This window comes from Triturus cristatus, chromosome 4_1 (genome assembly GCF_964204655.1).
Source record: "Triturus cristatus chromosome 4_1, aTriCri1.1, whole genome shotgun sequence".
NCBI classification, from domain to species: Eukaryota; Metazoa; Chordata; class Amphibia; order Caudata; family Salamandridae; genus Triturus; species Triturus cristatus.
In genome coordinates this window covers 1,133,642,162-1,133,930,519 of record NC_140585.1, presented here as the reverse complement: position 1 = coordinate 1,133,930,519, position 288,358 = coordinate 1,133,642,162, and the positions used below count along the sequence as shown (strand labels likewise).

Sequence of the window (288,358 nt, the reverse complement as noted above, 5' to 3'; positions counted from 1 at the left end):
TTTAAGGAGCTGGATCAACTAATAAGGAGGTTTGTTTGGAATAATAAACTACCTAGGGTCAGGCTCTCTATACTGCAACTTGATGTAACCTTAGGAGGACTGGCACTCCCACACTTTTTAACATATTATCAGGCTTCTTTACTCTATTAGCTTTCTCAACTGGGCAAGGAAAATTCTGTTTTTGATACATTTTTCTTGATACATATGCTAAATGTGCTCCCGGCCTTCCTACGTTTGGCAAAACTTCCCAAAAAATGCGTTATAAGGTTATTTTTACTCTAGCAGATAGAATGCAGTTATTTTTTAAATCTTGGCATATCCCTCTATTTCATGCGTATACCCCAATACAGGAAGGAGCATTTGGAGGTTTTAAACTTTCCAGTAGGCTTTGTCAGAAATGGCAAGAACAGGAATACTTTCAGTTGGGGGATTTTTACAATCTACATGGGAAACTGTTTGTTTTCAGGCCAATACTCCGAATACTGCATTGGCCCTGAGTTTTGCACAACTATCTAATTTCCTTAAGAGCAACTATGCAATTTTAGATGAGACAAGACCAATTGTCAGGCAGATAGTAAATAAATTGGCAGGAGTTGGCTCCTGGTATCAGATACTGTATCAGAAAGCCAATTCAGAAGAGGTCCTGACAAAAGAGCTGCAGAAAATTCATTTAGAGACAGGCTGCAAGTTTAATACTAAAGAGTAGACTAAGTTAAATGACCTAGCAAATAAAGCTTAGAGGCGCTCATTTTAAAAGAATGAATTTTTTATCTAGATGGCTATTATACTTTACTCCTCTGAAACTGTCCAAAATGTTTTTAACCTGCCCAAATAAATGTTTCCGCTGTAATACAGAGGGGGAAGGGGGATGGTTACATATATTCTTTGAATGTAACGATTTACAAGATTTCTGGAAAAGGGTCTTTGAGGAAATATCTTGGATTTTAACCCTAGAAATCTGTCCGTCAGCTATGTTGGTGTTATATGGCTCCTCAGCAGAAGTGAAATGTTTTACAAAATATCAGCAATATTTTATATTAATTGCTATAGCAGTTGCTAGATCACTCGTTTTACAAAATTGGAGAACCAGTATACAACCTAGTATTGAACATAGGTTTAATAAGCTGACTAAGACTTATAAACTTGAAGAGGCTTATGCCAAACGTGTAGGAGCGGTAGTAAGATTCAGTGCTATTTGGCGTTCCTTTGTCCCCGTTGGCTGCATGACCCAAGTCTGATAATGTAAAATATGAGTGAAAATGATTTGCACATGGCACTTTGCACTTTATTTGTGTATATTGCACTTGGCACTTTACTTGTTATGTGTGGTTAATCTTGTAAACTAATTGGCTTAGCTAGGATTAGGATTGTGGGAGACTTATTCTTTATTAGTGCTATTTGAAATTTTAATATGAAATCCTTTTTTATTCTTGAACATGCTTGCATTGCTTTTATTGTTTCTCCTGCTCTAATAAAAATATATTTTTTAAAATAATAATAAATAAACCTGCATACTAACTACGAAATTGGACATTATAGAACCACAAAAACACCTCTCATGCACTTATAAAATCACATATTTACTACCTTTGTACTCCTGTAATCTTTCAGGTACCTCTCATTAATTCAGTAAATATAGATACAACTATATAAATACAATGTAAACAAATACATGACTCATGACATACTATCTATTTAAGGAGACAACTACTACATACCAGAAAGAGTAAAATGTAGTGGTTTTATTTTGAACTACATGTTGGCAATTAAATCAAAGTATGCACCATCATCAAACTGTACCTTCCAACAAACTTCATTAAGAAGAGTAATCAACAACACCTTTTTTATGAGGATTTCTAAAACCACACAAACTGTACAAACTAATGACAGAATTATAATCATTAACACCTTATATGGTCAATTTGCAAATAACAGAGTTGTACCTCATTTTACCAAACTATCTATAATAATGCCATTTTATTTAACTATACCTTACTCCAAAAAATATGCATGCCTAATAAACTGCACCTTATATAAACATTTTTTAAAATACACATTCTTCATGCATATTTAACCGATTAATAATAAATAAGAAGCATCATTCAACTATACCTTTCAAGACACTTAATAATGTATATATTAGTGCACATACTATTTTTAAAACAAAGTTCAAATACAATAGAAGTTATTCCAATATATATTTGTACATTTAATAAATTAATTCAACCAGCAGAGTTTCATAAAAATATCAAATATATATTACAGAAATCTCTTAGAAATATAATTCACCTTTTAAATAAATCTGTTGAATGAAAAATCTCACACACTCAGTCAGGATTTTCTTTTTCACACAGAGAATGTAGATGAGCACACTCCAATGTAAAGCCAGTAATGGCAAACTTTCCCTCTAATTTTCAATACTTATAAATATTACCCACAAATGGCATTGCTTCCAAGTGTTTTTCAAATTGAAAAACGATTTTCCATTGGTCATAGTGAATAATACTTTTCAACTGACATCTTCGCCCCTTGTACTTAATGTCAGTTTCCATAGCAACAGGTCATGCATCATTCAACTTAGCTGCCAGGTCAGAAGTTCACCACACAATGTTGCAAATGACAACAGCAGGTGTGTTTGACTTTGCAAAGCATGCCCTTATCCTTTCTGCTGTACCTTTCAAACATTTCTTAATAACCAATAACAAGCATGCTTTCTAAACAAAGTAAAATGCACCCTATATTTGAATGTAGAGTGTTCTTAAACAGCCACTCCAATCTCTACTTTCTTAAAAACAGCATATTGTCCACCAGTTTAGATTTCATTCTACCCCTTGCCTACCTCACCTACAGACAACTTTTGATTACCTTCAGAGATCCCTTCAGGATGCTTTCAGTGTGGATTGTTAGGCACAGCTATGTTTTCTGGTGTAAAAGGTATGCTGAAAGCAGGGGTATTGACAAAGACCTAGCTTTGCAAAATGTAGATATTAAATGGATTGGACAGAGAGGATTACAGTGGCACCAATTGATGCCATTGGTTAAAACCTTTATGCACCTCCAACCCCCTGACCTCAGGATTATGCACTGTGGTGGCAATGACCTAGGCACATTGACTGGGGTAGGTCTGGAAATGCTAATGAAGGACACCTTTGCAGAATTGATGTTGCTTTTCCCCCAAACTGTCTTTGTCTACTCTAACAAATGCCAAAGACGAAAATGGAAGTGGTCCAATCAATTTTGTCCACAGATTGAGAAAGCTAGAAAAAATTTCAATAAAGCTGTTTCTGCTTATCTCAGAGACAATGGTATGGGGTCCATTTACAACAACAATCTGCGTTTTTATATGGATGATATCTACAGGAGTGATGGTGTACACTTCACAGATAAGGGAAACAGAGTCCTTCTCAACAACTTAAGACTCTGCATCGGCACTTACATGTAGCTACAAAAATCTCCCAATAAACACAAGGGCTCTTTTTAGAGCCACCCAAGATGCTAACATTTAATATAGGTTTTTAATGAAAAAATCTTCAATTTTTGTGTTTGGGGTCGCGCACCCAGCGCGATTAGGAGTTGCGCACTGCTCGTGTTCACACCAGGGGGCCGCGCTGGGAGTCGCGCACCCCTCACGTGCACACCAGGGGTCCGCATTGGGAGTCGCGCGTCCCTCGCGTGTACACCAGGGGGCCATGCTGGGAGTCATGCACCCCTTGCGTGCACACCAAGGGGCCGTGCTGGGAGACGCGCACCCCTCACGTGCACACCAGGAGGCCGCGCTGGGGACACGACTCCAATTTTTATTTATTATAAAAAATCCGGCACCTACAACTAATTTTTATTCGCCCTGGGTACCCCATCCCCCAGGGCCTACTCACTTCGCTGGGGACTGTGGGGGGAGCCCCAATGCCCCCACGGTCCCGCCGGCTCCCCGCATCATGCGAGAGCCGGCATTGCTTTTCCACATCGGGAGCTACTGACATACAGCTCCCCATGTGGAAAAGCAATTCTGCTTTGGATTTAGGAAGAGAGAGCAGGTTTCCCTGCTCTCTCTTCCACAATCCAAACCAGAGTTTGCTACGGTAGGGCGGGAGATGTGCTCTCGCCCTACCATAGCAAACAGCAGTGTCCCGGGGTGGGCACCCCGGGACACTGCAGGAGCTGGCCCTGGGGGGTGGCGGTCCCCAGGGCCATCGAAGGCTCCAGGAGGGGGGCCCCATGGCGCCACTCACATTTTTTGCAAAGCCCCGGGGAAGTGGTGGTCCCCGGGGCTCAGGGTCCAAAATGGAGCCCCGCATTTTAACAGTTAGTGCCCCGGGGAGGTGGTGGTTCCTGGGGCGTGTGGGGGGGGGGGCTGGAGGCCCCTCACACTTTAAAAAAAAAATTATAATTAAAAAATTGAGCCCCGGGGAGGTGCCGGTCCCTGGGGCTGCTCGGGCCTCCGCGGGCCCCCGCTTTATATTATACAAATCCCCCCTCAGGACCTGGCCCACCCGGGGGTTAAAAATAACGAAGCGAGAAAACCCTCGCTTAGCTTTTTAAAATATTTTCACCCGGACCCGCGCACCCAACACGCATTCCGCTGTTTTTTGTTTTTTTTTAAATGCTTTTTTTTGGTCCTGGAGGTCCTTGTGGGACCCCCTGAGCAGGCCTAAGGGTCAGTGTGTTTCAACCCTGCCCCCTTTTCTTCTTTGTCACCTTTGTTTCCCTCTTTACTTCTGACTCGGTTCTACCGAGTCACAAAATGGCTGTCAACACTTCCTGCTATGGAGTGTTGACAGCCAATTAGAATAAAGATCGTGGTCGGAGGGTTTCGCGGATCCACCGCGGCCCTAAACATCGAAACCTTTATTTTTTGATTTGCTCAGTAACTACTGAACGGATTTAAACCATTTTAAAAAAAGGGCGCTTTCTGAACCAAGCACTACCTTTTTGCCAAATGTGGTGTAATTCCGTTCAGCAGTTCAGGCTGTAGCTGTGTCTAAAGTTTCCTATGGGAATTAACATGGAGAAAACACGTTTTGGGACCCCCCTTTTTTCCCAGCCCCCGCTTGCCGAATCACCCCGAAACTTTCAGGATAGGAGCTGACCGGAGCACCCCACTAGTTTTGAAAATTTCACGAACAGTCGTCATCGGGCCCCAAAGTTATTGCGAAAACAAAAAACGCTTTTCCTATGGAAACTAGGTCCTAACTGTAACTACCTACTGGCGACCGCCAGTAGGTAATTATATATATATATATACCACATTCCCTAGGCACCTCCCAACCAAAGCACCTGTCCACTGCCTTTTTGCTCCTCATAGGATATTTAGGAGAATTGTCCAGGTTGCTTATCGGTAATCTTCTTTGCTCTAGGTCTAATCTTCCTCATTCCCTCACTACCCCACTTTCCAGTAGCCTTTTCTGTTGGTACCTGTCGGTTCAGACTTCTGGATGTGCTCCACAGTCTTGGATGGTAGTGACTTGATATGTGACAGGCTGTGCTTTGATGGATTTGGTGTTTTGTTGGTATTAGATGTGTGGGCAAAGTTAAAGAATGGGAAGAAGAGGTGGAAAAAAAGGAAAGACCCCTTCTGCCCCATTTTGAAAGGAAGGGTTATTTGTCTTAGGGTGAGGACTCACCTCACCTAGGTAAGGATGAGGTACACAGACCCTGATGTTTGGCTTTTTAATAAAGGACTGCACCATAACATACCTGTCTTGCGCTTTTTTCTGCAATGTTCAGTAATTATGTGGATGGCTCTCAACCAGTGCAAACCACACATTTTTCATAGGATTCAATTGAAGAAATGCATTTGGGTTGTTTGGTGTGCACCAAACCCCACTCGTGCAATTTAATAATAATAAGTAATCTATGAAATAAATCTATCTCCATTAATAACCTTCAAAAATATTGAGCACACCAGTTTGCACAACTTTCACTATTTTCGTAGTACCGAAAGGATTTTCCTCAAAGCAGCTCCGTCTTTCACGCTTAAAAAGTGGAGAAAAAGTTTGCATTTTTTAAGTAAGCATAGTGCAAATTATTTGAAGCCTGTTTCTTTTAATTATTTTAGAGCAAATACCATTGCTTTCTCCCTTTTTAAATATAATAATGGAAGTACTGAAGGATTTGACCTTTTTGGGTGCCTTTTCGTTGTTTGCCGCAGAGTGAAAGGTCACAGTGGTATGGTTTAGTGGAGCTGCCAGGCTGCTATATGCAGAGTGCACGCGCGCCGGCCCCCCACTGAACTCAGGCCGCTGAGTTTGGAACCAGCTTCGAACGGGAAAGGTCGACATGCAAATGAAGGCGGTTTGACCTACAGTATCCAGGTTCACTGGTGTGACTGCGGCAGGTTCGCTTTCTGAAAAGAATTGGATACATGATACCACCGGGGCCTGCCTTGGTAACCTTTAGTGAGGTGCTGGGATGGGAGCCCATTGCCACAATAACAACCACAACAGTCCCTCTCTCACTGCAGCTGTCCCAGAACCCTCCAGAGCAGAGACCCGCTTACTCCTAATCCCCCAGCTACTGTGTAGCTCAGAATAGAGAGAGGGACAGATGGTGAGACATGTTGTCAGAACTCTACTAAGCAGCCAATAAAAAACTGTCTGCTCACAGCAACGTAATTGATGCTCAGAACATGGCGGGTGTTTCTTTGACCATGACAACACACCTTAACCCTCTTAAGAAGAATGTACGGCCTGGTACAATTAATAGGGTGGCAAAAAGCAGTCACCATTTGTGTACAGACTTTTTGCAACCACTACATTATTTTGGGGACCGACCTATGTGCGAATAGGTCGGTTCCCAAAATAAGGAATCAGATTTGGTTGAAATTCAATCTATCTCATGAATATTAAAGCGGTAGGTGACAAAGTGCAACTCACTTTGAAGACTGGTGGCCTGGGTGAGTCAGCAGACCATGATGTCGGTGATTGCTTTTAAATTAATCAAACTTTATTTTGGATAACTGTCTGCTCCCCAACTAACATTTTAACATTTACTAAGAGAATGGTGCCCTTCACTTTTGAGAACTGGCTACCACCTCCTTTGAAGTGAAGTTAACTTTCCAGTGTTTTGCAGCTATAATTTTGTCGCAAAACAATGATACATAGCATACTAATTCAGATTTTGGAAGGGATGCCTACAAAACCTCCTTCCAAATAACAGATCGCTATCTATTTCTAAACATATTTAGCAATTTGGAAACACTTTTCTGAATTGCTAAATGTGCTTAGGGCAAAGGTAAAAGAAGTTTGATTTACTGCAAACAACCTTGGGACATGAGGCTCATAGCCTTATGATGTATTCGAGTACAATGTAATGCATACCTGTAGCTTATTTAATTTGTCTTTGATTAATTTTAAATGAAAAGTTTCCGTGTGTTTTTATATTTTCTTAGTAAAAAGTAAACACGGTGTTGATGAATGGACCTTTAAAGAGCTATCTCTTGTTTACAGGTGAAGCGGTCAACTTTGTTGTTCATTATTGTAGAAAATACCCACTCAGAACATTGGTCAGAAATCCAGAGGAAGTCCCAAAATATTGTTTTTCGTAAATCTTGAGAATAAAACAGTATTTTGTTGTGTAACATTAACTACCTATGACAGTACAGTTCCAGATTTTATTCAACGACCAACGCATTTGGTGCTGTATGGGGGCCAATAATCCATGCACGCATGCTATCCAGCATTCTTATTTTTGTAAACAAATTTCATGTATTAATACAAAGCAAGTAGTGAACAGATAGTTAAATGCAATGATTCTTTAGACAAAATCCGTACCAAGGCAATTAGAATGAGTTGCAAAAACAAGCTACCACAAACACAAAAGTCATGCAGGCAATAAGAAAGAGAACAAGCATTGGGATGACCAATTATTCTCGCCTTTAGAAGCAATGCAGACCCATTTGCTTTGCCAGAGCTTTCTGCCAGTGTTGGTCCACGTTGGCAAAAATAAAATATGTGTCTGCCAATGCTAAGTATCATCAACAAAAATAAAAAAAAGCATTGTGATATTTATGCATGCCTATGTCATCACGTATCGGTGCTTATGCGTCGTGACTAAAACTTTGAGAAATGAAAACATTTTTCTTTTTTACCACCAGCCTCGAAAAGGCATTATCTTTTAAGCAAAGTCCTAACTAAAAATGTTGGGAGATAGGGCTTTGCAACAAAACCCTGGGCGGTTGCATGTGAATGCCCATGTACCACCCATAGTAGGCCCCTTTATGCACAGCTACACAAAGCAGCACTGGCCTACTTTGCGTTACTTTTGGACTATTTTCCAGTGCAACTAAAGGTCTGCTCTGGAAAGTAAATCCCAAATAAACATTTTGCACTGGTTTGTGTCACTTTTGTGATGCAAACCAGTGCAAAATGTTATTAAATCTGCCCTTATGTGCCCCGCCTCACTGGAGTTCACTCATGCTGTTCTTCTAAACCTTCTGCTGGGCCTCCTTTAGGTACCAAGTGGTCCCAGACACAAACTCCTGGTGGCATTTCTGATGTTGAATACACAAAAGGCAGCATGACTATGTTGCAAACCCATTCGCACTGCTTCAAAAAAATACGTTGCAAACTTTTCAGCTTTAAGTTCATTTTATTCTGAAATATTCACATGTTATCCAGCTTGACTAGATTAATCACGATAAAGCTGTCCAAATATCCATAAGCTTCACACAAAATAGTTGTGCCCATCCAGGCCTCTTACTACCTTGCGTCAGGACATTTAAGTCATGAATTGCAGCAAAAATCTTATTCCCAGTGCATTTCGGGCATTTTTAATTGCCCTTCCTCAGGGGAAGCTGTTTCAATAAAATAAAACCCATGTTAGTCTTCCATTTTTCTACTCAGAAATGTTTATCCAACCTTGCATACTGTAGACATATCCTGCATTATCTGCCCTTTTAAATAAATAATTAACACAATAACTAACCCTCAATGCCCTTCTGCCCCAATGTAGAAAGTTTACTTAAAGCGGTAACCTCCCCCTCTCCAACCTCGATGTCAAACCTGCCAAAACTGCACCCGCGTTGTTAAATAAACTCTAAACATCCCCAGTGAATTTAACGTGACCTAAAAATCAAATAAATAACTCTCTGCTCCCAATTGTCTGACATGTGCTCAATGCCTGCATTCCCATCCTGTACCATTGAACAAAAATACCCTCCAAAATATCATGGACTCCAGGTTACCTGCTTAAGAACGCTGTTCGTATCTATTCTGTGCTGTCTCTTCTCAACCCCACAAACTACCCTAATGTTATTACGCGCGGTATTTAAACCATCGCTTATGCACCAATCACACCTATAGCGTCGATTCCCTCACCTTTTTTCTGATGTTAAAGACACGGAGAAGAGGGTATGCGGTGTTGTCTTCATGAGCCTGTATTTGAACTTTAACCCTTCAGATAGCAATAGAAGGAGCTCAGTAGGACTGAGTATAGTGGAAGTAAGGACAAACGTCCTTGCCCTTTTTGTACAGATTTACATACCAGCCTCGTTTTCAGCTTTTCAATTTTGTTGACCCTTTGTTTTTTCCCTGTGTTCTTTACATCTGCAAGCCCACAAGAGGTGCTTTATATTGATTTGGACCACGCCAGTGCAGTGCAAAGGACTTTGCAGGGCTGGGGATCCAGACAAAGTGTATTGCTGCTGATGGTGGGGGAGCCTAATTTCCCATCAGCAGGTTTTCGGGATACAGATTGTTGGTGGTGGCTTTAAAATCATATTGGTGGTGGCTTTAAAATCATAATGCAAGGCCAACATAATTTCACTTGAAACCCTTGGTACTTACCCTGATCTGCCCACCAACAACTGAACACCACTCGAGATGTATGGAATATAACTTCCTAATAAACATTCACCGTGCTGTTTGGTGCTTCGCTCTTCCAGAGACGTAGAAAACCCAGGGAAATGTTTGAACTAGGGTTCCATGCTCTGGTTGGCGTGGCTGCAGCATTTCGAAGGAGCTCACCTACTGATTGGGGCCTGAAGTATCAGCTGTGCCACCAGATTTGGATAAGTATTGGCTATGTGGAACCTGTACATTGTATTCACTTTGACTTTACTCCTCCGAAGCAGCATCTGAGATGTGCACAATAAACTAGGATAGTCATGTTGCTGTTCTTCCTGCAGCTAGGAACAAACAGAGATGTCATGTTTTTGTGCTCTGCCCCAAACATTGGTTTATGGACTGCTCGCCGAGGGGGAAGAGCTCCTTAGGTCATAGGTGTAATTGCACAGTCCTACATTGAGGACCACTCAAGAGACTTTCTGAGGGACCAGGGGGACCTGCGAATGAAGAAGGCCTGCGCAAGATAGTTTAGACATGCTGGAGAACAACAACATCTGTCGCTTTTGGTGATCTTGTTCTGTCCACTCAACACGCCCTGAGTGTACCTGCAAAACAATCTGGTAGTGATGGAACAGGTTTGTGACCCAGTGTTGGACATCCAATACTCTACCATGGTTGCTCCACTGAAGGCACCGAAACTTCCCTGGGTAAATACCATGTTCAATTCCCCCACACAGCAAAGTTTAAAAAAACACAACATTTCCAACAACAAACTCCAAAAGTGGGAGTTTGTTGTTGAAAAGCAAAAAGGTTAAAGGCCCTTATTTACAGGAATTGTTCCTCATGCATGGGGGATGATTGATTCTATTTGAGGTGCTTGGCTTACCATGGCATCCCAAACAAGACAAAAAAAGATGTCGGGATGTCTGCTCTCAATAGGGTGGACGATCTGTCATCCATTGGCCTTGAGCCAATGTCCACCAGGCTGTTGGTCAAAGGTTTCAGCCGAGGGAGCCAGGGTAGGCTTCGCCATTGGAAACATGGTGATTCCTCCGATTCTAAATAAAGCAGTGGACCAGTTGGTTTGGTGGACAGTGTAATGTACCATATTTTTGGTGGCATACCTTCTCCTCAAAACTGTAACTAAGTCTTTAAGTCTTAGTAAAAGCATTTCTTTTTTATTCTTGTGGTATGGTTAAAAGACAATGATTACATTGAACCTGGAGAAAAACAACATCCAAATGAGCATGTTGTTGGTTCACACATTCACAGTTTTAAAGTACACTGGATCATTGTGCTCAGCAATGATTTTAAAAGGCACTATATCTTAATCCAGTGACAAGAGGCTTCTATTACTATCAAACACAGTGTAACTTCATGGAACAAAAAACACAACCTCTAGAGCGTAACCTGGCTCATATTATCATCTTACTGCTTCCATGACAGTACTACTCCAGTTAGTATGTAGGAAGTATCTGTTTTACAATATAATTCTATTCCGACAACCTGCTTGTTGCGCCATATTTCATCTTCATTCTAGTGAAAGGGTAATGTTTTTTAGCTTGATCTGGACAATGGAGCACCAACCTTAAGTGGCTTAAAATAAATCTGTGAGAGAAGTTGGTGAGACCCAATAAGGATCTTAATACTTTCACCATCTTTATCTGTGCCAATTCAATACCGTTTGTACTTTGTATTGGTAAGAAGGCACCTTTCCGAGGCACTCCACGTCGCCCAAATATTCCACCTGTTGTACAACGTCAGAACTAGGGGGTGTTGCTGTTGGAGCCCCAATTTCAATAGGAGCCTCTTTACTAACAGAACCTGAAAAAATCTGACCAAAATCATTTCTCAGAGCACACTCAGCACAGCAAGAAATTAACTTTGCTCACATTTCATGATAGGCTTTTTAAATTCTATTTCGAAAAACGAAAAGAGATGTTTTTCTGCAAATATTGAGTATCACTCAGGGTTAACTCATTATCAAGATCGTTGCGTTGAGAGTTATATTAGATTCTTATTCCGCTGTTATGTGTCATTACCACGCATTCCTCTTCTACACAGCCTTTACCACCCAGGTGCCTGTACCGCAAATAGTGAATATAGGTAAGGTAAGTATAACTTAATTTATCATTTTTGGGGGGGACCCCCAAACCAGATTATTTATCTATCTATCTATCATCACACACAAAAATAAAGGTTATAGGGATGTTATAGTTAGGTTCAGAATTTACAAACACAAAATCATAGAAATGAAGCAGTTAGAGTTATCTCAAGAAACCATAACTCATGCCCTAATGTAGCTATAATTCATGCCCCCGCCATGCACAGATTTCTCATCAATAATTGTACTGCAAAATTTGCAGTGATATTATTAATTATTTCATATAAGATGTCATCAGTGATGTAAAATGTGGGGTAATTAGCAATGCAAGGCGGGGTGCGAGTGACAGTTACCTTAGGGCACAAGTTATAGTTCCTTGAGATAACCCTAACTATAATTGCTGAATTTCTATGGTTTTTTACTTGTAAATTCTTAACCTAACTAGAACGTCTCCGTAACCTATGTTTTTTTCAGTCAATTTCTAATGTTTTTTAAATGCAGCCAACTGCAGTGGCAGTCGCCACTGGGTAATTATAGTTAGGATCATATTTCAATAGGAAAAGCATTTTTTCTGTTTGTTAAATACTTTGGCGCTATTTGACAATTCAAAAAACAAAAATCTTTAGCCTCAGCTCCTTTTTGGAAATTTTTGGAATGATCTGTCAAACTGGGGCTAATAAACAATGGAAGTCTCAAAACATGTTTTCCCCATTAATTTTTTCCATAAGAAATGTAGACACAACTACAGCCCAAACGGCTGAAAGGATTTACAGCAAAGTTTGCAGAAAGCTAGATCATGGTCCAGAAAGAATGCTTTTTGTGATTTGGTGTAAATCCATGCAGTAGTTTTTGCGTAACTAAGGCTAAAAAAAATGTATATATCTTGCAGTGTAGGCACCATTGCTGAGATCTGATTCTCTGCCTCACATCAACAAAGATCTGGTGGTGGCCACATTAGCACTCAAAATTCACTCCTGAGTTCTAAACAAAAGGCTAAAAAAAAAAAGACATATGGGGACATGGTGGGGATGCCCTGACACCCTAGACCTGGTGGGCCAGACTTAGGGACCCCGCCTCAGGCCATAAGCATTTAAAAAAAATTTTTATTGCAAATTTGAGGAGGATCTGCTAATCCACCACACAATTTAAAAAACAAGTACGGACTCCAGCTCTATTAAGAGGAAAAAAAAACCTTAGTGGACCAAGGCCAGGGGAGCGGCACAAAACATTATTTTTGGAAGGGGCAGCCTCGCTCCCCAAGCCTCAATAGGCCCAGGGCACCCCATTCCCTGTGTCCGAATTCATTGAAAAGGGGAGGGCTCATGCGCTTCCCCACCCTAGACTAATAGGCCCCAGGGACCACATTATGAGGCTAAACTTGCCTTCACTGTAAGGCTGTGGGGACCCCATCCCTCTGGACCGGCTCAATTATTGTGTCCCCGGGAGCCCACCCTCAAGACATAGTGGTTTCCCTGCCCGCAATAAAGCGGGCAGGGAAAGATTCCACCTGGTGAGAGCATTTTTAAACCTTCTGCTGGGTGGAACCATGCATGCCTTCCCTGTCCACAGGAACGTCGGTAGGGAAGGCGTGTCTGCTTTCGCTTGGTGGGGGGTTAAAAAATGCTCCCACCGGGTGGGAGCAGACTTTTGTTTTCCTGCCCATGCTCTTGCGGGCAGAGAAACACACATTGTTCCAAAACGCTGGGCGGGAGCAATATCAACTCCTGCAGCACCCAGGATGAGTGAATGCAGGGAACTGACTCCGGCTGCGGGTGCTCTTAGGCTCCCCCCGCCCCCTCCAGCTTACTGTGTGGTGGGTGCCCTAGTGGGCACTGTGGCACCTACCCAGAGCATCACAGGCCCCAGCTCATGCACCCCCTTCATGTCAAATTCAGCCCTGTGGGATGGGGTCCTTGAGCATATTTAGGCTCTGAAAGGAGGGCCAAACTCCCCTTAAAATATGTCTTGGCCCCGAGGTCCCTTGTGGTCACGAAGGAGGGCCTTGCACCCCCACCCATTACAAATATCTTTTTGCCCCGGGGATGAGTGAGGTCCCTGGGCCCCTACTGGCTTGAGGAGGGGGACTGTGCACCCCTTCCCTTAATTAAAAAAAGGCACTGGGGAATGGGGTTCTGGGGCTCTTAGTGGCTTGGAGAGGGAGGCCACGCGCCCCCTGCCCGTAATAAAGTCTCAGGGGATGAGGTTCATGGAGCTCAATGTGGCTCTGGGAGAGGTGCTGTGCACCCTGCTCTCCTTAAAACTAAAAAGGCCCAGGTAATGGGGTCCACGGGCCCAAAGTGGCTTAGGGTGGAGTATTGTGCCAATGGGTTGGACACAAGGCCTGGCTGCAGGACTGGCCCTGCGTCCATCTCCTTGCTGCACAAGGGCAAAGGCTGCCCTTGGGGTTTGGATGTAGGGCCTGGCCACAGGAAGTAAAGTCAGTACGTCCTGGCCAAGTAGAAGGCAGCAAAATTAGAGTGAATGTGAAGCCAATGAATGTTAGGCAATGGGGAGCTTCAAGCCCCTTGTTGTATATAATATCCCTTGCAAGCAAGAGCAGCATGTGCTGTTGCAGGCGAGACCTAAAAATGTACTTCAAGGAAAGAGAAAACATAGCATCTGATGCCATCTAGCGGTTTGGCAAGCAAAGCTGCCTCATTGTTAAGGAAGACAGCAAGCATGCTTGTTATTAAAAATAATCTATAAATAAATGCTGGTGAAGGGCAGCGTGACCCTGGAAAATGTTGGACTTGTGCCACAGTGCTCATACTAGCACAACTACTTCCCTCTTGTGACCAAACTGCCTGCAAGGTAGCCTCCAGTATACACATTTTTTCATCTTCTAAGTTGGTAAATATTAATTTAGGTGTGTGAAAGTAAGTGAACCATATCTCATTTGGCCATGTTTCCACACACCATCTGGTGATCAGATTCCTTTGGATAAAGGTCAGGGTGGACTATCCTGTTGCTTAGTGCCTAAATTCCTATTCTGCATTCTCTGGGCTAATACTCAAGCCTTAGGGGGTGGGTGTTCTGGGTCTCATATAGACTGTATTTGTCCTTCCTTCAGGCCCATTCTCTGTGGGCCTCGCACCTTTGCCTTACCTTCTTGGACTCAACTCACCTTTCTTCATACTCCAAGTCTTAGTTTCCTCAAATTAGTATTAGGTACATGCGAAGAGCAAAAAAATGCAAAATCAACAGCCACTTGTTATCTGTAGGTTCTTTTTTTCTTTACTATTAATTATTAATTCAGCGTATTCGAATCAAAACATAGGTCACCGATGTAAGAAATCCACAAAGGAAGCTAAGGGAGAGGGAGGTCAAAGGTTCATTCCCGGCCAGACACTAATCCAGATTTGGGTGCAAACCTCTCTTTGTGTCCATATCAGGATTAAAACCCAGGTCCAAAATACTTATACGCCGGGTTTGTGCCTTTATGATTTTCATCATGTAAAACCTGGTGCAAGTCATTCACAAAAGCAGTACGCGCAAGAGCTAGCGCACAACATTTCAGAATCGGGAATATCTTGCTAGCGTGTTTTACCCCCATTATGATTAGGCAAAATCAGAATTGTGAACCAGGTAATTAGCAATCCCCATATTATTCCTATTTATGCAGATGCGCAATTTGCAACCTGGACAAACAGTGTGTGCTACCCCCAGAGCAACCCTATCAGCATAATATAAAGACAACGAGGCAGATTTATCATACTTTCACACAACACAACGCAGCAAGCCACCTTGTTGCACTGTGGGAAAGGGAACAGGGCAGGAATGCGCTGTATTTAACATCTTTAAATATTTGCGCTGCCTTGCATTACTCTTGATTTATCAAGCCATGCAGGGCCATGCAAGGTGGCCTTACGTGGCTTGATAAATCTCGCTTAGGTCGATCTTGAGCACCTGTGCGTGGCGCAAATGCGACCTTGATAAATCTGGCCCAACATTTCTAAATATCTGTTATATACATAATAGAAAGACTAACAAGTGCAATGCATAAAATAGTCATTCTATCATCTCCATAGCATCATACCACAGGCACAATATTCTAATTTCGGTTTTGGTGAGGGGAAGACACAGTATAAGGAGAATATTTTGGTACCTACAGGGCCCAAAGAATATTTTGAGTCCTTCAATCGAGAATAAAAATATATTTAAAAACACTGTGTTGTATTATATTCTTGGTTAGAATTGACCGTTGAATATATTCAGGCCTCTATAAACCTGGAATGACCATGGCGAATATTTTCACACTTTTAATCAGATGTGAAGGCTTGTCTAAATACTTTAAGAACAATGTTTTTGCTGTACTCTTTATAAATTATATTATTTCACGTGTGCCCAAAATAGTCTCCTTATCAAACTTGTCTGTACATTTTAAGTACTTATTCTTTATTGTGCCACAATATCCAAAAGTACCTTGCTTGAATCTCATATTATCAGTATTTGTATTTGTATTTATTTATTTATGAGTCACTACAATTATCAATCACAGCACTGAAAACACAGAGAAACCAAAAATACAGCGAAATATAAAGTTAGAATTCCATAAAACAAGCATTGTCAAAGTCAAGACGTCTTGGCTATAAAAGGCTACACTATTGGGTTTTCCAATTGTATTTGCTAATGACTTGAGAAAGACTGCATCAAGACGCACACATAGCCAGCAACCTTAAAACGGGGTTTCTTTACTAGTTAGAAACATCTTGTGAGGGATCACCATTTGACAGCGCTTGTACTTTAGCAGAATCTGATGTCAGAAAAGATATGGCCAAATAATTTTAGCTTTGTGTTATAGAACTCAACCTTGTTTGCATTCAGAGTCAAACCTGCTTCGGCAACTAAACAACATACTGGTGCAAGAGCTTTATCGTGTTCTTTTTTTGTGGCTCCAAAAACCAATATGTCATCGTTGTAGTTGAGCACGTTCATGACAGGCTGTATGTTTCGAATTACGTCTTGGAACAGTTCTACAGTGGATGACATACCAAAACGGAATCTTTTATATTGGAACAGACCAACATGTGTAGAAAAGGTTGTAATGTACCTGCAATCTTCTTCAAGTTCCAACTGATGATAACCTCTAACACACCCATGGGGTCACGGTACCTCCACCCTGACCCCTTTATTCATTTTGCACATAACATTTTCAGCCCCGGGAACTGTTTCCTGATACATAAAATGGCGGCCGCAACTTCCCAGTCAGGTTGTGGCCAACCAATCATGGCATTGCATTTGGCACGTGGATCTGCGAACCCACCTCAGAGGATTGTGTCCCTAGATATACAAATTTGGTTATCGGTTAATATCTGTAAAACTACTGAATGGATTTACACCAAGTAAGAAAGAAGGCACTTTCTGGACTAAGGGCTACCTTTCTACCAAATGGGGTGTAATTTCGTCCACGGCTTCGGGATGTAGTTGTGTCTAAAATCTCTTTGGGAATGGAATTGAATTGAATTCAGAACTTATAAAGCGCTAAGCGGTATAAAAAGTCAGAGGAAGCATTTGTGAGTAAAGTAGAGTATAAGACTCTGGGTCAGTGAAGTGGCCTTTCAGGGTTCTTCAGATGAGAGAGTGACGGATAGGGTGAAAGGCCATATGCATGGCAAAAACACTTTTTTGACCCCCCCCCACGCTTTCTTTCTCATCCCCCACTTGACGGATCACCCTGAAATGTTCCATGCACAGGTAGAATCAGAGGCACATTATTCTTGGGGATCTTTTGTGTAGATTCGTAAGCCAGTGCCAAAGATATAGGTAAGTCAAAAACTGCTTTTCCTATGGAAACTAGGTCTTTACTATAACTACCTACTGGCGACTGCCAGTAGGTAACATACAAATATACATACACATATACATATATGTACGTTCATATACTGTGTTGTCAAAACTGCCGTTTTATTCCACCCGTGACTGTTTCAATTTGTGTCCTAGTTTCACCTATACTATGCTTAGGCCTGCAGTGGCCTCCGTTTTTTATTTTTAAAGTTAAAAACGCAAATTACACCCTCCAAGGCAAAGCAGAGTGTGTTTAAAAGACTACTTCATCTTCTCAATTGTTTAAACTGTGATTGGAAAGTCTATGTAGCACTCGTTTTTGACAAGAAAGATTATTTGTTTAAGTGTGAGAAAAGCAGTATATTAAGTGGCTTAGATTTGGGCCTTACCTGCATTACATGTATGTATCTAGACATGTGTATTTCTTGATATAAATATGTATAATGATATGTACTTATGTCTCTATATATTTATATATTTCACCCTGTACATCTCTCAATATATACCTCCACTCTCTACTCATCCCAAACCTCATTCTACCTCTATGATCTTTAACATAACCCTTTCTAGACTCTTCCCTCGCAAACCCTCCTTGGGTCACCCCAAACCTCATTTTGATAATATGATCTCCCAAACAACCCTTTTAAATTCTTCCCTCACCTATCCCTCCTTTGACACATCCCAAAACAAATTATTTAGTATGAGCTCCCTAATCCATTTCTAGAGATATTTCTCTCCTCCTTCTCTCCTCATCCCAAACCTCATCTTACTACTAGGAACTTCCAATAAACACTTTTTAGACTCTTCCCTCTTCTATCCCCCCATTGTCCCATTCAATCCAACTAACACTCACATGTCCACCGCTCAAATTAACTCACATTTTCACTATACTAGCCCGCCACTAATCCTTTTTGGGTTCCGGAGTAGAATGCTTGCACCATTGACGCCTCGTCAGGGGTAGTCACCACTATATACATTCAATTACAATACAATACAACAGTTAGTCACTGATGTGCACACTTACGTCATAAAGCATGGCCACTGTGTGTCATAACAGGGGCTTGCGCATGTATCGTAATGCATGGTGGGCATTTTTTATTAATAAACAAAAGAAATAAAAAATAATGTAACATGGGGAGTGGGGTGGAAAAGGGGATGCCAGGGGAAGTAGCGAGGCAGAAGATCTTCGAAGAAACATGGCCGCAGAGTTGTTTACATTAAGTAATCCACTTACATCTGGAGCACTCCAACTGAAAACATATGAATGATATCACATATAAAAGTTTTGTCTGTCAGACAAGTAGGTCACAGAAATCATGATTGTCGATTTCACTGTTTTTCTCTTAACTGTAACAGGTAGAACCATCCCCTCTGTAGTTTAAGTCATTGTGAATGTGTCAGAAAAGCAGATTTGTTCTGCGGCTTCTGGACTTGAGACCTGTTTAACAATTATTAAAATGGGTGTTCCATTTGGTCGCTTCATTAAAAACAAATCTGTTTTTATGGACAGGAAGAATCATCACCTCGGTTGACTTGAACCTCATGAATTTGTTTAAGAAAAACAGATTCATTCTATCGCCTTCTGGTTTCGAAACCTGTTTAACTATTACTGAAATGGATATTTCCTTTGGTCTCTCCATGAAACAAATCTTTTCAGTATTTTTATTCCTTTGCAACTTAAGAGACAATTAATCGTTTTAGTTGCAGCCACTCCATAATTGATCTCTCCAGCATGTTTTTTACACCTAAAATACATCCCTACAAAGTGTGCTTTGAAATACAGCATATTTCAGTGCTCCCTCCACCAGAAAAGGGGGTAATGAAATAACCTTCATCAATTATTGTTTGACAACTTTCTGAGGGCCAAGTTAAAGCCTTATGCACACCATCAAGCAGTATAATAAATATAATGAAAACTGTTTAAAAACTTCAAACTCATTTATTAGAAATGCTTTAAACATAGTAATACACTTCTGCGTTATCCCTCCGGTGTGCAATGTATGCACCTAATGACAACATTCAATTACATTTTAATCAACAGTAGATGCTTTTTTGTGTCCATAAACAAACTTTTTAACAAATAAAAAATATCTTCACTTCCATATTTACAGATAAAATTCAGATTTCTCCCATAATGTATTGTGGCTGGATTTATATATCGAAAAACCTTAACATGAAAAGCAACATTTTGAAGCTCGGTAGCCATCTTGGTGGGATCTCACAGTCCAGTCCATAAAATGTATTTGAGCAGTACAACGTAGCTCCTCTGAACATTGATTCACTGTTCTTCTTCTGTACACCAGGAACCTTATTGAAGAGATTTGGGTACTTCCACCTGTAACACAGTTTTAATTAATATATAATGCTAACATAACGTTTACAGGCCAAGAAAACTCATACTGTGCTCATAAATAAAAACAAATCATCCAAATTGCCCACATATTTGAATGAATTTCGTATTTTTCTTACAATATGATCTATTAGGCATTCAGTTGTCTGGCTCTGCTTTTTAGGTGGAGCATTGGAGACCTCTTGTATATACTTTAGTATATACTTATATGTGTATGTACTTTGTGGGCTCTGGAGATCAGCTCTAGGACTTGTCTGCTTCCGCTTAGGGACTTTTTTTGTTCAACTGCCTCTATTTAACTGTCTTGATAGAAAACAACCAGTAGAGGTCAGTAAAATACCAGAATTGCTTTCTGCTGAGGGGCTTTCTGTTTTTTAAATTTTTCTGGCAACTGCCTCTATTTAACTTTCTTGATAGAAAAAGGCCAGCAGAGGTCAGTAAAATACCAGAATCACTTTAGCATTCTCTTGATTCCAGTCCATAGAAATTGTCTTCCACGAGCGCCCATAGACAATAATATATTTTTCAAATCTTGTATTTTCAGTGATATGACCACCGAAGTCCCTGGTTTTATATTAAAAACAGAGCTTTGGACTCTACCATTTCCTGCTGAAAGGCAATATTTCTCTTCATGTGTTCCCATACCTGGCATGTCACGCAGGTTGGTGCTTACTTTCACTCCATGTTAAAGAACAGTAGATATTTCAGCACCCAGGCTAATGTGCTGCATAGCTAAATACATATAAGGTCCCAAAGGCGAGACCGATAGCTTTGGAAATGCCTGTTGGACTACCTGCTAATTGAGAGAAAACTGGGCTTATAGTTCAATGTGGAGCCTGAAGCTCCTATTTTCACAGCATTGGAATCATGCTACTCAAAGCCTGAAGTACCAGAGTCAGAAATAATGAAATTATATTGATAATAATTGCAAATTAATTTAGGGATACTTAGGTTTAACGTGCTGCAGCTCTAAATTTTAGACTAGTGGCTGGTAATATCTTTAATGGTAGGATTCCAAATGTTTGCTTTGGGCTTCTGAAAGAAGAAACACAGGTCTCTGGAAAGGGACATTAATTTAATAGATCTAACTTTAAGGCACTGATTCGAAAGGAAAGTTGCAGATTTGGGAATGCAAAGTGAACACGTGCATTTCAGAAATTAATGATCAATTGCAAGAACGTCCAAGCATACGTGTTCAATTTAAAAGTGTGATTAATCGTGCAGCAAAGGTGCGCTACTCACACAAATATCTGTGTTTTGGTTTTTTAATACGTTGTAAGTAGAATCCAGTTTGGCAGGTTATGTATGCCATGGGTTCACATGTTTGTATTTATAAAATCCATAATTGTAAAAGATATTCTTTTCTCTCCCAAAAATAAAAAAATCCTATTGTATTCCTAAACATTCTTCTTAGCTGTGGTAAGAATGGGAAAGAACTGCACTTTTCCACTCTTTCTGCAGCACCGTCATCTTATTAGTCATATGCATTTAAGATGTACAAACAGGAGTGAGAAATGTATTTATCAATGTTTGTCAATTACCTACAGTTCAACAGAAATTTTATAACAAAGCAAGACAAGGTCCATCACCTAGACACAAAATACATTGCAGTTAAATGGTATACAACATGCAATAAAAGTTTTTGCATTCATGGAATAATATGACCCGGCAGAATATATAACATTGTCTTAATAAAACCCAAAGCAAAACTCAGATGTATTGAGCACTGTAGTTGTGTATGACTCCAGGAGAGTCCAGTTGCTCTAAAATAATAAAATATAAACATGAAATCCATCAAATGAGTTTTCAAATTTTCTAAAAAAAAAAAAAGCAAGAATTGATACGTGGTGGCGGCAGAAGCATAAGCAAGTATGAGAAAAAAAGATTTTGGATAGAAGTGAAACGACTTGAATACACAGGACACAGGTTAAGGTGTATATAACTAGAGGTTTAATGTTAACACCCCATCCATCAGCTACTGGATAGCAACTGACAAATGAGCCACAAGATGCATTCCAGGTTCTATGTTCCATAGAACCTACAAGTCACGAGGAGATGAAGGAAAACACTACAAGAAGCTTGACGGTTTGTAGCCAAGAGGGATGAATGAACATCAAGATGTGCTGTTTTTCAACATGAAAAGAAAAACTACAAAAAAACAGTGAAAAGACAAAATAGAAGAAGCAAAACAATGGAAAATATGGCTGCACAATACCACTGATGAGGGTATTTGAAATGGATGCTATATTGCTTTCTACATATATCCAGTAGCCCTATATTTTAGAATTGAGTGTATATGATGTATTTAATTGACCTTAAAAAGAGAACCAGAATTTCAAAATGTATAGTTAATAAAACTAGAGAATGAGATTGTTGAATAACTTGTGGTGAACCTATAGAAAGCATGAGGAACATTTTGAATTAATTGTGACACATATCAAATTGATAACAATTACAAATAAAGCTTCCAAAGAAACTGAAGTATTTACATTAAGCTTTAGCACTAGTTGCTCAAAGGGTGAATAGCATAACTGGCAGAAGAAACTGCTTGTTTCAACTCACTGAGGGTGTCAGCAGAGATCCCTGATGCTCTGTGGATGATTCCTGTTCTGTAGATTTTGCCTGCAGTATCTGTTCTGTAATGTCAGCCTGTGTAAAGTTAGCACTGCAACTAGCAGAATATCCTGAATGGGCTAATTGGGCTTTTGGGACCGGTGACTACTTGACGGACGGTCTCTAGCCCAAAACAATGCCATCATAATGAGGCCCTAAGTCTTCAAGTCACAGCGGTCCCACTGCCATAAAAAGACAGACGGAAATGGACTTTGGGAGCCCCTAGCGGGGCCCACGTCCCCTGTGTGCCTCCGCTATGGGGCCAGGGGACACATGTGGTGGTACCACAAACATCCATGCACCATGTTCAGGCTGCAGCACAAGCCACATTATAAAAAGTCATGTTTACAACTGCCTGCATGAGGTTGGATTGTAATTGGGCTATCGGGACTGCCGACTCCTTGTCGGACGGTCTCAAGCCCAAAATGGTGCCATGGTAATGAGGCCTTAAGTCTTCAGGTCACGCAATGTTATAGACATTGGAGCATAGAGACAGGTAGATCCTATCTCCTTTTAATTATTAACGCATTAAAACGGATTGAGTACCATTTTAATATAAATTATGATTCTTATAATTATACAATTTATCACTAGTTCTGCAAGTTACCTGCAAACAAAATGAAAGTGTGGGTTTTTCAGTTTATTTGCACATGACAATTGATGTATCCTACTTTAGATGGAGTAGTGTGAGCTGGTAAGCCTCCCAATCAGCCCACAATAAGTAAATAATTTTAGCCCTGGTCTAGAGAGATTTGACATGAGAGTCTTCTGAGTTTGAAAGTTGTGTCATCTGTTGGTACAACAAGGGTTTTCGTCACCTGGACAGATTTCTCTTACAGAGAATATATTTAATGGGCGTAATTTGTGTGTTTTGTCCTCAGGTCCACAGGGTTTGACCAGTATCATCCTGAGAGTCACAGGAATACTGATATTGTATGTATATTGAGATTTGTTTAATGTTGGTCACACTAATTAGTGTGAAGTTTATGGTGCTACTGCTCCAGGAATTGGTGATAGATGCAGAATGGAGGAAACACAATTGTATCAGTTATTGGGCATTCAGTCCACAGTTTTTTGGTTTAATTTGTAGTTTAGGTGGGTATTTTCTGAAATAGTTCACAAGAACTAGTGATTGTGTTTCTTTGAATGATTATTAAACTAATGTTAGGTTGATATAATCAGTTTATTTTCTGCATGTGTTAGTTTTGCATATTATCTATAAAGAATAGCTTGGATACTGAACTTTTCCTTCGTACATTTCATCTCTATTTCCATGTGATAAAAGATAAGGAGAAATGTACAACGTTCTGAAGGAGAAAATGCTTCAAGCGTCATGCTCCGTCCCGTGGTTACCTTTGGCAGCACTATGGAATCATGCTTCTTCCTGGCACCACAATCTCCAGCACTTATCTGTGGAACATGGTTGTACACAGCCTGACATAGGGACAGGTCCCTACAGTCCTCTGCTGATTGTCGATTAACATCCTTTTTTCAGCCTGAAGCAGCATGGAAGAACACTTGAGTGGTTATCCAATATGCACATGTGAAACATCCCTTTCTCCATTGTGTGTTGTGCTGTGGCACGGAAAAGGGCCGCAGCACAAGCCGCAATAGTAAAGGGATGTTTTTGAACATCCCTGCACCATGTGCCAGGCACCATGTGGAGGTGCCTGGCACATAGTGCATGGATGTTTGTGGGGGCACCACATGTGCCCTCCTGGTCACATCGTGGAGGTCTACATGGGACGGGACCTGCTAGGGGCCCCCTAATTCCCTTTCCGACATCCTTTCCAATGGCGGTTGGACCGCCATGAAAAGGTTGTTGGAAAGGAACATCATAATCCCTACAGGGATGCCAGCGTAGGCACTGCCCCCATTGAAGGGAGTACGGCCTGCCCGACCCCCCGATGGGCTCCTTGAGGCACCTGACAGGCAGAGCCTGACAGTGGCAGTCCGCCCGACATCCTAATCAGGCCCTAAGAATCAAAATAAGTTCTTGAAGTGCCATTGGCTCTAGGTCATAAAGTTGCTGAGCTCTTGTTGAAATACTTTTCCCTGCTATTGAGAGACCTACGTAACATTCTCCATTGCCACTGAACCGGTGGCAGCCACAACGGAGAAAAGTGGCTGCTTCCACCCGGCAATATCCATCACAAAAAGGGTTTGATTTATCTGCATATTGCTTTTATTTCTGTATGCAGGTTAATGGCTGTATCCGATGAAACACACCATTCATACTACATACAACTACCTATTAGTATTACATCTGAAGTCTGTCTGCTAAGGCAGACAAAGGTAATTTAGGAAACATCAACATTTCAAAAATAGTTTAACGGAAGAAAATCCCTTAATAATCAATAAGCATATGGTAGATGTGTTTTTGTTCTCAGGCAGGGGAGAATTGAAAGTACATATAGGCAGAGATTTAATAGCATATACCAAAAGAAACAAATGTTGTTCCATAAGGGTTGTGGCTGATCAAAACTAGAGATTTACCAGCTATATTTGCAAAATTCTGAAACTACTAATCAAAAGGAGACCATGTGTCTGCTTTATTGTTAGAAGGCAATGCAAAATACCATCATAATAGGTTTATTTGGGTGGAGGTAATTCTGGTGTGGATACCTCACCTGAACAGGATCCTCTGATGGAGGATTTCGAACTTATTCCACAAGTTGGAGAATTTTTCATCATCACCCAACTCTAAATTTGGTCTCCTGTTGAAACTCACTTTATATATCTGTGATAGAGGCATCACATAAAGGGTAAAACATAAATATGTGTGTGTTTGTGAAGCAGAAACATAAATCACTTATACAGGTAAATCGCTAGCAAGACAAATTACAAATTAAAATAAAGGCATTCGATTGGGAACACTTAAACAGGATCATTTCTCATTGAACAAACAAGTGTTTGTTCAGTGTCTAGAGCAAATATGTAAGTAAATTATACGTAACTGTACTTGTGTCTCAGGATAAGAGTTGAATGATACTGTCATGAAGAATTTGACACCATAATATCTCATATAAGACCCGCGCCAGATTGCTTCAGAGGTAAACTTAACAGAAAACAACTTTCATCTTGATTAATCTTAAAGATGTCTGAATTATGTGTGTTTTAAAAGCATTCAGGCCTCCAAACTCTTTTATATACGCTATGATTGCGATTTTAATGAAAGATAATAAACACCTAGTTGAATGAATGTACTTTATCCATGTGTTTATTTGGAGATGATATATGAAACCATAATAGAAATAACTACAGAGGTCATGAGAGTCAAATGAATATAGTTCCTAGAAGATGTATTTTTGGAAACACACATCTTAAGATATCAGTTGTTAAGTATGTATCCTTTATTCAGAAACAAATTCCATTCCTTTACTATTAAAAGTATTTGATTTTACCTGACGAATGTTTTTGTTGCATACAATATTTAAAATGGGATTTCTAGAATGTTGTAGGACATACAATTTCTATATTGATGTACCTAAAATGGAATATCAACTAAAACATTATTACCCAAAGGTTGTTGCCCAGGCATTCTTACAACCTAACTACTGCATTTTACATACATGGTCTTCCAAAGCAATATATAAAAAGTCTACATCTCTAGTATTAAAATTAAAGAAAAGATGGGTAAATGCTCTCCATAATAAAGGATCCAAAACCATGTTTATAGCATCCTCCATCTGCTTTAAACAATTATGCTATATGATATAGGTGTGAAGCTACTGGATCAGGCCATACAGTATGTTACAAAAGAGGCAGTGCTGAATGAAAATAATATGCATAATATCGCACTGCTGAGATGTAAACCATATGCCTCGCACACTGCTGAGTTGAAAAGGAAATGTGCTTCCTTACAGCATAGACCAAATTCCATACCCGCAACCGTTCAGAACAATTTTAAGACTGTTGAGATAACTATTTATTAGAAGGTTGCCACAAATCTGTAACGTTAACCAGAACAAGAAAGGATCACTTAACACATTGGGACAATTGCAAGGTCTATGTGTCCACTTACAGAGGTATCGGCAACTATCTACATAGTGTGGGGCTAGACTTCATGAGGGGAAGATAACTCCGGGGTAATGCATGATACGGCTGCACACCAAAAAGTATCATATCTGACTGCACTCCTACAATTATATTTCCACACAACCAACTGCATATGCCCACTTCCCAACTATCAGACAACTGTATAGCCACTTTTATACACCCACAACCACCATTATTCACTCACACAGCCACAATTTACCCATGGTCTACAATATCTCTCCAGGAACTTTGTCACACCATCCTACATCCCTTTAAACATTTATGAACAAGGTCAATGATTCTCTCAAACACATCTCGTTTCAAAGTTCCTCAAGAAACAACATGGGTGGGAGTCAATTTAAACACAGAATGTTGGGGACGTGGCACAAATTGTAGGTAACGTCTTAACTCATGATTTTCATATCATTTTAGCTTTCATGGTAAAGTCACTGTTAACTTATGAGTCACACTTAACTTCCTTTAAATTTCACTTGTACTCATATGTACCAAAATGGTAGTGTGTGTGTGGGTTTTAAAAGAGAGACGGAAGAAGAAAGATAGAGATAGAGACAAAAATGGGGAGAGAGATAGAGAAAACCTTTGGCTGTACTAAAGGAGACTGCAGAAATTACGTTAATGCAATGTAATTTACAAAATTAAGAGATTAGCAGTCATAGACAACCTATAAATCCTCTCCCTTCGGCGCCTCAGTGCAGGAGGGGGATCCAGTGCATGGCATCCATGGTCGGGTTGGGACAAAAAAATAGGCCAAGGCAACAAAATAAAAGTTCCCTCCCATTATTAAATTACATAGCTAAATAAGCATTGGCAAAGCCAAAAGGTTTTTGCCTATGCGATATCTATGGGTTTTGTCAATCTTTTTTAAACATATTGCACAGCAACATGGGCAGCTGTGCAACATGGCTTAAAATAAAATATGGCATCACCACCCTTTTTTCTTTCAGCTATCTTGCATAGCAGCCTGCGCAGCTGTACAGTATGTCTTAAAAATTGTGGAGATGGAGCAGGCAACAGGAGTGAGGTGGAGAGAACAGACATAATGGACAGTGGCAGCAACACCAGGAAGGTGCGTGGGAGCAGGGAGGGAGAAGCAATGGACAGCATGAGGAGGAAAGCAAGACGAGAGAACTGTGGCCTGGAAGGTTAAAACAGCAACAGACAGGAGGAGGAGGGTGGTGGGGGGAACGTACAGTGGGCATAAGGTAATTTAAAAAAAATACCTGGAGGAGCGTGTGCACAGTGGGAGATACCTGCTGCAAACAGCAAGCTATACTAAGTCCATGCTCCATGGCAGGGACAGAAGCTCAGGGAGAAAGCGGGAGGAGGCAAGCAACTGGGAGGAAGCAGGAGACGTGATCAATAAGAAGCAAGGAAACAAGAATGACGTGGAAGCCACCAATGGTAAGTATTGGTAAGCCTGTTTTGAGCTTCTTTAAAAAAAAAGATTTCACCAACAGCTCATGCGCCCTGTTTCAGGCAAAACCTAAAAAGTGGTCCATGTTTACAAAATGAGATAATTTTGAATTTGTACAGACACACTGGATAAGTGTTTTGCAAGGTATGTAAGACTGGATGGATTTGTGCTTGCTACAGGCAATATTTATTTTAATATCAGGGCAATCATTGTTATAAACCAGCCCAGCAGATGATGAAACAGGCCCTCAAACAGCCATAAAAATGGTCCATGCACTGACCTGTCAGATCAGCCCATCAGACAATGCCTCATTGCCTTATTGGCCAGCCTGACTTTTGTCAAATATAGCACCAGTCGGCTGCAGAAACAACTAAGAGTACTGGGCATCTCGACTCTGCTATTAGATAAATATAGCAGCACCAAGGGGCAGACCAGAAACCCACGGCATGGTATTGCGCCACTGCGGCTGAATAAACATAGCAAGAGCACAGAGCAGAAATGACGGGCACTGCCCGGCATCTGTCCTTGCTACCAGACGAGAATAGCAGAATGTACAGCCAATGCATGTCATTTCACCACTGTTATTGGATAAGTGTAGCACCAGCGAAGAGCAGACGAGGAAATCTCTACACCCACTGCTGCTAGATAAAAATACCAACAGCAGGGAGCAGAAATGGCAGCCACTGTATAACATCTACCCTGCTGTCAGCCAATTGTAGCACTATTGAGAAGCACAAGGGACTGCCCCTGCATGGCATGTGACCAATTCTGTTTGTTAAGAATAGCACCAAAGAGGATATCAGTGGTTAAATCTGCACTCATTTTAGGTGGCAGGAATTCATCAGCATCAGTCTATTAGTGTTGTGTAAAGGGTGCACTGAGAGATGCCCTCTTTTGAACAACTCTAATGAGCTGTCTTTGATTGCAACCTACAGATGCCTCTACAACATTGTTGGAAAAAGGCCCTCTCTGCAGGCTCTTCCCCAAACCTTTTGCCTTCCTCCTCCACTTTTTCTGAACTCATTTGCGTTGGCTTTAGGACTGTGGCCACTTTACCACTGCTATCTAGTGCTAAAGTGCATGTGCTCTCTCCTCTAAACATGGAAACCTGGGCTCATACCTGAATGGCATATTTAATTTATGTATGCCACTAGCAAAGTGCCTATAAATTAAATTCCCAGACGTGGGTCCCGTGCTCTGCATGCCACTGGAGTCAAGCTATCCTGGCTGATGATGGGTGAAACCCTGAAACCGGTCCTAGGATGCTTGTTTCTAGTCCAGGGAGGACCTGGCCTAGCAGTTCGGGCGGGGCTGCTCCCATTGGGCGCAGGATCAAGACTGATTTGCATGTGGCTGGGTTCAAACTGGAATGGCATGGTGAGCAAAAAAACGATGGATTTAGGCCAGAGCTCTGTACTAGGGTGAATGTATGACATTGTTCTGCATTCTGTAAACCAATTGTTCTTTTTGCATTTGTCACTCTAAGTGAAACGGGTATGCCCAGACGTGGGTCCCGTGCTCTGCATGCCACTGTAGTCAAGCTATCCGGGCTGATGATGGGTGAAACCCTGAAACCGGTCCTAGGATGCTTGTTTCCAGTCCAGGGAGGACCTGGCCTGGCAGTTCGGGCTGGACTGTTCCCATTGGGCGAAGGATTGATACTGATTTGTATATGGCTGGGTTCAAACTGGAATTGCATGGTGAGCACAAAAAAGATGAATTTAGGGCCAGATCTCTGTACTGGGGTGAATGTATGACATTGTTCTGCATTCTAGCCATCAATTGTTCTTTTTGCAATAGTGGACCTGCAGCACTGCTTGTGCCAGCCACTTAAGTAATCTCAGGCCTGCTATTCCAAAGCCTGGGTGTGCAGTTTACCCTGTCATGTCTGGACCTGGCAAAATTAACCCTTTGCCAGGCCCAAGCCTTCCCTTTTTATACATATAAGTCACCCCTAAATTATGCCCTGGATAACCCAGAGGGCAGGGCTCAATGTATTTAAAAGATAAGACATGTACTTTTATATTTTTACATGTCCTAATAATGCAAAACTCCCAAAGTCGTTTTTCGATACTGTAATACCTATCTCTCCTATTGGATAACCTTGGGATTACTGTATTATATTTTATAAGTGTAATTTCCAATTGGCAAGAGATAAACCTCTAAATCTGGTATCACAATTTAAAATCACAACTTATGGTGCAGTCGGATGTTAAATTGCAATTATGAAATAGCCACTTTTAGAAAGTTAAATCAACATATAGGTTGTGATGTAGCTAAGGAATCAGAAGCAGCGATCCATACAAGATAAACAATACATTAAGAGACCCTCTAAAACCATAAATCTTTTCCAATGCCACATAATTACTCTGAGACTAATCCTTCAACAATGCGTTTTATATTCCTCAAATAGTTATTTTACTATTATGCAACACCTGTACGTAGAACCAAAATGTATTAATGACATGTATTTATAAAACACAACAAATTAACAGATTTAAAATGGAAACATCAATAACAATTATAGGGAGCAGACATCACTGAGCGTTGTTTAGAGATATAGCACTTGCATAAGATACCAAGTACTAACACATTATCATGAAAGACTCTTTAAAATCACAAAGTGTTTACAATACAATCACATGGGTACTTAACGTGGTCAAAAGAATAACAACATTTAACATCAATCCACAGTACTGACATTTATGTCACAAACAAATATCCATTTAACAAAAAAAGTATCCAGCATACATTGCATCAACATGGCAGTCCATCAACGTGGAAATCCAAGAATGGCGCTATCGGGTTGGGACACCCTGTTTTACCCTCTTTCGTCCCAGTTTTCAAAGATCCAGTCCACCATTTTTTGGCCTCTATTAGCCTTTGTGTGGTTATGCCCTCAACCTCTGTGAATTATGCTGAAGTGTTTTGACCTTCTTCAGGCCTAATAAATATTTACAAAGGTCTTCCTCAGGGCTCACAAAATTCCTCAACTGACACTATATGCAACATAAAAAAACGATATGTCACTTATCTGAGAACAGCAATCATTAGTCAGAGACAGATTTGAGTAGGGAGGAGCCCTAAAACCTATTTTCTCTTACATCAGCACACTACCTCTACATGTCGTATGTTTTCAGTAACTGTCATTCAAGAGTATGTGGGAGCCCAAAAGAGGAATATTAATCCCTGCATAGATTAAGATTGAGCCAGGAAATATTCATCAAGCCACCCTATAAAGACGGTGGTATTGTTATCATGGACAGAACAGCATAGAAGCAAGAAAAATGGAGGCAATTTAACAATGAGGACCATTACAAAAAAATATCTGAGGACCCTCTACCCTATTATTACAAGAAAAATCATGACCTAATCAGCAAATGCAAAAATGAAGGGTTGCAATCTAAAACGAAGAAGGATATTTACGCAATAAAAATGCCTGCACACATTTCATATACATTGTTCCAAAAATCCATAAAGATCCCATGAACCTCTCAGGTCGACCGAATATTTCAGGGGTGAACTCTATACTGAAACCCTCTGCTAAGTATGTGGATGTATTCCTGAAACCCTTAATTGTTGACATCCCGAGATACCTGAAGGATACCTTAAATGCTATTAATACCCTAGAGGGGATGGTATTTGAAGGAATTCATGATTATCACTTTGGACATCGTAAGTTTATATACTAACATTCCACAAGATTGCGCACCAGAAGCTATGGAATATTTTCTCGACAAAAGACAAAGGCCATGTGAGGTCCCCAAGGAGTACATATTGGAATTTTCCATGATATTTCTAAATTACAATTTCTTTTGTTTCAACAAACAATCTTACCTACCAATGAAAGGCACAGCCATGTGCTGCCCCTTCGTTCTGGAAATGGGCATTATGTTTATGGCTCTATGTGAAGAGAAATGGGTCCTAAACAATAACCCATTTGGACATCACATCATCTTCGGAAACGGTACATCAACGATGTTTTAATGATTTAGAAGGGCCCTGAAGGCGAGATCACAGATTTTGTCAACTGGCTCAATTTAAGAAGATCAGATATACAATTCTCCATGGCCTCTAATAAAAAACAGATTCAATTCTTGGATATCACAATACACCATGAAGGTAACCGAGTGTTTACTTCTTTATGTGCCAAGGAGAATGACTGGAATACTTTTCTACACTACTCCAGCTTCCACCAGAGGAATCTGAGGGGCAATTTACCTTGCAGTCTCTGCATAAGGAGAATTTGTGCAAAGAAGGAAGACTACTTCAGGAATGCTGAGAACCTCCTCGCGAAACTCCAACAGAGAGAGACCCGAGAAAACTATTAAAAAGGGCTATGAAATGTGCCTGGTCCACGCCAAGAGAAAATCTGCTACAGCCAGGGAATAAACAGCAAACCAATTAAATGGTTTGCGTTACAACCTTCTCATGAGTGACAAATCTAATAATGAATTCAATCAGAAAGAACAGGAAGATTGTAACAGGACTACAACAATACAACGAAGTACCAATATTTGCCCTAAAATGCAAACGAATGTCTTGGACAATCTTGTTAGGTCTAAAACCACATGAAAAACCCAGACTCCTAATATGGGTACCTTTCTCAAGCTCCCCCCAATCAGAGGACACCACAAGTGTGGTAATTGTTCACCATATAAAAACACAATCGAGGGCAATGAATTTAGCTGTAAGGGTTTCAAGATAAAATACAGAGTTCACTAACTGTAACACAGAAAACGCTGTATACTGTTTACTATGCCCAAGTGAGACAGCCTATATAGGCAAAACCAACCAAGAAATAAGGAAGCGCATTATTCAGCATAAATCAAGTATTCACTGTAAAACAATGCATGCACCTATGGCACAACATTATGTTGAAAAGAAACATGCATTGTCAGACTTGAGATGAACAGTGCTTAGGTATGTCACAATTGCCAATGCTGAACCTGTACTATTACATATTGAGGCACAAATGATACTAAGGCTGCGTAAAACAGTAAATGATCTGAACGAGTTGTCAGAGATTGGCAACTTTTTTGTACAATTAGCTAAGCCCGGGCTTAGCTAATTCAGACTGATGTGATGAAAGAAGTATGCAAAAGTAACAAGAACGTACACCTGGCAGCACATTCCAAGAAAGGTAATTTAGGGGTGAGCACACCCCACTTTTTCTTCTTTAAGCGTATGGACCAATGGGAGTGTTCAACTACAACTTCCAGAATCTCTAGTGACATGCCGGACAGTAGCAAGCATGTTACCTGCCATCATTTACTGAAAACCTCCCCTGAGGCAAACTGTAATAATCCCCTGCATGAACGAAGGCTTGAATGCTTGTCCAACTGCGACCGGACTTTTTGAATGATGCAGTTTACATTGAAAGATACATTAGTGAGCCTGCACATGTTAATATAGCACCAGAGTATTTCTTTGCTTGATCCACTTAAAAACATAAAAGGCTTGATTACGAGTCTGGGGCGGAGGTGGCGGTCACCAGACTGCCCCATTACGATTAGGGTGGTCGGACCGCCACAGCCCGGCCGCAGCCACCAGAGAACCGCCATTCCCTGGGGGTGTTGTAGTGGTCAGGAGGCCACAACATGCTTGGCGGGACCGCCATGTTCCGGCCAAGCATATTAAGAGTTTCCTCTCCGCTGGCGGTGTCATGGAGGTTCTTACTCCATGAAAACTGTGGTGGAGAGGAAATAAAGTTGGACCTGCAGGGTCCCCTGTGCCTCCTCAGCATGGGGATGCATGCGGGGGGCAAAACATGTGCCTTACTGTGGAATGCCCCCAGTTCCTCTACGGCTGCAGGAACCGTTTTTGGCATTCCCATTGCGGTGCTCATTTTCAGGGCACTGCCGTGAAAACGCCCCAAAAAAGCCTGCCAGACAGGGGGAAACTAATCTGGCGGGCAGCCCGACTACAGCTTTGGTTGTCCGGAAGGCAGGGCGGACCAGGTGTCGCACTGTCAAAGTCGTAATCAGGCCCTCAGTATTACGTTTTTCACTTTCCTTTAAGGCTGCCAGAAGCTCAAGTTGTAGGCAAAAGCGCAAAGTGACTCGACCACATACAAATGGTATGCCATTGAGCCTTTGAATATTACTTTAGTGAGCCCGCAAATGTTGATAGAGCGCTAGCACACTTTTCGTGCTGCATAACATAGTAAAAACACTGAGCTCAAGTTTTTCCCTTTCCCCAAAGGCCACTTGAAACTCAAGCTGCAGGCTGAGCTCTATCCTGCATTCACGACTGCCATACAAAACAAAGTCACTCGCCACAACAATAAGTATGCCACAGAGCCTGAGAGTGCACAAATAGTCCTAACACTGTGTGACGCTTCATTAAAGTTAGTTTACAATTGCATTTCTTTACCCCACTATAGCGACTGCCTACTTACATTGGCAGAGTTTCTTTCCTACCGCAAAATACACAAATTGTGCAAGTCTACAACATTAAACTTGGAGACAGGACAGTTGCCACACAACAGTAAAAAAAACCTGTGGCAATCACCTTCTACATTATTGCAAGATTGGTATGTTAAACTAGGTTTTAAGGCTCCTCCCTACTCAAATATGTCTCCGACTAATTATTACTGATCTCAGAGAAGTGACATATGGTTTTATTTTTTGTTTGCATATAGTGTTCATTAAGGAACTTTGTGTGCCCCAAGGATGACCTTCGTAAATATTTTTTATGCCCATAGAAGGTAAAACGTTTCAGCGTAAATCACAGAGGTTGAGGGCATACCCACACAAAGCGTAACAGAGGCCAGAAAATAGTTGACTGGATCTATGAAAATTGGAGCTACTTTTCAATCATGAAAGAGGTGCAACAGGGTGTCCCAAACCTATATGGCCATTCTTGGATTTCCATAAGGATAAGAAGGACAAAGTTGTAACTCCCATGTTGATGCAACCTATGTTGGATACTTTTTTTGCTATATGGACATTTGTTTGTGAGATATATGTCAGAACTGTGGATTGATGGTAAATGTTGTTTTCCCTTTTGACCATATTATGTACCCATCTTAATGTATTGTAAACACTTTGCGATGTTAAAAACTCTTTTGTGATAACCTGCTAGTACTTGATATCTTATGCATGTGCTATATGTCTCTAAACAACTCTCAGTGATGTCTTCTCCCTATAATTGTGAATGATGTTTTCGTCTTAAATCTGTTAATTTGTTGTGTTTATACATGATTTGTCTTTAATACATTTTAGTTCTATGTACAGGTGTTGGATACTACTAAAATACTGCTTCGAGTAATAAAAAATGCACTTTTTAAGGTTTCGGCTCAGAGTAATTACGTGGCCTTGGACAGGATTGAAGAATTTTTGCTTTAGGAGGTCTCTTAATGTATTGTTTAACTTTTAGAAAGTTGGCATTTTCTTACCTTAGCCCTCTGGTGCCTGCTGCCTATCTCTGATCACTTGTCTGCGGTGGGTGACAGCTGGGCTTTGTGTATTCCCCCTAGACTGCCACACACAATGGGAGCTTGTGTGTGCGACTTGATGGGCCATAATGGGAGGATGAGAGGTAGGAGATGGACACAGCCTCACTTACAGATGAATAGGCTGCATCCTACCCCCACATAAAGGGCTGCATATCTCCCTGTAGTGAGTCTGGATTCAGGGCAGGAAGGGAGGACCTCTGTGTACTTCAAAGACCTGTCTTTGAAGTCTCCCCCTAAATCAAAGGCCCAACTGAGTATAAGTACTGGACCTCTAACACCATGACTTCAGTACACTTATAGCACTCTGCCAGGAAGAAGAACTGCTGTACTTCTAAAGGACTACCATTCTGCTCGACTGCTTTATGCTGGACTCCTGCCTTGCTGTGTTGCCATGCTGCCTGCTGCTCTCTCTAACCAGCCTAAGATGTTTGATCCAGCGGAACTGAAGGATCCTCTGCTGCAGGAGCAGAATAGATGCATAACCGCTGTTGTGGTAACAGGACCAGCGCATTTTCCCTCGGATCCAGCGGACTGCTTTCGGAAGAACCACTTTGGAACCAACGCATCGCAGCCACTGCAAGGAGAAGATCGACGCATCACCTCTACTGCATGTAGAAACCCAGTGCATCGCATTCAGAACCATCCCATCTCGAAACTGGTGCATTGCCTTCGGAACTGATGCATCACCGCCATACCTATTGAATTTTTGTTGTTTTGGTCTTGTTTTATTTATTTAATTAAGTTGCATTGTTCTAACCAGTTGTGGTACCCTTTTTGTGTGGTGTTTTCACTGTTTTACTGTTTGAAGTGTTGCACAAATACTTTATACACTGCCTATAAGTTAAACCTGGCTGCGCTGTGCCAAGCTACCAGACGATGAGCAAAGGTTACTTTAGGGTTGCCTGACACTTACCCAGACTGGGATTGTGCCTGCTGTTTGACTTAGGGTCACACCCCCAGTCAAATAACCACATTTCTAACAAATATTTACTCAGCCCAGCTCACAGAGGCTGACTGAACATATGTATGGGTCCGGTTTGGGCAGTATCAACTAATCTGGCCTTCCAGGCCTTCTCCCTCACCCCAAACAGGATCATGAAAGTATTAGAATATGTCATGAGTGTGCTTTCAGAGCTTTTTGCTTTTAGCAAATTTAAGTAAAAATTGTGCTGTAATATCCACTGTTTGACTAATTTTTTAGAAACTTTTTCCAAAATTTCTTTTATTCTGTTTAAGTTACAAATAGATAATGGAACCAGAAGTCAATGCAATACGTCTGAAATACAGTAATGTTTATTCGGATAGTGACTACGGACAAGTGCTTTGTTGTTTATGGGTGAGATTTTCTATGTTAATATGTAATTTGTATTATGTATTATTCATGATATATTGATCTGACGCGTTATACATGTAACACCTATGTACAGTACCTATGTAAAGTACTTAGGGAGCCATGATATGTAGCACAAATCTACTATCCACCTCGGGCAAGCGCCCAAGATGTATACTGTATATGTATATGCTTAAATGTCCTTCATAGCAAATGCTAAGAAACAAAAGGTAAAAAAAATACTTTTTGGAAACTTTCCAGGGAGTACAATCCCCACCACATCCCCCATGTTTAAACTGCTTTGCCTTCTTCACTCACTCACTAAAACCTATCATTTCCATTGTCCGTGCAAGCAGTGGGTGGCACTGGTGGTGAAAGCAGGTAGTGCCAGTGGGGAAAGTGGGCTTCAACCTCTTAAATCAATTTTTTTGGCGCCAGCACAAATTAGGCACTGAGAAGAGAAACCCACTGCAAGGCATCTCATCACCCCTACTGTAAGATGAAGGTATCACCAATGGGGAGCAGCCGGAGCAGCCAGTGCGTGCCATCTCACCACTCTTTCCAGATAAATGCAGACTCTGCAGGTAGCGGAAGGGACAGCCAGTGCTTGCCATCTCACCACTCCTGCCAGATAAATGTAGAATCCACGGGCAGCAGAAGTGCATGACATCTCACCTCTTCTGCTAGATAAATGTAGACTCGGCAGGCAGTAGAAGGGACAGCCAGTGCATGGCATCTATTGCCTCTCTGCTGTTAGATAACATAAGTATGAGAGAGGATTTGACTCCCCCTTGTGCTCCTTGCAGACGTGGGAGGCACAGGTGGAAGCCCCTGCATGTCTTCTCATTTCTAGTACTAGGAGCAAGGGCTTCCATACACAAAAGGAAAAGAGTGGACTCCAATCTCTGAAGAAGAGAGAGGAGACAACATGACCTTCTCTCTGCAGTGCTGTAAGTAAAGCTGCATTGATCGACTCTCCCTTTCGTACGTGCACAAGTGAAGGAGCTTCTGAATGAGGTGAGTTGTGTGAACTCCCACTGCTGCAGTTTTTGAGGAGGACCTTCAGTGACAGAAATAACTTGTCCTCCTTGCCGCTGTTGGCAGCAGAGGAAAAGGCCACCCACAGACACAACAAGGCCACTGTTTCTCCACTGTTCTCTGCAGTCCACTGGTGGATTCATTTCAAGCGTGGTGCTCAGCTTGCAACCAGGTGCAAACGATGTTTGTATCTGAAGTTATATTATGGGGGTTGCACAAATTGCTCTAGGTCCTCTTTTTTCCGTACCCAATTTCAATTTCTCCAGTCCTGGTTAATACCCACATGAAACAGTGCAGTCACAACAAAGAAATTAAGGGAAGTATGTGCTGCAAAACCAGTCGCCAAGACTGTTTCTGCACATTATTCCCCATTTTGCCTGTCGCTAGGAAGGCAGCTGACAGCAAAGCATCAGCTGCAGGGGGCAGAGCGTACTGTTGGCTTGCCCTCCTTTTGTAGCTCATTGAGTAGACTGGCATTGTCAGTAATCAGACAGTGAGCATACCCTCTACCCCCCAAGTGGCCCAAGGCAAAGACAACAACATGGTCTCTTTTCTCTGCAGTGTGAAGAGTGAGGAGATATTGCTGATTCTTTTACACTCAGTAAGTGAAGAAGCACAGGAGAGTTAGGTTTGTGTTTATCATTTGAGGACACAAATTCCAAAAGGACTTCACAGATTATGGCCCAGATTTAGTAGAGATTTGTACTGGAGCAACACAAATCAACACAGACAAACTCAAAGCCTACAGGGATATTTATCAAGCACAAAAGGTGGTCTGCTCTAAAAGAACGCCTTTTTCTCAGTTAAAAAACCTGCTAGAGTGGCTTTGCATCGCTCTGCGTCGAGGGGGCATAGCCGGGGTATTATTGGGAAGGATCAGAGCAGATACCCATATGTTTGCCACAATGCTCAACATCCAAATAAAGCCGGACTTTAGTTTGTATCAAAAAATAACACCTCCTTGAAGCAGGCGTTAACAAGGAGAAATGTGCTTATGTAAAAAAAAAAACTACGCAACTCACGCATTGCATGTGGGCTGCAGTGTACAACACAAACCCAATCAATGGGATTCTTCAAAGTTTGTCTACGTGTAGGAATTCAAAAGGGAAATGTATGCTTCCAGTACAAATCCCATGCTAGACAGTGCACTCTTACCTCTGTACCATAATGCGAAGCTGTGCATCAGGCAAGGCAGCCTGTTTTTGTACCAGCAGAAGGAATGACAGCAGAAGCTGGCCACTCTTAGTAGATATGGCTCTGCACTGTGTTTTCCACCTTGTGCAACACTCGCATTGCATGAAAATGTGGCAAATCTGGCCCTATGTATTCATTAGAAAAAGGTGAATTCCACAATGAAACTGCCCTCTGATATTACAAATCATATTCCTAAAACGCTACTCAATTAACGACCATATAGCTAGATGTACACATCCTAAAATATGTTAACATATACGTAGATGCAAATATGTTAGTATTTTAATTGAATGTGTTACATGTTTTTTTCTTCCCACGTAGGTCTTTTCCAACATACATTTTTAATGTTGCTGTTCCTAGCATGCTTACCCGCTTTAGCTGTTTTATGTTGCTGTCACGAATGGCTGACATCAGATCATCATGTTGAGATCTTTGTGGAGTGGAAGGCCTGGATATTTCCTCTGCTCTTTTATCAGAGATGGATCTGAGTGAATTTTTAATTTCTTCCAAAATATTATCTTGTCGCTTTTTGGTTTTCTTGCCTTTTCTTTTGTGTTGACCATTTTGCATCTTCTTTTTGGCTCTCTCCGCTTGCTTTATGACTTCTGCTATGTTCCTGGTGGGTGCTTTTTTCTCGGAGACTCTAGCTGGTGGAGGCAGAGGAGGTGGTGGGGGAGGTGGTGGTGGAGGTGGTGGAGGTGACGGAGCCGCTGGAGGAGTGTTTGTGAGTTGAATTTTTCTTGCGATTTTTGGCGATGACCAGGGTGAGCTTCTTGGGGAAGTATAAGGTGAGGACCCAGGAGTTCCCTTTTGCAAGGCCTTTGTCCTTGTTTTGGCTGCCCCGTCATTGCCCAATTCTCTCTGTTCTTGCATCCGCTTCTGTCTTTGCTTATCCATGTTTCTTGTCAGAATACCAGTCATAGACATCCTTGGACCAGGAAGCTCAAAGTGGTACCCAAGTTTTACCACTGTTGTATTGTCCTTCAGCAGTTTAGCGATTTCCATCTCAACCTGACTTCCCATGATATGTCTCTGGTTGTGGAATCTTAATTCTGTTAAAATATTATTATGCTGCAAGGCTCTCATAATGGCCAGTATTCCCTTTCCTGTGATGAAATTTGACTCGATATTTAGACTAGTGATGGTACGGTTCACCGTCAGCATATTAGCAACAGCAATTGCAGCATTGTCGTCAGCATGAGTATTGGCCATGCTGAATGACTTAACTACAGTGTTCTCTTTTAAAGCTTGGGCAAAACGCACCAGCGTCTCTATGGTGATATTGTCAATGTTGTTTAGGTTAACATCAGTGGTCTCAGGGTCATTGTTTTTTATGTTTTCCAGAGTGTCGTCAATAACAGTTGGGTTTCCACCAAACCGGCTGCAGGCTGCTGCCTTAAGGCTGAGGTCCTCTTCCGTTTGTCTGCAGTTTTTGGTGGGAGTCTGATGATGCCCGTTGACTAGGACTTCATTGGGAAGGCCACCGTTGCACTTTATTATCTCATTTTGAGGGTCCCTTTTACTTGCTATCTCAGCTGACTCGGAGGCAGTGTGTCCCTTAGTTTGCTCTGTCAGCTTTTCTTCATCCTCACTTTCTTCTTCTTCCTCTTCCTCGCTCTCCTCTTCTTCAGTGTAGGCTTCCTCAGAAGCATCACTTTGACACCCAGCAAAATCCTCTTCCTCACTTTCTTCCTTACTGTCTCCTTCCTTTGTCTCCTGAAAAGAAAAGAAAACCTTAGTTATGTATGTATGTATGTATGTGAAAGTAAAAGACCACATACAGTCATACACCACTCAAATTTTACCAAAGGGACACCACAAACTCTTGTTGCTATAAAATGAAGGAAAATGAACTCTTAGCTCCAAATTCAACAAAACACTTAGGAAGTGAGTCATCTGACCTAGAGATGGGAAGTTGATAACAGTGGTGGCTGGCAAAGGTAAGAAGGGTGAGGCGGGGGAGTCAACAGTCGACAGGAGAGATAAAATATAAATAAAACCACTTACCTTGTAGTCGCCGCATCGTCCAGTCGGCAATGCAGCGAGCACAAGGTAAGTGGTTTTATTTATTTTTAAATTAAATTTTACCCCTCCCATTGACTGTCGACTTAGCCCCCACCCCGGCCCACCACTCCTACCTGTGCTGGCTGTCACTGGTTAATAATAATCGGATTTTGTGAAAAACAGAGAAAAGTTTCATTTTTCCCTGCAGATGAGCTGTTTCACTTCAAGGGGAAAAAAAAGAGCTAAGTTGACAGAATATGGCTGGCTTCACTCTTTCCTATATGTTATGAAATTTACCAACCTCTTTAGAGTTGTTCTATACATTTCTGTAAATTGGGTGGCATAAATCTTCATTCAAATTATTTTGAAGGTGTTTGGCTACATTTTCAAAATGATTATAGTATTACTGCATATTTAGATACGTGTGATGCTTGCCAATCTGTATTTACATAATTGCCATCATTTGTTGTGTCTGCATTTGCTTAGTTATGCTTTTGGGGTGAGAAACTTCCCATATTGGGTTATTTGTCTACACAGTTCTGATCGCTTGTTACTCCACATTCTTATCATAGTTTGTATTTGCTTAATTCTGATCTTAGTCTATAGTCACACAATTCTTACCTTTGTTTCTATCTACAATCACATAGTACTGATCAGTTGTGCATTTATTAAATTGTTCATTATTAACAAAGTTCTGAATATGTATCTACATTAGAATTTACATGTTTACACTTATATGAAGATTTTGCTATGACCTGTTAAAGTGCACTTTTCTGGCTTATGTTGACTAGATCTTGGTTAGGGCTCTCTGCTACATTTTTTTCAAATGTCTCACCCTGAGCGTTAGGTTTATTGTTTCTGCTGCACACAGTTAACCAAAGTCATGTTTGTTTCTTTCTGAATGATGCTGTTCTTGAAGTCTTTCTAAAATGAGTTCAGCAATATTACAATATTCAAGGTTTCTTTCCCTGCTTGCTGTATTACATTCATTCACAATAGTTCACAGTTGTGCTGTAATTAGTTTGTTCTGCCATCTCCAGATGACATTAGCATAGAGTGGGTTGAATCAATATTCATGTAGTCAGATAGTGCTTAGGAGGGCAGGCGGTATGACGCTCTATTTACTGTTCCCTGATTTGCTGGAAATTGTATTCTTTTGCTCATACCATGATGAATCTGCGCTTTTAATGTTAGTCTATAAAAAATATTTCCTATATAAACCCTCAAATTGGGGCATGAGCCTAATGACGTTCTGATGCTACTAGGGATGCTGTCCAATTTCTTACTGATTTTCAATGGGACTTAGAATATTTATGATATTGCCCATCATTCTGTATTGCCCTGTTGCTGAGAACCTTCACTGCAATGAGTTCATGCATCTTAATTTTAGAATGTCTGCATTATACCTATTGAGTTTTTGTAATAAATATTTTTAAAATTTCTCAATCCTGCCCCGGAACTAACTTATTGAATCTGTCCTTACTTCATTGACTGTATTTTTTATTTATAGTGTTGTGCCTTATCTTGGTACATATTGCCTCATGAAATTGCAGTTTGACACCGCTCCGACCCATTCACCATGGGCGAATGGCTGAAGTGCTTTTTGGTTGTAAGAATTTAGGCCCTAGGGGGCCACATAATAACAGTCAATGACTGCTTTTCTATCTTTACTTACATAATTCCAACACATGTTGATCTTTGTTGTTTTTGTTTCAAATAATTTTGATCATAGTGGTCTGCCTTTTGATAATTTGTGTTACCAATTATCACCACCATTGTAAACATATCAGCATGTCTCTCCATCCTCAGATGCGTTTTACTTATCATGTTACTAGGTACAGCATCAACTGCCCTTCTGGGCTAGGTTGGTGCTTTATAAATAGCCTCAATAAAATAACAAAATACATGTGCATAGCTATGACCATTTTTGATCTTCATTCAACTCATTCTGATCCTTGCGGGTCTGTCTTTGGAAAACGCCACATGTTTTCTGTCTATAATCACTTCATTTGGATGAGCTGCCTTTGTACTGTGGGATTAGATGTAAAGACTATTTATGTTCAATTATCGCCAAGTCTGGATCAATGGAACAGTCTGCAGGCATGTCAGAAGCTTTTGAGGGGCCAGAAGCCAAAACTTTTACTAAGCCCCTCTTTGGTTTCTGATCCAAGGGGAAGGCGCATAACTAAGAGATTATGTAAACTGGTGAAAAGGAAAACACAGTATTTGGCGACGCCTAGTGGTGTTGCTGTGTTAGCTGCATCACAGTGCATGTAGATCAGCCCTGCTTTTTATCATGTGAAGACATGTTGTAACAGGGGCACGAGGCTCCAAAAGGTGTGGGGCCTGAGGCAAAGGGTCTTTACTGTCCTCCCCCTGTGAAGGACCTGGCAATATTCTTATTACAAGTCTAGTCTGAAGAGGTGGTTGAATATGAACTGTTCAATATAATTTAGAGGCAGATTTATTAATAATTCATGCAACAGTTCGGCAAGGCAAGTTGCTACGCCATGTTGCATGAATGTAGAGAGCTGAAAAGCGCCATATCTACTAAGATAGGAATGCAGAATGCACCATGCATCATGCAAAGAAAGAGAAAATAACAAGAAGAAAAAACGATATTTCTCTTTACTATGCCTCTCTGTGGTAGGCATACCAATTTCACACAAATCCATCTTTATAAACCTTAGTAAACTGTAATTGTGTGAAATCCATGGAAGGGTCCACAGGAACTCCCATGCTCCCCTTGGAATGCCTACCACTAAGAGAATGAGAACTTGTGTGACTTTGAACATTTTCAAATAAGCCTTTGTGTTGCTTTGTGCGTGAAACAGGGGCAACACAAAGGCTAAGTAAATCTGCCCCCTAATTCTCTTAACTCGTAGCCCCAATATATGCATTGATGTAAAATACATGTTGCATCTTCAAATGTGTAGTCCTTTGTCTGTGTCAACATGTTCCCGTGTATTACCTTCTTGTATGATGTACATAGGGGCATTTGTACAGTGAAATTTTGGAGTGCTGAGCTGTGCCAAATTAGGCAGCACCGTGCTCTGACATTTTCAAAACACAGGGATGCACTGTATTCACAACAATACGGCATAACCCTCTGTTTTCCCTAGCACTTGCACTAAAATTAGCTGCTTAGCGCCAACGCAGGCACCCTTGCACCAGATTTCAAGGGTGCCTGCGTTGCAGGAAATGATCATTTATGTGCAGAAAGGGACACCTTCCTGCACATAAACAATCCATAATGGCGGTTTGTTACTACTGTGTGTGCTGCAGAATACGGCACACATAGAAGTAGCAAATCGGCATTATTTAATGATTGTTTATGTGCAGGAAGGGACACCTTCCTGCACATAAACAATCATTCATGGCGTTTTGCTCTTTCTATGTGTGCTGCAGAATGCAGCACACATAGAAAAAGCAAAAATGCCTGCTTAGTTTTTGGCACTGCCTCAGATTGACAAATCCTTGTAAATCTGGGCAGTGTCAAAAAGCAATCGGTGTTATAGTGGAACGCACCCTGCAACACCCATTGCACACCCCTTTCACTCTTAGTGATGCGTGTAAAGAGCCCATATTTACAAGGCGGCGTTAAGCCACAAAAAGTGGCTTAACTCCCATTTGTAAATATGGAGAAGGGCACAGCGCCACCAGAACGTTGCTAAAGGTGTCATACTGGTGGTGCTATCCCCTTGTAAATATACCCCATAGTGTTCTCAGTCTGTGTGTTGGGTGTTTGCGTGTAGATCCCTCAGTTCAAGATGAGATCTGAATTAGTTGCCATCATACCTCCTGGATGTATTTCATATTATTTTCTACTTGAAAATCATGATATTAAAATTGCCATATCCTTTTACTTCAAGCCTCTAGACGTCTTTGCTAAGTTCAGACTACTGACTAAATAGAATGCAACATGCAGCTGTCGATGACGTACTGTGATCTGAATAATAAAGCCAAGCATGAAGGGACAGCTGCTGCTTGCTACTTTAAGTCATGCTGAATTCTGCGGTTAGGCAAATGGTGCACTGACCAATAGGCCAAGAATGAGACCTTCAAAACCATTCCTGAATCCTCAAGAAAGCCTACATCATTATTAGGTTGTAAAGGCTAAGCAGACAGAATTCTTTGGAAGTGGAAAATCAAGCTCAAACAGCAAAGTTTGGTTTAGCATTTTTGCTCTTTTTGAGATGTGAGTCAGTCCTAAAAAAAGTTGCATATGTGGAATCGATGGCCTTTTTAAAGGGGCACATGTTGTTCATCACCATTGAAGATGTGAATCCAAGTTCCAGTTATTACAAATAGGCCTCAATACTCAATTACCCAATTCAATTTTTTTTTAAAGCAGCTGATTGTATGGTTGCTTGCAGCATGGGCCAGTACTCATATTATTATCAGGACCCTGCTACAAACATCCAAACATCTCAACAGTGTGGGAGGTATCATCTCAAGTGAAAAGAGATCCTAAATGACATCATTGATAACATCAACCAATAAATGTGACAATTTGATATATGCTTCTGACACTGAAACATATTTAGTGAGCTACACCTAGAGCACATTTTCTATAGCTTCTGCACTGCTAAAGAATGTAAGCTTTGCAACATGCTTAGCCTCCTATTGGGACTTGCATCTGTGAAGGGTGTGCGCTCTCTTGAAGAGTTCGCCATAGGAATAAATGCTGTACATAGTAGAGGCTTCACCATCCAACAGGCCTTGAGAGTCTGTAGGTTGTGGGCTCTCTGTGAAACACTGTATACAGGGCCACAACTGTGCAAAGTATTGACTTGGCAACCTAATACTGTTTGTGGGTTAGGCGAGAGTGCTCTCTCCATGAGAAGTTGTACAGAAGATAGAAGGTGTTCATTGTAGGTGCTTACCCACCTAATGAGGCTTGGTGCTTCGAGGGAGCGAGCTTTCTGTAAAGAGCTGTGCACAGGACGGAGGCTGTACATAGTAGGAGTTTGACCACCTATGTGGCTTGGGTTTTTAGAGGGAGTGGGCTCTCCGTGAAGAGTTTTACACATGGTGAAGGCTGTGTGTATTAGGACTTGGGAACCTAAAGTGGCTTGGGTGTTTGGAGGTAGTGGACTGTCCATGAAAATGTGTGCACCTTGCAAAGTATGTGCGAAGAAGGGGCTTGGCCACCTAAGCGGCTTGTGTGTCTAGAGGCAGAGGACTACAGTCTAATGATTTTATATGAGCACATAAGCTTATTAAGTTTATGCTTTACACGATTCTGTACCATGTAGTACATATTACAAAAGCTGTACTGGTTTGTACAGTAAATTGAACAGCAGTATGGTGGATAATGTCATCAGTGATGTCACTGAACATGTAATGGGTAATGTAATATGTGAGGTCATAAGCAGTGAATGACGAGGGTGCAGGTAATAGTTAGCTGAGATAACTATAACTGGTGAATTTCAGTAGTTTTTGTAGTTTCAAATGTTCTAAGTGACAATTGTGCCTAAAGATAATGTCAATTTAACCAGTTTTTTCAGTGAAATTCTAAAGGTTTTTTTGTACTTAAAGTAAGATATCATTACCAGACCTACCTATAAAATTACTTTAGCTTTTAGATTTTTCAGTGAATTTCAGAGTTTTTTTCACATAAAGTAATGTCTTATTACCCTATCTACCTATAATGTCACTTTCACCTTTGTGTTTTTCAGTTAATTTCTAGGATTCCTTTTAATGCAAGGTATGATCTTACTGTCATACCTAACTATAACGTCACTAGCCTGTGAGAGACAAGCTTTGCACCCAAACCCAACAGGGGGTAGCCAATCCCCCCTCCCAAGACTACACTTCACAACCACCCAATTATAGCGCTCATCACTATATAAAGGGATCTCATTTTAAATATTGCAGGTCTACTGGCTTTCTCAAGGAGTCACCACATCGGTATATAACAAAAACATGCCTATTGGTATTGTCAAGAGGTGACCACATCAATATACAAGACAAGCCTATTCGCTTTGTCAAGGGATCACCACGTCATTATATAAAGGCAAACCTATTGACGACCTCACCATTATACATTGCAAACCTATTGGCTTTGTCAAGGGATCATCACATCAATATATAAAAGCCACACCTTTTGGCTTTATCAATGGGTCACTACATCAATGTATAAAAGGCAAGCCTCAACTCAAATGTCTGTTTCTCTAGCTGAGTTTTTAAGCATAGGATTAGCACAGTGTCATCCACGCCGTTCAAGAGAACAAAAGACTTTGTCACTCTTAAACTTGGCATGGATGGCACTGTGCTAATCCTTTGCTTGAAAACTCTGCTAGAGAAACAGACATTTGAGTTGAGCAGTTTTAGAGTATTGGTGGTGTTGCAGCCTGCTCCATAGAAAGGAGCCGTTCTTAACCTCAACTTAGGAACTATCCAGAGTTCCCTGCTTCCTTTTTTGCATAATTTATGTGACACTCTAAGCCTGAAAGGGTATGATCTTGATATATACTGGGTGCTCTCTTGTGTCTGGGCAAAGCTATACCTCTCTCTTAAAAGCTCTAACTAGAGTAAAACACATCTGTCAGGAGTTTGCCTTTATTCATTTCTGTTTGGCTTAAATGGTATTTTACTGATCCAGAGCAGTAATAATGAGCTTCGAGTGATAAATGGCTTTTGTAATTTTCCACCTCAGCATGGATAGCAATTGCTGATCCTATGCTTAAAGACTTGCTGTAAAAATGGCAAAAGGCTTTGTCACTCTCTAGCTCGGCAGACATTTGAGGTGAACAAACTCAGAGTGTCAGTGGCGTAGTAAGGTGCTCCATCGGAAGGAGCTGATCTCCACCTAAACTTAGGAACTGCCCAGAGTTCCTTGCTTCCTTTTGTTGGATAATTTATATATATCCCACTGGTGGTCGCAAGTAGGCAGTTATAGTTAGGCCTGCGTTTCTATAGGAAGAGCATCTTTTCGTTTACTAATAACATTGGTGCTATTTTACGAATCTTCAGAAAACAAATGCTCATCCACCTCAGCTCTTTTCTGTAAATTTTTGGGGTGATTCATCAAGCAGGGGCTGAGAAAAAAGGGGGTCCCAAAGCCAAATATTCCCAAGCATTTTCCATGAACTTTTTTTAAAAGGGCTAGAGCCCCAAACATAAAGGAACTGCACCAAATTTGGCAGTAAACTAGAACTTGTCCCAGAAAGCGTACTTTTTGCGATTTGGTGTAAATCCGTTCAGTAATTTTCGATAAATTAAGGTTATAAAAGATTTGTATATCTGGATGCTCTTGACAGCTCTTTTTTCCTGTCAGCTGGCTTGCGTGGGAGTGAGAGGCTCCTGCGAGTCCCACAGGAGATGGTGCTCTGATTGGCTAGTTGCAACATGAAGTGAAATGTTGCAGCCGCCAGTTCAGGACACGGTGTCTCAGCACTTACAAATGTTATCAGTCTGATCAGATGGAAAAGAGGAAAGCGACGTACCTTAAGGAACTCCAAGTTTCACATTTTGGTGGGGAGACTCAAAAGTTGGTAAGGAAAAGGTTAAAGTTCTCTCCGACAATAAGTATTTAGGGTCTGAATCAGATGTTTGGTGGCCTCGCACCCGTGGGGGCCATACTGGGGGCCCCCAAAGACAGTTTCCCACTGCTTTTGTGTGCCTGAAAGACCGGCACAAAAAGGCAGTGGGAAACTGCCATCGTACTCCCTCAGATAGAAAGAGCCGGCCGGGGGAGTACTGAAGGGTGTCGGGAGAGGGGAGGTGAAATCATGCACCGAGCTGGAACAGGGAATATTAATATGATTATTATTATTGTTGTTGTGTTTATTAATAACAATAATAATGATAACATCAATAATAATAAAAGAAATACTAATAATGATAATAATAGTTTAGGCTAATACAAATAATAATAATAAGAAAATTATTATTCAGAGTATTATTCCTCTTTATATTAGTAGTAGAGGTATTCATAATAATGAAAACAATAATATTGAAAATACTACTGTTACTACTACTACAACTAGTAATAATAATCACAGTGGCAGCCGGCACAGGTAAAAGCAGTGAGGTGGTGAGGCGTGGCGGTGAGGCAGGGGGGTGGAAGTCTACAGACGATGGGATAAGTAAAATTTTAAAAAAGTATAAAACCTTGCGCTCGCCGCATTGCCAACTCAGTGATGCGGCGAGCGCAAGGTAATTGGTTTCATTTATTTATTTCGTTGTTTATTTGAAGTTATTTATTGCGTCGTCTGTCGACTTCCCTGACTCAGATCCAATCATTCGAGGCCCAGAGAGTTATGCCCCAAGGAAAGGCACTCCTAATGAGGGTGTATACATGTTTTAACATAGACATGTTTGCTTCTTTGTAGAATCATTCTTTGGGCGGAACCTATTGCCCGAGTTACTGGAAATATGTAAAGTTGCGTCTTTTGCATAATTATGGATTTCCCACATTTGCCACATAAACAATTATCTGCTGCATTACTTCCAGATTTTAACAAAAAATATTATTAGTTTCTAGCTCAAACAGATCAAAAGTGACAAAAAATGCTGCAACATGTGGTGCTGTACAGTGGAAGGCACTTCGCAAAGATTGACTGATCACCTTTAAAATGCATTATGCCACATAATTTGGTCCACCCATGCCTCATAATTCCTGTGGCCCCCCTGCCCACAACCCACTCTTTACAGTGAAATCTGCATTACAAGTGCTTTAAATATCCCCCATTGTCATCTTCCAGTGTTTGGGCAAACCACCCCACGCCATACATGAAACATGTTTCCATAAACATATCAGTCTTTTCTACTTTTGGTTTGCAGAGAATTTCTGAGGCGTGTAATTTTTAAAATTTAATGGTCAATCTGCAAGAGATTTAAATGTATTTTCAGCGCATTGGGATTTGTGGCACCTTATAAAATATATTGTGACCTCGCATGTTTTATATTCAAATTTCTTTATTGGTTTATCAACAACAAAAAGGGAGACAAATCTAGTCAAGGCAAAAGACAGTCCTGGGGCGTAACTCCTGTCAAGGGTAACATTTTTTAAAAACTGGAACTCCCCCATGCCACGAGAGGGGCCTGCATAAGAGGTGACATGTATAGACTTTTGGGTTGTGCCAATTTGGGAACGAAGGGGATCTTCCATAGGGATTGTCCCGCTACTGCCCTGTCCATGAAAAGCCAATGCTTTTCAGGTTTGGGGCAAGACCACTCCACAAACGTCCTCGTCTGTACCGCCCAGTAGCACTACCTCAAATTCAGCACCCCGAGACCTCCCTCTCTCAGAGGTGTATAACAGAGATCTCTGTGTAGGTGAGGTCTCTTGTCTGCCTAAAGTGGCCTACCTCTCGTTGCATAGAGCATAGAGAACCAAGGAGAGGCTCCAATTTGAGAGTTTGAAAGAGGTATAGTATCTTCAGTTGTATAGCCATCTTCACCGCTGACACCCAACTGAGCCAAGATTGGGTGTGCCGTCTCCAGCGGTGCAGGTCCGCTTGTACCTGCTGAAGCAGGGTAGCATAAATAAGGGACACCTTGCGCTGAGTGTTCGCCGTGAGCTGCAGCCCTAGGTAGGGGACAGCGGTCGGGCCCATTTAATAGCAGAGGCGCGTTGTAGCTCAACAATGTAGGGGCCTTGAGGAATAGATTAAGAGCTTGGGATTTATGGCTGTTGACCTTGAATCCCCCCGCCTGTGCAAATTGGTCCGGTTTGGTCATGAAGGCAGGGAGAGAGACCATGGAATCTTCCAATGTCGCTACGGTGTCGTCTGCCTATACGCTAATCATATGCTTGTCCCCTCCCCCACACCCAATCGTACCCTGGGTATAAGAGGTTTGTTGCGTGTTCTTTTAGCCATAGGCTCCATGTATAAGGCAAAAAGGAGGGGAGAGAGCGGGCACCAATCTGCTTGTGTCTCTCTGGATTGGTAAGGGGCAGAGGAATAGCCGGGGGCTGAGTGAAACTACTCAGGACCCATTGAGTAAACCTAGTGGGAAATCCAAAGTGTCTCTCAGGTAGGGTTGTGCCTTACCAATAATATGGACTAGCCTTTTTGTATTGTCGCTGCATTGGTGATTGGGTACAAATCCCACCTGGTCCGGGTCAATCAGACCGGGAAGGAGAGGGTTCAGTAAACAGCTTCAGGCCAACATTTAATAAAGAAATTGGCCTGTAAGAGACGCACTGGTGTTTATCCTTCCCAGACTTGGGAATAACGGCAATTGAGGCTCCCGGCATAGTTGGATTCAGGGAATCTAGTGACTTGGCCTGGTCGTGCATTAATCTGGTGGTGGCGGCTTCCTGAACATAACAGGCAGGGTCATCTGGGGAGAGATTCTGGGCCTCGTAGAGTCCCGCATAATATTGGCAAAATATTTCAGCAATGTGCAGGTCTTCCGTCTATTCCACCTCCGTCAAATCAACTATCAATGAGACCCCGGACACCTGTCGTTGGGCTCGCAGCCTACTTGTTAGCAGCCTCCCGCATCTGTTGCCACAGGTATGGAAGGTGTGTCGTGATCTAAGTGCTGTGTATTCTGCCCTGTCCAAATCTATGCTAGACATTTCGGTGGGCGCAGCCCCGAGCTGTTGCCAAATCCGGGGATGTCAGTCAGTTGATGTATGCGCTCCAGCTCTTGGACCTGTTGCGTGAGTCGGTCCTGCGTATCTCTGCGAATCTTGTTGTCCGACTAGGCAATCGCAATAAACTCCCCCAGTGATCACTGACATCAGGGTATCCCAAAGAGTGGTGACAGAAGTCTTGGGGTTATCATTCGTGATCAGGATGTCCTGTAATGCCGTGGGGATCTGTTGGACCACCTCAGGGTGGTGCAGAAGTATATATGCCTGAGGCACCAGGTCCTGGGTGGAGGGTGAGAGGAAGGGAAAGAGAGTTCTAATATCACTGCCGAGTGATCCGACAGCGAACTGTGCATTATGTCGACATTTTGGGTTTGGGATACAGTACCTGAGGGGCCCAGGATGTAATCTAACCTCGCATCAATCTTGTGAGAGTGGGAATAAAAGGTATAGTCCATGGCCGTGGGGTGCAGAATCCTCCAGATGTCTATCAGGCCTGCCTCTTCTAGCCGTTGTAACCCCTTCCCTGAAAGAGCCCCAAACTTTCCCCTGGTGTTGGGAATAGCGATCAATTGTGTTTTTGAAGTTAAGGTCGCCCCCCCCCCCATCAGCAGCAGCCGGTCCTTCGACCTGGTCAGCTTGGTCACCGCCCTGTGCAGAAAGCTCTCCTGACCATCGTTTGGGGCATATACTGAGCCTACTGTAAGGGTGTGAAGACCCAGAAAAAATGAGACAATAACCAGCCCTTGATTTCTGCCGGCTTGGGACCGATCTTCCAGGGGAAGACTGGAGAGACAAGGGTGACCACCTTTGCAGATTTAGTGGACTGGGATTCAAAGAGTTAATGGGAGAATGCCCTAAAGCGAAGCCTGTGGGTTTCGCCAGCAAGGAGATGGGTCTCCTGGAGAAGGCAAATATGGCCCCAGAGTGCTCGAGGTAGGAGAGGACGGCACGCTTTTTGATGGGGTTGTTGAGTCCCTTCAGATTTAGTGCAATGATTTTAAGATTCGGAGTCACCATGGGGGTTACTTGGTAGATTTAAAGAAGCTAGCCATCTGGGAGGGAAGGGAGCGTTGTGACTGGGAATCGGAAGGTGATCCATATGGAGCCAGTGGTCTACCGGTGTGTCGGTCGGGGGTTCTGCCCCGAGGAAACCGAAGAAAGGGGAAGACCAACAACCCCATGCAAACCCAAGAAACAGTTAACATTGTAAGATAGACATTTTTAATGTCAAGGGCAATAAGCCCCATGAGAGGTGAAAGAGGTCAGTAACATCCCACCCTGCCCACCATCCCACCCGGACCCACCGCCCATTTAGAGATTAGAGAAAGGATGACCAGAGGAGAGCAAAATCCGTTCAAGACCAGTAAGCAGGAAATACAACAAGAATCACGCTACGCTGGGCTGGAGTTATCCTCACCGAGGGAGGCTAGCACTGCCCGGTCCTCTCTGGCCGTTTTCTCTGGGTCTGGAGGAAGGCAAGCCAGGGAGCGGCCCGCGATCTTCCATTTGCTGGCTCCTTGGTCCGCGCCTGCCCCCTCAGTCAGAGGGGGCTACTCCCAGGCCAATAGTTGACGGGCCTCCTTTAGTGAATGGAGCTGGATGATCTTCCTGTCTATGTAGAAAATCATCAAAAGGGGTGCCCCCAGGAGTATGGGCCTCAGATGGAGTGGAGGTGAGACGTCTTCAGCTGGAATGCCCTCCGTTGTTGAAGCGTGGACGCGGGGAGGTCCTGATACAAGGTGGATTGGTTTCCCTGAAATTGTACTGGGCTACTGTGTCTGGCCTATTTGAGGATGTGCTCCTTCCATTGGAAATCGTGTACACCAGTGAGGATGTTGGCAGGGGGTGCAGGGGCAAGCCTCTTCAGACCGACACAGTGTGTGTGATCCAGCTTAATCTACAGATCCGACTGGGCTTCCAGAATCGCTTGGAAGGGGTCGCTCACAAAGGAGGTGATGTTCAGGCCCTCTGCTCCATTTGGGATCCCCCTAATGCAAATGTTATTGTGTCGGGAGTCATTCTCCAAATCTTCGGCATGCGCCTGAAGGACTAGGTGCTGGTCTCGAAGGCTGATAACCTCCTGCTGGAGTTGTTCGATCTCCTCATCCCTACCCTTATCATGCATCTCCAGTGTGCCCACCCTGTTTCCCAGTGCATCCACATCACATCTCACCTCCCTGAGTTCCTGAGCGAGTTCCTTCTTCATGGTTACTAGGTCATCCTGGAGGGAAGGGAAGGGCATTTCTTTGAAGGAGCGGGTGAGCACAGCATCAGCGTCACTGGTGTCTGTAGATGCACTCAGATTGGGAACCAGCATGGAGCTCATGGGATGAAAGCTGGGGGTTTTGAGAAACAAATCCTTGAATGAACAGTCTTTCTTTCCCTTGCTTGGCGCCATGAGGGAGGAGCATGGAAAATGCGGTGCAGGGTGCGCTGTAATGCTGTCCACTAGGGCGACACCCCCGGCGGTAAGATATGGAAGGTCCGTGCGCTCAGCAGACCCTGCCGAAGCCAGGGGTTGCCGATCGACTCCAATCCCACAACTCGTGGGGGCCCGCCGTCACCAACAGGTGGAGACTCCTTTCCCACTAGGGCTCCAGAGAAACGCTTAACTAGGCATGGGGAACCAGCTGTGGGGGAGGGCTCCATGAATTACAGTTACCCGGCTGGTTGCTCCAAGATCGGAGGCAGTCTTCTGGGACCCCAGACCAGACTGAGTTCCCTCCAAATGGCGCAAAGTTAAGGTCCCCAGGAAAGCAAGTCAGGCCCCCAGATTGGAGCAGGTGCACATTCAAGTATGCCAGAGCCGCAAATATGGTGTTCGGGGCAAAGGGCCAACAGCGCCTGGCCCAGCTCAGTATACTCTAATCTCCACCTCTCAGTCAGCACGCCTTCCGCCGGTTCTGGAAATCCTCAGTGCTTAGCCGGGATGCACACGTAGGAGGGCAGCTGGGGCCACCCCCATCCGGCTAGCAGAGGCATCTGGAAGCTACAGCTGGTGACTGCAGGCCGGGCACCATGCCCACAGGGAGCGGGGGAGTGAGGGTGCAGGCCTGGGCACCGGCGGCACCCAGCCTCTCAGCAATTTGGCTCCGGACTGCTCGGCAAAGTTTCAAGGCTCCTGGGGGCTGCAGCAATCCCCTCTGTCTTCGAACAGACAAGTCTCCTGGTCACAGGCGGATGGGGCCGCAGCGCACTGGCCGCCCCCGGGATGCAGCTCAGGCCCTGGCCAACCCGGGGGTCCGGTATCCCACCTCCAGTGGGGCGGGCCTCGCAGGCCTGGTCGTGTCCTCCCTCTTCACTCCTCGCTCCGGACGTAGCACTCCAGTCTCAAGGTGGCAGGAGCAGCCTCAGGCCATCAGCCCTCTCTCGTGTTCCTGGGGGCCTGCAGGTAACTTAGCTCGGGATCGGGTAACTAGCTGCCGCCAGCCTAGCCCCGCCTGCTCCAGGGTTGAGGCCGAACCCAGTCCCCTGGTCTCAGGCCTGGACATGGCCTCTCCGGTCCACACTCAGTCCGCGTCCCCGCCGAGCCTCGGTCACTTTGGGCAGCTTCTGGACCTCCAGTACGGTGAGACCAGGCTAGTGCAGCATTGTGAAAGCCCTCTGGTCCGGCGTATTAAGGCGTGGGCGGATGGAACCTGTTGGCGAGAAGAAGCGACGAGAAGGCACATCCTACTTAGTCGCCATCTTAGCCACCTGCATCCCTCGTATGTTTTTAAAAACAAATTAAACATTGGCACTTGATTGTCAACAATTGCATTTGAAGGTGTGTACTTAACAACTGTACTGCTTTCACTGTGCCAACACAAATGTCAATGAGGTCACAGCAGGGAGAGGACCAATTGCATGCACAGATGCAGGCTCTCCCTGATGTCTCATTCACAATGTACCCCATGTTTTATAGCTTGGTAAAGCACATCCCTTTAAGGAACACAGGGTCTCAATGCTAGCACATTGCAAATGTGAATGACGAGACGTAGGTCTTCTGTCCCCCTCAGGCTCTGTCCATGCACTTCAACTGTGCGCTACATGGTGCAGTGCGGATCCACGCCCTGTTAATATTAATTAGGATGTTGATACCTGCTTCACTGCGCATAGTCCCGTTGCGTAGTGAATTATTAAGAAAACTCTTGCTGCTGAAAGGTTGAAGCGGTCCACAGCACCGTGCAAAGCAGGTTGCAGCCAAGTATTTTGTAAATTGTTCAGATAGTGTCAAGAATTCCTGTCATGCGAGGGGAGGAAAACGGTAACCAGCGAAAACGGACTACATCTCCCAGGATGCTTAGCGGTTGAGAGGTTATGTAAACAGGAGAGCTGTTACATAACTCAAGGAAAACACGCCCTTATGTAAACAGGAGAGCTGTTACATAACTCAAGGAAAACACGCCCTTATGTAAACAGGAGAGCTGTTACATAACTCAAGGAAAACACGCCCTATAAAGGGAGGAACCGGGAGGTACAACGCTGTTGGATATTGTGTTTACACCGACGTACCTGCTTAGTGAAGAGCAGTGTTCCGGAGTGGTGCTCCAGTAAGGCAAGAACGGAGGTAGGTCGAGTAGTTACTCCCTGGGCCGTGTCTTGCCCCATCGTCACCTGTGAAGGACCCGGAAGCTCTACCGGATAACCATTGAGCTTCGCTTTTTGACTCGGCTGAGTCAAAGCGCAGTGGCGCTTTTGCTGGTTGGAGTCGTAACTCCCAGCCCGACCAGAGATACAGGGACTGCCAGCTGTAACGCACACCAGGAGGTGTTTGCCGCGTTACAGACTCGGAAGTCCACAGGATCGATCGAGCGGCTGCTCTCGGTTCAGTCTTCTTTGCTTGTGATTGGGGTATCGGTGACGCATCACCAGGAGGTGACTCCGCGTCCCGGTGCAGTCTGAGGAAGAGGTTGAGCGGCTGCTCCCTTCAGGTAGAGACCCCGGCTGGGTGTTTCCCTGACTCCTCGATTCTCCCCAACACTCTTCGTGCCCCTCACAGCCTACCGATTGGCATTGTCGGCCATTTCATTTCTGCCCTCTGTTGGCATACGCCGGGATCGGCGTATATGCAGAGGACGGTTAGGACCATCCGTGCTGTGGGCTGGTAACGTACTTAGCCTGGAGGATTCCAGTGACTATAACCTTTGTTTATTCCTTGTATTATTTTTGCCTTCATTAAAATAACTAAACCTTCACAAGTGGTTGCGTTCTCATTATCGTGTCTGTTAAACGATCCTGAGACGTTCAGGGCGTTACAGATAGCATGTGGTATTCCTGTCCCCAACACTCTGGATTCATGACAGAAACATCGCTTATATATTCACAGGTGTTGGCTTGACGAGCATTAGACATCTGCAAAATTGCCTCTAGGACCCTGGGATAGCTATGGTAAGACTCTCAACAGAGACAGTCACCTGGCTACCATCCTACCTAAAAATAATATCACAGAAAGATGCATAATGATGCTGAATCTGCTCTTTTGAATTGCTTCAGGGTGAACACTATTTATTTTTAATGCATGTTAATCAACGTACTTTGACCACAAGGTTTAATTGTATTGATCAGTTTTGTTTTCTTCTGATTAACAGCACTGGTTTTCTTCCTATTTGTTTAATCATAACTGTTTCCAATGCGATGCCCTTGTTGTAACGTTTTTATAGACCAATAAAAATGACCAGATTTGTACGCAGGCGTTCTGAGGTGCCGTGGGCAGCTAGCATTCTCTTCAGCCTGCAGGGTTGCGCACTTGATGCTTCCTCTCAACTCACCACACCACCCATTTTCACTACGCACATTTTGCTGTGCACCACCTTGTTGAACTGCATAGCACATATGATGTTCCAGATACTTGTCTGTAGTCAAATACATACATAGGAATTTCCAATAAATGTCTGACATAGGCCTACATCTGTTAACCAGGTATTAAATGGTTATGCAACATTTGTAGGGTGTTTGCTACCTCTATGTGGGGTGCTGAAGTGCTTATCCAGGTGAATAGCATGCTACACCAGGTACGTGTGTGATTGGGAGTGTGTTGTTTTTGCTTTCATTGAATGGTGCATCGACAACATGAGAACTAAATGTGAGCACTAAGTGGTAGATGTACACTCCTGTATTACAGATGTGTTCAGGATTCCACATATACAGAGCGGCTGGGATTATATTCATCGCTTGTACTTGCTATGCATGCAGGTATGTACACAATTATCTACTGAACTTCCACGCTGACTCGGGGTTCATTATTTATATGCCCCGGGTTAAATCAGCATGTATATGTTGCTGAAGGGGGACCGTCTATATTCTCTGTGACCAGCAGTGGAGGTAAAGGTAGGCACTCCGTCATAGAGCACACAAGACTTTGAAATCTTCTCACTGCCCTCAGAAGACAGCCAAAGCCTTTGTCCTATGAGCTGCCCATCTATGCTACTGCTGAGGTGAGCTTTGAGCTGAGGACAAGCTGATGTGGTCTCGATAAGAGGGCCCAGTGATATCCACATATTCTAGTTGCATTGTAACTACTTGCGGGTTAAAGGAACACAAGGTAACGTCGCTGTCGGGGTAGTGACTGCGTTGTAAAGGCAGGTCGTTGTTCTGTCTGCGGGGTAAATTATGTTTCCCTTCAGAAACTGTTTGAGTTTATTATCTGCTACGGTTTTTAACTGCAGTAGCGATTCGATCTGAAGGATAACTTGTTCGACTTGTCCTGATGAGTTCATTGAGTGAGGAGACGTGCCGGCTAGAACCCCTTGAAGATCTTGCACTTTATCAATAAAGATGATCCAATCTTTCTGTATCTTTAAAAACTCTTTACTGGTTGTTCTGGAGAGCTTGCATCTTTTGTTACAAGTTATGGGACGTTGTGTTCCTATTTGGGAAGTACTGGAGTGGCTGCTCCTTCTTCTTCACTAAACATCAGTTATGGATGTAGATACCTCTGCTATGACTGTCACAAACTGAGATACATTTGCGCCAGCATTACTCTGGCCAGAAAGCGTTTTGCTGAATAAGAGGAGGTTTTTAACAATGTGTACACATTCATTCCTCGTTTTTCCTCAAACTGAGGCGATTTTGAGTTAAAGAACCACCTCTTAAAAACATGATAAGGTACCTACCACAAAAAGTTCATGCGCATATTCAAACGGGCTTTACAAAATAGAACCAGCTTACTTGGCTCGGAAGCAACTGTGCAACAACGCAATCTTGATATCTGCAGCACTCACCACTGTAACTTTTTCTCAAAGGGCCATTGGTGCTGTTTGGAGTTTTATAACTCAGACTCTGTTAATCTTTGTTAAAGGAAGCGACCAAAAACTTACCTCTTCAGGTTATCCCTGAGCTAAGAACTGCATGCTGTCCTAACTGTAACCTTTGGGCTTCTTTCTTTGTTCTGTGCTCATTTTTTTGTTACTCATTGTTTCTTGTTATCTGATACTTAACTCTTCACAAGTTGTGTTGTTTGATTATTTAATTTGTCGTAAAGTACACTAACACCATATGGTGTACCAACGCTGTGAAAAAATGTTAAATAAATAAACAAAACTAAAGTTTGGTGCTACTCTTTCCCAAAATACAGGGTGCTTCTACGAGGGAGTTGCTCTTGTGACCCTCAGCCTTCAACCGCACCTGTCTGTGTGTAGCCCTTTAGTAATGGTGCTGTCTGCTCCTTAAAGTGCCCAGCCGGTGGAAAGTAAAAATCTAATTCTCTCTTCCAATCTTGCATCAGCAACAATCGTCAAAAATAAGTGTTCCAGAATATTGCTTTGTTTGATGATGTCATGTTGGATTGCTAAAGTTATTATGACATCATTCATTGGATGGCCCCTTTAAGCCAAGTGTACCGATTACTTTGGATTTATCCAGCATCCTCCAATATTTGCAATAACCTTGGAGCAATGGACACCTATTATAAACAGCGTCATAGAATACACCCTTATAAGTGACTCGAGTCCTGACTGTGGAAGGTCTTCTTGGATCAGGTGCCTACAACTTGCCAGAAAACTAAGGGAAGCCCTCAAAATATATTAGCACTTCACAAGATGCTAACACCTCTACTTTTTAGGCACTTGCATATGACTCCTGAACTTTTTGCATCTTCAACAATTCCCAAACCACATTAATATTGTGAAAGGTTTGCCTGATATGAAATGTTCCTATTCTTTTGGTGCCTTAACTGAAGGAAGCTCGGCAGAAGGTAGTTTAATGGCAGTGAGAAAGCAGAAATTTGGAGGCTCGCATTTAAGGAAATTATGAGGTACATACCCGGTAATGTGGGAAGGACACTGAACGAAAAACTAAGGTACACTTGACGTAAGAGATACAGTATCTCTTCTTATCACTATGGCCAACAACACGCATGTTGACACTGCACATGGCCGCCATACCTTATCGCACTCGCCCAACCTCTCCTTTTCCAGAAGTTTCCTGGTCTCTTTCTCCCAGTATGCCATCAACGCCTCCCTACTGAAGTTCCCGGTCGGAGATTTTTCCGTCAGGCTTTTCTGTCTCTGCCCCACCGGAAGGTTCCGGTCCGGCTCGATGTCCTCGAGCTCGCGCTCCAGCTCTTTCAGCTCCTCGGGGGACAAGGAGGCGAGCAGCTCGTCTTCGTCAATGTCCTCATACTTGCTTATTTCTCGACGGTAGCCGAACGTAGACATGTTCCCCTTTTCCCCCATTTCGGCAGAAAATGGTATTAAATGTACAAACAGGCCTCGCTGTCAAAGGGTACGACGAAGCCCGCGTCGCGTCGCGTGCAGTTCGCGCCTCATCTGGTCAGCCACTGCCGCCTCGTGGGCCGGGGGGTGCTTTTAAGAGTCAGCCAATGGGGAGAACAATGCCCGAGGTGAAGCCATGAGCTATTTAAACTTCAGACGTCAGCTGGACACTGGCAGACAGAACGTGAAATCCCAGGGTGTGCAGGCCCTGGAGCCGGGGGAAGGGGTTAGGGGGGAGAGGGGGGTGTTGTCTGCACTCCCTCTAACCATATAAAGCTCAGCCCAGGGCTGCCAGGGTCCTACATCTGGGGACATGAAAGAAAGAGAGAGGGCAGCAGAATTGGACTACAAGAAGGCTCTTGGGCTAATGATTTCCATGGGGATGCTCAACATTTTACCATGTTTCAGAATTCTACAGTTTTTCATCACGAGGGAGCCAAAAAATGCAACTGTTGCCACACCAAGGACGATTTGAAAGAGTTACACTGGCAGCGTAAATGGTGGATATGGAAATTTTGAAAGGGCACTTATGTGGCGCAGGTGGGGCTCTCAGTTTAGGGGGGGGGGCCTAGTCAGTTAAAGATATTTGAAAATCTGTGAGATATGACAGTTCTGAGCCCCCCCCCCCCCCACCACCCCCCTCACACCACCACCACATTCTCCAGGGCCGAGCCTCATCAGTTTGCATTATGCCACTAGATTGAAATCACTTAAGTCTCTAGACACAAATCACTGCTGACAGATGTTGGAAATCTGTTCAAGGGGAATTACACACTTGGACATATGAGGCCACTACGATGCTCGTATTTGCCAGAATGTATAAATGCTTGTTTCACACTTCTTGAGTCAATCAGGCAAAAAAGTTTGCACAAATATCCCTGTCTAAAACTCCAAGACAAGTGGCAGTGTCCCTACACGTTATCACACTGGGCTGATTTTAGCAGTAGTTTTAAGTGTGATTCAGGGTAGGAAGCGAAGTCTTAAGGGGCAAATGACTATTTTTTCCTGTGACATGCTTTGCATAAAAAGGCGATAGCAGGACAGCGCCATATTTACTAAGATATAACACTGCAGCTCTTTTCCTAAGCGCTGGTGCACTTTTTGGCTGTGTGATTTGCACTGAAAAGTAATCACGAAATCAATATTTTTCACTAGTTTGAGTCACTTTTGGTGATTTTGCACTGGCACAAAGTGCTGGTAATTTTGGCCCTAAATGTTTGTAAATACCTGTAAACCTACACGTTTGCATGCTTGCTCACTCCCAATCGTGCACCTCATATTACACCTACAATGATGGAAAATCCACTATGTTGTTACATTTTATACAATTATAATTGCACTTAGCTCTTCGAAAACTCAATTTTCCTGTGTCTCTGAATCAAGATTTAAAAGCATAATTGGCAGTTATTTGCATGTAAATTACAATGAGATGTGCAAAAACCCCTTTGAATCGCGGGCTTAGCGGACACGCAGAGAGATGTTTTCATTTCCACTCATCTCTACCTAGCAGCAAAGGTGTAGCACAGCTATACATTTATTTGTGGATAAACTTTACTATCTCTGCCCCTGCTGAGCCCTACCCTTTACGGAAAAAATGACAATTGCAGCACACAAGGAGGGCAAAATGTGTCGGTGATTGATGACCATCTTTGACAGATATCTGTCTTTAGCTGACAAAGCTATATGTAAACAACTATGCCTTTTATAACATTATTCTATGCTTTTGGACGAAGTGATTAAAGTTAAACAGGTGTGGCTTAATAGGAGAACCGTGCCTGTGATTTCACATAGCTTCTGCTAATTACTGGATGACCGGTGGAAAACCCTCTGGAGATGGTTGAGGGGTGGCAGTGTGCAGATTATCATGAGGCATGCATCTTTTTTTCTGTGGTCTACTGATGATGTTTCCTGTTTAACTTTATTCCCAATGTCACTGAGCATGTTTGGCATGTTCCCCCTAAGAAAGACATGCTGGTTCGACATAGTCTCATGCCAGTTCGACATATCATCTTACTAGATCATGCCAGTTAGACATAGTTCTCAGTAAAACATACCAGTTCAGGATTCTCCAAAATCGGGCCAGAGGGCCGGATCCATGTCAGATTTTTAAGATAACTGCATTTATCTAAATGGGGATATACTCAAAATCTGGCATGGATCTGGCCCCCCAGGACCGACCTTGGAGAACCCTGTGCTAATTCAACATGGTCACTCTAAATAAAGCATGCCATTTCGTCATACTCACTTTAAGTGAAACAGTGTACACGGCCACCCTTTAACTCGTCATCACAGTTCCTGCATTGCTGAGGGTGAGTCAGCATTCTCGAGGCAAGCAGCGTGCTAGCTCCATTGACATTCTGTGACGCACTTCCCGGTGGGTCATTAGGCAGTGCTGTGTGCCTAATGCCACAACAGACTGCTTTACGCTTTCACTGGAAACAGCTAGCACCCACCACATATACCGTGAGTCAGATACCAATGTTAAATTAATAATGTCATAAAGCCCAGACTGTATCCCGCTGTCAGGCAAGAAGAGTAGACCTCTGCTTCAGCCATGAATATGTACTTCCCCCTTGAATCCAAACAATTATCCCATTTCTGGGCCCGAACAGTAGTAGACCTTTCTTAATCCCAGATGAATATCCTCTTCTTCAGTTCAGTTCCTTCTTCAGGAAGAGGACTTCCTTTGGAGCCCAGAGGATTACCTCCTTATTCGGCCCATAAGAGTACCTTCTTTCCAGTGGCAGCTCCTCCGCTAAAACGGAGGAGCCTCGCCCCACTGCTTCAGCTGCAAGCGTCTACCTAAACCTAAGGGAATGTCTTATCCCCTTGTTCAGCCTATTGAAGTACCATCTTCTTAGGCCCACAAGCATATCTCTTTCTATGGTCCATAAGAGTTCCACTGTCTTGATCCCAAGAGAGTGCTGCCATAAGAACCTCCAGCAAGGATCCTTTTATCGAGCCTAGAAAAGTATGCCATTCTTCAGCCCAGAGGATTATCTCATTATAATACATGGGATTCTGTAATCGCTGTATAAAGTGCAGTCACTAATTTCTATATAATCGGCGACTTGTGACACACCCAGTCTCCGATTATAAAGAAAAGACGTCAGAACTCGACTGTTACAAGGTACAGTCAAGTTCTGATGTCACAATGCCTGGTGCTAGAGCCAGCATTTGAGGTGAAAGATAGGTCAGGTCACAAAGCATAAATAAAGTGACTGTTTAAAGCAATTTACAGAACGACAATGCAGAGAGAATATGTTTATTTTTTGCAATCCTTAGACAGAGAAAAGCTAGAATCTTTCTGCATGTTTCTACACGTCCAATCTTCTGCAACTTTTTTTTTAAATTTAAACTGACTTGTATTGAACTGTTTCTAATATCTGTTTGCAACAAATATCTAACAGTTTTTTTTAATACTTTCTTTATTGAATATAATTTCCAATCTTTACAGGACAATAGTATGCATATAATACAACATTGAAACATTTGGTGTAATTTTACACCCGCCAACATGTATTCAGTCAGGTATGGCAGGTGAGCAAACGTTGTTCCTAGACAGTGTCATTTCTACGGTCGGGGATATACATAAGTCCCCTCAATATGCATTCCACCCGCGCGTCTTGTATGTGAGATGTAGCCCGCTCCCATATGGGCCGTAGGAACAGACAGTCCCATGTAGTGTGATAGAACGTTGCTTCTTGTTGACAGCCCCTCAGACAGAAAGCGTCTTGCCTAATACCCATTTTCGCTAATGTGATCCCAGTGAGATATGTTCTGTGTAGGATTTTTAATTGAATCAGACGGAAGCGAAGTGCAATAGCTGCCTCCCTCGGTGACATCAATGCTGTTTGCCAGTCCTCATCATCAATGTCTCCTATGTTAGTCTGCCATCTATGTCGAAGAGCTTGAAAGGGGTCAGGTATGTTATTGCATAATTTATGGTATGTCAATGATATGGCTTTGTCTGGGAGTGGTTCAGAAAGCAGCCGGTCCTCTAACGGAGACGATTCTGGAAGGTTGCCTGTATCTGGGAGTGCTGTTGCCAGGGCGTGGCAGATCTGCAAGTAGCAAAATGTCTCCCCTTGAGCTAGTTCATATTTATCTTGTAACTCCTGGAATGAGAGGAGTTTGCCTTTCTTGATGAGTTGGCCTATACTGGAAAGTCCGATCATATCCCACCTATCAAACCCTGGTTGGTAACACAGGAGTCCCACCTTCTGGGTATACCACAATGGCGTGGCCAGCGTCAATACATCAGCCCAACCTAGCCGTTTAGTTGCCCGATGCCAGATTTCCACCATAGGGCCTAAATATCTCCCTCTCCGGACCCTCGTGTATAAAGCTCTGAGGCACCCCTCTTTACCCATCTGGTATCTGTCGGGTGTATATAATCCGGGTCTATCGGCGAGCGGTACATCCAATGGTTCACAACTACTAGCTGTGAAGCCCAATAGTACAGTCGTATGTCTGGGAGGGCAATCTCGCTGTCGTACCAGCCTTTGGTCAATTTATTCAGGGCTATGCGAGGGGCCTTCCCATTCCACAATAGCATTCTAATGTCACTATCGATGCTTTTAAAATATGATTCAGGAATTTTTAAAGGGCAGTTGTGGAGGACATATAAAAACCTCGGAAGAGCCAACATCTTAAACAAGGCCGCCCGGCTTAGCAAGGAAAGCGGTAGGAACTTCCAGTGGGTGACATTGTGTCTAAGTCTATCCAGCGGGAGGGCTAGGTTTTTTTCGTGGAAGAGCTGGGGGTCAAGGGTGATAAAAATCCCTAGGTAATGAAAACTGTCCACAGCCACTTTGACTTCACATCCCGGAGGTAGTCGGGGAACTGGTCCCTTAAGGACATACAGCACTGATTTAGACCAGTTAATGGCGTACCCAGAGTATTTACCAAAGTTGGTGAAAATATTTAATAGCCTGTTTAGAGACGCACGGGGTGACGCAAGATATACCAGTATGTCATCCGCATATAGCGATATTCTATCCTCGTGTCCCTCCGCCCATTTCAGCCCACAAATTGCCACGTCCCTCGCGCCCAGGCCGCCAACGGTTCCAAAATCAGAGAGAAAATCAAGGGGGATGGGGGCAACCTTGTCTGGTGCCTCTGCCCAATCTAACAGGTTTTTGATGTGTTTAATTTTGCACCAAAGGTTTTATTTTTATTCTTCAAGTTTGCAAACATGCTCTCTCTTTCTTGGAAAAGAGCTACGCACCAAAGTTTTGAATAGTTTGTGGGAAAGGTGATAGTGTGACCATGTATTATATGGGATAAATTACCCCCTGGCGTACATGATAAGGGTATTGCAAGTCACCTCGGAGTTTCATAACCTTAAAAAGAAACCTGCTACAACCAGTCTGGCCCTGGATATGGTGCATTACTGCTCTCTCCCTGTCATGTAATGCAGAGCAGCAACGGTGGATCCACTTCAAGATATTTGTGGAATAAATGTGTCTGTGTATCTGCAGGTGGAAATTTCACCCAGGAATAGAATAACTCTGATCCGAACACCTCGTGTGCCTCAATCACGAAAGTAACATGGTAACTGTTGCAGGTAATCCATGTTCTAACAATTTCAGGATTACTGCCTGTCTGCAGTTTTCTGTAAGGTTAAGAGCATTTGCAAATTCATCTTCTTCCGTGCTTCCACCGCTACTTGCAGGCTCCGTGATTTTGGAAGGAGAGGAAAGTAAAGGTTTTAATAGGTAGGGTTTTGCACAATATGGAAATCTTCTAATCCTTACAAGCTGGTCTAAACCTTCAGCCAATACACAGGGTGTAACTGCTCAGCTGATGCGGATTATCCTTCCCACTTCAGACGTCTCAGAAAAAATGTGAGTAGGGCTGTCTCTATCGAAAGCACGACTGAACTACTCAGATTTTACTGTTAATATAAGAACCAAACCAACGTTGGCGGCGCCATGTCGTGTAGTTACTAGGACCCCCCAGGACTTGCGTGTTTTGGATGACATAAACTGAGGTCTTGGTGTGCAGACAGACTCTGGACACCCCCACATGATGAGACAGCTGTTGACCAGCTAGCTCTACGGTGCCACTACAATCCCCTGTATTCTACAGTGGTGTCTGTAGTTTCTGGCAACCACTGAACATGACAACCCTGATTCCTCGGGTATCGTGGAAAACAATACAGTATCTTTCGCTCAGTCACTCATGCTTAATTTTTCTCAGACTACTCATAGAATGACAATTGGAACGGTTTCAATAATTATTTATTGGTCAAGCGTCAGTCTAGTGTGAAACATATTCGCTGCAACAATCAAGACAGGAGGAGACAAATGTGATCGCTAGTACCAATATTGTAAATAGCAGATACATTTCTATCATATATATATATTTATTTATTTTTTATTTTATGTTAGAGTTTTATATAGCCCGAACTTGACCCGAATTGGGTATCAGAGCGCTTTACATAGCACCAGTTGCGTTACATGAGGACACATTCATTTATGTTGTTGTTAGGCACGGGGAGATTAAGTGATTTGCCCCAAATCACAGAATGTTCAGCGTCATTGCCGAGACTCGACCCCAGTTCCCCAGATTCGAGGTCGACCGCACTAGATGTTAGGCCAACTCCTCCCCATATTGTAAATAAGATGAATAAAAGCAGATCATATAAAACAATAGCATTGGCGTACTCCTAGGATGCGTAGCCTACTTTAATGTACCTAGCCTAGATATGTAGGTGAAGCATGCGTGTGTAAATGTCAGGATAGATCCTAATGGAGTCGAGAACCCCCCGGGGAAGTACTAACCCCTCATCTGATGGTTTAGAATTAAGAACCCCGTCTCTGTGTCGAGGATGGCACCCCGCACGGATGTCAGGTCTCTGCTTATCGAGGGATCAGCCTGCAAAGCCTCGGTCCAGCCTGGAAGGAATTTTCCTCTAACTTGTATGGGGGAGTGAGGGTCTTTTATACTAAAGTGGTCACTCCAGGTGTTCTTCCAGAATCGATATGTTTTGAAAACATTCGATAATCTCTTGCTAATACTTTTATAAACAAAAACACTCCTGCACAGCTGGCTGTTGGCCATGGTTTAAAAAAAGAGGTGACTCTTATACAGAATAAATCTGCTGGGCCTGAGGACATGTTTATGTGCGTCAGGTACAGGGAGTAGGATAGGGTACCAAGAGCCTGTTGTCAAAAAGACAGAAGTAAGCTGCTAGGTAAAAGGTCACCTGTGTAGAACCGTTATGCTGTGTGGATGGGACAAAATGTATGTGATTGGTTTGTACATGATGGGACTATCCTAAAGGACATGACTCTGCATTGTGCGATATTTTTTTTAAATATGGGATATAAAATAAAGATTAGTGTTAATATTGATGTGTAAAAACGATTAGGTGATAATGGTTTTAAAATTGTGTTACTAGCTTAGCTTGCATTTTTCAGAAAACCAGTTCACTCTTTATGAATGTTCTTCTTTTAAAGCTATATAACTTACATATGTCTTTGTAAGTGCAGTGCTTTGGGAGTGATAAGGCTTACATCCACCACCTCATTTGTCCCATGTCTGCATTTGAACATTTTCTACCTCATTATAATGCTACAAATGTTTGGAGTGTGTTTTATTCATGACTCCGATGAGATAACCTCTTCCTTGCGGGATCGTTTCAGGACTGGTGATGAGCATTTAGAAGCACTAATGAGAAAGGAGCGTTTGGCTCCGCCCACATGCTGATCTTCCGCACTACTGGATTTGATTCTGCAAAACGTTTGCTGCTTCCACTGAAAAAGAGTGCATGTATTCCACATTTGATGCTCAATACGGTAGACCTGATGTGGTTGTGATCACAAGCTAATGACCAAGGCTGTAGGCCTGATTATTTTATTGGCAAAGGTTCTCAGATGCCATAGGTATGATCTGTTTACTATGAAAAGCTATAACAAAAGCAGTAGGCCTTAATTACTTATTGTGAGAAGCATATTTTAAAGCCAATAAGGCTTTTTGGTGTACTATTTTAACACTGTGTTACAGACTGTAGACAAGTATTTTCTAACATGGATTTCCACTGATTATGATAGTGTACAAGGGGTTTGGTCACCCCCACTGACAAACCCTATCATTTGTAATTTAATTGGATTCAAAGCCAACTTGACTCTGCAGCTATCTGAGGTGGTTTATGTGATTACCAGAAAAAGAGCTATAAGAAGTAGTTTTAAAATATTAGATGGCGTGGTTTTACATTGAATTGTTTGCTAAAAATCACACAAAGTGGGTTTACATTGTAAACACTGACAAATACAGTTGGAAGGGAATTTAGATTGTGAGCCCCTACCCAAACACTATAGACAGAGACTTTACATTGTGAAAATTCTTCTAAATACAATAAGAATGGGTTGTACATTGAAAACTAGGGCGGCGTTTAAATTATCGCCAGTTTAGCGGCAGAAAACTGCCGCTAAAGCGGCGATAATGGGCTTGATAATATGCCCTTGTGAATTCCAATAGAAGCCCATGTTCACATCAGAACATGGACTTCTATTGGAATTCACAAGGGCATATTATCAAGCCCATTATCGCCGCAGTTTTCTGCCACTAAACCGGCGATAATTTTTAACGCCGTCCTTGATAATATGCCCCTAGGTCAAGTGCAATATGAAGGCATTTTACGTTGTGAAGTCCTTGACAAACACCATAGGAAGTGGCTTTACATTCTGAACAGTGTGACGAATAAAATCAAAATGGGCTTTACATTGTCAACCCTTGTACAAATTCAACACAAAAGGGGTTTAGTACATATATCCCTTTTTAGGTCTGGCCACATAAAATCTTGGAGTTTAAGCAGATGACTTAACGTTCATGTAAATGTATACTTTGGGTCTATCTAAAATGTTTGATAGGTCTTTCTAGGCGACGGCCACAGGGTTATGTTTATGTTCGTGTTAATGTCAGCATGCTTACTTTATTGCTTTTTAAATGTGTTGAAAAAGTCAATAGGCCTATCATTTTACATTGTGAAAAAATTGATAAAGCATGTAGGCCTAACATTAAGTAACATGAAGAACCTTATGCGTTGCAATAGGGGCAATGCTGTTTTTAGGGTTAGAGGTTTTTGGTGTGCAAATTGGCACCTAGTACCACACAGGTAATGGGAACAGACTAGATGTACTGGGTTAGTTGCTCCATGTGTAATTTCTTTAGTGTACATGATTTGCACCCCAAAATTCTGAGAGGCCCTTTTAAGTTGGGGTTTAATTGATAATCCCATTTAAAATCTGGCCAATATTTAGAACTATGCTCAAACTATTGTTTCTTTTTCCTTTTTAAAGAAGCACTGGTTGAACATTGTTATTTTTATTGTTTATTTTTGTTCATTTCTAAGTTTCTTTTTTCCAGCCCTGTAGTCAGACTGCTTTGCCTCATTATCCCGAGAGTCAAGGCTAAAAGGGTTACTCGGTTCCCACTTTGAGGGACCGAGGTACAGAGTCTCCAGGACACCAAAGGTGAAAGACCATCATTGACACAAGTGGTGTCCAGTGACCAATGAATGCCCTGGGACTCTCCAGTAAATAAAATAAAAAGGGATTTTGGATTGTGAACTCCTTGCCAAACACCATGGGAAGGAGGTTTATGTTGTAAACTTGGTGACAAATTCAATAGGAATGGGTTTTACATTGTGAACTTTCTGAGGAGTTGGCAACTCTGACAATGCAATGGGAAGTGGTTTGAACTCTCTCTCGACTTCAATAGGTAGGAATATTGCATTTTGAACTTTCTGACAAGTAAAATACGAATGAGCATTATATAGGCAACTGACAAATGCAGCAAAAAGTGGGTTTACAGGTGTGAAGTGTGGCAAATACTGTAGAAAGAGGTTTTGCACTATGAGCTCTGGGGCGAACATCAGCGGAAGGGGCATTATTCTATTCACTGAAAACTATGATGGGAACGGGATTTAAATTGAGAACTCTCTGATAAATACAATAAGCAGAGGTATAATGTATATTTCAATTTTTTTTAGTGTGAGCGGAAATTAAAGAGGGATCTTAAATGATCATGTCAATGCATGCTTCAAGTCTTTCTAAAATATTTGCTGGGTTTCTCTAGGCAGAGAACATGAGGAATATTTATTTATTTTCACATTAAAGCCACCAGGTTTGCCTTTATTTATTTAGAAATGATGACAAGGGGCGTGGACGGCTGTCTAAAATGACATGCGTGAATTAAACGAGCTTGCGTCCACTGCCTGACAATCCTTCCTAATCTGTGGGGAGAGCTTCCAGAACGTGCTTCACGAGGCAGAGGATGCCTCTGACAGAGATCTGAATACTCGATTCAGGAGCAAGATGAGCAGACGGGTTGCTGAGGAGAAGGCTTCTGGGAACAGCTGGTGGACAACACGGTGGGCCGCAGCGGGTGGGATAAGGAGAGTGCCAATGGCCTGGAGCTATTAAAAGATGGGCGCCCATCAGTTGCTGGATTCTCCACATTTGTGGAGCGATAGCAGGTCCCATCGTGACTTGGACTAAGGGCAGCTAGCCCTTATAGAGAGCGGGCGGCATAACGATGGAAGCTGGGCTGATAACAGGAAGACTGGTACGGAGCCCGGGAAGCATGTCTGCACCCTACATGGAAGAAAGCCCTTGATGCGGCCAGAGTCTAAGTTAAAAGTGTGTGCAGCCAACTCATGTCATGGTGAACACCCAGAGAAGCCTTGGCTGTGGTCGAGTGGGGAGGCGGTGGGTGATGAGCACCACGCCCCCTCCCTTAGTGCCTCGCAGAGACAGCTCCACCCAGTCAGTGGCGGCTCCTCCGCTATGGCGGAGGAGCGTCGCCCGATTGCTTTTAATGCAGTGCGAAGCAGAAATATAAAATGATAATAGCTTTGTGTTATTATCATTTTAGTCGCTTCCTGCTGCTTTGCGGGTGGGTGAGTGGGCTGGGTCGCCCAAGCCAGTCATGGGCACTTCAAACTAGGATGTTCAAAACCAATCGCAACGCTGCATAGCAGAGTTGTGATTGGTCAGGGGAGCCTGGGTGCTCACCAATCACAATGTGGGACCGGCTTCCTGTTCCTCGATGTGCTCGAGGAGAGCAGTAGCAGAGATCCGGGACCCTACCAGCGGCAAGGTAAGTTTATTATTTTTTTTAAATGTGATTGATCCATGCGTGAGCTCCCCCCGCAACCCCTACCCTGCACGATCCCCCCGAGAGATCCCCACGCGCCCGCCCCACCACCCGGGAGCTATGCCGGCCACCCCTGTCCACCTTGACAGGACTGGCACACATTACATTTATTTGCTATTAGAGACTTCCCCCTATGGGCACTGAATAATTCAGCAGGAAAGCAGGTGGTTGCAGAGATGCACTCGCCAGACATGAATATAAACCTGGCACAGGTCGCACCCACCCCAGCAGTTTACATATACGTCAGTGGTCACCTCAAAAGGAGTGGCGGGGCAGGGTGCCCTCAGCCCTGGTGCGAGCAAACACCTGACCACAAAGAACACCGAATATGAGAATGTTGAAACTGGGATTGAGTACTCAAAGGCCTAACTGTGAACCTGTTGCAGTTTGAGGTAGTTTGGCATGAATCTATATCTCCTTTTTATGTCCCCTGTTCTGCAAAATATCACTAAGAAACATTACAGGGATCATGCCTGAATTGGAACCGTGAAGCCCTCGATGAGAAAATTCCCTGTACTCGTATGTTAAACTGAATCAATCAAGATTGCACCACCAACTTTTTAACCTCAAATCCCCCAAGGGTTGAATGTAGTGGGAAGATAACCCCCACACGGACAACTGCTCGTGCCAGCCCCTGGGAGCAGTGGTCATTCGAAGCAATCCAGTAAGTGTTTAGTAGGCTGTCAGTGACAACAGACAGTACAGGGTCAGGAACTTAGCGTTGACCACAGGCTTCCCTTAAAAGTTTTAATGGAACCCAGATGGACAGGAATAGGGCCAATAGAGGTCCACTGCACTAAGAGAGAATGAAGAAACAAGACATGGCTCAAAGTGGGGACCCCAAGTGATGCACAATGGAGAATTACATCCACATGGAATCGGTGAGGCAGTTGACAGGCTACAGCAGATATTAGCAGCAATCTGTAAAAAAAAGGACAGTGCTGGAGGCAAAGATTGATCCAGTGGCAATAAACCTGAACATGGTACGAAAAAACCATGAACTCAGAAAAAAGGTCTAACTTAATGAAACAGCAGTAAAAGACCTTCTCCCGCAACCACAAACCAGGCAAAAAAGATCCAAGAGCCCACATATGCTCAGACCATAGTTGGACTTGATGTGGGGTAAAATCTCTAGCCCCATGCCTCCATGGTACTTAGAGCCATACTGGCTGGAGAATGTGGCATTCAGGAAACATTTAAGATAGGTAACTATTTTGAAGAGAATGAAACCAAAGGGACCTTGCCCCTCAATAAATGGGAGGCTTTTAATGTTGTGGTCAGAGGAGCATGCATAACAAGCATTTGCAATGCAATAGGTCTCGCATTTATAAGAGTTTGAACTATTGGCATTGTAAAATTACAATGCCTTTTATTTATGTTTTGGTTTTAAAACAAATAAAAGGCATTGTCAATTACAATGTCAGTAGCATAAACTCGCATAAAAGCAGTGTGTGGAGTGCAGCAGTGTGCGGCGTGCAGCAGTGTGCGGCGTGCAGCAGTGTGAGGCGTGCAGCAGTGTGAGGCGTGCAGCAGTGTGAGGCGTGCAGCAGTGTGAGGCGTGCAGCAGAGACACGTGGAGGGTGAGGGGAGACGTGGAGGGTGAGGAGAGACACGTGGAGGGTGAGGAGAGACACGTGTAGGGTGAGGAGAGACACGTGTGGAGGGTGAGGAGAGACACGTGTGGAGGGTGAGGAGGAGACACCTGTGGAGGGTGAGGAGGAGACACATGTGGAGGGTGAGGAGGAGACACATGTGGAGGGTGAGGCGGAGGGTGAGGAGACACGTGTGGAGGGTGAGGAGAGACACATGTGAAGGTTGAGGAGAGACACGTGTGGAGGGTGAGGAGAGACGTGGAGGGTGAGGAGAGACATGTGTGAAGGGTGAGGAGAGACACGTGTGGAGGGTGAGGAGAGACATGTGTGGAGGGTGAGGAGAGACACGTGGAGGGTGAGGAGAGACATGTGGAGGGTGAGGAGAGACACGTGGAGGGTGAGGAGAGACACGTGGAGGGTGAGGAGAGACACGGAGGGTGAGGATAGACACGTGTGGAGGGTGAGGTGGAGGGCGAGGAGAGAGACGTGTGGAGGGTGAGGAGAGACGTGTGGAGGGTGAGGAGAGACGTGTGGAGGGTGAGGAGAGACGTGTGGACGGTGAGGAGAGACACGTGGAGGGTGAGCAGAGACACATGTGGAGGGTAAGCAGAGACACGTGTGTAGGGTGAGCAGAGACACGTGTGGAGGGTGAGGAGAGACACATGTGGAGGGTGAGGAGAGACACGTGTGGAGGGTGAGGAGAGACACGTGTGGAGGGTGAGGAGAGACGTGTGGAGGGTGAGGAGAGATGTGTGGAGGGTGAGGAGAGACACATGGAGGGTGAGGAGAGACACGTGTGGAGGGTGAGGAGAGACACGTGGAGGGTGAGGAGAGATATGGAGGGTGAGGAGAGACACGTGGAGGGTGAGGAGGGTGAGGTGGAGGATGAGGAGAGACACGTGGAGGGTGAGGAGAAACAGAGTTGGAGGGTGAGGAGAGACGGAGGTGGAGGGTGAGGAGAGACGGAGGTGGAGGGTGAGGAGAGACCGAGGTGGAGGGTGAGGAGAGACGGAGGTGGAGGGTGAGGAGAGACCGAGGTGGAGGGTGAGGAGAGACCGAGGTGGAGAGTGAGGAGAGACCGAGGTGGAGGGTGAGGAGAGACCGAGGTGGAGGGTAAGGAGAGACCGAGGTGGAGGGTAAGGAGAGACCGAGTTGGAAGGGAATCAGAAGTGGAGGAGAGAGAGGTGGAGGGTGAGGAGAGACAGTGGTGGAGTGGGGGGGAGGGGAGGATATCACTTTTACTTCCTCTCCTAGTGTAAGGTAACGCCCCCACCCCACAGGCCCTGCCGGGGCGAGAGCAGATCACTGTTCGCATCAGCCGTCACCCGAGACCGCTCCGTACTTGTTGGTAAATAGAGGTTCACTATCTGTTGATAATGGGATTCACTTGGGGGGCTGACTTACCTCCTCCACCCCCAGGGCCAACACTGAGAAGGCATCAGAGACCTGGTGTTGCCTATGCTGCAGTACTGCGAGAGAGAGGGATGGGGGGGCGGGCAGAGGAAGAGGAGTGGGGTTAGAGAAGGGACAGGTGGGGAGAGAAAGAGGAGAGAAGGGACAGAGACAGAAAAGGAGCAAAAAAAGAATTAGAGAGAGTAAAGAGGAGAGTTGGGGAAAATGAAAACATTACGAGAGAACATGTAGCAAAGAGGTGGAGAGAGAAGATGGGAGAGAGTAAGGACGCAGCCAAGAGATAGGGCAGAGACACAAAGTATCAAAACAATACAAAAGTATTTTCCAAACTCGTAAATAACCACGGACCAAACAACTGATCTGCAATGAAGCATCCGAATCCGGTATATCATGACGTTAACCATGCAATAAAAAATAAATTAAAAAAAAATAAAAAAACACCAAAAAACACGTATACACCATGTTGACCCTTTTCCATGCAACGTATTCTAAAACGCCATTCTCATTCATACATTCACAGCAAACCTGTTCACAAGAAAATGTGTTATTAGTGTTACATTTTTGTTTACATCCATACCCGCTCACTTATGCAATTAAAGGATTCATGACCACACGGTTAAACAAAACGTACTGATTGGCCTTGCCGTGAAGGAGAAACACGTGTTGACACACACTCCCGATCTGTGAAACGTTCACCCCACTTTCTCGAAATTGAAACCAGTGCATGTGTCCGACGAACTTCCTGCCGCTTATCTGAATGCACCAGTGGCAGAAGATAGTCACCATCTTGCAACAACACAATTAAAGGGAGGCATGTCTGTCTCTCCCCACCGCCACATGTCTCTGAGTCTTACTGTCTCATGCGAGATCTCCCTCTAGGAGACAGCTGACACCGACTCTTCCCCTGAGACAGTACGGGAGATGCGTGTGTGTACATAGTGTGTGTGTCTATATGTATATATCTGTGTGTGTATGCATGTGTGTGTTTGTATGTGTATATGTTTGTGTATGCATGTGTGTGTTGGTGTGCAAGTATGGGTGTGTCATTGTGTTCATTTGTCTTCATGGATGTGTACACATATGTTTGTGTGTATACCTATGTCTGTGTGTGTATGTTTGTGTGTATGTATATGTGTTTGAGTATGTTGGTGTGCGTGCTTGTTTATATGTGTATGTGGGGTTGGTGTGTTGGTGTGCATGTATATGCATATGTTTATGCATGTCTGTGTGTGTTTGTATATGTTCATATGTGTGTGTAAATGCATGTGTGTGTTTGTATGTGTGCATAGTTGTGTATGCATGTGATCAGAGGGAAGAGTGCACTTGAGGGCAAAGAGGAAAACATACAGGGAAGAGTATGCGAGGGCAGAGAGAAAAATACAGAGGGAAAAGCTTGCGAGGGCAAAGAGAAAAATACAGAGGGAAGAGTCCATGTGAGGGAGGAGAGAAAAATAGAGAGGGAAGAGCTCATGTGAGAGCAAAGCGAAAAATACAGAGGGTAGAGCGCATGTTAGACCGGAGATAAAAACATAGAGGGAAGAGAGCATGTGAGAGCAGAGAGAAAAATATAGAGAGAAGAACACATGCGAGGGCAGAGAAAAAAATACAGAGCGAAGAGCACATGTGAGAGCATAGAGAAAAAATGCAGAGGTAAGAGTACATGTGAGGGAAGAGAGACAAATACAGAAGGAATAGCATGTGTGAGGAAAGAGAGAAAAATGGAGAGGGAAAAGCACATGTGAGGGCAGAGTGAAAATACAGAGGGAATAGCACATGTGAGACCAGAGAGAAAAAGATAGAGGGAAGAGCATATGTGAGGACAAAGCGAACAAGTACAGGCTATGCTAAGCGTACGGGATCGCGTTTGCGATCAAACATCAAAGCGGCGAAAGTGAAAGTAATCGAGCAGAGCATCAAAGGGCTGGGTGAGAAGGGAGGGGGGAATGCAAGGGTCAAAGCGGCTAAAGTGAAAGTAATCGAGCAGAGCATCAAAGGGCTGGGTGAGAAGGGAGGGGGGAATGCGAGGAGCAGCTGTGCATGTGCACGCCATCGTGCACTCAAGCCTTAGGCCAGCAAAACCATATGGGTAGCACTTTTGAAAGCCCACTTCCAAATGTCTCAAAGAGACAGCTTTCGCTGTCTCAGCGAGACCTAAAAACGAAAATAGGAGCTTGCAGAGTGATTAAGTCTGACCTGAACATTGTGGAAGAATTCCTTCAAAGATTTGAGTAAGATGTGAAAGTGAAAGTGATAAGGCTGGAAAGCTACTAGCATGGCTCATTATACGAAATCGTCCGGACACCCCAATCATAGCTGTCAAAAATAGGTCAGATAACAGTACACGCACACAAGGTGGGTTTAACTGAGCATTCAGTGAGTATTATGGAGACGTTATACAAGGAACCAGCTGACCCTGGTGATAACGCTCTGGCAAACTTTCAATACAGCCTCGTGCTGACTCAGATACCTCTGGAACATGTCGAGATGGTGGACTAACCAATCACTGAGCAGGAGGTCAGAAGCGCTATCTGCACATTATTGAGGACCCAAACACCTGACTCTGACTGCCTTCCTATAGAATTCTACTCAGCCTACGAGGCTCAGCTGGTTCCTAGACTCATCAGGTTTCATGAAACAGCTGGGAATATGGGCTGTCTCCCTACTACTTGACAATGGTCACCTCAATTTTAGGAGTGATCTACTAAACATGTCCCCCTATCGTCTTTTAAGTCTAAATACCGAGTATAAAATCCTGAGTAAAATACTAGCGAAAAGACTGATTGCATGCACCTCAGTCCTGACCTTGATCATGAACAAGCTTTTGGCACGCTTAATGGAAAATATGTGACAAAGGTGTTGGAAAGATTAGGCATGGGACACTGGTTGATTAAGTGGGTAATGCTCATATATGCTGAGCCGACAGGTAAGGTCCGGATTGGTTATCACATATTGGTATCGTGGTCATGAGCACTAGACAAGGGTGCCGGCTCTCCCCGTTATTGTCCGCCCTTACGATTAAACCCATAGTAATATGATTTGAGCCCCGGGACTTGACTGAGGGCTCCCCTCATGGGATAGGCTGCATTTAATCACCTTCTATGCAAATGGCATATATGTGTGATGTCAATGCAGACCTGGCGTCGATCTTGGATGCCTTGATGCATATGAGTGTCAGGCCTAAAGGTTAACTGAGACAAATCCTGCCTCTTCTCCTTCCAGAGTTCACTGCTAGTTGGGAAGGGAGAGTGTTGCACTGGGAATCACACGTGTTTCGTTACCTAGGGATCAACATGTATCATACAGAATCTCCTGAAGGGCAATCATGGAAGTGCTATAGGCTCCGTCAGATCCCCTTCTTGACTACTCTGCATTTGGTCATAATTGGACACATTGTCGTAGTCAAAATGGTGATGCTTCCTTGGCTCGTCTACTTCTTTGTTAACTTGCCGCTCGTGATCCTGAGGAAAATATTCCAAGAATGAGACCCCCTATCAGGAGATCTCATTTGGGGTCTTCCTGTTTTTGGGTGGTGCTCTCCAACCTAAAGTGAGCAAGGTGGACTGGAGGTTCCTGCCTTTCAGGCTTATTTCCCAGCAGCGCAGACACTATTGGTGGCCTATTGGATGGCTGGATACAATCTACCTGGTATGAGATGCACTGAGGTGCAAATTTGTGAGGTTATATTACTAAGGATTTTGTTTTCTGACACCCGGGTGCCTTGGGGAGGGTCTCTCACTGTTTGCCCGGATTGCGATAGGTTATTTGAAATGTAGTGTTGTTTACACATGCCTAGTACTGGCTAACGTGCAGACATTACCCATGTGAAGAGTTGCACTCACCACCAGGGACTTGACAGATTGGGCAGAAGTGGGCACATGTGCTTTTGGAGACCTTATTTGAAGATAACACTATTCATTGCTTCCAAACATTTGTGAAGAAATATGAGTTACATAATATCAGTTCCTATTATACGGTGGCATGCTGCATTCGGTCCAGGAACAATAGCATGAAGAACAGACAGACCAACACGCAGATGCAGTGATACAGATATTACACACCATGGATAATGGCTGGTAATTGATCACATGGTTATATAAAGCTATACGCGCTGGGATGACACTCCAGCCATTAAAGGACAGATGGAAGCAGAGCTGGGACGTGGCTTGAATGTCAGAGAGTGGCAATAGGTGCTATGATACCACACACAAGATTTCCTACAACTTCAGCTTCAAATATATACAATATAATGTACAACAAAGGGCGCACCTGCTGAAGTTGTTTTCTGATTAGAAATAATTGTGCATATTAATATGCTCAGTTAGGTCTTAATTCGATCTTGGAAAAGATGGCTGCTGCTGTCTCTTAATCATCATCATGGGCCTATAGTTTCTCATTTGACACCACACGCAGCAAAATGAGCAGTTTAAAAAAAAAATGAAATGATGTACAATGTGGAGAGACCATCTATGAGTCTTTCCTTTGTTTATTATAACATTTGCTCAGTTACCTCTATTGACATTAGGCCAGAAGGGGCGAATCAATATTCATGTAGTCGGCTAGTGTTACCACAGTGGGTTTATATAACTCTTTAAGGGCCATATGTAGGTAGCCTCACATTTAACGATTCATAAATAACGAATTTTACCGATTCGGTATTTATGAATCGGTAAATGTGATGTAGGTAATGATTCGGTAAAGTTTACCGAATGGGAAAAATTCGGTAATTATGAATCGGTATTTACCGATTCGGTAATGAGGCATACCTTCCCATTGATTCCTATGGGCCTGGAGGCCCATAGGAATCAATGGGAAGGTATGCCTCATTACCGATTCGGTAAATACCGATTCGGTAATGGGGGGAGCATATACAAGGGTGGCAGGGTGTCACATTGACACCCTGTTGCACCCCTGAATCTTGCATGTGTGCACATGTGGCGCACATACATGCCCTAAGGGCATGTATGTCTGCCACATGGCACTCTTAAATCTGCAAAATATTGCATTTTGCAAGGTATTCGTTATTTATCACCAACCTGTATTTGGTGGTAAATAACGAATTCTTAATACTAAATTTCACTCTTTGGAGTGCTCCCTACAATGCATTTCTGGATTCGGTATTTACCGAATCGGTATTTTACCGATTTCTTAATTTCCGATTCGGTAAATACCGAATCCAGAAAATCAGCCCCCTACATTGCAAATGCCTAAATACCGGTCGGTAACGGGATATTTACCGAATTTCGTCCGTTACCGACCGGTATTTGGCTTCCTATATGAGGCCCTAAATGTTTTAATTTTCTGAAATGTGATTTACTAAGGAAAGAATATATTTGCTCGTCTGATGCTGACTGTGCAGTTCTTCATTATAAAAGATCCACTGTATGTAGATTATCTAAGTGATAGGGCTTGGGGATTGTGCAGAGTTGAGACGTTTCTGGTCATAGAAAACTTCTCCCAGACCACTGGACGAGTGGACTTTGGGCATGTAGAGTGGTGTATTCTGGGACTATTTCCCAGACCCAAGAAAAGTCATGTCACAGCCAGAATAATTACACTAGTGCTCCTGTAGACCAAACAAATCATAACAATGGATTGGAAGTCCACCCACTCCCCTCATTACTACCTGGAGGAGAGTTGTGATGTGCTGTTCGATGACGGAGAGTCCTTCGCTAGGGACTTGTGGAAGTGGCCATTGGCTAGGCAATGAGATGAATACATTCAGACACATATATTAAACAGGAATGATATAACCAGACCACCTTCAATTGTAGTTAGAATGTGTGGGTTGTGGGGACAGATATGGAGAGGAGACATGAGAGACCGCTACTAGGACAACATGACGCCACAGTAACATCACCTTGGAACACCTGAGTATGTTGAGAGAGAAATTGTCCCATGCAGAGCAGATGAGCCTCCATATCCGCCCCTTCTATATCGCCACACCTAACACAGATTGCTTGACTGGGAGAGTGATGCTAACATAGATAGGACATCATAGTTGATCTCTGGCACATGAATAGGTTAGCACTATGGGTGTGTTTGATGGGAGGGAGAATTGGGAGTTATAGTGTAATATAAAACAAATTTTCTCAGTGAATGGAATAGGCTGTGGCAGATACAAATTACAATGAGCATGATATACAACTGATCTGTACACCTTCTGAATATTTATGAACAGAATAAGCCACAGAGCTTGAAAATAATATTCTAGTAGTTAAATGTGCAGCAAAAGACATATGCTGGTAATTCTAAACAAATAAAAGGGGTTTATGCAAAAAATAAAAGTGCTGAAAAAGCAGCAGCCCTCTCCTTTTACATTGTGAATCACTTCACAAAGTCTGTAGGCCTATCCGCTTTGTGCGTGAAAAGCTTCCTGTTTCCCAGTAGGCCCATATTGGAGCATTGCTCGTTCTTAGGTTTCAAGACTTCTAGTGCTTAAATTGTCACATGATATCTTGCAGACAACAGAAGTAGACTACATTTACAGGGTAAGTTGCCCCTATGTTATCTCTTTTGAGTCTTTTCCAGACAGGGACTGGTGCTTTGTCTTGCTTCTGATAAGTCTTTTACTTTCTTGGCAGAAACATTTGCTGCTGGTGATGATGGACATTATTCATATATTACTTGTAGGAATCAAACAGGAGGAGATGTGCAGAGTTTGAATCTGGCAAATAAGACCTCACTCTTGAGGCTGTACACCATGTGATCAAACCTGAGCACATCACTGGACTAGTGGCCATCCTGTCTTGTAAACATCCTGTACAGACGTTGTCATACAATTCCTACAAATTAAGTAGTACTGTGTAAAATGTAAAAGGAAAAGGGCAGTGGACCTTAGCATGCCGCACCCACACCGCTATATCCCTAAAACCTATATTACGACGTGTGCACTCCGTGTATGCATCCTCTGCCCAAAGGGTGCTACCATAGGGAAACAATTCTTTCAAACAGTATAACCAGATTTGCATTGCAAAAATGTGTTCAAGTACTGTAAGAGAATTATTTCTCAACAAACAATTATACAAGCAAAAATATTTTCAAAAGTCAATCATCTAAAAATCCGTAAGTGCTCTTCATTTATTGATTCCATTGATTCTTCTTAAATAAGCTTCGACAAAAAAAACAGCTAACGAGTTTCATCAACAACAGGGGACTTCTTCAGGGCATAGAAGTGGCATCTTTTATATGATCAAAATGTTATAAGATCCATATGGGTCCGCTCAATAATATAACTGAAAAATTATATATGTCCACGGTGGAAAATCCAAAATAAAAAAAACTGGGAATTGTAGGTGAAGTAACATCCTACTACAGCAGCGATGATATGCATGTGGATCCCTTATTTCAAATGTGCATTACACAAGAGGCTTATCAGCCCCACAACGAACACTGCGTTTGGTGCCGTGATGCCAAGTAGTGAAAGCCAGTAGGGGTCCAAGAAAAACCTATGGACTCAACCAGTTATAACAAAGTGGAAGGACAACCATGGGGGTCAACTGAAGAATCCCTACTAGTGTACAGCCTTGAACAAGAGCAGAGACACATCCACAGATATATCTTTGTCTGAAACATAGGTATCTGACAAACAATCTACTAAATGGTCAAGGACAGGCCAAATCTTAAAGAGACGGTCCCAATCAGGTTGATCTTGTGGCAATGCAGCAGCTTTATCCACAAAGTGCAGCATATACTGTAGAAGCAAATAGCGATCTTGACTCATAGTTGCTGGAAATATGGCAGTTGCCATCAAGGGACTATTAGACCAATATAAAGACAGTGATGGCTTCCTTATCAATCCCATCAGGTAAGTTAACCCCTAGAACTGCTTGGAGATTTGTGGAAGTCCATTGGATAGCTCTGGAGTCTTAAATGTGGCATTGTTGTCCCTCAAAAACTGTTCCACATACAAATCAGTCTGCTCTTCAATATCATCCAAAAACACATCCTCAAAACATTCTCTGTATTGACTGTACACCCTGAACCACCACTAAAGGCAGGCATAACAGGATGTGCCTTGTTAGGGGCAACCCAGGATTCAGTACATCCAATGGGAAGTCTTCCAGCCCCTCCCTACAACCCAGCTTGCTTTTGCTGCACTACAAATATTACTGCCCTCCTCTTAAAGAGGTAGTTCATCTGCATTAATAGTGGATTCATCATCAGATGAGTCCTCTTGAACAGAAAATTCACTGCCAGAATCTTCAACTTGGCCCTCTGCCTCAGATGCAGAGTATGTCTCAGGGGTATGTTCAGAGGCAGATTCAAAAAGCAAAAGAAGAAAAGTCTCAAAGGACACATGGATCAATGCCCTCAACACCACCCACCGCTTCTCCTCCAACAACCTAGACCAGAACATCAGAAACTTCAACAATTGGATCACCAACTGCACTGACAGCGGGACTCTGGTTGGCAACAACACCCACAGAAGTTCCGCCAAGCAAGCTAGGTGTTTCACCGAAGACCTCAGAACCGCTACTGTAAACAATTGGAAAGGAGATGGTGCACCACCAAGAACACTATCGACAAGACCTCCTGCAAGACAGCCCTCAACCTCTACCACAGACAGCTGAAAAAATCTAAGAAAAAGGCCTTAGCCTCACACATCGACTCAAGTTCTAATGACAACAAAGAACTCTTCAACATCGGCAAAGAATTCTCTCTAACCCCTCAACCGCAACAAACAACATTACCCCCTCACAGGATGCTTGCGACAACCTTGCAAACTTCTTTTATGACAAGATTGTCAACATCTACAGAAACCTTAAAACCCTAGCCCAGGTCCCAATTTGCTAAAGCAAACCAACAACCCTGCTATCACCACAGACATCCAACTAATCAAATGGAGCCAGCTCAGACCACAGTTCACACGTTTCCATAATGAACTCGGGTCACTCAGGGGCCCCAACTGACTCATGCCCTCACCACATCTTCGACCTAAGCAAAGTCCGAATCAACCACATACTCACCACCTTGTTTAACAGCTCAGATTCCACAGCCACCATCCCCGAGGACTGAAAATACGCAGAAGTCAACACTCCACTAAAGAAACCAGCAGCAGACCCCAGCGAACTCAACAACTACCAACAAATCTCCTGCTCTTGTTCTAGACCAAAGTATTAGAAAAGGCATCAACCAACAACTCTCCTCACATCTGGAATGGAACCTCCTACTTGACTCCTCCCAATCCAGATTCCACAGCAACCACAGCACGAGACAGTCCTCTTTGCGGCTGCCGATGACATCCGAGCCCTACTCCACCAGGGAAAGTTTGTGGCTCTGATCCTCCTAGAGCTCTCTGTAGCCTTTGATACACTTCGCACCACACACTCATCACAAGGCGGCACAAGATAGGCATCCAAGGAGCCACCCCTTTCCCCACTGGAAAAACGCAAAAAGTCCGCCTTTCCCTCTTCATCTCCCAACTCAAGGAAATCATCTGTGGAGCACCCCAAAGATCCTCGCTCAATCCCACCCTCTTCAACACTTATATGACACATCTAGCCAGCATTGCCAAAACCCATGGACTCAACATCATATCATACTCCAACAACACGTAACTCATCCTCTCGCTCTCCAAAGACAGCACCAACTTCAAGTTCCACAACTGCATGACAGATGTTGCCAACTGGATGAAGGACAACTGCCTGAAGCTCAACACGGACAAAACAGATGTGCTGATTTTTGGAAACAAAAAGCTCCCCTTGGGACGCATCCTGGTGGTCCTTAGAACTCTGACCTACTCCTACCCCTACTGACCACACTAGGATAGGTACCTAAGAATCCTTCTGGACAACAAGCTAACCATAACAACTTAGGTTAACTCTATCTCCTCCTACTTCTTCATCACACGTTTGCTTTATAAGTAGGCTTTCCTGTTTTCAGTTTCTATTTTTGGTAAATTCTGGTAGGGTTTTTTCAGTGTTTTCCAGTGATTTCAGTACCTTAAAAAACAGTGGTTATTAGTGGTTACACATTTTCACACCATTAAAAACAACAGAAATAGTGTTTTTCCAGTGTTTATGGAATGTTTTGCTTTTATTATTCCTGGCTTTCTGCACGGATAGTGCATGGTATATTAACAGTGTACGTACTGTGTATGTGAGCTCAAAATACAGTTTTACAAATCAAACTTAATGCAGTAAACCATACAATACTTCTTCGGTGAGTCTTTGGTTATGCGTGCTCGCTCTTTCCTTCCCACGTAAACATTTTTCTGTGAAAAGGCCCTCTGAACATTGGCACTTGAGACGGGCAATGCCTTAACAGCCAGTACACAAATTAAAGTAATAGCCAGCTCTTTTTTTTATTTTTTGCTCCTCTCCTTTCATAAATTTCAGATCATGATCCCTTTTACCTCTTCGTGGCTGGGCCACTGTAGGTCCTCGGTATCTCTGTCTTAAAGATTGTTGCCTTCATTCTGTACAGCTGGTCCAAACCTCTGGGGTCAGAATGGTGTTAGGTTCTGGCAGATAGGTCCATGCAACTCCTGTCTTATCTTCACTCCACTAGCTCCCTGTTAAGCAATGAGTGATTTTCAAACCCCTTAAGCTTGGCACATAAAACCTTAAATGTTTTGTTGCGCGCTCCCCTCAGATTGCGAGTAACCAGGTACCACCACCCTCGAGCTCTCCAGTCATAAAATCACTGTATCCTTCAAATCTCAAAGGTGAGGATAGCCATGCTAGGTGGCTGGTCCTTAGTGATGGCAACCACCCACTAGTGCAAGACCAAGTTTCTGGACTTTCCTAAAGCACAAAATGCCTTGCTCTATCTTTTTAAGAGTAGCATATTTTTTACTTCTTAGGACAAGGATGACTTCCGGTAATACAGCGCTTGGCAAACACCTAAAGACAAATACATATTCGAGCATCCTATAGAAGTCCTAGAAAACTGTAAATTGAATTATTTCAAAACAGGCTTGTACTAATACATTTGACAGCAATAGTATTGCAAAAGCAAAGGTAAATCCTATTGGCTTGTGTGACGTACAGGGAGAAAATGAGCTGCCAAGGTGGGATTAGGAGCCTTTCATCTACTGCGATATTTCATGTTTCTAAAAGTAATACATCATCATAGAGGGCTGGGCTGACAGGGATTGATGCATAACTTGTTCTAGGAAGATTCAGGCTTCAGTTTCTCTTATTATTTAATGGCTGATGGGGAAAATATTTGAACTGGAAGGAATAGTGCGGAAGAAGGACTGATACATTCCTTGGTCTCTCACCAGAGAAATCACTTACACTGCATGAATAATAATTTATTTTTTCTTGCCTATCCAACCCTTGCTCACTTTTGAATGATTATCCCAGGTAACAATGCAAAGCTCCTTGCGTGCCCATTCCATTATTGGCCTCTTTCAGCAGCGTGAATTCTTAATGCCCATGCCATCTTTGACATATTTGCTGTAATAATAGACATGTGGCACTACCATTCAGAAACTGCATCACTGACACGAACATATTTCACATTGAAGGTATCCAAATCATTCCTCGTTCACTAAACATGGATCCATTCCTGGGATTTCCTTTTTGTTAACAAAGTTTATCAAGTGTATTATTTCAGTGCATCACATAAAGTGAACCTAGTCTGCAGCTTTGTTCCCAGTTTGAAGGTACTAATGGTTGTAACACCGTTTGCACACCATAGCAGGCCAGTTGTTGCCCCTCAGTAGTTCTTCAGTGATAACGGTGAACTATGCACAAAAAACAGTCTTTTTGCCTCCCCCAGAGCACTCTACTTTTGGCAAAATTTCCTAGAGGTAGGACCTAGTATGAAAAGGATATGCAAAAGTCATCCGTGAAAGCTATTTCCATTCATCCTGTAACAAGCACAAAGTGAAAAGATGGGTGCAGGAATCATCTCTGCACAGGGGAGCAACTAGACCCGAACTTTGGGGGGGAGGTGGGGGCTAACACTCCAATCCCCAGGGCTGGCCCTAGCACTGGTCGCACATGGTGTAACAGTTTTTTTTTTACCCCTCCCCCATTTCCTCCTTCTCCATGAATTCCTTCACTACCAATCACCAACAATGCACCTCATCTCTCTATCGCACCTTTCTGACGAATATTGAATTTTTTTGAGAGCGCTACATAGTTTACTCACACTGCGGCTACTTTCTTCCACGGACTTACTGCCTGGATTTATTGCTAACTCATCAGGATTGGTACAGCCTTCCCATTTAGCCACAGGTCTCCTGGCCTTGATTTATTCATGTTGCTTTAAACTGGAATGATCCCAGTCCTCATGTCAACCCATAGGGATTGGCTGGGATTCATACGTTTCCCTTGGATGGGATGCATTCACTTTGTATTCATTTTTGAGGTCTTGTTTCTTCGCGTTTTTCCTGACTTCGGCAGATCCATCTGGCTGCCCCCACACTGCACGGGATGCCTCCTTGTAATTGAGGCTGTCCCCTGTCCTGTTGAAGACCCGCTGCGTCATATCACTTATGCGCCGTTAGTGTCGAAACGTCGACGCTTAACCGTGGTTCAGCTTTAAAATATCTCTGGTTCCCATTGTTGAGCAATTTAGCCATGACCAGAGAGACTTCTTCAATCATTGTTCTGACCTTTTTTTGAAATTGTATATTCTTGCATATAGCCTCATACTTGTATATATGCACCTTATCACCAGCACTGAGCACTTATGTCACTTTGAAACACGTGTCACTTTTTTATTGTGTTTTACTTGGACAGCCCGACCATATGTATATTGATGTTGTCTGATGAAATGTTAAAAATTCAATTACAAAAATGTTTTGCAAGTATTTCTGAGTTTTCCATTCTTGCCAGGGTGTTCTGATACTTGCTCTTGCTTTGTTTGGGTGCGCTAATTTATTCTACTGGACTCTTTAAGTAAATATAAGTCTCCATTTTTCCAATGATTTGTGCTTACCAACAAAGTGATTGGCGCTCCCTGACAGGGCAACTGTAGTTAGCGATATACTTCCCCAGGCTCTGAGGGACACTGGGTTACCCCATTGTGTTATACCTTAAGGGAGCGATTGGACCAAGGGCTGCCTCTGTGTGCACTTCTCAAATGAGGCCCTTACTGCATTTCAGATGATCTAAATTAAAGCCCCATATAAGAAACGTGACTGGATAGTGAGGGACACTGTAAATATGTGATCCTGCTGCTGCGCCGGTTTTCACTTAGTTAATATACGGCATTTGCTATATAAATTAGCATCTGCTGCATTATAATTTGCAGTTTTTAACAAATGCTCTATCTTTCTATTTTCAATAGATCTAAAAAAACACACTTTAAAAGAGGTGCCACATAGTGGTAGGTCCTATGCAAAGGTCACATGGTTGTGCACTTTTCAGTTATTGCTTGCTGTGTTACGGAGTTAAGCAGGTACTAAAACGGTAAAATCTTTGCTCATATCATATTAATGTGTGATAAAATACGAAAATAAAGAAAAACATTATTGCTACTGAAAGTGCCACTATCACCCACACTGTTTGATCAAAATGTGAGCATTTGTGGCCAGTTGCAATGTTAAGACGAATCCTGTTGGTTCGCAGCAGTGCTGGCCTTAATGACAACACTGACTGCTGGGCAATCTGATGAAGATTTAGTAATCTGATTTCAAATGTGTTATTGGATGAAAGTAGCTGCTGGAGTATTGCGATGAGGAAGAAACATGTAGGTGAATTTGCCAGCATTATCCCTTGATGAAATATCAGTGAACTGGTCAAAAGGACAAGGTAGGAGATTGTGTTGCCTCCACATTCTAAACGCCCGCAATGGACTCCTGTCTGCTGGGAGGTGGAGCCACTGCTACAGGCCGACTGGGTGCCATAAAGCGCATCACATCAACCTGGGACGGCGGTTATGCACTCTCATCTTTGTTTTGTGCTGCTTTGGCTCCCTCAAGCGGCCATGCAGTGCAACAAATGTGAAAGTTCGGCTTAAACCAGGTCCGCTGATTTTTAGACGGTAGGGTACTGTTGGGCACAATCAGGTTTAAGCCATTTCCGGACAGCCTATTCATAAGAAATTCAAAAGGCTACCTCCAACTACAAGACGCATCATCACCCAGGCCCTCATCTCCAGCCGACTGGACTATGGCAACGCTCTATGCAGGGATCGCAGCTCACCTCTTCTGACAACAACGGACCATCCAGAACGCCACAGCCGGACTTGTCCTTGATCTTCCTTGATGAACCCACATCACCCCCTACCTCAAACGTCCTGCCAGGGGGATATAATGCACCAATCTCATTAGGAAGACCCTTTAACACTGAGGGACCACCAGAACACAGGCTGCCCGAGGTCCAGGAACATTAGGCTCACTGTAAAGGAGATATCACCTGCTGCCTAGGCCTCAGCGTGCCGCCTCAAGACCTCTAGTGTGGGGCACTCTTTCTGCACTTTAAAGAACTCCTCCCTGTTGAGCTCACTCTCAACTTCCCATCCAGCAGCCTCAGGCATGTCACCCAGGGTGGTAATGTCTTCCCCGGTCGGTAGGCTCAAGAGCATCCTCCTAAGGTGTCCTGTCAACCTGGACCACTTGAACTTCAGGGGCCAGTTTCCCACACCCCTTGCCCATACGCTTCTTGTCAGCTACCTGGGCCATATTTCCAGGCACCCTATACACTCTCCATGGGTAACTGTGGACCTTGTGGTCATACAGAGTCAGACCCATTCAGGCAATCGCAGCATCTTCAAGTGTGACCTGAGCTCTACCTCTTTTCAGATAGTGTGCTCCAGGTCATTACCCAGCAGACAATCTTCAGGCATGGCAGGGGTCACAGCTACATTTTGAGGACCTGAGGACCCCCCTACTTAGATGGAACTAGAGCCACCGGTAGAAGACTCTCGCTGTAGTCTATGATTATGACTTGGTGGAATATTTTAGTGAGGACCTGCTCTAAGGACACCAGCTGACAACTTACCGTAGTCCCTGTGTTCCTCGAAGCCTCCACCGATTGTCCATTGATGGTGGTTCACTGCCTATAATTGGAGGTATTTGCAGTCATATTGGCTTTTGCCACCATCTCCTTATCCCCCATGGAAACTAGGATAACCTCTGTCTGTTTCCCAAAGCTAAATGCGACAACCTCCTCCCTAAGCACTACACTGACCAACCCAGGTATCTGCCCATCAGTAGGGGGGCTGTGCCCTCTTGGGACATTTGGTATCTCCCTTGGAGTGCTCAGACTTATTACACTCAGTACACTAGGGGACAAACCTCCCGGATTGTTTATTAAAGAACCCTTTCCTATTTGGCTCAGATTGGGACTGGTTACTGCTGTTCCCTTGGGAATTATTTTGGTGGCTTTTTGAGAACGCCTTATTTTTAAGATGTTATCCCCCCTCTTCCTTCTGGTGGGACCACTGACTACACTTTTGAGAGTACCCCAAAATGCCCTTTTAGAAACTGGTGCTGGCACAGAAGTGAGCCTCCTTGGCAAGGTTCCTAAGGTCAGTCAGCTTGCTGTCTACTAGGGGCTGGTGCAGCTCTGTAAAACCAATATTGACTATCTGCATTCTGAGAATCAAGTTGTACAACCCATTGTAATCCTTAACCTTGCTGCCTTTCACCCAGCCATTCAGTGTCTTACGGTAGTCCTCCAAGAAATCCACCCAAGACTGATTTGGGAGCTTGTGGCTAGCCCAGAACCTCAGGCGGTACTTCTCAGGGGTCAGTCCAAATTTAGCAAGAAGTATGACTTTCAAGGGGGTGTACCTGGTTTGGTCCTATACTTCTAGTGTAAGAAGTGGGTACCTCCCCACTGGAGGTATATGCCCCCCCATCAAGTGCTCCTTTGGGATCTTGTGCACCTTCAAGGTCACCTCAGAAGCAGAAAATCACTTATCTATATAATCTCCCACCACATAATTGGCGACCAGATCTTTAAGTATGCAGATCTTCTTGTCTCTTCAGACACTGGGTGTATGCTACTACCATTGCTGCTGGAATCCATTTGTTTTGCCTTAAGTTCCAGCTCTTTAAGGCTTTTTTTCATGATACCAGTCTCACCAAAGCAAGTTTTTTCTCCATCTTGAGCTTGGCCATCTGTAGCCTGAACTCCCTCTCTGCTTTTCTCTCGTGCAGCTCCCTTGGGACAGGCTATGTGAGGACACACTGCTTCCTGCTTTGGCAGGGAGTTCCAACTCAGGTGATGGGTCTTCCTCCTCCCCTGAACACTGTGCTTCAGGGCTGATATCCAGGTCCTGATCCTGCCCATCCATATCATCCTCATCATCCTGATCCTCTGCTGCTGTTAATGACTGGTAAGCATCTCACCAGGCCATCAGAGCTTTTTGCTGCTCCGCCTTCTTTGTACCCTTCTTGGCGGGGAGTTTCCTTTCCTTGCAGAATTGCTTGAACTCAACCACAGTGTAATTTTCCAGGTTGGCCAGAATTCTATTGCTGCAGGTATGGTTACAGTTAGTCAGATGACAATGTTAGTAGATCTGGAAAAACAAAAGAAGCCAAACAAGAAGAATTTTAAGAAGTTGAAATGGTCTCAAATTATTTATATGGGACGGTAATGTAACACAAATTTACTGTATGGCACTGCACAAAAACAATCCAGTCATCACATTTGAACACCAGTGTGAGAAAGTCGGTTGATCGCTGAGGGGATGTTAGACCTGTTATCTTTAGAGGGATTTATCCCAAAAACGTTTGGCTTCCCACTCTGTTTTACTGACCTTGTTCTTGCTGGCCTTAGGACTCGGCGCACTTTACCACTGCTAACAAGTGCTGCAATAGCAGGCCTGAGAACTGTGAGAAAGGGCTACTTAAGTGCAGTGGTGGCTCGCACAGGTAACGCTGTGGGGCGGGGCTGGGTGGGGGGGTTGTGGAGTGTGACATACGACGGGAAAGTCGAGAGTAAGGAAATAAATAAATAAAAGCGCTTACTTTGCGCTCGCAGCATCACCGAGTGGGTGAGCTGCGAGCGCAAAGTAAGTGCTTTTTAAAACGTATTTCCTTACTCTCTACTTGCCCGATGTATGTCACACTCCACAACCCCCCTACCCAGCCCCGCCTCACCGCCCCACAGCATTACCTGTGCGAGCCGCCACTGCTTAAGTGGTTGGCACCACCAATGCTGCAGGCCAACTAGTAGCATTTAATTTACAGGCTCTGTGAACATGTAATACCTCTTTACAAGGGACTTACTAGTAAATTCAATATTCATTAGAGATAAGCCAATGTTACCATGTTTTAAGGATGGAGTGCATGCACTTGAGCACTGTTAAGCAATGGTAAAGTGCCCAGAGTGCTAAGACCAGCAAAATGAGATCAGCCAAAATAGAGGGGGAAGGCAAAGATTTTGGGGAAAGACCACCCTAAGCCTCAGAGGTCTAACAATAACGTTACATCAATGCAATCACCAGCAGCAGTAAATGTAATGTTGCTAGGGTTAAGTTAGTCTTTATCATCTCCATAAAATTCCCGTAGGTAGCATTAAAAGAGAATCTAGAGTTGCATTAGCCGCAGATTCTGCTGAGCCAATCTAGTTGAGGCTGTTAGCAGTGTATAAAGCCTCCACAATCCTTGGGCACTTCAGGAGAGGTTGGAAAGAGGACATGGTACCAGCGAGCAATATCTGAAGCTGACTTATGACAACGAAAGAACACTGGTGTAGTTTAAACACAGTTTTTATGGTCTGGCTGTCGCCAGATAATTAGGTAAGAATCAGTAGGTAACTGGGCTTAGGCTCCACCCACATGTTGTGAGTCAGGAGTACATGTATTGGTTGGGCAGAAGTTGTGTGCTTCGACAAAAATGTGCTGGCCCTCCACACAGCTGTCATCACTTTGTTTTTAGGTCTCGCCTAGCGATGCAGCACGAATGTGCTGCCATCGCTTTTCGAGGCATGCAGTATACACTGTAGTGTGGAAGCTTTGTGGAAGCTCCGCCCACTCTCTGCCCATTGGCTTTTGTCCTAAATGCTGCCTTCCAATCGGTTTGAGGCTTGTTAGTCCCTCCTCAGTCATCATTTGTATCCTTCCACGGCTACTGGCCCCTTTACTCCTAACACTATTTTCTTTTATTTCTCGCCTAGCGATGCAGCATGAATGCGCTGAAATCGCTTTGCGAGGCATGCAGTATACACGGTAGTGTGGAAGCTTCGTGGAAGCTCCGCCCACTCTCTGCCCATTGGCTTTTGTCTTAAATGCTGCCTTCCGATTGGTTTGAGGCTTGTTAGTCCCTCCTCAGTCATCATTTGTATTCTTCCACGGCTACTGGCCCCTTAACTCCTAAGACTATTTTCCCCGCCCCCTCCCTCAGTCTGTGACTTCTCGCCCCACCCACTCCCGTTCGTGTCTTTTTGTGTCTTCAATGCAATAGGACTTGTGTAAATCCCAACCTGCTTTGTTTAAGTTTAGCGCGCCTTGCACGCTTTCACTTTCTAAGCAGCCGGACAATCGAGCCGGTGCTGTTTGTGTCTTCAACGAAATAGGACTCGTGTAAATCACAACGTGATTTGTTTACGTTTAGCGCGCCGTGCCACTGGTCCGACTCCCTGTCGCTGTCTCAAGCCGTGGGGGAGGCTGGCCAGTTATCGTCAATAAAGAAGGAGCCAGGAGGGCAGCCTATTGTTTAGCACCTTTGCCACCGCGCCCCGCCATTGAAGTCTAAGGACGCCCTTGCTGAGAGACTGGAGGCAAAAGAGTCGACCTCCAAACAATCAGCCAGTGACGCCGGTCCGCTGAGGCAGTCGTCACCCAAAACGTCTGCTCCGAAAATCCATACATGTTTAGTAACTCGAGGACTGGCTGCGGGAGAGGGTAGAGCGGTGGATTCACTTGGACGCAATCTTGCCCCGCATATTATGCCTCAGAGTAAAGTTGATTAATTGATTGAAACATAGACTAGGAATATGATGGAATTGAGAAATATGAAAGATAAAATACCAGTAACAACATCAATTGGTGCACTGCAAATTGACTTTTCAATAGCACATCGGCAGCATTTTTGCTCACTGTTATCTTTGATATGCTTATGATGCTATGTCTGTGCCCTGGGATCTCTCCATATCACCAATCATTTTTTAGGTCTCGCTGAGTCAGCGCATGCACTGCTCTGCGAGACATTTAGTCAGTGGCTTTTGGAAATGCTTCCAAAAGCTGTTGCCGGCCACCAGCTTTCAGTTACGCGCACAAGCGCGCGCGCCTCGCTCCGCCTCTGCAATCAACGCTGCTGCAGGCGCATCCCTTGCGTGCTGAGCACAGAGCGCGTCATCACGATCGCGATGACTTTCGCTTTCACCGCGTTCGCGATGACTTTCGCTTTCACGGCCGCTCGGCGTTACTTTTACGGCTGCGTGGCCAATGCTTGTTTTTGTAAAGCTAAAGAGAGTTTACCCTGAAAAGGTCTCACTGTTGTCCATTTATTTCCTCACTTCTTGCCAGAGCGGCCCTTGACTGCACCTTGGAAAGCGGAGCGGGCGGATCTTAACACCTCCAGTGCACCGCACATAATGCGAAACCTAATTTTACTCTCGGGCTGATGTCAACATTCCTTTTGAGTGCCACAGTGAAACGTGAAGACCACATTAATTTGCATCCGTCAGTTTAAAATAATATATTACAGTCGATCCTGGTAACTCGGCAGCGGTAGAGAGACCACATTTCCTGACTCACACACGGCCTAGCAATTATATATGAGAACCAGGTTTAGCAGGAACGATGCTGGGCGCTGGAAGGCGCTCCTTGAAGTTAAATTATGTGTCGTTTGGATATGCGGGGTAATAAACTGCTCAGATATATGGTGCATGTGTATTTTTTTATCCTGTAAAGACCAGCCAACTAATAAATGGCTTGTGCATAGTGACTGCAGTTCTAAACATGAATTGGTCCGCTTAATGCTGTCAACAATCTACACCTTAATTTAAGGATTGTGAACGAAAAGGGAACACTGTGTCAATGTAAACCTGTCATGCAAGGGAGCTGATTTACTTACTTATGAATATTTCTACTTTTCGCCTCTGCAAACATAAAGCAGTGCCAGCTTTTCTTTCTGAAGCACAATTTTGCTTTAGTGCATATATTTATTTATGGGTTTTATTAGCCCGAGTAACACAGATGTGTTCTACAAAACAATGAGAACGTAAGTCCGTATAATGTGGGTTTATAATTAGGAGAAAATCCTTTTTTGTTTATTTCACAAGTGGTACTCATCTGTTATGACAATTTAAGGTAGCAGCAAATGTTTTATGTTAAATAATGATTTTTTTTTATAAAACACTAGAAAGCACTGATTGTCTTTTTCTACTGCTGTTAATAGTCGGCGCTACTGCTGCCCAACTCTAAAGACCTGAATTTAAGACCCTGGGAAGGTGACTGAGCTAGGATCATACCTATAACCTTGAGTTTACTCATATTTTAGGGTATGCCCCTTGGGTGATAGATACACAGATCTGTAGAGGGGTTTCTTATTTCTGATAGAGGGTCTCTGTTATACATGCTGGCTTCACCCTCAAGTACATTGCTCTCCATGCTATGTCCTACACCACCATGGGTACTCATAATCATTTGCCCCAGGGCCCGCAAAGTACAATCTGTTGCATGACCGACGGCCGCACTGATGACAGTAGGGTGGCGTTGGGGGGCTGGGTGGGTCAGGGATTGAGTACGGAGGTGTAAAACATGTTAAATAAGCAGACAAGCATTTATTTGCAGGTTAATAAATGCTTGCCTGTTTATTTAACATTTTTTCCAGAATAATATTGCTCAGCCACTAAATAGCAGCTTGTGCTGCTGTTCACTAGAATGGCCGCATGTAAAGGTCAAGAGGGCCGCAAGCGGACCCTTGGCTGTACTTTGAGTATCACGGTCCTACACTATGCCTCTGGTGGAGTGCATGTTGCGGACGTTACAACTGCCCAGTAGTCTGTCGCTTGGTTAATCTTACGTAGGTATGGAGGGCCACGGGAGACTAAAGAGAATAGGGCAGCCGTTGCATTCTAGGGCTGGCTCCCACCTTGCTGGTGGAGATAGACAATGTCTGGTTGGAAATACTTTTAGCCACTGTTCACAATAATGAGGGAAGACGAAAGTGAAGGTGAAGTGGTAACTGCTGGCATCCTCCTTTCCTGGCATTCCAGTTTCAAGTTATTCCTGGTACACCTCCTAGGGAACTATTCAATACCATTGTCAGGAGATAAGTCAGACATGACAAGGACACACCAACCAAGGCTTGGGCGGCTCTCCATAATGAATGAATATTATGTATATTAGCAAAGTACTTGGCGGAATCTGCTGCTGGTCATCAGATGGGTTTTAAGAAATGTCTTTTTTAGATCTGACTTGACAGTGCATTTGTCTGCAAGACCTTTTGTCACTTAATCTTTAAACTAGACATATAGTGGGACTTTGGCTCTGCTCAGAGGAGCAATTCTCTCTTTGACCTGATGCTATTGGCAATTTGGTGTAACCTTCTAACTCCTATGGAGTGCTGGCATTGTAATGTACAGGGGACAATTTTACATTTCAAAAGTACACTGAATCATCACATATTCAAGTTTTTATGTTATATATGCACTGTTTACTGAAATACGTTTTTTGGGGGGAGAGGGGTATTTCCCTGCAGAAGGCTTTTTTAATGGCTTTGTCAGGACTCGGAATGCAAGACAGACCTATTCTCTTTGCCGATGCTAGTCCATCATAAGTGCTGGGGAGGGCTCAGCAGAGATTTTACGGACCGTTCTGGCTGACTACTCACAGAACTGTAAATCACTGCTTTGATCTTACAGCACTTTCTGGGGGCGCTCGTTGGTCTATGAGGCATTGGGAGTATGTGGACGTGCATCTTTCCTCTGTTTTGCCTGGATAAGCATGACAATGCTTTGATGGTGCCAGATAATCTGACACATTCAGAAAAACTAAGAACAAGAAGCCGAATCTGGTATAAAGGGTAGCAATAATGACACAGGCAATTGTTACAAATCAACGATTTGATATTCACCCTTAGAAAGATTTGCGGAACAAAAATGTTTGGAACGTGGTAGGTTATGTGCTTTGAGCCTTGGTGAAGGCATCATGTAGTTAGAATACTCAATGCATGCTGTTGTAAGTGCTGATAAATAATGCTTCTATTTTGTAGACAGGTGGGCACTTTTTACCCTTCACAAACTTAGTTAAACACTTGTGAAACGAATGGGGCTCCCCTACACGACGTTTTGGCTTTGTCAATGTTTTAACCCCTTCGCTGCGGCAGGAATACTGTCGCAGCGCTGGGGGGGGTTTGGGGGCAGCGCGGTGGCGCTGTGCTCATGACGGAGCCACTCCGTCATGAGCCACGGTTGAGCTGTGCTCATGACGGAGTGGTTCCGTCATGACTCCGCCCACTGCGCTAATCGCCCGCACAGGCGGGGAATTAGCGCCGCGTGGGCGGAGCGGCCGCCAACGGCCGCGGCATGACGGAACCACTCCGTCATGAGCACACGGCGACTGTGGCTCATGACGGAGTGGTTCCGTCATGAGCAGGGGAGGGGTTATCCATGCTATACAGCAAAGCGGCTGCTGTACAACATGGCGAGTGCGTGCTTACGTAAGACACAGGAGGTATTTTTTCATTTTATTCTTATTTACCAATCCGAGATTGATTATTAAATAAGAAGAAGTAGAAAAAAGTCCTTTTTGAAAGGGTAACGCAAAACAGCTTTTAAAAAAAAATTGCAAACATATTAAAATGGATAAACGGGTTTCAAGAGTGTGTTGGGGAGGGTTGGAGAAAAGCAACAAGGTGGCCTGAGGAGAAGCGACAATGTGGGAGATAAAGTGAAAGAGATGGGGTGCAAAAGATCAACGTGGAGGGAGAGGAAAGCATGGAGACGGCTGAAAAACAGATGCACTCTCATGGAATGTTTAAACAAAAAGAAACAAGCGTTGGCATAGCCAATAGGTCTCGCTTTTGGGACCCTATAAGTATTTAGTTATGCAGCACAATATCCTTGGTGCAACAACATCAACTGTTGCATGGCTAAACACTTATAAGGTCCCAAAGGCAAGACCTATTGGCTATGCCAATGCTTGTACTTCTGGAACCCCAATTTTGTGAATCAACAACATTTGAAATGTTTTTTCATACGCGGTGATGTCTCCCTGCCTACAGAACACGTCGGCTTCCTTGCAAGAGCAAGGTGTTTGAAAACAGCGCAAGGCCAGATAATTGTAGAGGGCCCCCTTACAGTCCATGGGGGAGGGGTGGAGGCTAAGATTTTGTTACACCACTGACGCATTGGTGTAACTTGGAACAGCATGCATGCTGTGTTCATCGCACATTATTCCTTTGTGGTGTCACCCAACACAGAATTGACGGCAGAAGATTTACACGCATATTTGAGTTAGCACTTATTCTGTTACTTAATAACACACTCAGCAAAGACCTTCACGTACGATATTTAGAGGTATAAGCTCGCAATTACCACGTCACTCATAACAAGCTGCTTAGATTTCAGAAGGCTTGGGGTGCTGTACTGTACAGAGCTACCAGTGCAAGTTTTAATTATGAAGTTTGTAGAATGGGATCCATGACCCCACTGTGCAAAATGTAAGAGTGTTTACAGGCTAGAACATTATTTATATTCAAAGTCACAAGAGCAACCCTTATGTCCCTGCGAACCGGGTAAGTACACTGTACTACAAAACAATGTTCACAAGGAACTCATTTGAAAATAGTCATCAATCGCATACAACATCAATAGTTGTGTTTGAATTAATCTCTCACAGGACTAACACGAAGTCAGTACTTAACACAGTAAGCCTACACACAACCAATCACAATTTACCAAGCCTCAGCCGAGGTCTTTTATTTAACACAAATTTTTGATCACATATAAAAACATATCATATATACATTACTCCTCTCTTTCTTACATTCGCAGTGCAAAGTGACCCCAGTGAAACCGTAACCTCACAGACACAAATAAACAAAAAATAATAAAAGTGCAAAAGGTTATTGGAAAAAATAACAAGGACAGTTTGTAAATAATATATGATAATTCAGTCAGAGCTGTCTCTTATTTCGTTTGTCGACGGCGTTTCGACCCACTTCTAAATACCGGGTCTCATCAGGACTGTAAATATGGGGACTAGTGGAGGGAAGAAAAAGAGGGCGTGTATAACTATATTGGAATCAAGGTACTGGTATATACAGTTAAAATCTTTGAATGTATTGTGAATAGTTACTTAACGGCTTACCTAGTTTATGGCATACATAAGTCCATTTCGGATCCAGTATGCAAAATAAAATTATTGTGTCCAAACCTGTAGGTAATGAACATACACGTATTATAATTCATTGTTTGAATTCAAATGTGACGTTAATCATCGGTTCACCATGGAGTGGAATATTTAGATGTACTTACTTTGACTTTGTTATCAAAATATTTTGTATATTATGGTATCTTCCACCGATAATGGTCAAATGGTAGGTCGAATATATGGCGGGACACGCTTCCCTGTTAAATGAGGAATGGGGGTTGTTAATTGTATTTCATGAATATTCTAAAGTAACACCACGGTGTTGTGAATTCCTTCAAAACCACTTACTTGGGCTTTTTGTTAATATTTATCCTTATTTCAGAGGTGCCCCAATTATTTAGGGAGATACGACCTGTTCTTAGATCGACTTTGCTGTAATGTATCGAAAGAGATAATCAATACATGACTACCACAGAGTTTCCACGCTGGAGTAGCGATTGCAATTACTTACATGTCTGGTAAACTGCAGCGAAGGAAACGGGGTCCGTAATCAAAACGGGCAATAACCAATTAGCCCCAAACTCTACACGCGACTAATCCGTGTTGTGCCGGTAGCGGAATGAATCACACTGGCTCCCAGACCCGGAAGTAAGTCAGGAATATATCTATCTCTCACGGCCCGGGGAAAGAAAATAATGGCGGCCATCTTTTAGTGGCTAACGATGTTCCATGATTCAAAAGTTAAAGAATATATAAAATCACATCAACTCACATGATTAGTCATGTAGATACCCCAATATGCTGCCCAAAAGCGACATATCCAGTGAATCATTTCATTAATGAAACGTCTTGATCTATGTCTCGGGAGACCGATTTTAGTAAAGAAAGCGTGGCCATCTTGGATTGGGAAACGCGAAAAAGGGGAAATGTACCAGTTATCTAGTTAGCAATACAAGACGGAGATACAGAAGTATTACATATGGCATATGTATGCATAAATGCTCCAATACAATAATCACTGATGCAGGATCATTTCCACATGCATGGTCAAATTCAGGTTCTAATACACTTCTTATTATTGTCATTATGTGATCATAGATTATCAATTCACATCGTTATCCCATTGTAACAGCCATATTTTGCATATACCACAATTATAATACACAAAAGATCGATTTTTCTTATTTTTAAAAAAATACACTCTCCTATCAATTCACATCTCGCTGGTATGACATTTACTGAGATCAAGACATATTCTCCCACCTAGTTGATATATGTCTTTGAAGAAAAACATAGCAATTTTGGATTGGGAAAAACAAAAAAGGGGGGAGAAACTTCCCCGTTATCTAATTAGCAATACACAAAGATGAAACAAAAATATTGCGTATACATGGATACATGCTCAAGTACAATAATTACTGGTGCAGGATCATTTCCACATAAATGGTCAAATCAGATTGTGATACACTTATCATTATTCTCAATATATAATCATAGATTATCAATTCACATCATTATTCCATTGTAACAGCCATATTTATATACGACAATTACAACACACAAAAGATCGATTTTTCCATTTTTTTAAAAATACCTTTTCTTGTCAATTCACATCTCGCTAGTGTGACAATTGCTGAGATCAAGACATGGTGTTATACAGAGATTTCCTCATTGACTGAACCCTTTCCGTCTATTCAGTGTAGACTAATGAATTTACGCCACTCTTCAAGATTATTCAGACCTTTTTTAATAGACCCACACTTGTCTATCCATTTGCATTCCAAAGTCTGGAGAATCAGGGACATGTCGCCACCTCTACGTGGAAGTGTAGCTTTCTCCACCACCTGCCACGTTAGATCATTGGCTGTGTGGTCTTTTTCAATAAAGTGATCGACCAAGGGGGCGTTCAACACTTTGCACCGGATTCTACTCCTATGTTGGCCGATCCGTGCTTTTACAGGTTGCATGGTTTGTCCTATATAAATTAGATCGCACGGACACCAAATGCAGTAAATGACATTAGGGGTTGAGCAATTTGTTAGATCATGCAGTTTGGTCTTGATATCTCCATGTTCAAAGAATTTTGTCTCTCTTGTGAGGCTACAGGCCACGCAGTTCCCGCATTTATAATGCCCTGTCACAGCTGGTAATGACCAAAGTTCTTGTATGCTCTTTTCATTTTTGAACACACTCGTGTCTGAGTGAACCAGGTGGTCTCTGATATTCTTTCCTTTTTTTAAAGAGAATAGGGGCATTTCTTTGCAACAATCTAAGGTGTTTAAGGTGGACCAATGTTTTTTGATTATCCGTTGTATCTGTGTACTCCACGGGCAGAAGGTGGTAACACACACAACTTTTTTTATAGGTTCTCTCACCGTTTTTTCCAATAAAACCTCCCTAGGACTAAACCAGGCCCTCTTCATTGAGGTTTTAACCAATCTCTTGGGATATCCTCTTTCACGTAACCTAGAACTTTTGAGTTCCCCTTGGTCGATCACTTTATTGAAAAAGACCACACAGCCAATGATCTAACGTGGCAGGTGGTGGAGAAAGCTACACTTCCACGTAGAGGTGGCGACATGTCCCTGATTCTCCAGACTTTGGAATGCAAATGGATAGACAAGTGTGGGTCTATTAAAAAAGGTCTGAATAATCTTGAAGAGTGGCGTAAATTCATTAGTCTACACTGAATAGACGGAAAGGGTTCAGTCAATGAGGAAATCTCTGTATAACACCATGTCTTGATCTCAGCAATTGTCACACTAGCGAGATGTGAATTGACAAGAAAAGGTATTTTTTTAAAAATGGAAAAATCGATCTTTTGTGTGTTGTAATTGTCGTATATAAATATGGCTGTTACAATGGAATAATGATGTGAATTGATAATCTATGATTATATATTGAGAATAATGATAAGTGTATCACAATCTGATTTGACCATTTATGTGGAAATGATCCTGCACCAGTAATTATTGTACTTGAGCATGTATCCATGTATACGCAATATTTTTGTTTCATCTTTGTGTATTGCTAATTAGATAACGGGGAAGTTTCTCCCCCCTTTTTTGTTTTTCCCAATCCAAAATTGCTATGTTTTTCTTCAAAGACATATATCAACTAGGTGGGAGAATATATCTTGATCTCAGTAAATGTCATACCAGCGAGATGTGAATTGATAGGAGAGTGTATTTTTTAAAAAATAAGAAAAATCGATCTTTTGTGTATTATAATTGTGGTATATGCAAAATATGGCTGTTACAATGGGATAACGATGTGAATTGATAATCTATGATCACATAATGACAATAATAAGAAGTGTATTAGAACCTGAATTTGACCATGCATGTGGAAATGATCCTGCATCAGTGATTATTGTATTGGAGCATTTATGCATACATATGCCATATGTAATACTTCTGTATCACCGTCTTGTATTGCTAACTAGATAACTGGTACATTTCCCCTTTTTCGCGTTTCCCAATCCAAGATGGCCACGCTTTCTTTACTAAAATCGGTCTCCCGAGACATAGATCAAGACGTTTCATTAATGAAATGATTCACTGGATATGTCGCTTTTGGGCAGCATATTGGTGTATCTACATGACTAATCATGTGAGTTGATGTGATTTTATATATTCTTTAACTTTTGAATCATGGAACATCGTTAGCCACTAAAAGATGGCCGCCATTATTTTCTTTCCCCGGGCCGAGAGAGATAGATATATTCCTGACTTACTTCCGGGTCTGGGAGCCAGTGTGATTCATTCCGCTACCGGCACAACACGGATTAGTCGCGTGTAGAGTTTGGGGCTAATTGGTTATTGCCCGTTTTGATTACGGACCCCGTTTCCTTCGCTGCAGTTTACCAGACATGTAAGTAATTGCAATCGCTACTCCAGCGTGGAAACTCTGTGGTAGTCATGTATTGATTATCTCTTTCGATACATTACAGCAAAGTCGATCTAAGAACAGGTCGTATCTCCCTGAATAATTGGGGCACCTCTGAAATAAGGATAAATATTAACAAAAAGCCCAAGTAAGTGGTTTTGAAGGAATTCACAACACCGTGGTGTTACTTTAGAATATTCATGAAATACAATTAACAACCCCCATTCCTCATTTAACAGGGAAGCGTGTCCCGCCATATATTCGACCTACCATTTGACCATTATCGGTGGAAGATACCATAATATACAAAATATTTTGATAACAAAGTCAAAGTAAGTACATCTAAATATTCCACTCCATGGTGAACCGATGATTAACGTCACATTTGAATTCAAACAATGAATTATAATACGTGTATGTTCATTACCTACAGGTTTGGACACAATAATTTTATTTTGCATACTGGATCCGAAATGGACTTATGTATGCCATAAACTAGGTAAGCCGTTAAGTAACTATTCACAATACATTCAAAGATTTTAACTGTATATACCAGTACCTTGATTCCAATATAGTTATACACGCCCTCTTTTTCTTCCCTCCACTAGTCCCCATATTTACAGTCCTGATGAGACCCGGTATTTAGAAGTGGGTCGAAACGCCGCCGACAAACGAAATAAGAGACAGCTCTGACTGAATTATCATATATTATTTACAAACTGTCCTTGTTATTTTTTCCAATAACCTTTTGCACTTTTATTATTTTTTGTTTATTTGTGTCTGTGAGGTTATGGTTTCACTGGGGTCACTTTGCACTGCGAATGTAAGAAAGAGAGGAGTAATGTATATATGATATGTTTTTATATGTGATCAAAAATTTGTGTTAAATAAAAGACCTCGGCTGAGGCTTGGTAAATTGTGATTGGTTGTGTGTAGGCTTACTGTGTTAAGTACTGACTTCGTGTTAGTCCTGTGAGAGATTAATTCAAACACAACTATTGATGTTGTATGCGATTGATGACTATTTTCAAATGAGTTCCTTGTGAACATTGTTTTGTAGTACAGTAGAACATTATTTAAACTGCACAATTTCTCGTATGGCTTGGAGTTCAAGCCGCTCATGCATATGACTTAAATCCATACAAACAGAAAACTCTGGAGGTGTTAATGCCAGACCTAATGTTGTTGCCAGTGCTTGTTCAACCTTCACATTCCAGCGAAGGTTAGCCCGATCTCAAACCATACCAAGTTTTGCAGCTCATATTTGTTTCGCAGATCATATTTCAAGTTAGGCTCGTGTCTTTCTCGAGTACAGAACACGCTTCTGTTTCAGTCTAGCTATTGCTCGTGATCAGTTTCAGTTTCATACCACACTGTTCTTTACCTCCACATTCCTCTGCTGCTCCACGTCCCTGACAAAGTAACATAAGCATTTGCAAAGCTAGCTGGTCCGACTTATGCTGCCAGCCTTTTGACTTTGTCAATGCTTTAGCTTTGTCAATGCAAGTTACCTTAACCCCTTTCCATGGCGCTCCACTGAGAACAAATGCTCTTTTCATCCGGTTACAGCAGTTGTGTAAAGCTAAATGAGAAGAGTTAATATAACACCCAGGATAATGTGCTGCATGGCTAAATACTTTTAAGATCCTAAAGGCGAGACCGTTGCATTGCAAATGCTTGTTTTTTATCCAGCTGCCTGAGCTTGAATTTTCAGAGTTACACACATAGCGTTGTAATGCTACTAAAGAGACTTAGGGGCATATCATCAATAGACGGCAATAAACATCTTAGCGCTTTTTTATTTATCACCGTCTATCGCTGGAATTTATCGCCCGGTTAGCGCGTTATTAACAACACGTGTCACCGAGGCGATAAAAATTCCAGCGATAGCGTGGAAAACGGCAATATGGTTGATGATAGGGCCCTGCGTTTTAGCCCTACAATTCACCTCCCATGTTAGGTATGCCTTAGTCAGGAATTTAACAGACGTTAAATTCCTGTGTTAAGGCATAGTTAACGCGATTTCAAATATCGCTACCCCTCATTGATGATATCACGAAGCTGGGTTAGCGATATTTTCCCATGGAGTTTTGTCAGGCACGCCTCCTTTGCATCTCATTAACCATGCAATACGAGGCGTGCTGACAACGGGCGCTAAGGCAAGGAAACACGCTTCAGCGTGTCCTTGTTGATAATACGATAAAATTATCGCTGCTTTTCGCCTGAAAACGGACGCTAAAGCGACGATAATGTTATTCTTATTGTCTGCCCTTGATAATATGCCCCTTAGATAATGACATAATTTATGGTATTTGGCTCTGACAGCGGCACGGATAGGAGAAGGGCAGTCATCAACCTACATAGATTTTTAGGTCTGGCTTGACAGTTCAACTTTCACCTGACCTTTTACCTACGCCAATATTATTCTACAGTTCTTTACCCCTACACAAATACGTATCCATTCCAATGCTATAGAGTTCTAATGCTTCACATTACCATATACTAGTTTAAAGCCAACCTATTGGCATTGCCAGTGCTTGTTTAGAACCTTTTTTCCGGTTAATTGAGCAAATGGGAAACACAAGTAAAATACGAGCAGATGCATGCTTTATCTAAGGGTTCCTCAATAAATTTCCCTCTTCATGGAAGCAATGGACAAAGTTTAAGCAGTCAGTGTTAAACGAAAACAAGTTTGACAGATGGGACATCTTTCTGTGCCCCTCCCCCACCCGGCGCCTCGCGCCCGTTGGATGTTGTGCCGCCTGTTCTGCCCTTGAGACCGTGACTCATGGTCTGCATTTACCACCAGTATCGCCCTCGGAGCAGATAACCCCTGTTTTGTCAAAGACATGTGAAAGGCAGGCTGTCAGCTGTTTGTCCCCGCGCCAGAGGATTGTTCAGATTGTCTTCCTTGGTAATGCTGCGTGTAAACACGAAACGACGAGGCAGCCATTTCATACTTCATTTCTGGGCCTAGCGGGTTGGAGCGTACTGTACTCATTTGCTAAAATCACACAAAATCTCCTCGGTTCCAGGGTCCTGGACTGACTTTATCAAGCACTCACTGAAGATTGTGTTCTCGCTGCCGTGTCTGTTCACACCTGGACTGGACAGCAAGAGCGCCGTTTTAAGGTTGTGGAAATCTTTCAACAACCTATGGAAACAAGCATACGGCCTACGGCCATTTGGAGCTGAGGAACCAGGTTCGAACCTCGGCGTCGACTTAACATCCTGTGATTCTGGGCAAATCACTTAATCTCCCCGTGCCTACCAAAATGAATGTGTGCTTGTGTAACGTAACTGGTGCTCATAAAGCGCTCCAATACCTTCGGGTCGAGTTCGCACTGTATAAATCTGCAAACAAAATATATATCTTATTGAATTATATGTCCGTGGACACGACTTAATGCATGAGTAAAACTAACTCGTTGGTTTGTTTACAAACTGCTATGGTATTGTGAGAAATTCGTAGAACAGACCGGCTAAATTAAATAAAAAGTTGTTAATCGCAATCTTATAATTATTATTATCTTATGATCTCAGGTGTGAAATTCATACGTGCAGGTTCAGGTAGTAACTCAAATATCCAGTAATAACAGTAGAGAGTCAATAGATTTCAGAAATCATAAAAATGTTTCATTCAATACATTCCCATCTATACCTGCGTTACATACAGTGCCAAGGTTAGACAAGCACCCTGAAGACACCACTGCTCCTGCAGGTATGAACTCTGTTCATCCATTGGCCCAAAATGGCAAAACATTTCTACAACCATCAAATGATTTCCCAATCAATCAAACGGTCTTTATTTCGACTTCATGTCATAAAAGACAATTAAAAACAAAGCTCACCATCATTTACAAAAAACACATTTAAAAAACATTTCATCATCAAGTGTTTCCAATTTAGGCTACACATATAAAATTCATGGTACTAAAGCTAGGAGCAACATGATTTGTTTTACTGCATGAGAGGCATTCCTAGTCGACCAGATAAAAAAAAAAATATCTGACTTTCATAAAAACAAGCTAAAAGGATACAGAAATTCTACCGTTATACTGGATTTCTTTTAGGGCAGCTGGAGGGCTTTCAGTTTCCCAGCTCTAATTAGCCACATCCGTTTCAGAAACTTGGCTAGGGCTATCACTATTATTTCAGAACTATCGGTTTGAAATATTCTTAGTGCAGTGATCCCCGTCCTAATACCCTTTTTTTTTTTTTTTTTTTTTTAAACGTTTTTATTGTTTTTGCAACAAAGACAAACAACAGAAATAGAATCAGGCCGCATTTACAGTACATTAGAAAATCACCGTGCACAGTCACAATTATTCCAAATAGGCCCAGATTGGATATCCGACAATCACCCATACCGCCCACCCTCCCCTCCACCCCCACGGCCTCCCTAGCCATCCGAATCAGAGGAGTCCTCATCAGAAAGAGGTGGTGGATCACATATGTTACCTCTATACTTGTTCCATGCTCCCCACACTCTGGCCCACTTACGAGGACAACCCCGCCTGACAAAGACGGATCGCTCAGCAAACATAGCCCTATCCATCTCGCCCTTCCATGTTGATAGCAACGGTGTCTCCACCGCTCCCCATTTTTGGGCTATGTTACGTTTGGCCGTCATGTTCCCAAGCGTCACCCAGCCCTGCGCCTGACGGTTGAGATCTGTGGGCTCCCACACATTCAAGAGGCAGCGCCTGGGTTCTGGCAGCAATGACACCCCGCACACCTGTGACATCGTGCGCAGCACTCGCCTCCAGAATAACTGGAGAACGGGACAGTCCCAGATCAGGTGATAGAAGGTGCCCTCCTCCCCGCAACCCCGCTGGCAGAAGGAGTGCGGCGCCCTTCCCAGTTTATGTAGCAAGCTCCTGGTGTAATATGAGCGATGCAAAATACGAAGTTGCACCAACCGCAGCCTCGAGGGTATACCTGCCTCACGCGGCGAGGCCAGCGCCTCCCGCCAGTCTGGGTCATCAAATTCGCCGACCTCGCCTGCCCACCTCTCCCTCAATAGTCCCATAGAGTCAGGCAAATTGTTGACCAATTTACGGTACGTAAAGGATGTGGCTTTCTTAGGCATGTATTCGGTCAACAACCTGTCCTCCAGCGGGGAGGCCTCCGGAATCGGCACACCTGGGGTTAGTTGCGTCGTCAGGGCATGTTTCATCTGTAAATAGCGGAACCATTCCGAGGGAGCTAGCTCGTATTGCTGCTGTAGGCGAGTGAATGGAACCACCTCCCCATTCTGTACCACATCGCCTACCACCGAGATCCCGATGGCATCCCAGGCATCGAAGCCCTTGCTGTCCCTCAACCGCCCCAGTCGTTTTGTGTCCCAGAGAGGCGTTAGTTTCGTCAGAACACCTCGCCACCCCAGCTTGGCTTGCGCCGCATGCCAGAGAGACACAGTCTGTCGCAGGGGACCGATCAGCTTCGGGGCCAAACGGGCGTCATATAGTGGAGTCAGCAGACCCTTTTCACCCAGTATGTCCCTATCTGCTTTAAACGCGGGATCCGACTGGGGCGCATGGAGCCAGTGGTTGAGCACCTTGAGCTGCGCCGCCCAGTAATAGAGCTGGATATCTGGGAGCGCAATGCCCCCGTCGTACCACCCACAGACTAGTTTTGCCTGCGCGATGCGTGCCGGTTTGTTGCGTCCTAATACCCTTTTGAATACAGACTGCTCTTATCCATCTTAGGCGGGGGGCCTTGTATACTGGGCAAATAAACAAAATATGTGCTATGGTTTCACGGTATATTTTACAAAAAGGGCACATTTGATCGTTTTTACTGGAAGCCCAATTACAGGTGACCGTGTTAAGTGGAAGAGTGCCTACCCTGAACTGATGATATAATTTCCTATCAAGAGGCAATGTGATCAAATCCCAGTACATCTCATACCCAGTAGAATGTTTCAGCTCCAGAAAACCCTTGGTATGTGATGGATCTGTGTGTGACTGGAACTCCACGTGGGATATATGTGACCAATAAGCCTCTTTCAACTCTTGTTTAGTAGGAAATAATGTCCCCTGTGGATTGTCCCAAAGATCCCCCATTCCTAAGGACTTTAAAAGGATTTTTACCTTTCTGAACCAAGGAATCTTTTCCCCAGTATCCATATTACGCGTCTCCAAAAGTGCTAACGCATAGTGATTCAATTCAGGGGTAACCCACAGTCTTCTCCAGTAGGCAATTGGTCTAAATCTACATATATTTTCTAGACTCTGACACCCCAGATCCATGCGAAGAGGTATTAGTGGTGTAGATTGTGGGAGGCCTGTGATACAGCGAAGAAACCTATTATGTGCTTTTTGTAAGCCTGCTATTTCAGACGACCCCCACAATTCAGCTCCATACAGCATGGAAGATTTTACTCTCGAGTCATAGATTTTTTAATACTGGGGCTATGGGTTTGGTGGCTGATAGCTTAAATTCTCTTAACAAAGCGCCAGAAAGTTGCGCATGCTTGGAGATTAAATGGGCCACATGTGGCTTCCACTGTAACCTGGAGCCCAGTGTGATACCCAAATAGTTAAAGCTGTCAGTCTGCTCTAATAATTCCCCATTCATTAAAACTCTGCCCCTGATGTTCCGATGCCTGTGCATTGTCATAAATTTAGTTTTGGAGACATTAACAGAGAGGCCATAATCGTTACAAAATTTTTCAAAGCAGTCTATTGCCTTCTGTAGCCCTTCCTGTGTCTTGGATAGTAGGAGGGTATCATCAGCAAACATCAGAAGGGGGACGGGGATGCCATTCTGTTTGGGTGGATCGGTTGTAGAGTCCTTATAATAATCGATAACTCTATTTATATACAGTGTGAATAGTGTGGGTGCCAGCACACACCCTTGCCGGACACCCCTATCCGTTGGGAAGCTGTCAGTCACTTGGCTCTGGTTACCCCACCTGACCTGCGCATAATTATTTTCATGTAGTGTAATCAAAATTGCAAGTAATTCAGGTGGGATGCCCTGGTCATGGAGCGCTCTCCACAGCCTATCTCTCGGAACTAAGTCAAATGCAGCCTTTAAATCAACAAAGGCTGCATAAAGTGTGCCTCCCCCCAGAACCACCCATTTCCAGTATATTGTGGAAAATCTAAAAACTTGGTCCACCGTGCTGGTCAGGGGTCGAAAACCAGCCTGTAAAGTGGACATAATTCCCGATTCCTCAATCCAGGTCTGGACCCTGAGAAGTACCATTCTAGCCACAACTTTTTGAATGCAAGCTATTAGGCTAATTGGCCTGTAGTTTCCCGGGTCAGCTCGGTCACCCTTCTTATAGATTGGTATGATTTCGGCTCCCCGCCATATATCTGGCACCGTGGTGCCTTTAGCCAGAGTGTTCGCCAATAGTTCGATGTAAGGGACCCAGACTGATCTGCTATGCAAGAACAAGTCTGCAGGAATTTTGTCTAGGCCCGGGGCCCTGCCTTTAGGAATTAAGTTGAGGGCACATTCAACATCCTTTTTGGTGAACACTAGCGTAGTAGCTGGCAGAAGGGGACTGAGAGAAGCTAGGGCGGGTGGCGGGACATTATTTACAATGGCAAACTGGGACTTAAAGTGCTTTACCCATTGTTCTGGTGGGACATGATTGACCGGGGCTGGTTTTTGGTTCCCTATGCCCCACCTCACAAGATGCCAGAAGTCCGTTAAATCTCTGGACTGACTGGCTGCCAATAGTTCCTCCCAGTATTTAGTGTCCCAGGTTTTTTTCGCCACATTTTGTGTCTTTTTGTAGTGGATCCTTGCCGCCCTTATAACTTCCCTATCAGTGGATCACACAGCATCAGCTAAAGATTTATAAGCGAGCCTACAATTATTATCATACCATGATGCTTGTTTTCTTTTCCCCTTGCCAGGGTGCTTTTTCCTGGAGATATTAAAAAAGTACTAAGTTTAAGAAAAAGGGTCGAGTGAATATGAATTACCCTACTGCAGCAATCCTCAAAATCCAACTGCCCCAGCATTTCGATTGTTGCTTCTTTTACCATGTCATTCATTATATTAATAGATTCGGGCTTACCCAGACACTCAGCCCATCTAAGCCGCCGGGTATCATTTGCCATGATGATGTCATCTATCAAATCAGCTTGTGATGACCCCTGCCCTTTGTATAGCTGCAACTCAAGACTTAAAGGATTATGGTCACTTTCGATACGCTGTATAACTATCATATCAAGTATGGCGGACCAAAATTCGAGATTGACCAATATATCGTCAATTCTGCTGGTGCACAATCCGTTGTTAAAAGTTGGATTGCCCTGCTTATCACCTCGTGTCCTACCATTCACTGCTCTCAGTCCATGCTCTAAACTAAAAGTCTTAAGTTGTAGGGCAGCCTGGGTCCACCGTTTAATAGGGGTTAGGTTGAGGGTGGGGATTTGCCAGCAGATATCCTCTGCCTCCGTGAGCTCCAAGTCTGTTTGATCCAGGGGCTCATAGGAGCAGTTGAAATCACCACAAAATAGCAATTTGGCCCGTCCCCTCCAAATACTAACATAGTGTCCCAGTGTCATCACAACTTCTGAAGGTTTCCCTCCTGGCTTTCCTCTGGCATACACATTAAAAATAATAAGCTCACCAAACGATGGAGATTTTAGCTTAACCGCCAGGATATCCCTTGAATTAATTTCAAGTTGTGAAATTGTGAAGCCATCATCCTGCTTTACCCAGGTAGTCAGTCCCCCCTTGGGTCTCCCTCTATTTGTTTTCGTTGCGGCTATTGCAAAGTGGAGATACCCTGTTCTATGTTGGGGCTCTAAAGCCCATGTTTCTTGCATGTTAATTATCATAAAGTTATCAATAAAAGTAGCCCAGTCACTGGAAGTCAACTTGTTTTTTAGACCTGCCACATTCCACGAGACCAGAAACTGGGTCTCCGCATTGCAGGTTATGTTGTTTAGGACAGTTGCAGAAACTCCTATACCATTAGTATCCAACTTTTCACCAGACTCGATTCCGCTACTCTCCCCCGGGCGGTCAATATGAATAGACTTCCCTGGAAGGTTGCTTGGCATGGAAGAGCCTGTGGCCCCTGCATAAATCTCATAGTTATTTAAACCGTAATTAGATGTATCATTTATACGATCTCCTTGTGTAGTTAATTTTGTGCTATGCGCAAAATTAATTGGGACATTAATAGTAACACCAGTCAAATTAAGATCTCTATCGGGTATATTTAGGTCAGTGGGAGAAATCCTATCCAAGGCCTCAGCCATACCCACTGACTCCTCCCCGGGTAGCTGTAAACTTCAATCACAAGCATCCAAATCACTAAAGATGTCGAACCGGTTAGATACTTCCAGTGGAGTGAAAAGTGCCGGGTAGTCCAAGCTCCTATGTACAGGGAAACCTGGCCTAGTAGGTACCGTATTCCACCCAAAGAATTCTGAAGTTTTGACTGGGTTCCTGATATTCAACGTGTCAGGAAATTTAGTACTAGATAATGTATAACCCCTAGTCTGATGGGAAAATACTACAGATCGTGGGTAGAAATAAGTCAGAGGACGTGGAATAATGCTACTATCTGAGTTGACCCCTGGCCAATTCAGGATATAGCGTATTGCGTTTTGATCTCTAAAATTTATCACAACCACATCCCCCCCAGTATCTTTGGGTCTACCCCCCAACCACTGGAGCCGACGTACATAGATTATTTCGCCATCTATATTACTGGCGATTGGCCTATGTAGTGCCAGCCAGTGTGTTATTTTGTTCTTTAGTTGGGAGAAACCCTCTCTCTTATTCTCTGGGAGCTCAGGAACCCCCGTTAGAATCACAACATAAGGAACAGCCTCAGGTGGGAGATCCGGTAAGGGTCCCCTAGACTGATTCCCCCGGGGCTGCCTCAAGCCTCCTTCCTCGAGTCTCTGTGGCCCGTCCGGACAGTTACCCATGTCATTAGTAGTATTGTTTACAGGGATTATAGGATGACAATTAGTATTAACTGACGCGTTGCGCACAGGAGCGTTTGTCTGGTTGGTGGTGAGATTGCTTGCAGTAAAATTAGAGACTGAAACTGGCCCTCTTATTAAATTGCTACTAGAGGACGGGACGCCTAATGATAGATTAGTTAAAACTGTATTTGCAGCTAGCCCATTTTCAATCAATAGTGGTCGAGATTTATCAATAAGATTTCCCCCAGAGGGGTGGGCTTGGGCCTGATTGAGCTCCGAGTGAGCTTTTAATTGTGTAGGACTAGACTTCCTATCCAGGTCTGCTTCAATTTTCCCTAGTCGATTCTCAATTTTTTCCAATTTTTCCACTATTGCAAGGGTATAAGAATGCAATATCAGCTCAAAAGAGTCCAAAAGATTGCTAGTAAGTTTAATGTTAGACCCATTGTCTTTAGGGCAATGTTCAGTACTATATTCCCCCTCTATATGTACAGAGGTCGACGCTGGTATAGGAATAATGTCCGATCCGGTCACGTCCTTAGTAATTACAGCGGATATGACCTTAGAACTGGAGGGGATTGCCTTCTTCCCAAAATCAGTGTGGCTCATCCTCTGTTTTGTAAATTCCATCCCTTTGCGTCTCCTCTTTGCAGGTGGTGGAACTTGCTTTGCGGGTTGTGCAGCTTTCTTAGTTTTTTTTGACTTGTGGGGGGTAGGTGTCACTATTGTCGAAATTCCTGGAGAGCTGGGTAGATCAAGTGACGGGTTGATAATATCAATTCCAGTGGGAAGAGTACTGGGTGCTACACATTCTCTCAACAGGAGTGGTACACCTTCTGTACTTAGAGTATCATCGACAGGGGCTGGTACAGGAGTATAATCATTTGAAAGAATGGCTATGGAATTAGGCTCGAGCAATGCCCTGGTTTTGATGTTTTCAATAGAGCGTCTACGCTCAAGTCTGCGCTCTGCTAGAGAAGACTCAGTTGTTCCTGCAGATGGAGTCTTAATAAGATAGTTGTCCAAAGTGCCATTCATTATAGTTCCCAGTCTGTCAGCCACCGCAGAAATCGGGCTCGGCACACAAGTGGTCATAATAGTAGCTGGGTCGGGTAAAAAGATAACAACAATAAAAAAATATATGCAACTTACGGTGAGACGTATTCCTAAGTCATTCCGTCTGACCAGAGTGCTGTGCCCGGGCCGGTCTCGTCGGTCCACGGAGGGCAACAGAGGGCCCGCCCTTTGCCCGGGCTTAGCCCGGCGCCCGCCCGCGCGCGTCCCGCGACGCGGAGGGAGCCGCGATCTTTTGAGCGCCTCCGGGCGTGTGGGTAGCGTCAGCGGGCGCTCAGGCGTCTGGGGGTTGTAGTCCTCAGCAGTGTCAGCAATGGCGAGGAAGGCACACAGGCTGCAGGGCCCAGGAGCAGCAACGAGCACACAAGCACACAGGTAAGGCAGGGCGCCACAGGGAGTCACGGAGTCACGGAGACCTCCGACGCGGATACGGGCCTCTGATTTGAATTTTCCCGCTCCCCCGAGGGAGCCGCGATCTTTTGAGCGCCTCCGGGCGCGTGGGTAGCGTCAGCGGGCGCTCAGGCGTCTGGGGGTTGTGGTCCTCAGCAGTGTCAGCAATGGCGAGGAAGGCACACAGGCTGCAGGGCCCAGGAGCAGCAACGAGCACACAAGCACACAGGTAAGGCAGGGTGCCACAGGGAGTCACGGAGTCACGGAGACCTCCGACGCGGATACGGGCCTCTGATTTGAATTTTCCCGCTCCCCCGATGGGAGCCGCGATCTTTTGAGCGCCTCCGGGCGCGTGGGTAGCGTCAGCGGGCGCTCAGGCGTCTGGGGGTTGTGGTCCTCAGCAGTGTCAGCAATGGCGAGGAAGGCACACAGGCTGCAGGGCCCAGGAGCAGCAACGAGCACACAAGCACACAGGTAAGGCAGGGCGCCACAGGGAGTCACAGAGTCACAGAGACCTCCGACGCGGATACGGGCCTCTGATTTGAATTTTCAGAAATGCTGGTCTACTATCGGGTGAAATGTGGAGCGCTGGATCTAGTAGAAAGCATGTCTAACAAATTCCCACCAGAATAATAAGGGCAGGAATAAGCAGGACTACGTAAAGCACGTGTCTTCTGTTTTCTCACACTTCACAGTGAAGTGAACCACACCACGCTTTCCCTACATTAGAGATACAGCTTGCTTTTTGAAGACAATTTGCCACAGAAATCTTACTGAGCAATTATTTTCTGTTTATATTAGTGGTCAATTTTTTCTATATTTCAATTGATCCTGAGGACAGATTAACATGTCAAAAGGTCATTTCTATAGCAGTCCTGGGCAGCACAAGATGTGTTGGAAAGCCCACTAGAAATATGGCAGGTCTTCAAAAGCACCAGCCTGTCCATCCTGTAGCAGATGGGCCGTTGAGTCAGAGATCTCTGACGATGGATCCAGAGGATGCTGCGACGGGTATCACAGAGTGAGGCCCCACTGATTACAGCAGAGCTCCTCCTCCACTAAACCCTAAATAAAGCCCCTATACTGCAAACACACCTCTTGTACAAACACATAGGGGCTCGTATTGAGATAAAGACACTCTCCTCTGGTGTGATGGAGGCCCTCCCCTACACCCGCCTGGCAAAGGACCCACTCACCCCATTTTGAGATCGCTGCCTGCTTGGTGGCAATCATTTGCCGAAGTCGTATTTGTTAGTGGAGGAGGTGCACTTTTGGCGAAACTGAATGCCAGTCTTGCTGCCCAGCATCCTTTTTTGTTTTTCAGAAACAAACCCCTACAGAAGGATTTGTTTCTGAAACAATTTAAAGATCCTGACTCTCAAGGAGTTTTTCACGCCACTTTAGGGCCGCTGTTGATTTATTCATTCTGGGTGCACCATGCAACAAATCATGGACCCAGTTAGCTAAACCTGCATCAGAAGGACCACCCTAAATAGGGCAGACCACCATGTGCAGAGGTGGTGGTGGTGGTGGTGGCTATTTTCCACAAGGGTTGCTGCTGGCTCCACCTGCTTAGACTCTGAGGTTGCCTCACCTCTAAACGGGGCTATGGAATCCCTACTTTACGGGGATACAAACTACATCAATTTATGGTAGAACTCCTGCTCCATCAGACTTTAAACAACTGCCCTAGACCACCAAAATCTCAACTGTACATCCATATCCAATTACAAACATCTCAACCCGTGTTGAATACCTAAATCCAGTGAATCTCTCTTCTCAAATACTTCAGGACTAGATTACTCAATTTGCCATTCTCATTCCTGTTGTAGCATATTTGAGAATACATGCTTGAAAGAGGGATTGCAGGTTGAAATGTATGTAGGGAGATTTCTACTTTCGGAGGAGGTTTTGGTAGTCTATATTATGAAATCCATGATTTTGGAAAAGATGCTTGCATTCTAGGTTTTTGCAAGCGTGACTGTGAACAGGACGTAATCCCTCGTACAGTGAAGAGCTTTGTAGATATGTTGCGGTGCATGTACAGCACAAACGTATCTAGAAAGCAACAGAGCACTGAACAAATGGTCAAGAGCAAAAGGGTATGTATTAGAACATTGACAAGCAGAGAAAAGGAGGAGCCTAACAAGTGAAGTGATAAGGTTTTGTGAAGAGGTGTCCATTTTTTCCTAAAGTGCAGAAGGGTATATGTAGTTATGATGGTAATGCGGATGTTATTCAAATTCTGGCGGCATAAACAGAAATGGTTTAAGTTCAACTTTGGTCTGTTATTTTTTGCAGTTCCTTGTTTCCAGTTTAGCAGTGACTTGGCTAGAGAAGCATTGTCTGTCTGATGCAGGTAAAGTTGTTGCTAGAGGTGCTGGGGTTTTGTTTATCAAATGCCTTGTAGGTAATGCACTAGGTCTTGAAGATGATGCAGTCCAGGAGGAGGTTCCAGTGAAGTTCATTGAGAGTGGCAGTGATGTGGTCAGATTTCTTCAAGCCCTTGATTAAAAAGGCTGCACTATGTAGGATGCCTAAAGAACAAGAGGGGAAACCACAGGCTCTTGAAGTCAGATGAAAGATACCTCAACATTTCGCAGGGTTTTCCCCATAACCTCTGCTAATATTATACAAAGACAGACTGGGTTATGAGGTCTAGATAAATGAGACAGTCAATTCCATATGGATTCTTTCTGCGACAAATCATTTTATTGTTTTCTTTTTTCTCTTGATGTCAATACTGGTCAATCTTGAATCCTTATGAAACCAACTGTCTCATTTATCTGGACCTCAAAACCCAGTCTGTCTACGCAGGATGCCTTTCAGGAGAGTTAGTCTTATGCAAGGAAACCGGTACATTCGGGGGGGGGGGGGGTGGCTCTTTTTTGAGCTATGTGTTTCTTGAAGCTGAGGTCACTGTTGAGGATAACTCTAAGTAGTGACTTATTTGCTGTTTGTATTTACTAGCCAGGCTTGAATAATTGGTTGCTTGGCACTATTGGCATAGAAATTCTTCTGTCTTAATAGTGATGAATTTTAGATAGATGCTGACCAGTCGGTTCTAAATTAGCTTGCAGCAGGTATTAAGTTGCTTAGCATCATCCACTGAGGAAAATCTGAGGTAGGGTTGAATGCCATTGGTGTACTGGTAGATCCTTATGTTAACTTCATTGAATGATGTACTCAGAGGTTCCATTTACTACAGTTCTTCCCAAGCTTTTTAAAACCACAACCAAATTTTTACAACAACAAACTTTCACAACCCACCTTTAATGGACGTGGGGCGATTTTTTAATGTAACTAAAGCATCGCATGGTAACTCACTGTCATTTACAGACAACACATTTTCCATTCAGATGACTACTAAATTTGCACAGACATACAGTTTTATTGATAAAACTATATGACACACAAATGATAGTGTGTGGGAATTGGGTTTCAGTGAATATGTATCATTTATGCATCATCAAGTAATGTATCTTTATTATTTTTGATCCTATTAAAATCTTTGTTTCATTACACTTGAGAATTACAAGAAAATGTGCTTCATTTTTGCGTTCCTAACTGCTGGATGTGTACAGTTCATTTACAGGTATTTCCATTTTGTTGTGTGTTATTTAAAAAATGCCTTTCTATAGGTTTTCCTTTCACACTCCCAGTACTCCTGAAAGATTTTCCTTGTCTGACTGCAAACTGAGCAGTATATAGCCTGGCATTTGACTTCTGTATTTGAAGTGTAGCAAATGTGACAAGATAAACACAGAATTTAAAGGCTTCTTAATTTATTGCTTGGACTTTCGCGACCCACCAAAAGCCGGCCTGCGACCCACAGTTCGGGAAACACTGATGTAGAGATTAACGATGATGGAGGAGCTGATGAATTCTTAGGGGTTTCAGATGGTGCTGGGTAGTTTCTGGGTTCTTGAATTATTTTGCATGCAGGCAAATTGGTAGTGGTCGGTGTTATGAGAGGTCTGCCTTGCTGCAGCTTATGCCCTCACTTCATATAGAAGCTCCCAACCATCCAAAGGATGACCAAAAGTACACCCAGTGCACTGAAGCACACTAAACCCTCACTATGAGATTGGAGCTGAGTTACGTAAGAATGAACTCTATGGCTGCTGGTGTTCACAAACATCTACTGCCCCCTCATATTCTTCACCAGATGTTGGGGCAGGATGCTAAGAGACTGACTCCTGCCAAGTATCGTTAAGATGGGTGATGATTATGTTTGGCAAGCAAACCTCTTAATACACCACCTTTTATTATTTTTCTTGTCGCTCCCTCAAACTGCTGAGTTTGGCAGTCCTGCACACAGTTTGCTAGACAGCCATATCCAGAGACCCTTTAGGCATGCAACTAGTTGTGTGTGCTTGTGGACATGCTCTTTCCATTCAAGGCCAGACAGTGCCAGCTTTGTTTAGAAATTCACACATGTCATTTGTAAGACTAAGGGGCCAGTTTCCATTTTTTTCAAAAAGAAAATCCTGAAGCAGGGTTTTCTTTTTGAAACTAAAAAAGATAATGCCACCCCCACCCCCTCATCATGTGAGTCATCTCCCACGTCAAGGGGGCATTTTTCTGTTTTTTAATGTACCTTACCGCAAAGGTATGGATGGTAATGGCTATATGTACGCTCATCCTAATTGGGAGGATGGATTAATAGCCAATTCTCCAATGGAACTTACTCAGTTGAGCCTTCAGAGAAGTTTGGCTATAGTGGTGACAGAGTAGTTACCGCTGTGGCCAAACCTATGGTTCACCTGCCTATAAATCGGGCAGGCGGACTAGTGTTGGCGGGGAGGGAACTCTTCGCCCACAATTAAATTAGCCCTAAGGTCCCCTTTATTTACAGGTACTCATGATACTGTTATTGCCTTGAATTGGTGTTTGCATTATTCCTTATTCATTCGGGTGTTCAGGAACCATAGAGGTCATGACCCTTAAACCATATAGAGTAATACAAAGTAACTGGTGTTAGGGGGGAAGGTTTTGTCCTCCAATGTGAGACAGCATCTGCTCACGCATCACAAACATTAGCTTTTTGTGAACACTCTATCATTGTACTGCTAATTTCATACTTTATTGTATTGCTTCTGTGCCTTTTCATTGTTGGCGTGTTCTGAGCCCCATAACCCCTTCGCTGCTAGGCCTTTCCCCCCCCCTGTGCTAAGCCTTTTTTGGGCTATTTGGGGTAGTGCGCGCTTAGGCCCCTGTAACTTTTTGACCACATAAGGTTTCCACGCCAAATTTGCGCACTTTTCTTCCAACATCATGAGGATTCTAAAGGTACCCAGAGTTTGTGGATTCCCCTGGAGGGGTCCCAGAAATTAGCCAAAATACAGCAACATATTGTTTTTGGGAGGAAAAATGGAAAAAACAGGCTGCAAATGAAAGCGTCTGGGTTTTTCTCTGCAAATGGTATCAAAAAAGTGTTTGTGGGGCTGAAATCACCATTTTCACAGCTTTTAGGGAATGACAGACTTTTGTCAGATAACCAATATTTTTTACACAGTTTTGGCATTTTTCTGGGACATAGCCTATTTTTGCTATTTTTTGTGCTTTCAACCTCCTTCCAGTTAATGGTAGAAATGGGTCTGAATGCAATAATGGATCCTGGAAAGTTATACATTTTTGAAAAGTAGACAAAATTCTGAATTCAGCAAGGGGTAATTTGTGTAGATCCATCAAGGTTTCTTTATAGAAAGTTACCACCACCCAGCGTTCCCCCCGGTCTCCCGGTAAAAATGGTGCCTCACTTGTATGGGAGGCCCAAGTACCCGCGACAGGCAAGAGCCCAAAACATTTTTTGATAGGCAATGTTGATTTCGCCTCACTACGTTTTGGGCCCTTGCCTGTCGTGGGTACTTTGGCCTCCCACACAAGTGAGGCACCATTTTTACTGGGAGACCTGGGGGAACGCTGGGTGGTGATAAATGTGTGTGAGCCCGGTGATGCCACAACTTTCCTACACAAAAATGTGTGAAAAAGTGATTTTTTCAGCTAAAATTGAGGTTTGCAGGGGATTCTGGGTAAGGAAACGTTGGGGGATCCACGCAAGCCATACCTCCCTGGAAGCCCCCGGGTGCCTAGTTTTCAAAAATGTATGGGTTTGGTAGGTTTCCCTAGATGGCCGCTGAGCACCGGGCCAAAAACCCAGGTGACCCCCTTGCAAAACCAGATCGTTTTGACATAATTAGTTGTTTGTTTCTACACCGTGAAAATTTTGGAACAATATTGCAAGGAAAATGTGACAGACATTTTGAGGTTTGCAGGACATTGTGGAGAAAATAACTTTTTGGAATTCATAAGAGAGACATCACCATGAACTTCCATGGGTTTACGACAATATCTACAGTTGGTGGGTTATTCTTACATGGAAAGCCCCCGGGTGCCTAGTTTTCAAAAATGTATGGGTTTGGTAGGTTTCCCTAGATGGCCGCTGAGCACCGGGCCAAAAACCCAGGTGACCCCCTTGCAAAACCAGATCGTTTTGACATAATTAGTTGTTTGTTTCTACACCGTGAAAATTTTGGAACAATATTGCAAGGAAAATGTGACAGACATTTTGAGGTTTGCAGGACATTGTGGAAAAAATAACTTTTTGGAATTCATAAGAGAGACATCACCATGAACTTCCATGGGTTTACGACAATATCTACAGTTGGTGGGTTATTCTTACATGGAAAGTACACCTTGGCAGAGAAACTAAAAAGACAAAGATTCCTGCACAGTCATATATTCCTCAAACACACACACATACTGGTTGGATTTGGCACGAGGGCGAGTCATGGTTCAGTATATTACATTTTATTAACTAGAGATTTCACAAAAATGAAATGCACTGTCAATAATTAAATGGACAAAAAACTGAACCAATGACTCGCAGCTCGTGAGCTGTAAAGCCGCAGCAAGGCACCAACCGCTTTACAGGCCCTTCACACACCTTTCATACGTGATACACACAAGACCATTCACACCACCAGGCACATAAACATCACATTACAAAATTCACAAAAAGGGACAAGGTACACCCTCCTTCAGAAAGACAAATATTACTGCACAGCCATCTAATCCTCAAGCACACACACATACTGGTTGGATTTGGCACGAAGGTGAGTGATGGTTCAGTATATACAATTGTACAAGCAAGTGATTCACAAAACAAAATGCACTGTTAATAATTGAAAGGGTTTGAAACTGAACCATTGACTCACAGCTCGTGAGCTGTAAAGCCACGACAAGGCACCAACCTCTTTACAGGCCATTCATACACCTTTCATACGTGTGACACATACAAAACCATTCACACCGCCAGCCGTGGGCCCATCACAGAACAACACTCACACCAGCAGACAGCGCCATTCAAGGGCCCATCACTTTCACACGCCCACATTCCTGACACAGCAACTACACAAACTGATGGATTGCGTGGAGTGGCACTCAGCTAGCAGTGTGTGTAGTGACCAGCAGCAAGTCACTACTCACACACAGCCTGCCGAGCGCCAGTCCACGCACACCGCTAGCCGAGCGCCAGTCCACGCACACCGCTAGCCGAGCGCCAGTCCACGCACACCACTAGCCAAACACCAGGCCACGCACACCGCCAGCCAAGTGCCAGTCCAGGCACACCGCCAGCCAATCTCCAGTCCAGGCACACCGCCAGCCAATCGCCAATCCACGCTGTTGGACCCGGCCTCGTGGCATGGTCCTTACCCCCGTGGATTGTGCCCGTTCCCCGCCCCGGCCTTCACGGGCCACCCTTCTGAACTGCACCGAGGCCCTTCATCCTGGGCTGCACGAGGTCGCATACCCCTCGTGGCTCCGCCATCTTGTTGGCACCCACGTGACTCTGTGCACCAGCCAGCGCGACCCCGCTCAACCCGGCCTCGACCCCAGCGAAGCCCCGACATCGAGGCACCACAAACTGGCCAGGGGGTGCCGCAGGAACCATTCATCGCCCCCGGCGGAGGACAGTATCGATGGGACCCCCAACTGTCCTCCCCTCTCGAGGTGTGATCGCCCTGCAACTCCCTTGGGCCTGGCGCCTCTCCTGCTGGGCGTCTGGCCACCTCCACCCGGCCTCTCCGCCCCCACCGGGGGCCTGGGTCCGGACATCAAAGGGCTCCAGACCTATATCTGGGGCGACCCCGCCACAGATCGGTAGTTGTATCCCGGAGTCGAGAGCCCTGCTGATTGAATCGCGGCTGACCCTACGGAGAAGAACTCTTGTCGGAACCATCACGAGCCCTGCTGACTGCGTCGCGGCTCCTTCTTGTGAACCCTTTAAAGCCACCTGGAACATCGGAGCCCTGCTGACGCTGTCGCGCCCCAACCTCGCTGAAACCTCCCTCGGAGCCCTGCTGATGACGTCGCGGCTCGAGCTGAGCAGAAACCATCTTGAGAGCCCTGCTGATTGGATCGCGGCTCTCCACGAACTGTACGCCAGAGCCCTGCTGACGCCGTCGCGGCTCGATCCCTCCGAGATCCGGAGGTCCTCCAGCTTGAGGATAAGAACTGAGCCCCAGGTACCCTCGTACCGCACCCCTGCCAAAGACTGTCCCGCTACCCCTACGCTCCCAAAGAGACACTGAGACTTTTGGTGGATCCCTCGATCCCTTCGTGTAAATATTGACCTCGTAACCTTTTTAGTGCTGATAAAGAATTGCTTGTCTTGAGACAACCTCCTTGAGTCCTGTGTGGTGGTGTTACTGTGCTAGTACGTGATAGGAGAAGGATCTCTCAGGAGACTTCTCGGCAGCGCTCGGCTACTTCGTACAGTGGGAGGGCCCCCCTTGGTGGTCTCGCCGACTCCTCGGGGTCCGCCTTCCAACATTTGGTGGCAGCGGTGGGATCCGAGCCGAACGCAGTACGTACCAGCCAGTACCCACTAGCTTCCCATCCAAACGTACAGTAATCATGAGCAGCCAGGAAAACAACGCGACAATGGAGTTCCAGCCCGAACGGCTGGAAGAATATACGCACAAAGAGTTAAAACAGTTCTGCAAAGACAAAGGCATTGCAACCACCGGCCTAGGTACCAAAGAGGACATGCAGAAAGCTCTGAGGACATGGCTGGAGGCCGGGGCAGGCCCCTCCCAGGAAGAAGGTCCCTTGCCCCTGACTGAGACCACATCAACCGCACTGACTCCGGCAACCGGAGGAAGAAAGAGCCTAGAAACCGGCCTCTCCGAAGAAGAAATACGAGAGCGGGAGAAGGTCCGGAACCACGAGCTAGAGCTCGCACGACTGCGGCTGGACGGCGAACTCCAGCTGGTGGAAAAGAAACTGGCCCTAGAGCAGCTACGGCTTCAAGAGGAGATAGAGGAGAAGAGGCGACACCGGGAGTTGGAGGAAAATAAACTGACCCTTGAGCACGAGCGCAGTCTCAAGGAGCTCGAAATCAAGGCCAAGAACGGAGGGACCAACGCCCCCAGTACTAGAGACACTCTACCGCCTGCCGAGACCAAGGTACATATCCCGAAAGAGGTCGTCAAGGAGTACTACAAGAATGACGACATCCAACAATGGTTCAAGGCCTACGAGGTGGCCATGACCTCTCATCGGGTGCCCCGAAAAGACTGGGGCGCGGGCCTGTGGGGGCGGTTCCTGAGTGAGGGTCGAGACACACTGCTCCAGCTGCCGGAGGAGGTGATGACCTCCTACTATCACATGAAGGAGGCTCTGCTCACCCGCTACGGGCTAACCGCAGAAATGTACCACCTGGGTGGAATATGTGGACTTTTTCAGTCGGGCCCTAGAAGGGTGGATCAGAGGTAGCAAAGTAACCACCTACGGGCAGCTGGTCGACCTCATCGTGTGGGAACATCTCTCCAACAATTGCTTTGTGGAACTGAGACAGCACCTCCTCGACAGCAAAATGACCGACCCGCGAAAACTCGCCGTCGAGGCCGATCGATGGGTCAACTCCCGGGTCCCCCGGAACTCAATGGGGGAGTACCAGAGGAACCCCACCGGACCCCCCCGCCAACGCGGTGGAGGGGGAGGGCTGAACAGGAACCGAGACCCTCCCGCCGGGGCCCTTCAGGAGCCCCCCTCGAGGGCCACCGCAGCAACAACTCTCCCCGAGCCTAGCCCGAAGGGGGGCGCCCCCGGCCAGGCCCGGACCACGACCACCCGTAACGTGCTACGGCTGCCAACAAACCGGACACTATGCCAGCGATCCGGTCTGCCCCCTGAACCGAAGAAACGGGGCCGGCGGGCCCCCGCCCCGACAGCTGGCGGCCGCCGCCCTGGGAAAAGGAGAAGAGGAAGAGGAGACCCTCGACCGAGGGACCACTGAATGGGAGCCGGCAGCCATGTCCCTGGTCTGCCTGGGTAGCCGAGAAATGGTACCCTGCACCCCCATCCCAAGCAACACCCAGAAGTACCGGCAGCAGGTCACGGTCAATGGACAACGGGCCGAAGCCCTTCGTGACACCGGCGCCAGTGTCACCGCTGTCCGCTGCCACCTGGTGACCCCCGAACAGATCCTACCGAATGTGCTGTGTCCCGTCCGGACGGCCGACAACAGCGAAAGCCTGTGCCAGATGGCCCTGGTCCCCTTCGAGTGGGGAGGGGTGACGGGCCTGCTGAAGGTAACGGTACGCGACGACGCCCCCGTCGACTGCCTCCTGGGGAACGACTTGGAGAGTTCCCCCTGGGCTCAAGTGGAGCGACGAGAGCACCTCCGAATGCTGGGACTATCTGACTGGGCCTGTGCCATCACCCGGTCCATGACCGCCCGGGCCCCCCGCTCATCCTCGGCCTCCGGGGCCGCCCAGCCCGAGGGGCTCGCACCACCTCCCGCCAGCAGGGAGGGGGAGGCGGACGCCGACCCTGGACCTAGTGAATCCTCCCCCGAAGAGATGGCTTCCCCGTGCGCCCTACCAGAGCTGACACAATGGCGACACGAAGGGGGCCCCACCCGGGAGCAGTTCCAACAAGAGCAGCAGTCCTGCCCCACTCTCGAAGGGGTCCGCCAACAAGCGTCCGCCCAAACCAACGGGGACCAGACCGGCACCCACTGGGTCTACTGGGCCGAGAGCCTGCTATACAGTGAGCAGAAAGTGGCAGAACTCGGGGCCAGCCGAGTGTTGGTGGTCCCCCTCCGCTTCCGGGAGTTCCTGCTCAACCTGGCACATGATGTGCCCCTCGCCGGACACTTGGGGCAAGACAAAACGTACAGCCGCCTGGTGACCCACTTCTACTGGCCCCGGATGCGGAGAGACGTGGACAACCACTGCCGGTCCTGCCAGACCTGCCAAGCCAGCGGGAAGACGGGGGGTCGGGTCAAGGCCCCCCTCCAACCCTTTCCAGCCGTCAGCACCCCGTTCGAACGGGTCGGAATCGATATCGTGGGGCCCCTGGACCCCCAGACCGCCCTGGGCCACCGCTTCATCCTGGTCCTCGTGGACCACGCCACCAGGTACCCGGAGGCGGTCCCGCTAAGAACTATAACGGCCCCTGTGGTAGGCCGGGCCTTAATGGGGATCTTCTCCCGAGTGGGATTTCCCCGCGAAGTGGTGAGCGACAGAGGCACGAACTTTATTTCCAGATACATGCGGTCCCTGTGGCAGCAGTGCGGGGTCACATACAAGTTCACGACCCCCTATCACCCTCAGGGGAACGGACTGGTTGAGCGGTTCAACAGAACATTAAAGGGAATGATCCAGGGCCTAGAAGAGCCCCTCAGGCGGAGATGGGATGTCCTGCTGCCGTGCCTCCTGTTTGCCTATCGGGAGGTCCCGCAGAAGTCCCTGGGGTTCAGCCCGTTTGAACTATTGTACGGACACCCGGTCCGCGGACCGCTCAGCCTGGTCAAAGAGAGCTGGGAGACGAAGCCCCAAGGCGCCCCTCCTGACGTCTACCGATACCTCCTGACCCTCCGAAACCAGACCCGCAAGTTCCGAGCCCTGGCCGAAGCCAACCTCGAGGCCAGCCAGGAGGACATGAAGCGGTGGTACGATCGGAACTCCTCCACCATAGAATTCGAGTCAGGTCAGAAGGTATGGGTCATGGCCCCGGTTGAACCCGGCGCCCTCCAGGACAAATGGACCGGGCCCTTCAAGTTAGTGGAGAAGAAAAGTCCCGTCACCTACCTGGTCGACCTGGAGTCCCCCCGGAACCCCCTCCGGGTCCTACATGCTAACAGGCTAAAACCCCACTTTGCCCGGACCGAACTGAGCCTGCTACTGGCGACCGACGAGGGGGGCGAGGACGACTCCGAGCCCCTGCCCGACCTCTTGCAGTCCAACATCCATGATGGAACAATCGAGGGTGTCCAACTCGCCTCTTCCCTGACTCCGGAACAGCGCAACGACTGCCAGCAACTGCTGCAGGACTACGCAGCCCTCTTCTCCCTCACCCCGGGGGTGACCCACTGGTGCGTCCACGACGTCGACACCGGGGAGAGCCCCCCCGTGCGACACAGAGCCTACCGGGTACCCGACCGAGTACGGGCATGCATCCAGGCCGAAGTAACGAAGATGCTGGCCCTGGGGGTCATCGAACCCTCCGACAGCCCGTGGGCCAGCCCTGTCGTCCTGGTGCCAAAGGCCGCAGCTCCCGGCCGCCCCCCGGAGTTGCGATTCTGCGTGGACTACCGAGCCCTGAATGCAGTGACCAAGACGGACGCCCACCCTGTACCCAGGGCCGACGAACTCATCGACCGCTTAGGGGCCGCTCGCTACTTGAGCACGCTGGACCTCACCGCCGGGTACTGGCAGATCCAGCTCACCCCCGGCGCCCAAGAAAGATCCGCCTTTTCAACCCCGGATGGGCATTACCACTTTCGGGTGATGCCCTTCGGAATGAAGAACGCCCCGGCCACTTTTCAAAGACTGGTGAACAAGGTTTTGGCCGGGCTTGAGGCCTTCAGCGCGGCCTACCTAGATGACATTGCCGTGTACAGCAACCACAGGGCAGAGCACCTCCTTCACATTAAAGCCGTCCTGGCCGCCCTCCAACGGGCCGGGCTCACAATCAAGGCCAGCAAATGCCAGATCGGCCACGGATCCGTGACCTACCTGGGCCATCAAGTGGGGAGCGGGCAGGTGGCCCCTCTCCAACCGAAAATAGATGCCATCCAGGCCTGGGAACCCCCCACTACCCAGACCGCTGTCCGGGCCTTCCTGGGTCTCACCGGATACTACCGGCGGTTTATCCGTGACTATGGGAGCATTGTTGGCCCCCTCACAGAGCTAACGTCCAAAAAGCAGCCCAAAAAGGTGCACTAGACACCCCGCTGCCAAGCAGCCTTCGACACCCTAAAGACCGCAATGTGTACTGCCCCGGTGCTACAGGCCCCTGACTACAATAAGGAGTTCGTGGTGCAGACGGACGCCTCCGAGTATGGGATCGGGGCCGTCCTGTCCCAGGCCGATGAAAAGGGGCTCGACCGACCAGTGGCCTTCATCAGCCGACGGCTACTGCCCCGGGAGCAACGATGGAGCACCATCGAGCGTGAGGCCTTCGCTGTGGTGTGGGCCCTCAAGAAACTCCGGCCCTACCTCTTCGGTACCCACTTCCGGGTCCAGACCGACCACCGGCCCCTGCGGTGGTTAATGCAAATGCGGGGCGAGAACCCCAAGCTGCTGCGGTGGTCCATCTCGCTACAAGGGATGGACTTTGACGTTGAACACCGGCCCGGCAATGACCATGCCAACGCCGACGGCCTGTCCCGCTTCTTCCGCCTTGACGAGGAGAATCCCCAAGGAGATGGGTGACTCTCCATGCCTTCGGCTGGGGGGGACGCCTGTTGGACCCGGCCTCGTGGCATGGTCCTTACCCCCGTGGATTGTGCCCGTTCCCCGCCCCGGCCTTCACGGGCCACCCTTCTGAACTGCACCGAGGCCCTTCATCCTGGGCTGCACGAGGTCGCATACCCCTCGTGGCTCCGCCATCTTGTTGGCACCCACGTGACTCTGTGCACCAGCCAGCGCGACCCCGCTCAACCCGGCCTCGACCCCAGCGAAGCCCCGACATCGAGGCACCACAAACTGGCCAGGGGGTGCCGCAGGAACCATTCATCGCCCCCGGCGGAGGACAGTATCGATGGGACCCCCAACTGTCCTCCCCTCTCGAGGTGTGATCGCCCTGCAACTCCCTTGGGCCTGGCGCCTCTCCTGCTGGGCGTCTGGCCACCTCCACCCGGCCTCTCCGCCCCCACCGGGCGCCTGGGTCCGGACATCAAAGGGCTCCAGACCTATATCTGGGGCGACCCTGCCACAGATCGGTAGTTGTATCCCGGAGTCGAGAGCCCTGCTGATTGAATCGCGGCTGACCCTACGGAGAAGAACTCTTGTCGGAACCATCACGAGCCCTGCTGACTGCGTCGTGGCTCCTTCTTGTGAACCCTTTGAAGCCACCTGGAACATCGGAGCCCTGCTGACGCTGTCGCGGCCCAACCTCGCTGAAACCTCCCTCGGAGCCCTGCTGACGACGTCGCGGCTCGAGCTGAGCAGAAACCATCTTGAGAGCCCTGCTGATTGGATCGCGGCTCTCCACGAACTGTACGCCAGAGCCCTGCTGACGCCGTCGCGGCTCGATCCCTCCGAGATCCGGAGGTCCTCCAGCTTGAGGATAAGAACTGGGCCCCAGGTACCCTCGTACCGCACCCCTGCCAAAGACTGTCCCGCTTCCCCTACGCTCCCAAAGAGACACTGAGACTTTTGGTGGATCCCTCGATCCCTTCGTGTAAATATTGACCTCGTAACCTTTTTAGTGCTGATAAAGAATTGCTTGTCTTGAGACAACCTCCTTGAGTCCTGTGTGGTGGTGTTACTGTGCTAGTACGTGATAGGAGAAGGATCTCTCAGGAGACTTCTCGGCAGCACTCGGCTACTTCGTACAGTGGGAGGGCCCCCATTGGTGGTCTCCCCGACTCCTCAGGGTCCGCCTTCCAACACACGCGCACTGCCAGCCAATCACCATTCCACGCACACCGCCAGCCAAGCGCCAGTCCACGCACACCACCAGCCAAGCGCCAGTCCACGCACAACACCAGTCAAGCGCCAGTCCAGGCACAACACCAGTCATGCGCCAGTCCACGCACACCGCCAGCCAAGCACCAGTCCACGCACACTGCCAGCCAAGCACCAGTCCACGCACACCGCCAGCCAAGCACGAGTCCACACACACCAACAGCCAAGCGCCAGCCTACACACACCGCCATCACATTTAGGATTTTTTTCAGACAAAAATAAAAACAAACAAATTGCAAATAGATACAAATCTACTAACACAAAATCAGAAACTAAATACATTGCACTAATGCCAACCTTGAAACAGAATCACATTTAAAGAATACAGACCAGGCAGTTCACTTTACCACTCATGGATGGTCCCAAAAATTATTTTGCGTGTGGTACGCTCTAAAACAAACAGGGACACACAGCCCAGGGTTAAAAGGACACTCGGGGCAGTACATACGAGTCTCCTTCCGCGTACCTCTTCGCCAACAGACTCTACATCTCCTACTGGGAAAGTCTTTTGAGTGTGTGGGAGGAATATGATCAGGAAAGTGGCGATCTTTCAATCTAGCAACATCCTCCACCAGTCCAACTCTAGGAACACTTGCCTGTTCCACTAAAACAAGGCTGCCTATTACAGACTCCTGAAACTTAGCAAAAGTCATCTTTGACTCAGGGCAAGAATCCTGGAACAAAACAAAAGCATTAAAGGTTGCCAAGTGGAAAAGATGGATAGCCAAGTTCTTGTACCAAATGTACACCTTACGAAGAGCAGCGTAAGGTTCCAACCTCTGATCTACTCTGTCAACACCACTCATGTGCCTATTATAGTCTGAAATGCACTCCGGTTTGCGCGCTTCAGCAACCTGACCCCAAACAGTCACAGGTGCAGTGCTTTCATCATGGATGGTAGTCAGCATGTAGACATCTCTCCTGTCTGAAAACTTCACAGCTAGAAGCTCCTCGCAACGCAACGCACTGCACTGTCCCCGCACAAGCTTTTGACAAACAAGTTCTTTTGGGAAACCTTTACGGTTAGAGCGGATTGTGCCACAAGCAACAGTGTCCACTTTGGCCAATTCACTGAACAACCGCACACCAGTGTAGAAGTTATCTACATATAAAATGGTGGCCTTTGTTAAAAAATCCTTTACCAAGTTCCCAAACAATTTTCTCAGTCACTCCAAAAGTGGACGGACAACCAGGGGGGTTAATCCTGGAGTCCTTACCGGTGTACACCCTGAAATTAGAGACATATCCAGTCCTACTGTCACACAGCATATACAGCTTAATTCCATAGCATGCCCTCTTACTAGGAATGTATTGCCTAAAACCCAAGCGGCCCTTGAACAACACCAAAGACTCATCCACTGCTATTTCTTTCCCTGGAGCATAGATCTCAGAAAATCGATCAACAAAGTGATCAAGGACAGGCCGAATCTTAAAAAGACGGTCACAATCAAGGTGATCTCGTGGCAACGCTAAACCATTATCGACAAAATGCATAATCTGAAGCAGAAGCAAATACCGATCACGACTCATGACTACCGGAAATATAGCAGTTGCCATCAAGGGACTAGTAGACCAATATGAAGACATTGATGGCTTCCTTAGCAAGCCCATCAAAAAAGTTAAACCCAAGAACTTCTTCATCTCATCCAGATTTGTGGGAGTCCACCGGGTAGCTCTGGAGTGAGGCTTAAGGCTGGCACTGTTGTCCCTCAAAAACTGTTCGGCATACAAATTAGTCTGCTCAACAATCTCTGCCAAAAATACATCATCCATAAACAACTGAAAAAAATGTATTAGCAAAAAGTTTTCAGTATTCACTCTACACCCTGGAACACCAGTAAAGTCTGGCAATGCTGGCTGCACCATCCCTGGAGCAACCCAGACGTCAGCACTTTCAACAGGAAGCCTTGCAGCCCCAGGCTGCAGTCCAGATGCCTCTTGCCGCACTATACCAACGGGAAGCCTTGCAGCCTCAGATCCCTCTTGCCGCACTACACCAACGGGAAGCCTTGCAGCCCTAGGCTGCAGCCCAGATGCCTCTTGCCGCACTACACCAACGGGAAGCCTTGTAGCCCCAGGCTGTAGCCCAGATGCCTCTTGCCGCACTATCGGCACATCAATGTCCTCCTCTAACACTGGCACTTCATCCGCACTAAAAGTAGCTTCATCCGCACTGAGAGTAGCTTCATTATCTGATGATGCCATGTGGAGAGAAAACTCACTGCCTGAATCTTCCCCTCCCACCTCTGCCTCGGAATCGGAGTCAGTCTCTGGACCATGGTCAGAGGAAGACTCAAAAAGCATACCAACAACCTGCTGAGCAGTAATCCTGTGGCTAGCCATTATCCTTTCTAAGAAAGGAAACTGCACAAACAAGTCAACAACAACCAACACTGTGCAAAATAAGTAAGTAAAAAAAAGCGTGCCTTTTCCACAAAGATCAATATACTCAAAAACTATACGATTCACTTGCAAGAGACCGCTACACTCACCAACACCTACTCTGCAGAGAGACAGCAAAAACGATATCCCACTAGAAATGAAACAAGCATTGGCATAGCCAGTAGGTCTCGCTTTTAGGACCTTATACCTATATTTGCTTTTGCTATAATCGCGGCAAGTAAAGCGCGGGTGCCGCGATTATAGCAAGAGTAAAGAAATAGAAAAAAACATCTATTTCTTTACTTTTGCTATAATTGCGGGACCCGCGCTTTACGTGTCGCGATTATAGCAAAAGTAAACATACTAATAAGGTCCCAAAAGCGAGACCCATTGGCTATACCAATGCCTGTTTGCTTTTCGCGCAGGGGAGGGGGCCTGCGAGATTCCCTTGCGGGAGCGTGCGACCATATGGCACCACCATATGGCGTTGCGTGCTCCCGCAAGGAAATCGCCAGACGTGCACGCGTTGCCATTGCAAGCAATGCAACGCGTGCAGGTTTTTGTCCCCAAAGTTGTGCCGATGGCATTAGGTCTCTCTCCTAAGCAGCGCATACGCGCTGCGTAGGCGAGACCTAAAAAAACAAAACCAATTACTCACAAAACAACAACATACACATTGAGCACAAATGCAAAAAGTTTTTGACACTTAAAAAACAGAAGCCAAACATACTGCAATTCTTACATCATTTGCAAAAACACATTCATGCAGAGAAATGAAAAAGATTTACATTGTACAAAAAAAAATCTCTTACCAAACACAAGCAACTACACAAGCAGCAGAACCAAAAGTAACGAAACCGCAACCTGGAACAGTCTAAAGAGCAAAAGCTTTCAACTAGAACAAAAAGGGAGAAAAAGAGCATTACAATTGAAATTCACAAAAAATAAAAAGAATTAACATTATAACGCACGGTCACTACCCAATTGGTCAATCTGCCAGATGGGCCTTCTAATAGGGCTGTGCAAAAATGGGGTTGAACTTGCCCAAGGGATCGGGTGAGCTTGTCTGAGGGCGGGGCAGAAAACAGCAGACAGAAATATGCCCCCCTAGCAAAAGAAAAAAATCCCCAGTGCCTAGTAAGGTTTTCTGCCCCCCCTCCCGCCTAGGGCAAAAAGGCCACAAAACAAGGGGCAAATCTGTCCACAGGAGGGGCAGAAATAACTAGCCAAATGTATGAAATAACAATAACCAAATTTATAAAACAAATCTGCCCCCTGAGAGCGACCCTTGCCCAAGGGGTTGTTTCCATTTTAATTTCAAATACGTCCCTGGTGTCTAGTGGGGTATTCTGCCCCCCCTGGGGGCAGAAGCCAAATACACGGGCTGATCTGCCCCCGGGGGGTGGGGCAGACTACACATAAAAAAAAAATGAGGCCCCTGGAAGCGACCCTTCCGCAAGGGGTCGCTTCCATTTTTAAAAAAAAGATCCCTGGCTCTAGTGGGCTTTTCTGCCCCCCCCCCCCCCCCCGGGGCCAGAAATGACAAAAAGGGGGGGCAGAAAATACTTTAAAAAAATGTGGCCCCTAAGGAAGCGACCCTTGCTCAGGGGTCGCTTCCATTTTTAAAAAAAAGATCCCTGGCTCTAGTGGGCTTTTCTGCCCCCCCTGGGGCCAGAAACGCCAAAAACAGTCCCCAGGGGGGGCAGAAAAGACTTTTTTTTTAAAAAAATTGCCCCCTGAGGAAGTGGCACTTGCCCAAGGGGTCGCTTCCTATAGCTAATAAAAGTACTCCCTGGTGTCTAGTGGGGTGATCTGCCCCCCCTGGGGGCAGAAAGGCCAAAACTACGAGGCAATCTGCCCCCAGGGAGGGCAGAATACACATTTTTAAATAATTTGTGCCTGGAAGTGACCCTTCCCCAAAGGGGCCGCTTTCATTTATAAAAAATAAACATCCCTGGCTCTAGTGGGCTTTTCTGCCCCCCCTGGGGCCAGAAACGCCAAAAAAACAAGGCGATCTGGCCCCAGGTGGGGCAGAAAAGTCTTTAAATTATTTGCCCCCTTTAGGAAGCGACCCTTGCCCAAGGGGTCGCCTCCTTTTACTCAAAAAAGCATCCCTGGTGCCTAGTGAGAGCATTCCTGCAGCACGATCACGACGCTGTGCGCGATCGTGCAGCAGGAATGCCCTGTATTGAGACATCAGGGGAGAGGAAATACTATTTCCTCTCCCCCGATGCCTCAATCGTTAACAAAATCCCCCCCGCGGCACAACCAGCAAGCAAAACTTACCTCCTCCTTGCTGGGACGCCTGGAAGCAAATGGATTCCAGGCGTCCCAGCGCTTCCTGATGACGTCGGTGCGCGCTGACGTCATGGGCAAGCGTGGGGGGGGGGGTCGGGGTGGCAGCGGAAACTCTTCCACTGCCCTCTACCTCTGTGGGGGAAAGATCGATGCCCCAGGGGGGAAGCGCCAGCGCTTCCCCCAGGGGTTGTGCTCATGACGGAGCGGTTCCGTCATGAGCACAGCCCAACCGATGCTCATGACGGAACCGCTCCGTCATGAGCATCGAAGGGGATAAACACAAGCATTCACAAACATTCTGTAGAGTTTATAGGTAGGTTTCCACCCTGGTTTCTTTGCTGTATAATGTTATTACTATCTGCTTTATTTGTTTACTGGTTTCGAATTGAGATTATCATTCTCATTGTGAAAATAACGCTTTCACTGTGTGATTAGCCTACATTTGTTTATTGTGTTTGGTGTACTTTCTGTTTTCAGATCACTGTTTATACTGTAAATATACTTAATGTATAAGAGGTAATGGTAAAAGTGTTGTATAGCACACACCTTGGCTGGGCATCGATACTGTATTGCCAAGGTGTTACCTTGTACAATCATGTGTCTGTCCATTTGTACTTCTAGCTCGGTGTGAACCTCGAAAGCCCAGTCATTTATCGTCACCAACTGGGAAGCCCAACAGTACTTCTGAACGTCTGGTAGGGCAATCCCTTCATCATACCAACCTCTGGTCGATTTGGTCACGGCCACTCTCGCTGGGCCTCCATCCCAGAGTAACAGATGTACCTCGACTCAACCCCCTAAAAAAATCCTTTGCCACCTCATTGGGGAATTCTACAGTACAATAGTGTGTAAAAGTATGGGCAGGGACATAATTTTCAATAGAGCAGCCCTGCCTAGCAGGGTGAGTGGCAGGGTGTGCCAGTGCCAAACATTCCCTTTCAGTCTTTCCAGAAGTGGGATCAGGTTCTGTGTGAACAAAAGTTTAGTGTCATGTATGTCACAGATATCTAGGTATCTGAATTCCTCCTCCACAGTTGGCCTCCTGCAGTCCTGCAGTAACCCTGATATCCTTCCTGTAAGAGCATGTATCTGGGATGCATGCCAATTAATAGCATATCCTGAGTGCTTACCGAAATTTCATAGGATTCCCAATATTCTGGACACTGTCAGTTCAGGGTGAGTGACGTAGAGCAGTACATCATATGCATAAAGGGATATTCTATCTTCCCAGGTTCCATTGCAGCTCAGCTCATCAGTGATAGCGGGCATCCCTGTCTAGTGCCCCTTCATAATCTGATTATTTTTTAATGTACACCATTGACCCTAACCCTGCCACATGGATCACTGTACATCATCTGGACCTATTGTTTATTGTGGGTCGAAACCCAGCCTATTTAGGATTGCAAATATGTAGTGCCACTCCAATGTATTGAATGCCATCTTGGCATCTAGGTACATCACCAGTGTGTGTTTGCGCAGGGCCCCTATGCTGCCCACAACCCCATACAGCCCTCTGAGATTCATGGTCATGCTCTGATTGGGCATAAAGCTGGATTGGTTTGGATGAATCAGAGACTGTATTACACTCCTCAACCGGGTCCCCAGCATCATCGCAAGTATTTTGGCTTCCTCATTAAGTAAAGATATGGGCTATATGAGGCGCATTCCTCTGGAGGCTTCCCCTCCTTTAGTGCTACTATAAAAGTAGGCAATCTCTGATCTTGTGGGAGGGTATCTAATGTTTTTGCTTTCCTGTAAATGGCTAGTAAATGTGAGGCGACATTGTTTGCCATAGCCTTGTGCAGCTCCAAGGTGAGACTGTTGGGGCCCGATGCTTTAACTGCTTGAAAAGATTGGATTACAGTCACTATTTAGTCATATTCTAGTTCAGCCTCTAGTGCTAACCTGTCCTCCTGGGATAGTTGCGGGCTTCTGATATCTTTAAGGAATTCCGCTGTCTCTTCAGTGGTCATGGTAGCTGCCAGGGAATATGATTATGCATAGTGGTGTGCAAGAGTGACCAGCCCTTGCCCCAAATTTTTTACTTCCAAGACATAGTTCCTCGCTTGATCTCTTTTGATTTCCCAGACTAGTAGCTTCTCTGCTTTTTTCCCAACCTCATATGGTTGATGTGTGGAGGCCCTGTGTTTACCCGGTTACTTAACCTTCATTACTCTGAGCTCAAGTCTTCCTGTCGCGGTTCTTACTGTGTGAACAGGTTCCCTTCTTGACAGAAGACCATTACCTTGCTTTGAAAAAGAAAGTTCCTCCAATATGGCCTCCATTCCCAACATGCAGAAAAGGAAGACTGGATATGACCACTTCTTGATATGATGAAGCCAAAAAATCAATACCAACATCAATTCTCACACCCACAGGAGGGAGGGTGGACTCAGGACTACAATCAGTAAACATAGTGATCCACCCACAAGTAAATGTGTATGTAAGAATCTCCCAAAAAGAAGTATATGTCCCCACAGGGGTGGAGAATACACACTAGTTGTTAAAATACCCCTCACACACCAAAAGGGCCCTTGGTGTCATGCTTCATCATAGGGGTCTTCCCGCCCCTCTACGGGACGGGGCGTGCTACGACCTACGTTTGCGTGGGAGCACTGTTGTTATGAGACAACTATGTGTTGTGTAGGGGTGTGAGAGGAAGGGTCTGGGGTGAATGGAAAAGTGAGATAAAAAATACCTGGCTCGTTGGTCATAAAAAAAATTTAATATACCGTTGAGCTGGTATTAGTAAAAGGTGGGGGGAGGAGGTGTATATGCCTCAATGAGCTGTGCCTCCTATGTCTGCCGACATGTTTCGAAGCTCCCCAGGCTTCTTCTTCAGGACCTTAAGGATCCCTTCCTATACTCACTGTGTCGTGTGATAACGTGATAAAATAATTGAAAACGAAAAAAAAGGTTATGTAACAAGAAGAAATGACTTCCTGAGGATATATAGTGCCTTAATAGGTAAGTGTAGTCAATATACCCGTAAGAAAACACAACAGGGGAGATAAAAAAGCATATTTGCGTTGCTAGATGTTCAATCCATCGTGAGCATTCAGTGACCTGCAAAAAAGTGATATAATAATCTTCCTATTTCGCTATATTAATGTTATAACGTGCTCTGGCGTGAAATAAGATGGGTGAAAAGACAATGACATGTAACAAAACGCACAAAAAACATAAAGCACACACTCTAAGCAAAAAGGAACCCAGTTCCTAAGTTCATAATATCCAAAGTCTATGTAGTTGAAATTGAGCATCAAAGGTCAACCTACTTGATGTTTGCAAAATGACAAGCGTCATGAGCCTGTTGAACGGGTGGTTGGAGTGCCTAATAGGCTATCTAAAGGATTGGAAAAAATAGGTTTTTGCCAGCTGTAGGTTAACAAGGGTTAACAGAGTCCACCTGTGGGGAGAGAAAACTTTCCCTATCGGCTATGCCGTACTTACGACTCCCGGGTACACTGCCCAGCTGAATAACCTCCCCGATCGGCTCCGTTGGTGTAACTGAGCGGGTGCGTGGTACTCTTAAATACAGAGTTCAATCATGGTGGCACGCAAAGTAGAGTGGCTGCACCTGTGTGTTGCGCGTGGCACTGTTCTATGCTTCCTCTGCTGTTTGTGAACCGGAAGTCTCCGGAAGGGGGTCATGCGGGCGAAGAAGTTGCGCAAAGGCATTCACCCGGAATAGAATTCAAAGTGATTATTATACAGAGTCTGTTCACACTGTTAATTATACACAAAAGTGGATGTGGGAAGTAAATAATCCACGGTTATTATACAGAGGTAACCCTGAATAGATAATAACTACTCGAATAGGGAAAACGAGTCAGACCCTACAGTACAATAGTATTTTGAGAGTTACTTGTTGCACGTTCACCCCATCTGTGTGTAAATACTAGGTTGCCAGTGTCAAGGACTGTATAGCAGAGTAGCGGTCCTGAATTTGGAAGGTGCGATATCTAAATGTATGTTTCTCTCGTAGTATTTTAGGTAGAAGCATACGTTCAATATGGTGTAGTCCGGAGAAACTATTTTATTCTTATTTTAGGTGATCATTTAAATGGGGGCAAACAGTTACGTATACCCCTTTTTTTGGGTGCAAAGTAGTCCATTGTTTTACGTATCTCTGGTTTCAAGGGTGCCATAGTAGAACGCACGGTTTCCCTAATGAAGGCCCTACCACTTGCAGAATGCTCAATAGGCGGTTAATGATGGATGGGTATTGGTGAGGCGTGCGAGCTAGTGTTATCATCAACCACACACCCAGTTTCCCATCATTACAAACTCTAAGGTTACAAAGATAAACGTGAGTCATTGTTGTTGTAATGGCCTCTTACTATTCATGGGTGGAACTGATTCCATGGTATCTCGTCATTGAGTCCCAGGACGTGTGTTCCAAGATGGAACACCCACCATTGTTCCTTCTCAAAGAGGCCATTTTCTCCATTAAGTCGTTCAATCACTGTCCACTGCAAGTCCTCCACTCCGTGTGTATTGGTTAGGTAGTGATTGGACATTTTCGTGGTACTCCTACCACATCTGATATTGCTTTTGTGTTCTCCAATACATATTTTAACAGGTCTGGTAGTCAGGCCCACATATTCTAACCCACAAGGGCAAGTGATCAAGTACACCACGTTTTTACCGTTGCAGTTGGTAAAGCTTCTTTGGTCCCATTCACTGCCATTACTGAATTTAATATGTCTGCTTCTGCTTGTAAGATGACATGTGCTGCAATTCCCGCATGGGTGATGCCCCTGTACCGGTGGTAGTATGCCTTCTGGGGTATTACTTGGCGTTTTCCTCGGTCTGGTCCGGACGAGCATGTCTCTTAGGTTCCTACCCCTCTTGTGCGCAAACATTGGTTTCGCGATGTTAAGACTGCAACTGTTCAAAAGTCGCCAGTGCTTGTTCACAATCTTCGTGATCTGATTGGAATGTGTGTTATATGTAGTAATACATATGGGTCTCTCTTCAATCTGTGTGACCACTTTCTCTTCTAATAGGGCTTTCCTATTATTATTTCTTGCCCTCTTCAGGGCTTTGTCAATCACCCTCTCTGGATAGTTTCACCATATTGAATGTATGCTTCTACCTAAAATACTACGAGAGAAACATACATTTAGATATCGCACCTTCCAAACTCAGGACCGCTACTCTGCTATACAGTCCTTGACACTGGCAACCTAGTATTTACACACAGATGGGGTGAACGTGCAACAAGTAACTCTCAAAATACTATTGTACTGTAGGGTCTGACTCGTTTTCCCTATTCGAGTAGTTATTATGTATTCAGGGTTACCTCTGTATAATCACCGTGGATTATTTACTTCCCACATCCACTTTTGTGTATAATTAACAGTGTGAACAGACTCTGTATAATAATCACTTTGAATTCTATTCCGGGTGAATGCCTTTGCGCAACTTCTTCGCCCGCATGACCCCCTTCCGGAGACTTCCGGTTCCGGGTCACAAACAGCAGAGCAAGCATGGAACAGTGCCACGCGCAACACACAGGTGCAGCCACTCTACTTTGCGTGCCACCATGATTGAGCTCTGTATTTAAGAGTACCACGCACCCGCTCAGTTACACCAATGGAGCCGATCGGGGAGGTTATTCAGCAGGGCAGTGTACCCGGGAGTCGTAAGTACGGCATAGCCGATAGGGAAAGTTTTCTCTCCCCACAGGTGGACTCTGTTAACCCTTGTTAACCTACAGCTGGCAAAAACCTCTTTTTTCCAATCCTTTAGATAGCCTATTAGGCACTCCAACCACCCGTTCAACAGGCTCATGGCGCTTGTCATTTTGCAAACATCAAGTAGGTTGACCTTTGATGCTCAATTTCAACTACATAGACTTTGGATATTATGAACTTAGGAACTGGGTTCCTTTTTGCTTAGAATGTGTGCTTTATGTTTTTTGTGCATTTTGTTACATGTCATTGTCTTTTCACCCATCTTATTTCACACCAGAGCACGTTATAACGTTAAAATAGCGAAATAGGAAGATTATTATATCACTTTTTTGCAGGTCACTGAATGCTCACGATGGATTGAACATCTAGCAACGCAAATATGCTTTTTATCTCCCCTGTTGTGTTTTCTTACAGGTATATTGACTACACTTACCTATTAAGGCACTATATATCCTCAGGAAGTCATTTCTTCTTGTTACATAACCTTTTTTTTCGTTTTCAATTATTTTATCACGTTATCACACGACACAGTGAGTATAGGAAGGGATCCTTAAGGTCCTGAAGAAGAAGCCTGGGGAGCTTCGAAACATGTCGGCAGACATAGGAGGCACAGCTCATTGAGGCATATACACCTCCTCCCCCCACCTTTTACTAATACCAGCTCAACGGTATATTAAAATTTTTTTATGACCAACGAGCCAGGTATTTTTTATCTCACTTTTCCATTCACCCCAGACCCTTCCTCTCACACCCCTACACAACACATAGTTGTCTCATAACAACAGTGCTCCCACGCAAACGTAGGTCGTAGCACGCCCCGTCCCGTAGAGGGGCGGGAAGACCCCTATGATGAAGCATGACACCAAGGGCCTTTTTGGTGTGTGAGGGGTATTTTAACAACTAGTGTGTATTCTCCACCACTGTGGGGACATAGACTTCTTTTTGGGAGATTCTTACATACACATTTACTTGTGGGTGGATCACTATGTTTACTGATCTAACCCTGGGAGGATGTATCCACCTCCACTACTCATCTTGAGTGGTACCTCTCTACTCCCCATTTTGTTCTTTTTCAAATCAAGAACTCAGGACTACGACAGAACAACCTGGACTCAGATTAATGAAGATTATGGGTGAGCAACTGGATCATTACCTCCTTGTCTGTCTTTCTGCCACAGTCCTTACCAAGTGAGCCAATATAAAAGCTGGGGATGATTAATCAAAACTTGAAAACAATATGGATTCTGCATCTGTGAATTTATTAAGACTGCATCAGAAATTAAACATCATGTATGGAAGACAAAACTCGGGTACCAAAATCTGCTGATACTCCAACCCCTAAGTGAAGATGGTAATGCATCATGTGTGGGGAGAAGCCTAAGTGGCCACGTTGCAAATGTCTCTCCACAACCTCAAAAAGGAAGGGGAGGCGAGCAGTGCCCCTATCTCACCTATTCTAGATCCTCAACAAATGGCAGCAAGGAGCAAGACCTTAGAAGAGAGGAACTTAAGGTCCAATGACTATAAAGGCTCAAAAGGACTGTCCATAAAAGCGTGGAACACTAATCGGAGATCACAAGATGACACAGAACAATGGGAAGCTGGGTGTTGCAAAAAGAAACTCCTCAAAGGCCTACAGGCGAGAGGGGAAATTAAAGCAACCTCAGCCCTCTGAAGCCTGAACTGCATCCCATTGAGAACAGATTCTGGAAACTGAAAGACTCAAAGAGAAACCATCCTTCAAAGACTGTAATATTTTGATGGGGTTGCAGGAAACGGAATTCCTTACCTCCACTCCAGGATTAAAAATTATGCCAATGGCAAGAATAAGCCTTTCCGGTAGAAGGTTTTCTAGATAAATCAATTGACTCAGCCACCTCCAAAGAACAACCTTGAGCTACAAGATCTAGCCTTCCAAGTGCCAGATCCCCACACTGAGACACCTGAGGGACTCCGGCTGCAGAAGAAATATTTCATGGAGACAGATAGATCAGGATAATCCAATGAGACTGCACTTGCAGGTCCATCAAGAGGGGAAACCAGGATCTGCTGGGCCACTTTAGGACCACCATGAAAACCTCTGCATGATCTTGTTGGTTCTTTCTCAATACCCTGGGAATCAAGGGGCTGGGAGGAAATTCATAGAGAAGACCTTGAGGCCAGGTTACGACTAAGGCATCAAGCACCAAAGCTTTCCTTGAAGGAGTCAAACTGCAAGAAGAAGAGGAAGAAGAGAGTTATCCACCATGGCATAAATATCTAACCAGGGACAGCTGAACCTCTGCACAATCTGATTGAACAAGACAGGGTAACGACAGAGAGAAAATGAAGGTGGGAATCTCCAGCTCAGTTCCAGCTCCAGGCAGGCAAATTCTCCTTCCCTGGAAGATACACTGCTGACAGATGAAACAGATTTCTCTCAGCCGAAGGCCTATCTTCAGAGAAGGAAGATAGAGATAAGGATGCATAGACCTGTTAAACATGGTCCTTTGCCTGAGGAAGAGAAGAAGTCACAATCAACCAGTAATAAAGATACGGTATAACTAAATACCTTGAGAGTGTAAAATACCCATCAAGTGTGCCAAGATCTTGGTAAAAATACTTGGAGCCGAGAAAAGGATGAATGGGATGAATGGCAGGACCCAGAACTGGTAATGATTCCCCTCAGTGGCAAAATGAAGGAACTTCTGGTGAGGAGGAAAAAAAGGGACGTGCAGATAAGAATCCACCATGTCCAGGGATGCCAAAAATTCCCCTTGATTTACCAGTTGAAGGATGGCCTGAAAAGTGACCATTTTTAACAATTTGTGAGGGATGAAATGATTCCCCCCCTTTGAGGTCCAGGAATGGGTGATAATCTCGTGACATTCTTTGGTCTAAGAAGAGACTGGGAAAAAATCATAGTCTCTATTTGTTGTAGGGAACCATAAATATTGCTGCCTTCATCAGTAAGAGCTGGACTCTGGAAATAAGTGCTTGGTGACGCACTGTATCTCTTGGCAGAAAAGTCTGACAAAAGTTGTTGTAAGGGAGGATGGAAAAGTCTATGTGATATCCCTCTAATACAGTCCAAAGAGGCCACGTGTCTGTCACTGAAGGACTCCAATCTTGATGAAAGAAAAGCAACTGGCCCTCCATGGAAAGAGCAACATAGTCAGGCCTTTGGGGAAGTTGGAGCAAAGGACCCTTATTGCTGGAACAAGGATTGGTCATTGGTAGTGGCCCCTTGGCCACCACCCTTAAATCGAAAGAACTTGCTGGTAGATGGGACCAACACAAAACCTCTGCCCCTTGAGAATGGCGAGATGAGGCCAGCAGCTAGTTGTTCTTAACTGACTTTATTACCACATCCTCTAGCTGAGATCCAAAGAACCTTGGCCCTTTGAAAGGTAACTTCATGAGGACAGACTTTTGGGGTGAGTCTTCTTTCCAGGCCCACATCCAACTAAGATGTCATCCAAATAGGATGACGAGCAGCTATGGCAGCACCAGAGACTGTTGCAGACAAGCTTAAGTTATGAAAGGAGATATCCAAGAGAAATTGGACCCGAGACTCCATGAAAGCCAAGAGAGAAGATGTATTTTGACCCTCTCGTATTTGCTCTGTCAGTCCATGAAAATCCTTCAATAAGGACGGGACACTGTAAGTCAAATAGGCATTTGGTCGCACTAAAAAGCTGGTCCCAGATTTTGTATCCACTTGATCTGAGGGCAAAGCATCCTCTGATATAATAGTTACTTGAGAGGTTAGTCCAGCATCCAAATTATCCACTTTCACCATAGGTGGAAACTCCTCTGCAAACCCCCCAGATGGTAACGCTTACAGAGAAACCATGGGAGAGAGGACTTGTCAATGTATTTCCACTCATGAGCAAAGAACCTACGCACTGCACTTTGAAGGGGTAATGATTCCGGATCCGGGCAATGGTACTTCATTAAGAAATCTTCCTTATCAGCATTTGAGTAAGGTAGAGGCAAATCCAAATAATGTGCTGAAAAATACCAGGCAATTCTGTCCCTTGCACAAAACAACCTTCGTTTATCCTCTTCATCTGAGGGCACTTCATCTTGCGTTGGAACTTTGAAAGGTAGAGGCTCAGCTGAATATCTGGCTCGAAGGCCGCCTCCACAGCTGCCTCAATCATCTGCTGAATGGACACCAAGGAAGGTAGAGCAGACCAGGTACCAGCTTGCTCCTCCACTGTGGCGAATGGAGTGAGTCACAAGGATACTGAAACATCCACTTGCCCACATAACTAACGCAATGAAGTTACACGGCTCCCGAACTCTCGCAGTAGCCGCCATCTTAGGGAAAGGCAATGTCAGAAGAGAGAAAACAGTCAATAGAACAACAGTAGCAAATGCCACAGAGCAGCGCTCAGCACCTTTTATGGGCCTAGAATTAGGCTATTATCCAGCAATATCCCTCAAGCGCTCCACACTGTAAAAAATTTTTTTGCCATCAACAATATAGTCTGCACCTGCCTCAGCAAAGTGGAAGAATGAAAGAAAATACATAGGGGTATGGTAAATTGTTCGCTGTTCCTTTAATCTTTAGAACGTTATTGTGGAATTCACACTGTGTCATGCTATGTTCCACCCTGGCTCTGGCAGTTGCTTCTTGGTTCCTTGCTAAACAACTATCTTGGATTTACGAGCGACGACTCAGTGGATTTCCTGTTTCCAACCCCACCACAAGGGGCTTATTATGACCTCCTTGCGCCATCGGTGCGTCACGTTGCGTGACGCATCGACGGCTCAATCTGCTGCGTGAAATTTACAAGCACATGTAAAGCCACCCTGTGTGGCTTTACGTGTGCTTGTAAATATCGCACCATTTCATGCAACATATTGCATGTTAGGGGCGTGACATGGGTGTTGCTGTGGGTGTTCCCATGCCACACCCATGTCCACTGATGCATTTCCAGATTTACAAGCCATCGTAAACCTGGAAATGCTTAAAGATGCTACGCCACCCCCAGGGGTGGCGTAGCGAGGCGCAACGAGGAGAAATGTTTTCATTTCTCCTAGTTTTTTCCTCTTTCAATGCGTGCTGCATTCTACAGCAAACATTGGAAGAGGAAATCACCTCAAGTGATTGTTTTTGTGCAGGAGGGTGCCCCTTCTTGCACAAAAACAATCTCCCATGACGCAGGCATCCTTGCACCATGGTGCAAGTGTGCCTGCACTGGCGCATGGCAGCACTTTGTGAGCTGGCACAGGGAAAGGCACAGAAATGCAACATGTTGCTGTAAATATATTGCATCCCTGTGCCTCGAAACAACGCAGCATGGCGCAGCAAAATAACTTGTGGCACCGAGCTGCTTTAGTTTCCCATAAATAAGCCCCATAATGTTAACTCAGTCAAAGGAAATAGAAAAAATATTGACTTACTGAATGCAGCAGGCAATGGTGTCTGTTCACAAAATGGAAACACAGGAAGTGGTCATATCCAGTTCATTCTTTTGTGCATGTTGGGACTAGGGGCCATATTGGAGGAACATTCTTTTTTAAAGCTAAGTAATGATGTTCTGTCAAGCAGGGGAACTGCTCACTTGGTAAGGCCTGCGTCAGGAAGACGGTTGAGGAGGGAATGCGGCATTTCTGGCATGTCCTGTGATTTCTATGTACTCCTGCTGCTTCGAGCGTAGTTTGTGGCCCAGCCAGAGTGGAATTTACTTTAAAGGAGAGGACGAGCTCTAAGGCCAGTATCTCCTCTCCAGGTCGTCCAATCTCCTCTTGTTTTCTTTCTTAGCTATAGCGATCAGGACCATTGCTTCTCCTCTGACTCCCATTTTGTGCTCCTCCCATATAGTAATCGCCTAGGCAACCAATCCCTAATTTTAAGTGAAATAGGGATTTGTACACTCGCGTAGCACCCCCGAAAATCTCACATTTTTAAGATACCAGGGGTTGGTCGACCACACCCTCCCAATTGTGTCCAGCTTTGTATGAACCTCTGCTCACAGTGGTGAACGATCCGCTATACCCCTGGTTAAGTGCTGCACATGTGAAACGTGGTGAGCCTGTGTGTGTTGAGTGAGGAAATAGTCTATAAAGATAAACTGCCATGCGTGCCCAAATCGAACAAGTATTGTTTTTCCAGGGGATTGTTGGCACTCCAAAGTCCGTTTGCCACCAGAGAGTCATGTAGGTGGGCCTGCTCTCTCTAGCAAATTAGTTTTGTGTGTCAATCAGTCCCAGTCCTTCCGTATTACCATGTCAGAGTTGTCACCCATTTTTAAGGGGCCATCCGGGAATTGTAGAGCCTGTGTCTTGTAGGGCTGATGTACTTAATTTGTGTCATATGTATACTGAGCATACATTTAATGTTAAGCCTTCCTACTCTCCCGTTGTAGCCCACATACTTGCCCTGAAAGCTGTTGTGTTGCCCATGTGGGCAAGCATTTTGTAACCACACCTGTCCATGGCTTTATAACTGTCTCCCATCCTGTGTGTCTCCCGAATCAGTGCTATGTCAGGGGCATGGCGTTCCAAATATTGTAGTACAGCTCACCTTTTGACCTTGTCCCCCAGTTCGTTAACATTCCATGACAGTACCTTCAGTGACTTCGCTTTGGCCACATTTAGGTCTGTCCCCAGTCAAGACAGCATCAAACATGGCCTGCCTACCCCCCGGTGGGCATCCTGGAGATTAAGAGGTCTGGGTCTAGTCTTACCTATTTTGTGCTTTCAGTCTATTCTTTTCTTGACTGCTTGTCCACGGCATCAGAAATGCACTGTATAATGATTTTTGCTTGGATTGTACTAGAGATTGACGGAAGGGTCATTCCACGCTAGTTGTTACAGTTGGTTAATGCTCCCTTCTTTGGAATTTTGACGATGATGCCTTAGCTTCAGTCATCTGGTACTTTCTTTCCCCCAAAATTGATGTAAAAGTGGTTGGAGGATCTTGGCTGCTGTTTCAGGCTCTCCCTTGAACATTTGTGCATTCAGGTTATCTGGCTAGGAGCTTTCCCATTCTTGAGAGATCAGATGACAGTGATGATCTCTTCTTTATGAGATGGGGTGGTGTTCACATCCAAGTCTGTCTCTGCTTCTCTGATGTCCACTACGTTTTGTTGGTACTGGTACAGCTCTTTCTCTGTTGTGAGTAGCCTGCCTTGCTTGTCATTGATAGGGGTGTTGTATGTTGCACGAGACTTATCACTTACTATCTTTGTGATCTTGAAGACCTTCACAAGATCCATTGGCTTAATTATATACATCAGCAGGCGATGAAGGACCTGGGTTTTTGGCTTAATACAAAATTAACTATGGAACAGCATAGCAGGGGGTTGCTGCCTGCTGCTGTGGATGGCTAAGATGCCTTAGAAAGATACTGTAACTCTTACCCTCCGAAACCCAAAAAACGATCATGCAGGCGTCGGTAACTGCCACGCTGGATTATGGCAACATGCTCTATTTGGGGGCTACAAACGCTTGAATAAGGCCTTTGAAAACCATTCAATATGCGGCAGCACATTTGCTTTGCCATATTCCTTGCTGGGTCTCAGTTGCCCAATATCTTTATCATTTGCATTGGTGTCCAATAACAAAACTGATTAAATTTCAAGTTTTTAAAGCACTGCACCAAGCTGGGCCGGCATGCATTCGCTCTCTGATCTTCCCTTGTATTCCTAAACGGACGCTTTGTCCTAGTGAACTGAATCCTGCCTCCATTCCTAAAGTCGGATTAACTAGACAAGGTGGCAGGTCCTTCAGGTTTTTAGGACCTAAGCTATGGAATTCTCTGCCCCTCCATCTACGCCTCTGCAACTCCTATGAAACATTCAGGAAGATGCTTAAGAACTGGCTTTTCTATCTTTGGGCCTAGGTTTCTCCTCCCCACCAGTGCTGGGTAATAATAATAATAATAACAAAAATGTCTTGTAAATTAAGTAAGCACCTCAGCCTTTCAAGCAGAGCCTGTTGAGCATTATGATGAAGTATGTCCTTTCAGTTCCCAGGCCCAGATGGAATCAAAGGTACCAGGAAATGGTGTGGCAAGTATTGCTTGTTATCACTGGACGGCAGTGGCTCAATACTAGTGCACCCTCACTAAATAGCAGAAACCTCCTTTTTGACGTGCATGGCATGCTAAGGTTAAGCTTTAGGGCTCTTTTTGGAGGATGGTGCAGGTTTGTAAACAAAGTTATCGTTAACACATGAATCATGTACAACAACAACAATGGCAATAAGTACTATATCTTCGTAGAAAATGGGATTTTTATTTACAACAAGGGACACTAGTACAGTGAAACATGTGATGGCCAACAAAGCAATAATATCACCACCTAGTGCAGGGACCATCTTCACCTCTATCTGCTCCCAGTTTAGCAGCACTGTGCTACCCTAAAATGGGAAACATCTGCAGTATTCGAGTCCCTCTTTAGCAGATGTACACTGTGTCAGGTTGGCATGCATGGAGGGGTTGGAAATTGGTTCTACATGTTCAACTCAGTATAACTTTAATTGTTTAGTTCAGTTGTGCACAGGCTTTATCACTAAATGCATGTGTGGTGAGGCAGGGGGAAGTTATACTGAAATCTGTGGGGTTCTTGCAGCCCTTGCTTCGGATGAGGTTTCATGCAACTGGGGATAGTTGGATCTTTCCAATGTGCAGGTGGTAGTGGTGTTAGGGGAGGGGGTCAGCTTACCACAAGCACTTAAGTACAATGGTCAAGAGAATCCTCGTCAGTTCCCAACAAATCTACCACCCAAACAGAAGTGGAAGCAACCCTCTAAGTAGGGCTCCATGTCCTTATTTGAGCGTTCAATTCTATTTAGCAAGGAAGGCACATGGGGTTTCAGCCTCCAGGGGTCACTGTCTGTGTTGCAACATATGCAATGGCTGTCTCGTGGTGGCCTCAGATGATGAGATCACTTCAGACATCACAAAATAAATGGAGTGTTTTGCCCCAACACACATCTTTAACTCTCAGCGGTTGCAGCGTCAATGAGTATAAAGTGCACAAAGACATTCTCTCACAGGAACAACATAAAGACAATGGCAGAGGAAGCAATCTTTGTGGCTTTATTTTGCTCTTAAGTAGGTTGAGCAGTGGCACTCTGGACCTGCCAGTAGTTCCTCATGCTCAGGGTGCAGAGATCCTTCAAGCAAGCACATGGTAAGTACACTTTAATATTATGAATGTTTGGGGAGGATCTTTACACTCTTTGCAGTCTCTTTCTCCTCATCACAAAGTAATAGACAGCTTCTCTCAAACCCAAAGCTTTACTGGCTCTCAAGGAGGGCATCACTTTGGTGTGTTGCCCCTGGTTTAACCCTTTGTCTGTGAAATTGTACAAAACTCCACCAAGGTCAAGTGTGAATTGATATGCTGGTCACAGTAGCTTACATCCCAATGTTGCAGTAGTTGTCAACCTAACTAGCCGCTCAGGTGCTGAGCTACACATGACCTAGCTTCAACTAAGTGCCTGTCTTTCCACAGTCTAGTAAGTTGGGTTGTAGTTCACCCTACTAAGGATGGGGTACATTAATATGTAGCATTTCTCCAGCAGTTTCTACAACAGCACTGGGGAAGAACAATATAAAAACATGTGGAATACATGCCAACAAATTCAGGATACTAGTTTCTAAGATCAGGAAAAGATACCAGGACGATCACAATGGTGAAATGTAGACATGAGGGGCACAGAAGCTTTGCACATTGGACATCAGACATGAAGGTTATTGAGGAGCCACTTACAGCCTGCCACTTAATAGTTGGACATTCTGTGAGTTTGTGGGCAAGGTTTATGATGAAATGGCTGGAAAGAGTTGTAGGTGCATGTAGATTGGTAAAACAAATCAAGGGCACAGAGTGGTGTAGAGTAGAATGTCAGGGAGACATTGGCTCTTATACAAACTGCTTGTCTAGCCACAAGCAACCATAATAGCCTTTGATGAACAGATGGACAATTCTGAGGTGGAGGTGGCCAATGCCCTGAAAGAATATGGATTACGTGCCATCTCACCACTCTAGCAGTGGCATGTTTATGACAGTCAGAGAAACTCCCAAGAGTCTTTAAGTGGTATGTCAGTGCCTCAAGGATTGATTGATATGCTTGAACATTTAAACTCACTCATTCTAACCACTGGGGACCTGCCCAGTCCAAGATGGACCATTCTTGGGGGCACTTTGAGCTATGTCTGTCTGATTCTACTGCTAAGATGGCTACCTCCTTGAAAGGTCAATAGGAAGTTAGTAGTGCTTCTCTAATGATAACGATTTCTGAAAAAGCAGAGTGGCATGCCAGAATACTGACTACAGAATTATTGTACTACAAGAATGTTAGAGAAAAAATTATTAACAACCAAACTACGGTGGATGTAAGTATATGTTGGTAAGTGCAGATTGCGATTCATAACATGACACCTACATTCCATGAATACATTAATATTGTTAAGTTACATATATGGTAACTTAGGAATAGGGAACCTAAACTGATGGAAACTTTCCTTGCTGACATTTAGATCATTGTTATTATTGCTATTCTAGTAGCATAATAATTAAAACTTGTCATTCTGGCATCATCCCAAGAACACACCTAAATCCCACTACTACATTTGCTGGTATTGACATTAGGAGTAATAGTACTTTGGTGGCATGTATAAGTTGCAACATTACAGTGTGTTTCCTGCCATGCTTCACAGCCGGCTACACATGCATAGTAATGTAAAAGCTTTAACTCCAGTTGCACGCTAAAAGAAAGAATTGTAGAAGTGCCTAACAGTGTCTAAACCCTAGAACACATCAAGGTCAATTGGATAAAATGTGAATACATCGTTTCAATAAAATTCAAGACCCCTTCCATATAAATCATACTCTTTATACAAGATAAAGTCTTTAAGAACCGGAGGAAGTGGTAGCTTCTCCATTAAAATAGGTCTCTGGAGCCTCCGAAGACCTACAAGTCTGCGAATCTTCAGCCGGCACAAATGTTGCAACGTCCGGGGGTTCTCTAGAGAAACAAACAAGATACAAGACAATGCAAATGGTGACACCAATTAAAACTGAAACATGACAAGGGGTTCAAATTTGCATGGGTCATGAGACAAGATTAAGGAATTTAAATCAGTACTTCAAAGGCCCCAGTATGCATATGTGAAAAGGATTTCCTGTTGTATATCTGTATTTGCTTAGTTTCTCACACTCACTTTTTACCTCACTCGCATTGTGGACCTCTATCACACATGTATGGACAGGTTCAATAATTTGACAAAATCCCAAAGGACATACTCAGTCACAAAGTCAGGCTTATAATTCTTAGGTGAGCCAGGGGTGGTATGTGCTGCACCGTCTTTCTGTGTCCATAGGTGGGAGGTGGCATGGGCACAAGTGATGCACGATATATCGTTTAAATCACTCCATGCACTTTACCACACCAACCCATTTAAGAAGATGTGGACCCAGGGATGTGTGGCAAAAATTATTCTTAGCTGGCAGCAGTGACACGATAATTCTCAGAACAGGGGGGGGTCATTATTTACAAGGAGGCAGAGAAGGACACAATTATAACTGAGACATTTTTAGCATCCCACAGTATGAAAACACTTGTTTTTAGGAGACAGTACTTCACAATGGTTACTCTATCAAGTAGCTCTCTGTGACAGCTGACCATATTGTTTACTTGTCTATGACTGCTCAACTGCGCTTTGTTTTTCCTCAAAACTCCTTGTAGAATGGTTGTATACCTGCACCTAATATTACCATTGTGGATTAGTTATCCGTTTATGCATTCAACTATTACCACTATCCACCCCAAGAGCGCCAATGACCCCTTCACAGTGCTGTGGTATGGTTCAGTGAATCAAGTGCAAGAGTCCACTGTATGCTGTGAGCAGCAGTAGGACACCTCTGTGATCTTTTCCCAGTGGAAGACATTCTTACATGTACCCTGAGCAAAACTTTACAATCTATTCCCTGTGCAAGACTTCACTTTGTTACCTATAGCTCGTGTGAGTCAATTTGCTGTGAGAGCCATGTTCCCACCTGTTCCTTATCGCAGCATTGACTTCACTGGATCTACTACACTTGGATATTTATTCAGCCAGTTCTACTGCAACTTTGGCAGCTAATGCCTTTATCATATCTAGTAAGGAGAAGTTTTAGGGGAGGGTTAAAGAATATTCCGATGTGCACCACTTAGTAGTAACATTCTCTTCTTTGTCATTATAAATGCAGCCCGAACAACCGGCATGCATATGACCCACATCCAACATATCCAGGACTGTCTTGCTTACTGCATGCACCCTCAAGTTCTTGATTGACTACCTCGTCCTGTCTATGGGTCATTGATAAACTTGGGTGGTGATGCTTGATCTCTTCCCGACACGGCCTCTACCCGACATCTGTGTGAAAGATAATTTCACCCTGGTCCAGGCATCATGGAAAAGATATAAGCCAGCCTGAATTTAATGTCAGTCCATACAAATCCTTAATTAGAAGCAAGAGATGACTATGGGTATATCAGCTCCAAGTGATTTACTGAAGACCGCTCCATCCACAAGACTCATTCCTAAGTTTACATTTTTTGTTTCCTCCTTTCTTCTCTATTCATCTTTTTCATCCTTCGTGTCTCCCCTTGCCATTTTGAGAGACCCTGATGGTGATGTGAAATGTTACACAAATTAGCAGCATAATATAACACTGATTGGTCTGGTTCTAACCAAGAATTACTGGGGTGCAGAGGACTCATCAGGTCTTCAAGACTTTCAATTTTCCCGCAGGAAAAATGGGTAAGACTATTACTCGCAGCCACGTCCTGGCCTTCCAAAGACACCACTGTTCCTTGAAATCTCTCCTTTTCTCAAACTTACCTTCAAGTGTCAGATTCTGCACCAGCCCCACAAGTCTGCCCAGTCAACATCTTATCCTGAAACCTTTCCAGTGTCCCACATGTAGAATGTGTTTGATGCTTCCCCACACCTAATAAACATTGTGATGCTTTTTAATTTTTTTGGGTCCTGCATCGGTCATGGACGATTACCGGACATTATGTGGCCAGATATAAGGTCTCTGTCACTGTAGCCCTGGATGGGTACTAAAGAGCCCTGGGAGCATATTCCAAAATCTTACCTTTCCAGAAACAATTATTCCTTGTTGTAGCTCAGTGGAAGCTCTATAAGGCTGATATCAATGGACTAATACTAAACCCTGCCAAGTGTTTTCCATGTTATGGCAGGCGTGTGCCAAGGGTGAGTTTAAACCCCCTTACTTTTTCTATTGTCTTGAATAATGGTGATGCCTACCTGGACTGTAATGTGAGGTGGATTAATAGAGTGCTGCTTGCCAACTGTGAGGGTAACCAGGCAACGAGTAGGTGAGATTTGGCATGTGGGGAGGCTGGGTCTGAGTACAGGCAGTCTCGATGGTCCCCCAAGAAGACTAATTGCAAAGCCAGGTCTTCAGCTTCTTGCAGAATTCTAGAAGTGAGGACAAAGCCGTCATGTGTTAAGGGAGGTCGCTCCAGGATTTGGTGGCTTGGTCGACCTCCATTTCTGTGTCTGTGGATGTGGGTGTGTGTGCCAGTGAGAGTGATGCTGCACAAAGTTGCCAAGTGGGTTAGTGTAAGTGAAGTCAGTGATTGAGGTATGCAGGTCCCATGTTGTGTAGTGATTTGAATGCATGTGTGAGAAGTTTGAACTGGCAGCCCTTTTGGCTGGGGAGCCAGTGGAGCTCTCTGAGGAGTGGTGTTGTGTGGGCTCAGCGCGGAAGGGAGGGAAGTATTAAACCTCGAAATTCACAGACTCTGGAACCTGACAACTCCAATACTGCTGTTTGATGAAGAAGCTGCCCTATCATTTATTGGAATTTTGGTTGGGGTTGGTAAAAGGATTCAGAGATTCATAATAAAACACAGATCTGTGTGTTTCACCATGAGATTTAGGCTGATTTTAGCAGTTGAACTCACAGGGTGAAATGCCATGGAAAAAGTAGGAACTACTGAGGAACTTTGACAAGAAGTAATATTTACTCAAGTCAATTCTCATTTATAAGGGTCGCACTTGCAATTCTTGATTACTCTGCTCCCTGGAGCTGCCAATAGCCTTGGTATCAAAAACTAGGGTTTGTGGAATTGCCTTGGGTTATAAGGAAGAAAGGCCTTTTAATGAGTCCCATAGTGATTATGCTGATGATTTCACAAACCTCCCTATCTTACCCTAACAGTGACTTCATTATCCCTTCCATCATCCTTATACTGCCAGCCGCACAAGGTACCACAGGTCGCTATTAAATGCTCTTCTGAAATGGACAGAAAAGGTGTAATACCTCTGGTCATTACTGGAGAGCCCTCTAAAATTAGCAGAAAGGTGCCCTACTACAGTTAGTTGTTATTGCGCCCTCTGAATTGAGAAGAAATTGTGCAGGGTGATCTCTGGTGTCAGTGGCAAGACTACACTACCTCTGAACATTACTAGAAGATCCTCTAAAGTTAGCAAAGAAGGTTCAGTATCACAATTCATATAATTCCCTCTAATTTCAGCAGAAGGGTGTCATTTGTAATATTACCTATCCTTACAATTTACTGCACTAAATCATGGCATCTAAAAGCACTTTTAAATACGTATGCTGAACTCATTCAAGGTATTTGAAATCACTTTTAAATAAGTAACATTTCACCAAAAAATCAACATGTGAAACGGGAACCTTCTCACATTGTGGTCAGTCTTTCTGTGTCATGTAATATGAAAATCACCACAGCTAGGTGGTGCAAAGCGTTATATAAATGCAAACCCTTTTACCTCTTCCACACCTTTGCTATCCTTCCCAATCCAAATAACTGACTAACATATCCACCACTCAAATTACTTTCATATTTCACTATACTCATTCAGCACTAACACTGTATGGATTCCAGGGTAGCGTGCTACTGGCCAAAAAAACACTTAAACCCCCCATCTGGGGTAGCAAGCGCTATATAAATGCAAACCTTTTTTTCCTTCTCTATCCCTCCACTATCCTTCTCAATCCAAATAATCTGACCAACACATCGACCAATCAAATTACTTTCATATTTTCACTATACTAATTCACCACCAATCCTTTATGGGTTCCGGAGTAGCGTGCTTCTTGTCGGAAAAGCGCTTCAACGCCTCATCAGGGGTAGTAAGCGCTATATAAATGCAATTACAATTACAATAGACGCCTGAAGAAGGAGTGTAATATCTCAAGAACAAATTACAGAAACAAGAGTCCAATAATAGAAAGAAAAGCAGTTTTGATCAGCATCACTTCTTTTGTTTTTTATTGTAAGTATTATTTCCTTGAAACTGCACTGCTGCTTGATAAAAGTGACTTGGAATCAGCACTGCCAATGGGTTATCACTATTTACGTATGCCACGCTTTAATATATAAAAAAACATTTAAAAGCTTTTTTAAATAAACAACTGTGCCACAATGGGATCATTCTTGCACTGTGGTCAATATTTCTTTGTATATATGCCAATCAGTACAGCTAGGTTTTTGATTTGTACTTCGTATTTCAAATTATTGGAGTACACTTACATCTTTGGGGTCTCTTGGTACAGGTTGCAAGACCTAATTAGAAAGTGAGACATCTGGATTAGGAGAATAACCAAGCTGTACGTGCTTTTCTGAAAGAGATGACAAATCATAATTTGGAGATTTTTAGCCAAGGTGCTCTGAATAGGAGGAGCTTGAACCGAGAAAGCCCTACCATCAAGGTGGACTTTAGGAAGCGAGGAAAAGAAAGAAGAACTGGGGCAGCTGACCGGAGTCTTCAAGTGGGGGTAAGGGGTGTTTTGTTATTCTTCTAGAGTTAAACTCGGGGGTGTTACCATAAAGAGAGTGATGGACTATGCAGAGCAACTAAGTTAATGAACGGGAAGCTGAAGTCAGATGGGCTTGGCATGACTGGAACATGAGGCCCATGTTACAAGTTTGTCTCCCTCATCTCAAATAGTATACTGTTGATTCAGGAGTGAAGCATTTATCCCCGGATAGGGCTGTTACAGTAATCCAGTCTTGAGCTGGCGCAGGTACATAAAGTTGTGGGTCCAAGTAGGAGGCTGCATGGGATGCACATGTATCACCCGGGACGAGATGACAGGGTCAAACTGATAATTCATCTGAAGGGGTAGGGGGAATCAAGTGTGATACGGAAGGGCATATTTACCAGCCCATAGCGCCACTGCAGCATCACTTTTTTTGATGTTACGGTGGCGCTGTGTGCTGGCCCATATTTACAAGGCCTAGCAAAGATACTTTGCACGGCTTTACACAGTCTTGTTAATATGGCCTTAATTTCTTTAGCTGCTAAAATCTGCGGGCCAGAAGGAAGACTGCCAGATGTTGGTATTGCCACCAGCTATAAGAATTTCTATTTTGTCTCTATCAGTTTTAGACAGAGAACTAGCAAGTTTAACCCAATTCTGCACTTCTAAAGAACAACCTTGCAGAGAGAGGATAATTTTAGAGTTATTGCTAAATCTGAAAACAAATTGAGTGCCATCCACGCAAGAGTACATTTTAGACCCAAAAGGGAATATGATAGCTACTAGAGGTTTCAGGTTGAGTCTAAAGAGATAAAGGGACAGGACAGAAGCTTCGGGAACTCAGCAATGGGATACATTCTCTTACTGAAAATGAACATAAACCAGTCTAAGGCCTTGTTCTGTATGCCTGTGGAAGGCAAGTGGCTTATAAGGATCTCATGGTTGATGGTATCAAATGCTGCTGACAGATCTAATAAAATCAGGGTGCTTGGTGGGCAGTAGTCTGCCGCCAGGCAGAGATCACCCACCACAGTCAACTTTGTGATCTTGGTACAGCAATGTGGCAGAAGCCAGCGTGCCTGTCATCCAGTACATCCCAGGCTTCTCATAAAGAACAGTGCTGTATAGCTCCAAAATCATCAATAATCTTTGCCACAGCTGGGAGCAAGGCTTCTTTTTAACCACATCCATGCTCAGGACGGCTCCCGGCCGTCATGAGTCACGGTAGTCGTGTGCTCATGACGGCCGGGAGCCGTCCAACCGTTGCCGCTCCACCCACGCGCGGCAAATTCCCCACCTGTGCTGGCGAATTAATTAGTGGGCGGAGTTCGGACGGCTCCCGGCCGTCATGAGCACACGCTCACCGTGATTTATGACGGCCGGGAGCCGTCCTGAGCACCTGAGCGCCACGTCCAGCCCCACCCCCCCTCGCACCGCGGCGGAATTTGCCGCGCGTGGAAGGGGTTAAAAGTCACTACTACAAAACGCGTAACTGCGCAATACTCCTGTGGGTTGATACAAACTATAAAAGACACATCAGAAAAGCAATAGCTGACGAGGGCTGATTAAAAACCCTATATCTTTGTGCTTATAACTTTAGCTACAAAGACACTTAAAGCTTTTTTAGCTACGAAGGGAGCGTAGCAGTTAATAATTTTCTTGAAAATAATAGATATTTCTTGAACTGTGTGGGACCTGAAGTGTGTCTCGTGCTGATAGCCAAATAGCCACAGAGAGGATCCTCTGTGTCCCTGAGAGCTTGACCTTTAAATCCAAAGCAATGGTTATGAAGGCACTGTTTGTGATCTCAATGGCCTGTTCCGGTTAGGGTGATTGCTCCTAGACTGATTGCGGATAGTGGACCAGATCTCCAAAACCCTTTGTGTTAGAGGTAGAGTTCTAAATGCTGCTCTGTATTAGAAGGGAACAGTGAACCCATGACACTCTTTTAAGAGAGCAGTGACCTGTCCATGCATGGTTGGATTGGAAATAAAGGTGTGCTGTCTAATTCTGAATCTGTTTAATGTTTTTGATAGGCCTCAAATAGTAGTGAACTATAGTGATTAGTCTGGAGAGGGCAATGGTTTACTACTGCCTGTATGGAGCAAATATGTGACTGGTGATCAATGTAAGGGTATCCTCTTCTAAATGTGTGCAACACTCCCTAAAACCTCGTGAGATCCAAGATAATGCCATAGCTGAAACACAGGACCACAAAAAACATTCAAGAGTACTGAATCAGGTTCGGATTCAATATTCCAGAATGTGCAAAGTGACTCCAGAGTCTTTGTTTTAAATGCCATTACAGTTTAATCAGAAACTAGAGCTGTTACTGGCAGGCATATGATAGTTTCACCTAGTTAGTGTTTGAGTAAGTGTGTCAGTGAGTACATTTTAAAGCTTCTTCCAAACGATTTGACTCTAGACATTTTTATGGGAAAAAAAGAGAAGAAGAAGGGGGAATGGTAGACTATTGTTCCCTGGAGGGTTAATTTTTAGGTGTTTTCTAAAGAGGTCAAAAGAGGGGACCGCATTCAGATAGATGTGGCACCTTGCTTCACTGTTCTGGACCTACCCGATGAATGGTCCGTCACCCTTCTTGGTGTATTTAGATTACTATATTATGATAACTTCACCTTTGTAGGACCTAGGCTTACAATTGGGAGTCTTTGACTCAAAAGCCACCAACTGTTGGGCCTAACCTCTTGAGACACCCAGGAACCAGGTTCAGACCCTTAAATGTAATCTGAGCATGGACCAGAAGCCGGAGAAGCATCTTCTGTGCCTTTGATACCAGGTAAAATATTACCTAGTCACTGGCAGCAACTGTTCCATTTTGTACTCTCTCAATTTTTTACATACGGATCTTGACCAGCCCACCTTACAGTGCATTAGAATAAACTATCACCTACTGTTAGCACCTGGGGTTTCGCAAGGAACTCCTGATTTGTTTTGGATTTGTGCAGTCGAAGCCAGGTGTCCCGAACCCATACTTCCATTTGAAAGAGTCGTCAAACAAACTTATGTTCCTCTACTCTTCACTCTCAGAGTTTTTAACCTAGGTATTAACAGTGTAGACCTCCAACCTGAAACCATTTCCACTTAATGATGAGCAGGAAGGAATTCAAAACATGCTCTGAGTTGACTTTCTGATCTAAATATTAAAATGACTTAACTATAATTTACACCTATTAGTGTCTCCATGCTGACATAAGTGTAACAAGCACAAATGAGCACAGGCATTTCTCACTCATATATTCAGGTCATTGTGGTGTTGTCACAAACCATTGCCACAAGTAAGGAAGGATGGATGCTTTTCTGTTTTATTCAGCTGAACACCACTATTTAAATTTTCTGTCAAAAACCTTACTTTTCCTTAGCTGTCATATATTCAGGTCTTGAAGTCAGCTAATGAATGATGTCACAACAAATCTCAAAACTTAAGCACATACCATCAAATAAAGGACAATTCCAGAATGCTTATTGTTGATTATTTTTAGAGCTGAAGGATAGTGTAAAGAGAATTGTGATGTTCTCTTCAATGGATGTTACTTGTCAAAGAAAAAAATCCAAACAGCATCAATATTCTACAGTGACATCACAGACAATTGCTTGTGTAGATGGGTCACATGATCAGGTCACGGACACCGAAACACTACATTTCTAACAAATCCATTCAGCACAATTCAACCAGGAGAATCCAAAACAGAAGTAGAATGTAATGAGGTATCTACACCTGGCTGTCACAAGGCGTCCTGAAGAAGTAAGAAGGGAAAGATAAAAGTGATGGCCGAGAAACGTTTTCACATTGGACCAGCAGACCTACCTCTCACCCTACCATCTTCAACATGGCTGTGCTCAGAAAGATCTAATCAACCCATTGCTAAAAGGTCCTCACTGAATTTCAAAAGGTAACTCTGTCTCCACTCTCCCTCACTTCAGTGTCTCAATCTCCACCCTCCAGCTACACAAATGCAGGCAGTATACTTCACTGTCCGTGGAAGATGCATCCCATAATCCATCTTAGGTCATGTTAAACCAGAGGCAATCCAAAGAGGATCCTGCAGGTCGCAGCAACCATACTTAAACCACCTCATGGAGCCTTGCTGCTATCCATACCTTCCACACATGCTGTTGCATCTGCAGCTTCTTGGCTGCCTGGTAGCCGAGACCCATGAGGCTCAGAAGACCCGTATGAAGCTCTTAGTAGCAGGCTTAGAGAGTTTCTCACATGGGTCTGTTTCCGTTTATGCTTCTGGGCTCCTGGCTACTGCTTCTGTCTTCATTGCCAAAATGGCAATCACCTGCCTGAGGGTTTGCAGCTGCCTTTTTTAGTGACTCTGCAGCTAGTCCACTCCAGGTTTTTGTTCTCTTTTCTTTCTCCTTTCCATCATGGCTGTTGCTCCCTTGATTTGTTTCTGACTTTCCCAACCCATTATGTTTTTTATCATGTGGTGTTTGATATCCTTTGCTTTCATTGTTCTTCATCTATTTAAAGGTCTCTGCCTGGTTAGCGGGTGCATCGCAGAAAAAGCTGCATTCTTTTTTCTTGTTTCCTCACTTCTGCCACTTGCTGATCCTGACTCTTTCCTCACTGAACTTCTTTGTTGGATTCCTGATTACTGGTTCTCGCCAAACATATGCAAAATGCATCAATAAAGAGGCTTTTTACACCTTTGGCTTTGAGAACGTGTACTTGCCTACCACATATGTCAGTGTGTAGTGACAATATGACATCCAGAAATGGTCACACATTATCAAGGACAGCGGAAGACCCAGATTACGGGTAAGCATCCAGCTTTAAAACATGCATTCGACACATACAAAAGATATCAGTGCAAGTGTGTGAGGGTTGCATCTAAGCAGAGCGTTACATGAATAAGGCCAGTGGGCACTTACTCCAAAGGAGTGGTCTGTCTTATCAATCCCCAGAAAAACAGAATATTACCACCACAGCTTCATGTCAACAAACCAGGACATGGAGCAGAAACCTATGTTGGATTAGCATGTGATCCGGATCAACAAAAAGTCAAGTTACAAATTTCACATGTAGTTAGGTGACTTAGGGTAGAGGTGCACACCGGTTTACCATGCCAGGAAACGTTCCTGTCCAAAACACAGTAAATACATACATACTCACTTGTAAACACAAAACTATTTATATACAAAAGCATCCATACACACAAAAACACAGACACACACACACACACACACACACACATGTAAAAAAGCAAGTGAACACATGTCACTAGACATCCACACACATCCACCCAAACTCAGCCATACATAACAGTCTTAAGGGATAGGACATTGGAGAGGGGGCATCGGCAGGCTAGACAGGGGCATGGCCGCCTGCCACTTCTGGTGTGATATGATTTGCTGATAAACTATACCCCAACCCTTCTGACTGTCAACCTGTAAAAAATTCATCAAAATTCTCATCACTGGAAGATATTACCTAATATTTGGCATATTTGTGGCCACTCATATTGTGTTTCTAATGCAGATTTCAACTTTGCGCAAATGGCCACGGTGTCCATATAATCCAGCAAAATCCGAACCACTTTTCCGACTGAATGCATCATCCAGGAGACTGTGATAAATTCACAGAACTGAAACAAAAATCAAAGTTTACATTGAAATACATTCTACAGGAGGGTCAGAACAGATAGTGTTATGAGTTCAGGGCACACGATTATCAAACTTATTCAGAAATGTTGGGAAAATTAAACTAATTTGACTTGGAAATAATTACCACCATTCCTCAGCATGGTAGACTAAAACGTCTTGTTGATCCAATATCACTTTCCAATTAACTTTTTCACTCACCCCCTTTTAAAATATTTGAAAATATTTGGCACTATGAATTTCAGCGTAGAAAACAGTATATGTGGGGTATCAGTAATTATGTAGTAGTGGAACCCCAAATTCTATGGGTCGTGACTAAATCATGTGGCACTCAGAGCCAAATTAGGCAGCATTTAGAGGCACACTATGCAGCTGCCTTATTTTGTTATTTTTATTTAGACATTTTAACACACCTTGATACAAAAAGAATCCCAAATGCTTTTAAAGTATTAAGGATTCTTAAGTAAGAAGAACCATTCATGTTGACTAGATCCTATTAAAACCATTTTCACCAGCAAATAATTATTTAGTCTTGCAGGGAAATACAGGAACATTATTATATTAACATTGTCACTGATAACTCCAAAAGTAAAATAATGTGAGTTAGAAGAAATCTGCAAAACGTTCCCCGAGGGCAACAAATGTCCTCGTGCACCACAGGCAAACTATAAAACAAGCATTGGCAATTCCAATAGGTCTGGCTTTAAGGGAATGTTGCATGGTAAGGTGAAGCATTACAAGTAAATAGCATGGGAATAGATATGTATTTGTGGGGAAGCTAGAACTGTTGAATAATATGGAGGTTAAAAGGTCAGGTGACAATTGCACTGTTGAGCCACCTAAAACACCATGTGGCTGCCCAATCAGTGCTGCCGCCAGAGAAAAACAGCATAAATTATCGAGTTATCTAAGACACTTTAAATGCATTTCAATGTTGTGTGTGTGTCCCTAAAAGTTCAAGCTTAGGCAGCTTGGAAAATAAACAAAATGATCACAGCTGCATGGAGGACAAGCACATTTTTTTGGGAAGCACACAACTTCTGCTGAATCAAACCATGTACTCCTGCCTCCCAACATATGGTAGAGCCAAAGCCCCTCTCTAGAGATGCTCACATAATTGTCTAGCAACAGCTATGTTACCGAGCCAAAGACTAAAGATAAGACCAAGGACCTTTTTTAGAGTTTGGCGGATTGGATACTCCATCACAAAAGTTCCAGTTGTCTCATCAACTGTATTACAACTTCATTTTAACCTATGACACTTGTATAATGAAGAATGCGATATACGCCACTTTTGAGATGGATCATCCGATAATCCAGTCTCAAAATAAGGCCCTAAATTGTAGTAATGCAATTTACATCCCACTCAAAGTTATTTTCCACTCAACGGCAAGTCTGATACATAGAGCTAAAATATATCACCACATGACTCCTATTCTCAATAACCTTCAGTGGCTTCTTACCCCGGCAAGTAGTAATTTCAAACTCTGAGTCATTGTTCCCAAGGTGCTGCATACCAAGAATCCTCCATACTTCGCAGAATTACTCACCATTTCAGAAGGCTCAAGAGGCTTCCTGAGCCCAAACTCTTTGGGCTAATTAAGAGTGTGGTGGTCTTCTAACCGCTACACTCACAGTGGCACAGCAGTGGAGGTCCACCCTCTGCCGGATTACGGCTCTCACAGTCGTACCCTGGCGGTGGGGCGTCACAATGTAAAATGCTCAGGGGGACTAAGCCAATCCAGCTGATCATATTATGAGTTCCTGCACCGTCAGCCATTTCATGGAAGGAGCTCCACCTGAAAGGGCTGGCGGTTGAGAAACAAAGGGGGCCGGCCCCTATTTCCCCACCATGGGGATACATTCAGGGATGCACAACATGTGCCCCCCTGTTTGCATTCCCCCAAAGTGCCAGCATGGCATGGACATCACCTTTCATGCCGTACTGGAACTTTTTTTCCCGTTCCCATTGGACTGCCTGTTTACCAGGCACCGCCAGGGGAAAGCCAAAGGACCGACCGCCTTACATGAGTTCAACGCGTAATAGGGCAGGCGGTCTTTGAGCGGCATTGGCACAGCTGTGCCGATGGAGAGCTGGCGCAACTGTGCCAAAGTCGTAATCGGGCCATTTGTTCTTAAAGAATTCAAGATAGCCATCACCAGCAAGCAATCTTTCTTTTGTGCCACTGAATCAGCATGGAACTTTTTGGCAGTATATTTGAGGAAACTGACTCTTCTCCTACTTTTAAGAAAAAAAACTCAAAATTCACCTGTTCGAGCAATTTCTGAAACTCTGGGGCTTGCCTACATCCTCCACTTCATCCCAACCTTACCTAACTTTCATAACGACCTCCCTCTTGAGCATTAAACTGCTTCATTAACCTGTCCCGCCACTCAGCTCCCAAACCTCATGATGTAACCAAAAGTGTCTTTGCTTCAGTGTACCTGTTGGTCTTGATGCACTATGCAGGTTCTTATATAGATAAACACATAAATAAGTTTTATCTTTTACCTACCCTACTCCTACTCCTACTCCTACTCCTACTTTTGTAAATCAAAGTGCCATGGTGTTAGTCCTTCTTTGGTTTACCTTTTAGTCGAATTGGCTTTTAATTATTTATTATTTTGTAATTTTGTTTCCAAAAGAGCACTAAAGCGAAAGGAACTTCAAGCATTTCTAAGGGGCAAGTCCATCAGACAAAAGCAAAACGTGAAGAAAGAATACCTTAATTTGTGATGTGGTACTGACTCGCATAATAATCAGATTTTACTCATCTCTTAGTCTGTTGTGCCTGTCACTTACAACCTATTCTATAAACACACTTCTCACCTTACTCTTTACCACTGTGTGATATCTATATACATTGAGCACTTCCTTTCTGCATTATTCTTAAACTTAATTGATTACACTGGTTTTTATAATGTGCCAATAACGCACAATGCTTCAGTACTTATAGGCAGTAAGTGCAACTTTTTCCACGCGACAATATGTTCTATTTGAACACACATTTATAGCTAGATCATTGGCCATTAAAAAAGCATTGCCATTAGTATGATATCTCTATGAAGCAGTGTCTTAAACTGTAGGAGAATACAGATATTTAACTAAGACCTTTTCTGAATTGTTAAAGCAGACATAAATATCTACTACATGATAAGCTGTGGACAAAAATGTTTGTTCTCCACTATTAGCTAGATCGGAAAAATAACGGGTATATAAAGATGACGTTAATAATGTTAAATTCTAACAGTGAATCGTAAGGGTTAGGGATTATTAATGGTTCTCTTTACTTTTATGTTAAAATATATTACTGAATAGATAGGGTTGTCTATTATTAATTTGTCTCTTTGCTATTAATTCATCTCTTCATGTGTATTCATTCCTAGGTGTATATCTATTTACATATGTTAAAACAAGGATATCTTTGACCAAGAAACCAAAGAACTTTGACATGCATTGAATGCTACTAAAGCCATGACTGATGGAAGTGTGTACATAAAAACATTGCAAACAGGAAAATATATTTCGAACGATAACAATCATAGAGATAGATAAGAAGCACAATGAATTGAACATAAATATATGAGAAGAATTTGAATATTAGCCCAAGTGGGCCAAAGTGGCCGTGGAGGAGATGTGGCCTATACTCCATCCAAGCTCAGGGAAATTGTCCATGTTACACCAACTAGGAAGATAAAAGAACACATACAGCTTCATTACCCTGCTGTATCAGCCTACTCCCTAAGGTGCTCTACACCACTCACTGTAAGTTTCAAGAGCGGCTTTACTCATGCCTATCTAACCCAGCAATACCCCTACACTGAAGGCTTAAAGAATCTTCTCCATACTAGGTGAGGGAGACAGTGAAAGTTTACCACAAATGTTAGTGACAGAGCTTTATGTCATCTTCACATTTGATGCCTGCCACATGCCTAGGTAAAGAGCCATGCATCTTTTAGTTTTAACATAGGATATCCTCCTGGGTGATCGTGCGCGCTACAAATCTGGAAATGGGAACACGTTGAATGCCCAAGCGCTTCCAATAGATAAAAGGTACATTTTAAAGAAGATTCAATGAGCTAAAATGATTTCTTCAACAGCAATAAAGGTTCCATTCCTTGCTGTAGGCAACTCCTCAGATTCTACATAGTTACCAATTCCTTCCGATGGCACAAGCAAGCAGCAACTAAGCAGCTGATGCCCAGTCCTAACATTCTGAGGAACATCTAGAGACTTTAACCCCCATTTGCTATTACTCTTGGTACACAGGACTGGAATTGAACAAACAAGGGAACATTCACTGGAGCACAGCGAGAGCAGTGGCAAGAATAAGAGGAAAGTAACTTTTTATAAAGAAACTGTACTTGTAAAAATAAATGCTTCCTACTTAGCCAGTTATAAAATGTGCAATAAACATAGTTATGTAGTGAAACAATATGCCATATTATCACTCAAAAAGGTGGGCATACTCTCAAAACACTTTATTGGTGGTTTGTCATGGTTCAATCCTTTCCAGATAAAGTATACCATTCCACTAGTTCTTACTCTTCCCTTAAGGTCTAACTTTGGCACAACTTACTGCAGAATGATATTGGAAAGCACTCACCGGATTGTCTTTTATAACACACGATGTCCATCCAGGAAGTATATCTTCTTCCAGGTTTGACCATGAGAATGAATTTCCAAAAATATCACCATGCATACAGTCAAAACAGACTTCAGCCTGGTATCCATTATTCAGCAGTAACCTCAGCATAAGTTCATCATTTAAGGCGTATTGGATAGCACTTGGAAAATGGGTATCATTTACACGCATGAAGTAGCAGTTGACATTTGCTCGGTGAGATAGAAGTAGCCTGACAATTTCGTGGCTTCCAGACCTAACAGCCACAAGAAGGCAATTCAGTGGATCTTGGTTTGGGTCAGCACCAGCCTTGAGCAAAACCTCAGTGCACAAAATGTCATTGTTGGACACCGCGAAAAAGAGAGCGCTTCTTCTCTCGTCATCATAGTTTTCTGACATGTGCTCGGCCAAAAGGTCATTGACGTCAAACCCATTTTCAATAAGAAGCTCCAAGCACTGCACGTGCTGTCCATCTGCTGCTGAGTGAATGGGACTTATCCCACTTTTCTTCACTGCATGTTTAGATGTAGCAGGAATGAGAAACTTCAAAGCCCTGAAAAAAACAAGGAAACACTTAATGTCTAGGTCTGGGCTAGATGGCATCTGCAGGGTGACCTCCGCACTCCAGGTCTTTATGGAGCCTGTATTTAATCACATACGAATCATTGTTTTCAGGTGTGTTAGTCTGATCAGTTCAATAGAAGCAAGGCATGCCCAAAAGAACGCTTTAGGTGATCACATGAAAGTTCAGTACTGAAAACAGTGTGTTTAATGACCTGAAAGGAGATGGCCACTCTTATTTTCAATTCAATCTTAAGTAAAATGTATTTACGAGGCACATCGTAAAACTATACAACTCAACGGCAACAAAGATAAGCAGCATTCAGAATCACCTGGAATCTATGAAGGTGGGACTCCTGGCCATACTTGTTCAGCATTATAATCAAATGAAATACACGCACACCTTGAACTGGAACTTAAAAGATTAATTCCAATAAAAGGAATGCAAACATAAGCAGAATACTGGCCTAATTTAGATACAGTGAACACTAGATTTAATGAATATATTGAATGGAGTGTTTTATTATTGAAGTTATTGCTTTCAGATAAGCCTTTATAACTTAAGTCTCTTTGACCATTTAAATGTCAGCCTCCCAAACAATAGTTCTCAGTCTAGTTACAGTTCAGTAATTCCACACCATTTGAGTACCATGAAAAAAGAGATGGCAGTGCAATGGTTCTCAAGGTTCTAGTTGGAAACATGCAAATTATAATTTGCCTGAAACATTCAAGGTTGAAGCAAATATATTACAGAGCTACTCATGTTTGTAGTGTGCTGTAGATAATATACCAGCATACCAAATATTTTAATTACTTATGTATTTATATCAGAGGCATGACATTTCACATATGCCCCAAATGTCAGCCTGCCTGGAGTGATCATGTGTGCTCAAGTATACCACTGCTACATACTGTGGCAAAGGGTTGTTCATTGTATCAAAAGGCTGCTCATGAGCTAATGTCAGCACAGGCTACTTATGACATTCAAGTTTTCGAGTTTACAGGATTTGACCTTATCCTTTATTTTGTGACAGCAGAGCACCATGGCCTTGCTGAAATGTCCCCTAACACTCTAGCCTGTCCTTCATATTTCCTGTAAGTACTGAATACAGTAACTTTGTACTGAAGCTGCATGGACCCACCACCACTCCCTGCTACTGTGTGCAGAGATGACAATGCAGACAACCGGCAACACTACAGCCTGCACCTCTGTGGCCTAGACCACCTGCTCTCTTCTGCCCATATTTCAGTGTGTTTCTACCTAGTAAACAGTCCATAAAATGGGGTTGTGGTTTGCTTCTAGTTTCTAATGGTTGGTCTTGTGTCTGGAAGCCAGGCAGATTGGGAAGCTGTACTGGAGTGGGCAGCCATAGGTAGAATGAGTGTTCTTATTGGATTAGATGGGCAACTCATTCAACGCTTGAAGCACCCCTTAGCCTGCAGCCATCAGGTGATTCCTGTAGGTCTACAGGCTAGAGGGCTGCCAGAGGCTGTACCGCCAACTTTCAAAATTGAGGCCCATGTTGCTCTTTCTTTCTCCTAATCATAAGGGTCTAGGGGTCAGTACTGTGGTTAACTCTAGACTTAATTACTGCTTTATTGCGACCTCCCAGTTCTCAAAATGTAACAGCTTCAAAGAGTTCAGAATACCACAACTTGGCTGACTGGAGGACTAGGAAAAAGAGAGGGTGTTTCCTATGCTAGAGGATTTCTGCCTTAGCTGCCAGTGAAGAACCACATCTGCTTAAATTTGGCGTATTAATGTTTAAAGACAATCTCAAGGGTCAAGGTAAGGGGTTACTGATGGATTCTAAAAATTAGCTCAAATTTAGAAGCAGGGGCACCTTCTCCGTCCAAGGTCCTATTGTCAAAAATGTCTTGCTCATGGAAATAAGGCAGCTTTTCACAGCAGCACACAGTGCTGATTACATATCAGTATAGCCAAAGCCTATCTAAAACTTACAGCATTAAGGGTCTGATTTATATTTGGATATTTGGGAGTACGGCCCATTGTTCCGCCAGGGAGATGGAGTAAATTACTCCATAACTTTGGTGGTGGGACCGCCGACCAGAGTTATAAATGACCACCAAGTTGGCAGTCATTAATAAGAAATGGCAGTTCCTGTCAATGCATATTTCTTTTTCAAGCAGGGTCCCATCAGCACGATGGAGTCCTGTACCATTTTCAAAAATAAAAAACTCGAAATGGGATTTTATTTTGGAAAATAAGAAATGCAATGTTCCTCTCGCCATGCGAGTCCTCTCACAATGAGAAAGAAGCATGTAGCAGTTTTTGACTGACCTTCACTGCCAGGGTTTTCTTGGTGGTGACAGGCAGTGGGCACTGATCTTTCATTCCGCCCTTCTAAATTAGGTGGTCGGAATGACAGGTCAGCTTCCAGTGGCCCTTACTCTGCCAGGCCATCAGAGAAGTTTGGCCAAGACGGAGAGGGGGTAGTCTCCACAGTGGCCAAATGTACGGTCCACCTGCACATAAATCTGCTGGATGAACTTCTATGGTGGCAGGGAGGGAACTCCGTTGCCGCTGTGATGGAGTTACAATACGTTCTGTCTCTGGTCTACTCTCTAGCCACTTAAACAGAAGAAAAAAGAGGTGTTTGACAGAGCTTTCCCGGCTCACATTGTCATGTCTATCTGTGCAATGCATGGTTGGCACACACACACAGGAAAAATCTCAAAACGTTTCTCTTACAAGCTTAAACTTGTATGTTGTTTGTGTGGTTGGTACGGAGGATGATCCTAAGGAGTGGTAAATAGAACCTGTGCACTTTAAAAAAACAAAATAATATAAAAGAAGGGAATAAAATGGCGGGATCCTTCCAATGACATTCGACTCAACCCTTTCCTTTACGGCACATCTCGCCTCAGTGATTTTCTCTGGCAACTAACATCAGAGCGTGATCAGAAGTTTGAAGCTTCTTCTCAACTCATCCAAGCGGGATTACTCTAATACCCTGGAGGAGCAATCTACACCTCTCTTCTAAACGAGTTACTAATGCTCGGAAACTCAGCAGTCCGGTTCATCAACGGGAATGCTTTTAAGAACCTTAATCATCCTATATGCCCAGCATTTCACTGGTCATCTCTTAAAGAAAGAATCCAGTTTGAAACTCTGACATTCACCCATAAAATCATCTACAATAACTCTCCCAAAAATTCCTCAAAACTCCGCAAGACGTTTTTCACTCAACAAACATAAATTTACTGGACCGAATTTCAAGTTCTTCATTGCAGAGAAGAAGAGATTGAAAGGCAAAGAAATCCTCATTCCGGCACACAGAGCTTGGAAATCGTTTGCAAACAGACACTTAAAGCCCCGGCTTTTCACAAAACTAAGACTAAATGGGCTTCTTGTTCTCTCGGGCCTTCTTTTTTGCCTCTAATCATCTGCCACCATCATCTTGAGGCTGGTTTCATATGTTGTGACATAAATAACTAAATAAAAAGAATCAAACCTACTGGTGCATATTGAGAGTGACAGCCAGAACGGATCCATTGAAATTGAGTGGGTCTATACAAGAAGGGGTTGGAACCATTGCATGCTGATGGGACTGAAGGAACTGGAGCATCAAGAGAAGAAATGAAATGACACACAGTGGTGGAAGGGTAGGAAGTGGTGCATGCTGGTGAAAGCAAAGGGAACTAGCATATTATGCTGGAAGAATGGAAATACAGTATAATGGAGGAAGGGAAGGAAGCAGCATTTAGAGGAAGGGAATGAACCGGCACATACTGGAACTGGAGCACACTGTTGGAAGGAAAGAAACTGTGCCTGCGAAACGGGGAAGGAACTGGCAAACACTCATGGAAGGGAAGAAATGGTGGGTAATAAAATGAATCATACAGCGGAAGAGAGAAAGGGAGAAGATTAAATAGGAGTTAGATGTGCACCGAAAAGGAAGGGAAATTCTCATTCAATGAAACAGATACAACATGAAATTCAGATGGAGAAGGAATCTTAGCCAAAATAGTAGATGATTGGCCTGGCTTGGCCAGATGGGGTTTAAACCGAAGGATGGATTTGTCTTGGAAGTGTGAGATCAGGCACTCATGGATACACAAAGGAGCCATCACTTATAATGCTGTTACTATTAATGTAGTGTGTTGGGTGAAAATGGGGTATTGTTTTCCTGGATGTTCCATAGTAAAGCTACTGGGAATCTATATTGTGTGCCTTCGGCCACTGAGTTTACAGCAGTGAGTTCTTTAAAAAATGCAAACTACAGTTATCAGCTGTGTCCTTTAGGGAAAACAATGTAAGTCCTGATGTTTGAGCCTCCAACTCACTGCATGCACCCTTTCATGTCTCTAAGAAGTGCTTTGCCCAGTTTCTTTACTTACAGATAATGTCCTCCATAGGCAGCTTTATGTATGGGGAGGTACCCTTCTCTGTCCGGTATGTTACCACTTCCGCCATAGGCTAGCACAAGAGCCACGCAGTCTGGATTGCCGCCTTCAGCTGCATCATACAGCACAGATGCCCCATCATTTGCCACGGCATACACATCGCCACCTAGAGAACAAGACAGAGCATTACTTTATCTCTACATGCACATGCATGGTGCCAGAGTACTGAGTACCTAATCATGCCACAAAAATATTGTGGCCAAAATATTGATGACCTGTATATAGAAACGGTAAGTATATATATAGGTAGTATGAATTTTCCATTCTTATCGGCTCATGTATGTAACTCCTCTCTTGGAGGAGGTTACGTTTTTGGGGGATATATATATATATATATATATATATATATATATATATATATATATATATATATATATTACCTACTGGCGGTCGCCAGTAGGTAGTTATAGTTAGGACCCTGTTTCCATAGGAAATCCGCAACATTCTATTTTGAATAACTTTGGCGCCGGTCGACGAATCCTCGCGAATTTCTCAAAATAGGTGGGGCGCTACGCTCCGCTCCTACCCTGAAAGTCTCGGGGGGATTCGTCAAGCGGGGGCTGAGATAAAAGGGGGGTCCCAAAACGCGTTTTTCCCATGCATTTTTCCATAGGACCTTTAGACAGGGCTACAGCCCGAACGGCTGAACAGAATTACTAGAAATTTAGCAGAGAGGTAGTCCTCAGGTCAAGGAAGTGCCTTTTGTAGGTTTGGTGTAAATCTGTTCAGTAGATTCTGAGAAAATAGCCTTTAAATCAATATATATATCTGAGCCAGCTTACGGCACGCTTACCGTAAGCTTACCGTACGCGTACGGTGGCGTGCGCGAGCGCGATTCTGATTGGCTGTTAGATCTTAGTAAACATTCGAATCGGCCGAAACCAGGAAGCGGCGGCCGCCATTTCGTGTGTTTCACTCAGAAAAAAAAGAGTGATAACAAGAAAAGGGGGCAAGGAGGAGAGTTACAGACCCCCTTACATTTGTGAGGGGGTCAAAGAAGGACAGAAAAGTACAAAGAAAACATTTATTGATTTTAAACAAAATCACGGGGTACGCGTACGGTAAGCGTACGGTAACAAAAAAAAAATAAAAGAAATGAAATTCAGATTTAAGTGTTTAGATATTAGGGGGCTCTAAAAAGAGCCGTTGTGTTTATGAAGTTATTTTTTAGTGGTACCTACAAGTAAGTACCGATGCAGAGTCTAAGGTTCAAGAGGAAGACTCTGTTCCCTTCATCATTGAAGTGCACACCATCTCCTCTATAAATGTCTTGCATGTCGTAACGCAAGTTGTTGTGGTAAATGGAACCCATACCATAGTCACGGAGGAAAGCAGAAACAGATTTGTTGACGTGCTTTCTTGCTTTGTCAATCTGCGGACAGAAATGATTGGACCAGTTCCATTTTTGCCTTTGGCATATGTTGGAAAACACAAAGGCAGTTTTAGGGAAAAGTGAAAACAGTTGTGCAAAGGTGTCCTTCATAAGCATTTCCAGACCTACCCCAGTCAAAGTGCCTAGGTCATTGCCACCACAGTGCACTATTATGAGGTCAGGGTGTTGGATTTGCATGAAGGATTTCACCAATGGCATCAATTGGTGCCACTTTAACCCTCTCTGACCAATCCATTTAATGTCTACATTTGGCAAAGCAAGGTCTCTCACAATACCTGTTTTCTCTGCAAACTTTTCACTCCAGAAGACATAGCTGTGTCCTACAATCCACACTGTGAACATCTTCAAAGGAGATCTGGATGCACTCAGGAGGTGTAATTCAGTAGAATGGTAAAAAGAAATGAAAGACAGTTTGGAAATGGAGGCATACATATTTTTTTATAAAAAAAAAGAACTGATTGGCTGTTTCATACCATTCTACACTAAAAACTAGGCTGTATGTGTAAATTTATAGAAGCATGTTTTGTATTGGTACAGAAAAATGTGTTACCAAAGAACAGTACTATGGATTTGCTGTAAGGTTTGAAAAGTCAAGCACTCTTGCTCTGTGGAATTGAAACATTGTTTGGCGAACTTCTGACCTAACTCCACACAGCAGTGTTCCATGAGCTGTTGCTATGGTAGCAGGCAGAAGTCAAGTTGGGGGAAGGGTACTAGGCAGAAGTCAAGTTGGGGGAAGGGTACTTTTGGAAAAGGGTTGGTTTTCAACCAATAGAAATGTGTGATTACATTTGAAAAAATGGGGGAAGCACTGAGATTTGAAACTTACATGTATATGTGTGGAAAAATAGAGGGAAACTTTGCCATTATCTGGTTCTGCTGAGAGGAGAGAGGTGTAGAGAACAGAGATCCTGGCTCTGATAATCTGCTGTTTGAGTGCCACATTTCTTTCACAACTAACTAATTTTAAAGGTGAGTTTAGAGTTTGAGAGGAGATGTATATGGTAAATTAAGAAATGAATAATAGAAATGTAATTCTTTTTGTTGAAGTTGTGTTTATTATTTTCTGTTTTGGCAGAAATTTAAATGTGAGGAACATGTAAAATAATATGGACTATGTTTTCACGATAAATTAAGGTGTATTGGTATAAAAAAAGAAAAGTTTAAGGGTTTGAGGTTGGACTCAGTAATGCAAATACATTCAGCATCACTAAGGCTGGTTGCCCTTGGTGGAATGTAGGCAGTCACCCAGGTTACACATGTTGGGAAATATAGGCAGAGATTTATTGTGTACAACTCTGGTAATTTTATATTTGCATTAGTAGGAAAAAGGGGGAGCGATTTTTTGGTGCAGAAGCAGACTCTTAGCACACACCCAGCTCCTTTCCATGTATAATCATGCACAGTATTTACAAGCGATTGGGGTTTGAGGTTTCAGTCTGTAATGCAAATACATTCAGCATCACTAAGGCTAGTTGCCCTTGCTGGAGTGTAGACAGTCACCCAGGATACACATGGTGGTGGTCTGAAAAAGCAGTCTGGACATGGGCTTTTTAAAAAATCTGAAAAGTGGATTCATAATGTGTCAGTCTGTAAAAGTGATTATCACTTGCCAAAAAAAAAGAGCAGTAAGTGTGCTTTCAAATTGGCAAAGAAATTTCGTTTTGTGACTAATGTGAAAACATGACTCTGTGTGCAAATAGGAATTACAGGCAGAGATTTATTGCGTTTTGCTCTGGTGATTTCACAGTTGCATTAGTAGGAAAAAGGGGGAGCGATTTTTTGGTGCAGAAGCAGACTTTTAGCACACACCCAGCTCCTTTCCATGTATAATCATGCACAGTATTTACAAGCGAGTGGGGTTTGAGGTTTCAGTCTGTAATGCAAATACATTCAGCATCACTAAGGCTGGTTGCCCTTGCTGGAGTGTAGGCAGTCACCCAGGATACACATGGTGGTGGTCTGAAAAAGCAGTCTGGACATGGGATTTTTAAAAAATCTGAAAAGTGGATTCATAATGTGTCAGTCTGTAAAAGTGATTATCACTTGCCAAAAAAAAAGAGCAGTAAGTGTGCTTTCAAATTGGCAAAGAAATTTCGTTTTGTGACTAATGTGAAAACATGACTCTGTGCGCAAATAGGAATTACAGGCAGAGATTTATTGCGTTTTGCTCTGGTGATTTCACAGTTGGATTAGTAGGAAAAAGGGGGAGCGATTTTTTGGTGCAGAAGCAGACTCTTAGCACACACCCAGCTCCTTTCCATGTATAATCATGCACAGTATTTACAAGCGAGTGGGGTTTGAGGTTTCAGTCTGTAATGCAAATACATTCAGCATCACTAAGGCTGGTTGCCCTTGCTGGAGTGTAGGCAGTCACCCAGGATACACATGGTGGTGGTCTGAAAAAGCAGTCTGGACATGGGCTTTTTAAAAAATCTGAAAAGTGGATTCATAATGTGTCAGTCTGTAAAAGTGATTATCACTTGCCAAAAAAAAAGAGCAGTAAGTGTGCTTTCAAATTGGCAAAGAAATTTCGTTTTGTGACTAATGTGAAAACATGACTCTGTGTGCAAATAGGAATTACAGGCAGAGATTTATTGCGTTTGCTCTGGTGATTTCACAGTTGCATTAGTAGGAAAAAGGGGGAGCGATTTTTTGGTGCAGAAGCAGACTCTTAGCACACACCCAGCTGCTTTCCATGTATAATCATGCACAGTATTTACAAGCGAGTGGGGTTTGAGGTTTCAGTCTGTAATGCAAATACATTCAGCATCACTAAGGCTGGTTGCCCTTGCTGGAGTGTAGACAGTCACCCAGGATACACATGGTGGTGGTCTGAAAAAGCAGTCTGGACACGGGCTTTTTAAAAAATCTGAAAAGTGGATTCATAATGTGTCAGTCTGTAAAAGTGATTATCACTTGCCAAAAAAAAGAGCAGTAAGTGTGCTTTCAAATTGGCAAAGAAATTTCGTTTTGTGACTAATGTGAAAACATGACTCTGTGTGCAAATAGGAATTACAGGCAGAGATTTATTGCGTTTTGCTCTGGTGATTTCGCAGTTGCATTAGTAGGAAAAAGGGGGAGCGATTTTTTGGTGCAGAAGCAGACTCTTAGCACACACCCAGCTGCTTTCCATGTAGAATCATGCACAGTATTTACAAGCGAGTGGGGTTTGAGGTTTCAGTCTGTAATGCAAATACATTCAGCATCACTAAGGCTGGTTGCCCTTGCTGGAGTGTAGGCAGTCACCCAGGTTACACATGGTGGTGGTCTGAAAAAGCAGTCTGGACATGGGCTTTTTAAAAAATCTGAAAAGTGGATTTATAATGTGTCAGTCTGTAAAAGTGATTATCACTTGCCAAAAAAAAGAGTAATAAGTGTGTTTTCAAATTGGCAAAGAAATTACGTTTGTGACTATTGTGAAAAGAAATGTAGTAATATATTTAAATAAACAAAAATATCAGACGGTATTTTAAAGAAATAAGTATTGATATTAGATGATATTTTTTTAGAATATTATGCATTTCTATAATGTTAAGTTTAAGTAAAAAGAGATTCTGGGCTTTTTTAATACAATCTTTGAGATTGTTATTTTTTTGCCCGCTGTTAAATGATGAATGCAATTGCTTTCACAATTTATAGTGAAATGCAATATATTCTGAAAACAGCAAAAATAAGGCAAAAATATTTTTTGATAAATATGTAAATATGTGTACTGTATTATAAAATGTTTTAAAAATATTAATACTTTTTTCTTTTTTTTCAGATTGATATAGAAAATTTTCGAAAACTAGAACCATTTTTAAAGCAATTTTTTTAAAAAACAAATGAATAAATATTTTTTTGAGTGGGTATGGTAAGTCAATAATAATAATTGTAGTCTCTCAAGGACCTTGTAATGTGATAATTGATTTTTAGTGGTTTTTAAAAAAAAAAAAAAAAAAATTACGCGCACCGTACGCGTACGGTAAAAAAAAAAAAAAAAAAAGTTTTTAAAAACATATATAAAAAAAAGATGAAAGATAAGGTTGGCTCTTAAAAGAGCCGTTGTGTTCATGCAGGGACAGAGGAAAGAAAGATTGGGAATATTAGACGGTACGACAAGTGTGCTGATCTATTTTACTGTTCACCAGGGAAACACTGGTCTCCCTATAAGTAATTAGATCATGACAATGGGCGCACCGTACTTCAACCCTCGCAAACCGAGGGTTAATTTCCAGAGGGCCAGAAAAAGGAGATGCTCCCCCCACAGATGAAGGGCTCACCTGACCTGCAGAAGAAGGACTCGGCCCTGCAGATGATGGTCCAGGCTGAGCTGCTGTGGATGTGCTTGGTTGACTTACTGAAGGGTTACCTCCAGTAAGTCGAGCATGTGTCCTTCTGTGTACATCCTTGAGGTGTCTCATCATGGTATGATTCCCAAAGGAATACTTCCTGTCAGGATTACCTCTTGAAAGTACACGCTTACACAGCTTACAAGTTACTAAGGGTGCATTTACCTTTTGCTGGCCTTCAGGAAAAGTAAAATAATCCCATACATAAGAGGTCTTTTGTTTCCTCGCTCTCTGCCTCAAGGTAGTGCTGCTAGTGCTAGCCTCACTCTCAGAAGGGCTCTGCTGTTCTGCCATCGTATCACAAAGACAACCCAGCTCCTTCTCCTAAGGGATCACAAGCAGAAATGAGGGGAATGGGTGTGGTGTAGGAGAGTTCTAGAACTGAAAGTAGTTTCAACCAATCAAAAGTTGTGTTTCATGATCACATGACCTACCGTACGCTTACGGTACGCTTACGGTACGCTTACGGCAAAAGTACGCATGCGCGTAAAAAAGACACGCGCTTGCGCGCATGCGCTTAACAGTCACTCCCCGACACTTCCGCGTAACGTGCACGTGTAGCGTACACGCGTACACGTCCCACGCAGAGTACGCGCGGCTACGCAAATTGCGTAAATATACGCAAACAGCGTAGATAAATTACGGACGTTGCGTAAACCGTACGCTTACCGTAAGCTTACGGTACGCGTACTAAAAAATAAATAAAAAAAAGGAAAAAATGTACTGCAAATAAATTTTACATGTTTATTTTATAAAATATATTAAAAAAAACATATTAAAGAATTTTAAAAATTTAACCATAGTCTTTATAAAAGGATAGAAAATTAAAATAAAAATATGTTTAAAAAAATAGAAGAAAAAAAAAAATAGCATTTAAAAAACCTTGCAAATTCACTGAAAAAAACATGGGTTTCACACACGTTATAGTTAGGAATTAGCATTTAAAAAACCTTGCAAATTCACTGAAAAAACCATGGGTTTCACACACGTTATAGTTAGGAATTAGCATTTAAAAAACCTTAGAAATTCAATGAAAAAACCAAAGGTTTCACACATGTTATAGTTAGCTGGACATTTCACTCGTAAAAAACCAATGAAATTCCCCCGTTATAGTTAGTTCAGCTAACTATAACTCGCGCGCCCGCAATGCACTGCTGATGACGTCACATATTACATCACTCATGACATGGTCAGTGACATCACTCATGACATCACTGATGACATCTCAAATGACATCACTGATGACATCACTGATGACATCATCCTTGTGATAGAGTGGCAGACCTCCTCTTCCCCTAATATAACCTTTGATACACACATTCAAAAATAGAAATTAAAATTTTAAAAACAATGGACATACCAATACCAGTTACAACAACCTATACAGTAATTCTAAGATCCAAATACACATCCACTCATTCACCAACAATCCTATACAGTCACTCATACATGTACTCACTCATCATATGTACTCATACACATATACATCCTGTTACACAATGCCACTCATCCATAGAGGTACTCACACACATAGTCACTCATGCTAATAAAGAATCAAACATACATTTACTTGCATACACAGTTATACACACACCGCCACACTTACTTCTACAGAAACTTACACATACTTAGTCTTTTAAACAATCACTTATAGAAACACATACTTATTCATACAGGAACTCTTCCAATCTCTCACTCTCACATATACTCGCTTATATACACCAATAGTGACATATACTAGTTTAAAACATATGTAGTTACTCATAGAGACACTATTGAGACAGTCATTCACTCACTAACACACCCATGCACACACTCATCCACCCATAGAGTCCTGCACACATGCTGTCTTCAACACATACAAAGAGTGAGTCATTCATTCATGCACCTATGCACTACGTAATACCCCCCACCGAACCATACAGACATCAGACACTGATACTCAAAAAACGAACTAATAACCTATATAGACACTCATGTAGCTACTCACCAACCCATGCAGCCACTTATACACAAAGTGAGAGACTGATACAGATATTTACATATTTAAACATTACTCACTAAGCCATGTATTCACTAAGATACACTTAATCAGTCAGTTATACAATCAATTTTTCAAAAACAATTCATCCATTTAGACACTTATATACCCATTTATTCTTCCATCGACCTTGAGATATACATATATAAAACATATGTAATTTTCAGAAAAACACACATTCTCTGGATGATGTCATCAGTGATGTCATCAGTGATGTCATTTGAGATGTCATCAGTGATGTCATGAGTGATGTCACTGACCATGTCATGAGTGATGTAATATGTGACATCATCAGCAGTGCATTGCGGGCGCGCGAGTTATAGTTAGCTGAACTAACTATAACGGGGGAATTTCATTGGTTTTTTACGAGTGAAATGTCCAGCTAACTATAACATGTGTGAAACCTTTGGTTTTTTCATTGAATATATATATATATATATATATATATATATATATATAATCTACTGGCGGTTGCCACTAGATAGTTATAGTTAGGACAGAGTTTCCATAGGAAATCTGAAAATTCCACTTTGAATAACTTTGGCGCCGGTTGATGAATCCTCGCGAAATTTTCAAAACTAATGGGGCGCTCCGCTCAGCTACTACCCTGAAAGTCTCGGGGTGATTCGTCAAGCGGGAGCTGAGAAAAAAGGGGGGTCCCAAAACGCGTTTTCCCCATGCATTTTTACATAGGACCTTTAGTCGAAGGTACAGCCCGAACGGCTGAACAGAATTACTTGAAATTTGGCAAAGAGGTAGTCCTCAGGTCAGGCATGTGCCTTTTGCATATATGGTGTCAATCTGTTCAGTAGTTCCTGAGAAAATTGCAGTTAAAAGTACATAAATATCTATAAGCGCGCACCGTGTGCGCACCGTGCGCGAGCGTAATTCTGATTGGTGGTTACATGTCAGTCAACATTCGAATCGGTCGAAATCAGGAAGCGTCGGCCGCCATTTTGTGTGTGACAGTGAAAAAGAAAGGTGGAGAACGTGAAAAGGGGGCAGGGTAGAGAGTTTCTGACCCCCTAGCCTTTGTCAGGGGGTCCCTGAAGGACCCCGAAGGGTGAAAAAAACATTTTATTTTTTTTCAAAAATTCGCGAGGTGCGCGCACGGTGCGCACACGGTGAAAAACCCTAAAAAAACCATTTTAAACGAGCCATTCCATATTACAGGATACAGTCAATCTATAACTATATACATAGGTAGTTTATTACAAAATAAATATATAAAAAATATAATAATACATACATAAATTAGCATTTAAAAAACCTTACAAATTCACTTAAAAAACCATAAGTTTCACACACGTTATAGTTAGGAATTAGCATTTAAAAAACCTTGCAAATTCACTTAAAAAACCACAGGTTTCACACATGTTATAGTTAGCTGGACATTTCACTCGTAAAAAACCATTGAAATTCCCCCGTTATAGTTAGTTCAGATAACTATAACTCCCGCGACCGCCACTCTATCACAAGGATGATGTCATCAGTGATGTTATGAGTGATGTCACTGACCATGTCATGAGCGATGTAATATGTGACATCATCAGCAGTGGATTGCGGGCGCGCGAGTTATAGATATCTGAACTAAGTATAACGGGGGAATTTCAATGGTTTTTTACGAGTGAAATGTCCAGCTAACCATAACATGTGTGAAACCTATGGTTTTTTAAGTGAATGTGCAAGGTTTTTTAAATGTTAATTCCTAACTATAACGTGTGTGAAACCTATGGTTTTTTAAGTGAATAGATATATATATATCCATCCTTTAGTTTTCTGATGAAAAAACCAATACCGAGCCCAACTCCTTCAGTGTGAGTCATGCTTTATTATTCCATACATTTTTTCGCTGTATGAAATAATAATGCATTACTCGCACTGAAGGAGTTGGGTTCTGCATTGGGTTTTTCATCAGAAAACCAAAGGATGGATGATTGAGGTACCCGAACTAGCCGTGAGCCCCCCGCCGCATTGTGGCAGAAAACCCGCGAAAATATTGGATTTATATATATATTTATATATACAGCTCACAGTTCCATCAGGTAATCGTACCCGTAACAGACGACAGCACTCACGGGGGAGAGTTCAAAAGGATTTATTTTCTTGAACTCCGGGCAAACAAGACGGGTTTCGGCAGCCTTTGTCAATTTCTGCACGAAAACGCTGCGGCCACATTTTGTTTATAAAGAGCGCTTACATGATATCCGGTATAAAGACAGAAGAAAGACTATTCTTGAGACGGCAACAAATCTTGTCATTCCGCCATCTTGGAATGTCTAAAGAGGAACGTAATGCAGTGAATATAGCATTGCTTCCATAATGTCACATGGATTAATCGATCCTTGTTTACAATATAAACAAACCTAAATAGGAAAATCGTACATACGCTAAATCTTGCCCACAGATGGGCCAATGTTCTGCCTCCTATCAAAGATACCATGGCACCACAATTAGGCAAAACATGATCAGTCAACACCCGATATACATTTTACATATTGTACAGTTTTTGTGCTAAAAAAAAGAGAGAAACCACAGAATGCAAAATTTACAAAAGAATTGGAAGAAAAAAGATCCACATAGTGTTCAATGTCAGCCTAATCATCCTAAATGTACAGCAAGTTCTTCGCTACTATTCAGACCCAGTGGATTCTTGCTTTGCAAATCTATAATATAGCGTGATTCTAAACGCCTTAATCTCTGTATCCTATCACCACCCCTAGGGTTTTGTGGTGCATGATCTAGACAAAAGTATGATAGGAGATCCCTATTACGACAATGCATTTTGTTGTAATGCCTCGCTACTGGGTATGATTCATCAACATTGTTGATCGCCCTCATGTGTTCAAGAATCCGTATCTTAACCGGATGTATCGTGTCCCGATGTAACGGAGCCCACATGGGCACACCAAACAATAAATGGCATAAGGAGTGGTACACGTAAGGAACTTAGTGATCTTTCTAGGTGTGCTGAGGCCAGGGACATCATATGTCAAAGTGCGTTTGCTTTTCTTACAGGCTTTGCACTTGCCACATGGATAGAAACCATTAAGTGCTTTAAAAAATACCCTACTGGGTTCTACATTATGGTAGCTGTGGACCAAATGATCTCTCAATGACCTTGCTTTTCTGAACGTGACCAAAGGATTCGATGGTAAATCTTCTTTTATAATGTGGTCAGTCAGGAGGATATGCCAGTTTTTGCACAATATCCTCTTAAGTTGGTTAGCATTTTCAGAAAAAGTAGTGATCATACGAAAGGTCCCATTATTAGACTTTTTTATAGCTTTCTCCATAAGCAGATCTCTCCTAGGGATCTTATTCACTCTATCTAGGGCTCGTGACAGGACTGCTTCGCTATAGCCTCTCACTCTAAAGCGTTGCATGCTCGATTCTGCTGCCTTTTGGAATTCCTTATTGCTAGTATTGTTCCTTTTTAGCCTGAGTAGCTCTCCATATGGGATGCTATCAACAAGCTTCTTGGGATGACTGCTAGTGGCAAAAAGGGTAGAATTCCCTGCGGTGGTTTTCCGATAGAGTCTGGTATGTAACTGCCCATCTATTACATACACTGTCAAGTCCAAATAGTTGACTTCCTCAGTGCTAACTTCACCTGAGAATTTTAGGTTTACATTGTTACAGTTCAAGACATCAATATATGATTTAGCCAGGTCTGGTGGACCATCAAACACAATAAACAAATCATCGATGTAACGATGCCATGCCTTTATCCTCATGTTCCAAAATGTATTAGGCTCCGCCCAGGCCACCTGCTCCTCCTACCAGCCAACGAACAAGTTCGCATAGCTGGGGGCGAAGCAGGTACCCATAGCAGTCCCCGACATCTGTCTAAACAGATGTTTCTGAAACAAGAATATATTATGAGTCAGGCAAAAGTTTACAAATTCCAAAATCATATTGTTGTGTTCATAGAACCTCAAGTCACAGGATTCTAAGAAAAAACGTATGGCTTTTAGGCCGTCAGTATGCGCAATGCATGTATAAAGGCTCGTGATGTCAAGTACCATAAGACAGTAACTGGCTTGCCATACAATTTTATCTATATGTGTTAGAAAATCTTTTGTATCTCTCAAGTAAGATTTCAATGTAACCACATGTTGAGAAATGAAAAAGTCAACATACATAGATAGATGTTCAGTAAGGCTACCCTGAGAGGCAATGATAGGTCTCCCTGGAGGGTTCTTGATGTCTTTATGGACCTTGGGCAAATAATAGAAGGTAGGAATAGTTGGATTCAAACATCTAAGGAATAAATATTCCTCTGAGTTTAATTTATTCTTTTTGTACCAGGAAGAAATCAACAAATGATAGTCAGTGATGCTTTGATTGTACATCTGTTCATTGGTCTTTTCATAGCACACAATGGCATTCAATTGACGATAAGCTTCAGTTTCATACTGATCCTTCGTGAGCAAAACAATATTCCCCCCTTTGTCCGAAGGTTTACAAACAAGAGAGGTGTCCTTGGATAGATTATCTAACACCTTTTGTTGTTGTTTTGAGAAGTTCGTGATTCTCTTCCTGTATTTGTTGTCATTGTATAAGCGAGTTAAATCTTTAATCACAGCATCTGAAAATGTTTCAATAGCATCAGTAGCCATTTGTGGAAGAAATACCGATGCAGGTTTAAATGGACTCAAGCCTCCACTTTGTTGAATTTCAAGTTGGGCCATAAGTTGTGTGGAGCCAATATTGGTATCTTCTGTCACAGTGGTTTCAGTTCTTAAACCCTCTAGTACTTTCAAAGTTGCAATGTCTTTGCCAGTTAACGTATCTGTTTCAGTTCTAGGATTCACATTTTTGCTGATAGATGGTTTCAACTTGAAGTATTTATGCAACTTCAGCTTACATGTAAATTTAAACAAATCGATTCTTGTCTGTGTAAATTCGATACTTTTATGTGGACAAAATGAGAGACCGAGTTGTAAAACCGATTCTTCTTCTTTGGTTAAAACTCTCGGAGTCAGATTGATTATCGTCAAATTTTGTTGCTTCATTTCCGTTTGTTGAAAACCTTCCTGCTGCGGGTCATGGGTGGCGAGCCTTCGAATTTTCTGGCCCCCGCCTCGTTTTCCTCTTGCTGCCTTCTCTGGGGGCTTGCCTCTGCCTCCTTGCAATTGCTGTTTCCTGATTAGCCTGAATTCCTCGTAAAAAGGAGGTGCATCCGTCGGTACCCCACTACCTCCATCTTCATTGGAGGATTCATCACCCGTAATTTCGGATTCTGATGTATCTGGGGCCACTGTTAATGGTTGAGTTGGTTTTTGCCTTAATTCTTTCCTTGGATTGTCATATTTTTTGGCAAAAGTTAGTATTCTGCCCTGGCTGTAATCTTTTTCATCCCGGTCAAATTTCTCTTCTTTACGTTGTTTGATTTTTTGTTCATACGTTTTCAGTCTTTTTTTCATTTGTTCACGTTTTACATCCACATTGGCTTGATCATCTTCCTTGATTAAATCATCCTCCAATTCTTTTATTAGTATCAAGGCCTTTTCACGGTCGCTTCATGCGAACTTCATGAGTATTTCCAGCATTCCCTTACAGGACTGGGCCGTGTGTTCCGCCCATGCATCCAACAGTAAGGGGTCCGGATTCTCGTAAGCCGGTACAGTATATATTCAAAGGACCCTCGGAACTCTGCCTACCTCTATGTAATTTTGCAGAGAGGTGGCCTCCCACCATTTCCTAATCTCTCGCTCATAGAGACGTTCCAGGTTGGAAAATTTGGAGGCCAAATTAGACATTACGGAAGTCCCGTTTTTGTTTTTTTCAGTTCTGTTGGTTCCATTCTGTTTTTTAAAAATGCTTTCAGCCGCTTTCACAGAACATCATACAGATTGTTAGATAGTTGTATACACAACTATAGTGTTCGTGCCCTTCTCCCCCTCGTTCAGTGAAAATGCAGATAGTATAAGGAGTGTTCCGTGCCTACGGCACCTTACCCGGATTCACGTTAATCTGCCGTCTGTCCTTAGTCACGGCGATATTAACCCAGTACATCCAGGATACCTCGACACTCAATCTCCAGTAATCCAAAAATCACGGTGCAGCTGGAAAATAACAATTATTGCTCCGCAACACCAGCCAGTTGCACTCTTGAACGGGTGCATGCCAAGCGGGGGTGTTCCCGCTTTAAATATACAGCTCACAGTTCCATCGGGTAATCGTACCCGTAACAGACGACAGCACTCACGGGGGAGAGTTCAAAAGGATTTATTTTCTTGAACTCCGGGCAAACAAGACGCGTTTCGGCACTTAGCCTTTGTCAATTTCTGCACGAAAACGCTGCGGCCACATTTTGTTTATAAAGAGCGCTTACATGATATCCGGTATAAAGACAGAAGAAAGACTATTCTTGAGACGGCAACAAATCTTGTCATTCCGCCATCTTGGAATGTCTAAAGAGGAACGTAATGCAGTGAATAATGCATTGCTTCCATAATGTCACATGGATTAATCGATCCTTGTTTACAATATAAACAAACCTAAATAGGAAAATCGTACATACGCTAAATCTTGCCCACAGATGGGCCAATGTTCTGCCTCCTATCAAAGATACCATGGCACCACAATTAGGCAAAACATGATCAGTCAACACCCGATATACATTTTACATATTGTACAGTTGTACAATTCCCCCGTTATAGTTACTGCAGGCAACTATAACTCACGCGACCGCAATCCTCTGCTGATGACGTCAGATATTACATCACTGTATTTAGACACTTATTTACCCATGTCTTCTTCCATTAATCTTTAGCTATACATATATTACAAATATTTATTTTTCAGAAAGACACATATGTCATCAGTGATGTAATATCTGACGTCATCAGCAGAGGTTTGCAGTCGCGTGAGTTATAGTTGCCTGCAGTAACTATAACGGGGGAATTTCATTGGTTTTTTACAAGTGAAATGTCCAGCTAACTATAACATGTGTGAAACCTATGGTTTTTTAAGTGAATTTGCAAGCTTTTTTAAATGTTAATTCGTAACTATAACGTGTGTGAAACCTATGGTTTTTTCAGTGAATTTGTACGTTTTTTTAAATGCTAAGTTATGTTTTTATTCTTTTTTTGCCAGGTTTTTCATCATGCGCGCACCGTGCGTGCTCTGTGGGCGCTCTGTGCGCTTCGCGCACCAAGCGCCCACGGTTCGCAGTGCACGCAGGGAGCGCGCACCTCGCGATTTAAAAAAAAAAAAAAAAAGTTTTTTTCTTCCCTTGGGGGTCCTTCTGTGACCCCCTGACCAAGGCTAGGGGGTCAGGAACTGTCCACTCTGCCCCCTTTTCACGTTCTCCACCTTTGTTTTTCACCCCCTCAGACTGCGAAAGACAAAATGGCGGCCGACACTTCCTGGTTTCGACCGATTCAAATGTTTACCGACATCTAACAACCAATCAGAATTGCGCTCGCGCACGGCAGGGTGTGCGGCAGTGCGCACATGGTGCGCGCGTATAGATATTGATATGCTTTTAAATGCTATTTTCTCAGGAAATACTGAACAGATTTACACCAGACCTGAAAAAGGCACTTCCTTGACCTTATGGCTACCTCTCTGCCAAATTTCAAGTAATTCTGTTCAGCCGTTCGGACTGTAGCTGTGTCTAAAGGTCCTATGGAAAAATGCATGGGGAAAACGTGTTTTGGGACCCCCCCTTTTTCTCGGCCCCCGCTTGACGAATCACCCCGAGACTTTCAGGGTAGGAGCTGAACGGAGCGCCCCATTAGTTTTAAAAATTTCGCGAGGATTCGTCAACCGGCGCCAAAGTTATTCAAAATAGATTTTTGAGATTTCCTATGGAAACTAGGTTGTAACTATAACTATCTACTGGCGACCACCAGTAGATAATATATATATATATAAATATAAAAATATAGCCCAAAAAAAGTAACCTCCTCCAAGAGACGTGCACAGACACCAGTGTGTATTACTCTGTTTTTATTACAGTTATGTCCATATGACCCGTTTCGGCCAGTCCTAGCCTTGATCACATACGCGGTGCAATTGTTAAACATTCATTTATAGTCATCACGTGTTGCATAAACATAAAAAATATATTTGCCGCATCTAATAAAGCCCAATTCTAAACGGCGCAGTTGCAATAAAAATAGAGAATAATGTCAGTACTAGCTTATTATATATTACATAAAGTGCATAGTCAAATATCAGGGATAATTAGGTAAGTTATTTTCACCCAAAGGCTAAAACCAGGAACTCCATGTATCGTTGTGGAGATGTTATACTGGATGAATCCATAATGTCAATCTTGCATAAAAACAACTTCCGCCAGACAATAACCAAAATACATCACTGTATAAATACATAAACATGTGAATAAATAAATATTGGATATATAAGTATATAACTATGTGAAATACATAAATAAATGCCTATTGTGGGAGTACATCTAAAATATTGATAAGCATGCATTGGTATAATTCAAACCTGTAGCTAGTGCCTGCACTTGATCTCCCAATGTTAATTTGGCTATATAACAGGATAAAGCCATAATCTAAAAGATCAAAGGGATGCTGTGATATCAAGTTAAAATAACTTCTCATAGTATACAGCATATTAAACACCAAATAAGAGGTTGAGGAGACACCATATTATCAATGTAAAACACCTACATATCAACCCCAGCAAAGCAGCCATGTTCCCAGCATCCCTACTATAGATAATACCTCTGTATATTAACAGCAACATATATACCCATCAAAAAGTGCATAAATAAACAAAATTAGTAACAGGAAGGTAGCAGCAAAATAAACAAAACCTCAAATGTGATTCACATGTGCGGATACCCAGACAACTCTGAAAAAAGTATACTGAATGCATACATCTTGAAATGCCTTTGTGAATTAACCCCACTATTTCTAACTTTTTAGCAAGAACTTCTGTTCTGATGTAACTCCATTGGCAACCCTTGCCAGCCCGCACCTTTTTCAAAATCAGCTGCATCAATTACAAAGCAATTACGGCCAGCTCCACCGCTCATCTTGCAGACAAGCTCATCATAGCTGGTGGTTTTTGGCAAACCCAAGGCCAGCAGGCCTTTTTCATCTATGTACATTAGGAAAGAGTTGAAGATGCACCTCTCTAAAGAATACTACTTCAGAAGGCATTCACAGGTCACAAACTAGTTACCACTACTATCAATCGTTTACCTTATGCTTGTTTTTGACCCAACGCTATTCTGGCTTCTGCATAGGTTTGTAATATTGGAATATCACATAGATACATAAGTACATTCGAGTATTTCCATGGAATATGCCACATCATTTGTATGATAGAAGGAACCTATGTTCAAAACAATAACATGTAAAACAATAACAACCTGCTTTTTATGTTTCACCCTGCTAAAAACTGGTGTTAATGGGTTTTTAGCTTTCATCATTGCAAGCAACATTCTTCTCCATACATTTCGCTTACATTTGAGAGATGTGTACCTTTGTGAATAAGGTGCTCCAGCACATCGCAGTGACCGTACTCTGCCGCCACTCCCAAAGGGGTCACTCCATAGGCATTCCGCAGGTTCATGTCACCGCCATTCTTCAGAAGCAGAGCCATGATGTCTTTGCGCCCTTGCTTGGCTGCTTCGTGCATTGCTGACCAGCGCTTTATGCACGGTTGGTTGACACTGCAGCTGTGCCTGATAAGGTTTGACACCATTTCATAACTTCCTATTCTTGTGGCTTGAAATATGTAGGATAAAAAATAGCATCCAGTATTAAATATTTCAAAATATTCATATGTTTAAAATGTAAATCTTTAATCACCGCAAGTATGTCTTTTTGATACCGACATTATTTATTTATTATGCACAGCCTCCACCCAATGGAAAGAAAAGAAACTGTAATCCTAATTTGTTTTGAAAACTCAAAAGGACAGTGCAACATTTTCATAAAACAACATCCACAAACCACAGTTGTAGTAACTGTGATCTAAAAGGTCATATTGGTGCAGCACAGAGCAATCCACTGTGCCTTTCTGTACATCTGGTCCATTAGGAGCATTCAAATGCCCTGTCTACCGCCCTCACATCCCTGGACCGGTCATTATGAGTATCCTTGACTTTTTGGATCCACTCCAAACTCTAGGTCACTTGAAACAAAACTAGACTGTTAAACCTGTCAGCCTTAGGGTAGTGTTCCGCCAAACGTTTTGCCTTCACCCTCCTATTTTGGTTAATTAGGTTTTGTTGACCTTAGGATTCTGTGCACTTAACCACTGCTAACCAGGGATAAATTGCTTGTGCTCTCTCCCTAAAGCATGGTAAAATGTACTTACACCTAATTGGCATATTTAATTTACTTATGAGTCCCTAGTAAAGTGGTATACTATATCGAGGGCCTGTAAATTAAATGCTACTAGTGGGCCTGCAGCACCTATTGTGCCACCCACTTATGTAGCCCTTAAAACATGTCTGAGGTGTGCCATTGCAGCCTGTATGCATTTTAAACTGCCAATTTGACTTTGCAATATATAACCCCCCTGCCAAGCCGAGAACTTACCTTTTATCGCATATAAATCATCCCGAATGTAGGCCCAAGGTAGCCCATAAGGCAGGGTGCATTGAACTTAAAAGGTTGGACATGTACTCTTAGGATTTATGTGACTTGGGAGTGAAAAACACCTACATTCGTTTTTCACTACTGTGAGATATACCTCTCCTATAGGATAACATTTGGTTGCCTTATTACATTTAATAAGCACTACATTTTGATTAAGAACAGGTAAACACTTAATGTTTTGTGTCTCAGAAAATGTGAATAAAAATCCTCTCTAATGGTGAAGTCGGATTTTAAGTTACAAGTTTGAAAATGGAAATTTCAGAAAATTGGAATTTTTCTGCCCTAACTTTTTGGTGCCTGCAGTCTTTTACTGGGTGTAGTTTGCAGTTGGGCTTTGTTTATTCCTCCCAGACAGACTCACAATAGAGGGATTAGGTGTGCCTGGATGGGTCATCACTGACAGGATGGGGGACGGAGCTGGGTACAGCCCCACTTACAACTAAATGGGTTGTGCTCTGTCTTCACACAAAGGACTTGTTACCTCTGCATTGTTCATACAGCCAGCTTGGAGCCAGAGCAGGGGAGTCGGGAAACTTTAAGAATTCTCTTGAAACTTCTTCAACTTCAAAGTAGGCACCCGGTATACAAATAAGATCTTCAGACCCGTTCTTTATTTCACTTTCTCGACCTGCGGAAGGACTCTCGGAGGACTGCCTGCTGCTGTGGCCTGCTGTGTACTTCAGATTTGCTTTGACTTTGTAATTTGCTACACCTGGAAAGTGTGCTTTGGTGCCTGAAGACTGTCTTGTACCGTCAGTGGTGTGCCCTGCTGCTTGAGCCCTGTTCCACTACTCGAACCCAGGATTACCAGAGTGACTCCAAAGGATAGTTGGTTAGCCTCCTGATCAGAGCCTCAGGGACAGAAAAGGCTCCCACCACTTTGAACCCGCACCTGGCCCCAGTCTAAGTGTGTCCTAACCCCCATGCCTAGTGGTGCCCCTGTACTCCTGGACCCTTGGTGGTGGTGTTAAAAGTGTCCAGATAGCCAAAATCCAAAACTTCGGACTTGTAAACTTTTTGAATTAAAACTGATCTGAGAACTGAGAAGAGACAGAGACAAACCTGCTAGTCAATCTGCCCAAGGTGCATCGCCGGTTGGCCTGACTTCGCGGCAGCTCCCACTACGCTCTTATCAACAGTAGCAAATCCTGTTCAGCAGTCCTTCACCAAAGGGGTATCTGGCCTCTTGGAACTTTCGCTGGCTACAGCCTCCATCCTCATCCCACTAGAGATTTTCTACTTCCAAATAAGAGACTAAGGGGGGGGATTTACAAAAAAGTTGTGCAACGCAATGCAGCCCTCCACGAGACTGTGCTGCGTTGCGTGACATGGAGAGAGCAGGAGAGCGACATATTTTTAAAGATATGGCTCGCTCCTCCATTTTCCCTTGCGCCGGTGCTGATTTCAGAAGCTGTGCGCCATGCACGCACCTTAGCGCTATAGTGCTAGGGTGTGTGCATGAGTGTAGCATAGGTTTTGTACAGGAAGGGTACCCTTCCTGTACAAAATACTATGCTAGACATGAGGGATAGCTTTTCCAACTTTTTATGCGTGTTGCACAGTGCAGCACGCATGCAAAGTCGGAAAAGGAAGGAGAAATGAAAGCATTTCTCCTTCCTTGCGCCTAGTTGAAAAGGGCGCAGTTTTCTCACGCTAAACTCAATCTACTAAATTGGGTTTAGTGTGAGAAACCTTGGGTGGTTGCATGGGAATGCCAATACACCACCCTTGTAATGCGAAGCAGCTTTAAACAAGTTTAGTGCTGGAAAGTTAATTAGGAAAAAAGATTTAGCACTGTTTTGCATCACTTTTGTGACGCAAACACGGCGCAAAATCTTAGTAAATCTACCCTTAAGTCCAAACATACAAATCTTCACTGCAACCTCATCCAGTGGCTCCTCGAACACAACGCCTCCATCTTTGACATCACCTGCAGTCTCATCCTGCTGAACTTCAACTTCTCAGGACAGTTTTCTTCAAATTTCTAAGTCTGAAGGTAAGCGCCAACTGGGCCCAATCCATTTTTTATATTCGACTCGTGCTCAATCGCGGGCAACTATTTTATTCGACTTTGATCCGGTCTTGTCCGACCAGATGTCCGCGGTTGGCACTTTGATCTTTTCAGAGCTAGATTTTTACTTCAACTTTAAAAATGTATAACTCTGGTTCTACTGATTAGATTTTTGATATTTTGATGTCAAATAATTTATTAAAAGTTACCCTATTTTTCTATATTGGTGTGGGATTTCACTTGTGCTAATTTCCACTTTAGTACTTTTGTTTGTTGCTTAAATACTTTACACTTTGCCTCTAAGTTAAGGCTGACTGATGTTGTGCCATGCTACCAGATGGTTAAGCACAGGTTAATTTAAGGGCTTTTGTGGTTTACTCTCACAAGAATATTGGCTATGGCTTGAGCAGGGTTAGCACCCCACTCAACCAACAACCCAATTTCTCAAATAAACAGTTTGCTGTTGGCCTACTGTGTTGAACATTGGAATGAGCACATAAGGATGGCATGACCGTGGTGGTTATGGGCTTTCAATACTTGAGTATCCACATCGGCACCCTGATGACCCAGACTAAAGTGGATAGTCATATCCCCCTACTGACTGTGATGCGTGGCAACTTGCATCGATGGTCCTCGCTAACCCTGTTTTTGTTACGGCGCGTTGTGGTGCTTTAAATGATTACGCAATTACATCCTTTTCTTCTGCTCTTACTGCCTTCATAAGTAATGTCAGCCCCTTTGTGTGACACAAAATGCTGCAAATCAACCTACGTTGCCACTCCCCCTTTAATCATAGCGGCTCTAAACATTTGGAAATCATCATTTTGGGATCTCCATTGGCAGGGAGAACTAACTGGTGAAACTTATTTTTGGCATGGCTCTCCTCCTGCCCCAGGTCTCGTCTTTGTAGGGTTTTCAATTATGGGATTCTCTAGGTATCACCTCCCTAGGCCAGGTCATTGGCAGTGCTCTTATCAAATCGTTTGCTGAATTGTGGGAGCAGTTTGAGCTGGAACGTGCTCTGTTTTATAGATATCTGCAATGTGGCACGCTCTCCAACTGTCGCCACACTGCCTGACTAGTTCCCTTGAAGCAATGTTAACTAAAGCTCCCATTTCTGATCAGGGCAGTGTGTCTACTATATATAAGTCTTTGATATAACCCTCAGGTTACTTTCCGGGATCATGGAAAAATGGAAGGGTGATCTCGGGATGTTGGATGATGTTGAATGGGCAATGATTCTGATGAGATCCCAGGAACTGGTGTTTATGATATGATTCTACGGGATACAATTCCAATACTTGCACAATATATATTTAACACACAAAAACTGCTCCAAATGAATTGAGGGACGGATCCCATGTGCCTCAGATTCGGTGGACCAGTGGGCAATTTTCTACACACGGTGTGGAGCTTCACAATCCTTCGTTCCATTTGAGATTCCTTTGAAGGAAAGCTCAGTGTTGTCATTGGCCGCACAGTTGGGCTTACTCCTAAAATGGTTCGCCTTAATATGGTCGATGTAGAGGGATTTACACACACAGAGCAGACCCTTGTGTAACAGGGTCTGGTGATAGGGAAAACAGACATAGCCTGTCAGTGGCGACGGACTGCAGCTGCATCCAGGGGACATGGAGAGTGTAGATGGACCTTTGCTGTTTAAGGGAAAAACCTGTTTATGAAGCCAGTGCTGCCCCAGAAAGCACGGAAGGGTATGGGGGTGAGGGAGAGGATGGGGTTGGGAGGGATTTTGTGACAATGCTTAATGTGCATAAGTCATTTTGGATGACTAATTGTTTTATCAAGAATAGGTGATAAATTCTGTACTGAAAACAAATTTTTATATTAGCCTGAAGTGGGCAATCTGCAAAATGATCACACTGTAATTGTTTGTTGCTAATGGTAAAGGTGTTTCATCATAAAATCCCCCCAAAAATACAGTTTTTAACAATTTCTTGTCCACTAATAAAGGAAGCCCAGATAGTTGCTAGAACTCTCATAATAAATTAAACATGAAAGTGGCTTCCCAGCACTTTTTCTTTTTCAAATTAGATTGTATACTTCGAAATTGGTGTCCTATTTAACTTAAAATGTTGGTAACTCTTTGGACTGGCTGCTCTCTGCAGCAACATGCGTTCTTTTTACATGTGAGTTGGTGAACTTCCCTATTTATGGGTAGAAACAGACTCTGTGGGCCATGTGGGTGGAGCCACCGGGGTTGATGGTGTCAACATGCCAGCTCACTACTCCCACAGGGTGAGGCTACTGTGATTTACCCCTCCCTCTGAGCATAGGGGTGATGTGGAACAATATGTTGTGCATGTTCCTGTAGATCTCATATATTTGGATTATTGGACATTGCGGTTCCTGTGCCATCAAACACACCAAGGTGAGTACGGATTCATTCTGCGTTACCATTGTCACCCGATTTCATGATCAGTCCAAAGGAGATTCACATCTGTAGCCACTGCATCTATCTTGGTTTCAAGCATAGATTTGGTATCTAAAACTGCTTTCAATCTGGCGTCAAACTTTTCAGAGTTGCCCCAGGGTTGCTTCCACAGATCTCAGCGATCCTTCAGTGTTTGTAGCACCTTCAATATGCATCTCCACTGATTTGTCAGTGCCTGAGCCCCTCCCACTTTTCAATTGCACCATTGCTCCAGCAGCTGAACTTTTAAAAAGGTGATTGAGCCTGTATACCTCACTTCAAGGACACAGGATAAAAAAGTCCTGCTCAATACTACTGATCACTACATGGTATGCTGCCACCACCACACTTGTGCTGCTTACTACTCCTGGTGTAGGCTATAGCTATGAGGTGTAGCCCTTTGAGTGCTCCACCTCGGTCCAATAAGACTGCAGTAGGTGAGACAGGCCAATGTCATGTCACACATGCATGATACTTGTTCACCTATGACAAAAAATCAGCATTCGTGATCCACACAACAATATAGCCTGGCCCTTCAGGGAACGGGTACTCGTCTTTATCATGCAGAGGAACTTTCCCCCCCAACAAAAGGATAAACCCAAAAATAAAATAAATGCAATTCTTATTTGCCAAAATAAATGCTGTTTAGACAAAAATAAGTTGCACACACAAGTGTCCCAGCATTAATCCTGCTATGATAGCTATTCTCTTGAAAACACTTGAATGCTTACTCTGACAATTGTTACACCTATTTACAATTTTTGATTTGTTGTGTTTTCTGATTATTTTGAACTTAACTCCTTATATGGCTCCTCATAATCAGGAAGTAGGACGTGAGTCACATAGTTTAGAATCTGGTCTTCTAGCTATTACAGATGATTTAAGAAGTATCTTGGATCAGGGGGGGCACTATCAGCAGCACTCAATGCAGTCTCATGCAGCTGTATTCTGTAGGCTTCTGGAATTTGACATCTGTAGGAATACTCTGAGTTAGCTGCAGTCCTGCTTCATGGACAGTATTCAGATAGCCTCTATGTCACCTCACCACTCAGTACCACTTACCCTAAAATGAGGCATCCCTCAGGGTTCAGTATTGAGCCCCACTCCATTTAATAGTTATATGTATATGCTAGCTGCAGGGGTAAGAGCCTACAGCTTCAATCTAGTCGCCCATGGTGATGATACACAAATCCTTGTATCCATCCCCAGAAGAGGTTGAAGATATGAGATCTAATTTCAGAAGTTGCATGTCTCGAGTCACAAGTTAGCGAGGCAAAATTGCCAAAAGCTTAACGGAGAAAAGACTGACATTCTGGTCTTTGGAATGGTGGCCAAGAGAACTTGATGCACCTCTATCCCTTACTAACGTGGCAAGGAATTTAGAAGTCACTGCTCACACCTCCTTAACATTCTCTAAACAAATCAACACTGTTGCCACCTCCTGTTTTTGTATTTTAAAATCCTTGCATAATAAAGTTTTTCTTCTTTTAACCACCACTTCTCGTAAAACTGTGGTTCAGACCCTGATATCATCCATAATTGATTATGAGCAGTTTCATTTATCTAAGGATTCCACAATACATTCCAAACAGGTTACAGATAGTTTAAATTGCAGCAGTTAGATTTGATTTTTTGGGGAATTCCCAAGCATTGTTCTGTTAAATAGCATCTGACAGCTCTACATTTTATTCAAGGCGCTTTGCTGATCGCACAATGAGGTTTCCCACAAAAGCCCTTCCTACCTGACCCTCAAAATCTCAGTATTAGTGCCCACTTGCAGTTTGTGATCTGCAACGGGACAATTGCTGATTGTCACAAAAGTCTTGTGAAGTCAACTGTGAGTTTGAATTTTGTTCTATTTTGCGGGCAAACTTCAAAACTCTATACCTTTCCACCTAAGATCATTGAATAACAACAATTGCTTTAGGGAAAATATTAAAACGTGTTTATTTCAAATGAACTTCTAGTTTCTTTATCCATCACTGCTGTATCTTTAGCGCCTGGATGCGTTTTAGCTAGCAGATTATTTTATAAATTCTGTTCTATTCTATTCTTTCCTAGTCTATTCTAACCAGTGGCTCTTCAATTCTAAAGTTGTGAGATTGCTATTCAAGGTAGATTTAAACCATCTAGGAGAGGGGAAAGAACTGATCCCATGATGAAGTGGATTTCAGTGATGCGAGACAGAAGACGGCGTGATCTCAAACCTGATACTGCATAAGGAGGTTTAGGTATTTTCAGTAGGTTCCAGTTGGCATTACATTTATAACTTTAGGGGGGGTTTAACGGGCCAAAATAGTGGAAATCTAGTCTGGGGAAATATAGTGCACCACTTTGAGTACAATTATAAACAGCTTGCAATAGGCCGTCCTTTTTAGAAAGAGGCCTTAAGCTTCATGACTAAAGGAAGTGGGTAGTGTGAGCCTGAACAGGACGAATAGGGTTCTGGTACCCCAAAAAAGAACCTGGTTGAATGGGGTGTATGAATATTGAGGGAAGTCCATGAGTAGACTATTTTAATATTCAAGTTTATTGTGCCCAAATCATTTATTAAGTTCCATAGAGGTACAGAAACATGAGCGCAATTTCCTTATGTTTAGTAATTGGTACAGGCTTGCATTTGTCATGGTAGTAATAAACAAATCCATTTGCACCAAAGGGTTGAAGAGCACATGAAGATTTCTTGCAGAGGAGGGAAAGTCATACTATTGGGGGGAAACGGTGGGTAAAACTAGGTAGAAGGGTGTGTGCAAAAAAGGGCGTAAAAACAGACTTTTGAGCCATTTAATGTAGAATGATGGTGAAGGAACTAGAAATGCATAATTGGGAATAGGTAGAGAAGGTAGAAAAGGAGAAGAATGAGATGGAGAAACCAAAAGTGGAGATAATAACCCCAAGTGAGGTGGGTAGAAGGAAAATAGGAGCAGTCCTTGGGCTGGCCCTTAAAGGAACCCAAATGATAGACTGGTCAGTGGAGAGCTTTTCAAATCTCTAAACAGAGACAAAGCAGCCAGGGACATAAGAGGAAAGCCACTGCAGGGGAAAGCCCAAAGGCAAATAGTATAGAAGGAATAAAAGAAGGAAGAGAGATGTACAGTGTTAAATACTGCAGAAAGATCAGTAGGTATGAAGATAGGAGAGTGTGCTGTTGGTGAGCAGAGGAGATCAAGTGGTTTCTGTTGAATGATGAGCACAGAAGCCCAACCAGAAGCGATACGAAGTTTGGTAGAAGAGAGCTATATAGCAATTTGGTCAAAAACTAGGCATGATTGTATCTAGGAAATGAAAGAGAGTTGGCAAAGTGGACAATAGTGGAAGTGGGATGTTGGTGGTGTTGTTCAATAAAGGTTGTAGAACAACACAGATGAAATGGAATTGAGATCCAGGTAATGAGGTGTGATTGTCTAAAGAAATTAAGAACAGAGGTACACTTGAAGAAAACCCCAAGTGTTTAATAGTCTGTGGCCTGAAGTGAGAAGAAGGTTTTTTGTGGGCTGAGGGGGTTAGATGATTTTCATGATGGGCTAGTGAATATGAAAATGAGAATAAACTCCATTGGTGAAGTAGTAAAGAGGTCAAAGAAATCTGTGGAGTGAGATTGGAATGTGACAGAGCTCAAGGAGGTAGTCATTAAACTAGAGAGGGTGTGTCTAATAGTGGAAGTCTTGTAGCAGAAGTATGATGCAACACCACTGTCTAAGAATGAAGATGGAGTTATGAATGGACTTGGAGGTGTGATTTGGTTGTTGTATGTGCGAAACATTGAGAAGGGGACCATAATGGGATAATGTTTTGAAAGAAAGTGGGATTGGCATTATCCAATGTTGGAGAAAATAAGTTCAAAGTTTATCTATCACTGTTAGGTTTTTCTGGAGTATTAACTTTATGCTAATTGCAAATGACTGCCCTTGTCTGGTATTCAGTAAGCAAATGTCAGGTGTGATCCAAGGTTGAGAATTTCGAGTAGTTGGAGAGGATATGACAATGAATACCTTACAGAGAGGAATTTTGAAGGATTTTGTGGAAATGGTCATAGGATGAGAAGTGAGGTTTTGAGTAAGTAAGGTTGTAACAGACTATGCAGGAAACCAGGGAGAGTAGCACTAGCATGCGTTCTTTTTAAAACAGTAGAAAAAGTGAGGCACTATGCATGGGTCCAACACAGGGCATTAACACACACCAGGTATGCTTTCATAGAACACACAAACATTGTCTTTGGTATAGAAGAGGTTACGTTCTAATATTTTGCATAACCTTATATGTATTTAGCATTTTATACCACATGTAACTGAAGAGTAATAAAAAAGTAAGGACAATAGGAGCGAAGCTAGTCCAGGAGGAAAATGCTACTTGATACCTGCCAATGAATGGCAGTAACTTCCTTGTTTTGGAGTATTATGACTGACACACATTACACTGGGTCACAGAAGAGAATCTCTGGAATCCATGCAAACAAGTGCCAGAAGAGTGCTCACTTATGTTGCTTCCAAGTGCAACTTCCTCCACTTGTACACTTGTGTTAACACCTCATTTTGCAAAATCCAGCACTGCATCTCAGCCTATGCTGTTGGATTTGGTGTTTTCATTTTCACGTTTTGCCATATTGTGCACATAGTGAGGACACCTGTACATTTTGTTTCCTTTCTCTACAGACTCAAGTAGCTAACCAGAAGTTAATAGTGACACTGCTAAAATCCATTGCACCTAATTACCTGTATCTTCTTCTATGCAATGCTAAGTCCTTTATTGAATCTAGGCTTGCGTGCCTTGTGACTCTTTCATCTGGACATGAGAGAACTCCAACAAGATGTAGCTGAAAGGTAGCAGTACCTTTACTACTCTAGTCCTCTTTGTCTTGCCAGAAATGGTGAAGAAATCTCCTGATGCCAAGCTGATCCTAATACCTGTCCACCCCTTGTAAAGGATTTATGTGATAAATTGACTTTTACATCCTTACTCTTCCCTAACCTGAAGGCCACGCTTCTCTTTTTTGGGCGATGTACCTTTAGGAGAACTATAGTCCATCCCTCATTGGAGATGTGCCTTTTTATATGTTTCAAAGCTAATTTCCTTTTATCTGTCTCACCTTTGTTAGATGCATTCCTTCAACCATCTACTCCCACCTCTCCTCCTCAGAGGGCTAGCTTTGGAAAGAACCACTTGAAAAACAAGCAGTGACCAAGCCAAAAAGTCTCCGCTGTGAAATCTATTGGCTTTGCCATTGCTTGTTGGTATCTTAGACAGCCACTGGAATGTGTGAACATCCACAGGGGTCATCTTGGAGCAGAATATTGTTAAATGTTAAATTACAAAGATGCATAAAACGATAACCATGAACTTGGTTTAATTTCACCAAATCCTGTTAAAAGGTGCCCACAGTGGATGTCTGTGCTTTGAAATTAGAAATACCCACTAAGCATATGTACTCAAATGTGTGCATTACTATACATGGGTGGCCATTTTGGAATGGTCACAAAATCATTTCAAGATGGCCACCCACCAACAGTGCATCAGGCAGCAAAAACTGCAGGAAACCCATATTTCTTGGGGTAATCGCCATTATCTTAAATTTCTGGGTTATGACTTAGTGGCCTCCACTCGACAAACGTCCACTATTAGGGGTGTGGCCATTATCTCAAAAATTGGGGTTACGCAAGTTAAAAGACTTAAGCAAGATAATTCAGGAAGATGGTTAATTGCTGAACTACTTGTTAACAAATCCTTGCTTTCGATATGCTCCATATATGCATCTAATTTAGATGACCCGCAGATTTTGATGGATTTAAATGTGGAATTAGCCACTTGGTCACACCCTTTAATCTTCTGCGGTGACTTCAATATTGATATTCCCAGTTGGTTAGATATTATTAAGCATACTGCCTATGTCGGGCGGAAGCCCCAGGTCTATAAAGCACTTCGCACTCTACTCCTTGAACACAGGCTGGTAGACCTATGGCATGTTAATCATCCAGCTCATGATGGGTTCACCTTTTATTCAATACCCCACCAAAATATGGTCCGTATTGACTTTGCTTTCATTTCTCCTGAAGTCTCGGGGTCCACTAAGGTTCGAATTGATCCTCGGACTATATCCGATCATAATCCCATAGTTTTTAGCTTTTTATGGGATCGTCCGGCTCATCAAATAAGATCATGGACCTTCGATAGGAAATTACTACTGGATAAATTATATCATGAACGGATGTTAGTCTGGATCCCTGAGTTCTTTGAAATTAATAGCTCCACTGCATCAGTTGGCTTAGTCTGGGACACTTTCAAAGCTGCCTTGCGTGGCGAAACTAAGAGAGTAGCGTCCTATCGATGGCAAACAGAACAGCTGAATCTTAAAAATAGAATTGCAGTACTTCAACAAGCGGAGTTAGATCTGAGTACTACTATCCGAAATGGCGAAGATGTAACGATTTGCCAGAAAGCGGTTGCTCTCGCTAAGGCTAACCTCCTGGATCCTCTTTATGAGGATATAGCTGTTAAGTATTTTCAATTCCGTTCCTCGATGTATGAGCTGGGTGAAGCTTCCGCAAAGGTTTTAGCAAAGCGCCTACAACAAAGGGTTATAGCAAATCAAATATTAAAGGTTAAGGATCGGAGTGGTACATTACAAGATACACCCAGTGGAGTGTTAAATACCTTTGTTGAGTTTTACTCAGTGCTATACACCGAGGAACCAAATATACTCGAACAGCAACAAAAACAGCTAGAACATTTCTTTAAATCTCTTGATTCCCAGACGCCTTCTCTAGATCAGAATTGAATTCTTGCTGAACCTATCAGTTGGGAAGAAATTGTAGCTGCTATAAAATCTCTCTCCACTGGTAAAGCAGCGGGGCCCGATCTTATTCATCTCGAATTTTACAAGACTTTTTCACACCTATTCAAGCAGCAGATGCTGGAAGTTTTTCAACTTGCCCAGATGGGGGTCATTCCTGACTCCTGGCGGCAGTCGACTATCGTACTATTTAAAAAGAAGGGTAAAGATGAATCAAACCCAGCATCATATCGGCCCATCGCATTAATAAACACCGACAGCAAAATCTACTCAAGGGTCTTGGCGTTTCGTCTTGTCCAAATAATTTCTCCTTTAGTCTCTATCCGTCAGCACGGGTTTATCCCCGGTAGAGACACCACCGATCACATCAGACGGGTTATCGCCCTTTTAGATTGGGCCCAGGTGACAAACTCTCCCCTCGGGGTGATCCTGTTGAACGCCGAGAAGGCGTTCGACAGGGTCTCCTGGGGGTACCTATGGGCCGTCTTGCATTGGAAGGGGATAGCTCCCGAATTTATCCTTGCTTTACAAACTCTCTACATATCTCCAATAGCCAAAATCCGTATTTCAGGAACTGAATCAAGTTACTTTCCTATCACTCGTAGTACCAGGCAAGGATGCCCCTGCTCCCCTCTTCTTTTTGCTTTATTTATTGATCCTTTTCTCTCTTTAATAGAAAAATCCCAAAATATTTCTCCAATCATAGTCCATGGCATTGAGTATAAGGCATTGGCATATGCCGATGACATAGTGGTATTAACAGACAACATCACTGTCTCTTTTCCGGCATTGGAGACTCTAGCAGCTCAATTTGGCTTAATTTCAGGCTACAAGCTTAATATCACAAAAACACAAATACTGCAATCATCGGCTATGCCAACGTCGTCTGCTCCTATCAGTGCACTGGCAACATATCTTGGTATACAGATCTCGGCTGAAGTCGATCAAATATCTGACTTGAATTATTTACCTGTTATTGATCTGCTTCACAACAAGCTAGAACGGCTGAATCATCTTCATCTTTCTTTATTTGGGCGTTGTAATGTTCTTAAAATGCTGGTTCTCCCAAAATTCTTATATCTATTCAGATCCATTCCATTATTAATCTCTAACTCTACTTTAACAAAAGCACAAAGGATTTGCCAAAGGTTTCTATGGGCATATCGTAAGCCAAGACGAGCTTCTAAATGGACCTGTCTTCCGCAGGAACGTGGGGGCTGGTCAGTTCCAAATTTAGTCTATTACTATTGGGCAGCTATGATTCAGCAATTTGCCTTCCCACTATTTGGGAAGACTGTGGAGCTATCCCTGCATCTGACCCCATCAATATACACAATTGCATTAGGTGACGCCACAAAAGGGATACTAACACGTATCCTTGAGCCAAGTTATTTAAAAAAAACGAGGTTTAAGGTTGCATGGGCCCTGTTTACGATCTGGCAAAAAATCCGCCGCCTCTCTTCCATTCATAAGCTTAATTACTACACACCACTGAATGCTTCCGGATTACTTCCAGTGATATTTCAAGAAGAAGTAGCCTCCATCTGGGCCTCTCAAGGCCTGAGGGTTATAGGAGACTTCGCTGACTCTGGCCTGTTGGCCTCTTTTTCTTTTTTGAAACATAAATTTCAATTACAGTCTAATCATTTTTTTAAATACTTACAAATTAGAAGTTTTTTCGATAAAAAACCCTTAGAAAACAAAATACTGTTTGATAAAATCTTAATATTTGAATTAGTTAAAAGGAAAGCTAAAATCGGTATATTATATCAAACCCTCTTGTCTCAACTCCCAGATGATTTAGTGGATTACAATAACAAATGGGCGGTTAAATTCGGGGTACCCTCCATTGATCTGAAATTTTCATTGTTGTTAGCCAGGACGGTTTTTGTCTCTGGTACCCTCCGCACTCAAAGTTACATGGCCATGTTCAATCTCTATTATACTCCAGCAAAACTAGTCAGATGGGGGACTGTCACTGGGGGCAAAAGTTCATCATGTGCAAGATGTAAATTTCCATCCGCTGATTCTCTTCATATGTTTTATGATTGCCCTAAGTCACTTTTCATCAATCAAATCGAAACATTTCTCACACAGATCACTCAATCTCCAATCAAAAATCTCTGCTGAAATGGTAATTACTGGTTCTCAATACTCCATGATCTCTGCGAGATCAAGATATGTACACTCTTTTTTGTTTATTGCAATGGCAATGTTTAGACTGTGTATTACATCTCTTTGGATAAATTCTGAGCCCCCTACTTTTTTTCACTGGCAGGCCAGGATGCTGGCATGGTTTAAATTAGAAACTGCTGTACAAAAGTTTCAGGGAAGGCGAAGACGTCTAATTGCCTCTAAGAACTGGACCCCCTTTCAAGATTGGTTAGCAACTTAATAATGTATTCCTGCTCATGTATTGTTTCTTTGTATATATTCTTATATGATCCGGTTTTCAATTTCTTCATTGATAATGCATTTTTGTTCTGTAATATTTTTTATGGTACCTGTCTGTATGAACTGTATATCGCCAATCCTTCCCCCACCACTGCGGGGGGATGGTTAAAAAAAAAAGAAAAATCTTCAATAAAAAAAAAAAAAAAAAAAAGGCAGCAAAAACTGTTTAAAAAGGGTGGACTTATGAGGCAAGAGAATGGGGGGGGGTGAAAGAATAGGAAAGAGAGGATGAAGAGTAGGAATAAGAAAGAGACAGGGAAAATATTCCATTTGAAGCATGGCAAAGCAAGGTATGACATGAGGTGTAAGACGTATATGCTTCTGGGCAGGAAAAACACAAAAATAGTTAGGAAAGATAGCAAATCAGGAGCAGAGAAGTAGGATAGGCAAGAAATCCATTCAATCATGAGCAAGGAGCTGACCAAAACCCACTCTAAACATATGTATTAGAAACAGTAGTTCTGATCTCATTACCAATGAGGAGAGGCGATTCTGCTCTGCTGTTCTTTGTGTTCGGCCAGACTCCTTTGTCCAGGAGTGTTTTAACATTTTCCACACAGCCAGCCTTGGCTGCTAGCGTTAGCGGTGTGTCACCATCATTGGTCTTCTGCTCCCAGATAGTTTTATTTGATGCTGTACAGAAGAGACAGACTATAGTGACTATTGTGCATGGATGACAAAGGATTAATTGCTGAAGCATATAGAGACAATATTTTGTTTCCATTTTAAAGAAAAGCCTAAATGAACCACAAATAATGCATGAACTGGCTAAATGAAAAACACAACAAATAAAGTATCTTTGGCATGAGGCACACCTTCAGAAAGCCAATAGGTCTGACTCTTGCTAAAGTTTGCAATGATGTCTATTTCATTCACACTGCAACTACTCTGGCAGTGCGAATGAGTTAGTGGGATCATTTGTGAATTGGTGGACAGGCTGCCTATTGACAAAGGAAGCAGATGCCACACTGTAACCCTCCTGTTATACTTGCCGTTTTCAGACCTGGTAGTATCACTTCCATTTAACATGTTGATGCAATGATATGAGCAAAATATAAGACCACTCATTGCCTTTGATGACCTGTCTTAGAGGTAAGCATGCAATACCATAAGGCTCACAGACACAGCACAAGTACAAAACTACACAAGCTGTCAAATGCATTAGATATTGAATATACCTAGCCGGGATATCCCTATGTATACACAAGTGGCTCCAAAACTAAGTCAGCCTCCAAATCTTTGCTGTTGGCAGGGCAAGTAAAGAAGCAGCACAATGTAGATATAGACAACACACAAGGAAAATATGGGGCACTTTTAAATGTAACATGTTCTTGTTACATGAAACTTCTCAATATGTTTCATCAGCTCAACCCACTTTAGCAGGTAATTTTTCCATGGGGTAGATCATGGGTATATGTCAACACAAATAGCCCCCAAAGAAGGAGAACATGTTTGCTTTTGATTATTCTTGATAAGGATTTTGGTGTACAACAACATCCAATCAACATATAAACACACATTAAAAGCAAACAATATATCAATTAATGCATCAATATTGTATGGATATGTCAATGATTTTATTAGGTGTGGTTTCGTATGACCATATTTACTTTTTTTAATGAGTAATACCTCAACTATAACACAATGACTGTATAGGGTCAGATTGTCATTACAAGTCCTATGTCAAACAATGATCACATAAAAAATACAGCATTACCAAGACATGATCTGGGACGGATAGGGCAACCGCTCAACTACATATCCAGTGTACCTTAATATTCTTTTCCTATCCAGAGCAATTTGACAAGTAATTCCATTTGTGAGCATTTGCTTTGGTTAATCCATCGAAGTTTTGGTCTCATCTGTAGCTAAGCAGTACTTGAGACCATCTTCAGGACAATGCAATTTTTGAAAGACTATTTATTTCATCCAATCACAATAGCTATACATTTACATTATAGAAACTTTAATAGAATTATAGCTTTATACTGAATAAAAGAGCTGGCTGACAATTGTCTAATGATAGGGTCCCACATCAACACAATGCCAACAGATCTGGTAAACTTCTTGGTAATTATTAACGTATTAAAAAAATATAATTCAGATTAATGTTATTAGGAACTCAGACAGAAACATACTAGCAGCTACCAAAAATGTAGCTAATGGATTTATGTTGTTCTATGCAAAATTAAACCAAGGCAAATTCCAAAAGTTCTTAACACTCAATGCACCACCTGCCATCTAGTTACAAGATAGATTTCCTGGATTGCCATGTATCTTTGGGTGAAATTCTTGATGTTATAACATTTCTCAAACCCCCCTTCCTCAAGTATTACACCAGTAGAATTTTACAAATGTTTTGCTTCTCATTGAACACCATATCTATTTCCATTGTTTAATGAATTCAAAATAATGTCTTAGTTGAAAGCTATTTTGTGGAAGCTTTAATTATTATCCTACCTAAAATGGATAAAGATAATACTTCTGTCTCAATTATAAACCTATTTCATGCTTAAATCAGGACTGCAAAATGTATGCAAAAGTATTGACAGGTAGACTCTCTACAGCTTTCTATTCCATTATTCACAAATATCAGACTGGACTTACAAAATCAAGCATTTCTACATGAAGGACTATGCCTATTTGTCATGTGTTAGCAAATCCCAAATTGCATGATTTTCTCCTACATTTCCTTGCTTTAGATGCTGAGGAAGCATTTGACAAAGTACATTGCAAACCCTATTTACAACTGTGGAGTTTTCAAGTTGGCTCTAATTTGCTAAATATGGTCAAGGTTTTATATCTTAAAGGACACACTCATCAAGAAATCGCACAGCGCAGCAAGCCACCCTACTGCGCTGCATGAAAGGACAGGAATGCGCCTTATTTAACAGTATGCGGTGCATTCTTGTTCTTTCCTTGCGCTGGCGCACGAACCACTGCCTAGCGCCATTGCAGGCACCCTTGTGACACAGTGCAAGGGGGCCTGCGTTGCAGACAGGATTGTTTTTGTGCAGGAAGGTGCACATTCCTGTGCAAAAACAAACCTCTGAGTAATTTTCCTCTTTGTATGTGTGCTGCAGAGTGCAACACAAAATCAGAGAAGCTAGAGCAAAGAGAAATAAAGATATTTGTCCTCTTTAGGCCGCACCGAGGGAGGCATATCATTTTGATGCATTCCCAGGTCCACCAGTAATAGTAAATCTGGAAACGCAGCAAAATTCATGGGTGGATGCATGGAAATACCCACTCTCCACCCTAGGAACACCTTCCTGGGGCAGAGTAACGCAATGCAGTGATTTGCGCTGGGTTGCGTTACTACGAATTTATCAAACCATGCAGGGACATGTAAGGAGGCAGTGTGTGGCTTGATAAATCTAACTTAGTTGTTGCGTCGCCCTTGCACCCCATTGCATGGTGCAAGGGCGACAAAACTCTTAGATATATGCCCCCCTGTCTGAAGTTACAATTTTTGTAAATGGAGTTACTTCTGATTCTGTCAGTTTGTTTATAAGTACTAGAGAATGTTGTCAATTATCATCTTTGCTCATTTTGCTAGCTATTGAACATTTGCTACATTGCGGAGCTTATTTATCATTCTTTCATGCAAAGCAAGACAGCCAGCAAAGGTACTATGCTGCGTTGCGGGAAAGGGAGAGTGGAAATGATCTCCATTTGGAAAGATATGGACTAATTCTGTTTTCTCCTTGCACTGGGACACTGTACAGACTAGCAGCAACTCAGCCACCCTTGCACCAGATGCAAGGGTGACTATGTTACAGGCAGGATTGTTTTTGTGTAGGAAGGGACACCTTTCTGTACAAAAACAATCTTCAGAGGCTTAATGCAGCACACATGGAAAGAGGAAATAATGAGGAGAAATAAAAATATTTCTCCATATTACATCTCACTGGGGAATGTGTATCATTTTGACGCATCCCCAGGTTTACTGGCTTTAGTAAATCTGGAAAAGCACCTAAATCCATGGGTAGATGCATGAGAATGCTCATGCTCCACAGACGGAATGCCTCCCACCTTGAAATGTAACATAACACAGCAAAAGCAGCTGCGTTTCATTACATTTCTTCACAAAACCACTCTAGACCGCACAAATAGCCCCTTGTATGTCTTTGTAAATATCACTGAAGCCTTTTCGTTGTCCGTGCACCACCTTGCGTGACGCAAGAACACAACGGCTTAATAAATCTGGGCCTGAATAAACAGATTTTTCCAATTGAACGTTTATTGTACTCCAGACATGCTAAATAATTTTGGTAATCTATGTTGCAAAAATATCTGGGTGTTTCTTTATTTAAATCTATTAAAGGTACTGTTGATAGAATCTGTGAACTTATGATTCTGAAACTTAAAGAAAATATCAATAAATGGCCTTCTCTATTTCTTGGTTGTTGGGGCAGAACTGAAGTGAAGTGGGAAAATGGTTATTGTACCAAAATTTGTATATTTGCTATCTATGCTATCTATGCTTCCTTAGAATGTCCTACTACCTTTTTCAAATGCAGAAAATAAAACCTCCAAATTTCTGTGAAATAAAAAAAATCTAACTTATCATGTACTTATCACCAAGATAAATGAAGTTTAGGTTTACCAGATTTTCAAAAATATAATTTATTGTCCCTGGTTATCATTCTCTCTTTATGGGCGTAGAGACTTGAATTCTACTACGATTCCTAACTGGGTGTTATTTGAAAAAATATGATTAAGCCGTTCCATGACCAATTATCCTATTAACTTCCAATTTCCAGTAGTAAGTTGAACAATGTATTGCGGATAATTTAAATGACTAGATTAGCCCATTTAGAATGTAGTTCTATTTTCCTTTTGAATTTTGCATGTTCCCAAAAATTTGCCCTTTGGTATAATCCTCATTTGAAGTAAAGAGCTAACACGTCTGGAAATCTTGGATTGAGTCTGGTATGCCTTTTTTACATCACGTATGCCATTGAAATGTCTGTATCTTTTTATGTTTTGCAAGTTAAATACAAATTTTCATCTGCTCATTATTATAAATGTGAAAGTTTATGAAATTATATGCTACATGTTTTCTAAAACACAGAACCAGTGGCTACAATTAGAGATTCAGTGATACACTTCAATATTTCTCTTAAATCTGGTATTTGGCATCCAAAGTATATAAAAAAGATATTAACTATTATTCAAATACTTAAATACTTTTCCCGCATCTTGGAAAAAGAGTTTTCTTTTACTCTTCTAAGTCCTAACCAATGTATACAATTTGGCTTTGCCATGTCTCAGGTCCATTATTAGTGGCCCTCTATCAGACTAACTGAGTAGTGCTTTATAAATATCATGGACTTCTGATAAATTATACAGAGCTAATTTAGTGGACTTCCCATTATGTTTTCATTTTAAACTCGAAAGCATTTTTCTGAAACATCTTTTTTATGATCAGTCTTTTATCCTTGGATTTTTGAAGAATGCAAAACGGTAAAACATTTTTGAATATCTCAGATAATATTGCTTATAAGATAATAATACATAAATAATTTGCTCTATCCTCCTGACTCTACACAATTCAAGCAAAACTGCTTTATTTTTCTTATTTTGCCAGGTATTAAATCTATTACCATGAATTGGAAAATAATACATGGTCAGGGAGAAACTCTTCTGCGCTCAACAACAAAGTCCCTGAGTATGCACCACAAAGCCATTTGAACTGATTGCATTTGGATGCCGATGGCAAGACTTCGCTTTTAAAATGGCAAAGTTTAAGAGGTATTGTAGCAGAGATGCAGATAATTATACATTATTTTGTGGAACTTATATAAGCACCAAAAGGATGAAATGTGGTTGAAGTACTGTAGTCAGGCACCACAAGAAGCAAAGGAAGGAATCTATTGTTGCCTTTCACAGGACCACCATCAAGGTCCTACCTGCCCGCTAAACACAATGTAGGATAAGGATGCTACTAAATCAACACTGACTGCCATTTCAAGAGAAGAAGAAAAAAGGCACACTCACATACTAGCAACTCCAGCCACTATCCAAAGAAGATGGGAACTCAAGAAAACTATCATATAAAGATCTCAATGTATTTCATGGATCTCTCCCAGTAAATCCAGTGACTCTCTTTTAATGAATGCAGGACACTTCAAAAATGAGTTTGGCCAGACATTAGCCATTGCAGCACAATGATCCTATATAGTCCTAAGTCAAAGGATAGCTTTGGCCCTGAAAACTGAAGGAAACCTCTGAATGCAGTCAGTATAAAGTTACTTGCTTATATTTCATTATATTATAGTATGTGATGGCGGCTATTAGTTAATAAGAGACCAATAGCTGTCAGCTTGCTAATTCTCAATTTCTCGTGAATTTCTTGTTACTGGTCATCACATTTTGCACCTGGGTACCATAAAAAAAATCACCTTCGAAGCATTTCAGATAGATGTCCAAAAAATATGTTCTCCAACTAGAGGAGAGGAAAGTTAAGGCCTGACGGGCACACTCTGTTTCAAGCACTGATTGCGGTGGTATGGAAAGTGAACTCTCCTGCAGGGCAGGAGATCAGCATTAGTTTTTGCCAGACGTCAGTGCGTTTTCTTTTCTTCTAGGTAATGCCCACATAATCTACAGATCTGTGCCTTATCTTACGTCAAAATGGCATCGAATTGGAGTAAGTCCAACAACACTTCTATCCCCTCTCCCTTGTGTACCTATGCTTCCATTCTAGATGGTCCTTGGGCGTTTGATGGTAGCAGGACAGAATAATGGCCTGGACAGCTTGTACAGTCTATTTCTATGGGACTGGTTTGACTGGTGGAGTACAGTTACTGATTTACGCTTGTGGTTTTGGTTAATGAACCTCTGTTGCATAACCTCTGTCTGATCGTTATTTTGGTATATTTGTAAGCGAACAAGATTAGTGATTCTTCCTGGGTTGGTTTTGCATGGGTAAATTTTCACTAGTCTTGCTGGCTTGATCGTATCCTACTGTCATGTCTTGAGCCCTGTAGTGTCTTGCATGGTTGTTCATTTTGAATGCTGCTATATTCTAACACCACACTGTGGACTACTTCACATTCATGTGGTATTTGCATACCCTCTTAAAATACTAGCGAGATGTCAAAGTTAAACTTGTATCAATGACATCTGGTGTGATCCACACATTATGTGTGACATTCCCTGAAAGTCTCAGAAGACCAATCCAGTCTTTGATTCTGCCGAGATCAAAGACGTATTACTGTTAAACTGGGACAGGTGCTGCCATCCTCGTATGGATCTCTTAATCTGGCTCATTTTTGCTCCTTCCTGCTGCCTCAGGATTCATGGCCATCCTTAGTCGAAACCATTCCATCACCCATGGGCTTCTATATGCCTTATCCTATTCTACTCTTTGCAGAGTTTTGAGGAAAATCAGGAATGGTGGGGCAGAGGTCTCTCTGGTGTCACACTGTTGGACTTACAGACCTTGGGACCCTCCCCTGCAATGCATACCACTGTGGTGCCCGTTGCTCCAAGATTCCTTTCTCCTGGGGCTCTAGTTGGGGCTGTGGAATTTGGAAGGTTGAGCTGCAAGCATGGAGTTGTTCACAGATTACGTACTATGCTTAAACTGTACTTCCGTCTTTCGTGGAACGTTGAGGCCTAGTGCACCTGGACTGGAGTGCTGGTCATCTTTTGAGAAGCAGACAGAATTCTTGATTTTCCTCATGCTGGCTCCTGTCGGGTCTTGATGTCTCCTATTTTCAGTGATAATGATTGGACATCAATGCTTTGAGGGGCTTGAAAATCCAGCATTAGAAGGCCTGGCCTCTTTCCATTTTATAAGGTTGTTTATCAAATGCCTAATGACTCATTCTGGTGTTCCCTCTTGACCTTGGCTTCTGTCCACCAAGGGCTATAGAGCATTCCTTTCAAATCATTAGTCAGTGGACCTAAGGTATCTTAAAACCACCATGATTTGTTTTGATTGCCTTCTGCCCCAGGAGCCAGCTGGGCAAAGTCAGTGTTTTCCTGTGGAGTAAGCCTTACATTGGTCTCCTAGCTATGCTTCCTTAGCCTTTTTAACTGTCTACAGGATTTTATCTACCTGAATGTTTTTTTGATAATTCCTAAGCAACATACAAGTCAGAGCCTAGTCACAAACTGCTTCTTGTAGTAGGTTTAGTAGTACTAGAATAGTACTACTCACATACTACAAAATGCTATTTACAAACCTACTTGCGGTGGTCTCTGCCTTGTTTATCTTTTATGTGCAGAAATCCCTGCCCGAGTACACAGATATCTTCACACGTACATCTACGTTTTAGTAGTAAATGTGGGAAATATAAGGAGATTCACTGGGAGATGAGGAATACTTACTATTAAATGGGAGCAGTTTAGGGTGAGTAAGGAGGGGTTAAGGGAAGGATAGGGAGGGGTTTAGAAAAGGATATGCACCCACCCACACAAAGAGCAAGCTTGTTCCCATTCACAAACTGTACTTCTACTTCTAAAGTTACTACAGCAATAAATTAACTAAAACAGTAGTAAATGAACTCCAGCACCACATATGGCCAACTACTGGTACTACAACAACTTCCCATAGAAATTAATGGAGGCAGGGACTTGCAAAAACACTCCGTAGGAAACAATGTGCAATACATTAATTTATTTCAACTTCTTAAAAATATATACTATTTAAATCAAAAAATGAAAATAATTATATATAAACAAAAACAATATTTTATTATAAAATATTTTAAGAACATTTTTGATTTAATAATAAGAGGATTTTTTTTTTAAAGAATTAAATAATGTATATTACTGTTATGCCTAACTTTCAGTAATTATTTAATACGTAATACATTAATATAATCATTTTACTTCAGGTGTGTTTTCTATAAATCTTTCAAAACATGATTTTAAGTTAATGTAATATACTACATTAATTACACATTTAATTCAAAATTTAGATATGATGCTTGCAGCATTTTATTCTACATTTAAAAGTATAGAAAATCAATTTACATTAATTTGTCACACTAAGCTAGATTTCGATTTTTATTTAAGTTTAATAAACGTTTTACAATTTCTGTATAGTTTATCGCAGGGAGCTATTCGTCCCAGTGGCATAGATCTCCTCCTACGTATGAAAATGTAGAAGTAACTTTAAAATTGTAAATTGGGGTCAAGCCTCTAAGGGCAGAATGATCTTATTCAGTTCAGTCAGTGTAATTTCAGTATATTATACTGTGTCATGGTAACCATTCGTTATTAAGAGGCCACTTTCTGTCTGCTAGCTATAACTCAATTTCTCTTGACTTTCGTGTTATTGATCAATACATCTTGCACCTGGGTAAAACAACAAAAATCACTGTTGAAACATTTCAGCTGAATGACCAAAAATGATATTCTCCTAGTAGAAAAGAGGAAAGTTAAGGTCTGACAGGCGCATTCTCAGTGGCATAGCTAGGCCTCCTGCCGCCTGTTGCAGTCCCTGCGTTTGCCACCCACGGCAGCCGAATGGGGAATGTAAGAGTGGGGCAGATGCTGATTCCTGCACATGCCACCCCCCAAAACTCGTGCCACCCACCCCCTGCTCCCCCTTGCTACACCACTGTGCATTCTACTGGAGCACTGATTGTGATAGTATGGGAAGTGCACTCTCCCGGGTTTCTGTATGCCTTTCCTCATTCTACTCTTTTAAGGGTTCTGAGAAAGATCATGAATGATGGGGCAGAGGTCTTTCTGCAGGCACGCTGTTGGATTTCAAGACCTTACGACCCTCTCTTACAATCCTTGCCACTGTGGTTCCAGTTGCTCTGTGATTCCTTTCTCCCAGGGACGGACTGGGAACCGAAACCGGCCCTGGCAAACCGCCTGGTCAGCCCCCGATGGGGGTGTGCGGCCAAGCTGTTTGTTAGGGCGGGTTTTGGCCGATTTTGTTACAGAGGGCCAATATTGCAGCTATGCTGGAAAACCGGCTCCCAGTAACAACCCCCCCCCCCCCCCAGGGGCCCAAAACCGCGTCCTCGCCCCCCCCCCCCCGGCAGCCTACCGGGAAAATGCCTGTTGCCCGCTACGGCCAGTCCGGCCCGGCTTTCTCCTGAGGCTCTATTTGGGGCTGTGGACTTTGAAAGGTTAAGTTGCAAGCATGACGTTTTTCACAGATGACCACCTATGCTTAAGCTGTACTTCTGTCTATCGTTCACCTTGTCTGGAGAGCTGATCATCTTTTGAGAAGGAACCAGAATTCTTGATTTTCATCATGCTGGTTCCTGTTGGGTCTTGCTGTTTTCTATTTTCAGAGATAATGACTGGACATCAGTGCTTTTGGAGGGATGAAAATCCAGCAGGTAGAATGCACGGCTTCTTGCTCTTTAAGAAAGTTGTTTATCTAATGAATCATTCTGCTTGTTCCACCAAGGGCTGTAGGGCATTCCTTTCAAATCATTAAAGTCAGCGGACCTAAGGTTTCTTAATGCCACAATGATTTGTTTTGATTGCCTTCTGCCCATAGAGCCATCTGGGTAAAATGGATGTTTTCCTGTGAAGTAAGCCTTACATTGGTCTCCTAACTGTGTTCTCTTAGCCTTTTTCACTGCCTCCAGTGTTTAATCTACCTGTATTTGTTTAAATCATTCCTAAAGCGACATACACCTCAGAGCCTATTCACAAACAGCTTTTTGTAGTACGTTTGTTATTACTACAATAGTACTACTCACATACTACAAAATGGAATTCACAAACCTACCAGCGGTGGTCTCTGTCTTGCCTATCTTTTATGTGCAGAAATTCCTACCCAACTGCAGACATATGCTCACACGTATACCTACATTTTAGTAGTAAATGTGAGAAGGACAGGAAGAGTCACTGGAAAATGGGGAACACTTACTATTAAATGGGAGCAGTTTAGGGGGAGTAAGGAAGGGGGTTAGGGGTTCAGGAAGGCTGGGCGGGGGGCTACCCCCTCCACAAAGAGCAAGCCCATTCCTATTCACAAACTGCACTTCTACTTCCAAAGTTACTACAGTGAAAACAGACCTAAAACAGTAGTAAATGTACTCCAGCTCAGACCCAGAGTAAGTCCAGCACCACACATGGCCAACCACTGGTACTACACACCTTTCCACAGGAACTAATGGAGGCAGGGACCAGTAGTGGCTGCTACCCAACGGTGGTGGTGGACGGGGGTGAATAAAATAAATCGTTGTGATTGGTCTGAGTGCCGTGGTTCGGTGCTCAGACAGGGGCTGACAGGCTGTGAATGTTCTCCACCCAGGCGATCTGCAGCGTGGGTGGAGAACGTGCACAGTGCGCATGATGGTTTGGATGGCCCAAAACGGTCAGCCAAACCATCATGCACACTTAATGTGCTGCCACCACTCCTCCCCCTGTGACACAGGGAGCCGAGTCCCGTCGTTTCAACTGCAAGCTGAATGCTAAAAACAAAATTATAATAATGGAACGTTATTATCATTTTGTTTTTTGTATTCAGCCTGAAGTTGTAGCAGTGAGGCAATGCTCCTCCACCTTTGCAGAGGAGCCACGGCTGGCAGGGACTTGAAATATCTCTCCATAGGAGACATTGCACAATAAATTAATGTATTTAAACTTCTTAAAAAATGTTTATTATTTTGATTAAAAATTTAAATAATTATGAAATATTTTAAGAACCTTTTTAATTTAAAAATAAAAGTAGCTTTATTTTTAAAAATATATATTCATTTATTTTAATTTAATATACATTGATTAAATATTGAATTAAAAAATAAGATACGATGCTTCAGCATTTTTTACTACATTTTAAAGAAATATATATAATCAATTTACATTAATAAGTCACATTAAGATAAATTTAGATATATTTTTGAATAAACTTTTAAAATTTCTGTATAGTTTACCACAAGGAGCTCTTCGCCCCTGTTTCAGAGATCTCTGCCCACATGTGAAAAATTAGTAGTAACTTTAAAATTGTAAAATTGGGTTCCATCTCTGAATTCAGGGGTGGAGACATGCTATTCTACACTTTATAGTAACTTACATTTGTAAATGGTAAATCACGGCCTGCAGGCCTGTAACGGGAGAGCTCCTTCCTATGCCGGGGGAAACATACCTTTAATTGGCAGGGTAGTTCCAGCCAGATGGATTATATCTTACAATTGATATGAAGGTGGTATCTAGACAGAACAGTGACCACAATTTCCTGGACCTCACGTTGAGCTCATTGGGGACTAGTTTACTGAATTATAATAATGACCCCTTTGACAGGAGGACAGTACCTACGGCCTTAGGGTCAAGTGGGGCGCAGTAGCTGAGAACAGAAGCACACAGGTGCAGATGTATGTGGTTTTTACTTCTGCATTGGTAGCTGTGGAGGAAGTGGGAGTTTCCCCTGTGGCCCTTCCTCCTGGGTGGACTTTGCTGCAATTCATATTTTCCTCTCTTAAACTTGTTTTTAGTTGAGTCTAGGGCTGTTCCTGACAAGTGTTGTGGTTTACCAAAGCCTGCAGGTTCGCTAGGTGGGCACTTATAAATTCCTTAAAGGCGGAGGTGTAAGATACACATCCAGAGTGGAAGGTAATCTTATAAATCTGCCATTACAGGGGTCTAGAGAGATTGTAAACAGGTCAAATAGGAATCCATGCTAGCCGTAGTTAGAAACAAAGATCAATAATTGTTTTGCCATATATTGGCTGATAAGGGAGGGGAGACAGCGGCAGAGATGTATATTTTAAAATTACTACTACTGCTTGGGTTAACCACTTCACACAGTTATACGGAGGCACTGTTGCTGAGGACTGTGTTGAGCCTGTTGTGGCTGGGCCTTTTGTTCCCAGGGAAGGACTAGTCCATCTAAGAACAAGCGGGATGGTCTGGTCACTAGCTGCGGATTCTTTGGGCCAATTGAGAATCTTGGTCTCGGGGGAAAGGAGGTGGGGCTGAGGTATCACTATGGATTGGCGGCTCTTTATGGCTAGAGAACAGTGGTATCAGGCCCATAATGGTCAGGGAGGTCTCAGAAGCGATCAACTGGATTGCCCCAGGCAAAGCACCTGGCTTAGACAAGGTGTCAGGGGACCTATTTAAGGCTGATAATGACATTTGGAGCTTTTACTTTGCCGTGCTCTTCAATGCAATATTGAGAGGGTCTCCTATGCTCCCCACATGGGCTGAAGCAGAAATCATCCCAATTTTTAAGAAAGTCTTAAGATCGTTACCTTCCAACTATCGCCCTATTAGCCTTATTGATTCTTCCCAAAAACTCTTTAGCAGGATCCTATTAGGTAGACTGCAAATCTGGATGGACGAGGGGGCATTGTTGACCCCATTGCAGGCTGGGTTTAGAGTGGGGACTAGCACCATTTCCCAAGTGCTCTGTCTGCAACTTAGATATTGGAAACATTTCACCTTGGTGGAAGGCCGTTTACACATGGTCTTTGTGGACCTTGGATCAGGCTTTGACCTTGTGCCTACGGATGCCCTGTGGAAGGTCATGAATGACCGTGATGTGCGCAAGTATCTTATAGATGTCATCAGGAGCTCCACTTAAATAACTATGAGCAGGTTATGTGTGGCTCATCTGGGGAACTAACTTCACCTATTCCTTCTACACAGGGTGTCAGATAAGGATGTGTCCTTGCTCCAACTCTGTTTTTGTCATACATCAATGACTTGGTGGCTCAGCTAGAGCTAGGTAACCATGATGCCCCTAGCTTGGCTAACAGGAAGGTTCCAGTGCTCCTGTTTGCCGATGACACCCTGTTGTTTTCTAAATAGCCTTTGGGTATCCAAAATCTATCAAATCAGTTTGGTGTGTTCTGTGGGCAGAGAGGTCTGGAAATTAACCTCTCCAAAACCAAGGATATGATGTTCAATCCTTGTCCACCAGCTCATTCTCATCCTGTGTCAGATGGTGTTCCCTTGGAGAGAGTTGACACGCTTGAATACCTTGGGTTTTTGCTCACAGAACAATTTGGTTGAATGCCGCAGATCCAGAAGAATAGATTAAAGCTGGAGCAGTACACTGGGGATCTAGTGAAGACCATTCGAGATTTTTCCTTACAAACATTTTCCCCTGCCTTGAAAATATATAACTTGCAAGCCCTTGAAGCATCACTATATGGGGGGAACTTGGGCCCATGTAAGTGTTGATGAGTTTGAATTAGTGGAGAACAGGTTCCTTCGCTCTCTAACCAACCTCCCAGTTAGCACCCCACTTGTTCAGTTGCGGCTAGAGATGGGTCAAAGATCCCTTGTCCACAAAGCTGGCCTTCAACCCCTGTTATATTAGAAGTGAATATGAGCATCCCCAAAATTGTTTTCATATCGGTTGGGCCTAGAAGAAATTAGGACTCTTCCCGGCACCGTAAAGATTCCATGGTTCCAGTTCATTAAACATTGCCTCACTGAAATCGGCTGTCAGAACTTATGGTCTGCCCCTCAGAATGCTTGCATTTTATCTAAATCAAACGCTTAAGGGAATTTATTGGTGATTTATGTATGAAGGGATATGTAGAAAAAGGAGGGTGGGCTTTCACCACAGCCTTTCTGGAGTTTAAAGATTCTTTTCTTTTGGAAGTCTACTTGGATGAGATTGACATTTGGCCAAGTCACTTTATGTGAAATTTCGAATTGGGACCTTGCCATTGCGGTCAATCACGGAAAAATGGCAGCAATCTGGTTCCAAGTCTGATTTGTACTGTCCCTTTTGTCCGGAGGCATTAGAATCTATTGAGCATGTCCTTATTTTTTATCATATGTATATCATGCATCTAGAAGGAAGTGGATCTAGCCTTTATGCCGCAACCTGGTAATCAGGGACTATAACTCTGCGCTTAGAATGTTAAGAACTGATACATCACAACCCTTTGTCTTTGTCGTCTCTCATTTTTTTCCAATATGTGGCAGTGTCAAAACCGGGCGGTCAGAAAGCAAAAACTCAGGGGAAGCACCCCAAAAGATGCCAAGTCTAACAGGCATATATGGCAAAATAACTTAATCTCCTGAATGAAGCATTAGTTGATTTGCTACTTTTAATCTGCATGATCTCTTGGTCAAATGTGTTTTTATATTAGCTCGTGTGCTTGGAATTTTATTGATGATATCAAATACACCTTATTAGGTTAATACTTTGCTTTTCAATTTCACAATTGTTTTTAAATCTTGTTTGTTTTGAACAGTTTTATCACACTTGCATGTATTTATTATTCTGAGCTTTGATAGCAGGTTGCCGAAATAAAGATTATGATCAAATGATTCGTAGCCAAAAGTAATACATTTATTACAAGGTGTAACAGTAAATGTACACAAGTAGATTTGCTCAGTGCAAGTTTACCTTTGTGAATAGGCCCCATAAACTTCATTACTCCAAGCCCTAGTCTTCTTTGTCATAGTGGTGGTTAGCAGCACTCCCTGCCCTTTTGGGTTTGACCACAATGGCAGGAAAGTTGCTTGGCAGTTCTTGACATCTGTTAGGAGCTCCAAGGAGTTGGAAGAGCTAGAGATAGGGTGTATCTGTTTAAAACATTTGTTTAACTTTATGATCGAAATTGTATCTATTAAAGGAGACAAATCTCAGTTTGCATGCATTGGGATAGAGCAACCATAGTGAATGTAGTGAGTGTGCCTCAAACAGGTTATCATATCAGCCTACAGTGGGGAGAAAAATAAATGGCGATCCGCCACTGCTTCTGATGGGTTGGCATCTTGACTATTTCTCATGTCAATTATTTTCAAAGTCCTCCAATCCAGCTGGCATACATCCATAGTTGAAGGCTCACAAATGCAGCCCCCTGCTCAGTGGAAAATACATTGGCTTCCAAAGCAGAGAGGACGGATTTGTGTTCTCTGTGAGCCAGTTCAAAATGCTAACAAGCAAATGAAGAGGGTTCAATAGATGCCTGCCAGCTCGTTAGCTTTCAGAGCTTTGAAGGGGGACCATGTTTCCTTCTCCATTTCATGTCCAGATGAGAAGCTCCTCTACAATCCAACTCCTTCACACCACTGATAGTCCTGCTTCTATTAATGGAAACACTGGCACACACACAGACAACCCCATAACACTCAGGGTCTGTCTGACCAGCTCCTGTTATAGCCAGAGCCATTAACCACACATAGCTACCTTCTTTTAGGGTAAGAGGTAATAACAGTTATTGATGCATTATTGGTATAGAAATTGTTATATTACCATCTTCCCTCCAATCACAATTAGCAAAGGAACAGCCATTTCACCAATACATTTTTGATCCAAAACATTTTTCCAAATGTACCCTCTTCTCTGCCCCAGTTTGCATCAACATTTATTTTAATTTGAACTAATTTCTGCCTTACTGGTTCATGCTTTTTGTGCTGACTTACCATCCAGGACAATCTCCAGTACTTGCTGAATAGGCTGAACCGCTGCTTCGTGCAGAGGAAACCAGCCTCTCTCGTCGGCTTCATCGAGAGCATAGCGGTGTCTCACCAAGGTCTGCAGCTCGGATATTTCCCCTTAACAGAAGTAGAGAGGCCTATCAATTTCACCGTGTTCCATCTATCTATTGCCCACTAAATATTTGAGATGTCAGCTAACTTACCTTGTCTAACTGCAGCCACAATCTTTCTGTTGTCTTCACTGGCAGGAACAAACCTATGAAGCAGACAATGCAAAAAAGATCATTGTTAGACTTCTCACAGGGCTTCAATATATACAAATGTAGAGGTTATGTTTTAATACACTTAACATGGAAAAAGCATGACTTGACTCGCAGGTTCATGCAAGATTCAAAACAATGTGATTAACATATATTTAACTATTATGGATATCTAGGATGTTTATTATTCAGAAAGGGCCCCTTTAGATAATACCTTTATATACAAACACTTTCTAAATATGTGTGCTGCTTCCACACATGACAGGGCAATAACATTTTGGAAGAATTGTCTGAAGTGAAGATTGTAAAGACAGGTTGGCCTTCACAATTCATCTATTCCAAAAATAGTGGTCTTTATTTGTGGAGTCTGTGATGACTATCATTATTTTCATATTGGGATATAGCAACAGCAATCATGGTTAGGGAACGCAATCCATCAGTTTCAGGGATTTGGTGGGGCGAGCAATGCTTCTAGGGTTGGTTGGTCGTCCACTAACAACTCTAGAGCAAGAATGTCGAACATAGGGCAAGGACGACATGATCCACGTCAGACTATCAAGAAAACCCATACCCATACGTATGGAAAAGAGCTTCATTAAGACTCCTTGTACGTAAATTTGTCTTATGAGTATATCTTGCAGCTGTGATGGATGTGTTCCTCCTCAACCTAAATTAGTCCTTGTCCCTGCAGCAAAACACACAGTCAAGTGCTTTTACCGTAGTAATAGGCTACTCAGTAGACTGTAACATGTAATCCCATGTATTTGTTAGTGGATTAAGTGGTACAAGACCTTCTAAACTCAAACTTTGGGGAGGACCTTTGAGTAGGCATGCAATCCATGCAAACTGAGGGATGACGGGTCCCCAATCACCCTGGGCTACTGCTGGTTCCTCCCTGTTTCAGAACCCTCACCACAGTCAGTATAAAGTCAACCCTTGAAATAATGTTCTGGATGGGTGGAATTTATTTGACAAAGTGCTGATAGTTCACTGGCAAACTGGTGTCATCTGCTTCAAACAGGTCAATAGGTCCAAACAGATGAGCTTGATTTGTCAGCCCCCTGCCAACAGTTAGCCTTGTGAGGGGATATCTTCGAGGTACAGAGGCGAGCAATAAATAATACTTGCTTTACTAACACTCGATGATAAACAAACATTTCTATTCAACCATGTTTCTTAGGGGGACAAGGACATTGCGTTCATCAGAGGAATCCTAGTATTCCTCCATATTTGCTTAGGAAACTCATAGGACGACACATTTTTGTAGTATTCATTTATGACTGAAGTATTGTACAGTGCAAATTATCACCTCAGCTTTTTCAGTTATATTTATAAAGCACAGTTGTTAATCCAAGGTAGCAGTGGGTCTGTACAACAGAAAAGCATTTAGAACGAAAATACGCGACAGAAAAGGAAAGCATTTGAAACAGACTATGGCTTCATTATGAGGTTTCTGGTAATCTGCCTGGTAACTCCACCCCCAGAGTAACTGATACTCGGGCATTAGTAACACTGGGGGAACAAGTTATAAGGGATTACAAGTAGGGCCCTGAAGCACCCCTTAGAAATTATGACTTGCCAAGGCAATCAGTAATTCTGGTTACAATACCCTGGTTAGTCCTCTGTATGCTTTCAACATTTCTCCCAGATACTCCAGCTGCTTTTAGCAGGTGGGATCTACAGGTGAAACACACCAGACCCACTGTAGGACTCATATTTGCAATAGGACTTCAACTCCAGTAACTGGCTTCATCAGAAATAAAGCACAACTCATAATCATGTTCACATAGAAATAATCAGTAAAGAAAAAAGTTTTAAAATGGGCCATTTTATCTATAGCACAAAACATCTACAGCTGGTGTGGGTTGACAAATCTAGGTTGTAAAAATATCCTTGAAACTTTCTTGAAGGAATGAAAAGGCAGGATGGAACAAACTTCGAAGCAATGAGACCTAGGAATGTCCAAGTGTTGTAATTCCTTGCTTTGAGTGATTGTACATGAGTTCAGAGAGGCCAAGGAAAGGTTTGAGAGATGTATGTAATGAAGCACTTTTGTGTTATAGTGTTTGAAACTGAATCTCGAATTAAGGTGAAAACTTAAAAGATTACGTGTCGTCATTAATTATGTAATGTGTATTATTTTGCTATTGTCGCCACTGTGTTTTCGCACTAGGACTGTATTACTTGTCAATTGTCATTTAAGCCATGTCGAATTGTTTGGTTTTTCTTTTTTCTGTCTAAAACAATAAAAAGATATTTAATTTTTTTTTTAAAAAAGATTACGCGTCAAAGCCAATGTAGGAAATAAATGTAATTTAATTTGAGAAGCAGACCCAACCCTGCAACTGGGGACTATTAGGCAGTTTTTCTGCTTATGGCCGCCATGCTTGACATGGTCTAGAGCAAGGAAATCTAGCAACGCCACGCCCTAAACAGCTTGGGATGAATCTTACTATGACCTGATGGCCCTGTGGTGGGAAGGTCATCAGAACAGAGGTTTCCAACGCAGGGGCAGAGACTGCTCCATCGCCCAAAGCCCAGGGCTTCCCCGACTCTAACTAGAGTGGGAGGACCACAGGTTTGGTGGGGCGGGAGCACTGCTGATTTACAGTTGCACTCCCACTGTGCCAAAATAAATGAACTTTTTGGTTATTTTGGACTTGGCAAGATCTCCTTAATCTTATCCTTTGACAACTGCTGCTTACTTTCTCCTGCTGCACCAAGAGACCATACTCAGAGGGAGACTGTTGTGTATATGTAAGTACCATTATATTCGTAAGGTTGGTTTGCGGGGTTAGTCACGGAACACGAGTATGTCATATTGGGAATGTTATGGTGCGGGGGTTCGAGAGCGTGGGAGGAGAGGACGAGGATTGAGGAGGAGAGCGGAGTTCGTGTCCCTGGCACTCGCTTGTTCCTGTATTCAGTTTTATTGTAATAAATCCTTCTGAACACACATACGTTTATGTGCTTCACTACACTGGCGACGATCGGGATTCGGAAACTTCAAAGAGGAAAAGTTTGAAGCATCATTTCCAACTGGCAAGTGTTAACATCTCGTTTGAAGTCTGAGAGACATTATCACAGAAGCGCATCGGCACACTTGTGAGGGAGGAAAAAAAAGAATTCTACAAATGAAGATAGAGGTATGAAGAATTTATTACTCAAGTTTACCTTAAAAGACTTTCTTGTGACGACGGTTGCAACGGCCATTTGAGGCATCATTCGGACGCTGAGGGAGTTCTAACGCTGAGCGCGCACCCATCTATTGTCTACGCAATCTCGCGCACTTGAAACACTAATGTGTGACGCTAGCACGTTGGTTCACGCCTCAGGAGCTTGCGTGGCGGCCATCTTTTTAAAATTCGTTCTCTCTTAAAGAAACAGGTGAAGTTTGAGTGGTCACCTGAGTGTGAGAAAGAGTTTTTACTAATCAAAGCTGATTTACAGCATGTTACTGCGTTAAGCAGTTTTGACCCTAGTTTGGATTGTTTACTAACTACGGATGCGAGTGATAAAGGGCTTGGGGCTGTACTCTCACAAAAAGGGATTGATGGGGGCAAAGAAAGGATCATCTTGTTTGCTTCTAGAGCCTTATCCCCTGCAGAGAGCAAATACCCAATTATAGAAAGAGAGGCTTTAGCTTGCGCTTGGGGCCTAGAACATTTTTGTGCTTTCGTGTGGGGTAAACAGGTAACCATTCGCACTGATCATCGTCCTTTAGTGCGTATTTTGACCACTGAAGGTAGTGTGGGAGCTTCTGCCAGATTAGCAAGGATATCAATGCGCATGAAGGAGTTCATTTATAAAATGTGTTATGTACCTGGCAGAGATAATGTGGTAGCTGACTGTTTGTCCAGGTTACTGATTCCCTTGGAGGAGTGTGTTGATGATCCTTGGGCTAGTTACAGCATAGATTTTGTTCACGACTCAGGTGCTCCAGCCATTACTAAAGAAGAATGGTTAGAAGAATGTCATAAAGACGGTGATTTAACTTTTGTGGATGATTTTATGTGTAAGGGATGGCCCAAGAAAGACAAAATTAGAGAAGAGTTGAAACCCTTCTGGGAGGTGCGTATGGAATTATCAAGTGATAAAGATGTTTTGATGAGAGGTGACTGCATTATTCCACCTAAATCATTGCGGAAAAGAATTTTGCAGTTGTCATGAAGGGCATGCTGGGATTGTCAGAACTAAATTAGTAGTCAAAAAGGATTTTTGGTGGCCTGGGATTGACAATGAAATTGAAAGATTTGTGAGATCCTGTCCTGTTTGTTCTTCAGCTGATAAATCTTTCAAGACATTAAGACCTCCAATGTCGGAAGGATTGATTCCCAACCTCCCTTGGGAGACAGTAGCGATTGACATTTTTGGACCTGTGGGTGATGCAAAAGAATATGGTTTAGTTTTGATTGATCTTTTTTTCCAAGTGGCCAATTGTCAGGATTGTAGAAAAGGTGGATACTAGTGTGGTTTTAGGGTTTTTAGATAATGTTTTCATGACAGAAGGACTTCCAAATTGCGTTCTTAGTGACAACGGTGTACAATTTACATTGAAATTGGCGAAAGATTACTTTGAAAGGTGTGGTTGAAGACACAAAACCACTTTGTTGTACAATCCTAGTGGGAATGGAACAGTGGAGAGGTTTAATAGAGTGATAAAAGGGATAATTCAAGCAGCTTTGAATAAGCAATTGGATTGGAAGTTACAGGTACAGAAGGCGGTTTGGGCTTATAGGATCACTGCTCATACATCTACAAGATTGTCTCCTTTTATTATGATGAGGGGCAGAGTTCCGAGGTGCAAGTTCAATTCTTTTTGGTCTTTTCAGGGGGAAGTACAACAATGGTCCCCGACACAAGCCAGAAAAGAGTTAGAATTGAATCATACAAAGAGTAAAATATTGTATGATGTTCGTCATGGAGTAAAACCTACTTTTGTAAAGGTGGGAGATTGGGTCCGAGTGAAAAAACCTATCAAAGTGTCAAAAGGGGAGAGTAGATTTGAGGCACCGAAACAAGTGGTGGAAGTTCTTTGTAATTCTGTGAGATTAACTGATGGGAGAGTGTGGAATCTTAAGAATGTGGCTTTAGATGTTAACAACGGCAGTGCACAAAGTGAACAGCAGATTGATGCCCATTCAAGAGATGATTGGGTGGAGGATTTATTTCAAAACAGTGGGGTGCAAGCTGAGTTATTGTCGGACAATGGTTTGGGGGAAGAGTTCAACTCTGTGGAAGCTAATTCTAACGCTGCATCTTCAAATGGACAGGAAGTTCAAAATAGTTTTGCTTCAATTGCAACGGGAGGGGTAGGGTCTCCTGTTGTCCATGATTCTGTTGTTCCTGAAGTTGGCCACGATTCTGCCATTGGTTCTGAAGCAGCTCAAGGCTGTTCTGTTTCTGATACGCAGAATGTTAATTGTTCTAAAAGGAATAGGGTTCCTTCAGTATGGCTGAAGGATTATGTTACATGAGGTGTGGAAGTATAATTGTGTTACTGGTTTTCTGTATGTTGCTTTTATTTGTTTTTTTTGTATGTTTGTAATTGTACCTTAGTTCTTTCTTTGCGTTGTTAAGGAAGGGGGATGTGTTGTGTATATGTAAGTACCATTATATTCGTAAGGTTGGTTTGCGGGGTTAGTCACGGAACACGAGTATGTCATATTGGGAATGTTATGGTGCGGGGGTTCGAGAGCGTGGCAGGAGAGGACGAGGATTGAGGAGGAGAGCGGAGTTCGTGTCCCTGGCACTCGCTTGTTCCTGTATTCAGTTTTATTGTAATAAATCCTTCTGAACACACATACGTTTATGTGCTTCACTACAGAGACCACTTCTTAAAAGGAGGCACAAGTCGTTACATGCTTTCAATATGAGGTTTTAAAAGTCATATTTTTTTAACCAAAGTGAAACTACGTGGTAAATGTTGTTACATGAATTTTCTGTTTATTTGTTTTAACTTGTTAGGTTATGTTCACACATATTAATAAGCATTTAGATTGACACAGATTCGTCGCTGCCAGTGGGGGAAGGGTCTGAGAGTGCTGGATGTTTTTAAACTTCTTTGAGTTAGACTTTTAGTTGAGCAGCTCTAAATGTTGGCATGCACACATGGAGCTGCCACAGTATGCCAGGGCTAAGTGAGAATATTCAGCAAACCCCACAACTTGTGGCAGGTCAGTTTGGCTAAACATAGGAATTTAAATCAGGATGAAATCATTGTAGGTTGATATGTTTGTACAGTCGATATTTTGGAAGTGAAAGTTTTGTGTTTATGTATTTTTAGTCTATTTTTCAACACCGATTTGCTATTTCTGTTGACTTCTTTTCCGGGAGGGAGTTGGCACTTGAGCCTGCCATCACTGCTAGTTGTTCTGTTCCTGAGCACGGTCTATTTTCGTCTCCAGCGTTCCTGCTTGGCCTCGTGCCCTGCTGCCCCTCCAGCCTATCCGCCTCTATCGCTGCTGGCCCTGTGTATGTGCTTTGTTATGTGTGTTGCTGGACACTCAGCTGTCAGGCACTTAAAACATTTTGCACTGTGATTGTTTCCATTTGGCCCCAAGCTATTTTTAGGTTGTTGTATCTTAGTAGCAAAATTGTTTGTCACCTGGTAAGGCCCGCATTTCCCTAGTATTCAGTTTTACTAGTATGTCAACACAATAAATTCACGGCTGTTCCACGTACAGTGGAAAATCTTGCAATTGTGACGCTCAGTCCACGAGTTTGAAAAGTATTTGGGGAGGTGACAATGTTTGCAAAGGTTTTAACCCCTTCAGTGCCCATGACGAGCTGGACTCGTCATGGGCCGCGGTGGCGCTGTGCCCATGACGAGTCCAGCTCGTCATAGACCCCGCCCGCTAATGCAACGGCCGGCACTGGGCGGGGAAAGGGGCGGGCACTGAAGGGGTTAAAGAAGCCATCCAGTGTACAGGAAAAAGACAGTCCTCTTTACCCAGCCAGTCCTATCTATTTCTGTAACAATCACTAACAATAAGCAATCTAACATGTTGGTTTGTTTGATAATATCAGCTGGGGGGTTTGAGATGTGTTGTGACATAATTCACCTGACGGCCCCTTTAAGCTCCGAGGTGCCACAGAATGTTTTCTGAGCGTATTTACATTTTTAAGCTTGCTCATAACACATGCTCAGATGATATGTCTGTATACAATATTCGGCCATCGAATCCTCTGCTAGCAAGAAAGTGTGAAAGCCGGATCCCCTTCATTGGGTTGAGGGGGATGACCGTGCCTCACATAGAAAAATATTTTTTAAATGGGTGTAAATGTTTCAACTTACAGCACAATATTTCAGGGCTACTAGTAGAGTTCTTCAGGGTTGAATAATCACAACCCATCCAGCCCTAAAAGAAGCCCCACACCATGCAGCCCATTTGGAAGTGACTGAAAGGCCAGTGTGTCCATGCAAATGAAATGTGTACACTGGAACTGAAAACACTGTTTATTAAACCTCTCATTTACTGCCTAGATAATTAACCACTGGCGGGATTCCTTGTGCTGCGTCGTTTTCACTGGTTGTTCAGTCTCTGTTTGCTTTTTTGTTATTTTTCCTCAAATGGGCCCAAAAATCGTGTGTACTGACTGGCTACTGGAACCCAATGTAACTTCCGAAGACATACTACCCACATTCATCCGAAACAACGCCTGATGTCTCTCAGCACAGGGGAGCCCTTTCGAAGCTACTGACTTTAGTATAGGGTCACCAAGTAACTCCATGGCCTTGGGACACCAGTTTTCCAGACCTGGGTTTTCCTTTTATCAGTAATTGCTTTCAGCTGCGTTACTTCAATTGGCTGAATGGAGTCAAACTAATTCCTATCCGGATTGCACCGATTTGGGAATTAAATTCTAGGGCTGGATCACCGGTGTCCTAGTGACATGGAGTCATCTTGTCACCCTTCTTTAGTATTCCAAGTGGGGCATATTCACTGGCTACTTTGCTTAACTTACTACACCCCACACAAATATACATTCTGCTACCATAAAACTTGTGGTTAGCCTAAACCACCATTTGCAAAGTCCAGGTTCTTATCTTTTTACCATCTTGGTGTAGTCATCACACACATAAGGAGTTGAAGTTAATCTTCTTTTATTCCAGGAATGCAGGATACACAGAGTGTGTGCAGCACTAACACAGGGTGACCTCAGAATGAATCAATACATTCCACAAGAATTACAAAACTACATTCTAAATGTGACATACCCAAGTTCCACATTCCAACCCTCCAAACCACAATACAAGAAACCATGTTACTACACATTCCCCTTCTTTACAAAAGAAAAAAAAAATCAAAGCATGTAAAAGAAAAGAGGAACTTCTAATTGCAAACAAACTCCTTAAGGGTCTTAGGAGTTTTGATACGTCTACCAAATTTACTGTATCTCTCTGTAATGATGGAAAGACTTCTGGTTACTTGAAGAATAAGTTTATTCAAGAAGAACAGGTGAGGGCCAGGCAGCACGGCTTCCAGTCCACGGAGCAAGCAGCAACTGACTCCTGGACTGGAAGGGCGTGTTAGAATGCAACAAGCATTGCATGCCTCGCTCTTGAAACACAAAGTACATTATAGTACAACATAACACTCAGATTGCCGCTCGCAGCCGCTTTCCTGGGTGCCGCTCGCAGCCGCTTTCCTTGCTGCAATTGTTTGCTGTTTTTCCAGGACCCTGTGATCCTTTGAGGACCGTGAAGACTGGGAGGATTGGAGCTGCTGAAGCCTCTACATCGCGGCAGCTACCCGGCGGGACTGCGAGGACCAGCAGGCTTAGCTGTAAGCATTGGCCGCAGCTGGGTCCTCTTCCCGCCCCCTCCTCCCTACAGCACTTAACGGCTCGCGGCCCCCGCCTTGCGGGCGCCACTCGCAGCAGCTATCCTTGCTGCAATTGTTTGCTGTTTTTCCAGGACCCTGTGATCCTTTGAGGACCGTGAAGACTGGGAGGATTGGAGCTGCTGAAGCCTCTACATCGCGGCAGCTACCCGGCGGGACTGCGAGGACCAGCAGGCTTAGCTGTAAGCATTGGCCGCAGCTGGGTCCTCTTCCCGCCCCCTCCTCCCTACAGCACTTAACGGCTCGCGGCCCCCGCTTTGCGGGAGCCGCTCGCAGCCGCTTTCCTTGCTGCAATTGTTTGCTGTTTTTCCAGGACCCTGTGATCCTTTGAGGACCATGAAGACTGGGAGGATTGGAGCTGCTGAATCCTCTACATCGCGGCAGCTACCCGGCGGGACTGCGAGGACCAGCAGGCTTAGCTGTAAGCATTGACCGCAGCTGGGTCCTCTTCCCGCCCCCTCCTCCTCCTACATAGTCCCGCCTAGGCACGCGCCACGCGGGACGCGCGCGGGCTAAGCCCGGGCAAAGGGCGGGCCCTCTGTGGCCCTCAGAGGCACGAAGAGACTGGACCGGGCCCATACTTTAATACATTGACTAGGACTACCTGGGTATTTATCCTGTTCATTCATTGTTATGGCTGCGATTTCGGACAAACATCTACCTGTAAATGTAGGGGGTATTAACAAGGGAACTTTAGATGATTACTTCACTAGGGTTGCTTCAGATATCGAAAGAGAGAGTGTATGGCTGAGCATAGGGCTGAGCGGCGTCGCTCTATTGAATGTATGAAAAATAGATCCTCTCTGGAATTCTTGAACCAAATTATTCCTTCTGATGCAAGCTCCCTCACTGGAACTCAGGATTCCTTATCCACGGATAGCACTCCCATACTCTTACGAGACACGCCCCCTCGACCTGATATTTTCAACAGTTCGTACACAAATAATAATATATCTCTCTCCAGCAATTCCATCATAGGAAATGATATGATTGCTGAACCCCTTTTACCAGCGGTTAAGTTCATTAAAAAGAAGGTTGGGAAAGTAGCTACGCCTATAGCTCATGGGCCACCTCCAATTAAAAGAAGAAAGAGGGTAGGTGACCCACAAAGAAGCAAGATTAACCATTCTGATTTTGGTAAAACGTCAAGGGCTACTGTAACTATTGTACCTACGTCAAAGTCCAGTGTAACAACCATTTCAACCCCAGCGGTTCCCACGGAAATAGCTTCAATCTCAAAAGTCCCCGCATTGGCTGCATTTCTTTCATTTGGCCCAGTTACCCCTCTACACTGTCCACCTAAGGAAGTACTGCCCGCTGCCCCTCTTGAGAGTATCGAACGATTAATAAGGTCATTCGTACTACCTATAATAGAGAGGTTAAAAAAGATGGAGCAGCGGTTGGGGAATCTAGAACTGGCCATTAGTAATAATGCGGGGGTACTCAAGGACCTTGTAAATCTAGGGCCCCCCAATGCAGCCCCAGTGATACCTCCTACCCCTGTTACCCATAAGGGTATAAACAAAATTAGTAAGTCCATTACCAGTAGACAACATAGGGCTATATCCCCCAAATTAGTTCAACAACCAGTACAGCATGATCCTGGTGAAGCCCCCAAGGGAGGGAAACAATCTTTTATAGGAAATATGCAAGATGAGAGGGGAAGCACTAGCCCAGTTAGGACAGAGGATCACAAGAGACGCCAAGTTGAATTACCCCCAGAAGCGGTCCCTTATGTGGTAGTGCTCACGGGAGTCCCGGCATTAGAAAAGGGTAGAAGGGAAGGGTTATTTCAGCTAAAAAATAAAACTATACACTGGCTTAGCCAAAACAGACCTCTTCCCTTCAACATTAATGGTGAGATCCTGCATGTCCGACGACTCCCTTGGTTGGGACATAGAGCGAAAGATATTGAGGGGGATCTCATTTTTATTAACTTTAGAGATCCTAGAGCCGTTAATTATATCTTAAATTGTACTTCAGGGAAAACTGGCATTTCTATTGTGCCTTGTGAACTAACATATTTTTATCCAAGATCTCTAGCGACCCCTATGATGTACCCCGGGGTTATAGCTTGACCGCGGACAAAACTGCCTGTACCACCCATACCTTTTAACAACCGGTATATGAAGTACGCACCTAACCCTATGGCTATTGAAAATGCATCTGGATGGGATACTGTACCTTCTAGGAGCTATAGAAATGGAACTAGGAGGACAGATTATCGGTTACCATTCACCCGCTGGAAGTCACAAATAGATTTGATGCCCTTTCAGGCTTTGATGATTGTGATTGGCAGGGTGGTCTCCTCCTAATGACATGCCATTTACCATCGAGAACCATGCTGTGAATGCCAAGCCAACCCCTCCCGTGCAAATTCTGTTACCAGAAGAAACTATTCACCCTGTAATTGCCCCTATTCCTATTGACCGACATTTATTGAATTGTGAGTCTGAGCCGGTCATAGAAATTAGTCCTTTTGTGATTAATGATTTCCTTGGTTCCTTGGACTATGACTTAACTAGTCGTGATTTGCCGACTGCCCATGTTAAAATCCTCTCTTGGAATGTGGCGGGTCTTAAGAGTAAACTGCCCATTCCTGAGTGGGGCTCTTTTATGGCCCTACACGACATCTGTATGTTGCAGGAAACCTGGGCATTAAAAGGAAGCATAGCACAGGGATTTGCTACGTACGATATCTTGGCAAGTAAGGGCGAGAAGGGCAGACCCCTGAGGGGATTGTCTATATGGGTTGGCACGCACTTAGGAGCCAAGGCATTGCAAATTCCAACCAATTCACTGGATGTTCAGTGCGTATTGCTGACTATACCAAAAGGGCCAAACATTTCCCTGATTAATGTATACTCAAGGCCAGTTAGGCGGGGCCTTGAGTCAGAGGTCACTGAAACGTTGTTGACCCTCATCCAGTCAATGGACCCCTCTACTGTGTTAATACTGGGAGGCGATTTTAATTGTCATTTCGAGCCACTCATGGATACGAATTTGGGCGACCTGGATGACGTTGATTCACTGTGGGCCATTCCTGAGCCATTGACCACTCGGGTCAAGGCATGGACCCCTTTAGTTTTGCAACTGCAGTCATTTGCGCTAACAACCTCATTACGAGCATGCAATGGGAGGGTGGAGCCTGATAGACCAGGGAAAGCCACATTTAACCGACCAAACCAGTCTTCAATAATCGATTATATCTTTATAGAGGCCAGGCATTGGGATAGGCTGTATGAGTTCAGGGTCATTGAAAGATTTGCCAGTGACCATAACGCCCTGGTACTCTCACTCAAGACGGGGAGTTTTGGGCTGAAATGCCAAACCTCGGATGATCACTGTGTCACTGTGCCTTTAATTATTACAAACTGTAGGGGTAGGGTCAAATGGCCAGACCTTCAGATGTCCATTAGCAAACTTGCCGTATTATATGAGACTACCATTCCATTCATTGAAGAGATGGGGAAATTTGGCCACCTAGGCAGGGCATCTGAAATACATAACCAATTGGTCACAGCACTTAAAGATATTCTCTACCCTGAGAGAAGGGCAAATCAGCCACGGATCACGACTTTTCAGTGGTACAATGCCTCTTGTCGGAATGCCAAAAAGGCCCTTTTTAGAGCTTTAAAAATTAATAACAGGGAGGCCATTAAGGTTCACCGTGCTGTGTATAAAAAGGCAATTCGCGATGCAAAAAAGGAATGGGAGGCTACCAAATGGGAGAATTTGGGATCTGCACTTAGCAACAAAAATTCTAAATTATTCTGGTTGATAGTTGCATCTGGACTTAGCGGGCATATCCCCGCACTCACCCCCAACATTGCCCCTTCTATCTGGGAAAGCCATTTTTGTGCTCTTTATGGCATTTCTAAGTCTGGTGGTATGCCTGATAACTTCACTGAACTCCAGCAACCCCAAAGTGTTAGTGGGGCTGAAGAGCAGGGTAGGTTAATTGCCGCCCGTTCACGCCTTGCCCCAGATGAATTTTTTACCTTGACCGAGGTAGAGACAGCGTTAGGAAATTTGCTCCCAAATAAGGCTCCAGGTTTGGACAAACTGCCTGGGGACTTGTTTGGGACGCAACCAAAAATCTGGGCCCCTTATCTGGTTGTTTTATTTAATGGTATTCTGCAGGGTGACGATCTGCCTCCTACTTGGTTAGGAGCAGAAATCGTGCCCATTTTAAAAAAGGGATGCCCACTAACCCCCTCTAACTATAGACCCATCAGTCTAATTGATACATCATAAAAGCTGATGGGGAGGGTTATCCTTGATAGGATCCTCGGGTGGATTGAGGAAAAGGGGATATTGTCTACACTCCAGGCAGGATTTAGGTCTGGTACCTCCACCCTAGATCAGATATTTCGCCTGCAGGTCCTGTATTGGAAAACAGCAAAGGTGGAGGGTGGCAGCCTCTACCTTGTGTTTGTGGACCTGCGGGCAGCATTTGACCTGGTCCCGCGTGGAAAACTTTGGAGAGTGCTAGCAGATATAGGCCTCCCGCCCTACTTGTTAGCCATTCTTTCGAGGCTCCATCTAAATAATTTTGCGCAGGTCAGGTGTGGAAGGTACGGTGAACTAACAATTCCCTGTCCAAAAAGGAGTTCGCCAAGGGTGCGTGCTGGCACCAACTTTATTCAGCCTCTATATAAATGGCCTTGTAGAACATCTGAATGGTGTGGTAAACAACGACGCCCCTAAATTGGCTACAGGTAGAGTGCCCGCTCTGATGTTCGCAGACGACACATTGTTGCTGTCTAGAACATCATCGGGCATACAAAAAACACTCGATGGCTTTGTGGAGTTCTGTGACCTTCGGGGGTTGGAAATCAATCTAGAAAAAACAAAGTTTATGATCTTTAACCCCCCCAAGCGTGTACGTCCAAACCCAGTACTATATGGTACCCCCCTGGAAAGGGTTAAAACATTTATTTATTTGGGTGTCACTCTTACTGAGAATTTTGACTGGAACAAGCAGATCGCCAAATCCACGCTTAAGCTATCTCAGTTAGCGGGGGTTTAAGTAAAGTTCTTAGGGAATCTACTTTTAGGCCGGTCTCCCCAGCACTCAAAATATATTGCCATCAAGCAAGAATGGCAGCAATTTATGGGGCTGAACTTTGGGGGCACAAGCAGATTACGGATCTCAATAAGGTGGAGCAGTCTTTTGTTAGAAACTTAGTCGGGTTACCGTCTAGTACGCCATTGATCCCTCTTAGATTTGATCTTGGCTTGCTTTCTATAGAGGAGATCATAAGTGCTAGACCAATTATGTATTGGAAGAGGTTGTGGTCCGTCCCTGAACTGGCTGATTACAGAGCAGAATTCTCTGAGATTTGGCTTATTCTTAAATATAAAACGATTCCATGGCTTCAGTACATTAGTACAGTTAGCACCCGGCTAGGCTCTTCCGGATTATGGGATACCCCTGAGACCTGTTGCCCCGGGAAATCTAAGAATATACTCCTCTCTCAGATACGCACGTTAAATTACCTAACACTAATGAGCTCTGCATCACTGGGTAGGCTGACATCTGAGTTCCTCCTAGTAAAATCAGAACCCAAGGTTGAGGAATTCATGGATCTAATTGAACCCCCAGCAGCCCGAAAGCTGTATATCCAGCTAAGGCACGGTACTCTTCCTATAAGGTCCCTTACTTCCAAATGGTTTAAACCCAATATTGAAGCTTGCCCCGCATGCACTTATAAAATTGAGAATATGCCCCATGTACTGTTCTTTTGCTCTGCCTATTCTGCAATTAGAAAACGCTGGCTGACCCCTATCTGTAAGAACTTGGGACTTTTGCACTTTACACAGGCTTGTAGGATATTGACCTACGATACTCATCCTCCTATTGTGTTTGCAGTTTCTCGTTATTTGTTTTACATGTGGCGTAGGAGGCGAACTTTTTTAACCTAAATTGTTGTGTCTATTGTTTTTTAATATTATGCATTGTGATAACTTACAGCTTAACCTGTTCTTAAATATATATGACCATTTATTGTTTTAATTTTCATGATGATATAGTTTATATGCACTTTTTATGGTCTGTTGACCGAAATAAAGTTATTACAACAACATAACACTCAGATTGACTGGACTCCACACACAAACCAGAATTACCTGCAAGAAGAGTGGCATCATCACACTCAGTCCCAGGTTCAGGTAAATCCAAAATGTCATGTGGTACAGTCTCAGTCAACGGAGACAGTGGTGGTACAGTCTCAGTCAACGGAGACAGTGGTAGTACAGTCTCATTCAAAGGAGAGTGGATTCTTTAAAAAATAATTCCTCCCTTAGACAATTGGTAAAGCATCCATTCACCAATAACTGGCTCTTCCCTTCATCTTCACACAGTTTTCATTCAAAGGAACAGGACCTCATAAAATAGAAATACGACTCATGTGGTGAGCACTGCCATCCTCCAATTCAACAGTGTTACGCATGACTTTAGTCACTTTCTTAGGTTCCGGAAACCGAGAGTGTAATTTGCCAACCTTCTTACCAGAATTACCCCAAACAAATTATCTAACATCAACACACACTTCTTTGGTCTCATGTTTGGCATCCAAATAAGTTTTTTTCTTGCTCTAAGAGTTGGCAATGCACTTCCTCTTTTTTTTTCCTCTTCCACTTCCTCACCTGGACACAGTCCCATTCATACCTTTTACTTCTCCCCATCCATCCTGGATTATTTTTGCAGTAGGGAAATCTACAGCGCATTAATCCAAACGGACTTTCACCAACAGTGTCATGGACAGTCACTCTATAAGACCAAATCAATTTATCCAGTTCATCGTTCCAATTTTTATTCCCTTGCTGGCCAATTGTAAAACACCTTTTAATACTCTGTTAACCCCACAATAGAGTTACCTCTGGATGATACAAGGCTGTAAATCTTTGTTCAACGCCAGTAGTTTTCATTCATTTGCTCATCATGTCAGACTTAAATTGTACACCATTGTCCGTAAGAATGGATGCTGGAAAACCCTGTCTTATGAAGCATTTCTCAAGCAACTTGATAACAGAGTCAGTGTCAACCTTCTTGACCACTTCTACTTCAATCCATCTAGAAAATAGGTTGACCAATACCAAAACGTACATAGTACTACCATCTTGCCACAGCATAGGTCCCATAATATCTAATGCAACATCTTCCCAAGGCAGTTTTGAACAACCAAAAGAAGACATGGGAGGATTAAGGGGTTTTTGAGCCTTGTCTGAACATTCACAATTAATACAAGCATGCACAAACCTTTCAATTTTCAAGTCCACTTTAGGCCACCAGTACAATGCCTCAATGTTCCTTTTGGTGCGAGAAACACCAGGACGTCCTTTATGACCGATAGACACAATTCTTTGCCACATTCCTTTGGGAGGGACAATTTTTTCACCTCTACATACAAACTCTCTGTCAACACTTAATTCATCCCTTACTTCCCAGAAAGCTCTCAACCCTGGATTAGACTTGATGTCACTAGACCAACCATAGCTTATCTTACCTTTCACACAAAGTAAAATTTCATCTTTTTTGTATTCTTCTTCCCACTACCCCTTGCACAAACCAGACGTGTCAGAGAACACACTGGCCACACAATAATCACTCCAGGGATCTTGGTCAATTTCCTTTAGAGGTAAGGACAGTCTACTGAGGAAATCAGCAATTACGTTCTTAACCCCCCGGAACATATTGTACCTCATACACAAAGTCGTGGAGTCTCATTGACAATCTAGCAATTCTTGCTGAGGCTCTTGAAAGACCCTCTGTAGTAACTTGGTCAAAGGTTTGTGATCAGAACGCAAAATACATTTCTTACCCCAAATACATTTCCGGAAATGCTCCATGGCTCATACACATGCTAACGTTTCACACTCTTTAACAGAGTCCTTTTCTTCTGTAGGAGACAATGAGCGCGAAGCAAAGGCCACAACAACTTCATTACCATGCACAGACACTCGGGAAAATACACCACCCAATCTAGTACAACTGGCATCAGTGGTGACAAAGGTGTCAGCAAAAGGGTCAAATCCTTGTATTGTGGGAACATTAGCAATGGCCATTTTGATATCCATGAAAGACCTTTGACATGCATCACTCCACGATAAAACAGCTTTGTTCATCAACAAGCGCAACTCATACGTTTTCTGTGAAACATGATTTACACATTTCCAAAAAAATTTGGCTAAGCCGAGGAAAGATCTAAGGACATCTTTTGACTTGGGTGCTGGGGCATTGATGATGACTTCCACCAGTTTACTCTTAGGTTTGATACCACTGTCACAGATTTCGTATACAAGATATGTAACAGACCTTTCAGCAAACTTACGTTTACTACCCTAGCTGCCAAACCATTGTCCCTGAGAATAGTAAGCACTTCCCTGAGAATGGCATCATGATGGGTTTTGTCCTTTCCCATGACTAAGATGTCGTCCTGAAAGAACACCACCTCAGGAATGTGACCAAATAATTTCGACATTAACCTCTGAAACACTGCAACGGCTGATGCCAACCCAAAAGGCATGCGCTTAAATCTATAGCAAACGGTGTACAGAAGGTATTAAAATGTCTGGTACCTTAAGTCCACACACAAAAGAGCCTTTCCATTGGATTTTCGGGCAACGACCAATGGAGAAACCCATTTGGATGCTTCAACAGGTTCAATAACTTTAGCTTTAAATATTTTCTCTAACTCATATTTAACCTCATCTCTAACAATAAAAGGAATATTCCGCGCCTTGTATACATTCGGAACCACACCCTCTTTCAATCGAATTTGGTGAGTGAACCCTTTGAGCTTACCTATCCCGCCTGCAAAAACTGCAGGGAATTCTTGTAGAACCCACTTCTTGGTGTCCTCCCCAGCACAAGAAATCAAAATTTGCTCCTTACTATTTGGGTCAAGAATTATGTTTAAACTCTTCTGGTACTTCCATCCCAAAACTGATGGTCCCTCTTTAGAAATATACAACTTCCCTGTGGCATCTCTTTCTTTGAAACGGAGAACCACGACTCTGTATCCCAAGATATCAATTTTTTCCCCCGTATCACTCTCAGGAGAAATATCACTGGGTTCTAACCATTCACAAATACAATTTGTAAAATACTTTTTCGAAACATCTTGGGCAATATTGGTGAACGGTGACCACGAGTCCGCCGCACGTTGAATAGTAATACCACCAAGGGAAAGTAAACATAAAGGTTTAGAGGAAGAACCATCAGTAATGTTAAGTACCACTTTTTTCTTTTGAACGTATTTGACTTGTACATCTTCCTCACTTGAGCTTGAATAACTATCCTCCTCCCCCTCATGCACACAAGAAACTTTACCTTTAGAATTCTTCTTCAATTTAATTTTGCAAACACTGGCAAAATGCCCAATGATACCACATTCCATGCACTTTGCAGATTTTGCAGGACACTTCTCAAATCTAGCAGAGTGAGAGAAACTGCCACATCTGTAGCACACTAAATTACCAATTTCTTTTTTGCTCAAAATTATCTCCTTTCTTTTTATCAGTTTTAAAGTCACAGGTCACCCTATGCCCTGACTTATTTTCCAAAATCCTCCCCACTACCTCTGAGTCCTTCCTATCATGAGAAAGTGTAGCTTTTGCACAACGCTCCGCTAGCTCAGCTTTTTTTTACCATTGCGACAATATCCTTTAAACACTCTTCACCTTCCACCCATAATCTATCTTGTATAGTTCTATTTTTTTGTGTACATGACAACTTGGTCACGGATGAACTCATCATGTAATTGTGCAAATCTCCATTTGCTCGCTAATTATTTTAAGGCTGAAACATAGTGACAGTGATGCATACTGGCGGAGAGAAGTGATCATCAAGATACAACATAGCAGCTTTAAAAACATCAATATCACCACCAACTCTCTCTTGTTTTTGTAATTCATTGTAAACACGCAAACCTTCAAGACCCAAACAATACATAAGAATCCTTTTCTTTCTTTCTGGAGAGAAATTTCCACTGATGTCTTCCAAGTTGGCAATGTAATTAGGAAAATACATTTAAAGAACACACAGAGAGGCAACACCAAAGATTAATTTGTATATGTTGCAAAAGCAACATATACAAATTAAGATGTTCTATTATAGACATACCACAGAAAATAATAGGTACATCAAAAATGTCTAATAATAGCATGTGAATTAAATATTGAGCAAAATTGCCAAGCAAGGTATAAATGTCATCTCATTATTGTCAAACAATAATAGATCCAATTCTACTGTGTAGCAGCAGAAAGAAAGATAAACCAAAAGGGCCCAAATAAGAAAAAATTATGAAAAAGAAGAAAAGGAATTGGAAACACCAAGTGAATTCTTAAAAGAATCAGAAAAGCCCGATATACAAGTCAAAAACAAAAGAAAATCAATTTCAAAAAGGGTTCTTAATAGACTCAATCGATTAAAAGCATCACACCACACTTACACAATGCTTGACGAACTTGGCCTACAGACAAATTAAGGTTTAAATCCATAAAGCCCAAGAGAAAACAAGCATTGGCATAGCCACTAGGTCTCGCCTTTGGGACCTTATAAGTGTTTAACTATGCAACAGTTGCATAACTAAATACTTATAAGGTCCCAAAAGCGAGACCTATTGGCTATGGAAAGCGGCCGTGAAAGTGATTGCGATCACACTCAAACATCAAAGCAGCCGCGAAAGTGAAAGTAATCGTGGTAAAGCGCGGTGCGCGCGCCCGCGCACATGCACTGTAGCTCTAGGCTGGCCTGGTAGCACTTTTTGGAGCCCTCTCAATAAGTCTCGCCAGACCAGCGCATGCGCTGGGTCAGGCGAGACCTAAAATGACCACGCTAGGACCTCACCAATAATAGAAATAATCCAATCTTGCTCAGATCGCTGATGTACCACGATCACTACTTGATTCACTAAAAAATATATACATGATAATACACACATCATGTCAGTGATATGACCTTACTTTCATGAGCAAAAACACCAACTCGTCATGATTGAAAGTGATTCAGCAATACCTTAGCAATAGTACAGCAATCTGTCTTCAATCCCCAATGTTACATACGAAAGATTCTTCAATTTATCTAACACTTGAAGTGAGTATTTCACGAAAACTGCAATAAAAATACTAACAATTACCTCCAGTGTACGTTATATATTCAGAATTGACTAAAAGTATTTAGCCATATTGTCCGCCTTCATTTACCTTAAAATGTATACAATCCTCAATTAATATTTCAAAATCCAACAGTGACCTTCCACCGGTCGCCCTCAACACCAGCGTGCCAGTCCCTGCTTCATTTCCCTGTCCACGGCCTGCCTCAGCTGCGGTTGAAGATACCTTGCCTGCCACCCTGACGCCTTCTTCATACTACAGGCTTGTGAGTAACCAGCTACACTTTTCAGGCATTTCATTTAATAGTCCTGCGAACTTTACAAGCAATTCCGACTTACTAGCACCGATGACAGCGTGAGCACATAGTCACCGCCACCTATTGGAGGTCAGTCTTTTTAATTTTGTCTGCATTTTCCATTAGAAATTCTATTTTCATAAGCACCGTTACCGTTATTCGCGACATTTGTATAAGGCGCGAGGCACCTCCTCACCTCGAGCTGTAGTCGCGCGGATCCCCTGTGGCTGCACCTTCCATCCAAGGTTTTCCTCTCTGTGACGATCCTCCCCTGCGTCATCATGGCTCTTCAGCAATTGTCGGAGCCTGCTCTTACCAAGAGCCACCCTGCCCAACGTCTTCTTGCATGCCGCCATTTTGAGTTTGGCGCTTTTCTTCACTTCATGTGCACCTTCCAGCATATTTCTCTTTTTGCCAACCACATATTAATATGGACAACGTTATCAGCGTTCCTCACTCTTGCATTCCGCAATACTTCATTACTGACGCGCTGCATTTTTGCTATCCCAGCAACGCCACGATCTTCTCATCTACTTTTCATCGTAACTTGTAATATTCTGCAGTGGCGCGCATTCCTTTCCTGGATTATATTCCTGAGTGAGTGGATTCATCCTGTATGTACCTTCAGCGCGGTGACGCGCCCACCTTCTTCAAAATGGGACGATTCTCCTCACTGTCACTGTAGTGTCACTGCAGCTGATCGGCAATCCTTGGCCCTTAAGCACTCTTCTGCCAACCATGCCAACCACATTTGCCATCGCCACTTTAATGTATTCTTCAATCGGTTGGTGTATTACAATTTATTTATTTTTTCATCAAGGTGTGAAGACTGTGAGTATAACTTTTCCAGTTTTATTGACTACGTAATAGTGCCATCTAGCGGTCATCTACTACTACTGCATCTGTTCTAGGAAAAGAAAAGTCCATGTATTCGCATGTTATTCAACCGTTGTTTATTACTCGACAATGTCTTTGTTAGTCAACTTTCCACTAATTTATGGCAAGGTACTGTTCCATTCCATTTATACATCAGCTGCACTCTACCATGACTACGGTGACCACTTTATTTGTTTTATCTTTTTATTTTCTTGGAGCTTTGCTTAAAGTTTAAATGTATATCATTTCTCATATGAACCACTTTGCCAACTTGTACTTCCTTGTGTTCTCGCATTTTACGCTGACATTTAATTGTCACATATTGTTAGTGCTTATTTTACATTACATGCTTCCTCTTCGCACTTTAAGTGTGTTGTATCTCTCCTATTACGTATTACAGTGCTTCTTTTGCTACCTCTTGTAGGAGAATTTTCATTGTTCCTATTATAGTATTGTTGCAACGTTACTTGATTTAATAATTCCATATGGAATTCATTATTGAGATCTACGAGCGATTTGCTCATATGTTACGTGACTTGTCAGGTCACTTACACTGTTATACATTATGGTATGTTACTTTTCCATGTTTCATGACTTGTCAGGTCACCTACACTGTTTTGCATTACGGTACGTTACTTTTCCATGTTTCATGGCTTGTCAGGTCACCTACACTGTTATACATTACGGTATGTTACTTTTCCATGTTTCGTGACTTGTCAGGTCACTACACTGTTATACATTACGGTACGTTACCTTGCTATGTTTCGTGAATTGTCAGGTCACCTACTTTGTTATCCATTGTTTTACCTTACTTTACATGTGTCTTATCAGTGCCTTCCTTTGGGGCATATGTTATATATGTAATTGTGTTGAAATAGCCTATGTTTTCTTAATTATTGTATCTTATTTACATATTCCTGTTCTTGGGATCTATGACAGTCTGTATTTTCATCTTACATGGTACCTGTACGTTGATTTTACATTGTGTCACATTATTATTCTTATGTGTATTTTCTAAGTCCAAATGAGTTTTCCTTACACATCTCTTATACATTTTGAGAGTGTTTTTCTTGCCTTTAACCTTCACTGTCTGTCTGTTTTTTTCTATTGCTGTTTCTGCTTGCCATCTCCTTACTGGTCTGGCCAACTGGTATGCTTTGATGGTGAATTGGAGCGTCAATTCATATTTTTTTTATGTGTGTTACATCACTCTTGCTGCGCTATTGTTGTCTTCCTTACTTTGTTAGTATCTCTGTACTTTGTTAGTATCTCCTTATCGTGTTAATAATTCCTGCTTTTCTTCTTCTCTGCTTTTCCTACACATGATTTATTTTTTAATCAAATCTGTGTTTTCTCCTTAAAGGGGGAAGATGGGTGTGGGTTACTATTTGTCAATTTATGCATGGTTTATGTTCTCATTGTTAGTCTGCCTATTAATTGCATTGTTTTACTGCACTATTCTCCATCACAATATTGCAGTATGTTCTCATTTAGTTACTTAAGTTTATTGACATTCTGATTGCTTGCTTCTTCCTTGTAGTGTTGTTATTATGCTAATTTCTTGCTTGGTCTTTCCTGTTGTTATTAAAGGGGGAAGAAGTGTGGTATCTGCTTCCAGCTTGCTGCTCAGCCAGTGGATGTGTATAGAATGTTAGTATGAGTGGATGATGTCATAGAGTGTTGTATGCATTGGTGAATGTCAGTTGAGTGTAGGGCCGAGCAGCAAGGAGGCTGCTCCTGTTGGGGTTCGTTTATTTGTACCTTACTTCTTATTTCTTATTTCATTTCTTTGTTACTTCATTACTTCGTTCCTTCCTGTACCTTGCTTAATAAACTACTTGAAGATGATACTGCTTGGATCGGACTATTCTTCCGTTACAACAAAATGTAAAAATACAATTGTGTAAATCTTTGTATGAGTTGTATCAGGCACACGAAGAAATCCAGTGAAGAGACACGCTTCCTGCAACTGATTGACTGCCTTAAAGATGGCCACCGTGCGTGCCCTCTAACGCAGTGACGTCCCGTGACCTCAAGCGTGCATCACATAGATTAGTGTAGCTGGACGCGTTCACCAGATGCACCGCTTTGAAGATAGAGGAAAGGGAGACGTGTGCAGGCAATGACAGTGCACAAAGGGCTGCAGGAGCGCGCTGATGCAGGGTTTGAATATTCCGCGGGCCGTTACAGACAACCGTTGGTAAGTAGTAACAGGAATAGAGTTACACTTACTTTTTAGTTGAGACAAAGTAGATCCATAACGCAACGTAGATATGGCACAATCCACAAGATTCCTAGGGCAATACACGGCCCCATTAAAACAGAAAGTAGTAATTTCACAATGCCTTTCACTCGTAATTCCAGTTTCCTTCTTACGACAGAGTTAGCGCTGGATGAAGAGAAAGATTCTTGACAGTGGGCTCCTTGCTTCACCAGCTTGTCGCCAAAATATGTGTAGTAATCACACACATAAAGAGTTGAAGTTAATCTTCTTTTATTCCAGGAATGCAGGATACACACAATGCATGCAGCACTAACTAAGGGCGACCTCAGAATGAATCAATACATTCCACAAGAACTACAATAATACATTCTAAATGTGACATACCCATGTTCCACATTCCAACCCTCCAAACCACAATACAAGAAACCATGGTACTACACTTGGTCACCTACATTATTTCTACTGATCTGACTCTCACTTGGCAAACTTAAAACTTTCTTCAACTGCCACCTCATGCAGTCAGAACAAAAAAACTTTATAGTTAGGTGAAATTTTCAGCAATAATGTAACCTTCTGAATGCTGAAAACCACTGAAATCCACTACTTATAGTTCTTAACTTGTGCCCTAAGGTAACTATTACTCATGCCCTCCCATGCACAGTTTTCTCCTCAATAATTTCACTGCAAATGTTGCAGTGATATTATCAATGATGTCATAGAAGATGCCATGAGTGATGTAGCCATGAGTGATGTAATATGCGGGGTAATTAGCAGTGAACATTTCACCTAACTATAACATTACTTTCACTGTTATTTTTTTCAGTAAATGTCTAGTTTTTTTTTAACGTAAAGTAATATTTAATTACCATATGTAAACACAGTGGGGAGTTGGCCATTAGGCCTGACCTGTGGGCAGGCCCTGTGGTCAAAGCCCCTAAATGTGTCTAATCCCACACTACACAGGCCCACTTGTGCACAGTGGGTGGGCTGGCAACAGGGCCCAGTGGCTTACCACCCCGCATGCAGTCAACCCCACACTGCACATAGCGGGGTTTGGCCACAGTGCCAACCATAGGCAGCCAACCCCACGCTGCACACGACCTTCGGCCATGCGCGGCGGGTGTTGGCCGCAGGAAACGACACTATGAACCTCATCCACCAGGGCCTTTTTTTAAGGGTGAGGTGGGCCACGTCCCACCCCTCTCCGAGCCTAATGTGGCCCTGGGGACTTCATCGCCAAGCCCATAAATATTCTAAAGGGCTGGCCTCCCCCTTATATTTTCTAATAGCCGCCAATTATATCTACAACTGGGAGCCTCCTGTAAAACACATCTGTCTATATAGAATTTTTTATTCCCATTCGTGGAGGCTTCACCATAATTCCTACGAGACAGCACAGATTTTCTGAAGAAAATTAACCATCTTCCCTGGGAACCAACATACACACTTGTGACATTGGATGTACAATCACCATATATGACCATCAGACATAATGATGGATTGAAGGCAGTAGAACATTATTTAAGAGCAAGACTTTTGACCCTATTTGAACATTATAGAAATCTGATCAACATGATCAAGTTCTGCCTAGATGCAATTTTTTTTACTTTCAATGGTGTCCTGTATAGACAGATCCAGAGGCCTGCCATGGGCACCTGTTCAGCCCCAGCTATGCCAATTTGGTTATGGGTTGGTGAAAGGAAGAGGAGTCCATGGACTCCCAAATGGAGGGGTTCTTGGAAAAGATTGTCATATGGCTTTGTTATGTAGACGATCTATTTTTGATCTCGGAAAGGACTAATGAGGAATTGTATATGTTTCGGGACTGTCTGAATGAGAACAATTTCAAACCGAGGTTCACCATGCCTTACAGTAAAACAGATATTGACTTCGTAGACATACACATAGAGGTTGGAGAAGAGGGGTTAGTAACGTCCCCATTTCGGAAGGAGACAGCGGGGAACACAGTGTCACATGTCCTTAGCAGCCACCCAAATCACATGAAATGGAAAAACCCCTATGGGGAGTTGGTGAGGCTGAGAAGAAATTGCAGCACAGATGAAAAGTTCAAGGAGGCCCAGAGGGATTTACTGGAAAGATTTAGGGCCAGCGGATACCACAATAGGGTCTTATTAAAGGAAATGGAAAGGATTAATTTGCAAGACAGAGAACGAATACTCTATGGGCCTGAGAAGCCAGAAGAGACACCCTTGGGAGGAGAGAAGGGAAACCCGAAGAAAGTCAGTCATTACAATCTTTAACATGGATTATAGGAAGGTAGCCAACATCTTAGCCCGAAATTCTATGATTCTAGGAAGCTAAAACAGTCAAGGCACATGGTGGGGGATCTCCCAACACCATATACCGTAGGAATACAAACATTAAGGAAATAGTGGTCTGAAGTCGTTTTTAATCAGGAAAACAGAGCTCATGGCTAGGTGGAGGGCCTATGGGGTTCTATCCATGTAATAACTGCAAAACATGTCAATATAGCCTGAGCAGAATGTCTTATGACATCCCATTTCAAAAGAAACCATACGAGATCAGAAAATACATTTCCTGCAGTACCAATCTTGTTGTATATTGCATAAAATGTTCCTGCTGTAAAGAGGTATACAGTCAGTACGACCGTCCAAGTTAAAAAGCACATCCTAGAACATATTTACATAACGGCCATTAACAATAACTATCCTAAATATCCAGTCCTAGACAGGGTTGGGAAGCATCAGAGGGAAGGGGACCAATGTTTGAGGCTCCGTAGGTTGGAGTCTGAATATATTATCAATCAGGAGACCCTGGAGCCAGGCGGCCCCAATATGAGTGAGGAACTGGCAGTACGCTTGGGTGCACATTGGGCTGAGACGTGGTTGTGGTTTCCCTTTCCGACAACCCCCTGAATCACTGAAATAGAGATATGATTAACAAGTAATCGTCTTTTTAAATTGATCACATTCAATTCTCCATTTCTTTCTTTATATTTGTTCTTCGTTTGATGCAAAGTTTCCGCTCTTAAACAGGGTTTGTGAAAGATTGTATGATGTTTTTCCCTGTACCCAAGACATCTGCCCACTACGGTGATAATCACTAAGGTATATAGGGAGCAAGGTGTGGAATATGATAAGATGGAATCACAAATGAGAAGTTGGGGCCATCCGAAGAAAAAGTAGTATGAGGATACCATTATTACCTCTGTACTCCAGGCTAAAGGTTTTCTTGGGAACTGAAGCATTAAAGTAGATGTCTTGCCCACTAGGGCTTTAAAAAGGAAATGAAAATCAGACCCTAAGGGGAGGAAACACAAGTGCACCTAGAGGGTTTTGAGTGAAAATATGAAGTATGGAATCATGCATATTATATTCCTGTCTGGGCTATCTGAAATATTTGGAGGGAAAATAAACATCCTCAGGCTAAGGCAATAATGAATGAAAATATTTGCCATAACGATTAATGTATTTTGCACTTGTGAACACAAATTTAAATGAATTATTTGATAAGATGAATTGTACTTAAGAACAGAAGAGACATGTCTATACAGAGAAGAATGGTATAGAATGTTTTCCAGTTTTCCTTTGCATATATGCACTTTTGCATTAAAACATGTTATTTTGAGAACCACACCCATCTGTGATCAAGGCCCAAATTGGTGTGCTGAAATGCACTGGGTTTGTATTCCACAAATAATGAAATAAAAGAAACACCTTTTATGCACCAGTTCTGACCTGCGGCATCCATTTTCATGGCGAAAGGGAGGAGTGTATACATTCATAACGGGTTCTGCTTCATGCATGTCGCAACAGCCCCAAGAGGGATGGCGATGTTAAAGCAGAATTCAATAGTGTAAAGATAGATAGATGATAGATAGATAGATAGATAGATAGATAGATAGATAGATAGATAGATAGATAGATAGATAGATAGATAGATAGATAGATAGATAGATAGATAGATAGATAGATAGATAGATAGATAGATAGATAGATAGATAGATAGTATCTTATTTACTGTTTACTTTTTGAGCAACTTTTGACAAACTCCTCATCCGCCAAATTTGATTTATAATATTCACCAAATCTATCTATCATGCTCTGCTGATGTTGTATACTGCTGAAATAAATGCTACTGCATCATATAAACAAATGAGAGGGCTCAACTAATACAGTGTTGAATCTTCCAGGAAAATATATTTTGTCTGCACGGGCACAGGAAGCAGTTGTAGGGGTGAGCCAGCTGGTCAGATGGCCTCTTATTATTCTGAGATGTTGATATTAAAGATAGGATGCCGAAAGGGAGATATGTTTGCCAGTCAAGTGATAGAAGATTCGGAGTTAGGTTTCTGGATTTAAAAACACAGCCTGAGTGTAAAATGGATGTGCTTGTCTTTAATTATTTGCTCTGAATTAATATATTACCTACTTTTAAGTAGATAAAAGCTTAAGAACTCATAAGGGATGTGATGAAAATGGGAGTCACGCGGTCTTTTTTAGTGCATGATGGGGATCGAGGGTAGAATGTGTTGTTTCGTTCTTTCGTCTAAACTCATTGATGTATTTGAATGCAGAAACAGACAGTCCTGGTTGTAGTCTCCATTTTGATTTTTTACCATATACAATTGTGGAGAATTCCGGAACTAAAACTACAGCTGGGAAGGTAATCCAATAAGGTGGCTCTAAATGATTATGCCAGTGATATTGCCTTTTGTATTAAGGAGTTGTATGGTGCTAAAGGCTCAATAATACTTTCTGGTTCATCTACCTTTTGTTGAGTTATGGTGGGTGGCAAAAAAGTAGGACCATGGGGGCACCACATGGAGAAATTAAGTGGAGCATAAGTAGCATTTCCAAAGAGACCTTCATGGCCGATCATCAGTGGCTGTGAATTAGCCTTCTAAAGGCACCTCTGATTCTCCCTTTCAGCTGTGCAGATGCTGTAGCACCTCTGTAAAGATCCCACTACCTCCAACAAGGAAACAGGGGTTCAGCAGGTGATGTGACCAGCAGGCAATCAGGGCCAAGTGCAGCCAACTGAAAATATGGAAGAAAACAAAGCACCACAGCCAATAGGAGAGTGAGGGCTGAATAGTGCAGCCCGTGCTGGCTGCTGGGTCACAAAGAACTCTCTGTGCACCCAATCAGTGCTAGCGATTGAGATATAGATAGGACAGTAGACTGACCAGAAGGATACCATCAGCAAGCAGAGTCATGACCCACAAGTGCTAGAGACAAAGTCCTGCATTGTAGCTACCAGACAACTCACGATAAGACAAAAGGGGTGCAAAGGAAACTGCAGTCTAGCCTAATGCTGTTTATGTGGCCCAGTTAGGCAGGCTACACATAAGACCTATATGTACACTTTTCACAAACGTTGATTAAGATAGGGACTGGATGCTCGGCATTAAAGAAAAGAATATAAAAAGGAGTATGTTCATGAAGACGTTGCCTTGAAGGCACAATTAAGCAGTGCGATTGGTTGGGGTGAGACGTCACCCCATTGGGATGGTGTTGTATACACACAGCCATACAGCATTAAGTACCCCAAATCTCTCTTTGCTCAGGTGCTGTGCCTATGCCAACAGTATTAAATATCACTAAGCACTCCACATTACTGATAGTGTCAATTTGATTTTGTCAAACAGGGCGAATAAAGATAAACTCCAAAGACACCTAAATATTGTGACTGTAAATGAGCTTCAAACGAGGTAATTCCTGATACAATGCTGCTACAAATAAAAGTGCATGGGTGGTTAAAATATCAGGACATTAACTCAAGACACCTTCAATCAGGAACAGATGCATCACTTCAACCTTTGCTAAAAAAGGGAAGGCTGGTTGATGAGACATAACTCCACATATATGAAGAAAGCTGACACTGTTGTAAGCCAAGCTCTTCAGTGAAACTCCATGGCCTGTCTACCCTGTGAACAGAGGCTACATTTCTACTTTTCCTGAACATTTACCTTTCTTGATATCGAGACGATGCTGGTGTATCTGGGACAATGGAGTCCTCGATGTTTCGCTGAATCTCGTAAGAAGCAAGCAGCTCTTCATCTGCCTCATCCATTTCACTCACTGAGTTAGGGAGCTAATTAATGGAGAAAAAGAAGGTTTCACTGGGCGTCATTGGATATTAGAGAATAGATACAGACAAAGAACATCGCATAATATTCAAATAATAATAACTACAGCGAAGTCATGAATTGTAGACAACCATTAACCCAACACATTTGTTTTTCCAAGACAACATTTGCAAAGACACCTATTGATGAGTAAGTCTGTTGGCTTCTCAATACAATCACTGCCAGATAATCATGAATGTATTGCAGCATTTCCCAAATTGTGGATTGGGACCAACTGGGGGTTGCTAGCTCCTTTTTGGTGGATCGAGAAAGTCATGGTCTATGAGTAAGTAATAATTAAAAGATTGGCCCTATTTGTGCCCCAATGTAAAGGTGCTGAACCATGTCCCCATGTCCAGTTTTAAAATACCCTCTTGCAAGTATACCCAAGCAAAAACATTTCTGTGCTATTTTTTTTAATTCTCAAAACCATTTCACAATACAATGTGCTCACTATGTGTGATCATACACAACAATACCACTGGTGTATGACTTTCACACATAAATTGGAAAAATATGGATGAGGCGTAATGGTCAGACTTTTGATTTCCTGAACCAGGTTCAAGTCCCAGTGTTGGCTCAACATTCTTTTATTCCAGGCATATCACTTAGGGCCGGATTACGACTTTGGCCAAGGCCGTGGTTGAGCTGTCCACCAGATTAGGAGTTTCCTCTTGTTTGGTTGGCTTTTGTTGCCGTTCCCACAGCAGTGCCTCTAAAAATGGGAACCGCAATGGGAATTCCAAAAACAGTTTCTGCACGGCATTGACTAAAAAGTCCATGCCATGCAGGAACTGGTGTGCATGCACACAGGGGGCGCATGTTGTGCCCCATGAGTGCATCAACAGGGCGCAGAGGCACCTTTGTTTCCTCTCTGCCAGGGTTTTTATGTTGGAGGAACCGGCATGAAAACCCTGGTGGAGAGGAAACTCCTAATACGCTTGGGGGGACTGCGGCGGTCACACCAAGCATATTGATGCTGCTACACCCCTGCAACAATGCCAGGGAACAGCGGGTCCCTGGCGGCTGCAGTGGGGCTGTGCCGGTCTGACCGCCCGACTGCGAACAGGGCAGTCAGCAGTCGCCACCACAGCAACCCCACGAATCTGGCAGTCCATGGACTGCCAGACACGGAATCCGCCCTTAATCTCCAGTGCTTATATTAAAATGAATCTGACCTTGTGTAATGTAATCTGGTGCTTTTGTACAGTGCTCCAATGCCCTTGAGCTGTGTTCATATTCTAGAAAACTGCAAGATATATACATATACGTGAAAAACATTTTTTGAAGAGGTGTGGCGCAGCGGCCAGGGTGCCTGACTCCGGACTACAGGGTTCACGGTTCAATCCCTGGCGCCGGCAGCAGGTTAGCCCAGCACCATGTGACTCTGGTCAATAGCTCGCTTAATCTTCCCGAGGGCCCCCAGCGCCAGGACACCGCTTTGGAGGTAGCTGTGTGCTTTACAAATACTGGTATTTCATTTCATTTCATTTCGTATATATATATATTTTTGTGTATGCAAGATATATATATATATATATATATATATATATATATATATATATATATATATATATATATCTTGCATACACAAAAATGGATTGTTGTTTGAAGCCTTACTCTGCTGCAGCAGGTTTTACAAATGTGTTAAAATCACTGGTATCAACACCAAGAGTTTCAGAAGACTTGTGATTTTAATGAATGGATGCCCCAGGCCAGCACCCCACTTTGAAAAGTGGTTCATCTGCAGACTTCAGTGCAGTCCACCATCTGCCATTTTTATAGATAGATCAATATCTTGCCACAGTCCAATATCAAAGGCAGGCACATCTTAAGGACATTTTGGGGGCTTCTGTTCATAACAGCTTTGTATTTCTCATCCAGTTTCTCATGCCCTTATTGGTCAGAGCACAGTTACAGTGGTCCAAATTCTAAATCTGCTTACATCTAATATTCAGAAATAGTGATTAGTGACATGTGTTTTCAATATTATAATGCAGCAGCCACTCACTAATATTATTGCAAATAATCTTTGTGAACCCCCCTCCCATTTCTCATAGGTGAGGTCCTGTTTTGATCAAAAACAAACTTTTTATGCATGTTCCATGGTTTTGAAAAACAAGCATTTTCTGCAAAATGTCAATAACGGACTCCCATACATCACTCACATTAAAAATAAATTAAAGGAAAACGGTATTTAAAACAATCTGTTTAAGAATTATTCAAGGTCATCAGGGCAAGACTCTCTACAGGACAGACATGGCTCTATCTGGGGGCTCACTGAAAGCTTGGGGGCCAGGGCCCACTAGGCCCATGTCTTAAATCGTCTCTGATCAAAGTTCGTGTTCAAGGTCTTGATGTTTAAAATAATTGTTATTATTACATTGAAAAATCGCCTCCGACTCATGTACTTTAAAACTAGATGGGTTGCAAAAGTTTGGCGTCCTAAAAATTGGGTCAAGGTTCTAAAACTCTGAGAAGCGCTGATGTACTGGCATGCTTCTTCTCATTTAGCAACACACTTTAAAAACTTACCTTTTAAAAGACACAGGGAAATCAGGGTGCCTTGGTGCACAATATAGCCTACGAGATAGTTAAAGTTGACTTGAAGGCTGTGGTGTCCTTCACTCGTTGCTGGCTTCTTTTTAGAGACACTTGATCACCCCTCTACTGCCATAATTCCAGCTTCACGAGAAATTCAATAATACAGCTTTAAGATAAATGAGAAAAAGTGACAGATGTGGCCAAACTATAATTAGTTAGTCAGGCAAATCAATAATTTATAATAAGCAAGCGGATAACATAAAGTCAAACTCCAAGAAATATTCTAAGTATAGAGTCAATAGTAAACTGACATATGGACTACTAAGTTCAAAAGGGAAGGAAAAGCTGGTGCCGATCCCAAAAGCATCACATTAGCACATTTTATAAAATAACAGAGAAGAGAATCATGCCCATTGCGTGAGGTGAAGTGGCACAATGGGCTGTACTAATAAAGTTATATTGACAAAATTGCTGTTTAGACAAAATAACGTGATAAAAAAGTTGGAGAGCACAAATATTGCTAAAACAGTACTGTGATTCAAAAATATAGTCGTATCGAATATTGTTATTAGTATATCGTTTCATTTTTGGTAAAAAATACTATTTTCAAAAGTGTTGTTTTTAATATCGTTTTCAGTATTACAGTTGTAAAAATATTGTATGTTAATGTGTTTAGTTAATATAATAATTTTAGGAATTAGTATTGTTGGTATAACTGTTATTAATTTTATGAAACATAATTTGTAATTTTAATTGATTTACTGTTGCTTAGACTGGAGGTGAAATAGTACATTGAAACCCTCAGACATCAACACTTTCCTTACTTTTGCTTAGGATGGAGTAGTAATAATAAATCTAGACCCTCTTAAATCCAACATTTTCCCTCATGTGGTTGAGACTGGAGTGGGAATAGTAAATTGGTTAAAGTAGAGTCAGTCAGTTATTATTTTACTATTTTATATATTGGTGGAATTGATTATTATATTTTAGTATTGAATTGTTTTTATTTTTAAATTGTTTTTCATGTTTGCCTTTATTTTGTATTATGTACAATATATATATATTTTTTTTTTTTTCATGCATTATTTTCAATTACATTGTTGTTTGATCACTTGATAATTATGTATGCATACCCAGACAATTATTACTCTTTGTTGCACATTCCAACATGTCTGCCGGAGTCGGCGAATATGCCTTTGGGCTGGCCTTTCAGTCCCATGTCCATGTCTATGAATTACAACTTTATCAGTTACCCTGTTGTACACATTCTTCCACGTGATCAAGGCTTCCGAGCTGAAACGCGTTGTGGAATAAACAACCCCTCTTTGCATTTCGTGTCTGTGGCTTTGTCTCCTGAGAGCGCACTGGGATTGCTTTTTCTCTACTTTGGAACTTAATTACCGGCACACTCCGCCGGAGTGTGCGCCACCTCCCATCTGGGTCAATACAGTCGGAAGGGGCATTTTTGTGAATATTGAATATATATGTATATATATATATATATATATATATATATATATATATATATATATATATAGTATACATACATACATACATACATTTATTTAAACACACACGCACATGTCTGTGTGTTTAAATAAATATATATTAATATACAGGGCCTGATTACGATGTAAATCGGAACGCCTTCGACCGCAGGTCGGAGGCTTTCCGACTTACATTGCTGGTTTCAAATCCGAAGCTTTATTACAATGAAGGTTGTCAGATTTGAAACAGGCCGGTCAGACCGAATGGCTTTCGATGGGCTCTAGGAGCCTGTTGGCCAATCGGAAGTCACTCATAATCCCCTATGTACTGCGTTTACGCCATGGGGAATATGATGTCGGTTTCCAACAGGCTTTTCATACTGGGCTTTCTGACATAAAAAGCTTGTCAGAAAGCGACTTTGGGGGACCCTAGGAAGGTCCCCTTGCCTCCGGTTGGAGGCCTGTTAATCCCTGCACTGCGTGGCAGGCACCATCAGGTGCCTGCCACGCGGTGCAGGGATTAACAAAAACACCCATTTCTCTAAGGTAGCTTGTGCTACGGCCGGTTTATGGCCATTGCACAAGCTCCCATAGAGAAATGGGAGTCTGCAACAGCACCATGTGCGGTTGCATTGTAATAGTGGTGTTGGGACTGCTGACTGGAGGTCAGTCGGTCCAGAGACCACAGCGATAACGTCCACACAACATCGTAATCAGACCCAAAGTATTGAATAATTAGTTAAAGGTATTTACTTAATTATAGTAATTGTATATATTATGTTCAACATTTACTACTTTAAACAGTATATATTTATACTAAATAAACTATATTGTATCATGTAAAAAGGGATCGCTTCAGAAGCCTTCACAAAATTAATAGTCAATGAGTTCCTTTCATCTACCTCCAAATTACATTACGTGATTGAACATTTGGCCATCAAAACTAACAAGCAAGCAGCATTAACATTGAACATTTACAACATCACACTAGGGGCCAGATGTACGACCATTAAGTTTAGCGAATCACAAATTGCGCAAAATTGCGACTCGCTATTTGCGACTCGCTAAACTTAATGTACAACAGTGTCTCAGACACTAATTGCGATTCCCAATGGGGTCACAAAATGCATGCCTCATGAATATTAATGAGGCTGCCGCAATTTGCGACCCCATTAGGAATAGTTAGCACGCCCGAGGATGGTGGCCTGCTGGGGCCAGCAGACCACCATACCTGTGACTGCTTTTTTAATGAAGCATTTTTTTTTTTAAATGCAGTCTGTTTTCCTTAAAGGAAAACGGGATGCATTTAAAACCAAAAATGAAACTTTTTTGTTTCATTTTTTAAGGGCAGGCAGTAGTCCATGGGACTACTGCCTGCTAAAAAATATTTGCAAACCCATTAACAAAGGGAAAGGGGTCCCCTGGGGACCCCTTACCATTTGCGAGTGGCTTATCACCTTTTTGACAAGGGCGGTAAACTGGCAGTCGCAAAACAATGGTACATGCAATTGCACTTGCTATTTAGAAGGGACGCCCTTGGAATGCCCCTTCCTAATAGCGAGTCGCTAACCATATTTTGCGAGTCCCTAATATGTTAGCGACTCACAAAATAGGCTTAGTACATTGGGCCGACATTTTTTGCGGTCGCCAAGGGGCCAAATTCCCCTTTGCAACCACAACAAATGGTCGTACATCTGCCCCATAATTTCCTGCAGGCTTCCTTCAAAGCACATTAGTTGATACAATGGAAAATAAACAACTCACTGCTAATAACACCTTCAGAATACATAATTAATGCTAACCCTTAACCTAAAAACAAGAGAACAACCTCACATCTTTGCATAAAGTAAATACAATGGACATATCAAAGGCATCCACAGGAAAGTTCTTGACATATTTCAAATGTAGGTACAGTTAGAAACCAGCGCCAGGGAAATTTACAAAAATAATTATATTTCATTTTTTTTAAAACACCACAAAAGAGAGCCTCTTCCAACTATTTATAATAAAGAAAAACACAAATTTAAAGAGAAATCGTTCAATTAGTGCAATTTTTTAAAAGTTACATTTCTCCAGCTGCCAGTGCAACCAGGCACAAGGCCCAGCTAAATTAGTTTAGAAACCTGCTTCTGCTAACTTAAGTATAAGAAAAAGAACATTCATCTTTATTAATAAATCTGCAATTAAAGCCTCTGATGATTTTTGAATTCACCACAAACACACTTCACTATTCTACAATACAAAATGTATTATTTTTGGCTTCTTCATTTCTTCCAAGGCTTTCCATTTGTTATACACTTGTGATTTGATGTTCTCGAGCTCGATCTCTTGTTTGTCTCTTTCTTTTCCTGGTCACCTTCTTCTTTTCACAACCCTATTTTAACTAATCTTTTAAGCAGAAATCCCCTAACAGTTTTACTAGAAGAAATAGACCAATTATACAAAGAAGAATTATAATTATTGGGGTAAATGTCTTCTTCATCATATTTCCACCCACATGCTCAAACCATTCTACAATCCTGCTATTCATTTGCCAATTGAGCTAAACAATGAACAAATTACTTCCCAAGCACCAGTCTCTCCCAAGGTTTTAGCTTCATGCGTAACATTATTTAGGTTATTAACATAATCATTAATTTAACATGCTATCATCAGCCATATACGTACAAAACTGCTAGACCTTCAATAGACAGCAGATACCACCTTTTTTCACAAGCAAAATATCCAAAGTCATTCTATTTTGTATTACCATCACACGAATGATAATCATCTTTTCATCAATTGTAGTTAATGCACCTGCAGTATAAGTAGCTAGTTGATCTACCAAAGTATACAGTTTCTAATCTTCACATCATACCCAACAGGATACATTTTTTTCAAAACAAAAATGTAATTTAAAAAAATTAAAATAAAAAAACTAATTTTAGAGCCAAGGACAACTTACTTTTAGCGATCTTTCATAAAAAACCTTTAAAAAACAAAAGTTAAATCTAACTAAAAGGTGCATAAATTCAAAATAAGCTCTTCAAAAATGTATCTTCAATTCTCAAAATAAGTCAATATAACTAGATACAGGCCTATAATTTAAGAAACCAGTACATAAGTTTAATGTCGACACAAAACTATCTTCAGCAAGGGTGCTTAAGGTATAAACTCAATCTTCTTCAACATAGGGACAAGCTCTCAAAATGTAGTCATTAAAAAAATCTAACTCAATTTCTAGTCTAAGAGAGCTATACAGGAATGTTTATAAAAAATCATGTCAAATATCTACTCAGAGGTACACAAATTCAGCTTCATTTCTCCATCAGGAAAGTATTCAATGTAGATCACTATAATTCCCACTTCAAGAATATTCATGGATGTTCTTCCAAAAAAAAAAAACAATAGTCTGTTAGATCAATGTCTCTTTCATCTGGTTCAATCTTTGTCATATAGACCCATTTAGGTCCAGCATACTTATTGCTTGACACTCTTACTCTTTTGATCTTCTGATCTCAGGCTTTTCAGTAACTTCATCATTCAGATCTGTGGCTGTTTATAGTGCTATTCTTCCTTCACTAACACCTTCAGAGCAATCGGGGCGCATCAAGCTTTTATCTTCAGTCAGATTTGTCTCATCTTTATCTGTCTCATGATTTGCAGTACTTGCAACTGGAACTGGTCTGGGGTTTTCAGATTTAGCGTTTCTGAGGTTTGAATTTATGTTCTTTTTGTTGTTGCTCTTCTCTCTGCTCTCCTTCCCTCTCGATCCATGAAGTGAACTCAAGCTTGACTCTGTGAATTATGGGTTGTGTCACCATTTCTTCACCTGCAGTCTTCACTCTCCTCATGTGAGACACATGGATCCACTGCAGCAAATCTCCACACTTCCCAACAGTTTTCGTTACCAGTATTACCTGATAAGGCCACTTCCAATAGGTTTCAAGTCAAGATTTCTAAACAACATGACCCAGTCTCCTGGTTCAAGATGCTGGCACGGTTCTTCACTTGCTAAAAGTATAGCCTAATTCACCTGGTGAGAAAGGGAGCATACCTGATCAGCCAAACTCTTGCAGTAATCCAGAATTAAATTATCAGTTATGTTTGCAAGTGCAGTTCAAGAAATACCAGGAATTCTCATAGCTCTGCCCATTAGCACCTGATGAGGAGGCAAACCAGTAGGCTCGTTGGGCGTGCTCCTCATGCTCATTAAGACCAACGGAAGAGCATCTGGACATTTCAATGAAGTCGATGCACACACCTTTGCTAGCTTCACTTTCAGAACACCCTTTGCTGAGCCCACAACTTCCGATGCTTCTGGATGATGTCCACAATTAAATCTCTGTTCCACTTTCAGTACCTTAGAAAGAGCTCTCATAATTTTGTTTTTAAAGTATGTTCCCCTGATTCTAAAAGATTTGGCATACCAAATCTAGGGATCAACACCATCAACAAAAGCTTGTCTACAGTGAGGGCATTACAACTTCTGGTTGGGTAGACTTCAATCCACTTGTTAAACGGGCAGACAATTACTAAACACCTAGACTGGTGGCATCTTGATGTAATTTATTTGTAATCTTGCAAAAGGGACCTCTTCTCTACCTATGAGATTCATAGCTACATTTGTTCTCTTGCTGATAATTATCTGTTGGCAAGTTATACATCTTTTGAACAAGTTCTCTGAAATTACTCTAAAATGAGGTTCGAGACATATATTTTCAAATGTTCTAATCCTTGGGTCCCCTCTAACATCTGTAGGTTTATGAAAATACCTTGCCAATTGCAACAACATTAAATCAGGCAAAACAAATCTTTCTTCCGTAGATGTCCAGATCTCATTCGCATCTTTTCTCATTGTTTCTTTTCATCCTCAGTCATCTTGTTTTGCAGTTCTCTCAGTTCTTCAAGCGAGTCGACATAGATAAGAAATTGTTCCTAATGTACTAGACATAAGAGCATAGTATTTTGAAACTTAATCTGTCTAATTGCTTCCTGCTGAAACCATATCATCTCCTTTCATTTGTGCAACACATTTGAAAACTGGGGGTGCGAGAGGATATCAAGAAACCCCTCTGTGACCATAATTGGCCGAAATCATGAACCACTCCAAAACCGCATTGGCTAACTGTATAAATAGTAATGCTCAATCCATTGGCTAGGCAGCATGCTCTTTTGGTTGTAATTAACTCTGCCATTTGTGCTGAAATTACATTTTACATGTATGATGCTTCCACAAAATATGCATTGTGCAAACTGCATATGTTGCTTGAAAAATTCAATAATGATCTCTCAGGCAAAGACCATCAACAAATACAATCAAATCAGCCAGTTCAAGTGGTACATTTTGAAAGGCTGGTTTGGTTTAATACACAAATCTGTACATTAATGTGATCATGGTCAATTTCGTCAATTTCGTTGTCAACTTTCTCCTCAGGCAATGGCAGAAGTGTTGCAGGATTCAGGGTATTACAGTTTTTCACAAAAATATTTTCTACTGCCAGTTTTACCTGCTTATTTTTGGTCAAGCATCTATTTGTAAAATGCCGAGTTTGGATACGAGTCATCATGGCTCAAATTAATGTGGACCTAGCGAAATAAATGTATGATCCATCACAGCTGTTTTACACTAGACAATTACCAGGTAAACAGCAGCAAAACATTTCAGGCACCCTAGAAGTGTGGTGGCTACTGCATCTAATGTGACTGAAAAGTGGCTTAAAAGTAAGCTGTTTAGCACCCTCCCCCTTGACTTTGTCTGAGGACTGAGCGTACACACCCATCTCCTTCATGAGAGAATATATGCAAATCTTTATTGTAATGGGGCATTTCCAGAGCATTTGTAGAGCAGGGGTGCTCCACAGCCTGTGTTTTAGATCTAGAAAGGCTTGCAAATATTAAGGGCCAAATATAGATCTTGGTGGTACTCCTGCTGTCCCTCCGTGGCGGCAGTTTCTAGTTGACGGAATGCCGCCCACCGTATTTAGATTTGTGCAAGCTCTGCTGGCACTGTACCATCAGGCCGGTGGTATTCCGCCAAGCCGATTAGAATGTAGCCATTGTGCTGGCATTGTCCTGGTGGCGGATGCCCGACGGAGTGAGTCCCTGGTAGAGGAAAGTCTGGTAAGTACAACTTATTTTTGTTTATACATATGTATCTAATGTGTCATGACCCTTTTTTGTTATATAGTGCATGCCACACAAACAACATATACATACTATTGAATGCACACCCACAGGCATCACAAGCACAACTCCCCCAAGCACCACAACAACAATATTTTTTTAAGTATCAATACAGGGGTGCTCAATTTCTCTGGATAGGTAGGAAAATGAAGAAACATTACTGCATTACTCATAAGAAAATATTGTATGTAAGAGCAATGCAAAAATGCACAATGCTACAGCAATTCTCAACACACAATTCATAGTATGACAATTGTAAAAGTTGCTTACCTTAGATCTCGGTGACAACGGAGTTATTTGGCATTGTGGTGGAGTTGGAGCAGCAAAGGGACCTGGACAATGGAGTTCCAGATATAAACGGAAGTGGAAGACAGTTAAAAAGGTAAGTTCTTACCTCATTTCCTTCCATTTCACCAACTCAAAGTAAGAGGTATCACTTCTCTCTGTGTTGTTCGTGGGTTCATTTTCAGGATGGCAGAAATGCATTCTGTGGACACGATCCTCACCACATTCTCAATATAGAGTTCGAAATAAATCACTTCTTCCTGATAGTACTGCAATGTAGTAGGGGACACAATATGCCCTTTTTCAGCTAGGTGGCTTAACAATGCAATTGCATCAAGTGTACAACCATCTTTCATTTTAGCGGCAACTAGATTATCATAAATAATTTGCGCTAGCACTGAGTCACGGGGTAAATTTAGACTAGCAGAATTGAAACAAATGGTGGGCATCTACAAGAATTTGGAACAATCTTACTGTAGGATTTTGAGGCATGGAACAAAAGGGAATCACTAAATCCTTTATGTTTTGCAGGTCTTGTACTTAAATCTCTATTATGAGATTTAATCGCTGTGTGTAGGCTGAACTAGCTGCTCTTCGCACTTCTTTGCACTTTAGGATACATATTTTTAAAAACGAATAGTACTGTATGTGAATTGACCAAGTTGTTGCTAAATACTATTTGCACCTTAGGATACGTGTGTCTTATAAAAAATTGAATTGTGGGGAAACTTTTTAAAATTGAATCGTGGGGAAAACATTGCTTACTTTTATAATTTGAGATACAGCTTATAAAAGCTCTCTGTTACCGCTAAACCCGACTTGGCCGTGCCGGTTCTCTTCTCGCGGTGTCCGCATTCCACAGCGGAACCGCCGGTGAAGGTTCTCGGTCTAGGTGTTCCTACGCCTTTAAAAGCGACGCGATGGCATGGCCGCGCAGCGGACGCGCGCAGCGGGTGCGCCGAAGGCGCGCACAAGGCAAGCCCGTCTGCGCCCGTCCGCGCTCCGGCCACGCTCAGCGCCAGCAACTCTGCTCCGTTTTCGGAGGATACTGGAGGTAATGTGAAGCTCGTATATACTAGAAACGAACTGTTAGATCTGAGAGCAGATGGAGGTAAGAAGGGTAGGATTACAATAGAGAGGACGGCAGGGTTGAAGGCTGATTTTCTGAGGGAGGATGGCCTGAAATGTGGTCTGCTCAATGTCAGGTCATTACCTAAGCATCACCTTGAAATCCAACTATTGGTGGAATGTAATGACTTGGATGTATTGTTCATGACAGAAACATGGACATATATTGACTCTGACATGGAGCTGGACATGGCCTGCCCTCCCGGATACAAATCCCTTCACAAACCTCGGGTGGGCGGTAGGGGTGGAGGGGTTGGAATCATCTTTAAGGACAGCTGGGATCTCTCCCCCCTTGATACTGAGGACATGGAAGGAATAGAGACCCTGGGCTTTGTCATTAAAGAACCTAAGGGACAGCTTCTAACCGGCTTGGTAGGCTATAGACCACCGGGAGCCGCCGATCTTGCATTCCAACGAGGACTCATTGAAATCCTGAATAACCTGGCCCTGTGTCATTCAAGGCTACTAGTTGTAGGAGATTTTAATTTATGGCCAAATGGGACATTGGACACAGCCTTCCACAATATCATTCAATCCTGTGAACTTATTAACTTACAGCAATGGGTAAAGGAATCCACCCACAAAAGGTGGACACACACTGGACCTGGTGTTCACTAGTGAACAGCTGATGGGACCTCTTGAAGTTCTACCAGTATGCTGGTCAGACCACTGCCTGATCATTTTCCAGCTGTATAATCTGGGACTGAATAAATCACTCCCAAAGACTGATCGGGTATTTCAAAGCAGGAACTGGAAGGGCCTCTTAAAAAGGACACAGACCGCTCCGGCTCTTGCACCGGTTGAGACCTATGACCATGATAAGACAGTGGAAGAGAATTATATAGATTACTGTAATAATATCAGTTCCCAGTTAGATCGAGTGGCCCCCTTAAAGACTCATAAAAAAGCTGGCAGGCCGTCTGCCCCCTGGTTCACAGATAGTCTTAGAACTCTGAAACTCAGCTGCAAACAAGCAGAAAGGAGATAGCGCAGAGGTTACACCGAGAGAGAAAAGGCCCTCTGGAAACTTGCCTTAGCAGGTTATAGAAAAGAAATTGTGTTAGCTAAGACAGAGTACTTCGCCAACTGTATCCTGAAAGCACAACATAACTCTAAGGAAGTTTTTAGGATTGTAGATACCCTGCTTAAGCCTGAGTGTATCAAGAATGAGATTGTGCCTAGCCAAACACTATGTGATGGACTGGCCTCCTTTTTTGAGGAGAAAATAAAGAACATTATTAATGATCTTGACCTTCAACACTCACACAAGAAATTGGGACTTTGGAACCCCGCAGAAAGGAGGATATTACATCCTCTGAACCAGTTCAATGCTCTCTCTTCGGAGGACTTTGCAAAAGTGGCCATGAGTATCTCCTCGGGCTCACCATTGGATCCGCTACCACATAAAATCTGGAAGGAACTGTCTGTGGAGCTATTTCCAGTATTACGTCAAATTTGCAATCAGTCCTTGATGGAGGGTCTAGTACCCACATGCTGGAAACAAACTTCAGTAACACCACTGTTAAAGAAGACAACTTTAGATCCAACCTGCATGAAGAACTATAGACCGATTTCATTACTACCATTTCCTATAAAAATTCTGGAACGAGTGGTCAGTAAAACAATATCTCAGTTCCTAGAAAGTAACAATGTCCTGGATGAGATGCAATTTGGATTCCGTCTCGGACATGGTACGGAGACGGCCCTGGTGACCGTTATGGACGATCTACGAATGCGAGCGGACAGGGGACAAGCGGCGGTTTTGATCCTTCTTGACCTGTCCACCGCATTCGATACGGTTAACCATGGGATCCTCTTGTCCAGATTAGAGGAGGTGGGAGTGACGGGAACAGCCTTGAAATGGCTTCGCTCCTATCTCTCTGATAGACAGCAAGCAATTGCTCTCCCCCCTTTTCGTTCCAGTTTCTCAGACATACCGCAAGGTGTTCCACAGATATCAGCGATAAGCCCCATCCTTTTTAATATATACATGAGCCCACTACCTTCAATTATAAGATCTCACGGCATCAATTTGGTTAATTATGCTGATGATACTCAGCTTATTCTTTCCTTAGAAGGCGAGCATTCGGTTCCTGTGATGGATTTCCATGCATGCCTGAAGGATATAGCAACTTGGCTCAGGGAGAACTCACTCCAATTTAATTGTGAGAAAACCGAGATTCTTTACTGCACTACAGGAAGGGTTCCGTCTCCATTCCCATCTAACTTTTGGCCAAGTACGGATAGTGTACCAGTGACTCCTAACCTTGCTGTACGTAATTTGGGCGTTACATTTGACAATAAGCTGACGCTGGAGAAGCATGTTAATAAGATAGTCGGGAGCTGTTTCAGTTTGTTGAGAGCATTTCGAAAAATATTCCCACTTTTCTCATCAGAAGCAAGGATGTTGATAGCCCGAAGTACCATTCTGGGCAGATTAGATTACTGCAATGCACTGCTTCTGAACTCACCACAGTATCTGATCGAGAGACTGCAGAGAATACAGAATATGGCGGCAAAGATAACTTTGGGACGACCACGTCGTTCCTCTACTCTGCAAGTCCTTTCAGAGCTACACTGGCTGCCAGTCCTGCAGAGAATTCATTTCAAAGCCCTTTGCCTATTGTTCAAAGCCTTACATGGACAGGGGCCAAAATCTCTGCAGGAAAGTTTTAGCTGGTATACTCCACCTCGGCTGCTTCGTTCCTCATCATCTAACCTTGTGAGGGTGCAGAGAGCCAAGAAAGTCAAGTCAGGAGGCCGTGCATTCTGCATAGCAGCCCCTCGACTCAGGAACACACTTCCATTGGATATTAGACAAATAGATAATCTGATGCAGTTCAGAAAAATAATTAAAACTTGGTTATATTCCCGGGCTATCTCCCAGTTCTCTCGCTAAATTCTATGCTGATAGTATTCCTTATTCATCCAACACACTCTCTGACATAGCGCCAGGTTACCCGTAGGGTGTCAGTAGCGCTCTATAAGCATATATAAATATAAATATAAATATGTTTTGCAGGTCTTGTACTAGCCTCCACTTTACGCTAGGTTTCTTTCATCCCATGATTGGTGAGTCACATGGGCTCCCTAACTCTTCATTTAAAATGCCCTGTTCAATTACTTCATCAATAACTGGGCTAATTCCTTCCTCTGCTTCACATGTAAGTTTGTACTGAGGAATGCAGTGATACACTACATTTGTTTCCACAGTGATTTGCACTGGCTCTGCACTTTGATCAATCCAATCTCTTTTCCTGAAAAATCCCAACCTCCTTGTTTACAGTATGTCTTAAGTCAGGAGGCAAATTTATCTCTGTACATAGAACAATTAAACTCTTGACTCTTGTGAATTGCAACAGCAGGTGTCTCCAACCAGTTGATCACAAGCTACCAGTAGCTCACAGTCACCTTCAGAGTAGCTCACAGCCTTGAATTCACTTTCCACAATGTTTTTTTTTCACTCTTTTTAAAACACCTCAGGTTTATGGGGTGGTTCTGGTTTTGAACATACTTCTCGAAAACTTGCTAAGTCTTCCCATTTAATAAGCATCTCTGTTAATCATATGAGAGTATTCTATAATGTTTTAGGATTCTGAGCCAACACTTCATTCATAGTCAACCCTCTCTTATGTGATTCTGACTTTTTTTAAGCAAAATTCACCTCAAGACTCCTAACCAATTCTTGAAGTTTTTCAAATGTTTTATGGGCATATTTTCCTGCTACTGTAACCAAATATGCCAATTCATCTATATTGTGCGTTGAAATTTTGTCTCAATCAACTTCCATTTCAGGCATTAATTCCAAATCTACTAAGAGATTAAAAGTAGAACTGGGCACTGTCTCATCTTACCTGACACTCGGCTCCCCTGCCCCTAGTTCCAGTGTTCGCACATGAGCCTCATTATACAGTGGTCTCACTGTCATCAGTGATGTCATCAACAATGTCATTTAAGATATCATGAGTGATGTCATAAATGATGTCATAGAACATGTCATGAGTGATGTTATATGTGAGGTCATAAGCAGTGCATGGCATGGGCGCAAGTTATAGTTAGTGCTGCTAACTATAACTGGTGAATTTCTGTGTCTTAATTTTAAGTTCAAAACATTAATGTTCACACTGACAAATTCACCTAACCATAAGATTACTTTAACTTTTGTTTGTTTCTGTGAATTTTTTTCTAAAAATAAAAACAGATCCTTTTATCACACCTAACTATAGCGTTACATTAACTTTTGGTTTTTTGAGTGAATTTGAAGTGTTATTTTAAAATAAAAATATAAATACATAGACACTCGCTACTCCAACGATATTTGCACTGAGAATGTCCATCTTCTTAGTTTTCATATCTCACATATTGAGAAATGTTTGCAGCATAGTTTTCATATTCTTTGTATTATTTTTACATAAACTTCATATTTATATTTCAAAAATACACTGATCAATTTTTACTATACTGTCAATTATGTGTTTTCACTATATACATCCATTTTTAAGGTATTTGATCGTTCTAACAGGAGACCCGCGAGATTGTATATTTTTAAATTGTTCTACTCTATTGTACAAAGATCTTTAACATGTGGTGAGTTGTTACTGAATGCTAATCTTTATTAATTGAGTCATTACAGTATGCCTATTGTATTAATTATTTTGTTTACAAACTTATGGCTCTCACAAGATGATCGCGGGAGTCGAACACACAATCTTCTGCATGGACTTTGAGGGGGGGCTATGCTTCCGTCTGGATCGTGCATTTGGAATTAAGTTCATAACAGTTTATTTTTTTAATTTTTAAGAAAGATGTAAGAAGTGTTGTTTAAGGTAGAAAAACTGCTGATGTATCATTGCATTTACGATATAAAGAAAGTGCTCTTTTGTTACATTTTTGCGAGACACCCACAAGATGCCTGGTAGAGGAAAGTCATCCCAAGGAAGCGCAAAATCGAACAAACCCCATAAAAAATAACGATCTACTCATCACAGTACTTATTTCTTACACACTTTATCTCAAAAACAAGCACCACAGTATACATTTCTTCTAATGGAGTGTAATAGAGAACTCATCTACTCCTTTTTACTATTTGCGATCCTGCAAGAGTACTGTGAGATCGTAAAACTTAGTTAAAAACATTATACATTTATTTTCTTCACAGCAGTTACCCCTTAGACACCTCCTCTCTAAACTTAGGAGGACAGCATGTCTTTCTGCTGCCCTCTCATATAGCTTTTTTATTTTATTTCCACAACACCTCCAATTTTTCACAGTAAACAGTTATAGCGGCCATTTCATTTCTAACATTCCAACAGTCAGCGAGCCTCTCACTCCCATGAGAGAGTAAAGACTTAGGGGGAAAATGGGCCTCTCAACCAATCACAGTGCTCCATTTTTTTATTTGCACACTTGCAGTAGGCTCACGGAACTCTCACAAGCGCCACCATCCAAATGTACAATTATTTTTTACCCTTAATTTCACAAAAACTACTGAACGGATTTATACCCAATCACAAAAAGCACAATCTGTGGACCAAGCTCTAGCTTCCTGCTGAATTTGGTGTAATTCTGGTCGGCAGTTTTTGCAGTAGTCGTATCTAAAGAAGTCTATGGAAAATGCATAAGAACTTTGGGCCATATGTAGGTGGCATACACTTTACCGATTCTAAAATACCGAATCATACCGATTCGGTATTTAAGAATCGGTAAAGTGTATGTAGGTAATTATTCGGTAAATGTTACCGAATCGGACTAAGTCGGTAATTACCGAATCGGTATTTACCGATTCGGTAATGAGGCATACCTTCCCATTGATTGAATCAATGGGAAGGTATGCCTCATTACCGAATCGGTAAATACCGATTCGGTAATGGGGGGAGCACATTCAAGGGTGGCAGGGTGTCACATTGACACCCTGTTGCACCCCTGATACGTCCATGTGTGCACATGTGGCGCACATACATGCCCTAGGGGCATGTATGTCTGCCACATTGAACACCTCACAGTGCACAAAAATGCATTTTTACACATATTCGTCATTTACCACCAACTATTAGTTGGTGGTAAATAACGAATCCCCACACCCACCACACAGTCCCCCTACATCTCATTACTGTATTCGGTATTTACCGAATCGGTAAAATTACCGATTCGGTAATTTTACCGATTCGGTAAATTACCGAATACAGAAATGAGCCCCCTACATGTCAACAGCCTAAATACCGGTCGGTAACGGTATAATTACCGAAAATCGGCCGTTACCGACCGGTATTGGGCTACGTACATGAGGCCCTTTATGTTTTAGGACCCCCCTTTTTCTCACCTTCGGCTTGACGGATCACCCTAAACCTTTCCAGGAAGGAGCTGAAGTGGATGAAATTTTTTGGGGGAAAGTTTTCTGAAGATTTATCAAACAGCACCAAAGTTATTAGCAAACCAAAAAACGCTCTTCCTATGGAAATCTGACCTAACTACTATAACATACCTAGTGGCGGTTGCCATTTATCATGTCAAAATGCATTTTGAGAAGCAAACCTGCCAATGCTTTTACATCTCCTGTAGTGCCCCACAGCTTGGAGGTCAGTAAGTAGAAACGCATTTTGACAAGATGAATGTAAACACAAGGCTAATGCGATAAAGATAGATTTATAATTGTGACTTCTCAGAAGTCGGAAAAAGACATTTCATTTGAAATGTGCACTCTAAAGAGGGAATGTGAGTGGTGTCTGTAAATAACACGTGGTCATGTTCGATGAAAAATTACTCGCCTGTGATCAAGGCTCAATCTGAGCGGACATGCATAAGGACTATGAGCAACCTCTACATATCTCAGTGTGAAATAAAAGTGCCTGCAGCCTTTTGAAATATGGCAGCGGTGTACTTCTTTGAAGGAGAAGAGGTGAATTTTTTATTTATGGGGGAAGCTCCTTGCCTGCAGCGCTGAGGCCGCCCTGCTTGGTTTGGGCTCCTGCAATCGGAGCACTGTGGTGGAAGTAATGAATTCAAACTGAGCATGAACCGCCCACCCTCACCAAGGTGAAGACAGGAATTTCCTAATATCAGCATTGGAAGTCAAAGTGTGACATGGGAAGCGAGGTGGAACATGGTGTTTCCACATGCTGACTTCAAAGCTGTGGGGCACTACAGGAGATGTGAAAGCATTGGCAGGTTTGCTTTTAAAAATGCATGTTGACAAGTTGAATGTAAACAAAATGGCTACTGAGATAAAGAATGCCTTTTGAAATTTGAGATCGCCGGACTTCTTTGAAGGAGAAGTGGTGACGTTTTCATTTATGCAGGAAGCTCCATGCCTGCAGCGCTGAGGCCGCCCTGCTTGGTTCGGGCTCCTGTAATCGGAGCACTGGGGTGGAAGTATATATATATATATATATATATATATATATATATATATATATATTCCTCCTTTGTCCCCACCGGGATTCCTCGCGCACTCACGAGACCAGAGGCAGGTGTGCAGTGAATCAGTTATCTTTTTATTTCATATTCAGCAAGCCAATGCTCCTGTAAACAACTCTACGCGTTTCGGTTTCCCTGAAACCTTGCTCACGAGTTCTAACAGTTTTCAAACTGCATTTTTTTCTCTTTATAGACAAACACCAAAAAACAAAAAACACACCCATGTGATACATCGTGTCACTTCCTGTGCTATCCAACTAAGCATTGTGGTACATGTAGTTCGTTGTAATTCTTCCGTAATACAGGTCACATTATAATCTCATGTTGACAATCTCAATACAATTAAAGGATTAATCCATAGCAATCTTTCCATTACAATCATTGATACAATTGCAAGAGGAGAACGACATTATCCTACCAATATTTTCCGGTAATGCCTGATTGTTAATAAATAACGCCCCCCAGTGGGTAATCAATTCTATCTGACTAGATTTTACGAATTGATCTAATGAGGTATGTTTAAACCCTCTAGTGGGTCTACCAATCATGAATGGAGGTATATGTCGATATGTGAACACACATTTTCCTGATCACGTCATATAACGTTCACGCCCTCTAGTGGGCCTTCATCTCCCGTGGAAAGAAGATCTTTTTTAAACTAGGTTTGTTATACTGTTTCATATTTTTCTTTTTCCCATGACTATCTATTGTCACTCATTGCACCATCATGTCTTTCAGGAGGATTTGTTACAGGATAATTTCAGTTAAAACCATATTTTTCAGGCATAAAGAGGGTGTAAAGCGTGAATCTAGTGACAACTGTGCTATAGGGAGACAAAAAATAACAGCTCTGCTGGGCATTTTACATTAGTCTCATTATGGAGCATATTTTCAAACAGTTCATAAGTGATAATGGAGTTCCTCATCCTGGTTCAAGCCATCCGGCATCAGTGTTCGAAAATTTAGAATGTGGCGTGATTCCTTCTGTCTTAGGATCCTTTCACGATCCCCACCTCTAGGGTGTGTTCCTACTGTCTCCAACGCATAAAATTTTAACTGTTTCCAGTCTCCACCATGCTCCTTCTCCATATGTTTGGCTACCGCGTTGCTTCAATCTGAGTTGATAGTAGCTCGCACATGCTCTAAAATGCGTTTTTTCAATTCGCATTTTGTGCTGCCGATGTATTTTAAAGCACATGGGCATTCCATTACATATATTGCAAATTGACTTTTACAGTTGATTAGTTGGTCAATCCTCCACATCCGTTTGTTTGCCATCCTCACCTCCTTCTTGTTTTGTGCAATCAAGCAGACCTTGCAGCTAGTGCATTTAAAAAATCCTTTCGGCTTGAGCCATATATCCGATTTCTTTTGATATTGAAAGTGACTATGCATTAATTGATCTCGTAAATTTTTAGCTCGTCTGTAGGTGATGTCCGGATGATCTCCCACTATTTTGGATACTGTGGGGTCCATATGTAATACATGCCAGTTCTTGCGCAGTATTTTCATTAGTTGAAGGTTTTCAGTGCTGTATGTTGTGATGAGCCTGATTTTGTTGTTTTCCTCGTGTATATATATATATATATATATAAAAAGAGAGAGGGTTTTTTCATTTTGACAAACACTTTTTTTTGTGCACAGTACTTCATAGTTAAAGTCTGTTTTATTTTGTACCTTAGGTATCCAGTCAAAGATTAAAGGGTTTCTGTGATTTATTAACATATTTGAACTCAGTCAAAGAACTGAACTATTCTAAATAGAAAACATGCTGAAGTTTTCTGAAGTTTTTTTTATTTTGTTTCTTTAAATTAGCAGCTAACGTTTTGATTTAGATTGTTTTTTAGTATTTTTGTAGAAGGAGTATGGCAACTAAAAAACAAAGATGCTGCTCAAACTTTGGCATAAATGTATTCGTTTTGATATAAATGTTTCTAGCTGACTTATTTTTGTACCTGGTTTCACTAGTTGGATATGATTCACTTACAAATAAGAGAAAAGTGTTAATCACAGCATGAAATGCTTAAACAACATTAAGGTAGCACATAGCGAAGGTGGAGTCTGACATGTTTTGAAGGTTGTATCCTGATAGTAGTAAGCTTATTAATGACTACATTTGTAATCTTAATAATATTTCCGTGATGCAAACACTCTGGAAGAGCATGGGTTAAGGGAATCAGTAAGTATGTGGTTCAGTGAGACTTGAAAGGGTTTTGCAATGATTGGTGAATGGTTTGGTCGTTTTGGGGGTGTTCTTAGGAATATACTAACTCCATTAATTATCATTTCTTTATGCATACTTGATCTAATTCCTATGTTTACATTTCTTGAAATAATATGCTTTAAAAGGGGTTCAATTTGCAGGAATATGGAGAGAGCACCAGCAACGTTTAGAAAGAAAAACAAGTATGTGATGTTTAAATCGAGACGATGGAGAACATAAATTTTCGTGTTTATGTTGAGGTGAAGGCTTTGGAAGAATCGAGACCCAAGAAGCCAAAGATAACAGAAACTGTGTTTTAAATGAAGATTAGTGGGATTTTGATGATTGATTAGTCAATCAGATGGGGGCTGGAAAGATGATTTTGATGTATTTAAAATGTGTGCCCAACGGTATGAATAATTTTGCACTATAAAGAATTCAATGCACTTTGTAAACTGTATTTTCCTGTGCTTGACTAAGCTAGGCCCGAACTAGGCTTAAACTCCATTTTGAATCCTAACACAGCCATGATGTGTGTGCATTAATTTCTCCTCTCACCACACGTAACAAAAATGTGCACTATGAAATGCTCTGTATTGACATGCAGCTCTCAAGGACTTCAGAGGATGGCTTTTGCTACACTAAAGGCCAGTGTAGGCCCATTCATAATATGAGATTGTCATTGGTTTGAGTGTAACCAGATTTTTACTGACACATCCAATGACATTAGGTCAAAAGAGGTTAAATTAATATTCATTTATGCGGTGATGTTTGCATGGTGTTAGATGATGCTGTATTACATTTTGTATTCTGAGATGTCAATTTGTGTATTGACATGATCATATTATGCTGAAAACACACATTTCACTGTGTATTTTGTTATATGTTGACTCCAGTCGGAAGGTGAGCCAAGTCTGTTTTGCCCCAACTTTAGAGAGTGGACTCTGGCCAGTGAAAATAGGGTGATATTCTGGTTAGCTGGAAGATCCGTCAACCTGCCAAGACAGCAGCTGTTCGAGGAGATTATAATGACCAGAAGAGTGGGATGGGTTAGGTATTCTCCTAAATACATACAAGGGGGATTGTGCTGTGGTCAATTTTTAAAACAACTTTATGGTAGGTTTCATTTTAAATGAGCTGGCATCAGCAATACTTCCCGCAAGTAAGATTTCATTGTTACCGCTTGGATTTTTTTTTACAAACCTCTGAGAGGGATGCGTACTCAACAGAGGGAGAACAAACCATTGACTAGAAGATTATAGTTCTGATTCTACGCAAAGTCTTCAGATTTCATTAAATAACAGGTTTGAAACCTTGAGTGGGCTGAACGATTTAGATTGACTTAATAGACAGAATAACCAGGATTACCCTACTAGTACATGTGATGAAGTATGGGAACTAAAAGTTCTGATTTAGAACATAGCAGGTGTGCAAGGAAAATTGGGGGACTTGAAATGGTTGAAGATACTCCACACCCATGATATTATCAATTTACAAGAAATGTGAAATGTAAAAGGGGATTTGTGTGTAGATGGATTTGTTTCTTTTAGAATTAAAGGGATCCCCTCTGCTAGTGGACGTACAAGAGGGGGGCTGACTACTTTGGCTAAAGTGGATTTGAATTGTAATCCTACACTGGCCCCTACTAATTCCAAGTTTCTTTTGTGTATATTAGTAGTTTTTAAGAATAACATTAATATTTTATGTATCAATGTTTACAATGTCATACATGGAACAGTTCTTCAGATGTAATGGATAATCTTGCCAAATTAGTAAATGTTTATTCCATTTCTCAGTCATCTACCCACACAGTCTTAATGTTAACAGGAGTCTCTAGTCTCCATCTGTGTAATAACTCTTAGCTGTATGATCCTGCCAATGCAGGAGGGGTTGATGTTGACCAGGTGCATATTAAGCAGCCTCCCAAGGCAATTTACTGAATGGCATGGTTGCAGATTATAATATGGTCAATCTATTTAGTAGGAGTCATTTAGATCAGATGGACGCTGTTCCTACATTTAAAGGCCACTGGGGGAGTACAACTTTTGATTGTATGTTTGTTTCTAAGAGCTTATATTCTACTTTGACTAGTTTTAAAATAGAATGGAATGCTTTCAACGACCAAACCCCACTTACCCCATCTTTTCTGAATGGGGAAAAACCTATGGCTATTTTTGCTGCCCATAAGACCATGACTATCTCCAAAAACAAAGGGAGAAGGCTTAAATGGAAACAGATTATCCCCCCAACTTTTAATGCTGATTTGATTCAGGCATGTTTTTCAGAATTTATGATATGCATAGACCAGGCTTCCTTGGCCGATTGTACTCTTAAGGCTCTTGACTCAATTTGCCTTTATGTGAGTTCTGCTCTCACAAAGTTGTCGGACTGGATTGCCTACTTTTAGTAGAAGGTAGAATTGTACTAAGACAAGAAAGGAGTTTCTGTTGACTATTAAAAAAACACCACGGGTTAAGGAAGAGATTAAATGGTGTAGGGTTGCATATAGAGCTGAACTCGGGTAAAGAAAGCTGCAACTGAAGAATGATTTATGGCAGGATTTAGTAAAGGCAAGCAATCTGAAGGATGGCACTACTTTATGGAGGACTTTGAGTCATTCCTTTTTTAAAGTCAATCAGCTTTCCGATTAGGCCAGTACTGATCCCGTTAAGGCATTGGTGGATCACTTTTCTGCTTTATTTGATTCATGAGTTTTCTGTTCCTTTGAAACATCCTTGTGCAGGTGCGATAAGGCTTAAAATTAGCTGAGAAGTAATAACTAAAGCCATACTTTCCCTACCCCTGGGTAAGGCCCCAGGTGTGACTGGTGTGCCGGGTGATCTCTTCAAGGCATTAGTGGATTTGTGGGCCCCACTCATTACTTTCCATGTTAATGAACCTATTTGTGGCCTGTTACCTGAAACCTGGCGGCAGTCGGTAATAGTTCTGGTGTTTGAAAAGGGCAACAGAAGTGATGCAGCCTTTTATAGTCCAATTTCCCTTGTAGATATTGCAGTTAAAATTACAGGAAAAGTTATTTTAGAGAGGTTATCTTGCTGGGCCAATGAACAATATTCTATCCAATCTTTAAAATGGGTTTCGGTCTAGCTGGGGCATGGTGGAGCAGAATTAAAATCTGTATCTTTTAACAGCTAAATATACCATGGCTAGGAAGGGTTCAATCCATTTGGCCTTCATGGACCTCAGCTCCGCATTTGACATGGTTAACCGTTATAAGTTATGGGGGGATCTGGAGGCCGGGGGATCAATGTGGTCTTGGTTGCATTTTTGAGAGGCCTTCACTCAGACTTGAGGGGAATGGTAAGATATGGGACCGATGATAAAAAGATGTGTTCGTCAGGGTTGCATCCTCTCCCCTTTCTTATTTATGATTCATATTAATAGTCTGGAAGAAGTGCTGTCTAGTAGTGGCCTAGATGTTCCAATGGTAGAGGGAAGACCTATTCCCTAGCTTTTATACACAGATGATGCGGTTTTAATTGCTCATATTGATAGAAGCTTACAGCGACTTTTAGATTTATTCATTTCCTTTACGAATGAAATGAATCTTTATATTAATAACAAGAAATCTCATTTTATGGTGGTCCGATCCAAGAATACAAAAACTGCTAAATTTGTAATTCAGGAACATTCTTTAAGCAGAGTGGAAAATTTCTCCTATCTGGGGATTCTCTTGAATTCTAATCTTAGCTGGAAACCCTTGATTAAAAAAAACTTAGGGACACTAAAGAGGGCTATATTGGGTCTGAATGATTTTGCCAATCGGTTGCGACGCAGCCCAATAAATCTAATGTTGGAAGTTTATAGGGCTAAATGTGTGCCCATGGCAACATTTGCCAGTGAAATCTAAGGTTTTGCACCCATTCAACCTATTCAGGAAACCGAAAATAAATTTTATCATCCATGAAGAATTGGGCACAAATTTTATCTCTGATTTGATTCGACTGTGTCCACTTTTATTTTGGTGCTCACTTTGGCATACAGAGGAACTAGATTTAAATTGCCTGATTCTTCAGGACTGTTTTCTTTAGACAATACTTTGAATATTAACCTGGCTCCAGTATATAAAATCCTTTTTTGAGTATTTAGGTAGGCCCAGTTTATTTTCTGATCTTGAATTCATAGTAAAAAAAGGATGATGCCTGGGTCAAGCAAAAATTTTCTTTCCGGTCCGAGCTGGAGTCTGCCACCTTACTTAAGCAGTCCATGTGTTTATAGGTTATGGTTAAGTCAATAAAGGGAATCAAGCCATATGTACTCCTGGATTTGCCAAAACATCATTAAGGTCTTCAACATATTTTAGACTGAGTATTTTTCATCAGCTTTTATTTCATAATGGGCTATGGCATAGGCCAGCCTGTCTGCCTCCTTGTAGTTGTGATAATGTTCCTGTGTGTGACACCACTGCCCCAGATTCTCTTCCTTACGGTCCAAGTATATCAGGCCACTTATGTTGCCGATAAACTTTAGACAGATTAGGCCTGTTTTTTTATATTTACAATTGTTAACTACTCGTAAATTGTGTTTTTTTGTATCTAGATTTCTGGCAGCCGTTTCAAGTGCTTATTTTTAACCACGGGGTCTATTTGTAATCGATTTATTGAACTTTAAGAAAGACTGATGATATTGTTTTTAGGTTCTTGATAGGTAAAGTTTTTATTTTTTTATTTTATGATGATGATAATGATCTTAATGTTGCTTGTAATGATCTGCTCTGGCTTTTGTGTACTTTTATGATTTTCTTAGAAAATCGAAATAAAAATTATAAAGTAAGTAAAGACCCTCACCAGTCTATCTCTTGCTTAAGATTTGGAATATTTTTGCTTTAAACCTTTACTTTATGTCAGACTCTTTGCTGCATCTGAATGAGCCTTTCAATAATTCCCTATATTGTGGAAGGGCACTACATGTGCCCCCCAGACCCACTTACAGTGGACTCCAGGGGAAGGGGGCCCTGCTTGGGTCCCCCAAAGTCCCTTTCCATCTGCCTTTTTATGGCAGTGGGACGGCCATGAACAGGCAGTCGGAAAGAGATATCCTAATCCCTCCGGCGGTGGCTGCGCAGGCACCTCCTCCATGGTAGGGTTAGTATTCCGACCACTGTCTCCTTTGATCCTGTGGGACGCAGCAGTCCTACCCCCGACCTCTGTGGTCCGACCAGCTGCATTGTAATGCAGCCGTCGGACCGATGCCCCGGATGGCGGGTATACGCCAACCGACAGCCATAAAACTCTACTCCACTCTATGAAGCTATACACAACTCTCTTTTGCCACTCCATGCCTCTTTACTCCACTCTACTCTATAACGCACTACTCTGCTCTACTTCACTCCAGTGGCAGTCTCCATTAACAAAGGGTGGGAGGGGGGGTGGAGAAGCGCGGGGTAAGAGCGAGCATGGGGGAGGGAGGAACGATGGGTTAATAATAATTTTTAAAACTTACCTGACACCGACAGCCGACTGCGCGGTGCTCATGCTGGTATCTTTCTGGGCCCCAGCAACTCCTGGGACAGACTTCCAGCCAATCCCTGTGCTGCAGAGCAGCGCAGGGATTGCTCTGAGCACGCAGAAAAGACGCCCTGCTCAGACAGCAGCCACTGCAGAATCCTAAGTGCACATGTGTGTTTTGGTCGGCCTGAGACAGTCGACCAAACACACATGAGCACTTCGGGAGTGCATAAGCACTCCTATTCCACCCTCCCATGTCCCGCCCCTCCATCCACAAGCTGGCAAACTAAAAATAAAGTGATGCTAGAGCACTGTTTTATATTTTGGTGCTGGCTCTGCGCCAGGCAGTGGGGAAACCCTCCTCCGCCATTGCAGAGGAGCTGTCACTGCTTCACTCTAAGCCACTCCACTCTACAGCAGCGGCTCCTGGAGGGAGTGCTGCGGGCGGTGGGGCGGTGCGGGGAAGGGGCAGGGTGGGGGGTAGTAAACTCCTTCTCACGGCCAACCGGAGTAATGTAAATAAATAAATAAATCAAATTTCATTGCACGCGCTAAAACGCCAAATGGCGATGCAGCGCGTGCAATTTAATTTGTTTTATTTATTTCTTTATTTACATTACTCTGGTCGGCCTTGAGCTGGAGTTTTCTATCTCCCACCCTGCCCCTCCACCGCCCAGCCTCACCGCCCGCAGCACTCAATCCAGGAGCCGCTACTGCCACTGCACTTTACAACACTCTACTCCACTCTATGCTTTTCCACTCTATGGCACTCCACTCTACGACAATCTACTCCTCTCTATGCCACTCTACAACACTCTAGTCCACTCTACGCAACACCCTCTACACCACTCCATGGCATTCTGTGCCACTCCACTCCACCTCACTCTATGCCACTCAACTCTACTCCAATCTACACCCTTCCACTCTATGACATTCTACTCCCTCCATGACACTCCACAACACTCCACGCAACTCTACTCTACATCACTCTACGCCACTCCATACCACTCCACTCTACTCCACTTTACGATACTCCACTTCACGCCACTCTCCTTTACCCCACTAACCTTTAGCCATGCTGAACATCACCCATGCTAGTGTACAACATAGCTAAAACATCTTGGTAAAGCCAATAGCTCTTGGATAGGCGAGACCTATTGGCTTTGCCAATGCTTGTTCTTTTATGTGAAGCACTCCAGTAGAGTGAGTGTTTTCGAGCCGTCTCCCTCCAGCATGTTTCAACCCCAGCACTTTGTGTTGCTCCCTGTTGCCCTACTCCTTTGCCTCACTATTTCTCTCAAGCTTGCCCTCTGTGTTATTTTCCCCCAACCCCTGTGTTGCTTTCGCTTCCACCCTCCCCAGATCTTCACCGATAATTTACTAATCCAACTCGGATCGGTAACCAAAAAGAAAAAAAGTGACCCCGTCATTTTGTAGACAGGCGTATGAGTGGAGCGCACACCTACAAAATGACATGGGAAGCGGCTTAAAAGGCTTTTGTGTTTTTTTAACTTTAGCCACACTGCTCAGCACCGCAGATGCTCTGCTTTGTACCTAAAAACCACCGGCAGAGCCAATAGATCACCAAGGCTAGACCAACTGGCTTTACAACTTCTTGTTTCTGCAGCACCCATTTTTCAGATGCTTACATCTGTGCTTTAATACAATAGGTTTAAAATTGGACGGTGAGTGTACGGCCAATCCATGTAACATACAAACGGCAATACTACAAATGCCATTTAAAAAACAAATATCTACAGCTGCTCACCTTGCACCACACCAGCCAAGCACAGTTTGGGCCTTCACTGGATCCAGTGTCAGGACAGTCTGACTAGGTAGCACCAGTCAGCTGTTCATCGAGCAAAACACAGATCTCTCTCCATAGTTTAGAGGAGGAGGACTACAAGAGACTCAGGCGTGGGCTAAATGGTATTTATGTGACATTGTGTCCAGCTGGTCTCTGGGGGAAACCTATGACATGTTTTTCAGCGACAAATCATTTTGCCCGTGGAATACAGTGAAAACTCTTTGTAGTAAAGAAAAACCTCAATCCATAACGGATCTTTGCTGAGAAAATGAAACAAATTGGTTTCCTCAACAATTTCACAATAACAAATGGGGCAAACTCCGGTTTTTTTCAAAGTTGTTTCATCTTTCATATGTTAATTGGAGAAAACTGTGCCTGTCTCCTTTTTACATACACACAGCGAAAATAATGCACATTTAGTTCTCTCCACTTTTGCCTTGGTGCAAATAACTTTATGTGATATGGATTGGAAAAAACTCCAGGTTACGAAAGTAAGGACAAATGCTATATGGCCCAGCAATGCAACGTTTCCTTATCTGGCCCCACTACATTTCCTGCGTTAAGATCAGAGTAGGACGAGCGCTACGTCACAATTTAACTACAAATGTATATTCATAAAACAGCCACAGCACATAACAAACCTGTCACATGTGCTTCCACAATGTCCTTCAAGGCACAGGGAAGTATAACGGGCTAGTCTCACCTTCGTATAAGCCCCGTCGGGTCACTGCCTCTGAGGCCTGTATTTCTGACAGGAAGGCGGCCTCGCAGGCAGAGGGCCGCGGCGCCCCTCAGCGACGACACTTGAGGGCTGTGGTTAAATAAAGATCTGACCTTGAATAAGGTAAGCGGACACTGTAAGAGTCACGTGACTTCTCCAGAACCTACCGAAAGCCGCACAGGCTCGACCGTGACAGCCGCTCGCCGGAAAATGTCGACAAAATACTTTAAACGCCCAACATCGTGTTTTGCGATTAATTCAAAGTAGAGGGAGCAGGCTGTACGACAGACCAAGTGTACTTTCACTGTGGTCCTGACCTGAAGGTGCAGATGCACAGACATTATAAAACTATAAACTATGACACAATATTGGACAATGGGGATCACAACCAACATAATAATAACAAGCATTTGCAATGCAATAGGTCTCGCATTTGCAAGAGCTTAAGCTATTGGCATTGTAAATGTCAATGTCTTTTATTTATCTGTTTTGATAATTAACTCATAGATAAAAGGCATGGTCATTTACAATACCAATAGCTCAAACTCTTGTAAATGCGAGACCTATTTCACTTCAAAGATGCGCCGCCTTTGTCCTGTACTGCCTGGAAGGTGAAAGCGCGCATGGAGGCTGAATGTTGTAGGAAAGCATGCAGTGCCTGCAGTAGGAGAAACTCATGAAAGAAAATAGTGCTTACAGACTAAATAAGACATACTGTGCAGCAACAGAAGTAAACATTATTCATGGTAATATCTGGTACCATGGCAAGCAGATTAATATGTCCATACAAACACACTATTAAATTACACCCACATGTAGTGTAGTGGTAAAATCTAAAAGATAATGTTTTATAGTGAAAAATGTAACAATTCTTTCACCAGTACATTTTATAAAGTGGATTCTATTCTAGATAAACGTGGATCAGAAGCATCTCACATGCCATTACAACAAAAACAAATTACAGGCTGCAGGAACCAAGCGGGATAAGAAATACTGACTAAAGAGTCAAATTGATTACGCTTCCACAATATTTTAGTTCTCAAATGCAGTGAAACCAAACAACATCCAATTAAAGTAATCTGGTCATTGCAAATGAACACTGGCCTGAGTTCATCTAACAAAACATATCGCTACTCAGTTTGGACACAACGAACATGCCACACATGAAGCAAGAGTGATCAACCAAGTATTAATTTACCGAAGCAATAGTCAATATTTTATCGCCACCGCAGTTACATACGGATTCCTTACATTTCACTAAATCACTTCAATTTTAACTCTCCATTCAGCTCAACAACGAATTATTGGTAACGCGTGCAGAGGAAAAATCTTCAGGACAACAACCACACTCCAAATTAACAATCAACTGCTGTTTGAACACCTCAATCTTCCGAAATGGCTCTACTTGCTTCTAAGTGCTAACTGGCACATGCATCAAGCCAAAAACAGCTCGCAAAATTAGCGAATAGCTAATTGTGAGCGCATTCAAGCGATTCCCCATGCATCAAACAAATATCCGAAAAACGCGAAAATACCGACTCGCAAATACCGGGATACCAGAGATAGCGAATCGGAATCAGCGCCAACCAGATTAGCGGGAGCAAATAGGGAATCGCAGAAAAAACTCACAAATGGATGCATCAAAAATCGCTAATAGCGATTTTATCAAAATTCGCTTTTTAGCAAGTGCAGAATAAGGAGAATCAGAAGCAGGTGGTAAAAATTATTTTTTGCCATTTTACTGCAATACAGATGATGGAGCTGGTGAGGGCTATTGCAACTAACCAATGAGTCTATAGAGGACGCACACAAAGGCGGCACACTACTTGTGTGATAGGAGGATGAGGACCCATGCAGCAGGCCAGGGCAGAAGGAGATTCCAGGAGAGGGCATTCTGCCTGCACATCAGTCAGATGTGACACACCCAAGAGGACATATATGAGTAGTACATGATCAACGCTGCGATACAACTCAACCACATAGCCAAGTTGGAAACACCAATGCTGCGCTAAACACAGAGGACCCATGCAAACCGTCCCCATGTCCAGGTGTAATGTTGCCTGCACCTACTTGCAGCAGGAGGTGTCCAGGGGGTAGTGGCATTAGCAGGAGGGGTATCACTAGGCTCCCACTCACATGTCTAGAGAACCTCCCTGGCTGCCATGATGACTCAGACCCACGACCACATCAGCCTCCCCAAAACCCAAATGGAATTGAATCCACCCAGACTCCATTCATATAGGATTGCACAGTTCCATAATGTGATATGAATGGCTAGATAGCACACACGACCCATATGTCCACCATCAGTCAATGAGTAGAGCTTCCGTAACCGGAATTGTTATCACTCCATCAACGTCCAACCAATGTGCAATGTGGATGACATCATGTCGGACATCGCAGCGCAATCTCCTTGGACCATCAATGATCCATACATCTTCCGATACATTGGCATTCACATACGCCTGCTCAGGGGGGGACATGGCGAGGGACACCTGCTAGGTCAGACAATATACTCATGCACACTAAAGCATTCTGTAATGGCAATGCAAACCTGACACATAGACATTCCACGCTACCCTGTAGGTGACAGTGCATGCGCGGTGAGGTACTATATCAAGACTCCATAGTTGAACCCAGGCGCCCAACTGGAGCTGCGGTACAACGCACCACACACCAGGACAGGTAATGTGATTGAAAGGACATTTGGATAGGTCAAGAGTCGCCTCCACATCCTGCACAGACCTGGTGCTGCGATGCAGGACCAGCCAGTGACCTGCTGTCGGATAGTGGCAGCATGTGCAATGTAGCCCATCGTAGCTCCCACGATACGCATACCCATAGATGGCCACGGCACTGTGGACAATCAGCCCCCTGTACACCCACCACACCCGCATCCTGCAAGCTATGCGGAGGGGCAGTTAATACGTGCCCACATCACTTCAAAGATACGTAATCATGAGACAGAAACGATCATCCATCAAATGCAAAGTTTTTATTTGCACTTGCACATGGACTCTTGTGTGTCTAAACATACATGTAGCCTAAGGATACATTAACGTCATGTACCGAGGCACTATGAAGAATAAGGTTTGGGACTCCATTGGCAGTCCCTCTGCATGTCCTGACCATGGTTACGCCACCATGGCCAATTGTCCGGAGGGATGTGAGTGCTCAGCGCTTCCTCCCATGCACACCGAGGCGCCTATCTCCTGCAGCGCCATCCTCACCCATTGGTGGAATTGTAGGTGTAGAACGGCGTGCACTACACCTTCTGCCGGTGCTGACTGGCGCAGACATGCTGCTCACGCTGGATGCCCCCTCACTCCCCTCATCTACAGTGGCATTGCTGAGGCCACCCACACCAGCCTGGATCTGCTCTACAGCTGTTGTAACTTGGCCAAGGGCCCTGGCCACGTCCCCACAACAATGCCCCATGTCGATCTGCATTGCCACCGACCAACGTGACAGCAGTGCAGTGGCGTTGCTCAACTTGTGGTTGGAGCATGTCAATCCAGCCAGGCGCCCCATGAATTGCCGATGCCTCCTCCGCTCGGTGTTCTGTCCCTCCTGCATCACACACACAAGCTCGTGCAATGTGGCGTTGGTGTCCCTGTTGCCCTCCACAACTGCTTGAGTGAGGTCACTCATGCGCTCTGCCATGGTGGAGAGGTTTTTGTTCAATTTGGCCATTTGCAGGCTGATGGATCCCATGTGGCGTGCCTGCAGGCGCTGCACCCTTGTCATCCACAGCTCAACGGGTCCCCAGACATTTGGAGTCGATGGGTCCTGCGCAGTTGTGTGGCCCCTTGCCCTGCGTCTACGCATCGTCGGGACGGGTGTCTGCGGGGTGGTGGTGGTGGACCTGACACGAGGCGGGCCTTCTGCAGTTGCCCTTTCAGGTTCAGGAGGGCTCTCCATTGGCTGCATGGGAGGTACTGTAGCCCTGTGTCGTGAGGGTGCCTGGGATGTGCTGGGAGGTGTGACTGGTCTTGCAACGGCAGGCTCTGCGGTGGACTGGGCGCTCTCCCTGCATTCGCTCCCATCACTGTCTCCTTCCTCAGCACCTGTGGTGTGAAACAGTGCAGGATTAAAATTTCATTGGATAATGTTTAGCTACATGGTGATTATGTCTGCTCTTACGTTCTCACTCTCTGTATTCGCTGTCTGTAATGCATATTGGGCACAATGGTCACACTAAGTGCAATGTGACTCACTAATTGGTTCAGGGGACTACAACTCCCAGGATGCATTAGTAACTGTATATGGACAGTGGACTGGGGTTGGTTACTGTGGAAATTTAGCTTGCAAACTGAACATTATCTGCGCCATCTTGCCCCTCCCCAGCACCACGCACAGCGAACGCACGGCTGCCATTTTAGGCACCCCACTCATTGTCAATCGCCAGCGCGGTCCCCTTGGCGCTGCAAGCATCCCCCGCGCGCTGGCCACCCCCGCTCTCTCATACAGGCCATAAACCCTCTCCTTCTGCGCGACCCTGCTACGGAACCACTTCCGACCGACAACCCATACATGGTCATGCCTCTCCTTTGATAACCCCCTTCCTCTGCGCCCCATTGTCTGAACTAGTCCCAGGTCATCACCTAGCCCTGCGGATGCAGTTTATTGCCCCTACTGTAAGGGAAACACCCCACATCAAAGGGATTACAGTAGATCAAAGCCCCTACCCTCTGAGACCCGGCCGGTTGCACACACCCCCGGGAGTTAGCGGAATTCCCTGCTGCGCGATAGCCATCTCCCACTGCGGGTAGGGTGGGAACTTCTACTGTATCTATGTGTGAGATCGGATCTGAGCCGGGGCTTCAGGGGATGTTCTTTCAGGCATCAAGGGAATCTCAAGAATATACTATGTATAATAAAGCAATAAACCAGTGTATAAGAGACCAGGTCTCAGAGATGCAGTTAGAGCACCTCGTGACGATACCTTGCTGTCTGATCTGATGTGTTCTGCTCCGACGGAATAAAACTTTGTTTCCTGCCTTCCAGTCTCCGGCGCCTGCCTCTTTTATTGGTAAATTATCGAGTGGTATGAGAGGCGATTACCGCCGGGCAAATACTTGAAAGATTATCGACTGAAACTGCCGCTACCATTTAACAATTGGCGCCCAACGTGGGGCCCATCAGCGACACGTGGATCCAGTGGGAGAGGTCCCGACGACAGAGTGAACGACTGCAACGATCGGGAGAGCTCCTGCCCAATAGACCCTCGTCTGGCAGCCGATCATCCGAACTTCACTGGTTCCGAGCAGACCTCTCTCGAGTGATCTACGGTCCTGACTGGGAACCATCAGGAGTGCCGCGGCAAATACGTAGAATAGAGGACGATCGGGCGCTGGAGGCGGAAGACGAGAAACTGTCCACGCGGTCCGGGTAAGGTCGTGAAATACGACAAAAGTGCGAAATAATTGATTGATTGTTTGAATACTAGTATTGCTCATTGATTGTTCTCTTTGAGATATTCGTTGTCTACAAACGGGGAGGAGTAGAAATACTCTCTCTCTCTCTCCCTTTGCAAATAGTGAAGGGTAGGTAACGCAGACTTTTGTCCCCGTTGAAACCCGTCGTGCCTATCTTTATCTCCCCATTGATTGATTGTCCGAACATTGATTGTTTTGAAGAATAGTGCTTTTTGAGATATTCTCTGTTTGCAAATAACGTAGAATAGGAATATTCTGTCTAATCTTTGCAAATAGTGAAGGGTAGGTAACGCAGACTTTTGTCCCCGTTGAAACCCGTCGTGCCTATCTTTATCTCCCCATTGATTGATTGATTGATTGTCCGAACACTAGTTGTTCGATATTGGTTCTTTGGAGGTATTCTCTGCTTACAAATAACGAGGAATAGAGATATTCTGTCTAGTCTTTGCAAGCAGTGAAAAGATAGGTAGTGCTGACTTTTGTCCCCGTTGAAACCCGTCATGCCTATCTTCTCCCCACTGATTGGTAGTTGGTTCTGCCCGGACCGCTTATTAGAGGTGAACCACCCGGCTCCACTGGAAGGCACCCCTAATAAGGACATGTTCACTAAATATGGACTAGTCGCCGTAGCTTATAGCAAGCTGTGGCATAAATATACCAAGAAGGACCCCGAAAGTCAGTGGCCACTGATGGGATCCTTCGACGACCGCAAGATAGAAGCGCTAGAAGTAGCTCTGCGTAGCAATAAAACGACGCCTACTATGCTTGACAGTATTGGCATGTGGCGCAAAGAAGCGACGCAACGGAAAAAGAGGGAAGAAGTAAAAGCAGAAAAGGAATTACGAAAGGCAGCTCACCTTGCCGCTAGAAAGTTAGAAGAAGACATAAAGGAGAGAAGGGAAACTAAACTAAGACAGGAGCCCGAAACCTCAGGCCAGTACGCTGTTAGGACCCCTTCTTTGCTCCACCCTGAGTTGTCCTCCAAGCAGCGAACGAATGACGAATTACTGTTAGGTCCCCCGATCATTTACATGCCCCCTCCGTATGCACCCTCCCAATCAGTAGTGCAACACCCACAACCCCCGAACACGAGCGAAAGCAGTACAGGGGCCTCGGCCCTCACGGCCTCCGCGCCGGCTGAGCCTCTTGTGCCGAACCCAACGTCGACTACAACGCTAGACGACCATGAGATAGGAAAGAAAGAGTCCACCAGAATGAATCGATTAACTAAGGATGAACGAACAGGAATCGACAAGATAGTAAAGGCACTGGTAGGATCCTTTCTGACCTTACAAAAACTAAAATAACGCTAGGAGTTAGCCCTTTGTGGGACATATGAAACCAAGGGAAGGAGTCAAGCTCACGGTCGAGACGACCGCGAGGTAGCCCGACTCCATTACTCTCGCTACCTAAACATGTCTGCCCTACCGCCCACCCCGCCCAATAAGCATGACAAAATCCCGCACAAACGGAAGCCTGCTGACACCCACCATCGACGTCACCAAACTAGGGCTAGATCGCGCACAATTGGGCTATGTTATTTTTCCGATTGCACAGTAACCTCCTTGTGCTCGTCATCAGACTACAAATATGTACAAACACTCCAACGAAGTAATGTAGTTATAACATTTTAATAACTTATAGGATATAACAAACACACCAACAGGGTAAACAGGTTAAAACACGTTTTAAAACAACTATTTACATGACAGTCTGCTGCAACCTCCATCCCAAAGCCTTAACGTCCACGTGACACCGTCCTCGCCTCTCCTTCCTCGAAATTGCAACATTGGCCTGTTTTGGGCGGTCCCTCTTAGTTGACTTTGGGCTATAAAAGCCATGCAAAAATCCATTGACATCAGTGGCGAGCGATTGTGCGAATAGGCCGGAGGCTATACGAAGCGCCGAAGTTCTGGCAACACCAAGGCGGAGCCCGCCACGCTGTGCGGGCCTTTCCGCTTTCTCTTCTTCTTTCTTTAATGAGGGCTGGTGCCCTGGCGGGGGGAAGCGACGCGGACGGGCCTCCCCCACCTCCCCAGGTGGAGGCTCGCCGGGCACCCCAACCGTCTTTGACTCGCCGGCCAGCTAAGCTGCACCCAACCGTCTTTAACTCGCCGGCCAGCTAAGCTGCACCCAGCCATCTTTTTCATCGGCCTGCTGAATTTCACCCTGGCACGCTGTGCGGGTCTTCCCAGTCACTTCTTCCTTCAATAACGGAGGGTGCCCTGGCGGGGGGAGGCGACGCGGACGGGCCTCCCCCACCTCCCCAGGTGGAGGCTCGCCAGCAGATGAGGGCACCCCAACCGCACCTTTCACACATCAGCCAGCTGAGTTGCGCCCTGCCACTTCATTCGCCGTTCGGCTGAGCCGTCACCCCTGCACGCGACCGCCAGGCAACCACCCAGGCACAGGGTTCACCAAGACTGCCGCTAGCACCCGACGCGGGGAGTGGGCCCCCGCAGCCAAGTAAGTAGGGGCCCACTCCGATGGTGATACCATCCGAACTGCTGTTGTCGCTGCTACTGGAACCACTCCGGTGGCAATACCATCTGAACTGCCGCTGTAGCTGCTGTTGGCCCCTCTCCGATAGCCGTACCGAAGAGCTGCTGCTACTGCTGCCATTGAACTCCGGCGGTTGACCCCTCCGGTTCCAGGCCTGGCCCACCGTGAGACAATTCTGGACTCGAAAGCTTGTTTGCTAGGGCATGGGCCCCACCCTTGACAGAACGCTCCCCTCAGCCTTGCAGAATTGGTTGGAGTCATTTGACATTCGACTCCTGCGGACTTCCGGTAAGGACAAAACCACCGCCATTGCTCTTTTGCCCCCGGGCGGCAGCCGCCTTGCCTCCGCTTGGTGCAGTGAGAAAGTAGAGCGTCGGCGGAAGAACCCGCCTGCTGCCCCGCCCTAAGAACGAACCATGGCATTGCTACAAGGTTGCAGTGACGCCATGCTGACGCAAAGTTGACGCTAACGAAAGTTCTCGAACTACCGAAAGGAATCCTGGTTCAACAGCTAATTCATGGAAAGACTTAGACTGTGCACTGACCCGACCCCGTCCCAAGATGGCGCTGATGTAGGAGTGGCCTACAACTCCTTGTGGCGTTCCAGTCGCGTGACATTTGTGTTAAAAAAGAGAGATATATATATATATGCGATGCTTACACACATGATGGTGGGGAAAAGGGGGGAACCGATTTTTATGTTAATCCAGTGTTGCTCATGTTGCTCGACGCCTCTCACACCGTGGCCGGTCTATGGCGGCTGTAGGCCCGTACTTCCATACTGACATTGTTTTAAATAAAGGGCTTCTTAAACAGGAATTACGAAATCAGTGTCATGACTAATCATCTGGGTTGTTGAAAGTTTTTTTCTTTTAAATAAATGATTGTTACTCCTAAGCGAAAGCATACAGATAATACAGACACAATTTGCCTAAAAATCTTTTTGTTTAACGGAATTTGTACCCATCACGCCTGCCCTTTTTCCAAGAATTGTCAAATCAATAATGAACTATAACTTAAGGTATATGTCGCATGCAAGGTATGGTATCCTGCACCATAATACACGACCAATTGAGAAATACATGCACGACCAGGGAACGCGAATTTAGGAGATGAATGAACTAGAGCATCTTTGCCTCGAACTAAAGAATAATGGGTCCGTGGTATTACCCACCCCTGCGGCTAGCCTGGTACATGGTAAGTAGAACCTTTCGTGTCTGCGCGCGCTGGGGTATTTTGAATACTGCACCTCCCCTCCCCTCTTATTTCCCCTCTATAGGTCACGACGAAGTTCCGACTGAAGAGTGGAGTGGACATGGACCGCACCAAGTTCAATATCAGGGAAAACATAGACAAACGTTGTGAGATAGTGCGTAAAATTACAGACCACCATTGGGAACATGAAAAACTGTATGATATGATTGTGCGTGTGTACTACGATTATACGATATGAATGTGTATGCATTTCATGTTCAGATCACTTGAAGAGAGCGTCATTGTATGATTGAAGTGCGCGTCCACCGATCAAAGGGAGGAGAATAAAGGGTCAGACAACCCATAAGATGAACTACAAAATACTGAAGGTACGCAGCATGCATAGGAATAGAGGACAGGAAAGGAGAGGTCCCCGTGCTCGACGCAGCCCTGAGTCTCCGTCTTGATGCATGTACTGTCACACCCTATCCGGCATTTGTGTGTACGTGATCACCGAATTTATGTCTTTTCCCCGCTTGTGTTTTCTTACATGGAACAGACCCATGCTACTCCATGTTGTGTGTGCACCAAGTGGCCTATTATCTTACCCATCTCTCTCTCGTTTTGTGTCGTATGTATGCCAAAATAGCCTACTTGATGCACACGTCTCTCTCTCTCTCTCTCTCTCTCTCTCTCTCTCTCTCTCTCTCTCTCTCCCCCTCCCTCGCAAAAGGCTCTCTCTTGCCCTCTTTTCTTCTTGAATAAATTAACGACATACACCCCTTTGGTAAGTGTATAATTGGCCTGAACACAGTGGTGTTCGAACAAATTGACAGAAACAAAAACGACCATACTTTACCACGTTACTACCTCTCCTTTTTACAAACATTAAGCCTAATCGGCTGAGAAGGAAAGGACAGGTAAGACGACTGATGTCTCCCAATCTGACCCTCAACACGGGGACTATATGTCAGTGGTTTTTGTTCTTAAAGGACACCATCTCCACCACCCAGAATTACCCCTGACCAATTAGCCCGAAATAGAATGTCTAAGGCACCCTGTTCTCCCAGAGATAACTCCAGCCCTATACTAGCCGTCTCAGAGTATCCCGAACGAAACAGCTGATGGCCCTGTTTTAAACTGATAAAGGGTCACCTACTGTATGAAAAGGATACTCATGAACGCATGACAGTAGCACCTCGCACTTACGGGTATTACCAAACCTTGTATTATAAGGCGCAGAAACCGACACCTAGAAGGCCAGACGATGGACAGGGACACCCACAGAACCCTGCACCACAGCAGTAATTAATAGATTAGTAACACGCACATTAACATCAGAGTTAATAGGCACCAATCATGTAGTAACAGATAAGAGCATTTCCGCAACTACTCAGTGGTTGGGAGAGAGAATGAAGTATGTAAATGTCTTCCCTGCCAAGATCTCTAAGACTTTCGTTTCTTATAACCTATTCAAGGATAACCTGCAGCCATCGGAAGAGAGGGGTCGGACGTGACGCACAGTCTGGCTGCGGATC

General features: G+C 43.2%; 2 protein-coding genes across 4 annotated transcripts; both read right to left on the bottom strand.

Moving 5' to 3' along the window:
• Positions 1–19,589: 19,589 nt before the first annotated feature.
• LMOD2 (leiomodin 2) lies at positions 19,590–60,562 on the bottom strand. The gene is made up of 3 exons (XM_085654199.1): positions 60,050–60,562; positions 39,497–40,843; positions 19,590–20,005 (listed from the first exon to the last, which is right to left on the bottom strand). The coding sequence occupies exons 1-3, from the start codon at positions 60,338–60,340 to the stop codon at positions 19,979–19,981; spliced, it is 1,665 nt and encodes a 554-aa protein (XP_085510325.1). The 5' UTR covers positions 60,341–60,562; the 3' UTR covers positions 19,590–19,978.
• Positions 60,563–147,567: 87,005 nt separating this feature from the next.
• Positions 147,568–277,788, bottom strand: ASB15 (ankyrin repeat and SOCS box containing 15). 3 transcript variants are annotated; one of them, XM_085654196.1, is made up of 12 exons: positions 277,669–277,778; positions 259,056–259,215; positions 251,001–251,175; positions 248,307–248,431; positions 218,935–218,987; positions 218,717–218,848; positions 202,868–203,026; positions 187,586–187,831; positions 170,279–170,450; positions 165,338–165,908; positions 160,561–160,714; positions 147,568–150,324 (listed from the first exon to the last, which is right to left on the bottom strand). In XM_085654196.1, the coding sequence occupies exons 4-12, from the start codon at positions 248,408–248,410 to the stop codon at positions 150,152–150,154; spliced, it is 1,764 nt and encodes a 587-aa protein (XP_085510322.1). In that variant the 5' UTR covers positions 248,411–248,431; positions 251,001–251,175; positions 259,056–259,215; positions 277,669–277,778; the 3' UTR covers positions 147,568–150,151. The 3 variants fall into 3 exon arrangements, with proteins under 3 accessions (XP_085510322.1, XP_085510324.1, XP_085510323.1); XM_085654198.1 differs by having other exon boundaries at positions 277,607–277,715; XM_085654197.1 differs by lacking the exon at positions 259,056–259,215 and having other exon boundaries at positions 277,669–277,788.
• Between the last annotated feature and the right edge of the window lie 10,570 nt (positions 277,789–288,358).

What these genes read in the sequence shown, in the direction of transcription:
- LMOD2 (XM_085654199.1), bottom strand. Translation starts at nt 60,340, where the DNA reads ATGGGGGAAAAGGGGAACATGTCTACGTTCGGCTACCGTCGAGAAATA. An exon ending in GGTTGGGCGAGTGCGATAAG is followed by an intron (nt 40,844 to 60,049) that starts GTATGGCGGCCA and finishes TTTTCTTTTCAG; the next exon opens with GAGACAAAGGAAGGAGACAG. An exon ending in ACATAAAACAGCTAAAGCGG is followed by an intron (nt 20,006 to 39,496) that starts GTAAGCATGCTA and finishes ACTGTGTTACAG; the next exon opens with GTGGAAGTACCCAAATCTCT.
- ASB15 (XM_085654197.1), bottom strand. Translation starts at nt 248,410, where the DNA reads ATGGATGAGGCAGATGAAGAGCTGCTTGCTTCTTACGAGATTCAGCGA. An exon ending in TCGTCTCGATATCAAGAAAG is followed by an intron (nt 218,988 to 248,306) that starts GTAAATGTTCAG and finishes TCTGCTTCATAG; the next exon opens with GTTTGTTCCTGCCAGTGAAG. An exon ending in AGAATCGCCTCTCCTCATTG is followed by an intron (nt 187,832 to 202,867) that starts GTAATGAGATCA and finishes ACATATTTCAAG; the next exon opens with CCACAAGAATAGGAAGTTAT.